Below are 288,358 nucleotides of genomic sequence, written 5' to 3' on the forward strand. Positions count from 1 at the left end.
GTGGAAAAGAGGGAATACAAAAAATCAAGTTATATGCAGACGATGTTCTACTGACAGTCCGAGACCCAGTGAAGTCTGTAAAACATATTATCAATTGGATTGAGCAATATAGTGGGGTCTCGAACTACAAGTTGAATATCGACAAATCAGTAGCTTTACCCTCTAATCTAGATTATAGCCAAAGATTATATATTGAGAAATTGGGGTTTAAATGGGTTAAAGATAGTTTCTCTTATCTGGGCTTAAAAATTAATTCTACACCTAAATCCTGGATGGAGATTAATCTTCTCCCCCTAATTAGAGATATGAGTCTCTCCTTTAAAAAGTGGAAAGGGCTATATGTCTCATGGTGGGGGAGAATAAATGTAGTTAATGCATATATTTTACCTAAATTTATTTACATTTTCAGGATGATCCCCCACACAGTCCCGACAAGTTGGTTAGAACTAGTCCAACGTTTGTTTAATAAATTTATATGGGGAAATAAAAAACCAAGGTTAAAATTTCAGGATATTACAAAAAATAGAAACCAAGGAGGTTTGGGAGTTCCCCTGATAAAAGAATATGCACAAGCGGCTTTAATTGTGCAGGCTATTATAACACAAGCAAACAGCGCAATACAGGAAACTTGGTATAAAGGGGAATTACTGAATAATAACCCACTTGGGGATTTACAACATCTGTTCTGGATTTCTTCCAGAAAAGCGATTGAGATAACCAAAACAGGAAACAGTCTAGCGCTGCATCATATAGTAAGTAATTGGCATCAGATTAAATCAAAATTGGGTTTAGAGGGCCTAATATTAACTAGTCTTCCTATTATCTTTTTGGAACAAGCGATTGAAAATCTAAATTTAATTATGTGGAAACAGTTAGGTATAGACAAGATACAAGATCTAATCGATAGAGACACCTTAAAAACTTTTCACCAACTACAAATCGAGTTTAATCTCCCAACAGGAGAATGTTTTAAATATTTAAGGGTAAAAAGCTTTTTTAAAAAAAATTTATGGCAGAAAGGGAATACTCAAAATCTTAACGCATTTAAACAATTGGTAGAAACAGAGCAATATAAGAAACTACTAACAAAAGCGTTAAAGTTGATTAAGCTATGTAGAACTGAAAATATCTGCCACGCAATAACAAAATGGGAGAAAGACTTAGATATTACAATAAACAGTAAAGAATGGAGTAAAGCATTAAATATAACATATGACAGCATACATTGTTTAAATTTAAATGAGCTCCAATTCAAACTTATGAATCGCTGGTACTTAGTTCCCTCTGTTTTGGCAAAAATGTTCCCCAATAATCTTCCAAATTGTTGGAGATGTGGCGCAGAAAAAGGAGATATGCACCATATATGGTGGAACTGCAATCCTATTAAAAATCTGTGGCAAAGGGTTTCACATAGGCTAGTAAATAAATTTGGCTTAGACTGGGAACTAACTCCGGAAAGAGCGTTACTGCACTTAAACTTACCAAATAATGAAAGAAAAGATATTCAACTCTTAGTACATCTATTGACTGCAATAAAAATCGTGATCGCTAGAAATTGGCGTACTGCAGAGATAATCCCATGGGCCAAAATAAAAGCTCAATTAATATATCAACTTAATATGGAAAAAGGAATTCTGATACAAACGTATTGGAACTCTAGTGTTCACAGATACTGGGAGGATAGAATAAAATTTGTGGTCGAAGGCAATCTAGACCCGTGAAAGAAGAGAAATACTAGTAAAATACTCAAAATAACATCACTAGTAGAATTTGGATAAAAAATTAGAAGATCACAATGGAATCGAATTTGTTTTGTTTGTCTGTCTGTTAAAAAAAAAAAGAAAAAAAAAAAAAAAAAAAAAAAAGAAAAGAAAAGGGAAGAAGAAAAGGAGAAAAGAAAAAAGAGAAAAAAAATGGAAGAGGCACTTGAGTCACTTATAGACTAGTTAAATTAAGATTCTGACAATCTCTCTTTGCATTAATTATGCTGAGAAGTGCTGCACATTCATATCATGCAAAAGAGATATGTAACATGTATATGATGGAGAATATAAAGAGGTTTAGGAGAAAAATGTCAATTTTCTCACATCTTCTCATATTTTTTAGAATTAGCGAATGTGATGTGTGCTTGTTTAAATAGAAGTAAACGGATTTGTGCCTCTAGCGTTAATTTAGTGGTGAAGAATCTTCACTTTAAGTAAGTTTTTTTTTTAAAAAAAAAAAAAAAAAAAAAAAACTCTAAATATTCTGCCTTAATGTAAATCCATATTTGGATGTATAAAATATAAAATATACTACGTTAATAGATACTTGTTTCAGATCAGATTAACAAGAGTTCTTAAACACATATTGCCAGCCCTTGAGAATATGTTTCATATTTGTTTGCAGATTATAGCTCTTCTTAACCCCTTAAGGACAGTGGGCGATCCCTAAACCCCTTGAAAACAATGCATTTTGAGCTCATACATGTACAGGCTTTGTCATTAAGGGGTTAATAGTTATAAATTCTGTAAATCCTAAAGTATAATGTGCTTTTAATATGTACAACATATATATAAATTATTGATTTTATTAAATATTTCTTCATTCAACATAATTATATAAATATTAAATAATATAAAATGTTTTGCATGAGATGTTTCCTTAAGTGCCATCTATTTTAGGATCATCTAATGAATATATGGGGTGAGGGAAACATTAGAACTCCACTAATCTTCCTTTGTCTTTATAATTTATTTATTTATTTATTACATTTTCTCTCTCTGTATGTGGCTTATTTTTATATGGACAACATGAGGTGCTGTTCCAATAGCAGGTATATGGTGTTGTAGGCCTTTCTGAGTGGCTATTAGTCACTTGTCATTGGTAGCCTGCAAATATTTAAGGTAGTTTCTATATTGGTACACAAATGCTGATTAAACTTGAGGGTGGCTTGATCCTATTGATTATAGGGCTTTATGGCAAATAAAAGATCAGAGCCAGACTGGGGATTACAAGATGGACCTGGAACTTTAAGGCTGGTGGCCACCTAATGGCATAAGTATGGCCAACAGCTGGATATGACAAGCTACACGTTATTTTTTTATGCTCATGTAGCGTGCGACCAGGACCAACCAGCTGGCAGACATAGACTACAGCACCTCTACTGGAGCTGAAGATTGTGTGAGTATCGGGTGTTATTGGCCAGATGTCTACATGGCAATTGCCCAGTGGGCTAGATGGCCAGTTCAGGCATAATTGTGAAAAAAGAACTTCTCATTTTGTTGGCCAGGGCATCAACAAGACATTAACCTTCATACAGTTGAGGCTGCTGGAGCACAGGTGTAAACAAACGCATTCCTAAGCATTTAGCAGACACTTTAGAATCTACTGTCATCATTTATTTTTTATTTATTTTTTGGTTGGAGGTTGTCACGCACAGCAAGGTTGGAGACACCGGAGTCAGGCAGAACACAAGGGTAGCGTAAACGTAGTCCGCAAGCTGAGGGCAGGATACCAGGAATCAGAATTAATGAAAGCACGCCAAGGTCAGGATACCAGAGAGTTAATGTAGTCGAGAAGCAAGCAGAGGTCAAACACAGAAGACAACCAGAGATAATGCGCACTGAGGGCTAGCACTATAAACATAGGTGACCATCAGAGGGCAATGAGCCTTGGAAATTGGAAGAATAAATAGGAGCCAGAAGAAAGGGACCTGGATTTCCATTTGGCGCCATCTGCGGCCATCTTGAGTGTGGACCAACCTGCTGCAAGGAGGAGGGTCTCCCTCTCCTCCGCGGAGGCTGAGCCTGGAGCGGTTGTGGAGTGGAGGCGGGTCTCCCTCTTCTCCGAGGAGGTTGTGGCTGAGGCGATCTTGGAGTGGAGGGGGGTCTCTCTCTGCTCCGTGGAGGCTGTGGTTGAGTCGGTCCTGGAGTGGAGGGGTTCTCCCTCTTCTCCGCGGAGGCTGAGCCTGGAGCGGTTGTGGAGTGGAGGCGGGTCTCCCTCTTCTCCAAGGAGGTTGTGGCTGAGGCGGTCTTGGAGTGGAGGGGGGTCTCTCTCTGTTCTGTGGAGGCTGTGGTTGAGTCGGTCCTGGAGTGGAGGGGGGTCTCTCTCTTCTCTGCATCGGCACATCATTTGACATCACTGAAGGGGGTATGAAATATCTTCATTTGTTTTATTATTTTTTTATACTGGTTACATCCACTGGTTGCCAAGGGGAGGAGAATAGTGATTTTCCACAAGACGCATTTGCAATTCACAAAAAAATTGAAAATTAGCAAACCTGTGTGGTTTTTTTTTTACGCATATTAATCTCTCTTCTCTGTGTTGACTTCCTCAACTAACTGGAATTGTTTGTAGTAATAAAAGTAACATTTTTCACATTCTATGATTGACAGACATACAGCTATTCTAAAACACTTTACTAAAAATAAAATTGTCCTATATCTTTGTGACTTTAACATAATATTAACCCATAAGTATATGATAGACAATATGAAATTCTGCAATTGCATGCCATTTTGGCTTCAGTAAAGTGCTCTATGTTATATCACAGTTAATTTGTAATATTATATTTAGATTTTGATAACACTGCAAAATATTCCAGAAAGTGCTAAGTAATATATTTAATTACCCATGTAATTTATGTTTCCTTTGTGGAGCTGCACTTGAGTTTTCCAGGAATTACATGACATAAACATTTTTCCATCCCAGAGGCAAATCTTTAGTGGGAACCACTACTTTGCCAGCTGGAAGAAGTACTGGGGCTGTAGGTGAAATTTCAAGAATCAATAAAGGTTCTAATGTTTAAAGCAGTAGGTGCACAGGCAAAGACACTATTCCTACAATCTATAATGTGTGAGCAATTTAGATTATTTGTGATAGAATAGCCACAATAGGGAACATTGGATAGACTTAATAGCTCTACAGGATTAATCCAATAAAACCTGAGACAATTACTGTATTTATTTGCAATAAAACTGTGGTGAGTTTTCTGCTCCAAACTTTTTAAAGAACAAAAAGAGCAATGTATAAAAAACCAAAACAGTAAGATCTTTTCAATGCACAGAATGTGACTTTTATTTATTTTGACATAATAATCCTAAACATGTCACATACTGAAGTTGAAAATAAATAAATAATGAATTTCGCTATTATAGCCCTCCAAAATAATAAATACAATACAAAAAGGATTTCAATATAAAGAATAATGGATCAAAACTAAGAATTGAGAAATGAACAAAAAGGCAAAGCATTCAATATACCGTACTTAAAACCAAATAGAATAATATAAATAGAAACATCCTAAGGTTCCATAACCAGAACTTATTCAAGAAAGCAAATGTATAATAACCCTTAAAGATGTTTTTTGTGCACAAAGTAACTCTAAAACATCCAAAGATCTTGCACATATTTGTAAATAGAAACTACATTCAGGTTTCTGATGATAGACTCAATGAATCCGATATCACGAACGTCCGCCGATATAAAAAGGTAAAAATGAAATCAATACTTAGTAGTCCAGTTTAAAAACCTCATAAGAATGACTCAAACACTTGGTTTGTGAGTAACATCAGTATGCATGCTCACGTTTGAAATGAAAGGGAAGCAGGGGTCCAAGGATTCTAACACAAGGAAAACATATATAGATAGGTACTGCAAACCTTTATGCTTACTTAAGATGAAAAGGTGAACTTCAATGCAGTGCATTGCCACTTCTCTTTTGTCACTGCCTTCAGGCCACTCTAAAAGCTATTTTATCTTGGTTGTTTTTTTTCTAGAGCAATTGCTTTCATATGGAAATAAGCCCCAATATAACATCAACGATGGTTAAATAGGACTAGCCCTGGAAATAACTGAATACCAGCCCAATGTTTTCTGGTGCGATTATTGTGCACTTGGTACATGTGTGGGGACCTGGACACATTTTTTGTTTTGTTTAAAATAGGGACAAATCATGTTTTTATACATTTTTGAAGAAGAAAATTAGACATAAATAAGATGCATATGAAAACACATAGTTCTTAATATAACTGAAGCCCATGATTTCATGCAATGGTTTGGGACCATCTGAGAGAGCATTGGTATAGTCCAAATAATGCTCAATAATAGGTATGAAAGTAACCATTTTTATGTACCCTACATTTTAAATAAATTAGTGAAAAAGAGTTATTTAAAACACAGAAATCAAATTAACACTAGATAATAAACATGCAAATATCCTTTTAGCTCTCCTAAAAAATAGAGCTAAAAATGTGCAAAATTATTTGCTAAACAGTCTGCAAAACAGTGCAAATTATTCCTTGGAGGCAAATGTGTGCAAAATATTTGTTAACCAATAATTAACTTAGCCCGCATAGGCAATATAATAATGTATATTTGCTTTCGTTTTTTTGTTTCAGCAACCACTACATTTGCAAACACCCCTCTGTTGGTTCAGTTAATTTAATTATAATAGGTTAGGTTCTTTTTTTTATAACATGGTCTGTTGGCAAGGGCTGCTACCACCACCAGTCTGTTCCTATATCAGAAGAAGTGATGCAAACAATCAGATCATTGAAAGCCCAAAAATCCTCAGGACCAGATGTTTTCTCCGATGTATATTATACATTTGTTTGCAAACCTCTTTATACCACACTTTAGATGCTAGAGACCTACCTAATTACCATACCAAACCCCAGAAAAAACTCTGGTTATAATAGCTATTGTATAGTAAGGAGACTTAACTGAGAGGATGTTGGAAGTTTTAGTGGTTAATACAGTGATGGCATTTACTCATATATGGAATAGCCATAAAGCTATTCTGAACAGAAAACCAAAGGCCGAATGAGGTTTTTGTGGTTTTTGCAACAGGAAAAATCGGGCAGAAAGATTTATAGGTTTTATGTTTCTGTATTTTATGCTGAATGATATAGCACTTAGACTTAGCACTTTTCATTGTGTTCTTGGTAAAAAAAAAAAAAAAAAAAAGTGGAACTCATTCTTACTTTTTATAATGCGCCCAGATCAATAAGTGTCTGCAATCCTTTCTTTCTTTTTTAAAGGGATGGTTTGCTGTCCTTGACAGTCCCACTAAAGAAGAATACATGTGCATGGGAGTCTTAACAGTTAACTGCTAGTAGCTTTCTACAAGTCTGCACTGGAGCTGATTTTGGTGTACATATACCATGTGCCAGGAGAGGTGTTCAGACAAACACATCTCATACATGGAAAGTAGCAAGGGAGAAGGGGTAAATGTGTATAGGGTATTCTGCAGGATTTGCAAAGGGGACAACACAGAAACTTAAGGGACCATGCATCTATCATATGCATTAACGTGAATATGATGGCTGAAGTGTTCCTTTGTTGAATAAGGGGTCCCTGGACTTGTAAGGAAGGGGGGACATGACTGCTGGTGAATGCCAGGGTTAATGATTCAACATGTCAGCAGCTAGAGGACGTGAAAGCAACAACATTAGGTTAAAGAATGACACACTATTTTCCTGAAAATCCATAATATAAATAAAAATGTGAATAGTAGGAACACAGAACAAACACCAACATGCCTGTGATAAAGGCAATGGCATATATATTATGAGGGATATTTAACATTAATTTACTGACTTTAATTCTATGGGTTTTTTTATTCAGACAATCTCCTTTTGTAATCTGGAAATGGCTATCTGTAAGCAATGGTGTACTCATCTCTAGAAGCCTAGCACGTGGTGTGGAACAACAGACAGCTTGCCACCTCCTCCCTGATTTATAAGCGCTAATTTGTAAATGGTCACTGGTTGCTGTTGGTGTTTTTCTTCTATGTTTCTCTTAGTCACAGGGGAAGTTCATGGCCAGCCACTTCTAATTGGAAGATCTCCTCAAGAACGCTCAGGGGGATGAGTTCTGCCGGGGCTGACGTAAGCCAGAATGAGAGCTTTTGGTAATGTTTGGTGTATCTGCCTGTTGGCGAACATGGCAGCTGGAAGGTTGTTAATGATTGTCATGTGCTGGTTTATGTTGTGTTAATAAAGCGGTGGCCAATACCCTTATCCACAATTTGTACCGTGTCATTGTTGGGTGGGGGCAGAGCCTTGGTCTTGTAGGGTACAAGGCTAAGGGGCTAAGCAGTCAAGAGAATTCATTTGAAACTGTTCCACTTTTTTCCACATTAAGATGCCTCTGGTTCTGGTGAGAAATTTAGCAGAAATTTCAGAAACTGATGTTTCTCCGCACACCCTTAAGAAGTTCCCAGGATTGTGGGCAAAATAAGTATTTTTCCTAGTAGCATGAAGTAACATTTAGCAGAAGAAGATTTAACTTTTCATCCATTTTTCATGAAAATGCATAATATAAATAAAAATGTGAATAGTAGGAACACACAACAAACGCCAACAGGCCTGTGAGTAAGGCAATGACATACTGTATGTATTGTGAGGGATATTTAGAATTCATTTACTGACTTTACATTATTATGTGTGTGGGTTTTTTTTTTTTAGACAATCTCCATTTGTGATCTGGAAATGGTTATGTATAAGCTATGGTCTACATTGTGTGTTGGGGAGTTCCTTGTTTCTGCAGTGGTCCAGTAAAATGGTCTAGTACAATTTACTCCATATTGGAGCTTATTTATAGAGCATATATGTATAATACAGTAATTATAATAGTCCCCTAATTCAGCTGTGTATATATATATATATATATATATATATATATATATATATATATATATATATATATATTAAAGGTATTAATACATTGTATTTTCAATAATATTTAAACCCTTTTGATCTTATTCACAATTTAAATGGATGACAAAGTAGATGTAATTTAATGTGGTTAAGATAGTAAGGTCGACTAGTAAGGTCGACTCCTTGACCTACTAAAATCTGGAAATTAATGTTAACCTCAAAGTAAAAGACTTTCCCTCACTTGCAATGTTCATAAGATTAAAGAATCTCTGTATGCATATGTTGTAGAAAAATAAGTAAATAAATAAAGGGGCTAAAAAGAGTACAAGAAGTAAGTTTATCTTAAAGGAAAAATGTTAGACCAATAAGTAGTATTTTGTAACAAGGTATTATTTTAGTGGTAGAAAGTGGAATAATAGAGTAAACAAGCAGAACAGATGAACCAATATCTGACATCCTACCATATATTTTTATCAGAAATAAGAAACCTGTGATAATTCTGTAGTGGGGCTCTAGGTTCTCTAGGTTAATCCATGTACCGTATTGGCTCGGATAAAGGCCGCCCCCGTATATAGGCCGCACCCTAAAAGTTTGGTGCTTTTTTAAAGAAAAAGTTTTTTTCTTTAAAAAAGCACCAAAAAAAACATGCTGCCACTCTGTCCCCCCCCCCGAGATATGCTACCACTGTCCTCCCCCTCCGAGAAATGCTGCCACTGTCCTCCTCCCCCCCCGAGATATGCTGCCACTGTCCTCCCTCCCCGAGATATGCTGCCACTGTCCTCCCTCCCCGAGATATGCTACCACTGTCCTCCTCCCCCCCCGATATGCTACCACTGTCCTCCTCCTCCCCCCGATATGCTACCACTGCCCCCCCCGATATGCTACCACTGTCCTCCTCCTCCCCCCCGATATGCTACCACTGTCCTCCTCCCCCCCCGAGATATGCTGCCACTGTCCTCCTCTGCCCCCCCCCCTCCTCCCGGGTGTCTTGCGGGGCCGGCGGGGGACGTCTACGCAATACGCGTATGCAACTTCCGGTGCCGGTACCGGAAGTTGCATACGCATATTGCGTAGATGTCTCCCGCCGGCCCCGCAAGACACCCGGGAGTCTGCTCCGGTAAGTCGGGGGTGGGCAGAGGTAAAACGCATCGTGCGGACGGTCCGCACGATTCGCTTAGACAACCTCCCGTGCTGGCACCCCCCCCGTGGGAAGTGCTGGCAGGGGAGGCTGTCTGAGCGTATCGGGGAGTAGGATGCAGGTCCCCTGCACCGCTGCGGGGGATCTGTATCCTAACCCCGCTGCCTGCCCGGCGCCCGGGACTGCATGTCCCGGGCGTCGGGCGCTAAACCCCGAATATAGGCCGCACCCCCACTTTAAAGACTTAAAGTGGGGGAAAAAAGTGCGGCCTATATTCGAGCCAATACGGTAATATCCAGATTTGATTTTACTATACCTATGGCCAACATACATTTAGTTTTAGATATTTTATTGTATATGTTTACGCCTCTAAAAACTAAATACTTAAATGGTGATTGGCTTGATTTGCTTTATTATGGAAGGAAATAATTAGAAGGAGGCAGAGTAAAGTTTGTTATCTTCTAGATTGTAAGCTTTTTTGAGCAGGGTCCTCCATACCCTTTGTTTCTGTAAGTCCAAATTGCTATGTCCTGTTTACCCATTGTACAGCACTGTGAAACATGATGGTACTATATAAATCATTAAATAATAACAATTATAATATGTTTGTTATTAAGTAAATTATTGACTTGAGTTGGTATAATAAATTAGATACTAAACATGTTTCAGAGATAGTAAAGGATGGGAGGGAAAATAATATTGAACACCATTGTAAGGAAAATGCCATTGGCAACTATAGTCACTATGCTGCATTGAAGTGATAGCCAGCAATCTGACTAGCATATGTTAAATATTTAACACATAATTTAATTACTTGTTTAATTGCATTGATTCTACAAAATAACATATTTGATTTAATATATTTAAAATAAAGACCTAAAATAGACAAAACCAAATGCTTAGTAAACCCAAGATGTTTGGTAATAATTTAACATGTTTGTCTATGTACAAGACTGCTACCTCCGGTCCATATTACTATTTTTAAAGAAATGTGACTTTAAAATCGTGGGACATTCTTAATCGCTTGAGTAGGCATATAAAATACCCAAAGAGAAATAACTAAAAGAATAAGCTACAATTGCGCACCAAATAACAAACACAAACAGCAAGGAGATTCCATCCTTCACAAAGGCAGTAAAGCGGTTTTGCATTCAGCTCACACCTGGCTCCATAGCAAGACAAATGAATCAATAAAGCATCAAAAGTGCTTCAAAGTACTCTGTTTGAGATGACAGCTTAAAATGTGATTCCCAACACACGACAGGGTAACACTGTGCCTCAAATTACATTTTCGATACAAAAACAGAATTGTTCTGCTGGAATTATGTAGTTAGACAACACAGAAAAAGTTTACCAACTCTTTTAACTTGCTTTATGGTCAACTGATATTTGATCACTTAAAGAAAAGCCTTGAAAGCTTGTAGCACAATTACATTTTTTAATAAAAACTAATGTATTGCAAATATTTGATTTTATTGACTTTCCTACTTCTGTGAAGTTCAGGTCTGTGGCAGATAGTTGTCGTTTCCTGTGATGGCCTTCTTTAGCTTCTGTTCAAGCCACCCTTCTTAAACAGTTAGAATAAACCAGATTAAAAAAAGGGTGGTATGACAAGTTTTAATATATGTTATTTCCATTAGCACTATTACATCAGTATAATAAGTATAGTCAGCTGGAAAATGTAGGATTTGAGCAACAGATCTTCGTGTGTGTTTTGCTATGCCAGTTTCCTTTCCTGATTTTTTTGAGCACTGGGAAAAGGAACATATTGCTTATATTACATATACATAATGCCCAGCAGGTTCACATGTTTTACATAAATTAGCAGTAGTAGGGCGGTAGCTTGCACTCGGTTGCAACGATAAGTGAGAGAGAGTATGTATATATATGTGTGTGTATGTATGTATGTATGTATGTATGTATGTGTAAGTGGATAGTGGATGTGGATGTGTAAGTTTGTATGTTAGAATATGCAGTTGGAGACTATACACCATATGTATGGTGGTAGAGTAAGTGTTTTACTGCGTGGGGTTAGCATGTGTATTAGAGAGTATAATCTTAGCTTGAAGGTTTGTATCTGTATACCATCTGTATGATGGTATGTTATGCATTTGTTGCTGTATGGTGTTAGAGTGTTGGCATTTAATTTATATTGTTAGCAGTATTGTGTCTTCTAGTATTTGGTATTGCCATGCACATGTGAGTGAGTATTAGAGAGTCTGTGTATGTTAGTATATAGTGTTAGCATGATTGACACTGGCAGACACTGGCAGATGATAAGGACATGCAGCCCCGCGCAGGACTGAATTTCCCCAATATTATAGGAATTTAACAAAAAGGCTCCCCCAGAGTAATGACGGTCAAATCGGTGCAGCAGTAGTAGTAGGGCACAGGACATTTGCAGGCAGACACTGGCAGATAATAGGCACATGCAGCCCTGTGGAGCAGGACTGAATTTCCATCACAATATTATTAAAAAATAAAAAAAAAGGTTTCCCCAGAGGCCAGTCAAAGAGGTTCAGCAGCAGCAGCAGTACTAGTAGGGAACTAGGCCTGGGCTGGCAGACACTGGCAGATGATAGGAACATGCAGCCCTGTGTAGCAGGACTGAATTTCCCCAACATTATGTATTATATATATTATATTGTCACCGATATTTATTGTCACCAATATGTATTTATCAATGAAAAATAATAGTTAATTTGATAGAAAGATAATAAAAAAAATCTTGTCCACAAATTACAGGTTTGGCTAGTAGCATAAATGGGCAACTGTCTAATTCAACAAAACATAGGAACAGGGGTAAGATGTCTGCAGTAACTGTAATAAGTTACAGTAGTAGACAACAATTTCTTCACCCTACAACAGTAAATGTTCTGCACCAAAATAAACCATTAATTAATTGGTGCCTAAATGGCTTGTAATGCCAGCAGCTACACATGGCAACAATTTTGTTTTCATCAGAGATCACCCTTATGTTAGTTGATTCGTATAATCAATGTTCATTAAAAATAAAGTTTGTATGAAAAAAAATATATATATAAATTTATACAATAGAATACATTTGGTTTCAATGGTCTCAGCACTGCAATTGTCTCAGCTATAAAGAATGAAAACAAAAGGTTCACCCTCATCAAATTCTGAGTAAAGTCTTTTTGTGTTAGACATCTATACTTATGCCCGTTAAATGTTATGATCACCTATTTGCCTAAACCAGGGGTGTCCACGTTTTTTTTTCTGCAGTGAGAGAAAATACGGCCTTTTAGCTTTAAAATGCATATTAATACAGGGTTAATTTGCCAAAATGCCGAATCAAAAAAAAACCCCACCGAAAATAATCATCCGCAGGGGCCCTGCCACTTCCCTCTGTGTTGCTCAGCAGCGTCTCTTGCTCCGTCGAGGGGAAGCAGGAACACAGCGGAGTCACGTGAATACGCATTATCTCACGTGACTCTGCTTCGTTCCTGTTCCCCTGGGCAGGTCAAGAGAAGTTCTGCGCGCAACGCAGATGGAGACAGCACTCCTGCGTAAGTCTGCGAGCGGTACTGGAAGATCTGCAGTTCAGGTAAGCGTGTTTGTGATGTTTGTGATGAATGAATGTGCATGTGATAGCATGGATATGTAAGTGGGTGGGCGGGGCACAGGGTGGCTGTAGGTTATATGCATGTATTGGCTGCTTGTGCATGATAGGAGTCTCATTGCTATGTTAAATATATATGATTACTAACAGCAATCCCACTCCTATCATGCCCAGGCATACCCAGATTCCAGCATGTACTGGCTGACTTGGCATGATAGGAGTGTGATTGCTAATAGCGTTGGTGAGCAGTCACTCGCCTGCTGGCAGCAGGTCCCCGAGGAGAAACCCCCAAGCACCCTGCACTGGCGTCGGGACACAGGGATGTGACAAAAGGGTATAACAATAAAAACATTTTTTTTACAGCATTCTTTGCTCATATTTACAAAGGGTGCCAAGATTGGTAGAGGGCATTGTATTTCATAAAAAAACACATCCCATGCTTTCAAAAGACTTGCTATTGATTGCAGTTAAGGTTATTTTGCAATATTCACAAAAAAATAAGCAATTTTTATATTTTTCATCTATGTGACAACAATCTTTTTTTGTTCAGTTTGAAACAAAGTATTTTCCATCCACTTTTTTAATTTCTAACTTTTATAGTCGTTTCTAAATTATCAATGCACTAGGATTCATGTAAAAAATCTCAAATGCCAACTGTCCCAATCCACTGAGTAGTATAATTATCTCAGAGATAATCATAAAATTGTGTTTATTTCTAGCTCTAGCTTCTGCATGAAAAGTTAAAAAAAAAATGAAAAACTAGTTCATCTTATGAAACCGCTGTGCATCTTTAATAAGTCGTAGGCTGCAACAACAAAAAATCAATAGAAAATAGAAGTCGATTTCAGTACACTTTTGCTTAAGGCATATTTATTTGATAAAGTTTAGAAAAAGCTGAATGTATTGCACATAAACTTTGGTGATTGTATTGTTCATTCACTATGTACATGTTCGCAAAACCCTGGGTTTTGTCAGTAAAGCACAAAAAATCATATAACACTGTTATGATATGGTGTATGTGTCTCTTGAAGATTGAACAGAACAGCTCATGCACAATATCAGGTCCATTCATCCAAGTCAAGATTCACTTGGGTGATCACATTATTTAGTTACATGCAAAAGTATAAGAGATTCAGATTTTTCTGAAAATTACTAGACTTGGGCGCTAACCAAGTCTTTGTGTTCATCTCCCGTTTTGGGTGCGAATATTCGTGTACGTTCTTTGTGTTCGTTTTTGTCTTTGTTTTCTGCTGGTTTTCTAGCAGGGGTTAATACGGAGTTAACACAGTAAAGCTGCTCTTCATTGGTTGATGCCAGATGAGACCCCTGGCGGCGACCAAAAGAGTCGCTCTTACTAACCTTTAACTCCTGATGTTGAAGCCATTAGTCTCCCCAGGCAAAGGTCGCTCCGAGGTGTACCTTGCCCTGCCTTTTGCCAGGGGGACTCAATCCCTGGTCCTCCGAGGCCAAGTTGCTCAGATGCTACGTAGACATGGTAGGCTAGAGGCAGTGACTTCTATGGGGAGAAGGTCCTATTAGATAGGACCTATAACTGAGCCCTAATGAATTTGTTTGGGAAAATGTGTTATTCCTATTCTAAATTCATTTCATGTCTATATGGTAATGGCGGAAATACTGTTGCTCCTGTCTTACCCAATGACAATAAAGGTGGACTTCTACAAGACTAGTTATTAAGGTTAAACATTACAAGACAAGTTAATCAGTGCTTCCTTTAACATATCTTACATAAAGGGTTTTTAATATTTCTACTTTCCAGAAAAGAACCTTTTAATTAAATGTCAGAATCTGTGGATTACGAACAGGGTCCATACTAAATCAAAGACTACTCTGCAAAATAAACAATCTAGGGCAACAACTAATTACTTGATATCAATATTGTGATAGAAGCCCAAATGCATCTTGTATAGCTTAAGCAGACTACTGGTTGTTGTGGTGGATCGGTGATGAACAATTGTCAATTCAAAAAAGCAAAACAACAACATTTAGTGAGATATAATAATAATGAGAGTAACATCTGGCACAAGAACAAGCACATATCCCATTATACAGTACTGATGAATATAATGTTGATATATAAATAAAAATGTATAATATCCCTGGATAGAAAAGCATCCTGCTTAGATGAGAGATCAAGGATTTTTGTGGAGTAAAACTTTACTATCGTTGAAATTCTCACCATTGAATCTTTTAAATAAACATAAAATTCTGACATTTCAGTTATTTATCGTTTATATTGGCTATTTAGTTTGATTTTTTCGAGTATTCTATATTTTTGCTTAGTGTCTTCTTAACTTTAGAGACTTGGAATATTGGGTACTTTTAGTTCTTATCAGTGCATTCAACACAAGAATGGGAACATAAAACATTTATAACCAACATATCATGTAGCACACGTAAACTTGGATTTCTCCCTGTAGATTTTGCCAATAACATCATGTTCTGGAGCTAAACTAGGAAGCATACTTGTATTTCACTTTTGCTTTTATACATCATATATCTGGTATGTTGTGCTGCCTAGCTATAGCTTTGTGATTTGTAATAATATTCCGTAGCACTATACAATGGGTTGAACTGATATGCAGATTAATTTGACTGTCCCTGTCAATGTAATAGTCAGATGTCCATATAGTGTATATGAGATAACACTAATTAATAAATAATTATATATATGTATGTGTGTGTGTGTGTGTGTGTGCCAATGCTTTCATTGCTATGGTTGTTTTGTTAACTATTTAAATAAATCTGAATATTTTTTTGTGAATAAGGACAATTTCTCAATGTTCCACTTTGTGTATTAACCCTTTGAGTCTTGAATGGTAAACAAATATTTGTATACCCTTCTGGAAGATTATTCGCATACAATTTAGAACGTCACCCATCATGAAGGCAACACAATATCACTTTAGGATGAAACAGAACGAAATGTGAAATATAATATGAATTCGCAGTTCAGAGTAGCAGATTTTAATTATTTTTAAGATAAGATATGCCACATTCTTATCACAGTTCAAGACAGCAAACCCATTTAAGCTCAACTAAATGATCTAATGATCTAATGATCTAATCTATGTTATTAGATGTTAATGACAATAAAATATTCCGTACATCTTACAATTGAGACTTGATATCAAGGTGTCAAAGTTAAATATAAAAGTATGAAAGGAAAACATATTCATTAAATTCCAGAGTACTGTAATGTAAAATATACTTATGAAATCTCAGACACTGATAAAAATACTAATCCTATGGGTCTTTTTCACCAAATAATGGATGTCCAGGAATATTTAGGCTCACCCATCTACTAAGTAGTAGTACAAGAAGCAGTAGTTCACTGACAACAAGACTAATACACTAATTTGCAGCAAATATAAATATAAGAATTGTGCATTTGAATGTTTAAAAATGAAGATTGACTACAATGAAACAAGAATGAAATTTAGAGAGCATAGAATTTTCCTTTGAATTTCTTTGTTTTTTTACTCTCTCTCTTACTCATGCTCTCTTATACTCTCTTATACTCAGGCTGCCTCCTACTCTCTCCCAAGCTCTCTCTCAATGTCTCCCTAACATCTCCTCCAACTGCTTCCATATCCCTCTCTTCTTTTTTGCAGCCCCTCTTCTTACCTGTTCTTGTATTCTCTTTCTTAAGTTCTCTTCCTTGGTCCACTTCTCCAACTATTTTCTCCCTTAACCTGGCCTTCCATAAAAGGGTAGAGGCTCTCCGCATACCCTCTCCCCCGATTGGAGGAATATGAGAGAGGCTGTCACTTTGGGGCACTCCGTTGCTCTGCCCTTTTGTGAAAGTACTCCCAGCAGACAGATGCACCTTGAGTCTTGTCTTTTATTCAGGATTGTTTTATTCCTATTCCATGTATACTTAAATTTCCTCATTTTATTAGCCTCTACCACTTCTGATGGAATGCTTCTCCATTTATCTACCACCCGCTCAGTAAAAAAAATTCAAAATAATAATGATTTAATGTATTGCAAGGCAGGATTATTTTGATGTATATCATTTTTATACATATGCACATGGACCAAAAATGATTGGTTTTATGTTTAATTAAATGTTTGATTTTATTTCCTGTCCTTTGGTTCATATGAAATTTTTCATTTCCTTTCATCGAAGGTTTTCTTTTTTTCGGAAAGGCAATTTGTTGCTTTTTTCTCTATCTTAATTACTCTCAGAGAGAATCTTCACTGACAACTTCTTCTGTGCCATTTTCTCCTATTCAGACATTCTTTTCTCCTCTTCAGGGCACCACCGCCAGCTATCTTGAAACACAGAGTGCTTGTGTAACAGAGTGGAGCTTTCGTACATACCACAGGCACAACCTCTTCCACCTACCTTTCATCTAACCATGTAAGAGAGAGGAAAAAAAATAATGCAATGTGGGAAAGGTTGGGAACGGAAATGATTGGAGCAATATAGGGCACGTGGGAAGAATAAATCCTCTAGTCTTTCTCCCTCTCACCTCCACTATTACTGAAGTACTCTGCATTTTGAGATGGTTGGAATCACTTTGCCAGGAGATTTGTTTTCCCCAAACACACCGTTCCCACACAGCCCTTCCGCAGAACACTCTGGAGCTATATTGATAACTGTTATATAACTATATTTGTATGTTTATACAGTATCTGTACAGTGGCAAATAAATGTAAGTGAAGGATTTATAATTACCAGCAATTATGTATAAATTTGTCTTTAATTATGATATGATCTTCATTGAAATTATAATACTGAGCAAACATAATCTGTTTAACTAATAATATCTATATTGAATACATTCAAACATTCACAGTGTGGAAAAAGCATGTAAATCCCTAGTACTTACTACTTTAACAAAAGCTAGGAGTTAGTAAACCTGGAGTCCAATCAGTGAAACTGGACTGTACTGGACTGAAGTTGTGTTTTTGAGCTACTTTGACAGAAGTAAATGTTTTGTTTTCTATTTTCAAGAAGCATTAGCTGATGTGAACCATGCCCCCTGTTAGACAAATTGAAATCGGCAAGAAATCATTGGAACCTGGTAACATCTCCATATGGAAAATAGTGAACAGGTATGGAGTACATGGCAGGTCACCAAGCCATTTGCATGAAGTACCTGGGAACTCTGCTTCCCGGGGTCTTCATGTCAGTTTTTTTTTCCTCTGGGCAGAAGAGCTTCATGTGGTCATGCCCTGCCTACTTCCCACCACTTATCCCCCTGGAAGTTTCCCTCCCGCTAAAAGCGGTCTAGTGCTAGCCGCACTCATACACGTGGCTACATAGCCACTCAACAAAAGAGGGACAACCAATAGACGTTCCCATGTATACCAAACACTGTCATTGTCTGGTTTCATGGTTATAACCATTGTGTATGCAGCAAAACAAATAGGGCACATGCTTTATCTGGACACTCTGTAACTTAATGCCTCACTCCAACCAATTATTTTATCCAGAAATGATGTGATGTTGACTCTATATAATCCTTATATTGTTGCAATATTTTTCCCAATGTATAAGAGCAGAATATTGACAAGGATAACATTTGGTTGCTTCTTGTTGAATACATTTTCTTAATTTCATATTTTTTTATATATATATATACCAAGTTTCTGTGTTGATATAAATACAATATTCCATGGATAGAGTGCTTCTAATCTGTTTTCATCATTCTTAAAATAAATCTTAAGCATGACATTTTAAAAACTCAGTGAATACAGATAAATTGAATTGCTGTTTTGATTAACTGAGATAATTAGAATATATGACTTTAATGAGTTTAGTTATCAATCAGGACTAAATCAAAACTTGTGAGAGTATAAACACAAATATTGAGCAAAGCTTATGTACAAGAGGATTCTTATGTTAGTGAAACAAGTGTAATTTATCTACATGATCAGATATTAAAAGTTAATAGGGTTTAACAATACTGATTAGACTCATGGGGAATGGTTTTACAGAATATAATAAATAATGGTTTCACTGTGCTCTATCCAAATGGCTCGCAGTACATTATCATGTGTTAGCAAGTTTTAAAGAAGCCATGAATGAATGCCGGGTGGTAATTCACACAGAAGCATAACTTGACAGACCTCGGTTTCACCTATAAGTTGCTAGAGCCATCATAAATATATCAATGTGCATATATATATAATATAATATAATATTATATTATATAATCTCATCCACTCCATACTGTGTACTTGAATGGCAGAAATAAAATGTGGTCACTTTAGCCTTCACTGATAGAGGAGTCGCTAGTCTTCTGCGCTGCATTGATGATGTCTTGTCGACAAATGGCTTGTCTGCACCATCTTTGTGTCCAAAGAGCTTGTCAGTGCCCCCAACTGGCTTGTCTGCTCCATCTTTGCACCCAAATGGCTTGTCAATACCCCCAAAGGAATTGTCTGTGCCATATTTGAGCCCAAAAAGCTTGTCAGTACCCCCAAACAGCTTGCCTGCTCCATCCTTGCCACCAAAAAACATAAGTAGAAGAGAAAATCCTGGTGGTGTGAAGGGGGTCATCTGGGGAGAGGAAGTCATTGGGGGATATGGAGCAGACAATTTGTTCTGTAGGGGGCCCCAAAACTTCTAATAGCAGCCCTGGTTTGCCCTGCAGTATTCTAACATAATGTTGTGAGACTGGGGCAAATCTTTTATGGTTTGACACCTAAAGACATTGCTACATCATCTACTACTGTACTGCTGCATTTTTTCATTTTAATAAACCATGAAGACATTCTACATGGTATTTTCCTCTTATATTTAAGTATATTTGACCTCAACTCCACTGAAACTTGACATGGGGCTCTGGAAGATGTCCAGAAATAAAAATTGCAAATAATATTATCTGTATGAGTAGTGTCAGCTCACAAAATTGTCTGAAACGCAAATGGCAGATGCATCACCAAGGTATGCACCTCCAGTAATATAGACTACACAGTTATAATGTTAATGCATTTCTGAAACATCAATACACATTTGTGAAAACATACCTACAAAAAGCTGCCGCTGTTCTCAATAGATTGCTGCTCCTATGTGCTGGTCTTAATATAAAATTAGACCCTATCTGGGCTTCATCCTTATGGGACTCTAGTTCGACTGGAACAGGCTGACAAATTGGCTAACCTGCTTGTTTCAAGCTCTATCTACAGTACATGGAGTACCAAGCATCTTAAAGAGAGAGAGGCTACTCATTTATTATAAAGGGGACCTGCTGCTTACCTGATTTGCTCAGCAGCATCTCTTGATCCGTCGCGGCGACACAGGAACCCAGTGGAGTCACGTGAATGCACATAGCATCACATGACTCCGCTCAGTTCTTGCTCGAGCAACGCAAAGGGAAGCAGCGACCCCCATGGAAGTCTGCGAGCCGCACCAGAAGATCTGCAGTTTAGGTAAGGTGAGGGAGTAAATGAATGAATGAATGTGTGTGTGTTAGCATGGATCCATGTGTAGGGGGCACAGGGAGGGGGCACAGGGAGGCTGAAAGTGATGTGCATGTACTGGCTGCCTGAGCATGATAGGAGTGCGATTGCTAACCATTCACACCCATATCATGTCCAGGCAGCCAGTACAACAACTTTATGTAATATATTGTTTTAAAATGTTGGCCCCCAAAATGAAGGTGCGTCCTATACAAGGGAGCATCTTATACGTGGGGAAATACGGTAACTCTACAGTGCGTTGTACATATTCTTATTTGGATTATATGTTAGTAGACAAGCTATTGGTTCTAAGCATGGAAAAATGTACTAAAGGAAAGAAATAGTTTGGGAAAGGCTCTTCTATTCCAGCATGATTGTGCCCCAGTGCACAAAGCAAGGTCCATTAAGACATTGTTGGATGAGTTTGGTGTGGAAGAATTTGAATGGAGATTTGAACAAGGCTTTCTTATCCAACATGTGACCTCACAAATGCTCAACTGGATGAATGGGCAAAAATTTTCACAGAAACATCCTCAAATCTTGTGGAAAGCCTTCCTAGAAAAGTTGAATTTGCTATAGCTGCAACCTACATATTAATGTATATGTAATAAGAATGCAGTGGCATAAAAATCCATGTTGGTGTAATGGTCATTGGTGTCCCAATACTTTTGCCCATATAGTGTATGTATATATATATATATATATATATATATACACACCTTAAATCTGCATAAGTTTAGTATATTTAAATCTACATAAACTGGGACATTATCAGATTCTTCTGGGATACCGTTATTCCATAATTTTAAATGTTTTTTTTTTTCAGATCAATGCAAATGCTGCAGTTAAATGACATCATTAAGTAGATTGACTGTACAAAAGTGTACATTCATTAGCGGTAATGTTCTTTTAGCATACACTGACAATTTTAACTTCAATCTATCTGAAAGCCACATCATCTATGATGTAGGGATGTTGTATAGAGCACAATAATAGCGTACATTCGATGTGGGAATTATGGAGGGAATTATAGTAGATTCTTTCCTAATCATTTTGCTCTGTTGTTGAATAGACTACAATAAATTGTCTCTTGGGACCAAACAATGGCAACTAACGGATTTGCAATTTGTACATTGAAATAACTGCAAGTGAGTTCAGCATTTGAAAAAGGAGATCAATAGTAAACAAAAGAATAATAAAAAATAATGACTGTGCTCATTTGACTATGGAACAGAGCAGTGACGATATTAAATGGATGGATACTGTTGTTGAATAACCCCATTAATTATGAGCAGTATACTTTTCAGTTATGCAAATGTGCAAATACTTTTACAAATTTAATACTTGGTGTAACAGAATATTAAACCATATGCTCTCATTTAATTTTACTTGTATCTGCTTTTCAAAAACATCTTGTTTCATCTATTTTTTTTTTTTTGAGTCTCATAGTTGAAGTGTACCTATGGTGAAAATTACAGGCCTCTCTCATCTTTGTATGTGGGAGAACTTTTGGTGGCTGACTAAATACTTTTTTGCCCCACTATACAGCACTGATCCAAGAAACAATATCAGCAAAACAGAGACAAGAGGCTGAATACTCAAGTGCGTATTTTAAAACTTGAAACCAAACTACTGATAAACAGTTAAGAAAATAGTTGAAAGGAAAGTCCTGGGACTTGCATAACACTTTAGGTGAAAGGAGCACTAGCCTGCATTGTGGCGCTGTAAAGATGGTAAACAAATAAAAATCTTAGTGTTCCATGAAATTATGTAATCTAACACCTTATAGTTTTACATTAGATGTTATCAATAGTTGCAAAGTACACATATGCTAAAGTGCATTTTAACAAAATCTATCATCATTATTTTTCTCCCATTATTGAGTCAAGGAATTCTCCACCAGATCTGTAATACATAAATTTCCATGACAATTAGATCTGCAATATGTTGATTGAGAAGTTTATTAAATTTGATACAGCTGGGAGAAAAGAAAATGTTTAACATGTGTCTAGACATATTCCTATGCAGCTTGATTTCTTATCGAGTGGCCAAATAGCTTCATATTTGATTACCAATATTAACTCCATATGACAATTACCAGAAACACTCAAGGGCATCATTTTGCAGAACTCAAACTTTATTTTGTAAAGTAGATAATAAAGTTAAATGAAATCCACAATTTATTTAATGTAATTCACATATGTTGTGATCTATGTTGAGGTATGTGTTCAGATCTTTAGATACTATATATATATATATATGCCTGTAAAACTCAATGAACTGAAGCAACGCTTCAAAGCAAAGGAGATTGGGCCACAATTCCTGTACAATAAGTTTGATAAAGTCATACAGATAAACATTACTTCAAGTAATTCCTGCTAAAGTTGGTTCTATGAGCTATTGAATCATAAGGTGTAATTTGTTTTTCACACATGACTTCTCCATTTTGGCTTTACCTTTTGTTGAATAAAGCATGACACAGTGTAATATATCATTTGTTGTGGTACACATTTATTACAGTTGTTAAGAACAATTACTTAGCATCTTAATTCCTATGGAAGCAGTATGGGTGTAAGTTTTTCACACGTGGATTCTCCATTTTGTCATGTGTTGTGGTTCATCTAAAGTAGTATTTGCCTATTTTTTTAGACCTGCTAAGGAAGAGATGATTGTTATTATGTCCTGATATGTAAAACCATATATTTCAATGAGGGTGTACTTTCTTTTTCACATGACTGTTCATATAGTTTATTTGTATTGCAATTGTTAAGAAACTTAACAAAATACAATCAAAATGAAAAGTATGAACATTAATAAATAAAATGAGTTTTAATTGATACATTTCTACATAGATATGTAATATGCCTATCAAAGCATCTTATTAACATGCATGTGGAAACTCCCAGCTCTTCCTATACTTTTGTTTTTTCTGTATCAGACAACAGACTAAATTGACAAAAGTGCATTGATTTTACAGAGTGTATTCTAGCCTTGCAGCTGCAGAGGTTTCAAATAAATGAAGCTTTTTTTTTTTTTTTTCAGAAAGCATTGCTAATTCCCAGAAATCCCCTCAATCTACCATTTTTTTCCAATCTGGCAGTTTGGGATTTCATCTGACGATTACTTGGCTATCGAAAACATCTATTTCCATAATATTGGCAATTGTAATAAACAATAATGTTCATAGCAAACATATCTGTTCAGATCCTATCTAAAAATGCTAGTTTTACTTACTTGCAGTTATATTATTGCTGCTTCTAATATCTAGCATTAAAGGACAATTTGTCCAGTAGAACTCTATTTAGAAAAATTGACTTTATTATTTACTACTACATGCTTTTCTTTAAAAAAAACATTATACTCTATAATAAAATTAATTAAAATACAAATTAATATAAACAGCAAATACAGCATGTATAAATGAACTCATGTATGAAGATACAAATAAATAATTTGGCCCACAGTTGAGGGTGCTACTAGTCATAAAAACTTTATTTTATTTATTTTTTGAGGAATCTGTATAAAGTTGCACAGAAATATGTCTAGACACATGTTAAACATTTTCTGTTTCCCCAGCTGTATCAAATGTAATAAACTTCTCAATCAACATATTGCAGATCTAATTGTCATGGAAATTTACAGTGTTACAGATCTGGTAGTGCATTCCGCCAGTTAATAATGTGTACAGAAAGATTGCAGATTTTGATAAATGATACTTTAGCATATGTGTACTTTACAGAAATTAGTAAATTGGTTCTGAAATATTTTACTTGCTGGTATTTGATGAGTAAAAGAATGTGTAAAATAAGAATGAGTTAATAACCCAGTTGGATATTCAACAATGGTCAAGCCTCTCCAGAATGAAACAAAATATGTGCCCACATGCTTTATATTTACTTCAGAATTAAATTGTGTAAATTGTATGGAACCAGAATATGGCAATTTGGTATGGAAACCTTAAATGTTAACAAGTAAGGATTTGCTACTGACCCAACGGTCCTGCAGGGGTAGGGATTTTTAGTTTTATTTCATTTGAAGTCAAGGCAGTCAACTTAGAAGGCACGTTAGTTCATTAGTTTTTTTAAAAATTCAATGTACCCAACAACCCATGGTGACACCAAACACATACTGAATATCTTAGGCTGTGAATTACCAAACATCATTAAAAATCATATGAAGCATTAGTAATGGGAAAGCTTTAATTGTTTTAACCTGGTGAACAAAAAAAAACTAAAAATAAGATTTCTTATTGGATGCTTTGGGAAACCCTGGCAAATTTTAATACTAGGGGCAAGAGTACTAAAAAAGAGTGCACAGCCACTAATTCAACCTATCGAATGGAGAGTGAAAACCCCCAACAAAAACGAAACAAAATGCTCTGAAGTTTTGATGGAATTTCATGGGTTCATTTACTCCCACTTTCTCACACTCTAATTAATGTTCTCTTACACTCTCATTCTCTTTTTCTCTCTTTGTCTACCTACCTTCTCTGGTGACTGCAGTAGCGTACCTAGCGGGGGGCGGGGGGGGCGGTCCGCACCGGGTGCCGCTCATCAGGGGGGTGCCAACTTGCCGGCACCCGGCACCCCTCCAGAGACGGACAGGCTGTCCGTCTCTGGAGGGGTGCCGGGTGCCGGCAAGCCGGCAAGTTGGCACCCCCCTGCTGTCCGTCTCTGGAGGGGTGCCGGGTGCCAACTTGCCGGCACCCGGCACCCCTCCAGAGACGCACAGCAATGTCCGCCGATGGAGGAGAAGGCTCGCAATGGAGCGGTATCGGAGGTCTTTAACAGACCTCCGGCTCCCTTGCGTGATTTTAAGCCGGTGGAACCGGCTTAAAATCACGCAAGGGAGCCGGAGGTCTGTTAAAGACCTCCAATACCGCTCCCTCGCGATCTGCGCGGCAACTGCTGCTGTACGCCGGGGTTTGTTGGCAGATCCCGGCGCACAACACTGAAGCCGCGCCCACCGCCGTCCGTGCCCTCTGAACCCGGAAGAAGACAGAAGAAGAGGAGCGAAGAGAAAGAAAAGGAGCTGACTGCTGTAAGAAGAAAAGAGGAAAGGTAGGAAATCAGTCAGTGAGAGTGGATTGGTATGTGTGGATTGGTATGTGTGGAATCTGTGGATTGGTATGTGTGGATTGGTATGTGTGGAATCTGTGGATTGGTATGTGTGGAATCTGTGGATTGGTATGTGTGGAATCTGGATTGGTAAGTGTGGATTGGTATGTGTGGAATCTGTGGATTGGTATGTGTGGATTGGTAAATGTGGATTGGTATGTGTGGAATGTGTGGATTGGTATGTGTGGAATGTGTGGATTGGTAATTGTGGATTGGCAAGTGTGGAATCTGTGGATTGGTATGTGTGGATTGGTATGTGTGGATTGGTAAGTGTGGATTGGTATGTGTGGAATCTGTGTATTGGTATGTGTGGATTGGTATGTGTGGCATCTGGAATGGTAAGTGTGGATTGGTAAGTGTGGATTGGTAAATGTGTGAGAGTGATGGGTGTTATGCTGTACCATTTCCAATGTCTTTTTCATTATATAATTATGCTCTAAAGTACATCATAACTCCCATCACTCTCACACATTTACCAATCCACATTTACCAATCCACACTTACCATGCTGTTCCATACAGTGGCAGAGCTGGGAGAAAGAGGCCTTGCACCCCCACCGCAGGACTCCTGAAAGGTAAGTGAACTTCAAAGGGGGGAGAGGGTAGATAGTTAGGAGGGGGTAGATAGGGAGAAAGGAGTGAGATGGGGGGGATAAGGGGTAGGTATGGAGAAGGGAGTGAGAAGGGGTAGATAGGGCAGAAGGGGGTGAGAATGGGTAGATAGGGAGAAAGGAGGGTAGCAAGAATATTGAAATAAAGAGTCAGAATGAGAGAGCGAAAATGAATGGATTAATGTGTGGATGAATTGTGTGAATGAGTGAGAGAATTAATGAATTTGTGAGAATGCATCAATGGATATGTGTAAATAATTTGTGTGAATGAATTGTGTGAATGAAAGTGAATTAGTGAGTGACTGTAAAAGTGTATAGTTGATTTGTCAAAAAGGCAAAGATGGTATAAGCAAGGTGTTTATGGGACAAAAATGGCACAGGCAGGGTGTTTATGGGACAAAGATGGCACAGGTAGCGTGTTTATGGGACAAAGATGGCGTACACTCAGCTGTTTGGGAACAATGCTGACTCATGCTGGGCTGTTTGGGGGCAAATATGGCACGTCCTATGTGTGTGTAATTTGGGTGCTGGTCAGGTTCTATGTGGGCAATGTGGACGCCGTTTTTTTTGGAGGGTTTTTAAAGAAAGCACTATTATATGTTCAGTAAATGTTATTTAAACGTGTTTATTTTACTTATAAGTTATTAATTTATTTTTTCAGATTTCTTGTTGTTTACAGTTGACATACAGTTTACAAATTGGTGCAATAAATATTCTTGCCAACATAATTTTGTAGATGTCTTTACATTTGGGGGGGGGGGTGCCACTTACAGGATCCGCCCCGGGTGCCAAATACTCTAGGTACGCCCCTGGGTGACTGGTACTGTGTCTCTCAGCTCCGCTTCTTCTTTAGCATCCTCTTTATCTATTTGTTCTTTTTACATCTGCCTTCTTTCTTTGGCAGCATCCCTGCAGACATGACCTCCTGAAAAACTTGCAGGATCAGGTGAGAGGGCGTGCCCAGAAGTTTCACCATTTTACTCAAAGATAACTTCCCTTGAACGTCTGCAAAAATGGTAGAGGTTCCAGTGACATCCCCTTTCCCGACTGGGGATTTGGGAAGAGGGTGTGCTCGGAAGCTCTGCCATCTTGCCTGAAGATAACCTCCCTTGTACTTCTGCAATCCGGTGACATCCTCTTCCTCGATTGGAGGAAACTCCGTAAGGTCTGCCATTTTTGCGGAAAATCACCAGGAGGTCATGTCCGCGGAGCTGCAGATAAAGAAGGTAGATACAGTACAGTAGAGAGAAGAAAAAGAAGATGAACAAGATGCTAGAGAAGAAGCGGAGCTGCGAGACATGGAAGTGGAAGCATTCAGGGGAGCATGAGAGAAAGAGTAAATAAGAGTATGAGAGAATTAGTGAGAGTGTGAGAGAGCGAGAGTGAATGTGGGTGTCGGACAACAAATTTTTCATTTTTTAACCTAAAAACCACCCCGATTATTATCCAAAACAAATGGCCAGGAAATGGAATTCATTGCTTGAAAACAAATGGGCTAAAAACGAACCCGAATAGTTTTTGGCCCATTTGCACATGTCTAATATATACATATTATGTATACCGTATTTCCCCATGTATAAGACGCATCTTAATTTTGGGGCCCGAAAATTACACTTCTATCATGCCCACGTTTCAGGATGAGTGTGATGTTAGCTGTGCTGGAATCTGGGTATGCCTGGGCATGATAGGAGTGTGATTGCTGTTAGCAATCATGTATATTTAATAAAGCAACCACACTACTATCATGCACAAACAGCCAACACATGCACATCACTTTTAGCCTCTCTGTGCCCTGCACCCCTACTTGCACATGCATGCTATCACACACACATATTCATTCATTCCCTCATTCATGCAGACTCATACACCCTCCCCCACCCTCACCTGAACTGCAGATCTTCCGGTGCCGCTTGCAGACTTTGTTTCCCTCTGCGTTGCTCGAACTCTGAGTGAACTTCTCTTGTCACGCCCAGGGGAGCAGGAATGGAGCGGAGTCATGTGATGTGATGTACATTCATGTGACTCCACTGGATTCCTGTGTCTCCTCGACAGAACAAGAGATGCTGTTGAGCAACACAGAGGTAAGTGGGGGGGGGATCTACAACCACTGTCTAAGACGCACCCTGTCTTTAAACAGGTGCGTCTTATATATGGGGAAATACGGTATGTTTGGATTTGAGCACAGGTAATTTGATTTTCCTTGCTTCCTTTATGTCACAACAATACGGACACAAGCAATGGTGCAAATTCAGCCACTGATACATCGGTAAGGGACAGAAAGCAATAGTTTTCCTAGGTCGGTGAAAGTATTTGCCCACCTCTAGTCAGGAAGCACTGCACAAAAGTCCTATGGATATAATTACATTGTATATTTGTATATTTGATGAACTACACAACTAAATCTGGATCTTCACTAACAACAGCTCCTTTTTTCAGAGGAGGAGCCCCTGGGTACTCTTGGTCTTTCAGGACTTGGAAGCTGAGGTTCTGGAGTCTTAGACAAACTGACAAAAGGGACAGGGCATAGTTTGATGACAAAGCCAGGATCTGGTAGACAAAAAATAACTGAAGTGAAGTGCATTCAATGCACAAAGGCACATTGACAGCCCAGAGATAAATACACTGACATGACGTCACAACAGAACATATGCAACAAATTACACGCAAGCAGGGCCGGCCTTAGGGGTGTGCGACCTGTGCGACCGCACAGGGCGCCACGGTAGCAGGGGCGCCTGCCCGGGACTTAACTTAAAACATCGGGTTTTTTTGTTTTTGTTTTAACTTTATTTAACATCATTCATGTTAAATAAAGTTTAAAAAGAAACAAAACAAAAAACCGATGCTTTAATCTAAGTCCCGGGCAGGGGCGCCGAGCGGTTGCTCGTGAAGTTCTCAGCAACCGCTCGGCGCCCCTTACTCTCCGTGACTCCGTCGCGGTGCCGGCACCGCTGCAGAGCGAGAAGACGGATGCCTCCCGCTCTCACCGCAGGACTCCGGCAACAAGGTAAGGGGGGGGTTTAGTTTGAAGGGGCAGAGGGGGGGTAGCCTGAAGAGGCAGGGGGGGTTAGTTTGAAGGGGCAGGGGGGGTAGTTTGAAGGGGCAGAGGGGAGGGGTAGTTTGAAGGGGCAGAGGGGGGGTAGTGAGGGGGGGCGCCAGAGGAGTAGTCCGCACAGGGCGGTACAACGCCTAAGGCCGGCTCTGCACGCAAGACTGCATCTTTCCAAGAAGGAATGAGACAGCACAGCATATGAGACCTAGCAGGTAAGCTGTCTCATTTTCTGCACGGTCAGTTCTTCAGTTTGCTGTTTTAGTAGTCAAGCACAATAGTGAGTAATCTGACGGGAAATATAATTTGTTAAATATATGACTCTTCTCCTCATTGAATTTGTGCTGTATAAGGTACATTTTGACATATCATATTCATATATATTTATTTTTTTCTATGCATATATTTGAGGCAAATATGCTTTTAAACTGATCTGATTCAATGATCTACACAAAAGTTTTAGTTTTTTTTTAATAAGTTCTACAGACAAAACAATATGCTCAAGAGACATTTTAAAAAAAAATGACTTTTTTTTAGTTAAAACTATTTCACTAGAGGCTATTCATATAGAAGATACATTGGAACTTCATGCCAAACCTTTGTTTGATATGCCAACCTCTTGCCAATCTTGGTAAGCCACCTCAATGCCAAAGGCAATTATGATACACTGCTCAAATATGAAAATATGTTTCATAAATGCTTTCCAACATTCTTGATGTTTGAATAAACTTAATTGATGTTTCTTTCTACAACTGTTGTACTGTATGTTGTTTCAGCAATTTAGACTATACTTAAATAACTAATAGAAATGGCTATAATGTGGCCATCATAAAAGGACAAAAGCCTCTACATTCCTGTCTGCTTTCCATCCCATGCCAATTACCTTACATTATTCTGTTATCTTTATATATATCGAGATGTTGTTTTCAGTGCCTGTTACAGAGCATTAATAAAATTAAAGTAAAAATAATGGGACCAAGTAGAAACCCTTGGGAAGACCCCACACCAAACATTTGTCTAACTGGACAATGGTCCATTAACATAAATCCTCTGTATTCTGTATTTCAATCAATTCTTTATTAAAGTATAATTATTGTTTTTTTCTAATCCTGTCTTTATATAATAACCTACTGGGTTTAACAAATGATAATGTGCATTTAGTGGTGGTTACTGAGACCTGGTACAATTAACAACATGATTGGGATGTACTTATACCAGGATATATGCTATACAGAAAAGATATAGATGACAGAAAAGATGACAGATTTCCTGTATTCTTTCCCCCCATTCTGTCTCTCATAGTTGAAGTGTACCTATGGTGAACATTACAGGCCTCTCTCATCTTTGTAAGTGGGAGAACTTGCACAATTGGTGGCTGACTAAATACTTTTTTGCCCCACTGTAGGTGAGCCTGGCACTAATGCATGAGTGGTTTGCAAGGGCATGCAACTTTACATTTTGGATGCTGCAGAAAAAGTACCCATCTGCAATTTGTAAAATTGAATAATAAACACCCTTCTCCACGTTAAGCAATAAAAAGTATTGTTTAAATTAAATGTATATAACATAAATTAAAAATAAATGGAGTCTCCTAACCCCCTGTTTACCAGTAAGGGCAACACTACTCCCTCTTTCCTCACCCTCCATATGATGGGGTGGTGTAGAGCTCCCCTACACCACACTCACATCCCTCCCTGTGCTCAGTGGGATGGGGGTGGAAGCATAATAAAATACCCAGTGGGAGTGCTGACAGGTTGAAATTGCAGTACTTACATTCAGAAAAATGGGCAGACTCAATGGACCAGAGGGTTACTTCTTTAAAATTTGGTGTTTTTATGAATGAGGTTCATACCTAAATATTGAGACACATTTAGTTTTAGAGTACGCCTGGGTAGCATATATTTAAAAATTGAATGACTGCTTGCTGCTATGTTAATTGAGCTAAACAATCAAGTTTATTGGACTAACTTTTGAGCAGGGTGGCCACATTTAATACACCAGCCATTTTCCCCAGCGCACCCATACATTGTAGAGGTTGTTGACAGCACACATAAAAGCAAATTATTCCCTTCTGTGATTTATAATTCATACCTACTGCACGACAGCACTTTACATGTGTTGGCCAGCAATAGAGGGAATATATTTGTGTTGTGGCAAAAATGGTTGATGTGGTAACAAGTAAATAAATTGGCAAATAATTGCACCTGCAATTCAATAAACTGCTATAGAAATGTTGTGTTCTCCTACAAATGAACAATCAGGGCATGGTTTTACTGTTACTTTTTTGTGCAATTATTTATTTGTTGTTTATAACAATAATCAACTATTCTATTTGGATTATTCAGTCTTTATAGCAGTTTTATATAATGGCCTCTTAATGTGATTTTTTTTAAAAAAATATTAATAGGGTATTTCTTAGAACACTAAAAGCAATGTCATGTCAAGAGATACAAATAACATGAAATGTTTGGAAATATTGTTCTGCAAAGTTTTGAAATTGCTTAGGCAAAGATGTGATTTCTGGAATAGGGTCTAAAATTGAGGGTATGCAATTTCAATTACACTAAGAAACTCCGTTGCTTCTAAAGTCGTGTCGTGTAAGGAAGTAATTTAATGTCATCAGGACTGCTGTCGTTTTTGTTAACCTCTTTGAGACTGGATGCCAGGAGTGATGTTGCCAAGCTTTGTTAAAAGACCGCTTGGTTGTGAGCCTTATTCTTTTCAATTTTTTGAAGGCCAATCGTATAAAAGATGAAAGGCTTTCTTTATTATCTATTAAATCTTGCTTCACTTCACATCAGACATATATCTTAGTGGTTTTGATGGCGTTCCATTTTGAAACTTCTATAGTTTATTGTAAAAGTTCTGTTTTTGAGCTTTTATCATTGGGTTGCATTTCTACTTACAGTTATCTAGGTTTGAAAGACATAATATAAATTTGCACGATATATATATATATATATATATATATATATATATATATGAATATATATATATATATGAATATATATTTGGTGGAGCTGGGCAAATGCCTTCAGGAACAAACTTTCAACATGTGAAAAATGGGCAATATTCATTTGATATTACTATTTATGAACAATGTGTACAACAATGTATTGAACAAGGCTAGGGAGATAAGAATTACAAACTCAGCAACAAGGGTACGTTAAATCTGCAAATTGCCTACCATTTAAAACCATGTTCCAGTGTAAATAATTTATATAAATGTTGATAATAGATTGCCCTTAGGCAGAGAATTACCAGGAAGTTCTGTACTGAAGCCAACTTGCATAAGAATGCAGAAGCCATTGTACAAAAAAAACCTGACGTTCCACATAGTGTCTCATAATAAACTGAAAGTTTTCGTCATCCAGCAGGAACAATGACAAAGAAAACCTTTTTTATTATTATTTTTTATATAAAACCATCACAAGACTGCAATGGTCTCAAATCCTATAAGAAAGGTTATAAAAAAGCAGTGGATAGCTCAGTGGGGACACATAAGAAGATATCCCATGACCCAGCAGTAGTGGTAACAGAGAGCATGAGTTGCTCTGGATATGGGTGTTAGAGTAAGTGTGTGTAAGTGTGAAGCATTAGAGTTAGTGTGTGTGTCATAGCATATAATGTTAGCGTATTAATGTATGGTGTTAGTGTGCATGTGTGCTACAACAAGTTAGTGCTGGTATTATTCGTGTTAGTCTGTGTCAAGTTTTTCAGGAGGATGTGGCAAGGGCCTGGGAGGGCAAAAAATAAATTATTTGCCCAGATGCCAGCAACACAAGGTCACCCCTGTAAAAAGGACTAAAGTGACAGTTGATCGTGTATGCTTTTTCAACATTCGTCTGTTGTATAAGGGTGGTGCTACACCTCGGCTACAAGGACCTACTTCACTAGAAGTCTTCTTAAGAGACATTGAGGGGTAGTAATTGTACAAGAAATAAAAGCAACTATTATCACATAGTACAAAGGACTTATATGTGTAATATAAAATTCACAGGATGTACCACTTTGAATATTACAAAAAGGTGGTGGTTTATGGCAGAACCCATATTATCTTTATAGTTTCACAATTAACTAGTGAATGTACATATTAAATCTTATTTTAACGATCCAGCTTATATTTGTATGCCACCTAAATCTTTATAGACTAAATGTATGACCAGCATGTAGCCTGCAGCTCTTTTAATAAAGAAAGCTTAACAGATGCACCATGGTAATAATGGATTTTGGATTCCTGCAATGGTGACGGTAATGAAAAATGATAAGCAGGTTAACAAATACTAGCCAAACTTTGATGAATTATTAAATATAATGATTTTGCTTTTCCTTATATTAAACAATACACTGATGGTGACAAGAATTCAGTCCCCTCAATTTTTCTCTTGCTACCAACAGTTACATGATAACTAGTAATCTACATGAACAGCATACACATATAGTATATTAAGTTGCAGAGGTATAGTGAATCAATAATATTGAAGGCAAGCCTGTATGAACCTATGTCACATGCCTGGTTGATATGGCTTTAAAAGTTTTACTGTTGGCCTTTACAATTTTCCCCTATCTCATTTTGATCATCCATAGATGCGTATACAAGGGTCTTTTTGTCTATTTTCCATGCCACATCATTGCACTAGCTACTGGTCATTTATTCTTCTGTTCTCTCTTAAAACAGATCTGGAAAATCTAAAGAATAGCTTTTTATGCACATAACAATAGGATTTACAGGTTATTTCATATGATTGTAAAGAGGTGGCAGTGATAAAATGTTTATTGTGCATAATAAAGCATGGTGGTATATTGGCTGCATTCATGACCTTTTCTGTGTTATTTCTCAATACTGTAATCAATCACACATTTATAAACTGACTAAATACTATTCCAGTATAAGATAATACAATTACAGCAATAATATTTTTATTTGCATTTGTCTTCAACATTCTTGCACATGACAAAAGTCACAGAGTACATATCCCCCCCCCCCAATATAGATAACAAAATTATTTAATTACCAGGGCAATAACCAAAATAACAAGCACTAATCACTCAAACGCATATACATATTTAGAAGGACACAGTGCAAGATATTTCTTGACCAAATGGCACCCCAGGCCAGAAGCCCCTCATACATGCACACACCATGTCCTTTTAGAATACCAAGGTAGGAATAAATCTCTTCTCTTGTACACATCCCTATGTACTCTGGGGGCTTCCACTGCAACCCTATCAGATACTAGACCAACATTTACACATTCTTCTTTCTCAATTAGTCCAGCCACACCCATTATATATTTTCAAGACAAGTAGAGATTTCTTTAGATACAATTATTTTTATCATATTTAATTAACTATTAAAAAATATGATTTGTATTTGAAAGATCTTTTACTCATCTGCAAAAGCTAATGAAAAAAAACTGCTAAATAGATTAAAATATTTGTCCTGAGTTTAGAAATGCCCAATGTTTTTATGTTTTTTTGCACATTATAGCTGCCCTAACTGCCCTCTACCATCATTACCTCTTCTCACTACTGTATTCAGGATTTCATCAGTGCTGCACCCCTTCTGTGGGATTCCTTTTCCCATCTCATCAAACTTTCTCCCTTGTACATAACTTTCAAAAGCTCTCTGAAAGCCCACCTTTTCCGTGCCTGCTATAAAGTAGAGGAATGATAATGGTCTGGGGCAAAGTTTGCTGGAGGGGGATACAGATATGGGCTGTTATATATATATGCACACAAGAGGCAAAGAGTGACTAACAGAATTCCATTAGGGTAACCTTACCTAGCTTACCTAGCTGGCAGTATTTGCAGGGTAGAGCCTTCACTTTAAAGATGCTGTTCCATATAGACATTTTATCCAAACATTCCTTTTTTATTTATATGATATACTAATATGGAATGCATCCTCTTTTTAAAATGACATGCCTCTTTGCTGTATTTTCTTGTTGAGAACATTTAGCTTTAAGCTCTTTTAATAACTCTCATCACACCAATGAACACAGAACACCTTACTTGATTACAGTCACTGCCCATCACTATGTAAATGTAAATCTTTCATATTAAATGCATTAAATGGCAGGTGGGAGTGACTGCTGGTGGTCCGTCTGTTGTGATGTAATACATTAGGGGGGGTCTGGAGGAATGACAGGACTCTTGCAAGTAATGTGTAGTTTTTGAATAAACTTTTAGACACCCTTTTTAAGAGACACGGAGCATTAAAGAGCAAAAATGACAGCTTTTTTTTTTACTTCTCTCTACGTGATGCAAGCTTATCTGGGGATATTTGAAGAGGCGCCCTATATGGAGCTCCTTTAACTTAATGCACCGTATAAAATATCATTTGCATTGGTAATACCCCAACTCTCTGCAGAAATAATTATTTAAGTATGTAAAATTTTGCCTCAGTCATATTTTTGGTCAACATCACTTGTTTGTCATGTAACACAAAAGCAAAGAATGAGATGTTGTTGCCATGGAAACTGTAAAAAGCTACTTAAAAGTTTCTAAAAATGACAAATCTGCTATGGTTTATTTGCTTAACATACTAGAGATTGCAATGCATGCGTTGTTCAAGCAGAAAAACACCTTTAAGAGGAACAGAAAATTGAAAACAATAATACAGAAAAGAAAAATAGAAATCATTTTGTCATATAAAATATAACAACGAAAAAGAAATGTAGGACTAACAAAATCAGAGTCCCCAGGACCCCTTATTAAGTTAAAGGGGCATATAACTGCCTCCTCTTCCACCCCCTTAAGTGCAGTGAGGGGGCTAATAAAATAAACCATGGGGCGAGAAGGTGCCAAGTATATAACATCATCCCTTCCATAGTGGGGTAATTTATAATAAAATAAAGCATGGGACACACATAGTAATATTGGCATCACTTTCATATAAAGTAAAGTAATGAAGAACAAACACATGTTTTCCCCCAAGAAGAAGATTGTTTGATGAATTTTTGCTTTAATTGAGATATCATTTAACCCTCAATTCATGCCTGTGGACACCTCAATATCAATAGTCATATATGTTTTGTTTCTTGATGTCTTTGTTGTGCATTGTCAACATGCTTTTTTACCTGACTTACTAAATTAATTGTATTATTAAATATTTGCAGGGATTTCTGAAAATATATATTTTTCACAGATTGTTTTGTATTAGATATAGAAAACACACTACGGAATTGAGCCACTCTGGTGTGTTTATTTTTCCTTACTTGTTGACCTCACTTGCTTGTTGAAATCTAGAACAAGCCTCCGATGTTTGCTGACATAACTGGCAAAATATTTCTTCTATGCATATGTTAGTGTTAAGACGTTCTAAACAGGAACCCAATACGCAGGGAAGGAATCCCAAAATCACCCGATTTTGGACAGGGATCGTAGCGAGGAAGTAATCGGTTAAACAATCCAAGGTCTAGGACACCAGAGAGCAGTAAACGATAGACAATTCACTGTCAGGGACACCAGAGAGGCAGCATAATGGTTAAATAATCCATGGTCAAAAACAGGTAGTAACATTAAGGGAAACGCTAGGTACTGAAGACACAGAACACCAATCACAGATCAGCAGGCACAATCTCCTTTTAAATGTTCCTGGGGTTTTGGTCAGGAGGTGACATCACCAGGGGGCGTATGTTAGTGTGAATTTATGGGTGTGTATGTTAGATACAGAAAATACATTACAGAATGGAGCAATTCTGGTGTGTTTATTGTCAATGAGCTAGGAAAAAAAAGAACATGCTTCTGTAATTCATTGAGGTAACTGGAAAATTTTTTCTTCCCAATGCCATATATATCAAATACCGGCTTACTAAGTGTCTAGGGGGGCAATTGCAACCTGTACTTAAGACAAAAAGGCTTTCCACAGTAATTGAGTAATATTTATTGGATTTGTTGGATATGTTGGTGTGTGTGTCTGGGTATGTTATTGTGTATGTATGGGTATGTTAGCGTATTTGTCTGGATATGTCCAGGTGTGTAGGCGTCTACGTATGTTGGTGTGTATGCGTGTGTGTCTGAGTAAGTTAGTGTGGGTGTTTCTCGGTATACTAGTGTGTGTGTGTTTCTAATTATAGTGCATGTGTTTGTATGGGTAGGTTATTGTGGGTATGAGTTTGGGTATTTTAGTGTAAGTGTGTGTCTGGGTATGCAAGTGTGTGTATCTGGATATGTTAGTGTAAGTGTTTGCTTGGATATGGCAGTGTGTAGGTGTCTACGTATGTTGGTGTGTGTATATGTGTGTGTTTCATGGTATGTTAGTGTGTGTTTCTAGATATATCAGTTTGTGTGTGTTTCTGAGTATCATAGTGTGTGGATGTTTTTGGATAGGTTATTGTCTGCATGTATTTTGGTATGTTATTGTGAGTGTTTTGGTGTGTATGTTAATGTGAATGTATGTGTGTCAATGTGAGTGTCTGTGTGTGTTATTCTTAGTGGTTGTGTTAGTATCAGTGTCCAAGTGTGTGTGGTAGTATGAGTGTCTAAGTATATTAGTATGAGTGTCTGGGTGCGTATGTCAGTGTGAGTGTCTGGGTGCGTATGTCAGTGTGAGTGTCTGTGTGTTATTGGCTGGGTGTGTGTGCATTAGCGTTACTCCTGAGTTGAGACTCTGGATCTGCCCCTGCCCTCTTTGAGACCCAAATCTCTCTGTCTTTAATAATGCTAGTAATAGATGAATGTCAGTGCTGGATTCCGTAATGGATGATCTGGATGTAGCTAGTTTTGTTTCATACCTGTTAGTTCATCTGAATTATTCATTCCTGACATAGTAACTGTGTACATCCAGCCATCTAATAGCTTATTTAACTTGTTAAATACTTAGAAAACAGGAGGACTACTTATTTTTCGATATTTATTTTAGATGCAGCATTCAGAAAGTATAAGAAAGTGTCAAAAAAATCTTTTTATCATTTTCAACTCTACAAAAGTTTAATAAAAACTATTGTGCCTGGTTGTCATTATTTCTAAGAGGAAAAGGGGTTTTTTTTAACTATGGCAAATTCTTTTTTATCTTTCAGCAAGACTTCATATGTATCATTAAACATTCACTTAACAATGTATTGCCTAGGATGATAAATATTCATATATGTATTGTCACATTTCTACATTTTGGAATGTAACTTTTTAAAATGACCCAGAAAATGTACTTATTTGTGAACGCGTTTATGCCCTTTTAGCTAAATGATTTTCTCACGTGGACACTTAAATAAATCAGAAAATTATAATAACGTATATACAGTTTTAATTACACACATTCCCTCTGAAGGATGAAGAAAAATACTGTAATTATGTATGTGGTCACTTTATAGGTTACACGATTGATTCTTTTAATAGGGAATATAATCAATAGTGGTTAAAAAGGAGAAAGGAAAATGTGTTTTTCCCTGTGACCAGTGGATTTACTCCTGACCCCATTTGCTCAGCTGCCCCAGTTCCAATTTAGTACCTGGGTTTGTAAGCGTGACATTTTAAAAACTATACACTTTTGTGTTATATTTTTGACTTGGAACCTGCTACCTGGCCGGTTTATGGTTAAATAGGTGAAATGTGCTGTTTTCTTTTTTCTTTGTTCTGTTTTATATTTCTTTATGCCTTGTGGTGGCTAAAATGAATAGATTACTTCCTCCAGTCCAGTTTTTTTTTTTTACTCTGTGACATATTGATACAGAGGTGGATTTCTTTCATTATTTAAGCCTTTCTAAATACTAATAATACTTTCCCTTTTTGGTGATGAGAGTTCCAATCTAGACTGTAAATAATGACATAGTTTAAATATGCAGAATCGTATTGTGAATGAGGTATTGGGATCTTATTCTTAGCCTCGGGGAAGTTGCTGAGGCACAATAGATGCCAAAAGGCAATCAGTGGTAACGAATGCCCCCTTTCTCTCTGGCATACATTATTAGTGGTATCCACAAGTAGTCTTTTGTAAGGCGCAATGTAGAGATAAATCTGGCTTTGCTAGTTCTTTTACTAGCTCGTCAAGTATTGGCATTGGGTGAGGATTAATCATTGGATGGTCTAATCGTTGAGAAAAAAAAATGTGGTGATTAATTTTGCTACAGAGTTTATTATAGCTAATCCCACTGAAACATAAAAACGTGTGTTTTCCTTGAGATTTAAATACATATATTAGTGTATGCCGTAACGTAAATAATGTGGGTATTATCTTATTTATTGTGGCTGTGCCTTTTCTTTTACCATTTCGCATATGAAAGCTGTTTTAAAGTACCATTTAGCTTTCTGTGTTACGTTTGTAATGTTTTATATTACACATTTATTAAGCAAGTTATGTGGCATTATAAAATGTATGGGTGTGTTGAGAGATGTAGATCTCTCTATGGAATGTTTAATAAATATGCCTTTTCCTTATATTGTGATTGGTGTATTTTTAAGTTATCCTCGGCACATTATATGTTGCAACAATGGGGCTTTGTTGCTTATGAAAAAAGCGTCCTTACTGAATTATAAATTTAGTGGAACTGAGTAGTTAGTGTGACCCAACTGAGCAATCATGTCTTTATCATGTTAGAGTAATTATCTGTTATCTTAACTTCCAGGTTGCAGAAGTCACAATGATTCAATGATACAAAAGCAAAATGTGTAACCGACATTAAATTATAGTTATATATAAGTAAGAAGCTTGCTTAGAAAATATGTACAATAAGTAGGAGAAAAACTAGATTATAAAATCTAATAAACACGAGAATAATAATAGGAACAGACATAATCACAAAATAGATGGCAGGGCTATTAGTAAATATCTTGAAATCTTTAAACACAGGCATTAATCTATATATATATATAAAACATGTAATTTCTGCGACTGTGGAACTGATGATACTAACACCAACCCCTTATCATTTTACCCATATGAATTAAGCATAAGTAATGCATAACAAGCTTTCAATGCATTATTTATTTCCATAGGGAACAATAGTACCAAACAGAGAAAAGAATCATATTAATTGAAATTAAAATTATTTATTTATTTTATCTTAAGTGATGACTTATCAGGGATATAATGCTACAACAATTGTACTTTTATTTTCCTATCCATTTATTTATTAAATTTATGTAATATTATATGAAATAAGACAAAATATATTAGTCATTAAGTGTGTTTTAGATTGCATTTTCCTCTTTGTAAGGGAAGTATTTACTTACTATATAAAGGTGTCTTTGCTTGGCCAAAAGCACAAATACAACTGTTTGCATCTTCATCTATTTGCATTCTTTGTTCTTGTCAAATTTAATTAACCAAATAACCATAACTACATATTTTTGGTACGTACATGATTTATTAAAATATGATAATGGGGATACAATAAAGGATAATTTATTAAGAGCAACTCTAGTTCTGTAACAAACCTTGAGAAGGCCCTATTTTAGGACCCCAATATGCAGGAGAACACAGCTATTGATACACAGGTAGGGTCGCCAACACACAGTTCAAAGAGACACTAGAAATAATCTGCGCCACAATCCCAAAGGTTAGAGGCAGGTGGCAAGCAAACAGAATAATCCAGGTCTTAATCCAAAAATTCAAGTGGCAGGCAAAAAGAATAATCCAGGTTACCGTCCGATATCAATAGTTATGAGGCAGACAAGGAAAATTCAGGCAGAGTCAGAAGCCAAGAACACAGGATTTATGGTAAAGTAGACAGCAGGAGAGAGACTCAGGACCTCACATAGAGTATCTGAATACCTGAACACCGGCATAAGGGATTCTAAGGTTTTTATAGGGCTGTCAGGTGTGATGCCAACATGGGGAAAATTGGCATATCCACGCCCCCTCTTTTCAGATGCACTGGAGTGACAGGCTGCGAGATACATGCCTGACGGGTGCAAACTTTGAGATTAAATATTACAAATCACACCTGCGGAAGCGATAAATAGAACTAAAAGTGATCAAAGTGGGAAGAAACCATAACTTCCTCCACATTGACATCATTTTCCACTTCCTGAAACATTGCAAGTGGTTTTGATGTCATACGTGGTTATATGACGTGTATGTCACAGTGCTTGTGATGTATACACTGGTGGAAACCTAGACTCAGAAATAGGTTTTCCCACAGGAGTTTCTCCAGTTGCTCTATTTATTACCATATTGCTGTCATGTTCTTCCTGGACTATTTATTGGTTGCCAAGGTGACCCTAACCCATTTTTTTTTGGTTTTAGAAATAACCACAAATATGTTGTATAATGGCAAATATCATGTATATATTAGTCACAAATCAGTGAAAAGAATCACTAAGTCTGTAGTGTATAATTGAATCTGTACCTTGCCCTTTTTTTTTTAAACTGCTTCTTTCTAAAAGGATCCATACCAGACCGGATGTGACTGACAACATTAACTTATTTCTTTATGAGTGGTTCTAGGTCCTGATGTCATATTTTAATATGTTAATACATTACTTATATTTTCCTAAAAATTATGTATAGATCTGTATATTTCTATTAAAAAAAATCCCAAACGAATACTGTATTAACATCCCCATTCTAATTATTTTTGACTCAGTTCATTTTGTGGTTTTTAGTTCAGTTTTGTAATTTTGTTATTTTTGTGATAATCTTTATTATAGTTACAGGGTATACTGGTTGTATACTTTTCAATGTTGTATCTAATGCATAATTCCATAAGAGAGAAGGAAAAGTAGAAGCAAAAAATTAAAGTTAAAAAGTGTTCCTGGAGGGTACCCAGCACTAACACAGTTATAAAAAGACACCTTATGAAAAAAGTACATTTTGTAAGTATTCAGTGGAACAGTAAATGCCCAAAGCAACATTGCCAAGTACATTACTTTTAACTGTTTTATGCAATGTAATATAAAGTAAAAACTAGTGTAGAACCTGAGACGTGTTTCATCCTCTTCTCAGTAGACATATTAACAATTATATAGCTATAATCTTCGTCAAATTGGTCTTATGTTAATGTGCATATGTTGCTTATATTATCTAATAGATTACACGTATAGCCGATATTATGTTATTTGGGTACAGGGAGACTATTTGCCTCCTATTGTTCACACTTTGATCTCTCAGCTTGCCAATCACACAGTAATCAGCAAGCAGAACTGTATATATATATTTCAGAGGTTTATTGATTGGCATATGTCAAAATTACAGTTTAATTAGAAATATAAGCTATATTGTTTTTCTGCCTCAAAATGGATATCATTCCATTTACCAAAATGTACTTTTAAGAGTTGTGGGAACTCTATTTTCAGTGGCTTTTTAGAGGTCATAAGACAACAGCTATCTGGTGGATATTATATATATATATATATATATATATATATACAGTATCTCACAAAAGTGAGTACACCCCTCACATTTTTGTAAATATTTTATTATCTTCTCATGTGACAACACTGAAGAAATGACACTCTGCTACAATGTAAAGTAGTGAGTGTACAGCCTGTATAACAGTGTAAATATGCTGTCACCTCAAAATAACTCAACACACAGCCATTAGTGTCTAAACCTTGGCAACAAAAGTGAGTACACCCCTAAGTGTAAATGTGCAAATTGGGCCCAAAGTGTGAATATTTTGTGTTGCCACCATTATATTCCAGCGCTGCCTTAACCCTCTTGGGCATTTAGTTCACCAGAGCTTCACAGGTTGCCACTGGAGTCCTCTTCCACTCCTCCATGATAAAATGACAGAGCTGGTGAATGTTAGAGACCTTGCGCTCCCCCACCTTCCGTTTGAGGATGCCCCACAGATGTTCTATAGGGTTTAGGTCTGGAGACATGTTTGGCCAGTCCATCACCTTTACCCTCAGCTTCTTTAGCAAGGCAGTGGTCTTATATATATAAATATATATATATATATATATACACACACACACAGTATATGTAATAAAAAGTTTTTAAAAAACATTGTTAGAATAGTTCACATGAACACATGAATGCTGTGATTGTGTAAGATAACGGCGTATTATAAGTACTATCATTTTACCTGACTTTCCATTTCATCTGCCAAGTCTATAGAAAAACAACAAAAGAATAGAAACTCTGTTCTGTGCAGAGGTTTATCATAGTGAACTGTTCTCTCTTTCTGTCTATTTGTAATTCTTTATTTGAATGGCATCTTCAGAATGCGATTGTAGGTTTTCAAAATTATATATTTCTCAGACAGACATTTGTTTATCTAACACCAATTTCTATTGATATACAGGAGACATGAAAGTGGTTTTATTTGAAGTACAAAACAGACAAAAAGAAGGATGGATTTCATATTAAAATGCTATCATTTAAAGCTTTCTTATAGATTTGACAGAGATATTGACTGGAATTTGCTCTATAGTATTGGTATTCATCTGGTAATGTTATATAAATATTGTATGTTAAAAATGACAATGGCATAAATATTCTAATTCTTTCTAACATTTCTAGGTTTAAATTGTTATGGTCTTTATGTTTGGTCTATTTCTATATGTTTTCACTGTACATGACCCTTTGACTGCCTGAGAAGTGCATAACACATGGCAAACTTCTCACCTCTCTCCACTCTCTTTATTTCAGATATTTTTTTCCATCTGAGAATAAGCCCGTTGCAGAATGATATGCTTCTTTCAATATATTGGCATAATGTTATATATGTTGCACATGAATAGAGATCACTTTGCAAGTTTGGAACATAACAAAATATCTACAGTGTATAACTGTAAGCATATAATTTCTAAAAGTGCCACCTACTTCTCCTCCTCTCCTTTAAGCACAAATGTTGGATGTCAGTTGCTAAAATGTAACAATGACAGTATACAAGGCTGCCTAGTTGGATTCATTTATTTAAACTAATTTTTTATTTATTTTTGGTTTGTACTATAGAATAATCTATGGCTACATCATGTGACGACATTGTGTTGCATTTCATATGCCAAACAGAAGCAGACTAAGCCTTGACCATAGGCAACAAACATTTGAGGCTTCATGGTTGAGATAAGGTACGTGCACATGGGTCAAAAACAATTTGGATGAAAATTGGAGGGGGGGTCATATTTAATTCAGGAGTGAAATTCGTTGCCTGGTGTCCACATTCACTCTCATTTACTCTCACTCACTCTCTCACATTCTTATTCACTCTCTCTCTCTTATATTCTCTAAATGTTTCCCTACCTTCTCTGCCAAACACTTCTGCATCTTCTTTTTCTTGATCCTCTTTTATTTTCTCTCTTTCATCTTGTCTCTCTAATCTTTTAATACTCTCTACTATTTTCTGTCTTCGTCTGCATCTCAATGGACATAACCTGGTGGAAACTCTGGCAGATGGCGGTGCTTCTAGTGACGTCCTCTCGCACAATCCTCCAATCAGGTGGGAGGATGTCACCAAAGGCACCACGATTTTGGTGGAAGTTCACCTTATGGTGTTATTTATTTGTAATTGTAACAATTATTACTCTTTACCAGATGTTGGTTCAATCAAGATTCCACTTTTTCTGTTTTTGATGTACCCACACAAAGTATTAATCCTTTTTTCAAAAACATGCAAAAAATAATAATTGTGCTAGTATATAGTTATTATTTGTTTTTATTATTATTATCATTATTATTGCATTGTTATGATTTACATCACTGAGCTCACTGTATTGTTCATTTTTTATTTTTTATTTGTATTTATAAAAAAATAACACTTTTAATTTTTTTTAATGTTTTCCCATTTGTCAAAAGAGGGAAAATGCTGTTTATCACTCCTGCACTGACCACATTGTGATCAGAAAGAAGAGCTCCAAAGCCTTGCATTGCAATACGTGCAATCAACTTGCGGGACCGGGGCATTCGCAGATCCCATCAGGATCTAAACAGACCCTGCTTGATCTCTCCTTTCTTTCACAGAGCTTCTGGTGAATGTCACCTACTGGATGGGAATGTCCAATCGTACATTACTTATGTACCAGTGTACTGGAGCTCACCCAGGGCACTGTTACACATGATCGGCAGCAATGCTAGTTTCTGCTGACAGGGGGGAGTTCAATAGACAGTCTGATATCCAATGTATGACATACAGGGTAATCTTACAACAACATTTTGTGGACATACATGTCTGTCTATAGGGTAGTGAAAGGGTTAAGAAGAGAAATGCATCGAGTAGCAATTTGTACTTGATAACACGATCTCTACACACCCCTGTAGTCATTGCTCACAAAATTCAGTTACACGTTTGTTCATAATTGTGTCATTTATATGTGTTAAAACACATTTTTGGGTCTGTTTCGTCAAGTCAAGCAGTCATTCGAGCTAAGGGTAAACGTGGCTGAGGCTGCATGCATAATAGTCACAAAACAACTCTTAGATTCACTAAAATACAAGTTATTTGTGGGAATATGTAAGTGCCTAAGACTTTATTTTTTTGTAAGTTTGGGGCGAGGGCAGACAAGAGCTTACAAGAGGAGAAAAAAAGGAAAATGGCCATTGGTGCATATATATTGACTCCTGCACAACTAGCAATCCTTTCCATTGGGCATGTATGAATTACTTTTAATTTTTTTAGTGTTTTGTTTTTTTCTTTTTGCTTATGGGTTCTTTTCTTTTTTTATTGGATTGCATGTTGTCTTGGCTGCAAATGATAATGCCCTTAAAAGGAAAGTGGTCTTTTTACCCCACAAGTTTGTACCCTTATATGAACCTCACCCCTTTACTTAGGGGACATACACTTTTTGCCATGGATTCACAACATTCACTAGAAAAGAGGGGCACTGGAAATGGATCTGGGTCCATGCCTCATAAAAAGTGATTTGTGGAAGGTATGCATTACATTTGACAGCAATGGTTTTGAAAGAGCCAACAGTATATTTGGCCATACTAGATTTAAGTGAGCATCTCCAAAGAAACTAATCATGATAACATGTGACCTTGTCTAGCACAAAATCATACAATTGGTTTAAATAAATATTTCTCAATGTGCATGGGTTCAGATCTTATTTTTTAACCTTGCCACAAAGAATAATGAATATGTTTACAAAGGAATGATGATTATTTTTATTAATTATTTGAATTGCAAAAGTGATAATTAAACAATATTTTCTTATTGTTATAGGTTTCAAAAACCATATACTAATAATTGTATTGTAAATATTTTAATTTTTAACTACATGATTTATTCAAAACATTAATTGAAGTAGGCCGATTCAAGTATATTAATTACTTTGTACATTTAAATAAAGACAATATATTTCTTGTTTCGAATGCATAAGTGAGGAATGAGTAAATATTATCATGAAATCATCTGATGTATTGTTCCAAAATCCATTATCCCTTATCTAGATTTAATTAATTAATTTATTTTACATTAATTGAGTTTGTGACAAATGTCATTTGTTATGATGCATCACAATGTGAAATTGTTTTAGTTGAAAACTAAACTGCTTATGTGGCATCTATGCAATTAGAGTCAATTAGTATATTTAAATAATATATGTGAATTGTACCATACATATTTAAATGGCATAGTATATTATATTTTGGCCACCAGATTGTCTGTCTTGTATGATGTTATGTTCAAATAACTGATTTAGCTTATTGTGCTGAAAATGTGGCCTAGGCCAGGAGGTGGCAGCCAGATTATCGAAGGCATATTACCCTATTGGGTGATCGGACTTCCTCAGGGCAGTGCAGGGCTCACCAGTGCGTTATCTTTTCTCAGAATGTACCAAGTTGTAGATTTGGCCATTCCTAATCTCTCTGTAGAGGCAGTGCGACCAGTACTTTTTTTTTTGTGGGTTTTTTTTGGGGGGTGTTGTGTGCAGGGTGTAAATGTATGCCTGAAAGGGTGGGGGGTGCAGCAAATGCCCAGGGTCCAAGCAATATTAAAGACGGCCCTGATGTGAACGCCCTCAAATTAAACCCGAGAGATTGCACTTTAAGCCCATATTCATAAATTGACACGACAAGGACATTAAAGTTGGAAAAGCTGAAGCTTGTAGAGGACTTTTTGAGGAATTTTATTTAGATGCACCTTGCTCCACAAGACCAATAATGATTTATAACTTATAGTACTATACAACTTTTCTTTTCACTTTGGGAAAACTTGGATAAATACCAGTATATCACAATTCAATTATCTAGAGTGAATGGTTGATACCTGTTTTAAATGTGTCTTTTTCATTCCCTTGCTTTAATGGATGTATGGAGAGTTGAATATTTCAACACCACACCTTTACCGAAGGGCAAATCTCAAAGCAGGTTTGTTCTTTATGAATGTGTTGATGAAATAAAACACATACACACATTTCTGAAAATAGCTATATTGATAATTACACCAGCCTATCATTACTGTCTAAATTGTTTCCAATGGTATTAATGTTTCACCAAAACAAGGGGAGGAGGAGTAGAGATCCAGAAAGGTCTGCTCAGATATTGCTGCGATTAGATGTACAATGATCCATGTACATTTGCAAGGTCCCCCCCCCAATATCTCCTTAACTCATCCTCACTGCCTACCTTTATTGAGGTTTTAGGGGGGGGGGCAAATGTTAGTTACCCATTAATAGGATCATTTATAGAACCATGGTACAATTAGCTAATAGACCAGCATGTACCTGGACAACATGAGAACTTTAGTTTACAATAGCTGAGGTGGCACAACTATCCCAGTCTAGACTGTAAGCTCACAAGAGCAGTGCCATCTTTTCCTTTGTACCCATTTTTATTATTGTGTGTGATTAAAAATTATTTTACTGACTGTAAATGCAGTTTTATTACCAGTTTTGGGTTAAACACCTTCTTTTATGTAAGACACAGATTTGCTCTGGCAGCCCCTTGTCATTAGGCAGTCTGATCTTTCTTTTACCAGTGGGGAAATCTTCCCAATAGTATCTTGAGGTAAATTTTGTGACATATTACATCCTAAGGTTGGTGAGGGGTTAAAATAACTGTTTTAGATGTTTTATTTATCTGTTCATCTTTATACCCATACAAGCATCAGACCTACCCCAACTTCATATACATGCTTGTCATTGTTCCAATATAGTTTAATAGTATGGAAGAATATGCATAATATAAACAATATGAGATTTTTTATGTAAGACACAACCTAGTATGGTGATATTTATATATGTAAAAATTTACATAAATTGTTCTCCTTTCGAAATCACATCAATCTTAGTTCCACTTCGATTTGCAGAACGTTGGCATTATGTGGTTTTACTCTGATACCGACTGCATTGCTTTCATATGTATCAATGACCCAGATTTATTTAATATGGTAGAAATCAAATCTAGAAAGGAAAATACAGTGCTACAACAGAGGGTAATGGGTCCTCATTTATCATTCCTTAAAGGTGCAGTTCTACAGAGACAAAACATTAAGAGTATGATTTAGTATGCTGAACAAATACGGTAAGTAAAATCAGTAATTAAACAGTACTAGGAATTATGTGTCTAATGCCGTATTTAGTGTTGAACAGAATTGGTGAAACAATACCTTTAAGCATCCTGTACCATGAGCACTTATGTTATTCATATATTCTAATTTGTAATCCTTAAGAAACTAAAAATACAGATGTAATAAATAGGTAATGTATGTGAAGAACATAACATAGCATTTAGGCTTCATCAAATTTTGGTCACCTTTTTAAAATTCTGGTTGTTTCCCATAAACTCATACTTGTTATTTTTTTCCCAAACAATATTTTGTTGATTTACATTATATATTAACCCCTTAATGACAAAGCCCGTACATGTATGGGCTCAAAATGCATTGTTTTCAATGGGTTTAGGGACTGTGTCCTTAAGGGGTTAAGATGAAGCTGGAACAGTTCCTGCCAACTTATGGAAATCTTTATATGTATTTTCTTTAGCATCAGTATTTATTTTGCGATACATCATCAAGATATGTTTCTCTTATATCAAATAACTTGAACAATCAAGTTACAGTTTCAGAAACAATATAAATTATAAATAACGGGTTCAGCTTATTTGATGTGTACAAAAAAGTACCAAAACAGTCCTTCAAGTACACTATAGAGAAATCAAAGAAGACAATTAAAATAGTTTGAAAATATTAAACAATTATATTTTGAGACACACTCCAGCAATGTAGCAAGAGAAGAAACCATGCAAGGTTATTCAAAATTAAATGTAGGATTTTCCAATTTTCTAATTATAAAAGAAAGCCTGTGGTAAATGCAGGTAATTAGTAATGAGCTCAACAATTCCGATGATGCTAATGCTTTAGAGTATTCAAATTAATTAATAATCAGTCCTGTACAATGGTCATGTACATAAATTTGGAGGTCAAATGTTCCTACATAATAAAAGACACCCTGTGATCTTAATTGTCGATATATTCTGTATCTAATTCGTCATTAATTGGGCTATTACAACATGTAACTGTAGGTTAATTTCAAGTTAGACAGACTAATACATAATACCATTAAATATTCCAATTATAGCATTTACTGTATCTCTCTTTTTTTGATGCGCAAACATTTCTGACCTTAGCTTTAACAGTTTAAAATGGATTACCTGTGTGGTCAAGATTGCAAATTTAGCCATTGGCACTGATCAGTTTTATTCTTTAAAGGTGGTTAATGAACTTAGAGAATCTATCATACTGATGTGATACAGTGTGGGCACAAGAGGGACAGAACTTGGTATCATAACTGTTAATAAGAATGCTAAGGGATAACTCATCTGAACAGATTTAGCTGAGGTTGCATGCCATAGCTCACTAGCAGGGCCGGCCGAAGACTTAACGCCGCCTGGGGCGAAGTTTAAAACGCCGCCCCCGCCGACGCCGGGGGGGGGGCATTTTAAACTTCGCCGACGTCATAATCTACGATCCCCCCCCGGTACTTACCTTTAAACAGTCCTGCGGCGAGTCTCCCTGCTCTGCCACGGTGCCGGCTTGTAATGCTGAGCGCCGGAAATTGACGTCACTTCCGGCGCTCTGCATTACAAGCTGGCACCGGGCCCGAACAGGGAAACTCGCCGCAGAGGAGAGAGAAAGAGGGGCGCCGAGCGGGTAAGCGAAAACCACTCGGCGCCCCTCTCTCTCTCCTCCGCTTCAAAAAAAAAACAAAAAAAAGCGCTTGGGGCGGCAAAGTGCCGCCCCTTCTAAAGTGCCGCCTGGGGCAATTGCCCCAGTCTGCCCCATTATAGGGCCGGCCCTGCTCACTAGTCACTAATATGTGTGTTGTTATACATTTGCGTGCAAGCAATCTTATTTTTTTGTGTGATGCAGACCAGGGAATCGCTTTAGAGAGCATCCTCTACTGAATTAGATGGAAGCAATAGGTGTCCATTATAATCAAAGCATGCTGTGATGATGCAAGATGTAATGTGAGTTGGGACTAACTTGCAAGCAAATTGTGGATTAATTAATCAATATGTTGCTATTTTTTTTTAACTTACCTTAACTCTGTACTTGAGTGGATTCAAGATGAGTGTTAGTGTGCGTGTGGAAACGTAATTTCGCAATATTGATTCTGGAAACATGCCTTTATACCAACTCATGTGAGTTTTTGCTGCAAACTTGCATTTACTTGGATGAACTTTAGAAATATTATATAGCAGTGAATGGTCACTAAGTGGGGAAAGGAACAGGTTCAGCAGAAAAAGTCAAGAATTGAGAAGGTTATGCTGAATGTTCCATATTGTGGAATATAAATGTATTAAAACATTTTTATCATAACAATAAAACTACATTTACCAAGACACTGCAAAAATGTCAGATGGCAGAATAAATATAATAAATCAATACTGCTGAGCAATACTGCTGTTGAATAATCAATCAAATAATCTTAAATGTTAAGAATTACAATACCAGCTAAAACACAAGCTAAAGGTTATTTTATTTAGTTTATTTATTGAATACATATTGGGGGGGGTTGAAACAAAACATTGATCATGAAGTCAAAGTAAAACAAGCCAATATTTCATCTGAACTTACAATAAAAGTCAGAACGATTTAGTGAATTGATGGCTTTGGGAGAACAGACTGCAAAAGTGAGATAACTAGTTTAATTCTTGTTAAGGTCATAAAGATATTGATCTATGGTGGTCAGAAGTCTGCAGCAGCATTATAAAAATGAAAAACTAAGCAGGCAAAAAAGTTAACAGTGAGAAAGGGCTGTATGGTGGAAACTATCGGTAAAATATTCTCAAAAAATATAATTCATTGCGCAACATAGGCAAGGGCTGTGTATTTATCTATCTGCCCTTCATTGTTTTCTGTTTCTGTTCTCATACCGTCCAATAATGAGAAACCATGCCCAATTCTGCAAAAGGATAGAGTCCTATACTTCCAAGGGATTGAGCTGCTTTTTTTGGGGTATATTTTTAGTTACCCCCTATAGTGAGGAGTCGAAGCTCACAACACTCAAGCTGTGTTGTCTATGTGACCCTTTGACACAACTTTTTAATGAATAAACCCAGTAGTAAAAAGTCACAAATAAATAGTTGTTTAGAACATTTATTAAAATAGTGACTGAAAATGCAAATGCTTAGGGAACTGTGCTGGTAATGGTGCCACTAGTCTCCTATATGTTAGTAAGCAAGCACATGCAAGAGGAGAGCATCATGTCTGCCTCAAGCACTAGGACCTCTGAGGCGAGCTATGTTTATAATGCTATGCTATGTTATGCTATATGCCAACTATATTTATAAATCAAAGGGCATTTAATAATATTTGTAATAGAATATTTTAACCTACATGTTGTGAAAATCAATGATGATTGGGTACATGGGGCACTATTTCTAGTTTTATCCACCAGTTAAATATGTATATTCACTAAGCAGCAACTGCATGCCCAACGCCCTAAAGTCTAACTTGCATGTTCACTAATGCACATTTGCACTCATATAAATTAACGCACATATTTACATGACTAATGCATGCTCAAGTGAATGGAGGCTACTGCCACCCAAAGGATGCTCCTGTCCTATCAGTCCTGTCCCACCTGGTAGGTGTGGCGGGTAGTTTTACATATCCCACCTTGGTCAAAACTATATTTAAACTTTTTTAACACCATATTTGAAATGTAGCTGCAATGGCTTCACCCCAAGAGGACTTTTCATAAGTGGACAGATGATAGGAGTTACACTGGGTTATCAATCTATCCCTGGTCTTCACATTTTCCTCACATTACTCATCTAGCAATACTTAATCTCCACCATATCTTCCTCTCTTACAGTTATTCTCTGGAATGCTTATTTGAACACTTCATCCGGTATCAAGATGAGACAACAACATCAAGATCAACAAAAACAATGACAATTGAAAAACTGAGTAGATTGTGTCTTTTTAGGTGTCAAAAAGCAGCACATGATGCTGCGTTCTAAAAAAATTCTAGTCAAAAGTGGAACCTTTTGGAAGACATGGGTCCCGTCACATTGTACCAACACTAAAACAAGGTGGTGGTAGTGTTATGGTCTGTGGCTGCTTTTCTGCTTCAGGACCTTGATGACTTAATGAAACATAATTGATGGAGCCATGAATTCTGCTCTCTACCATAAAATCCTGATGGAAAATGTCCGGCCATCAGTTCATGACCTAAAGCTCAAGCACAGATGGGTTATGCAGAAGTAGAATGATCCAAAGTATACAAGCAAGTCCATCTGTAAGTGGCTCAAAAGAAACAAAATTAAGATTTTGTAGTGGCCTAGTCAAAGTCCTAACTTGAATCTGATTGAGATGCTGTGGTATGATCCTAAAAAGGCAGTTCAGGCTTAAAAAGCACAAAATGGGCCAAAGTTCCTCCACAGCAATATAAAACACTATTTGCCAATTATGGCAAATGTTTGATTGCAGTTGAGGGCAATTACTTTTTCACATGGATGATATACAGTAGGTTTTGATTAACTATTTACCTTCAATAATTGAAATGTTTATTTAAAAACTACATTTTATGTTTACTCACGTTGTTTTTGTCTTATATTAAAATTAAGTTTGATGATCTGCAACATTTAAATGTGACAAGCAGAAATAGAAGAAACGGGGAATGCGACAAATACTTTTCCCACTAATTATAACCTCTGTGTTGTTATGCATTGTAGAAGATAATTATTATAACCTGTTCAATCACCAAGGATACAGCTTACAACTAATGAGTAATTGCTAATGATGATTCTTCCCAGTAATTGTTAGCTAGTTATAGTATGTTTCTGTAAATTTGTGCAAATGTATCAAAATGATTTTGACAAATTTTTCATTTTGTTACTGGTCTATTTGTTTTTAGACAGCAAATTACGAGGCATTGAGAGACAGCTTGATCAAAGTGAGAAAGAGTGTGTGAGAGACCATGAGTAAGGGTGAGCGAGAGTAAAAAAAGAATGTGGTGCTCTTTTTCAGTTTAGTTTGTTTTCTTGGTGGTCCATCCTCGTTTTCAGACATTTGCACGATTTGATGAAATTACCAAATTTCATTGAAATTTAAATCCATATACATTGGAATGTACAATTCTACTAGTTATCAAAAATCTTCATAGGAGAAGCACTTTCCTTTGTACTTTTGCAGGTACAATCATCTCTAAGATGGTAATAACCTGTTGTCTTCCAAAATAAACACTGAATTTTTTCCAAAGAATTTCTGGTTCATTGTGTTTAGACTATTCTTGGTTTCACAGCAGGTCTAGGTGAGTCCACTTTTGAAGTGGCGTTACATTGCGAGTATCTAGTTATTTTGTGCTGTGGAAGGATCAGTTCCTTCTTTATGATTTATCTTTCATAAAGTAGAGTTTCTTTTTATACAGTCGAAACCCAAGGTATGTGCTTTGCTTTTTTTATTCGTATTTGACAATCTTAAAAATCCTTCAGTTAATACACCCATATATTATATGAAAATAAATATATAAATACCGTATTTCCCCAAGTATAAGATGCTCCCTTGTATAAGACGCACCTTAATTTTGGGGGCCGAAATTAAAAAAATTACATAAAGTTATTGTACTAGCTGCCTGGGCACGATATGAGTGTGATTGATGTAAGCTGCTAGGAATTGTTAGCAATCACACTCCTATCATGCTTAGGCAGCCAGTACATGCACATCACTTTCAGCCTCCCTTTGCCCCCTACACACAGATCCATGCTAAAACACACACACACACACACATACATACATACATACATACATTAATTTACTCCCCACCTTACCTGAACTGCAGATCTTCTGCTGCCGCTCGCAGACTTCCGTGGGGGGCGCTGTTTCCCCCCTGCCTTGTTTGAGCAGGAACAGGAACTAAGTCATGTGATACGATGTGCCGCGGCGGATCAAGAGAAGCTGCTGAGCAAAACAGGTAAGCAGCAAGTCCCCTTTCCGGTCCTCTTTTTAGTAAAAAATATATATATCTACCACCACTGTATAAGATGCACCAATTTTTAGACCCCAAATTTTTCTAAAAAAAGGTGCGTCTTATACATAAGGAAATACGGTACATTTTATTATAGATGTCAATTAGTTACTGATGCCTGAGTATTTGTAGAAGTCTGATTTTTAACAGTTGACTAATACTAGTTGTTTTTACTTCTTCTGATGAGTAGCGTCATTGATGCCTGGGTGCCCCTAGGTGGGTGTGGCTATATTGTTAACCCCCCCCTTAACAAACATCACCCCTCTAAGCAAACTCATTTTCTATCTTTGGGACCCCAGACTTTATCATGTTACATCTCACTCACTTGCCACAATGTCATGTTTGTCCCCAAACAACTTACTAGTGCCATCTCTGCACCCAAAAAACTTACTAGTGCCCTCTTTGTCATTCAAGCTTGTCAGTGCCATCTTTGTCCCTTAACAGATTTTAAGTGCCTTCTTTGCGCCCAAACAGCTTCTCATTGCTATTTTTGGGCCCAAACAGGTCTTCAGTGACATCTTTGTCCCCCAAACAACATTACACTGAATAGGTCAGTGACATTTGGCGCTTTGACTTGAAAGAAGCCGCCAAGCGAGAGGATCAATGCCATAGCTATCTCCTTTTTACAGGGGTTATTCTGAGCAAAAATAACAAGGAAGTTCCTAATATTAGAACTGCAGAGATTTTAAAAAATAATATTAAAAAAATTCCTCAAACCCAGTGATTTATTCACATTTTGTCACTAAGAGTGGTATAGCATCAATATATACTGAGCTTGACAGTTTTACAGTATACCTCCTGTCAATGTTTACTAAGCCTGAGAGTGGTATACCACAACTCCCATCACCACAACCACAACCGTATAGCTGCTATCATAATATAGTGATCCAGACACTAGGGTGGCGCATTATATAGCAAGACAGACACAGACGGTTGTATAGCAAAGTTCCCATCACTTTATACGACCCCAGACATTGATGGTGATACACCATAACTCCTATCACTATATACTAAGTCAGACACTGATGGTGGTACATCATTTTATTAATATTACCTTTTAACTGCTGAGCCACATCATGAGGTGTTCAGCCTCCTTGAGCAAACCCCGCAAATATGATAGGATAGGCACTCATGGTAGAATGGTACCAAATAGGCTACACTTCCACTAAAACTACACCACAAACTAAACTAACTTACAATGGTGCAGTACTGGTGAAAGTAACCCCAATCAAAATTACTAAATTGGTGGGACACTAGCTGAAAAAGCAGAGGCACTCTACACACGCTGGTAGTGTACCATCACAGGATATTCTAGTGTATTTTTGGACATTCCTCTGTAATCAATTTTGTAATGCCAATAAAATAGTGTGTGTACTATTCTTTGCCCTCATGGAGGTATCTGCAATGTAAGTTTATAAGTATGGAAGGAAACTATTTAGGCTGAAAACATATTGAAATTAACTATTTATGTAAACAAATGTCATACCTCTTATGAACTACATTTTAATAAAAGTATCATATTGATATTAGAGTCTTAGAGGGATGAAACTGATTATGGTTCTAAAATGTTATAAAATATCAAACCTCAAACATACTCACATTTTTACATTTCATGTTATTTTTTTTCCACGGTGCTGCTCTGAGAGGAATAGTTCATCAAACAATTATTGCTGAAGGGCACCAGACAATGAGGAATATACTATGCACAGCTATGTATTCAAGGGAAATACTGAACAGCTGCCTGCTGTTATGTTGAAATTTCCAAGAAGTATCATTAATCCCTGAGTTAGCCACTCACACATAATAACTTCCAAACAAAACAGATAGAGATTGATAAGACCAAAAGACTTCAAAAAAAAAATACATAAGTATTCGCTTTTAAGAAATGTTTAATAAATATTGGAATATTTTGTGAACAGTTTTTCTATTATAATGTAAGCACTTGAAACTGGCAAGATATTTATACATCCCTTAAACAAATATCGGTTACGTAGATGCCATAAGAAGCTTTCAGGGCCTCCAAGAAGTTTGGATTTTTATTAAAACAAAAAAAAAAGATTTCTGATGTCCCAAAAGTGTATGTGACTCTATTTGTGACTCAAAGTTATCATCATTGACTGAAGACTCTTTTTTTCCTATTGGACAATAAAGCTATGTCCACTTTCCTCATTAAAGAGACATATGACATGGAAATGAAACTGTTGATTAATTAAAAATAAATCAAAGATGAAGCGTAGTATTTGATAAATATTAACTTTGAACAGGAAATCCTATTTCTGTCTACTTTGTTTCACCTCACGAAAAAATGTCTGAATCTACCACCTACTAGCACCTATTCTGCAGATTGTAACATGTTTGTAAGAAAATGCAGTATTAGAAACATTATTCCTAATAGCGTTGAATGCCCAAATGGGCTGTTGTTTGCCTAACTTAATAGAGGGCGATTAATGTTTCAATTTGATACAGCACTTTTAAGATGCAGTACATATATATTTATTGACAACAAAATGGTTTTTATGGTATATATGTTACTTTAAAACACAAAGGGGTACTTATTTGATTTTTATATTTTTTATACATATACAGTATATATATATATATATTTTTTTTTTTTTAATTATTAATATTTTGGGTTTTTTCTTTTACATTTGAGCTAAAACTTGGTAAACCTTTAAATTAACCTGCCTGTGTAAAGTGGTTTGTATCCTGATGTTTGACAATTTACTTCATTTTTTTAATCCATCATTACCATCTATTTACAAGTGAGGGGTGACTTTATTTTTTTTAAAAAAATTGACAATTTTCATTTCAACAGAGCCAGTCCTTGAACAAAAAGCCCTTTTGTTGCCAGATATGCACACATGCAATCAGAGCCGGCCTTAGGCGTTGTGGCGCCCTGTGCGGACTACTCCTCTGGCGCCCCCCCTCACTACACCCCCTCTGCCCCATCAAACTACATCCCCCCTCTGCCCCTTCAAACTACACCCCCCTCTGCCCCTTCAAACTACCCCCCCCCTCTGCCCCTTCAAACTACCCCCCCTCTGCCCCTTCAAACTACCCCCCCTCTGCCCCTTCATTTTATTACCTGCAAAATGTTGTGTTTCATAACCTGTAGTTTACTGGGTATTACATTCAATGGAGTGGAAAACTTGTACAGTGACAACTAATGCGCAGTTCTCTGGTAAAATAACAAATATTCATTAGCTAAACTTACAGCTTGCTAAAATAACTATTCACGTTATCTCTTTCTAGAACTCTTTCTAGAAATCTGAACATTTTAGAAATGACTGCTAATAATAGTGCAAAATCAAAAGGTAGAAAGAAGAAAGATGGGTGACATGATACATATTCAGTGATTCAATGAAATTCAAAAAAAAAGTTGAATCCTTGGTAGTTAGAACTGGAAGGTAATAACATTTGAAAAATGAACCTCTAGATATTTTTATATGTTGGTACAATAAAGCTATAACCTCAACACTATGGTAATCACACCTGGGAACTCTCTGTTAGATCCAGAGTGTTGGGGTCTCTTCTCCTTCTCCAGGGGAGTGTATAGCCACGCACATACCCTGCCCAATTCTTCTTCCACTTCTGCACTATTTAATGCTATCTGGGGTTAACCATGCCCTTGCCCATGGCTCGTTCCCACACACAGTTAACCATACCCTTGAATGACTAGGACTGCCATCATGCATGTTTAACCCTGACCCTTCATGAAGCCAAAAAAGGGAAAGTTTGGGGTACCTTAACCTCTCAAGTTCCCTGGTATGATCGTAATTTTAGTAAACACTTGGTTAGACTAGATTCATAGTTCAACAGAAGAGCTTTCTAAATGAGCTGGGCCTGAGACTCATGAAATATCAACCCTTTAATAGCCAATCACAAAGATTATATATATTAACCAAATTACTAATACCGATCCTAATAGAAACCTTGTCATTATTTAAAGATACACTTAATTGTGCTACCTGCATTCAAACAGGGATATCAACCATAACATTCAGTAAAGATTCAGTTCCAGATTGTGTGATCCAAAGAATCTGCCCCTTCACCCTGATCCTTGGATTGGGGCAAAAACCCTGAGAAGCAGGGTCAAACCCTGACAGTTCCCAGATATGTTTATAGCTAAGGATTAACAATGTTCTGGATGCTTCTCTCTGGCATTCTGTAATTTACACACTGATATTTGAATCATCATACCTATTTAGGCAAACAAAATGTAAAAGTAAATCAAGGTAATACTCAGTGGAGCTATAAAAATGTTGTATTAGATAAAAGCATAATCATTGTAAACAAATCTCTGTGTAATCATGTGCCTAGGGATGGATGGATGAATAATGTAGATGTCTGTTGCTTTATATGGAAGTAAATCTTTGAAGTGGCAAAGTTTTGAATTGCCTATTTAACCATACAACTAATATAAAGTATTATTTTATTTCATACAGGTTCTAGTTCAAAATGTGAATTAACCTCTTCACGACTAGGGATTTTACTCCTCTAGCTAACCAAAGCTTTTTGCCTTTTTACCATATTGTTGCTCAATCACGATTCCCTTTTTTATGTTTAGTGTAACCACACAAATTATATATTGTTTTTTTTTTTTAAGGGCAGATAGGACTTTCTCTTTATAACGGTTTGTATAGTCATTCATTTAGTATGAATAAAATATAAAACAAAAAGGCAAACCAATTTTAAAAGCATTGTTTTTTCCAGTTTTTCTTTGACTTCCATAAATGTTCAGCAACATCCAGCATGCGTAGGTATTTAATTTTATAACTTTTGCTCCCTTACTAGTACAGCTAGTACACTCCTTACAGAAACAAAAATCCGAAATCATAAACGTAAACATCCCTGTTTACTATTTTTTTATTATTTTGGTTTTCCAATCATTTTCAAATAAAAAGTTATATAAAAATACGCAGATATCTATATTTATTCCTATAAGTTATTTCTTTTATTTGTCAAAAATTTTAAGGAATTAATTTTTTTTAAGTATACAAGCAATTTAATTGATGTTCAGTTAGAATTATTATTGCACGTCTTCCCATTATTTTTGAACATGAACCATCTTGAAAAAATGTTTTCTTTAAATGTATCTAGAAGTGTATAAATAATTGTATTAAATAGTAGTTTTTTTCATAGTTCATTAAAACTCATTCCTGAAATTTAAGTTTTATGTGACGTTGGATAACAACTTTAATATGTCCTTAAAGTTTTCAGTAGACATTGGAATTAATTGGCTTAAAAGCTACATCTTCAGAGCAGTAACACGGAAAGTAGAAAAGGTTGTGATACACAAAAGACAAAGGAGTGCAGGGATTAATATTGACAGACATTTGCTTGGTGGGAAAGTGGTTTCCATTATTGGGTAGAGTGAAGAAATGCCTTGACCAATGTAGGCCCATCCCTGCTGCCCCCTCTGTTGAGCATCTCTCTGTTGCCCTTAGTGTTGAGCATTGGAATGGTGTCATAATCCAGCACTTCCCCTTTTAAGGATGCAAGTTGCTGGTTTCTGCACACTATGGTGGTTTTGCTGGCTCAGCAAAGTCCTCCATAGTGTAAATGGGCTGCTATTTCTCCTGCAACAAGCCCACTGAGCAGAAGAGCACCAAGGAGCCTGATCGCACAATAGGTCAATCAGCTGACAGTTGTGTGCAAAAGGCCTGCTTCTTTCCTGAGCATTCCTTCTTGAAAATGCCACTGCCCCTGAAATGAGGAAACACTCTGAAGGGAGTTTATTTGAGCAATACTGAAACAGACCAGTTGGACCAGTAGTGGAGGTGGGAGGGAGAGGACAAATTGTAGAAACCTCTGTCTGTTACAGTTTTACTGCCTCCCATCCTATGATTTACTACATTGCTAATTTATTACTGTGTGTTTGGAGGAACGGCAAAGAGGTTGTCACTATGGTGTTTGAAAAGACTCGACCCTTTTGAGGAAGTGAGAGAGAATTTTTTTTCACCAAACACAATTCTCCCATGAAGCCCTCAGGCAAGAAACACACAGACCAAAACTTCAGGTAGGCACACATTTCTCTCCAACTTTCTCTCAAACGAACCAATGAATTGCAAACAAAATTGCGAACCTTTATTTGTTTTGTTAAACTCAACAAAATTAATTAAAAATAAAACCCATTCAAGTCTAGTATGGAGTTTGATAAGGCTATGTCACCAAAATATCTACGAACCACCTACAACCGTGATCTACAGGCCTGCAAATAAAAGAAGTTCACAGAAGAAAACATAAATGAACCCCACTGTTCTGTAATACAAAATTAAAATACTGTATGTGTAACGATGTATTTAATTTCCAAGGAAAAATATTTTATTTTCCTTTTCAAACCTCAGGGTCAAAGAAGAATTGGTACGCTTTTAGCATTCCTAGGCCACTTGGCATATGAAAAGCACAATAAGTAGAAACTGACAAAATCCTATAATTCCTGCCATAAACACTAGTTTTAGCAGAAATATGACATTTCACTCATTTTTTTAGAGGGTTCACTTCTGATACAATATCGTATAAAGGAAGCTTTTCATTTGTCACAAGTATCTTCTTCAAATGTAAAGTAACCCTGTGGTCTCAAATGCTTTGACTGCATCTTACTTTTTGACTCTTACTCTATGAATCTTCTTAAGGACCAATAGTGCAATATCCATTTTTGTATTAGATTATCTTTGTGTAGTACAATACGAAGGACATGTTTTCTGTTGTAGCAACTGAAACTGGCAATGCTTATTTTCAAGAGATGTACAATGTATTTTTGCTCATGAACGATTTTCTTTTATTGAGGCAGAGAAGCATTGACTGATTTATATATTTATCTACACAACATTACATGACAAACTACTATTGTATAATACTATTGTTTTTCATATGACATATTGCAATATTAAACGTATCCCAGCTTAAAGTTGTCCTGACAAAGAAACTTTTTACTTTAGACCATTTCAGCTTTTTAAAGCATGCTGCTCATATGTGTTATCTTTGTATGTGTGAATCATTGCACTATAATTATAGCTGCAAATGTACATGTGTGTATTGACAGTATTTAACCCACACTCGCTGTCCACTCTATTAGCTACACCTGTTCAATTGTTTGTTCACACAAACAGCTAAGCAGCCAATCACATGGCAGCAACAAAATGCATTCAGGCATGTAGACGTGGTCAAGACAACTTTCTGAAGATTAAACTGAGCATCAGAATGGGGAAGAAAGGGGATTTAAGTGACTTTGAATATGGCATTGTTGTTGGTACCATGCGGAGTATTTTAGAAATTGCTGATCTACTGGGATTTTCACGCACAACCATTTCTAGGGTTTACAGAGAATGGTCTGAAAAAGAGAAAATATCCAATGAGCGGCAGTTATCTGGACAAAAATGTCTTGTTGATGTCAGAGGTCAAAGGAGAATGGGTAGACTGGTTCGAGATGAAAGAAAGGCAACAGTAACTCGAATAACCACTTGTTACAACCAAGGTATGCAGAATATCATCTCTGAACGCACAACACTTTGAACCTTGAAGCAGATGGGCTACAGCAGCAGAAGACCTCACCGGCTGCCGCTCCTGTCAGCTAAGAACAGGGAACTGAGGCTATAATTTGAACAGGCTCACCAAAACTGGACAATGGAGGACTGGCAAAATGTTGCCTGGTATGATGAGTCTCAATTCCAGCTATGACATTCAGATGGCAGAGTCAGACTTTGGTGTAAACAACATGAAAGCATGGATTCATCTTGCCTTTTATCAACGGTTCAGGCTGGTGGTGGTGGTTTAATGGTGTGGGGACATTTTCTTGGCACACTTTGGGCCCCTTAGTACAAATTGAGCATTGTTTAAACAGGACAGCCTATCTGAGTATTGTTGCTGACCATGTCCATCCCTTTAAGACCACAGTGTACCCATCTTCTGATGGCTACTTCTGGCAGGATAATGAACCATGTCACAAAGCTCACATCATCTCAAACTGCTTTCTTGAACATGACAATGAGTTCACTGTACTCCAATGGCCTCCATGCCATCATGTCAATATGGACCAAAATCTCTGAGAAATGTTTCTAGCACATTGTGGAAAGTATGCCACGATGAATGAAGGCAGTTCTGATAGCAAAAGGGGGTCCAACCCAGTACTAACAAGGTGTATCTAATAAAGTAGCCAGTAAGTTATAAGGAGATATAATGACAATAAACAATTCAAGAACCCCCCCCCACACACACACACACACACACTTATTTTAAAATGCATTAGTTCAGCTCTTCTTTATCAAGTACTGTGTCCACTAATCCTGTATACATATGTCATGAGCTGGACAAAAGCACTTTGTTCTGCTGAAATTTGCTCTAATCTAATATTTTTCATCTTTTTATCCATAGGTTCTCCATGGCTTCTTCCACCATTGCTTATTTATTTGTAACCGCATCACTATTACTGGAGCGTATCTCTTATGTTCTGGCTCTTTTTCTTCTCATGCTCTTTCATCTGCCACCAATGTTCCATCTAATTTTTCTTAGTTGGCGTGCGCAGAAAATTTCTCTTGTGCAAAAATATTCCCAGAGACAAAATTTTGTGCGCATAATATTCTCACCGCATAAAGTAGCAAAAAAAATAATATATCTTTTTTTTTATTGGGATAAAATGTTGTGGGCACAATTTTTGGTCATGTGCGCTCTCTAAAAATGCTATGTGCGCACGCACAAGCGCACAGCTTAGAGGGAACACTGTCTGCCACCTTCTCTTTCTTTAAGTTTTACTATTTTGGTTCTTTCCCCCATGCAAGTGACATTGTTAATTTACCAACTATCTGGTTCTACATTTTAATATATTGATCACTGTGCTTCTTTTCTCACTTTCTCTCCTCTACAAATCATGTGTGGAGATAGCAGAGGATCATTCTCATCAACGATCCATTTCCCTTGCTGCCCATGAACTGTTACCCCTCACCACCTATGTTGGCCTTTCACAATAGGCAACCTCACCTGTTCAAATTCCAACTACTGTCTATTTTACCATCACTTCTATCCTTTAACCTTGCCATACTTCCCACCCTCATATAAAAGACCACATAAAAACTATAGAAACATTTGTGAATAAAAGAACAACAGCTCTCCTTTACAACAAGTGTATCTCACTTATCAGTGGTGGAGTAAGTAACTAATAAAATATCTTTTAACTTCTAGCTGTGATTAATTGTCAAGCTTTTTTTTGTTTACCATGAAATTATAAACAGTATGTACTTTTGTTTTGTTGTCAACCTTCTGGCAAGCTCTTCTTTCTTTTTATTGTGTATATAGATCACATGGCACACACAGAGTTAGTATGGGTGCAATTCCAAATAAAGCTGCCTTCTCAGTAATTATATACCAGACCTGCATGGCTATTCCAAATAAAATGTTTATTTTATTTATTTATTTCCAAATAAAAAGTTTATTTGCAGAGGATCATCAGCAGGAGAAACAGAAGAGCTTAAAAACTTAAATTACTACGTGTATTGCAACTAGGTGCCACTGGGAGGCAGATTAGGGAAAATATATTAACATAAAAACAGAAGAACAATTGTTACTCATGCGCTCAGTGAAACACAAAAACACAATATATAACATATATATAGTAACCTTTGAATCATATGCAGTCAAAATTCCAAATCTGAAGTATACATAAAAAAGAAAAATAGAAAATATAGTGTAATATTGCAATTATATAAAATGTGGTGCTATTTATGGATATATATTTTAAAGGCTTTATTTATATGGGGCTTTATGGCTAGCCAATACTATAGTCTACAATATAGGTATACACTTCTCATACCTTTTTTTTGTGCTTTCCCTCTTACTTACGTAAACGTGGCTTTTCTTCTCATTCCAAAGCGAGGTCACTCATATCATGAACAGCCTGCAGGAGTACCCAGGTGAACATGTCATTACACTATCCAGTGCAGGAGGGAAGAGAAATATGCTCCCTCCTACACATTAGTCATTAGTTGCTCCTTAGTAACACCCATTCACTCTAACACCACACACCAACACATACTGATTCTAATATGTATAACTGACACTATAGCACTATCCATGCATACACACACAAACACACCTTTTCTGTCTCTCTCTCTCTCTCTCTCTCTCTCTCTCTCTCTCTCTCTCTCTCACCCCATCCTCTCTCTTCTCCTCTCCTGGGCTCCACTAACCCTAGGCTTACAGCTGACACTTCAGCACCATATGCTGACCCACACTAATGCCAACATCATACACAAACGTATACTCTAACACCATATGCTGACACATACACCATACATTAACACACATACTCTAAGCAGTCACATGCAAACACATACTAACAGTATTTACTCAGACACACATGCTAACATAGTATACTAACATACAATACACACACATAGTCACACCTACAATAACAAACATTATTTAAGACAATATAGTAATGCACACACACGCAGACAGTATAACTGTCATACACTTTAACATATACAGAAACCTTCTCTGTATTTCCCATTTCTCTGTCTCCTGCTCTCACAGCCCTCATTCTCCCTCAGCTATCCCTCTCTCACAACTCTTATTCTCTTTATCTCTCCCACTGCTTTGCCACCCCTTTACCCCTTACCTTCTTTCTTCATGCAACTCACACACTGTCTGTGTGAGCTGTTGCGTTTCTTCTGCATGTTATGTTATCCTGCCGAGGTGTCTAAAGCAAGACTGGCGGTAGCGTGGGGCCATCCTGAGTGCAGGGCCAGGGGCAACTGCCCTAATTTGCCCCATACAATAGATGTCCCTGTTGTACATAATGTAGCAAGTTCAAAAGCAAAAACCATCAGGGTACATATTTTCTACTGCTAATCCATAATTGACCTCTGTATTCATTACGCCAGTTTCAAACTTACATTGTACATGGCAACTTTTTTGCACAATATGAAAAAAGTCCTCAGTTAGTTATTTTATAACCAAGTAGACGGCCTTGACTTTCTTTATTTAGCAACCTTATATATGAGATCTTCAAACAAAAAATATGAAATTATGCTGTAAAGTACTATGCATAAAGGGAAGAATATTCGAAGAACATCTGTATATTACCCTTGGATATACTTGTATATGGCAGTCAATACCCTCATAGGTGCCTCTAAATCAGGGTTGCATGGCTCCGGTCCTCGAGGGCTACAAGCAGCCCAGGAATTCTACATATCAATTGCCTGAAACACAAGTAGTTTAATTAATTTGAAATCGAGATACCTGTGCTCAAGCGCAGACATGTAAAAACCATGTCCTGTTTGCGGCCCTCGAGGACCAGAGTTGTGCAGCCCTGCTCTAAATCAATACTGTTAGGAAAACATTTTTTTAATCTTTCGTGAGTCCGATAAATGTGCCTACCTCTGAATACCTTTCAGTTCTGTTATGTCTTTCACATGACTTTCATGTAACTCGATACTCCAGAGTTTACTGAATTTTGATAATGAGTTGAAACTGGGGATTTTTTTATTGCCATTCTATTCTCCTGCTCTTATTCCCTTTTTGTTACATTGCTACACTACTTACCATGGCAACATCTGACTGAGAATTTCTACAAAGTCTACTAATACAAACATTATCTTTAATTATGAACATTACGATTGGAGACCAAACCATCGACGATGAACATAATAAATATATCTATTCCTCACCTCCTTAACCAGAGATAATACCCCCTCGATGAAACTCAAAACTGAAACACCCAGAAGAGAAAGAAGATAATCAAGTTTGAAACAAAGATCACTTGAAATCCATGTATTTGTAATCAACATGTACAGAAATGACTTAAACTGGAGCACTAGAACATTTTACTCATATCAAAACAGTTGCAGTCTACAACTGTGAAATACCTATAATGTTAAAAAAAAGTACGGTTTGTGGATGCTACAAAGCATATACAGATTTTCTTTTATGGTAGTAAAAGATCAGACTGAAATAAAACCCCTTTTTCCATTTCTGTAAATGTTGCCTAATAAATTTTTTTAGCTCAGTTCAGATGCAATAAAGACAGGCAGCACAGCACGCGTCCTCACTACTGTTCCATCATGGACATCAATCTTAGCCTGGAGGGACCATCCATACAGAAAGTGAGAGGCAATTTAGTCTCCATAATATATCAGTTCTAAGTTTCAGCAGAATGTCAACCTCTGAATTTATTTCGAGCAGCATGTTGACGGGAGTTTTCTATGCACAGGAGAATAAGATCACACCAGTAATTTTATTTTATTTAGGAGTTTGACTTAGGAAAGACCTTTTGATCTAATAAAAAGGTCATATTTTTATTCTCTGATCAACAATTGTCTATGGTTTTCTATTTATGTGCTAGGTATTATTCTGCTTAGCATGCACCATATAACAGATAATATGTCTTTGTTATTGTGAATCTATTTATTGGACCAGAAAATACACAGAGATGCTTTTCCTTATCTTATCATTGCATATACAAAATGTAATCTAAATAGTTTTTTCCACTCGCAAGTAACAACACAACCATTTTATATTTGTTATACCCAAAATAGGGGGGAAATTATTACAGCTATTTCAGAATTTAAATTGCAGGGGAAATCGTTTTCGTCTAGAATACATGATTTTGAAGAAGCAGGTAATATTTTATTTATGCTGAATCGCGTTGACTCCAGCTGTATATTTCATGGGACAACATTCTTTAATTATGCCAGTTGTATGCATCTCCTATTTCTTTCCAGACGCACTCCCTACTTGGTTTGAATGAAATAAAAACACTTTACAGGATATATTTTAAAAAACCTTCTCCTACACTAACCTCTGCAAATGATCAGAAATTGAGCTCTCTGGTAGGTAATGATAAGAAAAACAGGCATGACCAGGGGTCAGCTTCTATAGCATAAGTCATTTCAAAATATGTTTCACATCAAACAAATATTCAGTCATATGTGATTTCCTCTGGGTGTTTAAATATGTTTGCAGTGAGGAATGTATTTATTTATTTAAAGAGGCAAGTACAATGTACCAGAGCTGAACCAGGATTATATTGGACCGTATGCACAGTACCATAGTCTGGACTTTCATGTTCTTACTATACTTTACTTAATACACGGAATGGGGGGGGCATTGTGAATATGCATTCTGTGTGCTTGCTCGTGTTTTTCTATTTTGTCCCTTTTAGTACAAACATATTATGTTAATTTGTATGAGCTGGGGAATGTCTTACTGGAATTGGTTTTCAACTAATATAAGACCATTAACAGTTTGGAAAATAATCCATTAGTAACATTATTCCCCAAGCAGTATACTTAAAAAAAAAACTTAATTCACTGGACAATACAAGCTGGCAGCAATATACATAATAATAGTGATCTGATAGCATTTTTACATATGGCACTAACCTATTACTATGTACTGTGTTATCTAGTGATATAATCAAGATAAACTATCAGTTATATTATGAGTAAGTGCATGTCATAAAGGTCAGGATATCTGGAGTCAGTAATCTACACATTAATTATTCAAGGATTTTCTTCTTAGAAGAGTGTGGCTCCAAAGTTGTTGAAGATGGTGGCTGATGAATATTGAATGAATTAGTTATTAGGTCCTTGGACAGGATCTGCTCCCTATCCCCTCTTAATTCTTAGTTTTCCACCATGTATGTCGCAATCATATAATGGAGGAGGGAAGTAGGTTACTATGGACATGACTATTTAATGATATTCATGGTTAACATATGTTTTGTGACCACTCATGAATTTATTAATGTGAAAAAGCGATAATGCATTGTAGAACAGCGTATTCACTCATTCAGACTTCAGGCTGAACTCAATGAATGATAACAAAAGTCATATTTTGAGTCCACCTACAAAGTAACTGCAATGTATACTATTAAGCAGCACTACTACAACTACTACTTAACATAAAACCATAGTTTGTGTATTTTCATTTTTGTTTTGCTTTTTTTTCTAAAGTGTACTATCTGAATGGAAGTGAAGGCTACAGAAAAACCTTCTTACGGTGCTGAAGATAATATATGCTAATGTTGCCTGCGAAAAAAAGTAAAAAAGGTAAAATGCACGGGACCAAACCAGTGCAGAAGGAATATCCGCATTGTTTACTAAACAGTATTAACCATTTGAGTACTGTAAGGCAGGGCCAATATTTGTATTTTTGTTTTAGTTAGATGACAACCTTAGAGACAGCATATACTTTACATAGGCAAACCTATATAATTTGTTTCCAGTGTTTTGGTGAAGGTATTCTTTAAAACAATATCGGTGTATATTTAATAATATCTTTAACAAGGTGCTTTTTCAGGGACCATTCATACCTCTACCCGGACAAGTTGTCTCTGGAATGGGTCCCGTACACAAGTTTCAAAAACTTTTCCAATCATACATACATTTGATACCCTTTTACCTGCAAGAGGAGCCAGAGTTCTCAGGAGAACTTTTTAATTTTTTTAAAGGACGTGCCGCCATCTTGCGAGTGGCAAAATCTTTCGCAGTGGCAGTTGTGACCGTTCTTCGAGCGATCACAGCAGTCCTGGGGTGTGTTCGACCATCCCCAGAGACATAATTTGCTACATTAACCTCTGATGTACCAGGGCAGATTTAGTCCAGAATTTGCAGGCTGGGGCGACTGCAATCATGGAAATAGTTGTGGTCCCTTACATACCTCCTAAAACAGGCTAACATTTCACTCTCTTTAACTGTACAGAGGGATGACCAGATGCTCTTTCACCAAAGATGTGCGCATGTTCTGTGAAGCACTAAATCTTGAGGCACCTACAGTACCTGACATAATATCCACAGAGGTCCTAACTCTCCCTGCTCTTACTAACCACCATGGTTACCAAGGCTACAGTGCAAGAAACTTTCAGAGCTGCCGACCAGGTAGCACCAGAGGCGGTAGATGAAGGGCCTTTTTCCTCAAGTGTGTAAAGTGTCAGGAGACCCTCTGTGGTTATACTCAATTTTCTGAGGGCTGAACAGCAAATGGGTGCTCAGATGGATGTACTGGCAAAGGAATTGCAGCAAGGTCGTCTACAGTGTGTTGTAGAAGATGGACCTGCGGCCTCTATAGGTCATCATCCTCCCCTTGAAGGTGAAGAAAATGGTCAAGTCACAGGCCACAACTTGAACTTTCACACAGCATCATTGCGCCTTAAGCGAACATCTATACACTCCACAAGTGTCGGGTCATCAACAGTCCACAGGACACAGTGATGAAACTAGAAAAGGGGTGACACAGTGGAGCTCCTTGGGAGATGCCGAACAACCTATACAATTAAACCAAGACAGGTCTCTTTGGTGAAATACAAGAAATACAGTTGGCACTGCTAAATGTAGTGAGACAGCATCTCCAGTCAAAAAAAAAGAGCCACCATCACTTGGTTGAAACACAATATACCAGGGCACCTTCCTGGCCTTCTACCCCACTCCGTCACTCCCCTGAGCTTCTCTCTTGCTTAGAGGATACCCTCTAGATGTCCTCGCTTTTATGTGGTACTTTTTGTTTGCTATCTTGGTATCTAACCAGTTTATGAGGTTCTGTGGTGATAAAGTACATGTACTTGTCATCACATGCCATGTACTGTACTTACTCATGTGCTTTTATTAGTTATACATATGATGAATTGCTATGCTGTTCAATGCAGAGCCTCAATACACATATATTACACAAAAACAAATCTTTAAAAAATAAAGAAGATCTGCAACTTACGCATATAAAATAATGTATTATTTGCAATGCTTTTTTTTTTTTTAATCATTGTAATTTCTTAGGATGTCTATAGTTGACAGTTAAAACATTGGAATAACTCTTACCATCTCAAAGATGACGTGATTGCTGTTAACCTAATGTTCTATGTATGAGATTGTTGCGAGAGATTATGCACTTCCCAGGGGGATAATAAAGCTTGAATGAAAGGCGTTTTAATACAGTCCTATAAAGCAGCATCTTAATGTGGATCTTTAATGAGAAAGCAGGACAATATATTTGACTACCAAATGAATTGCTGCATGAAAGAAAAAACATCAAGGCTATCAAAATCAATTTTTTACCAATAACACTGTTGTGAACATTCATGCTGTACATAACTAATTTCTATTAGCGGATTGGTAAGCAATACCCTTCCTCACAATGAGCTTCATGCTCACCAACAACAGAATAAAATCTTTCATACAAATAGTATATTGCACATCAATATATTACTTTAGAGAAACCAAATCACACGCAGTATCCTCAGTATAGCAAATGCACCCCTAAATGTGGGAAAAATAGAAAATATTTGCATCATTTTTGTGTGAAAAAAGGTTTAATGCTACAACCCTATGCGAGCAGCTTAACTAGGCCATTACGGTGAGTTACTGCGAAAGGTCTACGGTTTTTGCAGGAATTGCAGGCTCTCAGAGACACCGTAGTTATGTACACTATAGCAGAACACACTTGGAATAACAACATAAGCTCTGCGTACTGCAAATTCCCTGAGGAATCAATCTATCCAGGAGTTTTAAAGTTGACATTCGTGGAAATGCTTTTTCAATTGTAAATAGATATACAACATTGAGTTTTCCTATAAGCAAATATCAGATCTTTTTATACACCCCATTTTGCTCTCTTACTAGCAAAATAATTTGTAAATGTACCTCTAGATTGTAAACTTGCGGGCAGGGCCCTCTTTATCTAATGTATCGGTTTGTCCTAGCCTGCCAATTCTTGGCATGTCATACACTATCTATGTATATAGAAGCGCTGCGTAAATTGTTGGCGCTATATAAATAAAAGATAACAATAATTATTTGTAATACAAATGACCGTCTTGAAAGATTAAAAAAAATGCTGAAGTAAAGGTCAGTTTTGAGATATCGGATAGTTATAATTATCAAAAATAATTATGGTATGCAGAAAGCATGCCCTGTTTAATTGATATTTTTGATCTATGCACCTTTTTTTATTTTAAAGCACTGATTTTTGTATATACTGTACAAATAACATATCCAGTTTATTGCTTGGTTATATTAATCCCAAGGAAAACTATTCTTACTACTGCCGTATAAAAAAAGAACAGAATATTCATTGATGAATAGTAAAAACACTGAATTAACTAGGCAAGATGTCGTCCAACGAACAGTACATCTATTGGATAAAGGCCCTCCTCACACCCTCTCCTTTTTTCATCCCCCTCCATGTGTTCGTTTGTTTCTGTGGATGGCTGCCAGTCCTTTCTATGCTGCAATACTGCAAAGCTACTGCAGGATTTCCTAAAGCACAGATTTGCTGGCACTAGACAAATCCTCAAACTGGCAGAATAATTATCCTATTCCTAATACAGTATTTCTAAGAACTAGAATACAGTGGTCGATATTATGCAGGCTCTCTGCAGTGCATTTTTCAGGAAGATATTTCATTTTATTACACAGACACAATACATAATTAAACTTTCAGTATGCGCTTTTATTCTGTTATGGCCATTTAAAAAAAAGATGTATATATTGTTTAGTTTCTGGTCTCTGTGCCTTTCGAATTCTGCTAATTGCGCATACAGCAGATTCAAACAATATACAATAAAAATGTGTTAATACGGTGTAAAATGAATGCCTGTATAACGGGAAGGCCTCAGTCTGGGTCACATCTAATTTATTCGTTTGCCACTATAATATATGGAAGATTCTATTGAATGTGACCTGAACAATAATTCACTGCTCATTGATTGTTTTTATATGTATTGCATGTAAAATCAAAATTATTGAGTGTTGTGTCCGCATTTGCCTTTCAAAAGCCCTTGTAACACATAGCTTTTTAGCAAAAATTATAGATTTACAGGGAAAAAATCACCAATTTTTTTCACTGTGTCTACACAGGGAATCATAATTATTGTCTGCTGTAATTTCTATAGAAGACACATACTTTACAGTGAAGGCGTCTGTTGCATTTAATTAGGTACATATATGAACAAAATGGAATCATTGACTATACATTTTGTTTGCTAGAGAGACTGAAATAGTTAAATGGGAAGAAAAAAAATTAAACTACAGTGATATAGGTTGGTATTGACAAACACCTGGTTTTATCACATTTCGTTCCAATACACTTCCTTTATCTGCAGACCTGGGAGATTAAGACTCAGGAATTCTATTGTTTACCACAGGCAGTATGATAAGGAGTCAGGGTGTTTGTCTAGCAGGCTTTACCAAGATAACCGAGCTAGAACACACAAATGGCTACTGTCATGTTCAACTACCAAAGACATTACAGTATATTATGCAAAAATTACAATTATCTTGAAAAAGAAAACAGCACAATATTTTTGAAAACGTATTTTTAATCTGATACCAGTAGTAGAAAAATTTGGTGAGAATTCTCCTTTAAGAAAACATACTTAAAACGCACCTGCATTCTCTGTATGTGGCAAATTTCAGTGCTGGGGCTTATAACTGAATAGCTGGCAGTATTATATGGATAATTCATCAGTTATGGTTGTATATAAAATATGTTAAATTATTAATTTAATGTTGACTCAAACATGATAAATAAACATTGAAAAGGCTAAAATTAGCATTTTCATTTTCCACCTTTCATAACTTAACAACTTCATTCCATCTCCTCTTTTAACATTTCAGCACCTCAATTTGATTACCATGGAGAAAACATGATATATCCTCAATGAAACCTCTGCTACAACTGACTAGATATGTAATTTAACTGCAAATAGTTAATAGGTAGAGACTAATCATAGCTATTGTATAAGATACAGACTGCTGGTGGACCACAAGAGCTGTAGGTTAACAACCACAGAACCACCTCTGGATCATTCATGGCATACAGTTTTTGTTAACCAAGGTAGGATCATTCGTATTACTAATTTTACAAATGATAAAGATATATGCTGTTTTGGATTTATTTAATGGACAGGCTGTGTGTTCTTACTTCACTGAAATTAATTTTCTGAGGCCAAACAAATGATTTGGAAAGGGGCATAATGTTCTCTGCTCTTGTACTGATACTCTTTGTAAATTGTTAGCTTTTGGATCTGCTCCTTGATATGTGCTAATTTTGGAGTCAGCTTGTACCCCACATTTTTCTGAACCAATGATTCCACAATCTTACTTTATTTACTTAATGTATTATTCACTTAAAACATGTACATTTGATAACCTGATGCATGGCTTTTTATTTATCAATGTTGAACCTTATGTGCCAGTCCAACAATTTAATATACTCACTCTGCAATATACACAGATCTTGTAGAACAATAACATAAGTAGTTAGAAGGCAGAAGATCTAAACTTGACCTGTCTGATACCCCACTATTAATGGCAACAATTTGTAAAGTGTGTTCGCTTGTGGTCATTCTGTGAAGCTCAACAGCAGTGTGCAAATGGATGCTTCTAAGACACACACTTTGTAGCTTCCTCTGCCACTGATATCTTATGGCAGCCTGTACCTCACACTACTTGTTTATTTTGAACAAATACAAACTATGGAAAGGGAAATTACATTATCAAATTAGTTGTTTGCAGTGATATCTTGCTAAATGAACGAATGAGCCAGATATACAACCAAAGTATGTATACACCATTCCTGATTTTTAGCCACACCCATTGTTAATAATTGTCAAAAATCAAGCACATAGGCATGCCATCTGCAGAAACAAATATTGTCAGTAGAATGGCTCGTACTGAAAAGCTCAGAGACTTAAAATGTTCCATAGTAAACTGTAAGTGCTAGTATTGTGACGTGGAAGTTGGGTAAGCTATAAAGCTCAGCTATAAAGCAGTAGACCACACACTCACAAAGTGGGGCCCCTGAGTGCTCAAGCATGTATCGTGTAAAATAATTGTACGCTTCATGAAATGGGTTTTCACGGCTGAGTCACTTCACTCAAGCTGAATGTGTCTACAAGCAATGCCAAGCATTGGCTAGAGTGGTATAATGAAATCCACTGCTAGACTCTGGAGCAGTGGAATCGTGTTCTCTGGAGAACACTACCTACTGGAATGCATAGTGCCTACTGTAAAGTCTGGTGATGGAAGGATATGGTTTGGACTAGGCCACTTAGTTCCAGTGAAGGATAGTGTTCATGCTACAGCACAAATACATTTTAGACAATTATATACTTCCATCTTTGTGACACCAGTTTGGGGAAGGTCCTTCCCTGTTCCAGCCTAACCGGTGCACAAAGCAGAGCCCATAGAATGCGGTGTCCAACAAGCTCATATTGGTTTTGCGGCCAGGGTCCACATACTTTTGGTCATATAGTATATATGTAGAGAGGAAAAAAAAACTGTAAAATGAATCTCTTCCATTTATTAGTCAAAAATATATAAAGTTTGTATCTGTTCCTTTCTTGATGGCATGAAAACAACTCTTAATTTTCCCTGTTCTCAAGTAGACCTTTGACGTAATAGGTTTAATTTACCATTGCTCTTAAGAACACTTTCTAACCATTAGATACAACAAGAAGTGAAACATAATGAAAAAAAGTTGTTCCCAAGGCTACAAAATACATATTTAAGTATATTATATCTATTTTATTAGCATATCTAATATCATAAATTGTTAGCCTCTTTAACATGTTTCCAATACTTCTGACTTTGTGCCTTTGTTGCAATTGGATGCTAGAAAATGTTACAATTACTTCAACCCATCCTCTCTTTGCTTTTCTTTTTCAGGATTTAGTGGCAACTGGGATTCAGGGCAAGATTTGATGGTCCAACCATTATATATTTTTCTTGCTATATGGTCACCCAATTTCCATTTTAGGCACTTGGTTCTTGTCTCAGTTCTGGATTTGATAATCCAGCTATATATTATGCTGCTTTTGAAAATCCCTACTGATCCTATTTTTTCAGTAATCAATATGTACTTTGACGATTTAGCCCTATAACATACTTATGGATTAAATGTCCTTTTATTATGCTATATACCATTTATTTCAAAGTTCCTACAACAAAGTTACATTAGTCATAAGGTTGGTAAAATAAACAGCTGCGTAAAATTTTACATGGTTGAGTAAAATTAGGCATATGTCCTATACTGCACATTATGTAACCAAATACATTTCTTCTTAATTAAAATTTGTCGTGGTCCACTAAATCTTGCTGCCTTTATTGATTAATGTTTATAAAAAAAACACATTCCCAAGGATACCACACACAATTTTAATCGTTCCATTTCATGAAGTATTTTAGTACCAGGACTAGTAAAAAAACATAACCGACAAAAATATATGCAGCAAATATTCATAGCTGAAATCTTAAAACTTAGTATTAATTTAATTAGGTGCGTGGTTTTAATGTTCTTTTTTTCTTTTACTCCCAGGTTGATCATGGTGACTGGTTTTTTATTGGTCTTGCCTTAAAGAGAAGATATATTTTAAATATATTTGTTGTTAAAATAATAATGTAATATAGTTTATTATTTTATAAACACGCACGCATATATATCAAACATCTACTTGTAAAAGTTTTTTGTTTCAAAATATTAAATAATACAGTATTGACCTAGACCTAAAGAGATGCTGTAGTTGAATTTATAGTGAACAGCTACAGAAAATTCACCTTCAATTACTACACGTATGAGGAATCTGTTGTCCTCTGCAGAGGTCATGTTAAATTCTGCTATAATAATCCCATCATTTCACAAAATAAAATAGGGTCATCCTGAACAAAACCAAATACATAAAGCATGAGAGATGAGTTTTCAAGAGCTCTGTGTATTACAACTCAATCTATGAAAATAACTTTTTATAGTCCATGAAAGGGTGTCATAACCTATGACAGCGCTTAAAGCTGCCTACGTCTGTTACTGATTTAGTGACACAGTAAAATAAGCTGCTGTCCTAAATAAGATCAAAGACATAAAAAAATAACGAGTAGAATTGGACCCACCTTTTCTTTCTGATATAATCTCAGAATAAATTAAATTGGGCATGGTAAAATAAGCCTGCCTTATTATCTCTCTAGACACTGTCTATCACAGTAGTAATCAATTTTAAATTATATTTTAAAGATTTTAGGTGATCTTGTGAACTAGCCATAAATTAGGTCCATTGACATAGGTTGCTAGGTTAATATTGATTTTTTTCTTTTAAAATTATTATTACTAGATAAATAGACCAGGACTTCAATGCAGGAATGAGCATAGTTTGCTTTTACAATGTATACCTAAAAATATTGTTTATGCAAAAAATACAGCTCTGTATTTTGTGTAAAGAATTTAAGTGACTGAGATACCACTCTCAATAAATCATTCTCCATGATTTACTCTAAACATAGAGTATATTTATAGTAAGTATCATTTCTTATATAGTAAATTAAAGGTATAGATAGAAACCCCCTGAGGGGGGTTCCTACGGCCCTGGGGGGATTTCTTCATAATCGGTCCCCCCGCATCATTTACTGGGGGGATCTGTCCCCCGAGTTCCTATGCCCCTGCTGGGAACTTCTGGGCTCTAGCTACCCGGAGCCTTCCCTTGCGGGACGCGGCCAGGTCTGTACACTGACGCCGGCATGTCCCGCTGACGTTGGTGGGAGGACCCACTGATGGCGGCGTTCCCACTGACGTAGGGGGCGTTCCCGCTGCGGCAGCGGGAACCACCCCCACTTAAAGGAAAAATGGTCGGGGAGTGGGGCGTGTCAAGACTCCGCTCCTGAGACCCGGAGGATTCGGGTCTTGACCCGGAGAACCGGAGGAGCAGCGCTCACCCGGCAATCTCTGGGTCAAACCCGGAGAGTTCCCAGGTATGTAGATAGCTTTCAACCTATCTTATTTGTGTTTACATTTTTCACTCAATTAGCTTCTACCACTGCTGATGGTAAGCTGATCCATTTATCTACTACCCTCTCAGTCAAATTTGCCTACATCCTCTAGATTGTAAGCTTGCGAGCAGGGCTCTCTCCACCAAATGTATCGGTTTGCCTTAGTCTGTCAGTTCTTGTCTTGTCATATCCCTTGAATTTATGTATTGTATTAAGCGCTGCGTAAACTGTTGGCGCTATATAAATAAAAGATAATAGTAATAATAATTATATTTAAGACTCTGACCCTCAAGGAAGTCTTCTTTGAAATAAACTTCCCTCCTCTGCTTTGTTAAATCAGCTTCAGTATGTAGATGTTCCTAAAAAGATTGCCCTTCTCTCGTTTTTTCCTACAAGCTATACATATTAAGATCCCTTACACTTCCTGATACCTTTTACCCTGGAAACCATTTATAATTTTGTAGCCCTCCTCTAAGGTCTCTCCAATAAGTCAATATTCTTTTTGGAGAGAAAGGCCTCCAGAACCTCTCAATACCCTAGGCGAGGTCTGATCAGAAATCTGTAAATGGGCAGAACCCCCCTTCCCCTTTCTGCTACTAATGCCTCTCTCTATACAACCCAACTCCCTGCTTTATTTTTTAATGCTTTATTGCATTGCTTGCTTACCTTTAAATCCTCAGAAATGACTCTCAAATCCAACACTTCTGTTCTGACAGAACGATGCCCCCCAGTGCTATATATCTGTCTTGGGTTTTTTAACATCCTAAGCGCATTATTTTACATTTATTAACATTAAACTGCAGCAGCTAATCTCTTGACCATTCTTTTGATTTATATTACTTATCATTTGGCTTGTTCCACCAGGAATGTCTACCCTATGACCTTTGTATTATCTGCAAAAGGGCATACTTTACCATGAAGAACTTTTGTAAAATTACTTATAAAAATGTTAGTAAAGTATAGGTCCCAATACAGATCCTTAATGTACCCCACTTGTAACAAGACCTTCCTTGGAATATTCACCATTAACTACAACCTTCTGTCTCCTATCACTCAACCATGGCCATTTCCATTCAACTATTTTAACATCTAAAATCCTTGTTCTATTATTTTACCCAGTCAAATAATTAAAGTTAATTTAACGATGTCCCTGCAGTAAACCAATGCTGTTTCTGATCTTGCAAGCCATTTGCATCCAGATACTTAACAATCTTTTTTTCCTTTAGCATGGTTTCCATTAATGCCCCAACTAATGTTGTCAAATTTACTAGTCTGTAATTTGCCAAATCTTCCCTGCTACCTTTCTTTGTGAAGTGGCACTACAAATGCCAACTTCCAATTTTCTGGAACTACTCCCATAAATAGTGACTGGTTAAATAAGTCTGTCAACTGTTTTGCAAAGACATTCCAAAGCTCTTTAAATAACTTTGAGTGTATCCCATTGGGTCCAATGGATTTGTTTTTACTTAAGTTCAAGAGTTTAAGAGTTCAAGTAGAAATTCTTCCTCTGTAAATACACATCAGCTAGATATTTCTCATCATTTATATAACTCCCTTCATTAGGCTTAAACTAATTATTCCTTCTTTACTTTTTCTATTTCACTTATATATAAATATCTAAAAGGTTTTCTCATTTTTTTTCATCTAATAATGCATTTTGCTACCTTAAGCTAAGCTTTATATTTGGTCTCATGTTCTGCATTTGCTCAGTTCATAAATGCTACTCTTTTCTCCTTCAATACCTGTGGCACATCTGTGGAATACAACAGTGGTTTCCTTTTATTTTTTAATCTTACCAACAGGTTTAATACATAGTTCTGCTGCCTTAGCAGAACATCTCCTAAACATTTTGATTTCTCCTGGACTCTATTTCAAGACTAACCTACATATCCATTTTAAAAAGACCAATCTTGGTTTTAGTGAGGTGCAACATAACATCTGTCCTTATATTAAAGTACCCACAACAGTGACAGGAGTATTGGTGCCCACTCCCTCAGTTCACTATTTATTTTGAGGGCCAATACTAGCATGTTTCTCCAACAAGAAGGGCTGAGCTGGTCCTGGTACAATGCATAATCCAATGTATGGAAGACTTTCAAAGAAATCTCAGATGAGGTTGGGCCTTCATAATGAAGTCAAAACAGTTGAAACCATAACTCTCCTCTAAACCCTCCCTCCCACCAGCTCTCCATTTAGTGAAATGACCTCAAGAGATGTCTGTGAAATAAAAAAAAAAAGCTTCATTAAGTGCTACACTACATCACCATATACAACTCAATATTGGATGTCCACAGAAAAAAACAAAAGGGCATCACCTGCCCTGAGCGGAGTACTTTGCAAACTTTGAAATCTGTCAATTTCACAACATGGGGAGGTGTTGTATTTAGATAATATGGAGGCCTTTAGTAGAGCTCAGAACACATTGGTGGTAATATAATGCCTAAAATATGGAAATATTAGAAGTTATACTGTCCAGTAGTAAAAAAAAAAAAAACCCTTAATGCTCCATCTCATCCAGTTTTGCGTAATTGTGAACCGTTTTGGGTGATAAATAAGGTTGTTTTATATCTTCTGGATTTACATAACTAAAGTATCTTACAAACATTTGATTGACTTATCACCTTTTTTGTTAACTTCGCTATCAAGCAACTAGCACCTGTTTTTTGAAATGTCAATTAACTATGCATATTTCCAGCAAAAAAAACCCTGAAGCCAAAATTTAAGTTAGAAAGATGCATTCTGCAAGTTGCAAATTTCTCAGTAGTGTGTACTCTACTTTCCTCCAACAAAACGATTGATGAGGATTCCTTATGTGAAAAACCCGAACATAACTTGATTGATTGTAAAAGGTGCTTAAAATATAGGCTGGTGGAATGACTTTTTTAGTTTGCTTACAGACAACTTATGATTTTGTCTGATTTTCTTTAAAAAAAAAGAACAGAAAAAAGGTCATAGAAGAGTGTGTATGTTTCAAAAGGAAATAATGAATAATTGCCTATATATATTTTTATGACTATTGGTGTATATATCAGCAAAGCAGAACTCCCCAAAGTCATCTCTTGTGAACCAAATACCTGTCAGGAGTACCATTGAGGAGCACTCATTCTGCAAGGAACAAAATCTTTTTAGAGTTGTATTTTATTGTGCATCACTGGGCATTTCTAACAAACTGTTTTTGAAGCCTGGTGTGTTGGAGAATGATGTCCACTTTTTATTGGTTATCAGCTCTTGTCTATGCATAAGTTAATCTAGTACAACAAGCATGTGACACTTTCTCAATATAATAAAGACATATGGCTCCAAAGATATAGGGTTTTCAAATATATACCGTATTTATCGGCGTATAACACGCACTTTTTTAACTAAAATTTGAAGCTGAAATCCTACCTGCGTGTTATACGCCGATAAATCCTAGAGCCAGTGGCGGAACTACCGGGGTCGCAACTGCGACCGGGCCCTGGAGTTCTGCCAGTCAGGGGGGGCCCAAGGGGTGCCGAGCGGTTGCTGAAGACGACCGCTCGGCAACTCTCGGGCCCCCCTGACTGACAGAAATCCAGGACTCCTCTGCTGGCGGCTGCCGCCGCCTGCCTCAGCCTCAGCCGCCTGCCTCAGCCTCAGCCGCCGCCTGCCTCAGCCTCCGCCTGCCTCAGCCGCCGCCCGCCGCCTGCTCAGCCTCCGCCGCCTGCCTCAGCCTCCGCCGCCTGCCTCAGCCTCCGCCGCCTGCCTCAGCGCTTCAACTCTTGTGTTGGAAGCGTGAGGCGTTTGTCTCGGGTGCCGGCGCTCAGCAGTGAAGCGCCGGCACCCGAGACAAACGCCTCACGCTTCCAACACAGTAGTTGAAGGTAAGTGACCGGGGTGGGGTTAGGGAGAGAGAGGGGAGATCCTGAGAAGGGGGGTTAGGGTGTGTGTGTCTGAGTGTGTGTGTGTCTTACTGTGTGTGTGTCTTACTGTGTGTGTGTGTGGTTTCCCAGATAGCAGTGATTCTGATGAAGTTTTTTTTGTTCAGTTTTTTTGTTAAAAAATGGGGGTGCGTGTTATACACCAGTGCGTGTTATACGCCGATAAATACGGTAATTGTATTACCATTCTCTTTCTTGAGTAAAGTTCCTTCAGTTTCCAGGATTTCCTAATTGCTTCTGGATAAACTGTCTCTTATAAGTTATAACGTTTGTGACACTGTTTTCCTTAAACCACAATGTTAATAAAAGAAAGACATATTCCTGTCTTAACAATAACTGATTCACATTATAATTTGGTCATACACAAACTTTATATGTTACCCAACCTAAAATAGCAAAAGCTATCAATCCAAAGTACATCAATATTTATTGTAAGCTTTTAACACTGCTCCATATAATTTTATATACTTTCACCATAAAAGCACTGAGTGGTTCTGATTACTTCATAATCTACATAAACAAATGTTTTTCCCTATAAAACCTACCAAGAATTGACTTCTGTTTGATGGCCCTTGTAAGGATGTTATATAGCCTTCCTGTAATTAAATTAATTCATGAAATGGTTGCCTTGCAAATTGTACCCAATTATAGCAAGTTCATTGCACAATGTTGCCTACAGGATAATAATGTATATTCATGAAGGACAACATATGCTAAATTTTGTACTTATTAACATGTCAACTACATCCAGAGAGTAACTGTGTTTAGAAATCATGATAAACAAGTACCTTTTTACACAGTTATTAACATTAGAATTAACATACCCAAGTGTACATGATACAGAACTGGACTTGCAATCTATCAACATTACGGGATATCAATAAATCATATTTTTAATGTTATAAATGTTTAATGCTTTTCAGAATATGATAATGGTAAATCAGGAGCAATTTGCAATATATATATATATACGACATGTCATAATAATAAAAGCAGACGTTTAAGGGGTGACTTTTGAAATGTTAAAATGCTGATAAAGGATGAAATTATATTTTGACAATTAAGCCAGGCAAGTCAGGGTATGTTTTTCCAATCAGAGGAATTTATTTCTTCGCCTGAACTCCAGGACATGGAAAGGGCAAATGTAAAGATCCATTAGTGGAATCCCCCAGGTATACGCTGCCACTTAATGACTAGAAAAGCAATCATTAGGAGAGCGAGAGATTGTCTTTGAGAACGACAGGCAAATGGAAGTTCCGACACTGCTTTATGTATCCTATTTTCATTCAAATTGACTTGATAGAAAAGACAGCTTTTAATTATTCTAAATTACAGCACGCTGGGGTAGTTGTTTTATATCCAATTATAAAGTACGCAGATGACTGTTTTCTGTTCCAAAATGCCAGATTTACTTTTTTTTAAAGTTAACAAATCTTCTTCAACAAACTGGACATGAAAGGGTATGCAATGTATCCTTCAATCATTGTACTTGTGGGGCTTTGATTCCCATGAAACAAGAGGATCACTCGAATGTACCGTATTCTTTCCTGCTCCAATATTCAAAAGGGAAATCAGATTTCTTTTTGGTACGGAGTACAGAAGGGGTAACTTGAAGATATTGAAAGCACACGTAATACACTCTCTCATTTTTCTCATTGAATTTCCAGTATCTTGGGATTCTTTGCAACATTCAAAATTGCTGAAGTGTAAAAGAAAAAAATTCAACCCAGTCACCAGATCCAAAATTAGCATTTTATTCAGAACGTTGGGGTCAGAGGTGCATCATTCATATTCTGGTACACAATACAGAGGCAAAGCTGCTGTCAAAGTCTCTTTAGTTTAAAACCTTCCCACCCCCCCTTAAACATGTATTAGTAGTGCCACCAGTGTCAGGTTACCCCTGTTTTTTTTATTTTTTTGGTACAAATTATGTAAAATATTTGTGCTAAGAATTGTTTTACCCTCCCAAATCAATAATAATAAAAAAAAACCAATTTGTGAATTCATTCTACAGTTTGATTGAACAAAATTGTGTTTTAACCTGTTTTGTAAATACTTTATCCATAACGAAAGATATAAACATGCAAAACCTGATTCATAGTCCAAATAATACATACACATGTTCTGAAGCTTTGAAACTTCTTTATAGACTATGCTGATAAAACATTATGTACACATACGGTTTTTACAGTGAAGTGAAAAAAGACCCAAACAAAAAAATTGTACGTTGATTAAGACCAAAATGTGCCTATAATCTATATCATGTGGAAAAGGAAAAAAAAATCAATCCTGCTACAGAAAAGCCAAATATGCTAAAAATTGGTGATATGATAGCTCCCTTCATCTGCATCCAACTGCAAATAACTGGAGAATTTCAATGAAAAACTCTAACTTCTAGAACTAGATATAATGCACTGTACATGTCACTCACATGTTCTGTTTTCAGCTAATAAAATAACTCTAAAGAAATGTCTTCTCTACTTCAGATTTGAACGAAAGCAACGCAGTGTAAAAAAAAAAGTGATGAAGGATATTTTGATTACTTATGCCACCCCACCCACAACATACCTTGTCTTTTCACCCTTTCAGGAATCAGTACCATTAAAGCGTTGAACATAAAACTAAATCCGATCTGAAAAAGGTACAAAAAGGCACATAAAATCCCAGTGCTTCTGTACTGTAAAATTCAAGTGTAACTGAGCTCAATCAATTTTTTTTCCAAACAATATTGGATTACTGATATTCCCACTGAGCCCAAATTGGTTTGCAGCCTATGCCAAAGCCTTCAATCAAGCACTTGTGCTAGTAGACTACAAAGTTAAAGCCAAGCTTCTTTATGCTTTTTGGGAATATCAGTTCAAATGTTTGTTCTTGTCCACAAAAATAAAAGTTCAGTTTGAAGTTCAGTCATCTCCTCCACCATACATGTCGGCAAGTTTCTTGAAGCGAGGGCCCCAGTCATTTAGGTAATCATAATCTTGCTCTCCTCCACTACTTGATGAATTCAAGGAGCTTAGTGATCCAGCAGTAGAGCCGCTACCTTCATAATCAAAAACTAAAAGAGAGTCATAGGGTGGGGCGGTGGGATCATTGTCTGCTGCTTTCAGTCCCTAAAAAAAGAAAAAAAGTGAAGAAACATATTGAGATAAATAATTACAAAAAAGGCTATTAGCATCGGGGGGGGGCTTGTGCGTTTTGGTCTAGGGGAAACTAAATCCAAGTGCTGCCCCTTATAATGCTATGTGCTCCTATTACTACAGGGTCATGTAATACTGAACTCTCATGTCTCATAGCAACTGGCCAACTCGCACTGGGCTAATACATTTAGACCACCTGGATCCACTTAGGTCTATCCCATGCCATGTCCTAGCATGTCCGGACAATGATACACAAATGTATTGATTTTTAACACATTTACACCAACTCTGAGTTTAATACATAGGTAAGATTATAAATGAGAACAGGCATAGATCTGATATTGCAAAGACCATGAAAACCATATAATATACATGAATGAATAAGAATAAGCAATATGGATCACTCCTAGGAGAAACGTTTCAGTAAAAAGAGGATGGGATAGTGAATATTTGGATATAAAAGCTGTTATGCAGGGCAGAAATGTTTATATAAGAACATGAAACCATTTTGACTATGTTTCCCCTGTGTTCTTCTGCTACCTCCATTATTCCTCTCTTTCCCTGTAAAGCAAGTGGAAGAATGTTTTCATTGAACTGGCATAAAGGCTAAATTTGCTGTCACCTTTCTATAGAGTGGAGTGAGATGACTAGAGGGCTAAATATTAAGGAAATATATGTGTTCTTTTACTGAGACATAACAAACATAGAGAACAGGCTCTTGTTATGGATCTATTCTATCCTGCAAGAGCTTAGGTGAAAACAACAGTACTTTTTTAGATTAATTCTACAGTAAGTTGACCCCAAGGCAGTGAGAATGATGTTGGATGGCAGATGGTATAGAGGCAAATGAAGCTGTGGGGAGAACTGTAGAAGGAGAACAATGTGTCTGGTTTCTGACATTATAAGCTAACAAGGTACCATTACGAATTTCAGTGTCATGTTGGTATCCGAACATGTCAGAATTACTTTCAAGGTTTTAAAGAAGCTAACTCAATTGTTTATAGAAAATGGTGATAACCGATCCACTTTTTGCCCCATTGTAGTCTGTGCAAAGCTTTACTAAAATATACTCAATCATATCAATCTACCTGTATGTAATCAGAATTCTATTGTTGCCTCCTGTGTCAGTAATAGGGGAATACTGGCTTAGCTTCACTGCATTGTTTTACTGTCTAAACTCGCTATAATAAGATATGAAATATCAAATTCAGGAACATTACTGGAAATGTGGGTCTGTTATGTTAGCCTTCTATTTTAAATTAAAGATGCTGTTCCACCTATTATACTTAATTTAACATGTTCGCAACTAAATGCAGCATTGGGAATATGATTCTAAGCACTGGTAAATGCCCTAGCCAAATTAGTCAATATTTGCTGGAAACACTGTTGTGACCACAGAACGAAAAGCAGTTACAAATCTACTATGGTTTATATGTTTAGACAACTATGATGTCAAAGGTACTTTCAAATTCATTTGCAAAAGATGATGTGTTGTGGACAGTAATAATTTAAGTGTGTGGTAGATGCATAGATTCACAGACAAAAATAATGAAAAATACTGCTTATATGATCAACTGCTGAGATGTTGCAAATAATGAATAGTGAAAATACAGTAAAAGGTATGTATGCATTTTTAGCAGCTCACAGTTTTAACCGAAATTGAAAGGTTATTGAATGTTGGAGCCAGACTTATCCTTCTCTCCCACCATTTTACTAACACCTCTCCTTTCTCTCAGTCTGCCTGCACACTTCTGGATTCATTTCAAAATCTTACTTTCAAAGCTCTTTATAGCAGTTGCCCTACTTACATCTCCTCACTCCTCAAATCACTCCTAACTGGTCTTTCCACTCATCCAATTTTCCGTCTGTCCTGATTTCTAATGCACACTTCTCAATGGCTACCCCTATCCTCTGGAATGCCCTTTCCTGCTCTATCAGTCCTTTCCCCTGCCTTCTGTCCTTCAAAATATCCCTTAAGACCCACTTTTGAAGGACGCCTACGAATTTACGCTTAACACTCTTCCTGCCATGTTCCTTTTTCTTGCAATACTTTTACTAGTGTGGCTGGTCCCTCCCTAACAGCACGTTTACCTCGTATGTAACACAGCCTAACTCCCTCTAGATTGTAAGCTTGTCTGAGCAGGGCCCATCTGTTGTTTCTGTAAGTCATCTTGTTATGTTATATACTAAATGTTATGTCCTGTCTACCTTTTGTACAGTGCTGCAGAATCTGATGGCGCTATATAAAACAATAAATAATAATAAATAAATTATATTTGGGTCTTTAGCCATTTAGCCTAATAGGTATTCCAGAATGCATAATATTGATTAAAAAGAAGGCAATGTGCAATAGACTGTAAAGATAAATATGCATCATATGTATATATAATTAATATGTATCTTTTGGAAAAAAAATTGTTGCTTTTTTATGTATAATACCAAGGAGATCATACGATTTTATCACTATTCTTCTCTGCACCCCCACCCACATATCTGCTCTTGGTAAATCCCACTTGTGATGTGACAGCTGTCCTCATGAGGGCAGATCATTGCATGACATCACTTATGGCCAAGTCAGAGCTACTGGAATAGTCCATTGTATTCATCCCCTGCAGTTTCTTCGACTGTGAGTGGAGCGCTTTCAAACAGCTTTTATTTTCAATGTTCTACAAACGGCATAAATAGTTTATCTCGGAAATCAGATCACGTTGCTGTCTGAATAGTTTCACACGGTTCTTTTGCTGCTGCAGTGTTAACGGAATTGTAAAACGTTACTTGCACGTTTAATCAGGATGTGTGATTATCACTCTCTCATTGGTAAATATACTTTGTAGACATAATACAAATCAAATGGTAATTAATATAATGCCGTAAATATTAAAGTATATTTAAATGCCGTAGATAAACAAAACCTTTATAAATATAGTGGATACTTTTCTCTCTCTCTCTATATATGTGTGCATATGTGTATCTTTTATGAAGTATCTTGTATAAAGTATATAATATCTTTATAGAATTCCTGGGGCCAAAAATATTGATGGACTTCATTTTTTTCTTAAATAAAATAATACAATTTTATTATGAATAATGCTTCCTTAAATTATTGGTTATATCTACATTATGTATTGTATCCTTCTGCCACAGAAAATTCTGAATGTGGAATTAGTTACAGTAGGTTGATTTAATACTGAAAAAAACATTCTGTAAAAAAAAAGAATTTTTAAAGATCTGTGATCTCACCACTAATTACATCTGACATGATGAAAGGGTTGTGGTATTCACATTGACTCTGGCATTCATTGTGCCCTGCAAATTGTGCTCGTGGATCTGCATAACCATCCAATTTAATTTTTGAAAAAGTCATAATTACTCTGTAAAATAGACACGTTCCCTCTGTGAATGTGACAGTGAACATTTCAGCGTTATGTCAGGAGTTTTGCACCTCAGTGGAAAAAAAGAACAGAGAGAAAGCTTGCAACAAAATGAAGGTAGACATTTGTGTCCTTCACCATTATATTGTGTAAAAGAAATACCTTGCGTGCCTGAATAACTTGCAAACTAACACACAAGCTGTTAAAATGCTTCAAAAGACAAGTGTATAAAGCACTTACATAATTGATTTAATTTGGCTGCTCTATACTCTAATCCTATTTGAGACAACTCTTGGTAATTATAAAGGTATTGAATTTCAACCATTCGCACCATCTGAAAAGGGTGATACGTGAGGGAAATTAAAATTAACTATTATTAAATTTGTTTTATAAATGAATTTAAGTTACAATGCCAATTATGTGTAAACCAAATGAATCTGTCCTGTGTATTCTTAAACTAATCTTCTAGAAAGGGTTTTTAAATGGACTATACTTAGGCCAAGTCTTTAAAATAAGGATGCTATTTTCACTGTATGTATATTGTCAGAAAAGATTTTCAGTGACCAGTTTACCTGTTTTTTTTTATTATTTTTTTTAGGTGAAGGCTTGAAGATGAAAATATTTAAAAATTCTTCTGTCCAAAATAATATTTCTTAACATAGACGCAACATTTTCAATTGAGCCCATCTTCCACGGACATATTTGCATAGAGATACTACTAACAATAATAATCAAAAAGAAAAGCAAAAAGAAAAAGAGATGGCTGAAGAGAAACATAATGAGCCACTGTATGCCGATTAACCCCTTTAAGTGCTGGGAGTTGGGCCACTTTCTTTACTGCAGAAGCCAGGGCAATTTTTGTTGCTTTGCTATAGTTATATACAAGGAACCACCTTACATTTTACCTATGGAACCACACAAAAAGTATATAATATATATATATATATATATATATATATATATATATACACTGAAAAGTCTTTCCGTAAACAGAAGGGTTGTTTTATTTTTTGTGTGCTTTTTAGTGAGATATTGTATGTGGTTGGCACTGAAAGGGTTTAAGCTAACCTATTGATGCATACACTGTTTATCCATTAAGCTACAAATGGGAACAGAGAGGATCATTTTTTAACCAGAACTGTTTTTTCTTATCAGTCAGTGTATTCCAATAGTTTCGTTCCAAGGAGCCTGAGACTGGTAGAAGCTTGCGGCACAAACTGCATTATCTAATTAACTTTATGTCCTTAAGTTCTCTTATTTTGCCTCACCCATCCGTACAAAGGCTTCTTGAACAAAACCAACAACTATCAACTTAAAAATAAGGCAGGGATGAAACAGAATCGTCTTAATTATTTCCTATGCATGGCTTTGCTTAGAAACTGTAGTTATGGTTTACTTTAAAACAAGGCGTTACAATAGAGGACATATGGATCAAAATATCAATAACATACCTTTTCTATAAGGTATGTTGCAGGTATGTCCAAATAAAGCGTTGGGTAATTATTATTCTATTGTTTTTCTCATCCTTATGTTGTGAAAGATGAACAATTCCTCTTCATCTACTATAATATGAGATAATCTATGGCAAAATGATCTTTCTTGTGGAAGCCAAGCTGATCATTTGGGCTGTTTATAATGCATGTTGGAAACATCTTTGTGCCCGGGGTTTGTGGCATAATACTGGAGCTGGAGGGTTTCCACTCACTGGAGTGGGTACCATAGCCATCCAGACTCAAAAATTAAAAAGCACAATGTCAAATACTATACATTGTACCATAAATAAAATTGTTCACACATTACAAATACACAATTACGGAATATTGATTAGTATTGTACATTGTAAGATGACATTCTCTACTAGCATGGAGACATAATTTTTTTTACATGCAATGTATGTTTCATGTAGAATTGGAATAATGGCGCAATGTGTACCGTTTGTTCTCCCACCCAGTTATATGTTGGATACATTAACATACAGGATTGTGGAGTCCTTATGTACGGATTTAGTATGATGAAGTAAAGATCTATATCTCCTAATACACAGGCCTCACATTCCCACAGGAACGAGGGAGCGGTATATATGATGTCATTACACTTAAATCTCGTGTGGATTGCAAGATAGCAGAGAAAGCGATCAGCGTGCTACCCTGAGATGGGTGCAGAGCTATAAGTTTTGAGTAAGGACCTTTTCAACCACCTACTGCCTCTGTAACACAAATGCACTGTAGAATATATAATTAATTTAAACAATAGAATGTAATAATGGAATGTACATTTCAAAAATCAATCTTCAAATAGAACAAAAACACTGTCAGATTGTTAATTAGATTGTTGCAAAGAATAGATTGGTATAACTGTTATACACCAAAGTTTTCTTCCTTCTCGTGCTCTTGTTATATACTAAGATGTGAAAGAACAATTATCTAAATACACATATAGGTATGCATTAAAACATACAAAATTAAGTAAAGATAAATAGCTTTTTAAGTTTACCTCATTAATGAAGTCGCCAATATCACCAGGGTGGGGAGCAGCTGACCGAACAGGGTACTGAGGTTCTGCGTGGATTGGCCTTTCATCCATACGTCGTATTCCACTTGGTTTGATTGTATCTGGTTCCATGGTATCAGGTTGTTGCAACTGGCTTAAATCGTAGTCCTGGGGAATAAGACAATGAGAATATTATGCCACGTTGAATGTGGTATTAACATAAACATGGCCTGCTAAATGGAGGCAAGGAACACTAGTCTTCCTAGGAAAAAAACATATTTTAAAAAGCTTACGTTTAAATCTTTTGTTACGAGAAAAATGAGACCAGAAATAATAATAATATTAAAATTCAGTGCACGTAAGGTGTAAATGAAGGTGCCACGACACCTCTGAAGTTCATGACGCAATCGACACCTTTTCCTTTTAAATGTTATAACTAACTCACGATGTGTGAACTAGGAAGCTGTGCTTTGCAGCTTAGGAAGGTAGAATGTAACCCAATATGCCACATTTGGAAGTGAAAATTAGCAAACCTGTAACAAATTGCTGAGAAGGTCACAGATGTTCCTAAATTCAACAGCTCCTCTGTACATGGTGCATTTAGGATTGTTTCATTTTGAACAAGTTTTATCTGGATTTGAAATTCATAATAGACAGATGGTTTAATTTAGCTTTAAATATTATGGATGGAGGCACCTTGAACATGCATTTGCTTGTTACTTTCATGTTCACCATTTGCATATGTAGCATGATAAATGAAAAAAAAAATATATATACATACGCGTCTTTAAATGGATGCTCTCACATAAAAAAGGGGTAGTTTTTCTCCTCAATGATAAAAACATTAAAACAAGTCAAAAGAGGGTGAGGGGTTTAGATGTAATGGTAGGAAGTTTTAGTTTACTGAGAGGGTGGTAGATAAACAGTGAAGGATTTTAAACAAGCATGGGATAGGCATTAAGACCTTGAGACCAAGGACTAAGATTTGATCTTTACACTAGGAAGTGGAGACTTGATGTGCGGAATGGTTTTTATCTGCAGTCAAATGATGTGTTTCTATGTTTTTGCAGTGTAGAGGAAATAGGACATTGTATGTTTTATATCAGTAGGAAAAACTAAGCATTCTCCTGCCATCTTATTGCAGTAACTTGTACTCGTTCCTATCGATGATACATGTCCTAGAACAAGGCTACCTAAACAAGTATTAATACATAATCTATTCAAAACACACTTCACTCCTGTCTCGGGGACATGCCATGGTACATTTCTTGCCACGATGCATTTAATTAAAATATCTTGTAACAAGGTGGTAATTTTGTTTCACACAGAACTTAATTTGCACACAGCCCTATGTTTTGACAGCTCTATTTTTGGAATCAATCTCTACGTAATTCACTTGTCGATTATTTTCTCTCCAGTAATCCTTCTGCAAGATGACTTTACCAAACAATATGTGGCACTGATAACACTAATCACATTAGACATTAGAGAATCAATTAATCTGAAGATCGCTAGGTTTCAGAAAACAAGCCATAGATTTAATTGAGTAACAAATATCACCAGAAGTAACCTAAAAAGAAAAACTTCTAGCACAAGGAGGATTTCAGTTCAATGACATTTTTAAAGGAATCAGCCCAGAGCCTCTAATTGGTATGCGCTTTGAAATCTGCAAAGCACACAAAGTATTTGTTGATAATAAACTGTCCTTCTATTAACGTAAATAGCAATATAAAAAATGATAAGGCTCCATTTAATGGTAAATGGGATTATAACCTTTTTTGATGGCAATTTTTCTGTGAGTGCCAGTATTGTGAGCAATCCAATCCTTCTGAATACATTAAACTGACAACAGTAATGGTCTGGAAGCAATTAATGCACAGAGCTGTATCTACCAGCACTTAAGTCATTTCTAAACTTTGGAGATTTTTTTTTGCATTTAAAAAAAAAAAAAAAAAAAAAGAATGGTCACAGTTTTGCAAGTATAAAATATGTAACAAAAATGTAGCTGCTCATTAGGTTCCTTTGCTTAATTCGTTTCTGGAAACCAAAAATATCGCAGTTGTGGTCATCTGCATAAAATAAACTAAGGTTATAAAATTGGATTATACCCTGGACTTCTATGTTCTTTGTCTGAGACAGACTTGAGAAAGAAAGGTAATTCAGGTCTCATCATAATCACTGGTAAAAGAAATTATGGTAGGTCCCTCTGACTAAGGTGGGATAAGGATGCCTTGGAACCTCTGCAGTGGCACGCAGTTGCCAAATATCCCAAATTATTATCCTAATAAGTCTGGCTGCTATGTTTTATAGTCTGCAGCCGTGTCTCTAAAGCATTGGCACCTGTACCCTTGTGCCCGTAGATATAATTCAGCGTCCCATGAAAATAACACCCTCTCATATATGTTTTTCTTATTGATAATTATTAATTGATTTATATAGTACCACCATATGCTTCAAAGCAGTACAATGGGAGGTCTTACACATCTACGGTTGTTACTGATTATATTGCAGCATCTCCTATGGCATTTTTGACCCCCAGGTGTGCAATTTAACCTGATGAAAAACAGAAACCCACATCAGACGAGACAATCCCTTAATTAATGTAGGTTTCTGGAAAATCCACAATGTCAAAAAAAACAAAAACGTGTCCTACTTCTACCTTTTCACTTGCACAGACATAATGAGATGGGACTGACATACCCGCAGAGGCAATATATAAATATGTTCAGTACTAGCATATGCAATAGTAACATGCTGTGCGTAGTGGGTAATTAGTAAATGTCCAGGGCAATGCTGTCATGGACCTCAAAAACAATGGTACCGGCAGATGTTCACCACAATCCTCTGGAGAGAAACATTTCTCTGGAGCTTCATACTCTGCGGCACGGTCCTGAGGGGTATGCTAAGGTACAGGTGGTTGTGTTCTGGTGGCTCGATGTAATCAAATGTTAGAAGACGCGATCATTTTATTATTTTTTAGGTTACCTTTAAGTCCATCAAACCAGTGGGACTTTCTACAAAACAGATCATTATCAGTGAGTGAAAATGAACTGGGTGCTGTATCTGTTGTATTACAGCAGATTGATGAAACTGGAGCCAGAAGTGGCTCTAGTGCTACAAGCTACAAAAATATTATGGCACATGCATCACTGAACATTTGTTTCTATTACTTTAGTGATACAGTGGCAAATGTAAGATAAACCATTCAAATGATTAATGAAGAATCACGCTTGTAGGCATTAAAAAATAAATAATGTCCTTACTTTTGCTGATCAATGATTAAAAAAAATGGAAGTACAGTAATGTCTTCTTGCCATTTAAGAAAAAAAAATGGTGTCTTGCATGGGAAGTAGGAGCTCTTGAGTAATACAGATAGATAAAGTGTAATATTATTACCTGGTCTTCTTCTCCACCACCTTCTTCATCATACTTCAAAATGTTGTCTCTGACATCATCTTCTGGGTCAATAAGAAGCTGTTTGGCCTGGCGCTCTTTGTCGCGACGCTTCATCCATACCACAAACATCAAAACTAATGCTGTAGATTGAATAAACAAATAATAAAAAGGTTATGGAAGAAATGAACACATTGATAGTTAAATTAATTTATTTACAGGTTGCAGTTTGCTTAAGCACCAGCAGAATCGTTAATGCAGTACAAAGGAAGACTAATAGTAATGTGATATTTGGCTTGGGCCCATAATGGAATTTTCACCCAATTATTTCCAAATCTGGCTTTAAACATATCTGATTTCCCTGGTAGGCAAATTAAGTAAGGCAATTATTTTAACTAAAGCTTTAAAATATTAATACACTTTAACTTGAACAAGTAAATCAATTTGCTTTCCACATCATGTTATTCTACAAAACAATTCTGTTTTACATAGCCTTTTAATATGGACTCTCTAAAATGTGCCTTTTAAATGCCGTAACGCAGCTCTTACCGTTATGAATGTAAATGTGTTTTCCTTGTTTGTTTCTGTTTTATGAAATCAGTGCTTTGCTAAATGGCACTTGCGGATTTAACACTATGTGTCAATTATTTCATTCCAAACACAGCTAAAACATTTGTTTATTGTTCATCAGCAAACTAATCCTTATTGTCAGACGACGTTAATTGGCACTACCTTTCAGCTTATTTGTTCCTCACCAATGATGTATGAAACCCTCCTCCTGCATAGTTAAGTGAGATCTGGGCTACTAGTGGCAGTCAAGTCCAGTAAAAACTCTAGTTTTGCCTATATCCTTACTGGAATATTACTGAGTGTTCCTAAAATCTTGGGGATTTGAACTAATTTTTGAACAACCGTGTTAGCTAGTGCGCTACAGCATAGTATACTGGTCCATAGACAGTTAAGACTAGGCCTTTGGAGGCATGAGATGACTTGAGATGGCACTAGGTCCCCAGTGCATGCCTCAGAATCACACCTCTGCTTTAATAAGAAAAAGTTTTTTTGCCCTAGGAATGATAATTTTATTACAGGTAACACTGAGTAGAAGATGTAATAAAATTGCAGTGTCTGAAGCTAAATGAATAAACAAATGCAACCCCGGAATTTTTGACAGCACAGTGTGCAGAGGCAGCATTTCTGACACCCACAGGCCACAGGAAATTATATCATAGCAAAAATGATTCTTCTTTATGATAGAGCATTTTGCAATATATATATATATATATATATATATATATATATATACACATAACCATTTACTGCACATGATGCCATGGAGCATGAGATATTTAGAATATTATATGCTATGTTTAAATTACGTTGAAGCAATTCTTTTTACTTCTTGCTGGTAGACAGCACTTATCATAATTAATAATAATTATGTTTAAATATTTTTTCTTACACAGTCTAATGAAGAATGCAACTACAACCTCAACCATCTATGTGTTTGCCATACATCAGTTTAGTATCGATCAGTATTACTATACAATTAGTTAATGCAATCTCTTGTAGAATGAATTTTAAAACACTTTTAGAAATATGTCCTAATTTGCCATTAGTGCTCAAAGCACAGAAAACCACAGGGGTAAATGCCTTCATACAGGAGGGCTATAAACAGACCTGGCACATTCACTGGTGGAGAGACAATGTTAGACTAAAGCGGCTATTAGTAAGTGAATATCTAGTTGTAAGTCCATGAGAGTTTAAGGCTACCTTACCTTGCAGTCAAAACTACCTTGCACAATCTATCAATCTATCTTTCTTTTAATATTTGTTGTTGTGTTTGATTATTCTTTAGAAGATGTATGTCTTTCCCATCAGGGTTGCACTGAGATGAAAAAAATAACTAAACTTACTAAGCAAAATTATGATGCAAAGAAGAATTGCAATGATGGCTCCTGTGCCAAGACCAGTTCCAACTATTGGAGCCACGCCGCTGCAGTATCCGTTCATGTCGCAGGAGCAAACTTTAACGCGGAGGAAGGAGGTGTTTGACATGGCAGGATTTCCGGAATCTGTGATCTGTATCGGAATGTTATAGATGCCATCATCAAGTGATCCGATCTTCAAACTGAGCTGAGCATGGTCACCTGGGGAAGCAGATATATTTTAGCAACAAGACTCTGTAACATAAATGAACATTGTACAAGTGCATTCCTGATACTGTCTCAACTAAATATGCTTAAAAGTTTTGTGCTGTGCACATTCACCAGGTCACTATTATACCTAATGCCGTGTACAAATAAATAAATTAACCAAAACTATAGGCTATTTTAAGGATACAAAATGTTGAACACTTGTCGTTCATGCAGCTGTCACCGTAGGTAAAAGAGATAAAAGTCTATCATAAATATCTATTAATGCCAGGTTATAAGTGATTGCTTGATTAACAACAATTCCCTCAGTTCACATTCTTATGCTCCAAGGAGATATTCAGAGTCATCATATAACAAGGAGCTGTGAGTGATCTGTTTATTTCATTTTTCAGCTGGTACATTTAGAAGGCTAAAAATTAGCAGATGTCTTCCCCTAGGCTGAGGATATCTTCTATTTTATTTCATATGTTATACAACTAAGCCTTCATGTTGTAAAGCGCTGGTAGTTATGCTTGCACTTAATAACTAAGCCACTACTACTAATAATTAATGGCACTATACCCAGAAATCTGCTTATTTACCGTTAATGCGCGTGATTGTCCAGTTCTTTTTGATATCCATAGGGCTGTAAGGTAGTTCAAAAATAAAAGGTCCTGCATTGGGACTTATGTCAGCGTCAACAGCTGTAATGTTAATTGCATTCGGGTCTGGCCTTTCACAGATCTCCACTTCTCGAGGGAAAACATGAGGCGCATTATCATTTACATCCAGTAAATAAATTTGTAATGTGCCAGTGCCACTCATTGGAGGAATGCCTGAAAAAAGCAAAAAAAAAAGTTTAAAAAAAAAATCAAAGACGATCAGCCGATTTAATTATCTATATAATTCTACCTCTGTTAGAACTATAGTTCTCTTCTACTGTAAAAAAAAAACAAAAAAAAAACTAAGAATGTGTTTCTATTTCATAAATAAAATTATCTAAAAATAATAATACTGCATTGATTTTTCTTCCAAGTTTGTAAGTTTGTAGTATTTGCCTGAAAGTAAGATTTACCTTTATTCGGTACAACATTTTCAGTATTACTATCAAGGTGGAGCTTTTTTTGTAACAAATGTATTCTTACATGCATTGGCTATTTTGTGTTTATTCTAACTTTGCGTTTACCTTTTACTTCCAGTTTATATAAATTGCTTGCTTGCACATTCTAGGGTAGATGTTAAAAATGTGTGTGTATATATATATATATATATATATATATATATATATATATATATATATGTATAGCCGGTTGAGTCACTTTTTAACGGTTGTATGTATATATATATATATATATGTATATGCAACTTTATTCAAAGAAGAATAAGATTTTGTACCGTTTCCATGGTAATCAAAGACCTTACTACTTGCGTATAATACCTCTAATTAAAGAGCTTGTTAATCTGTCTTTAAATCTTTGTTTAATTTGTTATCATATTGTTTTCTTTAGAACAGATATGTGCCTCACGCTCAAAATAATAATTTCATAAGAATACCTTCTAAATACACAAAATAGACAAAAGAATATATTATATCACACATGCTTTCTTCACAGTTACTGCAGGAACATTTTATAAGTAAGGGCAAAGGTTAAAATCCCAAAATGTTTTCAGATGCATATGTATCAGAAACCCCTCGCATATTCTGTAATGACATATATATATATATATATATTCTCGTTTGATTAATATACTGTCATCTGCAGTCAGTTTTCTTTTAAAGAACACAGGCAGTATAAATCCTAAGCCAACCAGTTGGACTTTATGATTTATTAATAAACGGGACCTTCTCACATTGTTCGGAATTTTGAAATGATTTTTTCAAAGCAGAATCATCTAGTATGTCATTACAGAATATGCGAGGGGTTTCTGATACATATGCATTTGAAAACATTTTGGGATTTTAACCTTTGCCCTAACCTATAAAATGTTCCTGCAGTAACTGTGAAGAAAGCATGTGTGATATAATATATTCTTTTGTCTATTTTGTGTATTTAGAAGGTGTTCTTATGAAATTATTATTTTGAGAGTGGGGCACATATCTGTTCTAAAGGAAAAAATATGATAACAAATTAAACAAAGATTTAAAGACAGATTAACAAGCTCTTTAATTAGAGGTATTATACGCAAGTAGTAAGGTCTTTGATTACCATGGAAACGGTACAAAATCTTATTCTTCTTTGAATAAAGTTGTATATATATATATATATATATATATATATAACCATTAAAAAGTGACTCAACCGGCTATATATATATATATATATATATATATATATATATACACACATTTTTAACATCTACCCTAGAATGTGACAGTTTATGAATGACAGTGAAAAATAGTAGCATCTTGTCTGTGAAATATCTATATTCGATTTTCTTGCTTGAAAAGTCATTTATTTAGATTATGCACAACTCTGAAAAGCTTCAAGGCGCCACATAGTGACAGTGTGTGTGATTTTTTTACAGGGGTCATGCTCTGACAGTGGCCATAAAACTATAAATCATCTATGGTAATTTCATTACGTAAAGCGTAGGCATAGACAAAAAAAAGTTAGTATCTGTACCAATACATACCACTGTCTGTAGCCAGGAACGTAGCATTGTACATATTGTTTTTCACATACATGGATTCTCTGTCCAGAATAGCCATAGTGGTTATCTGTCCATTTATAGGATCGATTTTAAGCCAGTTACCAGGATCAGACAGCTTTGAATACCTAATTCAACGAAAAAAGACAATGACATATATTAAAAATACATACTTAATTGTCTATACTTATCTGTCAATGTAGACCAAGGCAACACTGTTCCAGGTTGCAAACATTAAGTGTTAAAGTCCAGTGTATTCACTGTAGATCATATTGCAGAATAATTACTAATTAGCTGTATTGTTTGCTAAAGTCTTAATCAGTACATTTCAGATGAATAAATGAAGAACATTATCATGAATTTATTTGGAAAGTAGAAATTTATACTGTGCCATTGTGCCATCATCAGTGACAAAGCATGCTTCACCATATTGAAACAAAGGGAGAAGAGGCTACAGATGAATGTCTGATTGGATTATCTATCTATCTATCTATCTATCTATCTATCTATCTATCTATCTATCTATCTATCTATCTATTTGTATGTTTATTTGGCCACCTAACTGAAATAAATCTGTAGATACCGGTTTGACATTGTATTGTACAAGCAGTACTGAACATTTTCATAACATAACTGTCTGACATTTTAACCCCTGTGAGAATTGTGACCAAGAGGAAAACGGCACTTCTGCTACTTCTAGCCATCTAGCATACATTTGGTTGGTTCTGAAAGTTAGTAAGCATTTCTATACAAGATGTCTTTTAGAAACAAAAATAACCAGGATTTAATGTTAGTTGACCTTACAGTTACATCCACAGATAGACTAGTCTAATCCAATAATTCCTCAAAACACTGGAGCAAGTATCGCCAAGCTTAGAAAAGGGAAAAAAACAAACTCCTTAAAATATCCATTGGGTTTGGTGGTACTTGTCTTGAAGTTCATAGATGAAAGGTCTGAGTTGTAACAGAATATTAGAGACAAGTAGGTTTGCTTTCATCAGAAAGAAGCTCGCTTCAAGTGGATGTAATTCTTTTGTATGTAGTCTTTTTACAAATGATCATTCAGGAAATGTTTGGACTACAAAAGGGACAGTAGGTCATACCTGGAAAATTGATATGGATATAGCTGAACTGATCCCAGAGCAAATGCTTCAGTTTGTGATATACTTTAAATACATACATACTCATAGGATTAGTAAGATCAAGAACACTTTCAAGACATCAGATGTTTCTTTTTTAGTTTTGTGAAAGCTAATTTGATGCTGTATTTTATTTTTTAATTATATGCACTTCAGTTAGTATTTACAACAAGTAAAGAACAAAGACCATCAAGTATGTTTTTTTCTTTCTTTACTCTTTTCTCTGCCTAAATGCTTTGTACATATCCCAAACATGTCCACCATTTCTAGGTAGCATGATTTGCTTAAATCCGTAAAACTGACTTGAGAGAAAGTCATGAAAAGCACTTTTCTCATGGCGGATCTGATGTACATTGGGAGTGTGAGTCCCACTTGAGAGTAGGGCATGGGTGTCTACCACAATCTGGCCTATGTAAGGAACAATTCTGCCTGCACTACCACAAACAAAATAATCGTATCAGTATTTACCTAATTGTCTGTTTCATGTATCGGTCTGGATCCTGCGCAGTAAAAACTGTCAACTTGTTTCCAGGTAGCAGGCCTTCTTCTTGACGTAGAATATTGGGATTTGGAATAAAATAAGGGCTCTCATTCACATCAATGATTGTAATACTGACTGTCGCTGTTGATGCAGGAGGCTGAGGAATACCTTTGATTAAAGGAACTTGATTTTCAGCGACTACTGTCAGTGAAACCTTCACCATGCTTTCATAGTCAATAGGCTAAAAAACAGGAAACAATTATTACATAGTAATACATTTCACGTATACTTCCACAGTATATACAACATATTTTCCACTGGCCTTCTAGACCATATTTCTACTTCTATCAAATACTTTGACAAAGACAAAACAAACTTACTTTCACTACAGTGACTAAACCATCGTTGGTGTTTGGGTCTGTCTTGATGATAAATTTCCCATTAGGATCTCCATGGATTATTTTATATACGGCGTTCCATGCACCAGTGTGCGGCTGATCCATATCCGTAACCGTTAAGTTTGCTACCACAATATCAACTCTATTTTCAGGCAGGTCACCATGAAACTGGAAGAAGAGAGAAAAGAAAACAACAGATCTGTATGAATATTTACACAGACGGCCCCGTGCAGTTAAAACTGCCACAGTATATAAACACATACCAGGGTGATACACTAAATGCTCAATGATAATCACCATGGAAAAGAGTATTAATTGACTGCCTCTGCATAGTATAGTCATAGACGCTTATCTGCTCAGAACACTGCATTGTCTGTGCCTAATGCCTCACTTATCGCATTCGGCACAGTATTAACTTGCAGGTAATGCACTGTTTTGCGCAGATTATTATGCGTAATAATGCAGAGTGAAAAAAAGTACTAACCATCACAAATGTTTAAATAAGTCATGAAATGAGCCACCATTTCAGATCATTTATTAATATGGTGCGCAGAATATAAACATCTAAGAGTTTAAGATGAAAGAAACACCCGTGAAAACAAAGTGATGCACACAGAGTTTACATTTTCTGAAGCTGACGCTTTTAGAACAAACAATACTTTTTCTGCCCAGCTTGGACTGCCAAAATGTAGCGGTATGAGCTCTGACACAATATATGCATATATCACATATCACACAAGAGAAAAGAGAGAAAGTAGAGCAGAAAAAAGATAAAGGATGGGAGAAAAGATGAAAAAAAGGAGATGCGAGAAAGGAAGGAGAAAGAAATTATCCACGGTAATTTGCGTTATTTTGGTTCACAAACTTGTCTTACATATGTACACGGAATTGAATTTTAAGTTTAGCAGCCTAAAAAGACATTTATACACGAAAGCTGTTTGTTTCATCTCATTGAAATGTAATAGCAGAACATTAATCTGTTTTGAAGCAGTTTAAACCTTAAATAACAACATACTGCTTGGGGGCAGTTATTTCATATTTCAGTGATCTATATTTCAGTGACTCTCTATTAATAAATACATTTTACATTAATCTTGCAATTCATTTAGCACTTTAGTGATGCTATTTAGTGCTAAATGTTCACAAAATGTTTTCATTTTAAACCAGTTTTAGAAACCGTTTTTGTATATACATTGGATTGGAATTAATTACAATTTGTTAATGTGATGTAAGTGTTAAATTGTATTTCTCTATAAATAATTTAATGCCTAGTAAATTAAACTCCTTACCAGTGTTTTTTTTTAAAATCGCTTTTTATCTACATGATCTCATCTGCTATTGAAGAAATGTGGTGCTTTCTCAGGGATATCACTGGCCAAAGACCCAATGAGAAGTTACATACATAGGCTGAAAAAAGACATGCGTCCATCAAGTGATAATTAAAACACAATCACTTGTATGAGTGTAGGTAGAGTGGTACTCATGTGGACCGAGCCACCACCTTGCTCACTAATGGACAACATCAGCACCCAAGTTTTGGTTTGGGTCTGCAGCCATGAATGAGCATGTAAGACATTGTCCACACTTATCCAAAAAGTTGCTCACGTGTTATGTCTTTTTCACTCAAAAAAACTCTGGATTATACAGAACAGATTGACCTTTTATTGTCTTGCAAACATGATTACAAACCCTATCCTTGTTTTTTTTTTTACAGTATACAAAAACATGTAACCTTAAGAATTATGTTACATGTCCATAAAATGGAGCATAAAGGCAATTTCTTCTGGCTGTGTCAAAGTCCTGATAGATATACAGTCTTAAAATTCTAAACATGAGTGAAGGTATATGCGGAAAAGCTGGTTTTTGCATTTAACAGCTGAGAGAGGTTTCAAGAGGAGAGAAGATAAGCATTTCTTATATAATGAATAAACCATGACAAACACTCTGTATCTGTCTAACTTTATATGGGAAGACCAGATAGCCCAAATGGTTCTTAACTTGGCAACCAAGTAGATGGCCCAATGTGTAGGACTATACAAGTGTTAGCTATGAGGAAAATACATTTTCAATCCTTTGCATCAGAAATACTCTTTATAAATAACTCCCATGTTTCTATGGGTTTATACCAAAAATATCATTACTCCCTACTTTAGCTGTTCTCTCAAAGGTAACAGCCCCTAAAGGCACTATTTCACTTATGTAAAGTGTTAATTGGGTGCTTGAAAAAAATATGCATTTTTAAAGAAAAAATCCCTCATATTAAACACATAAAAAACAACATAAAAACTATTATGCAGTTTATTTTGCTACAATGTTTATAAGCAGCCTCTCCTCTAGTCACATAAATTCAGACTAGAATCAGCCATTTCCTGAGAAAATATGAAATCTGGAATGATTCAAAAAATTATGGGATTTACCTGAGCTAATCTATAAGGACTTAACCCTAAAATCCTACTAGTAAGCATATTGAAAAAAGCTAAATAAAATGAGGTATGTGGCATATGCATGTTAGAAGAATAAGTAGTAATGTGTGCTAAGTAGTTTTTTGTTACTTGAAGTTGAAGAGAAGAAAAGCAAATGTAAACTTTTGCATGGATGATCTTAAACTCCTGTTTTTCCCAATGTGATTTACATGCACCATATCCAGTGTTAGCTACAGCTATGTTTTACCTTTGGACATTTAGGGTCGATAGTGCCCAGAAGTTCTGTACATAGCCAGAGTATTGTCACAAATAGAGACATATTTTCCTAGTTTGCGACGATTGTGTGAGGACATTTCACGCCATGTCTACTTATGTGGCAAATATTACATACATATTCCTTATGACTATAGGACAATAAGAAACTTATGGGACATTATGGTGGAAGTTCCCCTTTACGTAGAACACTTTAAATGAATGAAAGCTCTTGTTACAGAAAGCTTCCCGCAGGCATTTCTCTTTTTTACAAATTATCTGTTGCTTCTGACAGCAACAAGAAGATAATATTTCTTACCTCCCCTATCAAGTATCTCGCAAGCAATTTATAGTGGTGCTTGGCTCTGGAATATGTCTGACGGTTTCAACAGGTAGTTTTAGGTCTAAGCTTCAACTCAACAACCTACTGGATCTGCTGATCTTGCTCCAGAGGTGACCTCTGGCAAGCTGTCAAACCGATACTTTGAAAGTGCCTGTAGTTTTGTGCCAAAGACAGTACCAGTGAAGCTACTGATCTGTATAACAGTATGGCGGGAAACTAGGAGAGCAGATATGAAGCTTTCTGCATTCTGGGAATCTGCAGAAGAAGGTAGTTTTTTAATATAAAGACGCAGAGTAACTGAAATTATTTTCATAGGTCTACTACCAAACAATTTCTACCAAATATGCCTTTGTCAATGGATCTATTCCATGTATGAATTGTCAACAGGAAATGAAGGGACAGCTTCAGAAATTAAAAATGTAAATATCCTTTTAAGGGGTATTAAAAAGTAGAAACAACATTGTTTAAGTTATATTCATACTTTTTCGCTAAAAACATTGTCACGTGACAAAGCAAGCACTGCTAGGTTGTTGCCACAGAAAAGGGAAAGCTGTAGATATTTTGCGCTGTTTATTTGTGACTAAACCTTCTGACTGAAATTGAAAGAATAAAATGGTAATATATCTATATACAGTTAAGTATATGTCACCATTGCGCACGTTTCCTCAGCATACTGGAGCATTATAATGAATTGCTAAGAAGTAGGTTCTTCTGGACCAAATCAAAGTTGATAGCTTTTATTGGGCTAATGTAAAAAATGGTTTAGCGTTATATTAACATTAAGGACCTCAGACGCCTCTTCTGGAGAATTCCATCTGAAGAAAAGACTGAAAGCTTATGTAACTTTACATCTTTTTCTATCTATGTTGGCCCAAAAAGGCATCACCTTTAACTGAAGACTATATTTTCTCTTGAACTAATGTGACAATATCCATTTTTCTTACTAGGTGCATCTTGTGCTTGAAAATTCTAAATACAATTCAGGTTAAAAAGCCAGTGACGTATAAAGGCAGATATAATAACCGCCTTTGAGAGACCTAACCGTACTTCTAACACAGAGGTGGATGAAAGCAGATTGTGTTGTAAGATCAAACATGCACATCTTAGCTGCTTAAATGGAGGTGACCCTGAAGAGGACCAGCTGTGGATGCTTTTGAATGTAAGAGCAGAAAACAAGTCTGAAAGCGGAGGTAAGAGAAGGTAGGCTCCCGTCCGTCTCCTTCAGTTTGGCTGCCTCAGAGATCAGACAGATTAGATGTGGTTTATTGATTGAGGGATTCTTCTTTTATTAAAGACAAAAAAGCAAGACTCGCATGGGATCTCAATGTCTATTCCAGTCTGTAAAACGTTACGGGCGGTGCAGTGGGGGGTGCACTTAATACGCACGAGGGAGGTGAATATGACAGGTATTTTGCAAACATATGGGAAGAGGGATATCGCTTTTGCTAATTCGATTTAATGTGAATAGACAGCCGGAGGAGCCACCTAAAGATAATTCAATACATTTCTTTTGTAAATGAGATTCACAAAAAGCGCTGGCTTTTCTGAAGTATATTTCATCCTGTAATCAATATACTTTAAAGCAGATTTCAGGCTAATTAGTCTTGGATTCCAGAAGCTCAATTCAAAAAATATAGTGTTTGCCAGAAGCCACACAGAAGTCGAAATAACTACGTTAATTAAAGGGTATATCTAGATAGATATATTGTATCAAGACAAAAGATATATGGATTGACCGATGAATAAATAAGAGAAATAGATTGATCGAGATACAGTACAATTCAGTTGCTTGTCAGAATATCCTTCCTTGGTCGATGCTACTGTTGGAGACAGAAATGTGATATTCACTCACAAATGATGCCTGTCTCGCTGTAAGTATCACATAATAGGTTCTATCTAATGTTAACGCACGATCCAAGCTAGGTGCTTGCAAAGCAACCAATTGAAAGTGTACATGTACGTTAGGGATGCTAAGGTTCCCTAGTATAACAGCCCTGGCGTCAGTCTTCAGATCACATAAATCTAATTTTTCTGTGTTCGAGTTGCTTCACGGGAGGTACGGTAACTTCAACTAAAGTCTGCTGCCTCAACACTTACAGTGTGCAAACAAGATCAGTGAACCTGTGGAAAGTTAATATATAATAATACTTATATAAAAATATACAAGTATAACTGCATTTGCTCTGCGATAATTCAGTAACCTAGTGCATGGAATGCTACATTTAAAACTAGAATATATATATATTTTTTTTTTTGTGGGAACGTTGGTTTAAACAAAAATAGTAATGGAGTTATCATTCACTGGAGGCATATTGTCCAGTGACCTCTCCAAGACTCAACATTGGAAAAAATGCTTTGTTTTGCTCAGAGATGTTTGCAGTAAGAGCTATGATTGTTTTGGGGCACTGGCAAATGAACAAATAAGAATGGATTTGCTGTCATAAAAAAGTGGACTTACCACTGTGATGGCACAGCACAAAGCTGCAAATTCAAGAAACATTTAAGGAACATCATAAAAGTGCACTGGTAAAATGAACATTAAGAGAGCAGGTAGATCTAACCCGTCTCTCTGGGTCTTCTTTGCCCAGACTTGGGAAGGCTGGAAGAATTTCAACATAATGCTCTCTGAATGCATGCCTCCTCCACAGGCTGCAGGTAATGAGCAGATGCGATATTAACACATATAAAACGTCAGTAGTATGGTATCATGAAGTATGCTACTCCAAATGTTCTTATCCTCTTGGCGTGTGCCACAAAGTAATCCAACCGTTTTCACTGCCCTCCTAGCATGAAACAGACATATCTGGGGGTATAAGGTATACTGGGTATAAGGCATATCAGGGGGCACAGTGGCATATCAGGGGGTATTAGGCATATAGGGTATATAAGGCATATGTGGGGAGGGCAGTGTGGCATGTCTGGGAGGGCAGTGTGGCATGTCTGGGAGGCAGTGTGGCAAGCCTGGGCTCAAATGTGCATAACTGGGGGCAGGTTGGGAAATAAATGCATTTTTATCAGTTTTTTTATTCTGCCGTTTGTTTTTAACATCCTACGTTGCTTTATTAAGTTATTTTAAATAAATGAAAATTTACATTTTTTTAGCCGATTAATCGAAAAAATAATCGGCCAACTAATCGATTATGAAAATAATAGTTAGTTGCAGCCCTAACTAATATGTGTGTGTGGGGGCGGGGACAGCACAGGTTTTAAACAAACAAGAAATAAGACTCACAATAATATAAAGGGTAGATTTCACAATTCTACCGTGACTAGTTGTTTTTAGATGAATTTGCACTATTCAGTAAGCTTCTTCCAGCCCATTCAGGGTTATTGCATTTACGCCCAACACTATTACCAAGCAGCTACAAGTATTCATAACACACAGATTACTGTTTCACCATCCTTCCGTTTCTTTCTTTTTAAAAATGATATATGATACCTATCCTATGGGTATACCTGATATACCTAATATCTCTTTACCTATGGCACGTGAGGTACTTTGACTTTTTGCAGTTTCTCACCCAAACCCCAAATTACTACATTGGAATCCGATATAAAGTATTTTCTGTTTTTCTTTTATTATTTATTGTAAAAAAAAAAAAAGAATGAAAAAACACAATTTCCCCAAATATCTCTCTTGTATTTAAGCATGATTTCCTATCACTCTCCTGTAAAATAAATAAGCAAGCAAGGTACTAATGTATATATAATGTATTTCTTTTTTCTTTGGTAATGCAAAGTTTCATTAAAAAAACACCTAATAAGAAGAATCAGATTAAATCAGATGGTATGTATACCTAATCTCAAATTGTACTTACAGTTGCGGCTGTGAAGAGAGGAGAGTTGTCATTGATATCTGTCACCGAAATGACGGCGGTTGCTGTATTTGAGAGACCATATGTTGGGTTTCCTTCCATGTCTGTAGCTTGAATTATTAACGTATAGCGTTGTACTTTCTAGAAGACAAAATTGCATCAATATTTGTTTAGGGACATACACAAGACTACAGAACAGCAGTACATTTTAGTTAAATGAGGCATTATCCGGTTCAGCTCTGGTGTTAAGAGACAGACATATCACATAGAAACAGTTTGAAAGCAGATAAGAAACATCATGCCCTTCTATTCTATCATGATCCTCATAAAATCATGATCCTTCATTTCTTTGCTACAGATAAAATATGTATATTAACTACTTTAATATGCATTCTTTGTTGGTGGGGCACAGGCTAATATTAATTGCCACTAAGACTTGTGACTGATGAAGGGCATTTGTAAAGGACACAACAAGAACTTAAATAGCACTTTTCAGGAATTACAAAAGTGATAACCTACAAATTTTAGGTTTGCCGATTAAGCAACTTCCAATTAAAATTACACTGTGTCGAGTCACTTTCCTAAATTAGCCATTTTTATAGGATAATATTCTAGCCAGCATTTATGAAAACAGCCTTCTAGTTACAGGCATTCGGGAAAGGAATATAGCAGATGCATTTCTGAGATCTGTCTGCAACTATATAAAAGTATCAGCTGCAATCAATACATTTTTTTAAACTGCATTAATATTAATGTACTTTTTAGGAAGAACGTTTTTTTTTAACGCTTAGCCTCAACATGCAAGACTCTAATGACTATAATCATGGGGTGAAAAGTGAAGGTGGAAAGAAGACAATGGAGAAATGAAATAATATAATAATAAAGATGGTTGGGGATTTTATTGAATTATTTTTCAATGATTTTCTTGCTGTTGTCATACGTATTTCATCTCATTAGTTTGGAAAACATAAATGTGATGTTAGGAAACTATTGTATTAATCTCCCTTGGATGTCATCCCATTGAAAACATCAAAATGAGTTTTAGCAATACACATCTGTGAGCTGCACTGGATTTATGACATAATAAAATATTTCACACGTTCTAATTGTCAGTGTAACAATACAGCCTCCTCTGACACTGAAAAGAAATTAATTCAGGTTTCATGTGTCCCAGAACCTATGGTGACCATGAACAGATTTTGCCAAGTAAACAATTTTGAATGAAACAAGAATGGCAGTCACCGACGCGCTAGTTTGTTCTTCAGACTGAAACCTCAGCTTGTCTGGTACATTTACATGTCTGATCGTACCAGTTGAGTTAGAAAATATTTTAATGAATTTACTGTTTTGGTGATTTCTGTCCACAAGTAAAAGAAATCTATCTTGCTTTGTGCCAAGCCCTTAATCGTTCAATGCTTCTATCAACATTTAGCTACAATGCATAGGAAGTCAGGTCAGGAGGCTTAATAAAACAAATATATTACAGTTCTGGAATGAGCTACACTTCTTACGATAAGTAAGAGAATATTAAAATTTGCAGAAGATGCACTTTGTTACGATGCTTCTTGATAAAATGTACATTGGTACATTTATTGGCTAATGGATGTAGAACAGATTGCAAGCTTCTAAGGCTATCTAGTGCTCTTGTTCAGGCATGACATTTCTTAGTAATGGGCTGCCAAATATAATTATAGAAAAAAGAGAGATTGATCTCCTTTAACACTGTCTGCTGGCTTGTGGTCTGGATGACTACAACAGTAACAAGACAATCCATTGTTTGATTTATTTTGACACATGCAGATCTCATAGTTTTTACAAAAGAAAAAAAAACACAACACATTACCTCTCTGTCTAGCCCAGCTGCCAAGGTGATTATATCACCAGTTTCATTGTTGATTGTAAACATGGTGTCACTCGGGCTGTTTGGAGCCTGGGACAGAATTTTGTAGCGCAACATCCCATTTGGTTGTCTAGGATCATCCCCATCAATAGCCGTGACAGTCATTACATAGGTTCCTAGGAACACAACAAAGTGTAAAGCAAACACCTTAATCACATTAGTTAGGGTCTCCTGTATCAACACCAGCATGTCACGCTGTTTCCCAAAACATTTGCTTCCTTCAGTAAACACTTTCCAATCCCTCCGCAATGACAACAAATTGATCCAGATCAGTAACCCCAACAAACGTAACTCTTGTTAGTGTTTTCTATTTCGTAGGAAACGTGCATAAGGCATAAGATCAATCTTCTTCCAGAGAAGAAGTGATTTTTTTTTTTCCGTGAAAGTAATAAAGGATAAGTGATGGTGCAGGTAGCCTGATATATTTTCTATGGTCTGCTGACGAACAAGATAAGAAAAAACGCCAAAGCCTACTGACAGTTTATTGCTTATTGAAAATTCAGGGATACATCTATTAACCCTTTAAATGTTAACACCTGCTACATATGACTGAAAGACCCAAGTGCTACTGAATGTGCGGCTCAGTGAACTAAGTGCCACACATTAGTTGTGTACAGGCTCATAATGTAAATAAGGGATTCTGTTAATGTGATCTTTTTTTCTGGATAACCATTAAAATCACATTTTTCATGACTATACAGGGGATTGTTTTACCTGGCTTCGAGCCTTCAGGAATTGTCCCATTCCAGACCTGGTGCAAGAATTCTGGTCGGTTGTCATTCATATCTATTACATTGATCACGATGTCTATGGGATTTTCTACCTGGTTTCCATTTACATCGACCGCGTGTGCCCTCAGCTGCAAAAGCAAAGTTTTATATGACAGTTTTCAGTAGAAATATGAGGCAGCAGATCAGTTTGTACTGTATGGTACGGCGCAGTCACAAGTGATACACTGCGGTATCCCGGCCCTGATGAGTTATTTAGAAACACCACTGAACCTTTTGTCGATTCAGCCACAGTTGTTACAGCCCCATATAACAGATGTTCCTGGCACAGCCGTCATTTATTTAAACTGGTGTTCTCCTGCATTGCCATTCTGTGTTCGGTATGAGCAAACATTATGTTTTATTTGAAGTGCAAAAGTACACTGTCGGCTCCACGTGACGGCAATGAAACAGCATTAGGGAATACGAAAAGGATAGTTTCTTGTTATATAATTCAAATGATAACTTACATGGAAAGTGGCAATTTGTTCCCGATCCAAAGGCTTTGTCACTGAGAGCTGTCCTGAGATTGGATTGATAATAAAGACGCCGATTGGAGGTTGGTCAGCTCCTGGACCAGTAACGCTGTACCGCAGAGATAGGCTTTTATCACGGTCAGACCTGATCTATATGCCAAAAGGAAACAATGTTAAACCAAATGGAAATATTACAGCGTTACTGTCTGAAAGCCAATAAATATATTCAAAACAAGAACCATGTGGAGTACTGCTGAAGTAAGAAAGCCTGCGTATATGGAATGTTTGCCCTGCCGCGGGGAGTAGAGATACGGTTCTCTGCAGACCAGCAGTTACCAGGTATGAAGCAGTTACAAACAAAATCAAGGAAAATAAAGGACCACAGGAAGATCATAAAAAAACTTTATGTTGAATTTTAGCGTATCATTTCTATAACAATCGTTTGTAAAGAAAAGGATGAAACCAGTTTGCCTACAATGGACGTGGGCTTAGAAAAAACTGTACAGTGTACACAAAAAGGCTTTACAGATATATATAAGCCTTTAACTTCATGATATCCAGACACCTTGGGGTAAAAGCATTTCTTGTATTCATATTCAATACTTACTCTAACTAATTCCTGAGGAAAAGTTCCCCTTGCGTTTTCTGGCACATTAATCGGTGGGATGACCCAATCCCTCTTCTGTCTTCGTAGACTTCCATTGTGCTTACGTTGTGGAGGGAATTTAATTTCTTTAACTTTATGTGAAACCTATAATAGTCAAAATAATAAAAAACAATGATCAACATTTCACTTTTTCTTGGGCCCTTGAGTACATTAATACATAAGATCTGGTCCGCCTAGAATTTATTTACTAAGCGTGGCCTCTGTTTATAGTTGAATCCTGGGGCCATACCATTGGGATATGGAAAATATCTGCAGTAAGTGTAGTCATACTTAAATGTATTTGATTGTTGCATTAGTTTGCTTTATGGCTGCATTAGTAAATGATTACATATGATTTTTTGCTTACTTCCCATTTCACTGACTTGTCCATGTTGGAGAAAGCCCAGGGTGCCCACATTAACGAATGGGGTTTGATCTTAAAGCATTGTGTCTGTAGAGGTTCCTAATATAAAGGCAGTTCTTTAGTGGAGTAAATGATGGGGCCCCTGCTTTTTATTAAAATAAAAATAATAAAATAAAATTTGACGTGACTTTTTTTATCTCTTATGCAAAATATAATGGGTGCATTTTAAAGAAAGAGAATTTCCATCTTGCTGGAGATAAAGTATTTACATTGCATTACATTCATTCATTGTATGGTGGCAAGGAAAGGGCATAGTTTCATCTATCCCATCCAAAAGCAAATAGGTACAGATTTTATATAATGCTCTACCAGAAGCACACAACCACATGGATGACAGGTCTGTTAAAACACATTTCTGAAAATCCTGATGGATTAAGGGCACAATTGGCACCTACAGGGCTTAAAACATATTTGAACAGCTCTGCTACAATGTATATATGTTTTTGCTAATACAAGGAAAATAAAGTGCTGTAGCGTCCAGGTATAGAAATGGACTTGCTTCATGTGTTACTCTGACTAAGGTATATGTGAACTCTTAAATCATGTTAGTTGTTGCGACTCTAATTCAATGACTATGGCTTTGGTTGATGCCAGGGTTAGAGAATATACATTAGAATAATTAAAAAATCTACTTCAAAACATTTCCTTGTTATTACATCATAGTATCTGACACCAGGATAACTTCCGCTTTAGCTCCTTTGAACATACAAGAATACTTTAACCCAGTTGCTGGGTCCTACTAACCGCATTTTAACCAGCTACAGTATATGTAAAGGATATTATAATTAAGCGCTGTGAGAAAAAACTGGTTTATGGCATAGTTATTCAAATAATGTTGAAATACTCAACTATAATGTTAGACACTTGTCTATTAAGCTTGTAAAAAATGAATTTGTTTTCTTGAGTCATATTACTGCCCAAGATGAGATCCCAGAGTTCAAGCAAAGAGATAAAATGATTCTTGGGTATGCTAAAATGTCATAGGAGTTCCAAGACACATTTAATATGTACTGGTAAAGAATGTCTCAAATATTTATGACCCTATTAAATCCCACAGTATTAACTCTGTAATTATTTTAAACCTGTGTCAGGCTTGATGGATGCTGTGGATGACCCACTTTGCATGCCAAGAATTAATCTTTCTAAGGAGTCATCCCCTTTTTCTGCTTTTTTCTATTGCTGTTATGTCATACAGTTATTTTTTTTCCCTGAAGTGTCTCATAATAAAATGAAATAAAAAATCAATTTTAAATGGAATGCATGCCCAGAGGAAAGAAATATATATTTGTAATACTTAGAAAATTAAGGAAGGGATTTCCTATAGCTCGCTGGACAAGACTGCATGAATCTTGAAGATAACCTTGCATGCAAATAGTAGAGGATGCCAGATTTATCTTTACAATTCAGCACTGATTTTAAACTGAAGATATACAGCATTGGAGGAGATATTTTATAAATAGTCAGATTATATTAGCTCTTCTGCTATGAATAAGGTAGACAGATAAATAGATAAATGAATAGGTAGCTAGATAGATCAATAGATAGTTAGATTGATAAATGGATAGTTATACAGACACATTGTGTGTTTGTGCAATGACATAATCCTGCCACCTGCTGTACCTTAAAAATTGTAAGATGCTGCTGAAATTATTACAATTGTACATTTTAAATGCATGTTCCAAAATACCAATGTTCAGATGTGCTAAACATGTTTTTATCTGAGTATAATACCATAGTATCTAGTTCTAATTTACAAATACAATGATCATAAAATATTTTTTTTCTTACTGAGATGTATTGATTAAGAATTCTATAGACTATAAAAGCTATTATTATTTTGCGGTATTTTATCTTTGAACAAAGTTCTGCCTCCTTTGTTTAGCTGTTTTCCCTGGCTTTGGCTGTTTCTTAAAGCAGTTCCATTAGGATATGTGATGGCATCCACTGAGCCAACAGGAACCTTAAACTACCAGCCATAATTTCCAATTTACCTTCCCCGTAGAGCTCAAAAATTACATATTTGCCAACAGTCCTAACACATTCTAACAGTGGGATTCACAAGTGCCTTTTAGGATTTATTTTATAAGTTCCATTTTGAGCCTTTGCCGTATTAACACTTACATTATTTCTTTAAAGGGTGCTGGTTGGCTTTGGTATTTTTGCTGTATGTAATAGTCAATAATGCTCAAAGTCAGATTTACGGCACAATGTACGGCTATGCAACTGCCTAGTACAGGGGTGTCCAAGTTTTTTCTGCAGTGGGCCACTTCATCAGAATTGTATACGTGCGCGGGCCGCACTCATTTTTCACTGTGACAAAAAATATGGCCTTTAATAAAATATGCAGATTAAAATAAAGTCTGTTAGCAATCACACTCCTATCATGCCAAGTCAGCCAGTACATGCTGGTACAGGGTGGCTGTAAGTGATGTGCAGACCCCATACTGCTGGCAGCATCACTACACAAGGGGGGCAGCTAGCTATGTTTCAGCATGTACTGGCTGACTTGGCATGATAGGAGTGTGATTGCTAACAGTAGTCACAGTCCCATCATGCCTAGGTTCCAGCACTTACACATCCATCCAGTAAATACTGGAACCTAGGCATTATGGGACTGTGATTGCTGTTAGCAATCACACTCCTATCATGCCAAGTCAGCCAATACACACTGGTACAGGGTGGCTGTAAGTGATGTGCAGACCCCATACTGCTGGCAGCATCAATACACAAGGGGGCAGCTAGCCAGGTTTCAGCATGTACTGGCTGACTTGGCATGATAGGAGTGTGATTGCTAACAGCAATAACAGTCCCATCATGCCTAGGTTCCAGCACTTACACATCCATCCAGTAAATACTGGAACCTAGGCATTATGGGACTGTGATTGCTGTTAGCAATCACACTCCTATCATGCCAAGTCAGCCAGTACATGCTGGTACAGGGTGGCTGTAAGTGCAGACCCCATACTGCTGGCAGCATCAATACACAAGGGGGGCAGCTGGCAAGGTTTCAGCATGTACTGGCTGACTTGGCAGGATAGGAGTGTGATTGCAAACAGCAATCACAGTCCCATCATGCCTAGGTTCCAGCACTTACACATCCATGCTATCAAACACACACACATTTATTCATATAATCATTCATTCACAGATTCATTCCCTCAATCACACACACTCATTCAAACACCCTCCCCACCCCCTTACCTGGACTGCAGCTCCTCGATGCTGCTTACAGACTTCAGCAGGGGGCGCGGCCTCCCTCTGCCTTCTCTGCTAAAGCACAGAGGAAGTAGGATGTCACGTGAACTCCGCTTCCTCTGTGTGCAGTCCAGAAGACCCTCCCACAAGTAAGTAGCAGGGCTTGAGGTGCGGCTCGCGTAAGAACGGTTGCCCTGGCTGCCGATCTGACGCGGGCCGCACCTCGAGGTCTCGCGGGCCGCATTTGGCCCGCGGGCCGCATGTTGGACGCCCCTGGCCTAGTAGGTTACGCCAAGTGCCTTCCCACAGCCCACAAAGGGTTTACAATTCCATAGCCTCTAGTTTGTATGATATAGATTAAATCTAATCAAATGGAATGATTGATGTGTTTTACTAAAAATCATAAATGGAAATATATGTTAATAACATTTTAACTCTGGGGTTGGCGGTTGTATAATGTACAGGACAGTACTCCTGATGCCATGACCAAAGTATTGCACCTTGGAAGGAGTAGTCTCAACAGCATTACAACTGAACTCCAGGAAATCTGTTGTAAATTAGCATGTCCTTGGTTTAAACACACAAAAATAATTTTAAAAACTCAAAATAGAGGTCCCCAGGACTCTCTATAAACCATTGGGGGGGGGGGGTGCGAGACGATTGCCTTCATCTTCTGCAGGCAATTTTTTGTGTGTTTTGCAAGTGCTAATGCTAGTGAATGCCGTGCCTTCAACACTTCTCCCCCCCAAAATGTGTCCTTTTCATGATTTTTATTTGCCTACCAGAGGACTACTAGATAAAAACTCAGCAACCATTACATCATTGTATTGCACTTTTGTATAACTTTGTTACGTCTCAGTGTTTCTAAAGGAAAATTTGTACTTTATTTCAGCGTATATGGTTACAGAATATCTTTGGTAACCCAATACTTGGTAAAGTATCCACAGAATACATACATAAATGATTATAACATACCTGAAGTAATTCTTGTGCATGTTGAGGCCTTAATGCGATTTTCACTGTCACGTGCCAAATCTCCCTGGTATCTTCGTCTTGGGCATACACCAAAAAACTGGTCTGATCCAGAGAAATGTCAAAGGTTCTTGAGGCAAATATCACCCCATCGCCATCGATCCGAAAATCTGAAGGGTTGCTGGTCTCAAACTGTATCCGCCGGTCAGCACCACAGTCTGTGAACTTCACTGCAGAAAGGAACCAGAAGTGAAGTCAGCTTAATAAATAGTTAATCGCTTCAAATATTCTGCTTCTCTTCTAAATTATAAATACGTTAAATAAATAATAAATAAGTTATTAAACATTCAAATTCCGAGACTGCAGATTATTAGTGTGTTCTCTTGTGAAATGACACTGTTTAGGCAGTATGACACCTCTTTTATCCTGTTTCAATTAAAGAGGGCCAACTGATGAGCCGATCGGTTCACACTGGGTTCTTATTTAGTTGGGTTACTAAAACACACATTCCAAAATAAAACAGTAAAATAGCATTCAAGGTATTGTTCAAGAAAAACTGTAAATCTATGCATGTTACCTATGAAATAATAATAAAATACTAGGTTTCCATTTTAAACCTGACAAAATAATTCTAGCGATCTGTCCATGGAACCATGATACATATGACTGGCAGGAAGATAAACGTGAAAATCTACACATTATACAATACCTATGCTGCTGTCTTACAGACAATAATTGTATTTGAGAATATATATATATTTATATATATATATATATATTTGTTTTAATTTGTACCCATTTTATATACCTGTATATTTATATTTCAATAAAAATTATATTTTAAAAAATACAACATTGTTCAGATGGTAAACTAGAAAATATACTAGTGCTCAGGATGAAAATACTTTAGTCTACAAAATATAATTGCTCAACTATTATCATTCTAGTACCAGTGTATACATTTCTATAAATCCTGCACTTGGTTGGATGGAGCGACATTGTCTTGAATATGAAAATATTCTCCAATGAGCAGTTAAGAGTTCTTAGAACGTGTATGTATGTAATATATAGAAATGCTGAACTACGCAGGATTGTAGCTGATCTATCACAAGAAATAGAAGCTTTAATCGAATTAGGAACCATTGTGAGGACGGCAAAACAAGAACCTTCAACTAAATTACTTCAATATAAACAAAGCTGGGATCTTTATGAGTGCCGGGATACTTACCCAAATGGCCTACTTCAACATATTACCACTACTTATCATTCTAAATATGGGAACTAGAAGCTGCGGTGCATTTCTAGACGACTTCTTATTGATAAAAAGAAGGAAAAAAAAGATTTGCTACAGTAAGTGCGTTTTTCTCGTAGATGAAACCTAAGTAACTCTTCATCAACTCCCGGCTGGAAAATGAATGCAGTTTGAGCGCTTAATCTACAGTGGGTTCTTATAAGGAAACATTAAAATGGAAGAGACAGTTAAATGTGTCACACTGCAGACAGTGGCTTCCATTCTCTTAACAATGTGACCTTACACAATGACCCCATTTGTCAAGGGTATGTTTTTTGAAATACAGCAGCTGGGTAAGGAAACATATGGAATGCCGTGAATTAACCTTTTGCTGTTTCGAGCCAGAAGGAAAATGCATTTGCAAAATGATACAGCGGATCAACGGTTCAGTTAGATGAAGTCCTCACTTTAGATGGAGCCCCTGAACAAAAACTATCTTGTGCTCCTAAACGTCAGAAGTCATTGTTTGAAACAATCATTTGTCTGTACCCAGGTATATACACTAGCTATTGACAACAGGTCCAATTTTTAATTAGAATACATAAGCATGTGCCTGGAGCACCCTAAAGAAAGGGGATACTATAGGTTGTCAACAAGCAGCCAAATGGAAAAGGTTACTATTTCTGACTATGGTCCGTCATCTACTCATTCATATAGGTTAATATGGCAATATCCAAACAACTGCTAAAGGGAGTTGACAACTGGATTAGGGAACCTAGGTCAAATGTGGTTTAACAGCGCCACAACTTGGATTACAGCTCTGTATCGAGAAATTATAAAATACAAATAATTAAAATTCATAGCAGGGTGCCTTGGGCAAAGAAAAAAAAAGGCTAACAAGAAAGGGTATTGTCTAATCTTAAAGGCAGGTGGCAACATGCTGTCTGCGGAGCATGGTCTCTGCTTTGAAATGTCACGTTCTGCGTGTTCTGTTACAAACTATTGTGAATGACATAATATCTCTGTTTCTTCAAGGGGTCATGGATAATTGCTGCTACTATTACAGCCTTCCATCAATTACATATGTTTCTATAGGAATAAGCTATGTATTTTTTAGAACAATATGTCACCTAATGATTGAAATTAAATTTATTTCTGTATATTTGTCTATTTTCTTAAAAACAAAATAAAAAAAAGTTCACATTCTACATTGTGTTTTATCTACGTCTTTTCCCAGAACAAACAAACCTACTTTGAACATAGGTGGCTTTTTTCATATAAGCAAGATAACAATATATGGGGGTTATACACGGGTGAACCAAAACTAATGTGTTTATGAAAAGCGGGTAAAAAAACCAGCAAACAAATGTAAAAAATAAAAATAAAATACACAATGAAGATGGCTAGAAAATCCTGCATTTGGAGATGAAGGAGCTAAAGAATGTTAAAAAGAGTTTGCTTTTATTTGCTTCCTGGAATGTTTCCCTTCAGAATCCTTAAACAACAGTTCATTAAGCATGGAATACATAAAGCCCGTTAGGCATAATGTAGAACTAAGAAGCAGCTTTGAGCAGAAATGCCAGCAGCTAATGAAGTGGAGAAAAGCGACAATGAAACTGTTTCTGTTTTGAAGCAAAGAAGTAAAAACAAAAAAAACAAAAAAAATAAATAAATATATAACTGCATAAAGAACATAAATCCGGAGAGAAAAAACAAATAACTAATAAGCCTACAAACCATTTTTATCAGAGACAAAAAAAAATCTGGATGTCATGATTTGAGATGTCCAATTTCATAGCAGACTCTTCTAAAAAATAGAGGGATTAATGCCATTCGCTCTAGCATGCATTCTAATAAGCCCAAAAACGAGAAATGCTCGCTGCTTCATTGATATTCTCCCTCAAGGCTAGAGCACAATATGAAATTCAATGAAAACTCTCTTTCATTTGACAGCACCCTGCGAAAAATGCATCAAATTGCTGGTGCCCTGGCAAAATTATGCTCTTTGTGCAAGGAATGGCCATTAACAAATTACACAGAAGTCTAACTACCCATAATTAAATTACTCTGACAGAGTACAGGTTGTGCAGCAACCATTGCTCTTGTATTCTCTCGGTGAAACGGGAGATTTTTTTTTATTAACCCATAGTGCACCCCCGAGGTTTATAGCACATTACACCTGCGGGTATAGTAGATGCAGAATGCACTTAAATCGCATAAGCTATTTACCATGGTATGTGTGCAGGGACAAAGACGTTCTTCCTGTTCATTTCTTTTGAAGCAGATTCAAAAACTGCTATGAAAAAAACCCAAACCCCATAATCGGAATGTATCTCATATTATGGGATTCACTTATTTATAAACAATTTGTGCAATGCTTTTCACAGCTCATGGGGTATAATAAATACAAAAACATATTAAACAAAATATAAGGTTTGAATATACTGTATATAAAATTATTATCAAGCTGTATGTAGCTGTAATTGCTAGAAGGAGATTGATCAAATTTCTAAGTAAGGTTTTTTGCACACGTACATGTGTTATATATATATATATATATATATATATATATATATGTTGCTAAAAATCTATTTCAGCAATTTTCAGTTTCCCAATGCATTACAGTGCCTTGGTGAAAATGTAATAAACTGTTAATAATAATTGAAAATAATTCTATAGGAAAAGCATTGTTTTCGTCTTCCAGAAGATGAGTACCTTTTTATGATGGACACTAAAACATATCGACCCACTGCGGGAAGGGTGATATTAAACAGACTCAAGACCCCAGCTGCAACTATGCTGGGTGTTAAGATATAAAATGGAATGGTATCCCAGCCAATGGTGGATATCTTGCAGCCCATTCCATATATTTATATATTATACCTTAACTTTTAAAAACTTATATCAAAACACTGACCATCAAAAGAGAAAGGAAGAGATCAGGATATAGAGGGTCTTGTAAGGTAGACAGGAGGGAGCAGGTAAAGTATATTTTACTTGAATGTTAGATTTCCTTAAATCAACTACTAGGAAATTCCATCTCTGTATATATTTATATAGAGATGGTATTATTTATTAATGCATACCTTTAACATTCAGACCGAGTTGTATTAAGGAACACTTTAATGTTTCGTTTCTGCGAGACTGGAATGAAAATCGAGGCAAACTTTTTTTTTACTCTTATTTAATGGAAAAGCCTATGCAGCTTTTCATACATGAATTCTGCCCGTCAGCAAAACACAGATTTGGTGACTCAAACAGAGCCCAAATTACATTTGATTCACTGATCCCTTTTAAATTCTGTCCCTGTCACTCACTCACGCAATATCTATAGATATTGGGGTAATAAATAAATATAAGAGTAAATGAAAAATTCCTTTTCCCTGTTCTTTTTGGTCAATTTCCTGTAACAGAAGACAGGTGTAGATATTCCTGCTTATAAGAAAAGTCAATGTATAACAACTTTTTTCAGTGTCTTATTAGGCAACTGAAAGTTACATGAAACAACATTAAATATATGAAAGGTTTCTTTTTTATAGGAAGGGCTATTTTGTAACAGAAAAAAAGAAATCTTACAAACAGGAGGACTAGCATTTTTTCAGATTTCTATTGCATACCACTAGATTTTTCACGGATAAGACCTCATACACACTTGCCAAGTGGCACTAATGTATACCCAGGGGCTTTATTCACAGTATATATAGGAAGCATGCATAAGAGAAAAAAGAGTGAATTACAGCAAATTTATTGCGACACATTTGTCTGTCGTCACATACTACACCACAAGTCATTGTCACAATAAGTTTGCTGGTATAAATTACCTTTTTTGATAATTGTATAATTTGCCCACTGGTAAAATAGAAACGGACAGGTTCTTGGCAACCCTGCTACAACCATAGTTGATTTTACTTTGCCTTTTACACCACTCAGCATGTTTCAAGGAATGTCGTTTTCAATAAAAAGACAAAAAAGGCAATTATTCTCCATTATGTAATTCTGCTGAAATGTCGATGTGAAAAAGTATTCCTACAGGCTTACAGCAAAAGCAAGTAGACATTCAGAGAGAGTGAGAGAATGAATGAGAATGTAAGGGAATGTGAATGAGTGTGCGAGTGGGAGTGAATGATCCCAAAAAATTCAAATGACAATAGGGAGCGTTTTGCTTATTTTCATTTGTTTTGCGGGTGGGTTTGCCACGTTTTCAGAGATTGGTACACATTTCGTATGTATTTGCAATTCATACCAATCCGAATGCTCAAGTCTATTATATATAAGATTATGAGTGACAGCACACGACATAGCTGTTAAATAACATAGCTATTTTAAAAAATATACGGGTTAAACAAAGAAAAGCAGACATACGTGCCAGGGATACATTGTCTCACATATATTCCCAAGGTATGGACTAGTGTCATGGCTTCTTCAGATGTGACAAGTGACAATGTCTTTGATCATGTTTTCTAAATCATGTTAAACAACAAAATGATCGATTCTGATGCATCTAGTTTGCACTGGGGTATTAAATTTAACCCAGAGAATGTTTACTCTTTGGCTTACTTTTCTATTCCTGCTCTTTATATTTCCAAAGTGTATGACCTAATTTTCTGTATTAACTGTCCACCCTCAACGCTTTTGATTCCCTTTGTACAGCATCTTCACTTGACCTCAATACGTTTTTTTCCCATGTTCCTCTATTGTGTCCTTGATGGGCAATGTTGTTTGTGCTGATTATTCTTCCCAAAAGTACAGATCAGCTGTTATTTCATGGGATTGCTGGTAAAAATGTGACTTGAAGCAATGGTTTGTGACTGGTAACCAAGTGCGACAGTGTTAACAGATGACTGTGCAAACTGCTTTCTGATATTGTGCAAAATTGTAATGGATTTGGAATACGATCACTATTAACCAATTGTATACTTCTTGTAGCTAACACTAGACATGGCAGTCTATTAAACCATCTTATAGGGGTGGAAATGAAATGGAATAACACAAATAATATTATCCCTCCTAATAATAACTAGATTAATAACCTCCATTAAAAATAGGAAATAGCACAAAGTACAATTAGTTACACAAAATGTGATTCATTCATAAATTCATACAATATCTCTAATACATATAAAGTATTTCAAAGCTACACTTTGAGTTGTTGCATCCTGTTATACGGTTTGCCAAGTAAATTATCAACTTCTTCAGTGACCTAGAACTTCCTAATTGTGCAGAATACAGTAGAAGTGGACAGAGAGCTTCAATAATTCTTATTATTATTACTACTGCATAATTTAAGTAGCATAATGATCATTTCATTGTATTGTTAGCTGTGCTGTCCAGGCTTAGCCATGACTATGGATGTTATTAGAGGATTTGCTTTTCACTGGCTGTATTAGTTGTGTAACTTCATTTATATTTAATATTTTGTGACGTGTTGGACTAAAGAAATCTATGCTAAATTTAGGGGCAATCTTGATGTTTCACCAGCTATGAAGAAATATGAATGTGTGTATATTGTGTTTCTGTCTATATTTGTGTCCATATTACATACAAATGGTATCGGATCAGCATTTTAGCCTATTTGCTTTTGGAAGGTGCTTGCGATGCACTTTGGAGAGAAGTAAAACAAAACAGAATATTCTTTGATATAACATTCTTTTGAGAAAAGTTGGCTGGATAAACTAATAACGTAACTCTCTGTGGATGAAATAAACAGATTAAGGCTACAGAAACACAATTTAAGATTTGTCACTCCTTTAATCTAAGTTCATGTATGAGAACTTCTAGAAAAGAAAATTCTTTTAAAATATATCTATTTATAATCTGCACAGACCTCCACTAAGGTACGCTTGGGATTATGTGATTTAATAATAGCTATTTCAGAAACAAAAGGTATAACGTGTATGAACTGGAATTTATTTTGATTCGGGTCCAAAAGAAAAATTGTTTTTCCTAATGAGAGAGATTTATGACGTATGCTATTTATCAGCCAAGACACAAAACTCTGGTCACAAATGGCATGTTAAAAACTCAAACAAAAACGTGTCAAATAGGGTTAGCTGTTTGGAAAGAGAAGATTGTTCTTTTATCTCCTTTCAGTCTGTAAAACCGATAAGAATCAACTACCAATTATCGAATCCAAAAAAAAAGAAAGAAAAATAATAATTCCAATGAAAAATGCGCACCTTAAAATGACAATGGGCCTTTTGTGAAAGTTTGTAAAATATATTTCTCATTTAAATCTGAATGCAGCCTATGTTTATGGACTACAGAATTTAAGAAAGTAGCTAAAAGAAACATTTCCAAAACGCTTTAACAATACAAAAAGCACATTAATATTCGCATATTAAAAAATGTAAATTATTGAAACTTCTATTTCATGGTATCTGTAGATACATGCTAGACATATTACTTAGAATTAAATAGCAATAATTAAGAATGTGCTCCATGATAAACAAAAAAACATGAAATATTATAGTTAATTAAAGTGCAAAGTGATTTTTTCTTTTCTGCTCACACCTTCTATCCGGTACACATATATACTTCATTTTTTCTCTTTTCTAGATAAATACAATTTTTCTCTACAGGCATTACCCTTTTGTAACAGCAGGACTAACTGCATACACTCCAACATTTTAAATGGAAAAAGAGGGACACATTTTAGGGTGTGTATCTATGGGAGGAGGCTTTACTAAAGCTTACCTTTTTTGATAATTTCCATAGCTTCTTATACTTACACAATTTAAAAGATAAATATTTGTTGTTGTTTACAGACACATTAACATTAGTGGTTTCTACAGCTGTAAAATTCTATCACACAATCACTCCCATCAAATATTCTAAGCACCCCCGTAAGGTCCTTCCTAAAAAAAGAGGTGTTTATGTGATTGGTATAGTTTAGCAGCCTCTGCTGTGTCCTGTATCGTGGACAGCCACAGCTGGACAAATTTCAAGACCTGGATATTCATGGCTCCTACAGTTTTAATGCTGGAGCATACCCAGGGTCCTGTCTAGATCTCCACGCTCATATAGCAGTTTGAAACCCCAAAAAATTCTGCTAAAATTTGTCAGGAACTAATTTGTAAAATGAAAGACCATACAGAATTGTATGTGTTTCCTGAAGTCGGCCAGTGAGGTTGGCAGTGAAGCTCTATTGTTTCTTTATGACACGTTTTGATGTGGACTGTAAGATCATTAGTTCTCCATGACGTAGCACAGAAAATGACTTATCAGCTGAAATATAACAGTAAAAGCTTCCAAAAGGGGACAAAAAAACTTGAGAGGCTATTAATTCAAGACAAACAAAACACTTGACATTAGTCCAACTTTAAAAGCAAATCCTATTTTTTCCATGCATCATCCTGAAAAGCACTTTCAAAGGTCCAAGGATACTTGTTGGTCACAAACAGAAGCTAGAGAATGACTTCTCTTGTTAAATGGCTTTGAGGGTACTAGCTTTGTGCCTTCATTTGCTTTATAAGTGATGTTGCTAAAGTTTAATGTAGATTGTCTCTTGATATATATACTGAAAATCTACATCTACAAATCAATGAGGCATCAAAATGGAGGTACTGCCAAAGTCATGTCATAGGATCCCACCAGCAACACAATACACAAAATAATCTATTGTCACTTTCATACAACAAACTGTGCCACGGTTGGTGAATCCCTACATACACGTAATAGCTAAACAGTCCAGCACCCTCTTATAGTACTGGGTACCACCTGCAGCTGTTCTACCAGGTTTAAAGTGATCCATTTGTAAGGGTTCTTCTCCATGGACACCCATCATATGCATACCCAGGCACAATATTATGAACTAAAAGAGAATAAATGTGAAAAGATTATGGTTGTATAAGTAAATAACTATTTTGCGCTAAAGGAGGTATTCAGATTTCTAAACAACTGACCTCAACTTTTGTACAGTAATTTTTTTAGTGAGAAAATGAGAAAAGATATTAAATAGAACTCGCTATATGCTAGGAAAATGTGAAACTAGTTTACTTTGTATATTTAACGCAATAATTCAGCCAGAATTGGCAAGGCGTAGTATGTTAATTGGTAATTACAACCCACAAGTATGTCAGGATTATAGAGCTAAGAATCAAATAAAAACTGCAGTAGATGAATTAAGTTATAAAACCTTATTATCTAAACAGAACATTCAGTGGTTACCAATAATTCAATATGACATTTTACTTACTTCTATATTAAAAACAAGAAATGAGTATAATGATCTCCTGTCTATGCATACAGAGTTAAACACAAAATTGAAGAAGCAGCCCATGTTTGCTAAGCCCTCCCTCTTGGCACTGAAAAAATATCTGTGGCTGTGACTTGCCCAGAATGAGGAAGGGTAACACGACTCACTCGCTCATCAAAAATGTTTGTCCACATCAGGAATTGGAGCAGTCAAGAAGAATGGGGTATAAAGCAACATGAAGGAAGCATTACAAATGAAGCTGGCTTAGATGAGGAAAGGAGGCGAAAGGTAGAGGGAATAGCTTACAGAAGCCATGAACCAGTCAATAAGGAAACCCCACAACAAAAAGAGAAGACTAATTAATTTTAAAATGCTCTAAAATTTTTGAGAAAACAAATTGTGCAATCTACAAGCTGCCATTCAAGATGACCTGTGTCCTAGTCACTACTCTTGGAGTGAGTGAATTGATATATACCAAGCTCCACAGAGTGCATTAGGACCTTTGATTTGGTTGTGAATATTTTACTTATAGTAGGCAGAAGGGCCAATTCAGACAAATTTTTTAGTTCGCTTTTGACTGTTTCTTTTTCGGGCAACAAATTTTCTTCCCTGCCCGTTCGGTTCGGCTGAAAGTTTGTGTGCCCATATTAACACTCACTCTCGTTCTCTCACATTCTGTAAGTGTTTCCCTGCCTTCACTGCCAATCACCACTGTATCTTTATTTTTTTTATTTCTATCTTCAGTATGCTATCTTCTTTCTCTGTTAGGACATAGCCCAGCGGGAACTTCTGCCAAAGTTGTAGGACTGTGGAGAGGACATCATCGCATACACTGCCATTTTGGCAGAAGTTCTCACTGGGTTATAGGGAGGGAAGATAGGGAGATAGCAGATGAAGATAGAAGAGAAGGGAAAAGATGCAGAAGTGGAAGTGATTGGCAAAAAGCAGAAGTGGAAGTGGTCGACAGAGAAGGTAGGGAAACATTTACATGAGAGAAAAAAGTAAACGAGAATAAGAGTGGGGGTCTGGTCTTGTTTTCGAGGCTTAGTTCGGATTGCCAAATTTACTAAAATTCTATAAATTTGCAATCTGGATGAATCCAAAAGCATAGGTCTACTAGGCAGGGCTCTTAGGAATTTAGAATTAACGATTCCCCACCTTAGGTCCCCTGCAAAATGGGACCTAGGGAGGGGAGTCTGATTACATATAATGATAAGGAATGATACAGATATAGTATTTCATTAGGCTTTGCTACTTTCATCTTGATTTGCCTTCTTTATGAGTTTTTCAGAGAGGGAATTGAGCATTTCTATCAGAGAACCCAAAGATTACAGGAAACGAAAATCCTTTACGTTCAATAAAGCAATACACTGCAACCCACATTTGTTTACCAAACAGACTAGAGTGATATAGGGGAGGGGTGCCTGGCCTTAAAGCACAGCCATTTTATGTTTAATGTTTGTTTAATGAACGGACGGGGGCATACTAGATATTTTGTAAAATCATATGAATTGGTAGATATGTCCAAGATAACGGCTCAACCTTTTCAGTAAACTAATAAAGTTTTAACTACAAAGAATAATGTCTGACATTCACCACAATACTGTCAACAAACCCAGCAAGTTTATAACACAAATGCTGTTTGAATTCATTTAATATATTCTGTGCAGAAGGTTTAAGAATCTGACGTACTAGCACAGACTGCCCCCATAAATAGTCTCTAATAAGTCTATCACTATTCAGGGCGACGGAGGGAACAATTACAGATATTTTCACACTACAACTTCAGGAAATGCCACAAATATTAAAAACAATCATGTAATGTTAACTTCTGAAAACAAACTCCTACACTGCCATCTATCATGTAGACTTATGAAACATTTCCTTTAAGATATAAATATTAATGTTTTCTGAAAGGCGCTGCCAAAAACAGCTTTCAAGAAGGGAGAAACGTGTATTTTAATATAATATTTACATTTAAAAATATGCATAGTGTATCCGATACTTCGCGCTCTATATTTCATTATACTGGAAAATATTGTCTTTTTTTATTGTTTGTTTTAATTAAATGGTGGAAATACGTCATAGGGCTATGGGAGTAATATCTTTTTCTCTCGCTCCAAGAAATGCTTTGGCAATTCACTCAGTCTCAGTTGTGGACGCTGAGCGAGAAATGCTCAATTTCTTTGGGCTCTAAATAAGAAATGCTGGTTTCCATGCATAACCGGAGTTCCTTGTACATGCCCTCAGGCTTGCTGCAGCTTTAACCTTGCCCTAAGGAAAAACCACTGTGAGCTGGAGCAAATCGGTGTGTATTCCAAATGACACTAACCTATAGATATCATTCTGTCTATCTGCGCTGAAATAACGATGCAATTAATAAGGATATGGTTTAAATTGTAAAATGTACTATGGCTGTCAATTTAGTTCAGTTACTTGAAATAATATTATCGTTGGTGAATATATAAACCATGCACAAACAAAGGCCCTTTCAAGAATCCAAATGCTGAGGACCATGGACATTGTGGTCAGCCAAGGAAACTTACTGCAGCAGATGAAAGACACATAATGCTTACTTCTCATCGCAATCAGAAGTGCCAGTGTCCAGCAGTGCCATCAGCTCAGCATTGGTAGAAAACTGGTGGACCCTGATCTTCATGGAGATATACATATATATATATATATATATATATATATATATATGAAACCAAAGAAAAAATGGGCACTCACGGGTCTTTGCAGTAAAGTGCATTAAGCACAGTGTTTACTGTCGGAATAATAATGCTCATTGTAGCTGTATGGTCCCTTTAAATTCTCATGGTGTTGCTTTTGCAAATATATGGAGGGATTGCGCAGAATTGCCACACTTTGGCTTGGTTAACACTGAGGGCAAGATCTCCCATTGATTTACTCACAGAGTAAAGTGATATTTTCCCCAAGATTTCTGGACTCATAACACAACAGAGGACTAGTAGATTTTTGTGTTTTCCCACTGTAGACTGCCAATGGAATAGAGGTTTTTAAAACTATACTTCTATCCTTGTGTTTAATTGAGCTTTACTAAGTGAGATGTTCAAAGTGGTTACTGCCATGTTCAGATAACAGGGAGGTACGGGTACATACTGTTACACTTTCAAGGCCTTTATGGCATTTTTTTATTAAGGTTTAGACTGGCCAGATTTGGTTCTACATAATATAATCAAATATTAATGTTTAAAAGTCGAAATATCAAAATGATTACAATCCATCAAATTATGGAACTTTATCACTTAGCTGTGGTAATGTGGTTGTAAATGGTAATAGAAAAACAATTAATGTCTCAAAGTCTTGATAATTAAGAAATGGTATGCTCATAGCATTAGCTGATTAAGTATAACAGTATGTGCACACAGAACAAATGATTTACTGTTCAGCTAAACTGGCGATGCGTGATAGGTTATCAATGTTAAGTTATGCACAGGCATATAGGGTCATTTGTTTTTACATAGCATCACTAACCATAGGTGGCCAGTTGAGAAGATTACCTCCAAGTCAAGTAAGTCACAAAAACCATAAGAAGCTAACATAAGTCATGTACTGCACTGTATGTACCCATATATTTATCTTATTGAGTGTAAAAAGCACATAAATTGACTACATTTTTGCATATGCTAATGTAGGATAAGTAAGCTTGTTATGAAGATACTGTACTTTCAAATAAACATCAATAGGTTTCATATATGATGTGCTATGTGATGGATTTACAGCAACAAAAGGGGAAGGGGGCCTGTTTAGATTAGATGTAATTGTCTGAAAACTGTAGCTAGGGAAGTCATTACTGCAAATATACATTTTTATAAATTAACCTTTTTTTCCAGCAATACAATGCTATAGTTGGATAACCGTTTCATACGCAGGCAGTCAGTTGTAATCTGTTAGAGAGTTGGAGATATGACAAATGTGGGTAACCAGGTAACAGGCTAAAAAGTGTAGAAGAATTGACCCCACGTGTCAAGATATTCTAACATTAAGCATTTCATCTGTATCTTGACAAGTGTACAATGAAATATTATTAATGACTATGGAAAATATTTGTTGTCCATTTTTTTTTACCAGAATCAGGAGGCTAAGGGTAGCAATCAGAGAGGTGGAAGCTTCCTGTCTGATGTCTTCGATTCACAGCTCTGGGATTCACCCCTTAACTGTTCTGCACCTGGCAAAGCACTATTCTATTTATACCCTGGGTATAAATAGATGTATAAATGTATATGGACTAGAAAGTATAGTGTGTCTACTTATACAATATCGTTCCTCTGCCTTTTGGCTCAGATCAAGTGAGTACCTGATAGTCTTCTGGGGTTATGGCTTGGAGAGCCTAAAGTCCTGAAGCTGCTTCGTTGCAATGTGCGGATTACATGATGCAGTGATATGTTTTGACACATTGGTAAGAGCACCATGCACCTCCGGACCCTTCATGGCACTTTTTATTTTATCTGTCACTAGCCTTTTAGTTGGATGGCAGTGCAGAGAATGTTTATGACACCAGCCAAAAGGAAGGGGCCTTAAAGGAACTTGTTTTTCTAGTTTTTGCCCTCACAATACACCTTTTTTTTTGCACTGTGCACATAAGCTATTTATTTTTTTATTTAAGAATTTAATATAAACCACTTACCTTTGTACACTGATATGGGCTCGGCGAAGCCCAATTCTTCTATTTTGGTTGGTGAGGAGTCATACCCTTTAGTGGTCACCCCCTTCCCTAGTCTTTTGGGTGGTTCTTCTACTAGGAGGGGGAACAAGAAGATCCTGGCCTCCTGCAGGCAATTGGGCAGGGGAGGAAATGGGTTGTATATCCCTTGGGGAGTGTGACCTTAGAAGATTATGGAATCCCATTTCCATTTTGACCCTCAAATGGACCCCTTGGCACAATTCATCTTTGTGAACCTCTGGGCTTGAAAAAAAAGGATAAGACCAGTGCATTTCTGATGACTATGGAATAAACATATATATTAGCCCAGTGGTGAAGTGGCAGAATCATTTGTGCAGCTGACTTAATAGACTTGGTAACACATAGTGGGAATTAGTAGTTACCCCTATTGCCACTTAACATTACACAGTGTGAATATAAAAAGAACTTGGAGACTGCTAGAGTATGTCCATAACATTCCAACTCTCACTATCTTCTAAATTATTTACAAATTAATTATATAGCATTGCTGTTTTATTGCTACAGTTTATCATTTACTGATTCTTTTTATTTTCATGGCTTATAATAAAAAGCTCTACAAAACATTAAAAGGGAGAAAATATATTTTAAGTTATATTAGTTGATAAAAAATATCGATTTTATGCTTGTATGACTTTCAGCTGCTGAATTCCATGGTTTTAAGGTTTTTAATATTTTAATGTCGAGAATACCATTTAATCAACTATACACCCTAATAGATGTAATGTTTTCCAATAATGTCAATATTGTTTGATTCAAGGTGTTTTAACTTTCCTTTAAAGAAAAATAACCGTGTTGTTCTTTTTGGCATAGCTTTTCAGCTTTTTTCTTCATACAGATGGCTAAGCAAACTGCCTGTACACATGTTTCCTGTCTTCTTTCCCTGTTATAATTGACTTACAAATATAAATTCACTGTAAACGGTGGCGGCACCCTGTGGTGTCAACAATGTTTCCAAGACTCTGAGGATAATGGGACATATTTACCCTTTACTAAAAAATCAGGAGAATTGTTACAAACATCAATGACCAGTGTGTGCCTCATGCCATGCACAGTTCACCCAAGTATTATTTAGTCATCAATATTTAACAAATTGACATTTGAGAATTCCTACTTGAAATCATTTAATATAAAAATAGAAGACGCAGGCAGCAGTGACATCATTGACAAAAGGAAATGAGTAGGATACAAAATCGGAAATTAAAGGTTATTTAGCTCATACAGGATATTACTGTTATTAGCGGATAGAAAATAAATATATTAGCCACAATAAGGTAAGGCAGCTCTATTGCTACCCCTTCGCTGCATAGCCTGTACATGTATGGGCTTACAATGCATCGTCCTTAACGGGTTTAAGGACCACCTGTTGTCCTTAAGAGGTTAAATATTTTCACTTGGTTACTCAGCAGGGATGTTATAGAAGAACTAACTCTGAGGTCCTCAATTTAAAGGGAAAATGTCTTTGGTAACTGTCGTTCACACGTTATATTTCAAACATATATTTAAATGTAAATGCGCTCTTTAAGGTTGTATCAATAAAAGCAGTAATTGAATATGTATCCAGTAAAGGTCATCTGTGACTTTCTTATCTACCTTTAAAAAAAACTAATCATTTCTATCCAGTTCTAGTTTAACCTGTTCATTTATTTTCAATTCCTAACTATTTCTGCAGACTGCATGTACACTCCTGAAGTCAGCAGCAGAATAATAATGGAGTAAAATCGTACGTTTTAATGCATTTTGTATACCAAAAAAAAAGATGTAAGTAAAATAAATGTTTGTGTGCTGATGCCATTCCAGTAAATGATAACAGAATGCCAACTAGGATCAGTGAATCATATGAGGCATCAGCCAAACAGAATGTTTTCGCTTTACTTATTTTCAATCACTGTTTGCTATCCAGACAGTGAGAACTTTTTACATCACCTGGTGGCAAGCGCCTATTGCTTGTCTGCTAGGAGTCTTAAGTCTCTGGCTAAGTATTATTATTATTTATTGTTTATTATTTTTTTGTTGTTTTTTTCTGCAGCCTTGTACAATGAGTAAACAGGACATAACGAGTAATATATAACATAACAATTTCACTTATAGGAACAAGAGGTTTCAAATGAGCTTACGATGTAGAAGCGCACTTGGAGCTCCCTCTCCGTTGTTAGGTTCAATAATAAACCCAGTGAAGCTCCATCTGTGCCTCTGGCATACATTATTCTACAAAGAGCAGGGTGCCATCTTTACTAAAGAAGGGCTTTATACCCCTGAAGAGTGCTCTCTCCTGAAATAAACTTAAATAATACGACATAACCGCGTCTTTAATACAAATGTACTGCTAGAGAGACACATTTGTAAGCCTCGCTCTCCTACAGAATACCATAAGTGCTGGTGGTTACTCGAGATAAGACTTAACAAATAATGATTTAATACAAAATATGAGGACCCTAGATGTTAAGCAGGCTTAGACGTATAGCTCATGATTAAGTGGAAAAGACACAGAAAAGAGGAGCATAAAGTCATAAACCGTAATCAGCACTCAAACAAGATCCCTGATGAAGAAACAATTACAGTGAATGACTATCTACATTATAATTTGACATACAGATCCTTTAAAGTACTGTTGCAAAAGCTATTGAAGAATTACTATAAAATCAAAAGGTATTGTTGTAAACAGCAAAAACGGTGAACATTTAGCATTTAGTAATGAATATTTTGCTGGTTTAAAAGACAAATAAGGTTTCCCATATACAATATAGGGAAAGGGATATATTCTTTATACAGACAGATGTGTACATATTCTGTATAGTAACTAAAAAATGGACAGATCACTTTTTCCCTATAATGTAAAACCATAAACATGATGTCTATGAATTCACTCTATTATTCCATTTATCACATGCTATTATATATATATATATACATATATATATATATGGATACAGCAAGGATTTGCAAACGTTACCCATGTGATGTATAGTGCATTTTTTTATGCAGTGCCACTTATCACATTCAATTACACCGTTTCATTAACAAATTAAAATGCAAGCATACATTTCCACGAGTCATTCTCATCAGTTAAAAAATAAAAGACACAACAGGGGTCCAGGAAGTCAAAGAGCTATAGCTCAGACTTGTTAATTAACGGACGGCAGCAGTGAATAGACATAGAGGGGAACTATAACATTCTCGCTGGCTTTAACAGAACCTGAAAGCATAACACAAACTCCTTAACTGCCAGAACGGACCATCACAGAATGTAGCACTAATCTCCCAGGAAATGATTACCAAGTATCCTTTGTATAACAACACAATTTTTAAAGGATATAACTCATTTTGTCTATATGCATATTGCTGGCCTTACCATAGGTCTCAAGTGATATATAATAATATAGAGTATACATTAAGGATTTACATTTAGCAATCATGCAATGTTGTAAAATTGGCATATTAAGTTGTAGATTAGATACACTTTGTGAAACAATGGGTTGTGAGGGCCTTGCTCAAATTTTATACACCATATGGACTAAAGTATTGGGACACCTGACATTACACCAACAGGGACTTTTATGACATTGTATTTTGATTACATAGACATTAATGTGTAGTTGGCCCCCTTTTGTGGCTATAAAAGCTTTCACTCTTCTAGAAAGGCTTTCCACAAGATTTTGTCCCCCTCAGTATTCCAAGACACTTTGGCAAATGCTATGCTTCCAACTTTGTGGGAACAGTTTGGGGAAGACCCTTTTTTATTCTAGCATGAGTGTGACCCAGTGCACAAAGCAAGGTCCATAAAGACATGGTTGGATGAGTTTGACTGACCCGCACAGAGCACTGACCTCAACCCCATCGAACACCCTTGTGATGAACTGGAGCAGAGATTGCAAACACCCATGCAAAATCCATGCCTGACCTCACACATGCTCTACTCGCACAGAAACACTCCAAAATCTTGTAGAAAGCCTTCCCAGAAGAGTGAAAGCTGTTATGTCATAAAAGTCCCTGTTGGTGTACTGGTCAGGTGTCCCAATACTGTCGTTCAGATAGTGTATACAGATATTATCTCCAGACTCTTGTACTGTGGTGAAGTCCATGCCTCCAACAACTGACACAAGAACATTCACATCCACAATGGGGCAGTCATTCTGTTTTACTCTGTATTCCCAGAACACATTCAGCTTTTAACGTTAATCAGGAACTCTGCATGAAAAAAGGTTCACTACAGTACACTACAAATAAGTACGTTGTGCACTGACTTTCATTGAAAGACTGAAATTGCTTTATAAGAATTGATTTAATAACAACTATGGGTAAAGGTATATATTGTTATAAATCATATATAAGGTATCTCAACAACAAAAAGTAAAAGAAAATAATATAGAGGAAGACTCAAAAATGTTGGAGACCTAGTCGTGAAAAGCACGGCAACTATGAATAAAAAGGATCATCTCGATGTTGACCTCAGTCTATAGCTCCCTATACCTTACTTAGCATATCCTTTACTAAAGGCAGCGTCAGTCAGTGAATTATAATCGTTTACTGATTAAATCTGGTTTCCTTTATGATGGTCAGTTTCCTGCCTTTTCCGTGGTTTTAATTTATAATGCGGACAGTTAGTTTCCATGGAGACGGGTCTCTGTGAAAAACATTATATAAGGTAAACAATATAACATTAATATTAATTAACTTCAAATTATATTAATAAGCAAAATATAGAGCGAAGGAAACATATTATCATCCAGCCATAATTTTTTATATGTACTGACCCATAAAATATAAGAACTTGGTGAAATCATCACATTTCACTTTTGTAAACAAATTTAGTAAGAAGAACAATGGTGAGCATCAAACCGAACAGATAATATTCATAAAATAATACAGATCTGCTCTAACTAGACATAAAAACGACTATTCTTACTGGCGATATGAGCAGGGTTCATATGAAGGTCAGCATGCAATTTATCACAGATACACATAAACATGCAAATTTTAAAAGACAAGTCAATTTTTAAGTTTATGATATCTGTTCACTTAGCAGAGCTTGAAATTGAGTATATAAAATCATAAATTATGTATCACAGATATATGTGGCATACCGGGTTACGAAATGATCTGCATGCCAAACAAGTAAAGACAGGCCTCGATGCTCGGTTTATATGGGAATTATCGGTACCTTGTTGCTATGGATATTCTCTTTGTACAATACTCTTATCCAGATTTTGGGGAAACAATGTCACCTATCTACAAATGCCAGGCTGGAAAAAATATATGCATTTACAGAATCTAAATTGGTGTCAGGAAAGGGCTCTCTTTGAAATCAATGGAAGTGTTGCGCATGTGCATGGGGGGCTGACTAGATCCTCACCTGCAGCATTTGCAGAGCCTGCTCCGGATCAGACTGGTGGCAAGGATATAATTTTATTATTATTATTTATTTTTTCCCTTTGATACAGTACGAGGCAATGTGAACAACCATTGCACACAGGGGCAGATATACTTGCTTACGGGTTCAGCTCTGTTGCTGAAGGCTGAGAGAGTAATCCACGTAGCACAAGTCATGGCAACTGCAACTGTTGCGTCAGATGATCCGTGATGAAACAGGTGCCAATAGTGGGACTGTTCTGGCCAAATGATGGCAGCTGGCAAGTACGATCTCACAGTCAATACCCACACACCTAAATTGCTTCCTTTTGTTTTGCATACTTGTTGTCCTTCTGGTCTTTATGTTCTATTGATGTAATATTTAATGAAATCAGGTTTTGAAAAGCATATTAACAAGCCACGGTTTGGTTTTACATCAGTACAAACAGAAGGGCCATTTAAATTCCACGGTATACCTAAAGATCATTTCTTATGATATTCATATTTTGAAATGTCACTTTTTTGATGACTTTGGTATTTTTTTTTTTAGAATGCCAGGTTGCTGTCCTTTCTGCAGCAGCTGCAGATTGCTGTCACACTGCTAAATCAATGCGCCACTGTCATGCGGAGTCTGCATACACATAACACTCAGATAGTGCTGAAGACACCACCTTTCAATCTTCGCGGGAGTTTAGTACCAAAGATTTGCTCTTCCTACCTAAATGCTAACATCATTAAAATGCTGCCAGTAACACAAAACCCTCCGACAAAGTCAATAAATTAGAATTATAGCCAGACCACGTCTTATATGTTATAATATGTTGTACGTTTTAACCTCTTGACAAAGCATCTGGTAATTAAAGCTTAATTATTGATATACTGTGACATTTTTCAAATGTTATGTGTAGTGCAAGCCGCACATTTTTTCATCATATAGATTTTTTTTGGTATCGGTCAGGGCAATCTTTGAAATCAATGTTTCTATAAAAAAAAAAACACTACGCAGGGCTAAAAACCGCTCACCTTTGTCTTCCTACACCAGAAACGCAGATAAGGCCCTGCTTGGCTAAACAGAGACTATGTATGCACCAGCATAAATTGACTGGGTTTATTACGCAGATAAATGGATGAAGATTCCTGAAGTTGCTTCATACTCATGTCAAATATTTTATTGTGCGTGAAAAAAAGCTAAAAACACAAAACGAGTAGCTCAAATCTTCAAAATACTTGTGTATAATGTAAATGATGACCTCCTCCCCGGAGCTGTGGTGTAGCGGGACCCACTCAACTTCACGATTTCATAAATCCATACCCCCAAAAAGCAAAAGGACCGCCAACGGTAACTTACGGAAGAACAAGATGTCAAGAAAAGATGACAAGAAAGCAATCCTTGGACAATAAAATATAGCGCAGGATAGATGCTTGACGCATTCAGTCTGAATAATTAGATAGCCAGGCTGCTTTGAAATAAGTATATCTAATGCGAAATGTGTCAAGCGTTTAGCCTGGTCCTGTATTGTGTCTATCCTATCTATATGTGTATCTATAAACAGACAGATAGATAACATATATATATATATATATATATATATATATATATATATATATATATATATATATACCTGCCCACAAATATATTATAGGCTTGCAGTGTCTGCTTGAGCACTTGTGTGGTCTTTGACTGTTTCCTCAAGCATTTTTATTTTGACCACATAACAGATGCTGAAATATAGATGCCAGAATTAAAAGGCCTTTCCTGGCAAATTCTACCAAAAAAGGTTGACTGTCTAAACGGCACTGTGTTATTCAATGAAACCACATAGTCCTATGTTAGTCACAAACCACAAAACAGTTAAAACCCTTGTGATTAAAGTAAGAAAGTAACACTAAGTGAAAAATGAACAACCTCGATTCTGCTGTGGAGCACCAATCTAAAAAAAGAAATAAACACTTCAGTTTTTTTTATTTCCTTAAAGACAAAAAAATAGTATACCACTTAGCACAAAAGAAAAAATCTATGGCACTGGCAATTGGCAGCGCTAGCAGTATTTAGTTTCAGTTCCTCTCCAAATGTTCTCATCACATCAGAATTCTTGATTTCTGTGGCCTTGCAGAGGTCCAGTTTCCATCTTTTGTGTTTATTCACGAAGGATGGTAATTTAGGTCTAATTAACGGAACTGATTCACAAAGACCTTTTCTCTTTCAGACCCCATTTTACTGTCTGAAACAACCAGTAAGATTGGGCTTTTTACTCCTGTTCTTCTTAGGCTTTGGCAACACAATGCTGTCATTGAGGCATCCTGCTTTGCATACAGTCAGAGGTCTTGAGGTTATCCACAATGTGAAATTCTTTAGACAGGATGAACAATAGGATTTAACAGCATGCTATCAAGCTTTAATATTTCAGCTAAACAGCTATGTTTAAGTCAGCAAGACAACTTTTCTCATCCTTCAGAGTCTTCTCCACAGCCCCTACTGTACCTTTGAAATGCTATCCTTTTGCCAGTCGGTGAATTTGATATCATGCTTTATAAGGGATCAATTTCCATGCAGCAGAGACAAAAGCCGAGATGAAAGACAAGTCAGAGCGCAGAAAGGACTTTGCATCTTGGTAAAGGAAAGCATGACAAAGCAGTTCTGCTGCTAAGGCACATTTTAAAAAAAGGAGCACGTAATGGCAAAACGGCAAAGCCTTTTGGTTAGGAAACCACATCTTGCAATAAATAGACTAATCTCTATTAATAGTCACAGGGGTGCCATGCTGTGGATAAAATAATTCATAAAATATTAGTTAAATAGGGTGCCAGGTTAAGGTTAAAATATTTAACGAAACCATAGCTAAGACTTGACATCTCATAACCACTATCGACCCAACGCTAGACCCCCTTGTTTATGTTACAGCATCCTGTTATCCGGGATATGTTTTTTAAAAAAGATGATTCAAAATTAAGATGAAATATGTTTAATAGATATTTAGGAGATGTTCTCCATGAATGATTTCAAAGGGAATCACGTCAGTATCTGCAATTAAGTTCTTTTAATGAAAACAATTCTGCAGACCTCACTTTACTTAATTATTTTCTTAAGAGTCAAAATAATAATGCCACTCAAAAGCCATTCAATTGAAACAAGAATTGCTCCCCTAATAGCTTTCAGGCTTACTAATAATAATATAATTAATCATTAATTAAACAATATTGTATGCTTTTTGTTTTTTTGCGTTTTAATTGTTTTGAAGATATTTAGCTTACATGTTAACCTCAGGAAGCTGAGCAGAGACCACCCTATCTAATCAATTGCATGTCCTGAAGTTCTCTCACCTATCTGTGCAAAGGCTACCTGAACCAATAAGGAATAGATAAGATAACGGGAATTATAATCATGCTGATCTTATAAAAAGAAGTTAAGAAGACATTTATTGTGGATTTTGAATACATTTACATTGTGGATATAAACTATAAATAGAAACAAGACATGGGTTTATATAGAATAAAGATCGGTGAAGTGTATGATGTGGGAAAAAGTGGCAGATCTACTCTAATAGAACATGCCTACATGTATATCCACGATCCATAAATCTAAATTCATCTATTCATTCAAAATTAATCATCACTAAATCATCAATGTAAATTCACGTAATTCAAAGGAATTGTCTTCTAGTGTTGTTCAGTTTTTCTTTGTGGGAGCTTTTTGTTAATTACCGTTAACCTACCATAGAGAGGCATGAAAGGTTTACCCATTAATGTTTGAATATAGAGTAATCTATAGTGTATTTATACACTACACTAAAGCCTGCATGTATAGTATATTATATATACAGGTGCATTGTACTGCTTAGGACACATGGCCCATTTAATTAATTCTTGTTTTTGTAGTAAAACGTTTCTAATTCTTCACTGCAAAAGGGAATTTAATAAACCCCAGTGCATTCTCACTGCTGGGCTGGCACACAATATATCAAATTTAGCGGTATCTTTAATATCTCACAAACAACCAATTTCATGATGGATATCAGTTAATTTCAGCATCACAGGAAAATGTCAAACAAAATGATTACACGTACAATGCAGCGCTCACCTCTTCATTTCATTTTTACTGCTTTTGTGACAAAAAGATCTGCAAAACACTTAGCGTTTCCTCCTTTAACCATTCAAATACCATGGTGCTGAACAATGCGTTGTGATTAGTGGTACCTTTATAGATCACCACTAGCGAATTCCCTGGAACTACTAAACTCCATGGGGTTTATTAATGTCTTCCGAAATGCATTAAGCAAAGGGAACTATAACGCATATACTGTGTATTTTTCTAGGCTTTATTCACCAACAAGGGAACTGGTAGGTAAGTCTACAGGACTGTTGCATTTTAAGCTCACTTAGTGGGTCCTGGATAACGCATAGTTAAATCAATGAGATTTTCCACTCATTTAGTTATGCAGTATGCAGGGTTGGCTCGGAGAAACTTGTCAGAACAGAAAAAAACAGAAAATGGAATATTCAGCAAACTCAGATGTAAACTTCACTTTAGTAAACTCAGGAGACTGAGCATTGAACGGACACCCTTACTGTCATATTTCATTGGTGATTTAACCCACTATGTACCAAACAGAATAAAAACACGCCGCAAAGCATGCACATTGCTTTGGCATTCAGAGAATTAAAAGAAGCCTTACTAAGCTGTCTATGTAGAGTTGTAGAGGACAGGGTGACAGCTGTGAGGGCGGGAGACAAAGACAAACAGAGCTAGGGAAAAATGTTCTTTCCTTCAGAGAGGACAGATTGAGTAGACTCCACACAATGGAAACTAAAAGACGAGACACACGGGATCTGTCAAAATGTAAAGTAATTTTGACACACAATTACATAAATTGGTCGCTCGGACAAAATATGAAGGTTGACAGCAGTAAGTCAGAAACCATTACTTTTTGTGTTGGATTTATAAACACTGCAGCTATTATATTATCCTTAATGTTAAAAGGATACTGGGCAGGGTATTCTTCTTACAATCAAACGTTCGCTCATCGTCTGGCCTAGGTCAATTATAAAATTATGATGTACAGATAACCAAACACAAAATGACTCCCCTTCAACATAAATTAAATATTTCCATACACAATATAATGTGATACTAATGGGGAAAACAAAGCCGGATGAGGCATATCATTATATATATTTCAATATTTTAGGACTTGCTATAGGATATCCCATCTTCTAAGTCTATTCCATGGTGTTTATTTAAGGTTTGGTACACCTTAACCTATATCGCAGATAATTACTACTATGAGTGCCAGGTGATGGGAAATTTTGTGTCACTTGGGAAGTCAAAATAATTTTCAATATTTTCTTCCCTCTAGGCAAAGTTCTAGCCTTCGCTATTAGATGCCTTGTAATTGGGGAAAAATAGTTACAAATATTAACATTATATAGCTTTCAGCTATGGCAGTAACCTCGTTTTACCCAGTCTATTAAAATTGATACAGCTCTAGGTTTATAAGGGCCCTAATAAAAAAATTTAGGAGGGTCCATCTAGGACAAGAGTATAGGCAACTATATTGCTATTCTATTTATAAAAATGAATTAATAATGAAACCTATGGACCCTTTCAACGGGTTTCTCCCCTTTTTTTCTCTGTTGTAATTATGTAAAATTGTTCCTCATTCATATTTATTTTCTGGTGACACCTGTCATGTGACACACAAGCAGGCACTGATTGGCCGCTGTCATAGAAACCGAAAGGGAATCTTAACATTTTTGTGTTGTTTTTATGTGACTAAGCCTTCCGACGAAAGACTAAAATGACAGAAATGTTAAGACTGATTTGCTTAGCATACCAGAGATTGCATTTGTGAATAGCACATTTAAGATGGTTATGCAATTGCATTATCTACATCGTCTAATCCAGATGAATTCTTGTTGTTTCAATGTTTGTACTCCCACAAACCAAATGTAACTCATTTTCTTTCCTCCTTCCTTCTATTCCTCTTCAGACCGGTAAACCCAACAGTTTTCTAATTAATGTAATGAGCGCTGCTCCTGACAGCATTTGTTATCATTAAAGCCCCTACGCTGACAATCCATTTTCTCATTACACCCTATTATGCCATGCAAAATTGTATGATAAAAGCTGATGGACCTCCCCAATATCTACAAATTGTTCCCTAGCCTCGAACCTAACTTGCTACAGCTCCACGTTATTTACTACTGAGCACTGAACCTGGGTGAGAATAAATTTGCTTTGCTCTATACCTTGCTTATTACAGAGCAAGTCCCCAGGAAAAAATATTGGTGTCCTTGAGCAATGAATACAGCGCTTTATAATATCCACCAAGTGAACACTCTGGGCATCATTGTAGTATCATGACCAAGTCAGATCACTGTCCTCTTTACCTATCCGATGGAAATCATTAACAAAACCTGTTAATAAAAGGCCAACATTTTCTTTCAAAACAAGAAAACCATGAAAAGACATTAATTGACATTCAATTTGTATAAAAAAAAAGGTATCGACTATTCCTATTCAAAGTTTTTTTTTTAATGCTGCCACTTAATGGATCCATCAGAAAGTAAGATGTGGAATTTAATGAGACATGATTTTAAAGCACTGAAATTTTTATAGCTGCTAATTAATTGTCATGAATTATATATTATGAAGCATTTAGCAGATATACATTGAACTAGATATCTTAACATAACAATGTCTCTAACCAAACTACCCAAATTAACTACCCACATATTTAATTCAAACCCTGGAGTCAATACAATGATCCACTAAATCTAAACAATAAAAATGCGACTGCCTCCCCCTTCCTGGGTAGAACATTTTTAAATGTTCTTGGGCGACAGCATTCTGAATACAAAAGCAATAAAGCAAAATTAGAAAATCAATTGACATTTCAGTAACTAATCAGAATATGCTCTTGCCAGGAAAAATCAATTTCCTCAAACTTACTATTATTTAAAATATAACGATAATTTGGGGAACAATATTTTTTTCTTAAACTGGTAATTAACAAATCAGCAAAGTCCTTCTATTTAATGCATATATAAGAACACATTTTTTATGTATGGATATTTTTTATGTGTTTAGTAATGTACTTGGCATTTTACAGTGTATACTATAAGAAAGACTACAATAAGTGCAGTTATATAGTGGTCACACAGACATTTATGAGTACAACCGGTATGAATACAGTTTAAGCTGTGTAAGGAGGAAACAAATGCCGTATTTCAGGTGATCTAACGCTTGGAAATTTAGAGATTTTTAGATGATTTGAATATTTAATAAAAAATCTTCATTGCTATTTTGATAAGCAGAATGGCCACTCATGGCTACTTGACTTTCCAAGGGTAGCTGTAGATAATAATGCAGAGATTGGACACTGTTTAGGAACAAGGTAATCTACAAACCATTGTTTGTGTCGCACAAAGATCTATCGCTTCTCCAGAAATGTGCCAAACCCTGCTCTAAATAAACAAAGATATAAACATGTATTTTGATCTATAATAAAAACAGCCTCATAACCCTACAATGGTGTTTTCCATTCATCCTTGTCATGCTCCACAGAACCTACGCACCGTGCTATTTAATGGGATCCTGCTAAACTGTCACCAATTACAGGAGAAATGCCATCAGAAAATGTCAATAAATATTTTATTGGCTTTAAATAAACACCTCTGCTCTCTTGCCCTATGCTTCCATCGGTGCATTTAACTAAACAATTAAAGATCAACAAGAATCAAACAAGTTTTGTTGAATTTTCAGTTCCCATGTTGTATGTTTCCCATCTGGTTTAATAACCAACCTTTTTAAGAGAATCTTGGTTAATATTTTGCTATTGTCTGCTTTCTTTGGATTCCAGATTAGGTAAGAGCACTTCTTTGCCACTCTAAACCAAAATGGGATAGCTAATTTATGTCTCTAAACTTGTATATACGAAAATATGTTTCAAATGAAACAATAACAAAATAAGTTAAATTCTGCTGTGAAATAACACAGTCTGTGTATTTTCAGACTGCAGTACTTCTAAAATAGTCAGACCACGCAGCACCAACACCATTAAATAATAAACTAACTGGCAAATAAGTAATCGGCAAATTAACCAAAATAAGTATACTTAATTAATTTTTGATTCCTATTTTGCTGTAATGACTCTAGTGCTGGCAAAAATATTCGACACAAGTTACCAGTCGCAATTTATGAAACGTATAAACAGTGACTGCTTCAAAGAAAAATATTTTGTACTTTGTAATACATTGTAGTCCTTGCAGTTCTAGCTTTATTATTTATAGTTTTCCGTAGAAGAACTATTTCTTCTAGCATTCGTTCTTTTTCTGTTTCTTCCTTAAAGTTCTATTCTCAGGCAGTACCTGGAGGTATTCCTGCATGGGGGAATAAATTTTGCTTTTAAAAAGGCAATTATCTGTCGACGCTTTGAAATAAAACACCAAGTTGGGACTTGATATTATCTCACAGTCAACTAAGTTATGTGAGCAAGGTAAAGGTAACAGTAAAAGAGGCAAGTGTGTATCAAACACAGGTCCGTGGAGTAATTCTCTTACATCAGAAGAAGCCGTTTCCAAAGCTCTAACAATGATTGGGAGGTTCTTTTTGCAATAATGCAAGTGAGTGTTACAAATGGGATATATTCAGGCGCAGAGAATGGTAAATTCATCAAGTGGATGACATGGATAATTTCATTCTACAGCTAAAAAATGAACACTGGAATGAAAACAGGTGCTAGCACTGAACAGAAAATTACAAAATAGCACGGTCGTAAAAATATAATTTTGGAAAAATCTATTTCAACATATAGATTATGAGATTTTCTGGGTTCTTTTTTAACCATTTTCTAAGTGATGGAATGTACTTTAAGGAGACTGAGAGAAATAGAACTAGCTTTAAGTATAATTAAGCCGCTCCTAAATAGCTACATGTTAATGCATGCGGGACACATACCTTCAATTAGAAGGCATAACATATTTTTTATAATAATATATCAACACAGAGGCACGAAGTGGCTAGATTTACCATTTTACAAGGCAAAAAGAAAAGAAAACATAGAAATATACCAGTTCAGTGCCAAGCACCAGTACAATGCTTATTTGTGGGACTAAAAAGGATAAATTCACTATAAATCAAAATGTGCAATTCTTTTTTAAAACCAGAGTTGCTTCCATCCGTTTCAACATTCTGTGCATGGAACATACATCTATCATCCTTAGCAAATGTATACTTTTTTATTTAGGAAAATCACTAAAAAAAAGCAGCACATCTTTATATTATATTTGATGCAACCTGTAGCTGTGTTAATACTGACTTGTAAAATAATACAATTCTTCCCGACACTAAAGCCGTCTGTATCTAGATTTTTATAAACTGACATGAAAATAAAATCTTCTTACATGGCATTTATTCATCCACCTGGAAATAAAATGCTGTAAGACAATCTTGTCCAATAAAGTACACTTAAGGTGAGATTCTGCAGCGTGACATCCCTTGGGTTTAACAAAGCACTGCCCATCCCCCATTCTTTAATCATCAAGCCCTTAAACTGTGTCAAATCGATCAGCGCTAGCCAGCTTGCATAATTTGAGCTTAGTTGCACCAGCGGGCAGAAAGGAACCTTACTCTGAAAAGAAAAAAAAAGCACATTCCAAATTTTAAAGGGTTTCCTGAATCCTGTTGCAAGAAAATCTAGATCAGCAAACAACAAAAGCCCAAGTCTTTCGATCTGAAGCTGAAAACATTTTGTTTAGTCAGTCACACTGGGTTTAGCCGTGATGTGGAGAGATTTTCTCACCATTCTGGAACGTGGTATTTAAAAGTGAGTAGTTAGAAAGGTGAAACTACGCATTACACAAATTAGCAGGTTGGTTTGAAGGCACCTCGTATTGTATAAAAGGTTGCCTCACACTGGTTTGAACAAGAGGTCGTGGAAGTGGGACGAACCTCGCTTTCCAGCAGGGTACAATTTTTCCATGCACTGGGGTGGGGGCATTGGCAACAGAATAGCGCTAAAACACATCCTTTCAAAAAGCACAATGCGTCACCTATGTTTTACATGTGTTAGAGCAATGTGTCATGTCTACTTCCATGATCTACAAAAAATAGCCTTAGTCATCCTCTTGTAATTAAGAAGGCTTGCTATGTGAACAGTCGCTAGTTTTATAGACAAAAAAGAACAGTATGAAGAGATTTTTTTTGTGGTAGTATAATTGGCTAGTGGGTTATGCGCGTGCTGGTAGAGAAGCCAAGTTGCAGAGCTTCCAAGCAATCTGTTTTGAGGGGTTGCCCAAAAGTGTCAACATTTTGGTCCTAAGATTCATCAACAATTCAGGCGTATGGATAGTCATGCTTGAATGAAGGTGAGTTAATAAAATCCTAGTCAGTTTGGTGATCTGACTTCATTCAAGAAGAGCCAAAGCAGAATCAAAAAAATATAAATGTAACATTGGCAGATAATATACGGTATTTACACGCACAATAGGAACATTTTTTTATACAAACAAAGCGTAAAACTGGTTCATTGGTTTTGGTGTAGTTGGAAAGCAGGGGTCTAAAAAAAACATTAAAATCCATGTTTGGGAGCAATGATACACACCGGGTTACACCGACAGCAGAGCTGGCACAGCCTCCGTGAACTGCATTAAAAGTCATATATCATTGGGATATACATTGATACCCAGGTGCTCTGGAGTGTGTATGAGGGTCATGGAGGGGGCAGCTGGGGACGTTGCACTTAGACAGGCATAGAGCAGTTACTAAGGTAAATATGCCTCTGATTAGGAGGGTCTTAAGTGACTGTGCTTCATTACAACATTCTCAATTACTTAATGCATGTTTATGTTCTATTGTAGAATAGCACATTCACAAGTGATTTTTATTTTTCCTTTTTTTTTTTTTAAGACTCAACAACCTACAGAGCAAAATTGATGATGTCTGTTTGGGGGCATCTTGGCATTTTATTTAGTGAGTAATGAAAATACGGGTGATAAGGGAGGGTTAAGATTCTCCATCTATGAGATCTAAAGGCACGGCCTAGTTTTGACCCCTATCCAAGGCACTCAAACACAGAGTACATTATTTTTCAATCCAAGTGCATATTTCCTCCCTTAAGTAAAGCGAATGCTGTTATTTTCAAGGTCTGCAGAAATTTAATGGGAAAATGGTGCGTGGAGCTGTTTTTCCTCCTGTGTGTCTGTTATATTGTATTACACACTGTAATTCTCTGCAAGCTCTGTTCAAGCACAGGTGATTCATTTTAGGATCTGTGACTGTCCCAGAAGAATTATGAACAATATATAAATAACCTATATTTCTTTTTTAAGTAACGTCCTGAAACAGTCCAGATGCATTTCACTGTAAAAGGTGTAATTTCTATTAGATTTTCCAACCGAATGTGTTATATTACCAAACACAAGACAAAATATTACCTGGCCTTTCTTGTGCATGGAAACAAAAATAAGTATATATTTTTTTTTTCTATGCCAATAAAAGTATATATATAAAAGTATATATATATATGTATACTTTGTTACTAGTATTAAAATATATGCATCCCACACAGTTTTTTCATTCATTCAAGAATTTGTCATAAAGGTTAAAGAGAGCTCACGTATTGTCTTGCAGATGCGCTAATCTACTGCAAGAACAAATCAGATGCGATGACTTAATCATGGTGGCACGTTTGTCAAAAGGGCTGCCTTGTACAAACAAAATTAATATTCTCTTTCGTCTACTTTCGTTTGCAAAGTAAAAAAGGAACGCTGTATTCCTAAAAAAGGAGATAACAAGTTTAATTTAGCTTTTTGCTGGAACTCCTTTGATTCAGAGTTATGATGTGTTTACTTTCACGATGAGAACATTGTTTTGTCCTTCTTATGGCAATGTCCTTGCCTTATGTCTTGAAGTCTTCCGCAGATAAACTGTCAATGTATGTTGCAGCCTTAAAGTCGCTTTCTGGTAGCATCAGATGCAGCAGCTAAAAGTTTAGCTGTCGCAATGTGAATAGTTTTAGATGCAGCTTTTCACATTTTGTTTCAAATCAAATTATCCATATATAATGTAGTTATGGAAATGACTAATGCAGCAACTAACTATTACCCTACCGAGTAATCGGCTGAACATGACTGTCTAATTCGTTTAAGCTATGTTGTATAACAACACTACAAACTGTGCTTATTTTGACATAATTTGATGGAATAACTAAATAAAAAAGAAAAACAGATGTGTTTTTCCTATGTTTGGGAGCTCTACTTTTTTGTCATTAACTAGTAAACAGTCCTAGCATCTCAGCATGAACAGTAGAACGGTTTTCCTAATTCAGGTTTTGGAGATAACAGTTTCTCAAACAATGCCACATGTCAAGCTTATCTGATATTATTATAAGCATTAAAGTTTATTTAATATATAAAAGTTAATAAAATACATTTTCCCTCAGTTATTCTTTCTTTAATTGTTAAAAAATGCATTATATAGCTAAAAAGGATGATGATTTATACTAAAGGTCCCAAAAATGTTCTTGTCTTAGTAGACATGCATTTGAAATGTTCTTTATCACATGAACTGCATACTATAGAATGTTATGCAAATAATCTTGAGCAGTTCTGCCTTTTATTCTTTGCATTGAAGTATTAAGCACATCAAAATAACAGAGACATTTTTTAGGAAGCTTGTTGAGATCCCATGGCAACAACCTATCGGTGCCTGCTTTTGTGTCACATGACAATTACATTTCAATGGTTTCAAATTCCACCCCCACCCCTTCATCAGATCTAACGTGCCACTGGTGCCATGTTTATGCAGAATCCTGCACAGCAGTGCTAAATATGCGGCAAACAGCAGGAACCGTGCAGTTTCCATGGTGATTGCAGGGATCATTTTACTTTACTGAGAGTGTAGTAGATCAATGGTAAAGTCTGCCAGCAGAAGTGGTTGGGTCATACTACATGCACTGGGTAGGCATAAAGCTATCCTCAGACAAAACCAAGGACTGATTAAGGTTTGAGTCATTACATCAGGAAAAATGGGCAGGCTAGATGGACCAAATGGTTCTTACAAACTTTATGTTTGTCAGTAGTAACAGGGATACTTGCACACTCCAGTGGGTTTGGGGGATGGTAGGGAGCAATAAAGCAGCTGATGTGTATACATGTTGTCATGGTAACTGAGGTGATGCAATTTGTATTGCTTTCTCTTAACCCCCTTCCAATTACTAATCTTCTAAATATTAGGATTATAGTCATGTTGGTGAAAACAACATTTGCATTATTTGTTCACACTAGAAGTACAATCACTGTCATAAAAACTCAACTTAAAAATATAAGAACAGTTTTCTGACAAATGTCAGTTTCTACGTTTACAGCGAGAACGTGTCTATAATATTTCTGTGCCACTTGAGATTTTGATGCAGAAAGAGGCTTTTACTTAATCATTAATCTGTCAATCATTAGTACCACACAATCCAAACCATACGCTATACTTTTTTTGTGAAAAAGAATCAGTATTTGTTTTTCAAAGTCAACTATGCCTTTAACCTGATTTCATTGATGGAAAAACAAAACCTTTTTTTAACATATTTGTTCATTTTATTTATTTTGGAGAGACAACCGATAGCTGCTGGGTTAAATCAACATGCCTGTCTATCAGCTAGCCAGCCGGGCAATCTAATCTATGTTACATTCATGTGCCCCACAAAACAATCTCTAAGGATTTCTAAACACAGTAAGCTACTTTTCCTTTACCTTCATGCTATCCAGAACCCCACCAAATGTATGGGCCAAAATGGGCCCTTCTTACCTTTTCTTCTGTAAGTTAAAATTGTTATGTTATATTGTACTTCTTTTGCCCATTGTACAGCACAGCAGAATATGATGGCACTATAGGGTATACAGTAATGTATACAGGGGCACTGGCCGGCCATATATATAATGAAATATCTAATTAGCGTAAATAAGAGTTTCAGTATGTCATGTGAGTGGCACACCAAAAAAGGCAGAAGACAACTATATTTCTAAAATAATTGCCTTGGAGGACCCTACTATTCACATGATTTTGGCACTGATCTGTGAGTGTATCACTGAGTGTTAATGCCAGTCATCAACCCTGAACTGTAGATGATTTGGGGGTGAAGTGGCCCATTATAACTTATCAATGTAGTTATTAGAAAGGTCCTGTGAGTTTCCTCTTCAAGAAAGCATGTATTGATCCTCTATAATGCATAGCTGGGATTTCTATGCATTATGAAGGGCCACCCCAGTCTTTCCTAGAGAAGAAACTCACCAAGTTCACCCAGGAATTAATGCCCAATTAATAAATGAAATGTTTCATTCCACCTCAACTCATATAGAGTTTTAATAAAGGAAGTCCAAAGGATGATGTAATAATACTTAACAATAGAAAGAATAGGTTTTGCACTTTTCTTAAAATTTGCATTTAAATTCCATTTCGCTCATGTACTCCTCCTTTTCATTAAATGAATACCTTTGTTTACATACATAACGCACTAGAACAGCAATCTCAGTTTGCGTAATTTGAAAATTTGATTGTTTCTAAAAAAAGTCAACAATTAGAAAAAAAATAAGTATTCTTGGAACCTAGGCCAATCCAACATGTGAATGAGCTAAGCTGTGCTGGCAATGCATGGTTATAGTGGTTGATGCTTTATACCTGACGCAGGGGATGGACACACTTCCCTGAACTAAGGGACAACCTCACCTAAGGGTCTGCAATAAACACACACTTCTCTTCTACTAGGCAAACACTTCAACATAAATGAGGCAATGTGATATTAACAATATCAGATTTAAACTTGAATTTTTTTTTTTGAGTTCTATGGTAATTGAAAATCATTCAAACTACCTAGTCTGATGCTTTCCTAATTATCTCAAAACATGTTTAATTATCTACTTCCATACTTACAGCTGGCAGAAATAAAATCCATGCCATGTCATCTTTGTAACATCATAAATCAATGGATCCCTTACATTGATCAGGTATGATTTTTTTTTACCGTTACGTGAGACCGAACCAAAGTTTTCACCACCTCCTGTTTGTAGATCGCATTTCCCCATCTCCCCTCGGGTTGTCATCATACAATATGAGACCATTATTTTCCAGCTAGCAACTGCTTCTCTTAAATAAACTCTACATTATTGGTCATTGCCATGAATACTAAAATATATTTAAAAGATAGTTTTGATGCTTTGCATTAAACAGCTCGATTTCACTTGGAGCTTCCCGAGGACATATCAAAAATGTTGATGGGAATAGGAGGCATTACTGCTGCTGACTCCATAGAGTATATGTGACACTTTCACCTTCTATTTCCTTTCCCACCAATTAATGTTTACGCTTCCCCTTGTGCTTACGATTGTGAATTCAGTGACAATAAATGCTATTTGCATAACAGAACTCTTTGTGGAGGACTATGTTGCAGCCCTGTGGTTTTTAGTACATTGCGGGATATTTGTTTTTTTGTTCCGAAGTTAACTGTTGACTTTTGCTTTCTTGTTTCAATTTGTTCTAAACACAACTTTTCGTTTTATTTATATATTGTGAAAAATGAGTCATGCCAATACTGTTGATTGCTGAATAACGGTCATGTGCATAATGGTCACAGAGTTTGCAGTTCTTTTTTTAGCTCACTGATGTACCAGCATAAGGATTTTAATAATATTAAGGGTTATAGGATGTGCTTCCTCATTGAACAAACTGCTTATTTATCCATTAAATAAAATATGCATTTGAATGTAGCAATGCAAGCTGGTGTTGGCTTGAATCCTACACTTGACTCAGATGGTTCACCAAGAGTGGAGGAGAAGTTGAAACCACGCCAATCCAAACTCCTTACTATCACATTTTTTCGGTCCTTGTGGGTATCCTTATTGATACTTGGCTCTCCCAACCTCTAAGTACAAAATAAGGTCATAAAGATTAGGATAACCTCAGCATAAGTGTCATGATATACACTAAATTAACAACACAAGGCAAACAATTCAAGCCTCTCGGTGGTCATCAAAAAATGTACTAAAAAAGTGGAATATCTGAGTAAAAAAGAGAAATCAGTTCTGACTTCACAGCAATTATCTTAATTAGTCTGTATCTCTTTTTAACAATTTGAGGGGACATAAACAAGAATGAATCATATATATTTCTAAACTCACATATATAATGATTTGAGAGTCAGGCTACCCCTTTTAAAAGTCCAGTTTAATGGATGTTCAAAATAGCGAAAAGTTCACTTTCAATTGTACGGCTAATCTTACAATAGAAGAGTTTCCTGATTTATCATTTCTTAGAGTATCCTACATTAAGGTTCAGACTAGATTAAGTACAATGAATGCACATAGGTATGGGGTCAGGTGTGTTTGCAATGCCTCTTTTGTCTTAAAGTCGTAGCAGAGCTAGTTAGAGCTGGTTTTTCTATTGTATCTTTAAATATATAGCCGTACTATATTTCCTTATAGGTTCAAATATTCTTGAATTGGTAAAATAAATTGTTGATTTTAGAAAACATAGCACGTGCAAGCTGGCCCTTTTGTGAAAAAGAGAAAAAAAAACCTCACATTGGGGAATTTGGTATCATTAACACAACTTCCTCCTGATGACTGACGCTATCACATGGAGGTGGAAGGAGGAAGAGGCAGCCTGAAGGCTTATCTAAGGCAAAGATAACATTTGCATCATCACAGCCGGCAACCTACACCTCATAAGAAACACTTGTTTCCCTCACTAAATAGAACATATTTTATGTATTATTCCCCTTTATGGACCACCACTAGATGTACTTAAAGGGGGCCATCCCCTGAGATGCTCTATAAAGCAATAAAGTTTAGCATTGCCAAAAAGTGGTTTCATGTTTTTTTTGTTGAAATAACATTTACTCTATCTATCTGAAGAGCTGTAGGCTGGCATTATAGGAAGTCATGTAATATTTTGAGAGGCCTTCCCTTGTTATAAAGCCACAATGAGGTGTCTTTGTAGCAATGCTCAGGAAGCCCACCTTGCTGAATGAGATCCTTTTCTCCATACATTTTAATTAGCCAGAGTTTCAGGTTTCGGTGATTGAGACCAAGCTATCCTATTTACCATAAGGCAATATGATTAAGAGTCATTGTGCAAAGTTAACAAAGCTAGAACACGTAAAATAACTAATGAACAGCTGTCTGAAAACTTTATGCAAAACTGCAGTGAAAACATATTCTACAGTTTAGATCATTTTACCTGACTTTAAAAGTAATTTTGCAACGCCACTTGTAAATATCATGAAAAAAAAATAACATTCAAAATAAAATACTTCTAAAACTCTGACTTTGTCCACTTGACCTTTGGCATAAAAGAAAGAGAGTTCCAGCTGTTATCTTTGCTTTACTACCAGAGAGCAGTTAATAGAGACACACAAATGTTAGTACTCTTTTGGTAAAGGAAGCAGGAGATGGTTGGCAATTAACACCATCTCGAGAGAATGACTCTTCCCGTTAAGTAGAAAATGATTTAACCCACCAGTGCTATAAAAATAGCACCTTCCACTTACTTCCCAGAGTTCAATAGTAGATTTGTCTTCAAAGAAACTTTGCTTTTTCATACCACTGGTATTTCTTCTCCGAATCAGCAATTAGTGTGGAAACAGCTTGGACTAGCACAGCTTGGTGTGTTCAGCACTGTAGATATGTTTTTCCCTCCTGGAGGTTTTGGCTATTCGAGTGAAAACTCTTTGGCCGCTTCCATGTTACAAGAAAAAACATACCTTGTCATAATGGTCTGAAATTTAGATGTCTTATTTTGGTGTTGGGGGGTCTTAAAAAATTAAACTATTTTTATAGTCCCACAGGAAAGGTCAACCTGGTCAAACTGGGACTCATCAGGTCTGTTAATATTAACTCCTTTCTGAGTGTTTACTAGTTGGCAACATATGTCCTCATTAACTGTATCCACTAATTGCAATCTAAGCCACTGGAATTTTCTGTCACTGCTGAAGGACAAACTGTGCAAGTGTCCAACTTAACAGGTCCAGCTGTCGAGGTAGCGTACAGATGAAATGTAATTACACAAATTTGGTGCAGAGCCAGTATGGACACATCCTGATAGACTGGTGTTTATTTATTTATTTGGAAAGTACAGCTGCTTCAGGACATACCCAAAGCTCATTAATTGCAACAGTATGACTAGACATGAGTTATCGAAATTAAACTTGCCCGTGTACTGTCATAAATTCAACTGCATGGCAAATGACAACTTGTAGCTTGACCTCCAGGAAAGAGAAGGCTGTTTCCAATAACAACTAAACTCACGAGCCAACAAATTATAATGAATTCACATGAACATCAATCATGAGTTACCAGAGTGGAGGAAGTCCACAGAGCAGGTACCAATGTCATATGCTCTGCTTGACAATGGTTATGAATACTTGCTTCTCTTATTCCATTAATGTAGAAAAAATGACAGGAGCTGACCAGTGGTAAATGTATCACATGGCAGGAGATGTTTTCATTCAAATATATCTCCGGAAATAGGGCAATGGAGGAGGCCTAAAGGGCCAATTTACATAGGGAACTCCGCAAAAACCTCCACATGCTTTTCCAAGAGGGACACCAAGTAAAGTTAAAGGACCCTCTCAGTTATCATATGCATTAAACGGCATATGATGGCTAGAGTATCCCTTTAAACTCCGCTTTAATGTAAAATATACATGGTGGATGCTTCAGTCATATGTTGTAAATGTTATAGTCCCTCTTTACAGACAATACTTGGCAGGGTCATAGTGCTGCACATACAAGATCATCAAAATGCTAATACTTAACATTAAAGTTGATAACTTCTGCTACATGTTATAGCTCAGCGCTTGTGAATGTGAATTGAATGTTTTTTTAGGGTCCTGTTAATTGATTGACCTCATTTCCCTTTTGTTGTATCTCAGTGAGTTCAAACTGACAGGGTTGGGTGTTATCAATTGTTACTGGATATAAACCAGGAGTCTATTTATGAATAACTGAGGTAATTGTCTACTGTAGCTGTCTTAGTTTGCTTCTGTTATGCATCACTTTATCACTTAGCATTATCTTGAGCGAGAGCAGAACCCACAGAGGACAGGGAAGGACTTGTCAACAAATTTGCAGGTTTTGCCCCTGACCAGTAGTAAATGACAACCGTTTGCTTTCATCTATTTTCCAGGTTTTACTTATGTGTTGTGAGGTTAAAACATCCAATGTTAGATGCTAACAACACATCGGGTGAATATATCACTATAATATCTAGGTGCAAAAATTACCGATTCCACTTTCATAAATGAATAACCAAACTAGATGTGATTCTGGAGATAAATCTATCACAAGAAATTAAATGGCTACCCTCACATAGACTGCCACGTAATAAAAAACAATGAGATATATTTCATTTTTGTTAATGTATCTAGCCCAATATGTTTTATCCCACATTTACCCAGTGCAGTTTGTTGAGATTTATAGGAAGATTCAGTTATTTGTTATAGATTTATCTCCAAAAATTGAATCTGTCCTAAAGTGTCCTTGCTGGGGTGATCCTTGTGGAAGCAAAATGTCCTAACGAAAATCAATTTTTTTGATTAGTATTTGTTGATTTTTTTTTTACAAATAAAATTTATTTTCATAAAGTGATTACATCTCAGCCAGATTGCTCTAACCTCTTGGACTAAAACTGGTTTTCTTTGTACAAAACACGTTTGTTTCTTTTTATTGCCAGACTATGTTTATTACTGTAAAAATTAATAAAGTCAAAATTATTTTTATTGACTGCATAAGCGTTAAACAAAAAAGCAAAGAAAACAATAAAATATGCTTCATACACGTAGACGAAAGATTTTCTTCTCAGAAGCTATTCTTTTGTGTGTAATATTCCATTAATACAATCAATTCATTTACTGCTCCACAGTACAGTATTGATAAGTATGCTGGAATAATAAATGCATTCTGTGCAGTAGATACAAACAACTTTTTAATGTTTAGCATCCATCTGAACTAGTTTTATCTAGCATAGGCAAAGCCATGAAATTTCAAAATTGGCTTCATATGAAACCTAGAAATAGCAATGCAATATCTAAAACATACATATTCAACATTATTAGAGTGCTAAGCATGTAGGTAGTTCCTTAACATTTCCTCGACTGGAGAATCCTTCTCCCTATTTCAAAAGGATTAAGATCACAGACAGAATATCCTTTACATAGGATTAGGGGGAAAAAATCAAAATTGCAAAATGTGTTGCCATGGAGACCAGCAAGACATCAACATTGCAGAAAATGTAGATTTTTTTTTTACACAGATAATTCAGGATGTTTGTGCACTAAAAACATCTTACGGTACATATTCAGAATTCTTCCCCTTTCTCTGGTAATGTTTCTTTGGAGACCGACTAGATGTATGTATGCGCCTTCTGAACGTATTCCTTTACTGCTAATTGTAGAAAACTGATAAAATAGTAACATACTGCAAGACATTTATTCTTTCCTTGGCTCCCTATACTCCGCAAGCAGTTACTGTAAATTGGTTAATATCCTGATAAAGTGTGTGTAGTCACTACAACTCCTGAAATGTAGCACTGTTTAACAGAAGAATAGGGGGAAAAAAATGTCCTCTGACATCAATGGAAATGGACTCCCTTTTATCTCCCCAAGCCACCCCCCCCTTTTAGTTTCTATAGCTATTGAGAGTAGATGTTCCTTAGACAAGAGCATTCAGAATATCTCCAAGTGTCCACTCACTATCATAGCTGTTCTTATATGACGCTGCAGCTCCTTTTGTCTTTTTAATATTTAATATATTTAATAACAGTGGTGTTCTGCATAGGAGAAGCAGTCACTATTGTGTTTCCTTTGTGTCTGCTTTGCTGCACCCTACAGCCCCAGGGATGGCTATGTCACATCAATCAGTATCACTTTAATAGGCAGTCAGCTAACAGAGTCACATGCTACCATGAAGCTGGACTGCTGAACAAGCAAGAATCCATGATGCACATAGAGCTCCATAAAGCTGACCGTGACCTTTTTTAGTACAACAGTTAGGCACTGTAGGGAAAATAAAGCAAATTAAGATAGCAACATCTTATATTGATGAATAATATTCACGTTATTTACAAGTACATTTTGATTGGTGATTCTTATTGGTTCACTCAAAGGCAATACAAGAAAGCTTACCAGCAATATTCATGTCTTTTATTTTTCAATCATTATTCAATTTACTTAAGAATAGAGGACACATAAAAGGCAAACAATTAATACGTATCACATTCTGCATTAAGGTTAGAACTTCGCTATCTAACATTCCAGAGTGCCACGATAAATTTGGAACGCTATAAGTGCATTTATTATCTTTACATTAAAGTATTTCTAAAATCATGCCACACCGATAACTCTGTCGAATTCCACCACTTGCACAAGCGTTATCGTCTCTGGAGTTCATGATTTCAACACTCAACTATGAGTTTAGCCAGGGCACAACGTCTGCTTGCCTTCACTGAACCATGCATAAAGAATTTCACATGAAGATAGCAGAGAGAAAGCATGGAGCCAAGCAGTTGCTGACCCCGGCACAAAAGCAGTGGGGGCCTTGTAAATGTAGAACATTAAGCATTCTTCAGATCTGAGACACCTACATGACAAATGTATCTACTTTACGCTGAATGCCTGAAGAATGAGTCTTACAGTCTCACCTCTACTTATACTGCACCTTTCCAGTATATAATTTATAAACCAGTATAGCATTTTCTTCCCATTAGGCCTTAATTCATCAAACGAATTCTAATAATTTCCAAGGACCAAGCCTCAAAATGTCATACATCAACCAGGATTTCCGAATATTCCTGCATGACAGTTTTTGTCATTTTAAGAAGCCACAAGACCTAAAGCAGATTTATCATAATTCCTGACCTGTTGGGTGCCCTCAAAGGCTGGAATTTGACATACCATGTTTCAAGCTCCCTATTTGTACTGTGTCTTGCATGAAAAACTGTGGTCCATAATAACCTACTGTATATTCTATATACAAAAATATACATTTTAAAATAATACACCAAAAACATATTGAATACACCTTAAAATGTCATTGAACAAATAAACATGTGCCATTTAAAAAGTATCTCCAGCAAAAGATTAAAGGCACAAGCTGGGGAATTCAACTCCAGCAAGAGCTATATTCATAAAAAAAACTGGCGTTCCGTTCAAATATGCTCACTAATACATATTTATGAAAAAAATAGCAGGTTCGTATAAACCACAAATCAACTGTATAAAATATAAAATAGTGAAGGAGCCTGGAGCAAAACTTATGCTGTTTGCTTTTTGATCACAAAATAAAAATAGCACCTGTGCAAAAAAAGACCCTGTTTAATAAGCTGCAATGTATGCAATATAACAGTTAGACCTCAATTAGCATTGTAATCGTGTAAAATTCAAGGTAATACAAAAATATTGTTTTAATAGAAACATCGAATTTGACAGAAAACAAGAACCATTTGTCCCATCTGGTCTGCTCATTTTTCCTAATGTAAGTACTCGAACTTTAATCAGTCCTTGCCTTTGTCTTAGATTTACGATCATATGCCTATCCCAAGCATGCTTCAATTCCCTGATGGGAGGCTATTCCACTTATCTACCACCCCTCAGTAAAGTAATCATATCAGCTACCAAGATCATCAGCAGGGTGGATGAGAGAGTAATATTAGAGTTACCATGCAGGAAATAAATGAACGGTACGAGTAAACAACTTAGCTCCTTAGTAGGTAGTTGAAATATGATTGCAGTCTTTAGTAAATGTTTTAGCAAATTGAAATCCATGTGGTTCAGTGTCTGGTATGGATTTAAAATCAAGTGATGTGACCTCAGAAGTGCCCAAGAACTCTTAGACATGACAGATAAATAGAAAATATAACTCCCTGCAAAAAGCAAACAAATAAACAGATAAGTAGTTAGATTGTAACCTCAAAAGAAAATGTATCAAACTGCAGCTGGAATAAAACCCCGAACGGGCCGATGCTGTTGCCATAATGCAATTATGGTTAAACGAGCACTCAGACGTATCTCCTGCTGGAATCATAAACCCTACAGTAGCTGTGGTTATACGCCATGAAAACAGCATTACCTACCATGAGAAAACAACCGACATCCAAGAGAAAGGAAAGCAGAGGTCCCTCACTCATTATAATCAGTAGCAAATAACATGGCTCTATGAAACAATAGTCTTGTATGCCATTGCAAAGAAAGGTAAAATAATAAATATATTTATTGATTACCTGGGCTGGACCAGATGAAGACCTTTTTTTTTACCAATAAGTATTTTCTTTGTAAATTGCTGCACAGTATTTTATTATTATTCTTTTAGAGACTCTCAGGTTGACCCAAGACCTAATGCCCCCCCCCGATTATAATAATAATTTATTTTGCAGTTGCAAAGAAATGTGGCTGTATGGCTATTGACACGTGTTTCTTTAGCCAAGCGATCCTAGATCGTTTTAAAGGTAACTCAAAGGCTGCTGTGTCATGGATTGGTGAGTGGGTAACCACATTAGATGTCATAAACTAAAAGTAGCCCTCTACATCAAAAATCAGAGCTGTTTTATTGATGTGCAGATTTAATGTGCTAGGCACATAGAAATACATTTAAAAGCGCTTCATTCATTTATTATGTGCAAGCAAATGACAGTATTTTTCTTTATGTCTTTTATATTTCATCATACATGGCAATGCATTTTGTTATATTAGTTTTGTGAGAGTAAAACAAAAGGCCAACAGCAATGCATTCCTACTTTCATTGGATTTGTAGTTTATTTCCGTGACCTAAGCCACAAATCTAAACTGTTATTTGATATGACAGAATAAAAACCGCATTATGGGTCTCAAATATTTGTTTGAACAATCAATTGATTAAGGTTCGGTGACCTTTTCTTTGACATGGATCACAACCATAAGTACCAACTAGGGCATTCACTTCCAGCAGAAGGGCCACTTAGCAGCCCACAAGACAATTATCATTAAGGGTGATACTTCACAACATGTTAAGCATGAAATACAGTGAAAGCTCTTCATTATATAGCATTTCTCTATCACGTCTAACATTTGTTTTAGACGGATAAGATGCGTGTGTAAAAACAGAATTCGTGCATAAAAGAAGCGACAAATCTTCCTGTTTTCAAAATAAAAAAGATCAAAATCAGACGTATGTTTAGGAAAGTATGTCTTTTTCTAAGAGATATCCACCTATTGGAAAGCCTGGCGCAGAAACGAAGCATAGGGCTCGTTAATTTACCATGCTATGTTTCCATGGCAACTACCATTGTTTACTGAAGCTGTCTCCTTTCCACTCCCCCATTGAGAAGGAAGCAATGCACAACCTTTATGGTTTTCTCATTTGAAACGTTTCCGTCTTAACCCTGGGAACAACTTCCAAATTTTCCATGAGAAATAAAAGAAAAGGCTTTATTACCTGCTAAAAAAAAAGTTATGTCATACTAATGGAACAAATAGCTAAATGCCTCAATTACCCATTTAACACCTTTTAGATTGTAAGCCCCCCCAAAAGCCCCAGGATAGATGGCAAGCTCACAGGCAGGGCTCTGAACTCTTGTTGTATGTGTAAGTTTATATTTGTTATGCATTTGTTAACCACCCCATATTTAAATTGGGCAGCACTGCTACATATATCAGTGCTTAATACATATTAATAATAATAATGATAAAGCACATTTTATCAATAATACATAGCAACGTTACAAACCAACAACTGTAAAGTAAACAGTGATTCATATATCCGGATGCATGCTACTACTATAGACATCTGTGGCTCAGGCTGTGCGCGTGTATTTTCTCCCTATATAGAAATTGATTTTCTGGCATTTGGTATTATTGACAGGAATTTAGTGACAGCTGACTGTGAACGATCCTAAATTGTTTATTCCTTTTTTACACGGTTATACAAAAAGATTGCGTACATAGTCTTCCAAATAGAGCAAAGATGCAATACTGTTACACTTGGGTGTTAAAGACATAATGGATTTACAAGTGAAGGGAGTTAACACCCAATGTTATTTTTACAGACAAAAATCAACTGAAAGAAAGTATTAAGAACTTAATGTGTGGTAGCAAGACACATCATTTTACGCATAAATGCAAAGAAATACCAATAAAACATTTTCTAATAGAAACACACAACATTAAGGCAGCCTACATATGTAAATGCTGTGTATATGGGAAAAAAGGCTTCTTATCATAAGGCCACCTGACTGTAAATTTATAACGGGAAAACAAAACCTTGAATTTCGATAAAGACGGATTAATACACAGTTTTACAATCAATTTAAAAAATTATTAGTGAGGCTACTATCTGACTAGCCTGCTGACCTTTTCAAATTAACTGAGGTTTGTAGCCATATTGTCTCCTGCGGGGCAGCGTTCCTTCTGTACTTTATAGTTTTGCCTTTTTAAACTGCGGTAGTTGCTTCTTCTGATATAACATAATTACCTTGTCAGGTTAATATACTATTCCATTTAAAATATATTTCGGCCTCCATGGCGCACCAAACCTGCTGCACTCTCATTATAGTTATTTTATTTATTTACAGCCTATTATTTTAAACCTTTTTTTCGGCCTTAAAAATGAATCACATCGAATGCTTAAGAAATATTTCATAGCCTGCCAGATATATGCATGTTAGTACATTAGTTAGGGACTACATCAGTGGGTTTCTCCTGCAAACATACCCAGGCTTGGAAGATAGTTAAATAGGTAACATGAAATTCTGGGAGTCTCACCACATTAACCATGTATTATGCTAGGTCGGCATGGCCGCATTAGTAGGAAAATCTAACTCGCTGTGTTGGCCCTTCGTACTGCATGAATAAACCAGTGAAATAAAATGTTTTATTCGCATTCCACTGACAAACAACTTTTGCTCCTCAATAAATATTTTATGATAAATCATGACTTTCCTGCCTTGTGGAGCTTTGTTCATTCACAAATGGGTTAATTTTTTATATTTAAAAAAATAATTTAATTACTGATGGTGAAATATTTTTTTTATTTCTAGCAAGGGGGTAAATAAGGCATAAAGAGTACCAAAAACATGAAATTTAATTTTTATTAAAAAAATACATTAAATATTCTATGATCCTTAAATATTAAAATAACATATTTATTATTGTCTTACTTTTGTGTCTACAAGCTTATCTCCCAGCAACCAAAAAACTTATACATGTTTCCAAGGAAAATGACAAATCTCTTCCTTGGTAGCTAATTATACTACCCAATCCAGCATGTAAATTACCAATTTATTTAACAGAAGTAAATGAAGTCTCTTGGTTCAGCGACCAGTGTTTAACGCTGTGTTTTGCATACATATGTGTGCTGTGACCTACAACAATTCTTTTGTAACCTCTCAGACAGTATTGAGTAGTGATTTTGGGTCATGAGAAGATGGGGGTTGTGCAGTGAGCCAGTGACCTCAAAAGTACTGTACTTGCTAAATTATCTGAGAAAGGGGACATATTGTTGTGAATCGTGAATAGTCAATTCATGACTTTACTGAATGACATGTCCAGAAAAATGCTAAAACAGCAAATGGCTTAAAACATCCTCCAGCTATGTCTTTTTTCACAGAGGACATCTGTAAACAACATGACGAGGCTCCTTTAAACAGTCCATTGTGCGCGTAGGCACGTTAAATTTACATTGAAAACATAAACTTTTTAGTATTATGGGTGAGGATTAGCTAAAGCAAGAAATATTACCAAGTGAATTGTACATAATAAGAGGTCAACCAAGCTCTTCTTCCAGGAGAAGCTTACTTGGGCCCTTCATAGTCATAGCACAGATTTCCAAACACTCTTCTGCGCTGTTAGAAAGTTTTAAGGACTTGAGGATTTTCTTTATAACACAGGTCATGTCTTTGTGATTAAAATGCATCTTTTTTGTTGGCATATATCCTCAAAACTTTGATAATATTTTTGTGCTGACTTCAGGTGGGTTAGAGAAATGATCTCCTGCCAATTTCTGCTGTGTCTAGAATTTGAGGAATGGAAACCAAAACAGTGTACCTAATGAAATCCGAGCTCCATATAATCTAATGGTTACTGATGTATTGCTTTATTATGTATTGCAATCCATCTCTCATTTTATTGGTTTCTTGTTGCCAAGGCTGTCTAATGTATTTCTACACTGGTAAAAATGGTAAACAGGATACACGACATTGTGGAAATTAAATATGCCTGAGAATTATATGCAATAATAAATTATCCAAATACATAAAATATAAAATGGAACATTTGTACCTGGCTATTATTTCTAATTTTTGGTTATAGTACAGAGGAGAGCACGCACAGCGTAGAAACAAAGTGTATAATTCATAATAAAACAGTCAGATCAGGGGAAGACAACATGCACTTCTTCAGTAGTTTTGAGCCTTCTTCTAACGATATAAATACACCCTACTTGCAATAAACACTCATGCTTAACAAAAAAATTAGGATTTTGTATCAACTTAATGTTCTCTTCTAAACACACTACTGTATGGCCTACGGTGGCTCAATGTTGATGTCAATAAAAATACCAAGGCCTATCTTTTTGAATGCATTTGCCTTTTATGAATGTGACCAATACCCATTTTTTTTGCTCAGTATGTCATTGTTGTAACACCAGGCTTGGCCTGGCTCATGAGGAGATGATGAGCACCAGTCACGTCAAACTCTTTCTCTAAATCGAGATTTTGGTCTTTGCAAGTGTCAGTACCGATGGTCCAGCGGAGTTTGCTTTATTGCGGGTGAGAGTATAGTTCTTGTTCACACATGGAATATCCACTAGTTACTTATCTCTCAGCCTCTCATTTGTTTAAGGAACAAGTTAGAACTTTGATAGGGTAACGGAAACTACCAGTTTTGTTTATGACCTAATAACATGTATTTATTTATAACTATGCTGTAATGGAAAGAGTTTCGGTATCCCACTTATTTAAAACTAAATGTGCAGTGAATTTAGTTTTAAAGGTTACAAGCTATGGAAGAAAAGTCTCTTTAACAGCTCATAATTACTTTTAACACATGGTTAATACAGTTGTTTAATACGCTACAATAACCTAAAAACCAGTTATTATGGTGTTCCCAGAACATACTTTGTTTCCACGACAACGATCACTTAGGTCAGAGCTCACCAACGCAACTCTTAACATTTGTCTTAAAACACATTAGTTAACTGATTGACCATAGATACATCGTGAAAACTGAATTAAGCACGGGGAATGAAAGTACTCATTCTTAATGTCACCGTTACTTGGCCTGCAGTGAGTAATTTACAATCGGAAAGTGACAGAAAATAATAGTTATGCTAATTCAAGCAAAGTCAGAAAAGATATTGTTGAGAACACCTGTAAGCCATGGTATGCCGTGAAATGTTCCTGCAAACTTGTTATGTTATCTGAAAAGCATAAGCACAGCACTTTCACACCTGTGAGGAGGAAATGTCAAAAAGCCCTATGGTGTTTGGCCTTCTGCGTTCCAATCATATTAAAATCTAGGTGGCCATTGTGATTGAAGGTTAAAACATTTTTTAAGGTAAGGCTCAAAACTTATTTGTAAACCCTATTTGTTTTTATTTTCCAGTTATTTCTTATAGTAGCAAATTATATATTGGCGTGGTCAGATAACAGCTAGGTTTAATGGTACAACGAATTGGGGCAATCCCAAGGTTCATCCACCTAACCTGCAGTTTCAGGGCCGGGAAGCATGCATTCTACAACTAGAACTTAAAACAATTGATAAGGCAAATCATATGCTAATTTGCCTCGCTGAACTGTATAAACGTAAAGTTCTTATTCTCGCTTTAAAATGAGTGCTAGCCATTCAATGTCAGCAATTGGTTTTAGTGCCGGAAGAGGGTCATTTATCCAGCGGACATCCTATTCTTTGCCCTCCACCTCTTCAAGATCATTTAGCTCCAGGCTGACCAGCTTTGTGTAGACACATGGGCTTTTGTCTAATGTAAGCCAGTATTCTGTAACGCCATTGTTTTAACAGGTTCACAGCACCCAGTATATGACTGTCGAAGGTCTATACCCTGATGAAAAGGACAGTACCAAAAATGGACAGTACCAATAATTATCAAATTAAAGTCTAGTTCTAAATATAAGCTCATGTCTAGTCCATAAGTGTTTAGATTGAGAGAAGTAAAATACAGTCCTGAACATGTTCTTTAAAAAATAACAGTAGTTTCATTATCGTGTGAGCATGAACCACAATCTGCAAATTTATTATGGCACTCAGAACCTCCTGATACCCAAAGCAAGAACATCAAAATACTCATGACAACAAGCCAAATAATGTATATGATTATAAACTCTGTAAACTCCATTAAACATTTTGAACTGGAGGAATAGGCAATTAGTATTGACCTTCAATAGAACATATTGGATTGAACAGATCAATAAAATGTTTTGTCTACTAAGGGTCAAAGTGACACAAAACAACTGAATGGAAGGTTTTTACTCTGAAACCATTTTCCTTCATTGGTGATCAGTGCTAGTTTTTGTCAATATCATTGAACATGGAAGATAGTTTGCTCATTTCTCTGGACACTTTCTTTATAGTGCAATTCTTTTGTAAATGGTTTATTGATTTTATAAATAGCAACGTGCCACAAGTGCTTTAAAATGCATATTAATAGAAAAAAACAACATATTCTTGATAGCCCCTTGAATGTAAATTTCCTATAGCAGGGACACCAAACTATAACAATACTGAAAGCCAGTCCATTTTGTCAGACCCGAGAGAGAGCATTCTACCAACAGGGAGAGAGTGAAATATGTTAACTTTTTTAGAGCTGAAACGAATCGATAAAATCGATAATAATCGATAACGGAAATCATCGATAACGATTTCCGTTATCGATTAATCGAGTGATCAATTCGTTGTTGGAGCACTCGGCTCCTTTTACTTACCTCCGCGAGCGTTCCCCGCTTCTGCTACACGCTCTGCAGTCTCCGCCTTCTTTTAGCTACGTGACGGATGTGACGCGTTCCGGAGGTAAGTATTCTTCATGTCTATGTGCACGGATCGCACAGAGCCACTCGCACAGAGCGAATCGCTCTGTGCGAATGGAGCCACTCGCACAGAGCGGTTCGCTCTGTGCGAGTGGCTCCACTCGCACAGAGCGGTTCGCTCTGTGCGAGTGGCTCCACTCGCACAGAGCGGTTCGCTCTGTGCGAGTGGCTCCATTCGCACAGAGCGGTTCGCTCTGTGCGAGTGGCTCCATTCGCACAGAGCGGTTCGCTCTGTGCGAGTGGCTCCATTCGCACAGAGCGGTTCGCTCTGTGCGAGTGGCTCCATTCGCACAGAGCGGTTCGCTCTGTGCGAGTGGCTCCATTCGCACAGAGCGGTTCGCTCTGTGCGAGTGGCTCCATTCGCACAGAGCGGTTCGCTCTGTGCGAGTGGCTCCATTCGCACAGAGCGGTTCGTGAGTGTGGGTGCAGGGCAGAGTGGGGGTGGGGGTGCAGGGCAGAGTGGGGGTGGGGGGTGCAGGGCAGGAGACTGGGTGCAGGGCAGAGTGGGGGTGGGGATGCAGGGTGTGAGTGTGGGTGCAGAGCAGAGTGGGAGACTGGGTGCAGGGCAGAGTGGGGGTGGGGATGCAGGGCAGGGTGTGAGTGTGGGTGCAGGGCAGAGTGGGTGCAGGGCAGAGTGTGAGTGTGGGGGCAGGGCAGAATGTGGGGGCAGGGCTGGGTGCAGGGCAGAGTTAGAGACTGGGTGCAGGGGCACAGTGCAAAGTGCTGGGTGCAAAGTGCCAGTGCTGGGTGCAAAGTGCCAGGGCTGGGTGCAAAGTGCTGGGTGCAAAGTGCCAGGGCTGGGTGCAAAGTGCAAAGTGCTGGTGCAAAGTGCTGAATGCTGGGTGCAAAGTGCTGGATGCAAAGTGCCAGGGCTGGGGCAAAGTGCTGGGTGCAAAGTGCTGGGTGCAAAGTGCCAGGGCTGGGTGCAAAGTGCTGGGTGCAAAGTGCTGGGTGCAAAGTGCTGGGTGCAAAGTGCAAAGTGCTGGGGCAAAGTTTCTTGAACAGTAATAGTCCACCTCTTTTCAGAATGTTTGGGGTTATTTTGTTTCATAAATATTGTGTTTGGGTTCTTGTACTTTGAAAATATTGTTTTTTATTACATCATAACAAAATAAGAATGTTAATGTAAATTTTAAGTTGTTTTTTAACATCCAGTTCATTAAATTCTTTTAAATAAACGAAAAATTTGCATATTGTTTTTTTTTATCCGATTAATCGAAAAAATAATCGGCCGATTAATCGATTATTAAAATAATCGTTAGTTGCAGCCCTAAACTTTTTAAATGTGATACTTTGGGTTTGGAATAAATATTCAATGAGAAGAGAGCACAAGCTAAGCATCTTAAGCAAGCTTAATGTGCAGGGTCCCAAAACTTGGTCTATGGCTGAAATGAATACCTTTCTCTGAGCCAACATATAAAGAACATAGGAAGTTATTATATAAGCTTTGAAGACATCATGGGTCTCTAAATTTGAATGGAATCTAGTGTCCCAACAAACACAGTTTGTCTATTGATAAACTAAATACTAGATCTATATATATATATATATATATAGAGAGAGAGAGAGAGGGAGAGAGAAAGATAGATAGATAGATAGATAGATAGATAGATAGATAGATAGATAGATAGATAGATAGATAGATAGATAGATAGATAGATAGATATAGTACATAAAACAACACTGCTTGAAACAAGACATCAGCTCAGATCAAGGATCTAGGCCTTCCCTGAACATGCTATGCGCATATTGACGTTTTTCATTTTGTCAGATACTTTCGGAAACTCAGCAAAACATGAAGCCTGTTCAACACAAAATGAGATGACGTCACTAGTGCCAAACAACCCTGTATAAATCACTTAGATTTCTCATTCTTTTTTGTTATTCACATGACCTGCTTTTCACAAAGAGCTGAGGCAAATCAGAGCATTCCAGGCATAATGCTAAAAAGCCGGCAGAGACCATTCATCAGAAGCTTTAGAAACAATAGCTGACTAGTAACGGATCATCTCTGAGCAAAAGCAGACAAGCCAGGAAAGCTCTGGTGCTTTTTATTTCACACAAAAATTACAGTGGGAAAGAACGCAGGTTAGACAAGCAATGCAGGCATGCAGAGTGCCTCCCCATTATTTCAAACAGTGACCCGTTTAGCGTCTCAATTGATTCTAACTCGGCTGCTTAATGCCCTTTTCTTTCTGGGGAAGCTAAGTGACCTAACAAAATTAACTGTGCTCGCTGCATCCTGAGTCTACAGTGAAGAACACAAAGAAGAAGACGTTCCTTAGATATCACAAGAAATGCAGCTGGAGTATGTAGTGATGTAGTACTTCATTGTGTTCCATTTCAACCCGTCTATTAAGTAAATATAATGTATACCATCACTGAACTGCAAATTTATCAAAATAATAGCAAAAACAGAGAACATGATATGATATCAGAATAAGGTTGCGCCCAAAAACATGTCCCCAAAGGGTAACTAAGCAATGCTGACAATATCCTAGTTTTAAACGCTATTACAGTGTAAATTGCATGTATAATAATTCATCACATGCAGTGAACATCATAAGGGGGTATTTAAAAACTACATCTGGTTAAGTTAGCCAATGTCAGATAATAGGATGCTAATAATGACACTTACATAGAAATCAATAATACAAAAGAGGTTATGTTCACTGGCCATAGCTGTGTTATATAATTTTCCTAAAAACCTTTGAACATCCATTCAGTGTTAAATCCTCTGTATTAATAGTATAAGAGATAATGCTATTCATTGAACACTACAGTAAATTTAAATTTAAATTTGGCACTGATTTACAAAAAAAACCTGTAAAATTCTCTGAGAAAGTCCATACTGTGATGATGTTGTTTAAATGGCATTGAGCGTGTAGGCATTACCCTTTATATGCTCTTAAACCATGATGAAGAAGACAATATGGCTCACATGGGGACATAATGTAGGATTATGTTAAAGTAAATTAAGTTGTTGTAAGGAGAGGACTGGTTATATTTAATATAACTATTGTGATATTTTTTTGTACACGAATTTCTTGTAAGGATCCAAACTCCTTATATTCATCAGTTGCATGGACACAGCACTGTCCCTTGGAGCGATCCAAGCTAGGGAAGCGAAGCGTATACTTCATTACAGATTATTGATCTGACAAACAAAGAGCTCACATTCAATTGATTAGTTCTTACAAAGGCCCTTTTTGGCAAGTCATGTGTAATGAGTTGAAATTGGGGGTAGGCTGCCTTAAGTAAATGTACCCTTAAGTAAATGTGCTATGTAAAGTAATATTCAGTAGCATAGAGCTTCATCTGTATTAATACGTCTTTGTTAAATCCGCTTAAACAACAAGCAGATAATATGTAAAATATTGCTATTGCTACTGTAAGCAGCTACATGCTAAAGATCAAATTGTTCAGGATGCTTTGCCCTGGGGAGGTCTTGCAGCTGCGACAGGACTCCCTGTTGACTGCGGCATGCTGGCAACTGACAGTCGGGAAAATTGATTAGGTATCGGTTGTGGGGGTGGGGTAGAAAGCTTATCGCATCGCCTATTGTCTATAGAGTGGCTGTAGAGTAGGCACCTTGCAGAGTACTGTATCTTTACAATTCTAATTCTACCGGAGGTGGTTTCAAACATACTAAAGAATATTTATATTGTTACTTTAAAATCCAGCCTATATTATTCAAACCTTTTCTTAATTTAGCACAAGAGCTTGCTTATAAAGTCCAAATACTGTTTTCGGGGGTTAAAAACAAAATGGAAATTGGCATTAATCGCTAAGCCTGAGCTATCCTAGTCTATTTTCAATCCTATTAGCAGCCTTAAATTTACATAATCTAAATTTTTTAGCAACTGTCAAGAGTGGAGCTTTTAGTGGAAGATAACATTGAAATGAAAGCAATGCAACATCAGAAACTAGTGAAATATTACGGGATATTAAAATATGTATCACAGATGTACTCCCATTTTCCTAGAACACTAGAATCTTAAATTTAATAAGCACAATATATAAAAAAAACTATATTTTATGGGAAGCCTACATTGCCTTTGTTCTTATAATATCACTGACACCGTAGAACGTTAATACATTCCCTCAAAGATCAAGTATAATATATTTTAAGGGCATGAATACAATACGCATTCACAATATTTTATTATAGTATGAAAGAAATAAAGGTGTAGCATGTCTGCAAACAGATATCCATGCAGGTAAAGCAAAATCCACACCTACTGTAATTATAAGCATTTTAAAGATATTGCAGAATACAAAACAATGTATGCGAATGAATACACCAGTGGCGCATTCATGAATGTAGGTTGTGCAAGCACTCACCTAATTACCACCTTGCATCATGTTTTTGCCTTTGCCTCTTTTAATAGATCCTAAAAAGACGTTATATGTGTTTTCACTTTTAATTTGATATGAAGGAACTGGCATTAACAGCACAGAACATTTTGCAAAAAACAAAAGCAGTTATTCTAGAACGCATAATGAATTATAGCAGAACAACCCAGTTAATGGGTTCCAACAAGTACATTACTTGATCCCATGGCTTAAGATAATGGAGCAGGTTAACATTAATAGAGAGAGAATAGTATCAACAAGGTCATAGAAAACATTCCATTTTGAGTTATTTAATATTACGTCTCAAATAAAAGCAAAGCATAATGAAATAAAGGTGATATAGTTATTAGAGCTGCATTATGGTACATGCTTTCATGATCACTCCACTATCCTCTCAAAGAATACAATGAAAGGCAGACTTAAACGCACTGAAAAGCTCCAACTTTATTTTTTTATTCACTTAAATTGGAACTCACAGTCATCTAAGAGTGGATATTAGCAGCATTTATTTAATTCAATTACAAAATAAATTATGTAGAAACATAATTTATATAGATATTTATTAATTTATTTCAGCATAGAACATTTGCTTTTTCAAATCTTTATATAAATTTTTGTTATGTTACAGTATATTGCGAAATTCTAGAAATCTGGTAAGAAAAGAAAAACGGGAGAAAGAAAGAGAGAAAGAAAGTTTGGAATGTTACTGATAACAACTTGAAGCGGTGCTGAAATGTTATTCTACAAGGAACTGTGTCAAAATAGTTTGGATACAGTTTGAAGAGATAAAACCAGCTGCAAACGTTAGTGAGTACAATGTGTAACCAAACCACATTTCCACATCCTGTCATTGAAAATCAGACTTTGCTAAGGAAAGGTATGAGAACGGCAGATGGTAAAGACAGTTGAGAAAGGATTTAAAGCTGCAAAGTACTATAGAAAATATAATAGTCTTAATATTAACAAGTATGTTCAAAATCATATCTAGGTTAAAGGGACACTCCAACCACTGCAGTGTTCTCTTTTTGCAAGTGCATTGAGGATTCTGCAGAATCCACCATATGAATTTGCATTTCGAGTCTTAGGAGATAACTAAACATATCTCCTTCTACCTATGCCCATGTGTTATACTGACCAGTCAGTGCCAAAGATGGCTTGACGAGGGTTTCCCGAAGGGGCATCTAACTACGTAACACTGATTTCCATGAAAGTGATTTCCTGCCACTGATTGGCTACTTCAGGCAGCAAATGAGTGGAGTGAAACAGGACAAGGGGCCTGCACTCTAGCTCTGGAGCTGCAACTTATTTTTTAAAGGGTTAAAGAATGTATATTAAAGTACTAAACTGCAGTGTCCCTTTAACAGTATTTTGTCTGGACATACTGTATCTAATACTTTCATTATCTTTGTGTTTCTAGGGAACTCATTAGTCCCTGAAATACTTAGCAGTGGGAAATCAAATTAAACTTTGATACTTCATTTAAAAAAAAGAGAAATTAACAGAAAATGTATAAACACTGCCCTAATAATATCGACATACAGTAACTAAGATGTAACATGCTAAGGAGCAGTGGAATATGTAGACCATAAAACACAAGGCTGTGCTTGTGTCTGTAATATGTGCAATGCAAACAATAAAATTAATGTTACATAAAATGAGGTTTTCCGTTAAATATAGTCTCCACATAGATGCTAGATTTCTAGAACAAAGAGACTAGAGAAGGGAATCCACCCACACCAACAGTTGAATACTAAACATTAAATAAAGTATTAATAGTTGACATTTTGTTTACTTAACCCATGACCCATACAATTCAAGCCTTTAAATAAATCACTGGGTGATGTTATACGGGGAAGTACAGACACCGCTACACACAATTATGAAAACATGTGGTTTATTTCAATAAAAAATAAACATTCCAACAAGATACAAATAATTCCCTACTGGAAAAAGTTATTTTCAGAAGATATGTCGAAATGTAAAATTTCACTGAACAAAGCGTTTAAGTAGGAGGCATTTTCTCAGGATTTTCATGCACATGTTGACCTTTAATATGAAAGACATAGATACAGAGGCAATAACGTTAAATAAGCCTGATAAGCACAACATACTGATCTAGACAAGTTCCTCAAGGCCAGGTCAATGAGCTCCCGTTTTTTTTACAAAAGGTATTCTTTTTTCCATCCCTGGCTAATTAGCACTGCAATAAGACTGTGGACTACAGAGTAAGCATTGTCCTACACTGTATAATTTATGTTAAAATTGATATTTGATCGCAAAAATGATCTGCCCTTATCAAGATAGTCTATTTGTTGCGCTAACAATGCTTCAATGGTTGTTCACATTTATAAATAAAACAGTTTTCCATTCTTCTCTTGCATATCGACCTGGTCATTAACATTTGCTCCAGATTTCTTGGTGTAGAGCTCCGTACTTGCCAATAGCGGCTACATCTAATTTGCTTCACTGTTTGTGAAGAGCCATCATTTATTGGCAGTACTTAAATCAAGTTGCGGTGATTTATTAGGGGATATGATAATCAATATTCTAAAACCAATTTATGAACTTAGATCAATAGAATGTAATGAAAATGACAAACATTTATGCTGGAAGAGCCTTGTTCATGACTTGCTTATGTAGGTCAGGGTTGATGGCTTAGCCACATTTCATTCAAACAGACAACAAACTTCAGGGTCATTGTCTGGAGGCTGGGTGACAACCTCCACTTCGTGTGAACCCTCAGTGTGCCAGAGACCAAGGTCTTACTTACATCACTCCTCCTTAGTAAGCTTCAAGCACAGGGTTTAACTTACAAAACATTTCATGCCCAAATAGATCTGGAGCGTATGTCACCCAGAATTAACATCAATAAGTTCACCCCCAACCTCCTACCTTAATGCTATCTGCCCTTTTCCAAATCCTTGTATAGGTGGGGAAACTTTTGTTGAAGTCCAGCACTCATTATAATAAATGTATTATTAATCAAGTATTGCCAACAACATAGGTAAAATAGTTTTTGAGTGATTAGACTTTTAAATTGAAGAAAATATATTCCAAGGTATCCAAGTTATACATATATATCAAAAAGTACATGCGAATAAAACATTCAGTAGAAGCTTAACAAATATGCCAAGAATAACTCTCCCTGTAAACATAACAGATATTTTGCCATGTTTTATACTTATAGTAAAAATAATATAAGAAGACACACGGTAAGATTCTTGGCAGAACATTGCCAGTGAAATGGTATTTCAGTTTCAGCGAGAAGATATCACAAGACAAACTGGCCGAAAGGTATGTGAAAATCCAACATTTTTCTGTTTGCTATAAAAATAGCTTAAAAAGTGGGATGTGATGTTATATTTCATAGTGTTATGAAACAAGCATAAATGTGTCCCCACTATGAAAAAGAATGTGTCAGACTTTACATTTTTGGCTTATTATTAATTATGTAATAAAAATGCATCGCAGCTGTTTACACATTTTATTAAAAAGTCTTAGAATTATGGAGTGGGTGTTGTCAAAAGTTGAACTGTTTTGAGAAATACACCATGCCTTCTCATTTAATCATTGTGTGCGCTCAACCCTATTATATACCAAGTTCCCCTATGCTTTCCTACATCTTCTCATTCTCCCTACATTTCTACGTGGATCGTCCAGGTCCTCTACTCCTCATTGGTCCATCTCCTGTTTTGTACCTTGTAAGCCACCATAATTCTTTCTGGGGTCGATCTCTTCTATCCTCCATAATTCCCTTCCAGACCCCTTACATTTACCTGGTCTTCTTACCCCATCCTATATACTTCTCTGTATCCTGACAGCCTCTATACAGAAGCTCACCTTTAAACATCTTCTAAATATATTTTTGCTGCAGAGTCAGCTACAGAGGAACGAAGGAAATAATATTGAAATAACACTTTCAGCTGCTCTAAAATTCAAACCTTGTCATGCTTAAAATGTTCAAATGTATTAGCTCTTGCAATACATTTCATCAAAAAAAAATTAAAGGCAAATTATTGTATATTGTGTTGTTTTTGTCTTGAACAGTTTCGACTTTATTTCTTAATGGCACATAAATAAATAACATTACAAAAGCTAATTAAAGCAACCAAAATCACTGCCAGTTTCCCCACGTCTACAAGAGGCCAGAGTATTATTCCAACTAGTCTTTATACATAATGCCACTGTAACTCAATACACAATACAATTTGACACTAATTCCTATTTTTAGCTTCAGTCGTTGTTTTTTTTTTTTTATAACGCTTTCTGCCACCAGTTTGTCAGTATCTGTTGATTATAGATGCAAACTGAAATTCACCTGGCAGGCTGTATGCAAATATCTTTCTGACAGGCCGAGGAATACATGAATCATTTTGGATTAGAGCATTTGGATTCTAAGATTCTTGGAGGGAAGGAACATCGGAACAATGTATAACTGGCTTAACCCTCCGAGGTGTGAAGTAAAGTAATGTTCAATATTCAGTATATATATATATATATATATATACCAGCTGCAATTACTTCCTGTTAGGTTATACATTATTAAAATGATTATAATGTTATCAGTCCCCTATTGTAAAGTTTCGGATTATTGTTATTTGGTTTGGGAAAGGCGGGGGGAGGAGAAGGACGATAACTTCAGGACAGGAAATTGATTCAATAATGCTGGCCCTGCCACAGGCTGCCAAACAGCTCAGCTTCCTTGAGATAAAGTTTAAAACTAGACATCTGATTGACAGTTTTATTAAATGAATTTAATTATTGTCAAAGTTTCTACTATTAGACAATCTCAATTATTTGTACTAAGGAAATGACTAATCAAGATTCAAGATTCGCATGTTATTCTACACTTTTTCAAACTCATTACAAATGGCATGTAAGGGGGAAATGTGTAATTACATGTGTCCTTCCCCAAACTTGTGACTGTCTGTGATAGGTTCTTCATAAGTAAATTCTAATTCCTTTTGAAAAGAACATTGTTGGTTTTTAATTCAGACTTAGAGACTGCCATCCTCCGCACAATCTAAAATGACAGGATATAGAACTGATATGACCACAGACTTAAAAGTTAAATGAGCTGGCGGTGGTGAAATCAGGGAGGAACCCAACTATAATTTCAAGTGCCATAAAAGAGAGGTAAAACATTGCTTCTTTAAAATCTACTTTAAAAGGAAACCTTTTCATCTGCTTTTTAATTTTTGTTTGATTTATTAATCACCAATCCTTTCATCTACAAATTAGTGGATGACAAGGTCTCCTACATGTAGGGAAAATAACCCATATTTGCACATATTTGCTGGCCATATTGCTGAAAAACTATGTATGAAGTTTGATATGTCCCAGATAACTACGCATGTACATACCAGCAGACCAGTAATCACCATTAAACAATGCATTCTGGTCTTGTATGCTAACAATTCATAGCCAAAAACAGAAAATTGTATCTAATAATATAATTGCCACCTATACAAGTTCGAACAATATGGTAGGAATATTCATGAATTTCTTGTTTTATGGTTATTTTTTGGCCTATGTTTGTTACTCTGCCTAAAAGTATAAGATGGCTGCTCTAAGTGCAGGACCTGAAGTTTACAGAAACGTGGACCCATTTCCTTAATTACTCTGTACTGCACTATGCCATACGTTATTGATATATGTGTACAGCTCATAGTTAATGCTATATCTGCTATATTTAGGTAAACAATCGATTTTCTGCAGAAAATGCAGCGTGTAATTTGTGCGCTAAGGGTCATATCCAAGCATGGTGAGCTACGAGGGAGTTGTACGTCAGCAGTCCTATAACTGGAACAATATCTCCATATTATAGTTCACTAGTTAATATAGCGACATTTAGATCAGTATTTAAATTGTTAACCCTAACAAGCAGGGGTCCTTTCAAACTATATTAATTAATGTCATAATAATACATGAGATATATTTGTTTATCTCCTGTTCTCAAACAAAGGTTACTCAATTATACTGTAATCAGGGAAATATGTGGATATACATTGAGGGCTCTGTATAAAAAGTAATTTTGTGCATAGGAGTCATATAACCATAGCAACTACCTAAAGGTTCCTGCTTATTAGATCATTCCATAGATTGCCCAGGGGATAAAAAAAAAACACCTTTCCAAAGTGTGTATTAAAGTCCCCCCGGCAAACGTGAGGGACATGGAACTGTTTCTTTAATAAGATCGTACCCAAGCTTGATAAAATCAATATTTATGCTTCAGCAGCACCATATAGAAAGAAATGTAAGCTATTTCTGATATCTAAAGTTCTGGCATTTTCTGCAGCATTGTACATTAAAAAAAGATGGGAGCCAAACAAAATAAAAAAAGGCAATGACCGACCTGATCCAGAATTTTTATATTATAGAAATGTATGCATTATGAATGACTAAATAATATTCATTAAATATTAAATCTTAAATATTCATATTTCAGGTTTTTTTTTCCTACCCACATAAAGCTTTAATCGTCATAACAATTTCCCTTGGGTCAAAAAAATATTTGGGAAGTTAAGGCTACTGTACAAATACCACAACGGAAAATTCTCACAAGAACATCACTGCACCGAAGCCAAGCATTATTTGTAACAGGAAGTTCAAGAAAAACTTTTGCCATGCGTTTTTAATCTTGCTAAAGGACAGAAATGTATCCCAGAGTCGAACGTATATGTGCATGTAACATATGGCACAGTGTGAAATATGTCAGTGTGTCTTCAGATCCGTATAGACAGGAAGCTTCATCCTAATAACTGTGCTATAGTGGACTTGAATCATTGAAATGCATATCCTGTTTTGTTAAGAAATACACAGTTTACATATGTGTGCTATACCATCAGGCTTCATAGTCACATTCTATGTAAATATTCTGTTATATATTGTATTTCATTGTAAAGCAACTAAAACATTATGTTTAAAACATTGTAGGGTTTTCTGCTAGTATGGTATGTGCTATACAACTGCTAGATTGTTTTTTTTAATGGGTTTTGGTGATTTTCATGTAAAAAGTGTAAGGGATAGAGGATGCATCTAATAGTGACAAGACAAAATGCTGTTTTCCAACTCCGTCAAATTAATATCCCCATTTTTATCAGTTTATTAAGAAAAAAATATGCATTTTTATTTGAAACAGGAATAAAGGCACGTGTCATGATTTCACTTTGTTCAATTTGGTTATTTTCGGCTTAAAAGGTGTGTGCTAAAGTACTAGTAATGGTGAGGCGCATTCGAAGCTCCTCAAAGGCCACATATGGCAGATCAGACATCTGCTGTCCATCAATGGTCAGTATAGCACCTAACAACTTGCTGTGTGATTTGCTTACGACCCAGCCATGTTTATTATGTTCAAAATTAAAATGAAATGCAATGAGAAACATGATGCTATTTTCTCTCTCTCTCTCTCTCTCTGTATATATATATATATATATATATATATATATATATATATACCGTATATGCAAATATATATATATATATATATATATATATATATTTCACTTTCTAGATGTGTTGTGAATGCATGCAAATATATATAGAGGGAGAGTAGCATTGCCTGTACGGTAGTTGAACTCTTCCTTCGTCATTCAAATTAAGTTGCCAGTGGCCTTTCTATTTAAAAAATGAATTAATTATTTGGTTATCTGCTTGTTGCCTAGCACTGCTTTTAAACCCCTGAGAATTGCTCTACTCATGAAACTAAGTGAAAATGCTAACGTGAAAGGCGTATGTTGCCAAAGAGCAAAAATGCTTTAATAAAACAGATCAAGAATATACTTGTTTCAAATGTTCTTACCAAGAAGTTCAGCAACATACTATTCTTTCATCTAATTAGTAAAAGTCAACTGTATTATCCACTAATGTGGATAAAGTGAAAATAAAACGAGGACAGACTGTTGCATTAAGTTTAAATTAACTACATTTAATTCTACAAAAAACTGACAGATTGTTTTGTTTTTTTTAAATCCTGTTCTTTTACTAAACACATCACCTTTTATAAATTTATGCATTAGGCGATTAAAGCAGTGGAGGAACTGAGTACCTTAATTCAGAATCTCCGTTCATCACTTCTTCCTGCATTTAAGTTTCAATTACAGATGAAAAATGCAAAATGCACTGTGAAAATATCATTACTGTGAGCTATAGCTATACACAGTCAAGGTAAATCAAGTCTATAGCTTTTTGTTTCAAAAATCCATTCCTCTGGCACCTTCTCAATCCATCTACTGAGATTTATTTGTGAGATAGGAAACTAAAGACGGAAGACTGGTCCTTATAGTCTACTTTGAAGTACTAAAAACCAAACCTGTTTTATCATCTAACCTACATCTAAATTAATTAAGCTTCAACATTCTTAGACACAAGCAAAATAACCATAATATATGCTTGCGTAATAAAGAATAAACCTAACACAATGACGTGAGCTGCAAGGACTGGTGAAATGTTCTATCAACTGCTTGATTTTGTTTTACATTGGTATTTATTACAATATATTTTTAAAGATGTTACAATATTAATAATGTGCTGCCAATGGTTAGAATGTATATAAATAACACATCGTATGGCTGTATAGGATCTGTAACTGCCATACTTAGTTGATACAGTGGTTCTTCATGATGAGGTCACAGAAGAAGAAAAAATGTTTAAATTGTAAATTAATTTCAAATGAATTGATTACGTGTATGAGTGCGTTCCCATAGCTTTTATTGATGATTTATACGTTATGTATTGAAAATAAAAGGCATTTTAATATTCTTTTTCTCATTGTGAATTGCCTTTTGGACACTTACCATTACTTTGAAAGTGCGGCCAGCACCATGATATAAGTACAATCAAAATTTAGTGTCAATTTTCTAGAATGTTTTTGTGCACACATTTTTTGATCGCCTTACCATTTAGGAGAGGTTGCCCTTCATGTATGCTTCTGTAGATTCTGGCGTGATAAACATCCTGGAGAAATCCTGTCTTGCATAATCTAGATCCCGCGAGTGCTTCAGCTGGTCCCTGAAACGCAACAGAATATGTCTGTTATACTCCTAACAACCGACATTTCACTTGGCTCAAGCCCTTTTTTCCCAACAACCTAGTACAAGAAACTTGTTTGTCTCTAAAATGTTTACAATTAGAAATGTCAGGGCAAAGGGTTAAACTTTTTTGATAACTGGAATGGAAGGAACAAATCCCACTTGTCTGGTAAGAGCTAAACGCTAAACAATCCTGCTTCTTTTAACAATTGAACTTAACAGTCGTTGAGCCTTAAGTGGAATCATTGGGGAGAAGAGAACATTCCTTTCTAAGGAGATAAAGGCAGCAGAAACCATTTCACCATCTCTTAACTTATTTTCAGACAAAGATTCTCGAAATGTCATATCTCAGCCAAGGAATCTGGACACAGATTCGACTTAAAATGTTCTCAATAAAAGGTAATGAACTAGAGCACAAAATGAAACTTGATAATTGTAGAAAACACGTTACAGCAACACTTCTGGATAAGGTCTACATTATTTTGAAAGCATTGAGAATACCAGCATACTGTCTGGGTTATTTCAACCCTATTACATTTTCAAGGTGAACCCATTGTGGCTTTTTTGTTTTATTTTTGCAACATTTGTCTCTTATAGTGTAAAAAAAACATATGCTTTTGTGTTGTTAATAATGATCAAAAATCAATGCGTTTGCTTCTTGTGCCATTCCAAAGTAATAATACAGAAAACAGCTGAATGAAGGTTGGCCTTGAAAAGTGGGTTGTGAAAACAGCAATAAATGGTAAAAGCTTTTTAATGGTTATTTTTTTCATTGGATAAACAATGTACTACAACAAAAGAATGTATGCACCATGAAAAGAGCTTAAAATCTATAGAAACACAGTGGTGAGCATTGTCAATAAAAATGTAATTCAGTAGATGATGCCCTTATGAGAACAAGCTGGCAATTTTCTACTTTATTTGTACTTACAGAAAAAAAAAAAAACTTAACCTACGTATTGAAAGTGTCATTGATTATGGAGGTTAAGTTAAAAGAAAGGAGTTAGAATGCTGGGTATGTAAAAGATTCTGCAGAATTAATCACACTGAAAACTAGAGGACAGTATTGCCTTTTATTGCCGGGACAGCAGACAATACAGCTCCATCTGTACGTTTTCACTTTTATAGCAATGCAGGTAATACCAGTGAACGAGAGGGACGGTAGACGGAACGGAGAGCACAGAGGCGAGATTGTTTTGACGATGGCTGTAATCACTGCACATTGTCATCTGATTTCAGTACCATATACAAGGTTTTAGAGCTTGGGTACTAACCGAAATGCTCTGAAGAAAAACCTTCATTTGAACATTATTCTAATTTTTTTTTATATGGTGCCAACAGCGTTTGCAGCGTCTTTGATAATACATGGAATTTAACAAACTCAAACCAATGGGCCGAGACAAACAGATACATAAGGTAAAGGAGGACCTCCTTTCAAGCTTTCAGCATAGAAAAAAATCTATTTCTTCAAGGTAATCCGGTTGTTTCTGGTCCTACATGCCAAAGCCACAAACCACTCTATCCCTTTTGCATTTGAACACCATAAATGGAGACCGCTAATTCTTTAGTACAAAGCTTTAATAGAAATACTAGTACAAATCGTATCAAGTGTATTTGCAGATAATTTCCACATGCCCAGGCATCATATTTTAAAGGTGTATTTTCTGCCATGGCAGCATTACTGGAAAGAATATCATATTTGTGTTTTTTTTTTAATCTTCAAAATAGTTCTACCGCTGGAAAAAATGAAAAACAGCATGTATGTAGAATATGCATATCGAGACTGCAGCATTTCAATCAACGGGTTAGATCGAGAGGAAAATATTTCTGAAATAGCTAACTCTTTACCTTTTGTATATCACCACTCAAATGAGCAGCTTCTCCGGAAATCGCTGACACAGCACAGTACTGTCACAAAGAAGCAACATTTAATGAACCCTAAAACTACCTACTACATCATCGCCATGAACTGAACCTAAAATTGGCTTCTCGGCTACAAATGAGCAGATAATAATGTCTGCTTCTTGTAGGAGTACAAACATAGTCAGCCACTTAATGCATTATGCTAACCAAATGCATAGAATTCGTATGGATACATCTTACAACACAACTACTATACCGCATCGGTTGCCCCATTACGTTAACTGGTGTTATGGGGTAGGGGCCAATTGTCAAACTAGGTGTCAAAATACTGATATGTATACAACATTTGTAGATGAAAATATAAACGTATTAATACTCTTAGTATAAATGTATCTGGTACAATAAGAAGATAACATTTCCATGTCTTTTAAGGGAACTTATTGATTTTTATTAAAAAGTTGGTTAATATAAATCCTGTTTTTAATTGAAATAAGCATTTCAACACACAGTTTTGTACCATGGATACAATACTATAGACAGAAATACACAGAAATGTGCATTAGTGCTCTGTAGTTATTGATATAGACAATCATTTATTCTATTACTATTCATGTAAATGTTTGACACACATGAACAAATCTCTCTCTATTGAACATGCCTTGAGAAAGGACCTTTGTGTCATGCTTCATAACTAGTGAAAGTGGACACAAAGCCTTGGAATTAGTTAACTGGAGAGAGCAGGTTGCAGCCTGGATGGTCTCCTTCCTGTTGATTTGAGAGGCTCTAGTATGTTAGGTCCCCCGCTGGGAATGCATTAAAAAATAGGACCATGGTGATTAAATTCCACCAGCATGGAATTTGAGGCCCTCTTACAAAGAGCAAATTCTAACGATAAAACAAAAGTTATATTGCCACATGGATACACAAGCTGTCTGATACTAGATTAACGCTGAGAACAGTTTACAGTACATGGAAAAGTCCAACCAGGATTATGTGTTAAATCAAATGTGGTCATCTGTCTACTCTAACATGGAATATGGTTCATTAAATCTCATTAAGAACTTAAGCACCCCGAAGTGATCACCACATGCCTGTTTAATAAAGGTGTACAACAATAAAAGTCAATCTGTACCAAGGTATTTGAATATTTTGTTTTAGACTACAACCACTGTTTATCCAAACCTATCAGATTTCAGATTTAGGCAAAAGAGACAAAGTAAGAAACGTCAAATAAATTATCCAGGAAAAACAAACCTGTACCTAGTCTAATAAAAATAAGCTGATTCACATTCATTTAGGCATTGTTGGGATGGGAGCCTTGTGGGGTATTTAGCTATTTTTCTCCTTTGCAACAAATTTGCACCCCGCTATATTCTAAACAACTACCATTGTTAGGTTGGACAATGGCCACCAAAACAAAAGCTTGTGGGCATGAATACAATTCTCCCTCATTCCTAATACCGGCATTGCTTCAAGCTTTCAGAAAACAAAAGACAGTACTAAGTCTTCGCACAATCCCTCATTAAGGCTCCTCCAGCCGAAAGAAAGTTTGAAAAAAAAAGAAGAGACAGATTCCTGAAAGTATTACCCATTTCCTGACTTCAAGTCTCATGAAACCTAGAGGAAATTAAGGTAAACAAGTGCTATAAGACGGATTTTATTTGAAGGTTACACAACAGCATTAGGAATCTAATAAAGCGCAAATAAAGGGAAAGTGCATTTAACATTTACTGATGCAGTCAACGTCTAAAAGGAAGCCGTCAGCAACCCGGGCCACAAAAGACAGCTCTACGCTTCCAAACACACGTCTACTTTGGCTCATTGGTTTATTTTGAAACAAATGAATGCAGATTTTAAGAGCTGCCTTCTGGATTTTCCGCAGATAATGAAGATGAAGCGGGCTTGCTTCAAGGAGATTCAAAACTGAAAAATAATGAATCCATGGAATTGATCCTAACATTCAAACTGTGAGCCTGAAAGTAAATGCATTACCCCATTTCAGTACAACCAACGGAGATCACAAACTTACAAGCTCTTAGTAGTATTTTTAGATAATTGCCTTAATGTGCAAGGTACCCATGCAACCAAATAATTTAACCACACAACCATTCCAAAGTAGTTATTGTGCATGTTGCAGAACAGTCTGTGACAAGTGCTGCCCTAGAATGATTTACATGATATTGTAGAATCTAGGTGCCCTTGTTTAATGGCCAATACGGCAACGCCACAAACCTGTTAATGACAATGGTCAATAGAAAGTATCATATTATATTATAGTTATACAATATTTATATATATCTTACACATATTATCTAACTCTTGGTCTTATACTATGGGGCATAACTCCCTTGCAGTGCATCTGTTTAAATCTTAATTAAACAATGGTGCTGAATACCCAAGAGAAAGAAAGTTAAAAGTATGCGTTGTAAGTACTTACAATATGTTTATGGCCCGTAGATTAAAATATTATATGGCCACGAATGTCAATTTTCTTTCAGCAAAATAGGCAACATATCACTGAGAAAGCATTAACATTCCCGCAGCTGTCTCTTGGTGTTTTTTCACATGCTCCCAATAAATTCTTACCTAGAGGCTGAGTTTGATTGAACAGAGCAGTGCCCTATCTCACTTAAAGACTACATTTTGAGCTTGTTAGATGACATGTCTACTTTAGCAAATTTACTAGCAATATTTTAAAGCTTAATTAATATGATCTGGCCATATATAAAAATGTCTTACACCAATTTCAACACACAAAAAAAACCTTTATGTCCTTATATAGTATTATTTATACACTTTTTAAAAAGATAGCCAAAATTGGGTAGATTTTATAGAGAACATCAAGATACCTTGAGAAAGTTTTTTTAAGGCAAAGTTTAAGTGTATAAAATGTTCCAAACGCTAAACAAAAGCAGTAAAATTTTAGCATCTATGGTTCCCTGGCTCATGGGAATTGTCCAATCTTGATTATTAATGTTCCGTAGCTATTTAATCTTTGAAATGAAGCACATCTTTCATTAGCTGTGAGCACCTGGCAAAAATCAGTAGATAAAGTTACTTATGTGTGGGCTTTTTTCTTCCTAACAATACTGGCTTACAGACGGGAATGCCTGCATTCAGATAACGTTACTTATTACTGCTCAATGAGAAAAAAAAAACAGAAAGCTTTTGTAGGGTGAGTCATAAAGGATGGTCAGTCACCAAACACCGCCATCTATAAGATACTAACGGCTGTCATGGATGACTGAATCGCTGATAAAATGATTGTTAAGTGTTGTAACCAGGGCTGTCCACACTGTCTGCTTCTTCCAGTCTCAGCAAGTGATAAATCTGTATGTTATTCTCCAAGTACAAGACTGCAGAAATATTCAGCGCTCATGTTTGAAAAATGGCCTTATTTGCAAGGGGAGCCTAAAAATCTTTTCTAACTTGTTCCACAATACTGTTCTGCGTGTAAAGCACAAACTCTCTATCAGGTAAGTCAAGTACGGTATGTGTTGGCCGTTACAAGCAGACGAAAGCTAAGGGTCCCAAGCGACAGGGACTTCCTTAACATTTAGTTCTGTTGTTATTAATATCTGAGAATCTAAAATGGGATTATGCGAATATATTTTTTTGTAACGAAACATGCAGGTATAATACCAAAAAATTAACTTCCTCTACTTCCTATACTACATGTGTTTGTATTTCATGTTAATGACCCCTAACGGGAAACAAGAATTATGCTAGGAAGATTGTTGGTGTTCAGAAAGTATAGCTATGAGTTTCCAGCCTTCCTCTGATGGTCAGAGAGGCAGTGAGGTCTCCTGGCCTAAGGCAGCAGGTCCAGGGTCTCCCTTTTGGGTGAACAGGCCCCCAGTGTCCTGCTGCTCAACAGGCCAGTTTGATCTCCCCAACCGAGCCAATTACTCTATGGAGACTGCAGGTTCAGCACGGCCTATATATATATTGCATTAGGAGGAGCTGAGCACCTTTAAGACACCAAGCCCCGAGATATGACATCATGACCTTTTAATGCTGCGAAGGCGCTGACCCTACATCTGTGCACATATAAGCATAGCAGCACATGTGCATGAAACCTGACCAATGTTGGGAAACCACTTCTGGAAAAATATCCAGAAGTATTTGTAAATGCCCTTCGTTTAGTTGGAAGAGAGTTATCAGCTAAACAAAGAGTTATGAGCATGACTCCTGAAGAAAACTGGCCATGACCACCCTCTGAAACTTCCAAAGAAAGCTTTAAATTCTTTTGGCCTGCATCATTCTAGCCTTTCATAGCTATGAGAAATGTAGGGCTTATGACTACTCAGCTATGGCCTTCAGGGCACAGCAAGGCTCCTGTAATTCTTTTATAATCAAAGGTGAATATAGCAATCGCCCTCCTCTTCCCAAAATAATAGCAAAGCATTTATTGTGTCTGTTACATCAAAGATATGAAAAAAAAAATTGTTTTGTTAAGGGTCTTTTTTTTGTTGTTTTTTTTTGTTCCTCTGTGAATAATGTAATTATACTGATAAAATCTGTTCTCATTTATCACTGCATTGTTTTCCATGTAAATAATTTTTGTACACAGCTCATTTTTAGTTTGTAATTCTGTCTTTTTCATGTACATACATTTCCTCCTTAGCTTCACAATTTGTGGACATTTTATATCCCTAATTAAGTAATGAATAAGTCACAGCAATAAAAGCGGTATTGTGAGCTGCAAAATGATATTGGGAAAGCTGGGGTTGTGCAATCTTGAATTCAAAGTAGGCCATTCAGAGAAGAGCATTGTGAAATGGGTAATCTGAATGATGCAACACATCAAGATCCCTAAAAATGTATGGCTTACATGACTCGCCTAATAGAAATGTACAAATATTTAAAAACATACAAAAGGATGGCATTTCCATCAAGAGGGTCACTGGAACAGGTGGAAGTGCCCACAAGCAAGATGACTGGTAAAAAATGCAGGAATAATATTAGGTCTTATGCATGGACTAGCACACCAACAGAGGTGGTTGTGGCTAATATAATGTGAGACTTCATTATATAGCGCCAACAGTTTACGCAGCACTTAATACAATACATATATTCAAGGGGTATGACAAGACGAGAATTGACAGACTAAGACAAACTGATACATTAGGGGGAGAGAGCCCGGCTCGCAATAGTAGAAAAAAAAGAATATCAGAGAAAAAGGATAAGACTAAAAAAGAGCGACTGGCTCCAAAATGCATAACATTGACAAAATATTTATGTAGTAAGGTTATAGACTATAAACTGAATAAAGTATTTCGTAGGGCAAACTGGTATTATCACACTAGTTCAAAGAGAAAACAAAAATCTCCAACCATTATGCATTGGCTAATGATGAAGGGTTTATTAGTTTTGCATGCATACATTGGGTAGTTAGATGGGAAAAGGTTAAAGAGGCTAAGCTGAAGGGTAACTTTTTTGAAAAACTGACTAAAACACTAATGGTATGGACAAAACATTAAATAAATAAAGATCGAGCAACTTGCTACAGCTTACTTACTTTAGATTATATGAAAAGCTAAAGGAGCAAACAGATTTTATGAAATTATAAACATTGCCTCCAGAACCTCCTTCATGCTGTTCCTTGATCATCTGAGTAAGTAAGATGAAAACAGATTTAAAAAAAAGAAAATGAAATGAGCTTAAACCACAGCAGCAAATGTTCCTTATCTTTTATATGTTTCATTACTACTTTTTAATCATGTTATTTTGTTCCAAAACAATATATTTGTATGGATTTTTTTTATAGTTACAAATCCTGCCGTGCTATAAAACATTACTTTTTTTTTATTTATAGTTTTCTTACTTTTACATGTAATGGCCAATACTTGTAGGTTATCAGAAAACCTACAAATTCTGGTTCACTGTATTTACTTAATTTATAAAGTTATGGATTCCATAACACTTTAGTGAACAAGCTCAATTCAATGGAATATTCAGACAAATGTAGATTCTGGGCATTTGTTGATAAACCGTTAAGTAAAATTAAACTTTTTCCTTCAATAAGGGCAACAAAGTAAACAAAAATCCACAATTTCAGTGGACCTGCACGGAGAAGTCTACAAGTTACAGTATGTGAACTTTGCATTTGACCATAAAGGAAGTTCATATAGACCATAATGTCACTTTCTATATACACAAACCAAACTGGTAATCGTGGCGTTGCTGATATTGTACTGTTGAAACATAGAAGCTCTACAACATTTTTTTCAAACAATGATGAAGTTCCATTGAAAACAACAGTTGAAAGAATATAAGTAACTTATATAAATAACAATCTTTTTGGTAGATGGTGGTAATGCTCCACCACATGCACTATGAGCACTATTTATGCACAGTTAAAATAAGGTTCAACATGACTCTCCACTTGTGTAACACACCTTTTCAAATAGACCCCGTCCATAATTAAATTAAAATAGATCTACTGCTCATCAAAAACTGACAAGGCTTCCCATTGTAGGGCCTGCTGTCATTTTGTTGTAGTGATTTGCAGAAGGTGAAACCAATCGGTCCTACTAATGGTCCTTAAATCCATAAATCTCCATGATATTCAGAATTAAGTCACATGAGAAGAACTCTAAATGAAAGGATAGCGTGAAGATTGAATCAGCTCTGGACTGGGTGAGACTCAGGTTCAAACCCTGCAACTCCCATTTATGATATGATCTCAGGTTGATACATCTGAAGACTTTGTATCTGGGTGGACGATATTTTGAAGGACTTCTGAATTTTATCAAAAATTTATCTCAAAGGTGATTTATTTTCCTTTAGTTGTGTTAAAATAATAAGACGGGCTCCAGTGGAAAAACCAACCATTTTCTATTACCTGCTGACTTATTTCACTGTGATAAGAAAATACATAGCTACTTTAATATATATAAAAAAAACATCTACAAGAGACTTTACTTGTTAGAATGCTACCAGAAAATCACCGTTTGAACTCATCAAATGTTGATTACTCCTGTGTTATGTGCTGAAAGCAAAATGCAACTATATAGTGCAGTCTATTTTTCCTTCCCTCACAGATAAGCCATTTAGCAATCTTTACAATTTTTTTTCTTCTGTTAGAACCACTGAAAGCATGTAATGGGAAAAGAGATTGGATAGGTGAGTATTCACCAGGGCTTTTAAAAATATTATTTCTTAACTATGACAGGAGAGACCCTGAATACAAAAGATGTCAAAATGTACCATATTCCTTTTCACGTAGGTTAAATGTAAAGGTGGGTTAAGGTGTGTCATGTTCTTTCAATCTGCTCTACAAAAAGTGTATTTTACCGTTTGTTTTTTGTTTTATTTTTTATTTACCTTTTTTTCTGTTTAGTGGGACTGGGCCTTTCTGGTTATTTATAAGTGAGGAACTCTTAAGAGTACCATTTTTATCATTTTTTGAGTTTAATTGTCTCTTTTATTTACTGCATGCCGATCAATTATCTTTCTCTTTTGTGATAGCGCCATCACATTCTGCAGTGCTGGATATAGAAGAAAAGACCTCCAAAGTCACATATTTTTCTACGTTGACCCAATCACCTTGGACTAAACGACTCATCTTCTTTTGCACTCATATGACCATGTCTATTTTCCCTAACCCTGCATCCTACAAAGAGTGCTACAAAATTCTCTTAGTTTATTTTAAAAAAATCATTGCTGTAGACTCTCAATTAATAGGGATAGGCATTAAAGAGGACTTAAGGAGACTTTCATTTTTATATTTTACCTTAATATAAACATGACTAGCACAGATACATATGTTCCTTTTAATAGTTTCACTGCCCTTTCTAATAATTTTGCTTGTATCTGGCTTGTCAGAGGAGCCCGTGCTAGATCTGAGCCCAAGCTTAAAGTGTTTTCACCCACCCACACCCGGTTTGCCCACCTAATGGTACTTTTCGGATGAGAAACACATAAGAGTTCATGGGATGGGTACAATTAATCCGTGTATTGTCACTATATACTGCAGCAGTGATATTTATGACTAGAACACTCAGGCGTGCAACTGACTCCCTTAGGGTAATAGACATGGCTACCAAAACAGCTCTATGTTGAATTCCTGCTGTGGATATAGTCATGCCTACTTGGTGAGTTGAACCCACGTTAGTATTGTCCTAACTTCTAACCACCGATAATGGTTTATCAGCAACTTGTTTATTGGATTATGAAGTCAATTAAACAATGGAGACAAAATGGAAAGCTTAAAAATATATTAAATATATTGCTTTACACATTCTGGGTCAGAAATGTGTCTAACCTATTCCAATGCCTTTCGGGCTACAGAAAAATAAAAGCTATACAATATCGAAACAATACAGTAGATCTGGTTGTCCGTGCTTACACATTTACACACAATCACATGGTATCAACCATGCGTAATGCAATCGTGAATAGTGCCAATTTGCGCATTGTGAAAGGAATTTTGACCTGGCCGCTATAGTTCATGCCCAAAACAACATAAAAAGGTAGATTATGGAACAAAACACAAAGAGGCTAATGAATATTAGCTGTTGGAATGCATTGTTCACTACCCTGCAGAACACTAAAGCCCCAACTCTCCTCCCCTGCTAACATCACCATGGAAATCTCCAGTGCAAGACCATAATCCAGGAGGCAGGGGACCTTTCAATGCCCTTTCACTCACATTTGTAAAGTACTTTCTCCCAAGAATGAGAAAGATGTGGAAAAAAAAAAGTTGGCTTTGTAATTAATGCAGGCACCAGACATAAAATATATTTTAAAGGTCTGGGGGCGGGGGTACATCATCTTGTTTTTACAATTTCCAAAGGTTTTAGGCATAATAGGTAAAGAACAAAGGACAACAGAACCGATACTGATCTAAAGAAAGTAATTTTAGAATTCTACCAAATGTATTCTTTATATTAGAATTACGTCCAGCTCACTGGAATTATAGAGCCAACACCCTACCATTACCAGATCAACAGTTCTATAGGTAGATTTGCATTCACGCCAGCCAGCTAATGTATTTGTTTGCATACCAAAGAGCCAGTTATTTTTAAACCATGAAGACCCAGGAAGTAGTGACACTATTTTCTTACATCACTGAAATGAATGTACATGTCATAGGTTTCTCAGTGCACATGTCATAGGTTTCTACAATGCTCTCAGACAATTCTAAAGTGGAAGGTGCCAGAGAAGATGGAATAAGGTGACTGTCAGACCCTTTTCATTATTTCCTAAAGAAAGAATTGTCTCCTGAAACCCTGCTACCCCAGGAGGCTGGCTTTATTAATTGCATACTGTGTGTAGGATTACTGGAGAAAACAGTACAGTAATTGTAACAATCCTATTTTTTGATGTGTCATAACAACCCCTTAAAAAACTAAATAATGAAATTATATAATCAGTTATATTATAATCTGCATAAAGCCCCCATATTGGCTTTATTGCTGGCTCTGCAAATGCTACTAGCAGGGGTATACTGAGATCCTTGTGTGAATACATGGAAAATGCTCCTATTCACTTCAAAGGGAGACTTTTCAGTCACTCATTGGCTGTTCCAAGCTTCCAATCAGTGGCGAGAACTGATGGAACACACTGCAGTCAGAAAGCTACATCTCCAGAGCTGCAGCTTCTACTTAAGGTAAATGTATTTTTTTTAACTTATTTTTGTTTTTTAAAGGGTGTATATTTAAATACTTTAATATGCACTCTTTAGTAGGACTGTGTGTCTCTCTTTAAATCCTGGACATATCAGCCTGGTAGCTACAGCTCCTATAGTCTTACGGCTGGGGCTTATACATGACAGTATGCTATATGCATGTATGACATGTATTTTTGTGACAGTATATTCTCCAATAAACATGTACCAATGAGTGGTTACACTGGATCTAAACCATGCTGGAAATCTTGGTCTGGAGAAGTTACTCTAAGTAACATATATGGACAAATGCTGGCCGTGAGGATTAATTTCAGGCAATTTAACTTTCAAACACCAAAAATTAGATGTATCCACGGGTCCATGTCGCTCTATAATTTATGTTATGAAATCAACAACGCTGCATAAAAATTAAAATTTTAGGAATAAATATTAAAAAAAATGAATTATACATGTGATATGGAATGTGATTGCATGACACATGCCAACACAAGCATTAAAACACCAAGGGGAAATTAAATTCCACAGCAGGAACATCACAGCTGCCCCCTGATACTGATAAAAAAAAAGCCCATTTCCTGTGTTCCCTTGACTCCAACATTAAACTCGCCCTGTACAAAGGCTTATCGAAAATCTCCAAACAAGCTGTCACCTACTCGCACAAAATCTACAAAAAAAAATGAAATGTCACACTAGAGCAACGCGGGATCTGAGTTATGAAGCATGTTTAATTCCTTAAGACAAATCTCTAATACCGATGTACGTATATGGTAAAACAAAAATCAGCCTCCCCGCAAAAGAAGTCTTGGTTTGTGTGCGTGCAGAACACAAAACTCATTGCGTGCAAAAAAAAAGACTCCTTCCCTCAAGTGGAAACAATAAAACAAGATCCAGTACAGTATAAGGTTACTGTAATGTGTGCCATTTCCCACACCGTGCAGAAGAGCAGGGCCTCCTTCTACAGTTTAATAACAAAAGGAACAAAGAACACAATAAACCAAAGATACGTTCTTCTAGACTTCCCCGGAAAACATAATAATTTATCTTTTCCTTAACAATATTTTTTTCCAACGTAATCATTTACAATGTACTTCATTTTGTACGCAACATAAAAACATAGAATTCATAGATATGTAATAACGGATGAATCAATGGGAAGGCTAAAACAGATAAGAGTTCATTTTGTAGACTGTGCTACCGCACAACACTGAGCACATTTATCATGTGCGGTACTGCAGTCAAGACTGAAGGAGTTTGTTCACTTCTCATTTGGGAAATATCTGGGGTTAGTGGGTTAGCTTAGTGACTTATCATTGAGGAATATGTGGTTAGAGTGGCTTGTTTAATTAACAAGCCCATTTGGGGATACGTAGGAGAGGTGCACACCTCAAACGAGAAGAAGCCAGGGCAGACGTTGCTTGCAGGCTGATCCTTTGAGAAATATTGGGGGAGTTTGGTGACTTCTTTATCAATTTCATTTTGCAGAAGTGCAGCGTGCAGAGCGTATAAAAGCAGGAAGCCAGTCAGCACATTAGGGCTTACAGACTGTAAAACCTGGAGGCAGACTATAAGTAATCCCCACGGCTCTGCTGGCTCCAGTTTAAACACCATGGACAGTACTCTGCTGAAGAGCTAGAAGAAGAGAACTGAAAAAAAGGACATTGCATGCAGCGTATAGTCACGGTATGGGGGTAGGATATGCTATATACCTTTATATATAGGTTGACAAAAAATGACAATGAATAAAAAGCAAGGAAAAAAAGGAATAATAAAAAAAAACACATTGCACACTGAAGAAAGAATTAAGTGACGAACCAGCTAGAATAGGGGGTAGCTTCACCAAAGAGAAAACCACTCCCATCATCATGATTGTTGCCATGAAAATCACACAAAGAAATTCCGTGCTAAACAAGCAAGAATCAGCCCATAGACCACCACCCTTAAAAAGTAAGAGGCCACTTTCTGCATGTAATATCTCTTTGTTTGGGAATTCTAGCAATTTCTGAATCTGTCCCCCAAAAGTATAAACAAACAACATAAGCAGATTATGATCCAAGATTGTGATAAACAAGGGATATAAGAAGAGGGTCAGGGAGTAACAGAAGGTTTGAGGATCTCCCTCCGACCCCAAGTAAATAGTATTAAGCAATGATCATCTGCACCATCTGTGCTACTGTTGCCTAGAGCCATCATTTTAACCCCACATCCATAGTGCTTGGCTACACTACAAAGGGGTTAATATTTGGGGGGATGTTTTACTTTGTAGACTGATACTGAAAGACTGAAATAGATAGATGATAGATAGATGCTCATCATAGATGCTTAACATATATATATATATATATACTGCAGCCACCACATGTCAGGAGGATGCAAAACCTTGATTTGATGTAATCCCCCGAACTGCCACAGTTCATGGGGGCACTACTTGTGTTTGGTTACCCGAAGGTTTTGGCATGGTGGGAGCAGACCCCCTTAAAACACCAGCCGATGCCATACATACATAAGCATAAGACACTGAACGCACGGCTGTGTCCGCCGGTTAATGTATTTAATAGTGAATGGTCCCGGCTGTAAAGTGAAACCCAGCATCACATTTCAGTCCTAATGGGGAGAATTGGAGACTGTGCAGTCAATGTCTTGGGGGGAGGGTATTTGGGCTACTGTCTGCCTCCGATCTGCCTTTGGCTCCAGAATCATTTCTTTTAGCTTAAAAAAGTAAGTCCAACTCTTAACACCGAATCCAAGCCCTGCCTGTAAAACTCTTTCTAAGGATGAGCCAGCATTCATACAGCAAGAAAAGGGGCTGCCACATGACAGACACCCAGCACGCCTGTATACACGACACCATCCACCATGCAAATAAATCGGTGGTTTAACACATGCCCTGGCAGCGAGGCCGGGCTCACAGCAGGTGCGTGGGAGGCGCCTCTCAATGCCATGGGGACGAGTCGGGGGACTCACTAGAACTTACCGGCCCCATCACAAAGGCCTATGGCAACAATTAGGGAAAGGGTTAACCCGGCAGATGCCCAGCACGTACTGCATAAAACGGCCAGTGAGCCGCTAACCCCCGACACTGAGGCTGCGGGACTCGGGTCTACGAGGGAGATCTCGCAGTACCGCGTATGCCATCCTGGGGGTAACGTTTTAAATGTAGAGCAATCACCATGGAAACCAATATAGTGTCCGTGCTGATTGCTCCTCATTTAGTCCAGTAGCACTCTTTAGACATAAGGCCCTTGGTACTGTGTGTGCGTGGTTTACCACGCGTGGGGAGTCTGGTGCTGGGTGCCCGGCTCCATGGTGACCGCATTACCTGGTGCAGCATCAGGGCCGCTAGGATGCGCAGGGTCGGCAGCAGCAGCAGGCGAACTCTCGGGTCTCTCCGGCACATGGTGAGGGATAGCGATGAGCGGGCACGATGGCTTCAGAAAAGATGGGCAATAAACACACAGTCCGAGCCCGGCGGCTCAATGTCCAGCTCCTGCCGTTGCTTCCTTTTTTTTTTTTACAGCAGGAGACTCGGGGGGGAAATCATCAACAGAAAATAGCAAAGGGGTGACAGGAGGGGATAGAAGCTCTCTCACACACACAGGGCTTGGGTGATTTCCACAGGATCCTCCTGCAGTTTCCACCCACCCCCCGGGAGGAGTCCCTCGCCTGCGTGCTCCCGCTATCTGGATAACGGAGACAATCCGTCCCCCCCCCCTGTAGATCAAGGCTGCCAGCGATTGGAGATCCTCTTCCTTTTGTCTCCCACCTTATAATAAATCCAATAATAATGGGAGTCACCGCAAAACAGAGGGGGGGAAAAGGCAAATCAGTAGTTTCAAAGCAAGAGGGAAAGATCCAGTGCAAAGGGCTGCTTGTGTGAGGGCTTGTAGAAGAAGATGCTTGAAGGGTTTTTTTCCTCCTCTTCTCGTTTGATGCAATAATAAAAAAAAAATGCAAAGTGATATAATATTGATGGCTCAGAGCTGGCTGTGGGTCCTCTTCAGTGAATTCCACTCCCCCGAGTGTAAGTGGAAGCCAGTGTTCTCTTATCCATGCACAGCACTTTCCTCACTCCCGGCACGCACTGGCCGCTACTGCTGCTTCCCACTCTTTCTTTTCCGTGCTCCCTCCTCCTCCTTCAGGCGGCTCGCAGACTGATAACAATACAAGGCGCTGGCTGCACGAATCCCGGGTGGCTCGCAGCTCCTCCTCTCCCCTCCTGTCACTATCTCTACTCTCAACTCTGCGAGGGGCGCACAAGCTGCCCTCGCCCACCAGCACTAGGATCCTTAGCACAGGCTTTACTACAGACAATAAAGAGCCCCTACCCCAGCCATGTGCATACATGTGAAACTAGGTAAAGAAGTTGGCAGGTGAACATGCCAGGCCAGTCAGGCATATGGACCATAGGGGGGCTCCAACAGGCCCTATACAAAATGCCCCCAAGATGTGTAGAAGTCATCCAGGAGTGTCCTCCAAAATGCAGGTGGGCGTGCAGCAGAGATCTACTCCTATATTTCAATTTCTAAACATATATAAAAATAAAAAGACTTGGTGCAAAGCCACAAAGGAGCTTCTCGACTTCTCACTATTTGGTCAACGACCAGCCCTGAACACAAATAAGTGCCGCTCACCGGACCGATAAATGAACGACTTTTACTTCACAGCACAAATCCCTTTGATGATCAGACCACGTAGATTCTGTCAGATGACTTCTTTTTTTATGTGCACAAAGCCGATTAACAGGCAGGTGCTAAAAGTTCCTGTTATGCGACCAACAGGGTAACACAACAGCGGTTTTACAATACTGTACGAATCAGGATGCTTGACCTTGGAGCTCCTTTGGAGAAAGGCATCGCTGGTGAACAATAGTCCAGTTTGCAGTATTGTCCTTCAGAGCATCCCTCTTGCGTTATCTTAGCTAACCACAAAGGCAGTGAATTCTGCTGTATTACTAATGCAAGCGGCAAGGATCATTTCACTAAGGTCTCGGCATAAACTATACTTTAAAACAAAATTATATATATATATATATATATATATATATATATATAGTAATGCATTGGTTTTGTTGGCTTACTTTGCAATATAACATATTTTTTTCCTGTGAAATGCTGCAAATATCTGCTGCGGGGGGATTTTAACGTGCGAAAAAAAATGTATACTTCTATCTCCAATGAGACCTGCTCCTTTTGTCTGTAGGTACCTTGCCCAACTGAATGTATTTCTATTCATAACGTGTGATTGCGCTTGAAATCTTTTCTCCCAAGGTTGTTATTTCTAATAATCCTATTCACTAGGAAATTACATTTCCCTGATCATTTTTTTTTTCGGACCAGCCCAAAAATAGCTCTTGGAAAAAAAAAAAAAAAAAAAAGTGGTGCATGTCCCTAGCAACGTATTTTACTTTCAATGCTGTTGTTCTAACCTAATGTACCGCATTTGTGTGTATATAATCCCGGTGCTACCGCATCTTTTAATTGCATGCAGATAATTGCCCAGGAATAGACAGCATCATTCTCTGACAATTAAGACACATTAAATGACTTATCTCTTGTATATTTTTCAGTAACGATGTGGATTGGAATGCAGGGCGCCAATCGGCACCAGCGCTATAAACTCTTTATCTTCTTATTTAGAGGCTAAAACGGCGTTTACATGAATTCATTTAAAACTACAATGCTTTCGTAAATTTTCCCTTTTCTACCACTAGTCTCTGTGAAGAGTAAAGGGACACTCCAGCCATCAAATGCACTTTAACACATATGATAGACGAGTGTCATCCTTTAAATGAAGGTTATTTTGCATTTGAAGGCATGGAGATATTTATCAAAATCCCTTGTATGCATTTGGTCTCCTTCCCTGTCCCCCCTAGGTATTTGTATTGCAGCTGAACACATCTCCTATGAAATAGTGCGCATCCATGCATAGACACCTCTGATGCTGGCTTTCTTCCTACAGGGTCTAATAATGGGAACCCATATGTACCAAGCACTGCCATGGATTTCAATAGGAGCACTTGCCTGCCGGGGAAACTGGTGCAAAATCTAGACAGCAGAGGGAGTAGTGTGCTGCAGCTTGGGTGCTGCAGCCTTTTGCGTCAATAAATTATTTATTTACTTTTTTTTACTTTCAGGTAAATAAGGCATATCAAAGTGCTTACAAAGTATTTTAATATGCAATTCTCTGTTGGCGCCCCTTTAAGGCAAATGGTATGCGCAGATAATTAACCTCAATAGCGTACAAAGTGATGTATGTAGCCTCATTTAACAGTAAATGAGTTAATTGGAATATCGGTACCAACCCCTGCAACACATTTGTCACGCGGTTCATTTTTCTCATGTCTTCACCGGGAGGATCAGAGGACGAGAAGTAAAATGTTAACTAGAGCCAAGCATTCAGTGGAAAAGAAATAAAGAAACACTTTTTGAATTTGCTATTTTGCACCCGGCCACCTGCTGGGGAAGAGAAATTGGCAGCTTCTGTGCGCGCATTGAGAGGTTGTGGCTTTTCGCCCCTGTCCTGATTTTCACATGGCTGTGCAAAGATATCCTGCGTGAACCCAGAGCACTGCATTTTACAGAACGTTAGTTTGTTGTAAGGAGCTGCTAAATTTTCAGCCAACGACATTATAACGCATCTAACAGAGGCTCACAGTGGATGTCATTACACAGAATTAATTAGCAGGCCTAGAGACGGTGTAGAGATAGCGTTGACATCTTAAGAAAGCAATCTTTTGTCTTGCTTACACCCTTGAATTGTTTTTCTCATATGTTAATTTAGATCATGTCACTGCAAAAACAGATCAAGTTTAAACATACACATGTTAAATAAAATATATGTTGCCGTACAGCGTAAAGCCCCCCAAAAAACCATATTATCGGTATTGTTTGTTTATCTTGAAATGTAAATACTCAAGTCATTTGAAACAGTTCAGCCTTTGCTAGACAATGTTTTAATAGTAGATTACTAACAAGCTGTAACCATTTTATTTAGCGCCTATGCTTCACACAATTCATTCTCTCTATTGGAAACTTGTAATTATAATTGCCTAGACTAAAAAAAAAAAATACCAGTTAATTAACATTCTAATTAGATTTACGGTGTTTGTTCAATGTTAAAACTAGTAGACATCTAAATAACAGATCCGATCACAAGTCATAAGGAATTTATTTTCACCATGTTCATGTAAGGCATGTTTGTAACATGTCACTGATGAGTACAAATCACAAGACTTGAAAATAAGCTGCTCTTGTCAAGTTATTGCATACAGTTCCTGTTTCATTACGCAGAAATGTTTTTATTTCTCAAAAAAAAAACGGATTATACAGCTGATTTCACATCAGCTAAACAGCTTTAATTTGCAATTCCCCATATCCGCAAATCTCATGTCAAGTGGGAAAAGCCCAGCAAAATAACCCAGCTAACATAAAAGCTAATTATATATATAATACATTTTTGATTATATATACATGCACATATCTTAATAAAAAGTAAGTTGGGGCCGAATGGGGTTCAGACAAAGAAACAACAGATTTATAAACGTTAGGTAGTAGCCAAAAATTCAGGATATGCTGCTAAAGGTATAGTCAAACAAGAGAGGGCTGGCAATTTCTGGCCCGGTGGGCAGGTAATACCAAGGGGCCCCATCGTCTCCTTGACCCCATATTTCTGCACTAATACACACACACGCTATGCACATGTGCCTCCTTCCCTTACAATCCTCTCTTTACCTTCTTGGAGGCTTCTTTTGCGGGTTCTGTTACCCTTCCACATTCCGTCTCTGTGAATTGGTCGATTTAAATTGGACCAGCCCTCTTTTAAGAATTTTGGAGCAGCCGGGGGGGGGGGCAAACCCCGCCCCCTGGTCCAGCACACCTGTGGTCTCAAAGTATCCAATTAATCTTAACCCCTTAGAACTAGGGTTATTTTACTCAACAGGACCAGAGCAATTATTGTGTTTTTGCTATATCTTTCTTCAACCATAATTTCCCTCTTTTTTCAATTTGTGTCTTTCTTTTAACACCATTTTCATCTATATTATTATTAATTGTTTTATATAGCACCATCATATTCCAAAGAGCTGTACAATGGGTAGACAGGGCACAACAAATAGTATATAACATAACAATTCGACTTACAGAAACAACAGGTGAGGAGGGCCCTGCTCAAACGAGCTTAAATATTATTTTTCTTGAAAAATATTTCAAAAAACAGGCATTTTTCTTTTAAGCAACATAAACTTCCTGGAACAACGCTATACCTCTGCTATAATGTCACACTGTTGTGGAAGCAGAATTTCAATTTGCCTTTACATTGTATTGACATGTTTACGTTCAAATTTTATTGTATACAATGATACGATGTCTATTGCAAATACAATAGGTAAAAAACATGTATTCATAGTTTTACAGATATACAAATTATACACAGCTAGCGCAAACGGATAAAAAATACACAAAAAATAGATTTGCCCTAATTTGGAAACCACTCTGTGCCTATATGAAGTTTGCCTGGAATGCCATACAGTGTTAAAACCTGTGAACTTCTCAGGGCTGGATTCAGTTTATTCATAGACATAGCATACATATCATGTACAAAGCATGCAGACATAACCTATGTTAAGTCAACAATATTAAACACCTTAGACATCAAAACATTTATTCATTTCTAAGTACTTTACTGTGTTGCGGCACCAACAATAATTTAGTATGTAACATAATTTAAACAGTCAGAACAGCAAGAAAATGTAAGCAGTTTCATGGGTGCAAAGAATTGCCGTATTATGTCAGGAATGACACCCGGGGTTAAAGGGATCAGATGAGAAGTGGTGTGGAGGTTAGTCTTCCTCCCTGAGACTGTTAATGATGGAGTAGTCTTTAAGTAAGCAGAGGATCAGCCTGTGACAATCTCAAACAGTAATATGTTCCCTGTTCTGATCAGGTGGTTCCTAGCAAACCACAAGGCATACTTAACATGACACATAAAGTGCCACACTCTTTGTAAGTTCCTGGAAAAAGTCCATACAGAACAGAGTGGTAGGAAAGGAACATTCTCTCCACAGAGTATTTGAGTTTATTTTCCAGGGATCCGAGCAAAGCCTGTGCAAAAGGACATCGTCAGAACAAATGTAGTGAAGTCTCTGAAGAAAATGAGACCAGACATCTCGCCAAGCAGATGAAGACGAAGCAGGCCCTTTCACTATCATTCTCGTTCACTTTGTCACCCTGTAAATATGCCACTACCTTTTCTGTTGACCACTTCTGCATCTTATTGTTCTTCATCTTCTTTCTTTTATTGTCTCTCATCTACCTTCATCTGCATCTTCGCCGACATAACCTGGCGCGAACATTTGACCTCTTCCCCAAATCATTCTTGGCCCATTTGTGCATGTCTAGTGGGCAGTATCTGTATCTGCACAGCCCTCTAACATGCATGAATGTTCTTAAGGGGATGCCTCCCTGGATCACCATCTACGCAGTGTCTACCACCTTGCGGCAGTAGAGACACTTGTGTATAGGAGGCCCCTCCAGGCCCCTGGCACCAGTTCCACCAACCCATTCCACCCTGGACATACTGCACATACTGTTTGTGTGTATGTTAGTCTGTGAGAAAATAAGGCTGTTAGTCTGTCTATGTATGTTACTGTATTTGTGTGTATGCTAGTATATGTGTGTTTACACAGCCAAGTACACAGCCAAGTTACTGTGGTTGTGTAAGTATGATACTCTGTGTAGGTATGCTACTCAGTGGCGACTCTAGAAACAATATATAGGGGGGGCACACAAGATGCCACAGTCAAACTGGGGGGGCATTAATAATTTCCACCATTAAATCATACCACTGAAAAAACACACACACATATATATATATATATATATATATATATATATATATATATATATTGCCAAAAGTAATGTGCTATGGTATGATACTTTTGTTTTTTGACAATACAATACTTGATCATTCAACATGGGAAGCCTGAAGCCACAATTTAGTACGACTAATCCTTGAAATCCTTTAAACAACACAATACCTTAACTTTTCCACTAAATGATTTCAGGGCCTAATATTAGTCCCTGCTGCCGATATATATATAAATATATATATAAATATTACACCCTGCTGCCGATAGCAGGTATAGATCAACACATTAACACACAAACCCAACTTTGCATGTATAGATCAATTGAAATTCACTTGTGATCTCAGCACTGAAGGTATATATCAAATAAACAGAATCAGACATACAAATCCTGTATTTGCAGGTATACAATAATAATATATGAAATGTAGCTTTGCAGGTATAGATCAAATCAATACATGGAAACAGCATTGCAGGTATTAATCAACTGAACAAGACATACAAACCCTGTATTTGCAGGTATACATAAATAATGTATGGAAACATAGCATAGCAGATATGGATCTACAGAAGAACACACAAACCAAGCTTTGCAGGTACAGATCAATTGGAATTCACATAAAAACACGGCATTAAAGGTATATTTAAAACACACTAAATTACAGGCATAGATCACAGGTTGCACACCCCAAAGTCAGCCCTGGCGTCCACACTGCACACATAGAACCTGGCCAGCACCCAGATTACACACATAGGATTTGCCATCTTTGTCCCATATACACCCTGCCTGTGCAATCTTGTTCCCCAAGGCTCAAACATCCTGCTAGTGCCATCTTTGCCCTTCCACAATTATACATCTATGATACACACAATCACATTAACTCACGGTCTCCCTCATTCAGACAAATCATCCACATATTAACTCATGCTCTCCCTCATTCAGACAATTCATCCATTTTAAGAAACTACACCCCTTGGAGCTTCAAATGAGGGGCTACATGTATTTCTAGGACAAAAGTTGAGTGCACAAATAATGATTGAATATGTCGCTTTGGCTTGAAAAATATGTTTTTTCTAACCATAACGACATGTTCATTTGTGTCTTGCGCACTCTAGGTTTGTACTAGAAACACATACAGCCCCTCATTTGATGCGCCAAGGGGTGTAGTTTTTGCAAATGTGTACTTTTTGTGCCATAATTTAACTTCCTACGTGAGCAGTAATGCCACGTCAAGGCTTCAACCCTAATTACTGATCATTCACACGCCTTTCATATCTCCATTCACTCGCAGAAGCACACGCCATTCTTTCCATACATTTACTCACAGTAGCACACACACCATTCTTTCCCCTTACAATCCCAAAGAAATGATGGTAAAGGGAGAGAAAAAAAATCACTTTTACAGCAAAAATAAGTTTTGCAGTAAAAATGCAAGGCGCTCCAGCGATGAGATGGTTACTCACGTACCGCACAGGCTAAATGGCTGATTTTAATAATATTTGCAGTTCATCAGGATTTCAAAAATTGCCTCCCTCTACCGTTGGCTAAATTTAACCCCATGATCAAAGGGATCATAGGATTAAAAATTAGTATCAGCCATTTTTAAAAAGGGAATGTGACTTTTTATAGCTATATGATCGCTGTGGTAACATTGGCTACCACAGTGATCATTTAGCTAGAATACTTAATTTTTTTTTTTTTTTAAGTTAAACTACTTTATGTTTAAATAATTTAATTTGGGGGTCTCTAGGCAATTTTGATCTTTTTTTATCTGCCTTTAGAGACCCCAAATCATTTTTTTTATATTTTAATTTTTTTTAACTTAATATTTTTTATTCTTTTTTTACAATTTATATACCGTTGGAAAGGTGAGGCGATTACCTTTCCAACGGTATATGTTGGGGGTATGTAGCTGCTTAGATGCCTGAGATACAGGCATCTAAGCAGCATGCCCCCATACCTCTTTAACTGACAATTGTCAGTTGTTAATAAAGTTGCGCGGTGACGTCATCGCGTCATTGCGCGAGACGTCACCGGGCAGATCGGGTGGCCCCGGTGATGGCCTTCAGTGTGAGGGCCAGATCGCCGGGGTAGGTGGTGATGGAGGTCCACAGACCTCCATCAAGGTAAGATAGTGCTAGTGACGGCATGGTGCCGTCGTTAGCACCTGACTGGGACTGCTAGCGACGGCACCATGCCGTCGTTAGCAGTCAAGGACTGTCCTGGGTGGTTATAAATTCGGCGGGGGGGCAACAGGGGGGGCAAGGAATAACCTAGGGGGGGCAATTGCCCCCCCTTGCCCCCCTGTAGCGACGCCACTGATGCTACTGTATGTGAGTGTGCAAGTATGTTAGTGTGTGTGTATGTTAGTATGTGTGTCTATGTCAGTATGTTGCTCTGTTTGTGTAGGTATTTTCATATGTGTGTTAATGTGTGTGTGTTAGTATGTTACTGTCTGTGTAAGTATGTGTGTGTAGGTGTCACGTTCCCACCGCTGCACTCACCTCCTTCCCACGCCGAATCCTCTCCTCTGTCTGCACGGCCGACACTATGGTGCGCGGAAAGGGGTCCAGCGTGAACCTACCTCGTTTGTGAATTTACACTGTCTGAACTGACCTCTGCTATTCCTGACCACGATTTTGCTCTACCGGTTCCCTACCGGTACCTCGCTTCTGGTTTTTACCTACATATCCAGCTTTGCATTCAGGGCTCCATCTACTAAACCCATGACAGTAGGTATGTTAGTGTGTGTAAGTATTTCACTGTGTGTGTAAGTATGTTACTGTGTGTGTAGAATAATCTTGAGAGTCCCAACCTAATCTCTGGCACTGGCAATTTTTGTTACACCACTGAGTAGAGAGGTAGTAGTGTGTGGATACATGTGTACTGCACTGTTGAGTTAGTGTGTGTATTTTAGATATATATGTATATACATATATACTATACATACTGTATATAGACACTAACAATACATATATGTATAGTGTTAGAGTCAATGGGTGTGTGTATTGTATGCAGTTAGATATTGTGTGCATGTATGTAAGAGTGTTGTGTAAACCTGTGCATATGGTGTTGTGTGTTACGCTATGGCATTTGGATGAGTGTTTATATCCAAGTGTAGTATGTGTGTGTGTGTATTGGGGTTAGGATGCCTGTGCATAAGTGTATGGTGTTAGCATGTGTGTGTTACTGTAAGGTGTCAATGATTGTGAGCATATGATGTTAGTGTGTATGTATGTTATGGTATATAGTGTGTAAGTGAATGGTGTTAGCATGAGTGTATGTGTGTTACTATTTAGTGTTAGCTTGTGTGTGTTATCGTGAGTTTGTGTGTCACATATGGTGCTGGAGTGTCAGGGGTGAGCATTGGGTTCGTGGTGTCTGGAAGGGTGAGAGGAGGAGTATGAGAAAGTATGTGTGTATGGCAGTAGGATGGCCATGGGCATGGGGGCCCAGGCATTAGGCATGTACTGAGCCCCAAGACTTCTGAAGCCATAAATCTTGTAGTGCTATCACCACTGCAGGCTATTCCAGGTAGTCATGTGCAAATTAGGTTAATAATGATCACCTTTTTGTCTCTATATCCACTTTATACATGGACCCCTTGGAACAAAGGTACACTGTACTATACAGCCTTTAAACAAAGGACACAGCTGTTTCATCCTTAATGGGACTCATCAGCTTGATATGGAAAAAACTGTTTTTTACGTACTTTTTTCCCCCATAAAAAACTAAATAGAACTAAAGTATCTAATAGATGGGATAGGTCAGATTTAAGAGAAGTGAGATCTGTCAGGCAGAGAGCATTTCCAGCAATGATTAGAGATAGAATTATTTATTTTATGGAGTCTGGTGGGGACTAAATAACATTGATATATAATTTTATAGTGAAGTTCAAGTAAATTTATATCATGGATATTTTGTTTAGTAAATAAAAGTTCCCTGCCATCAGTCTTTCAGGGAAAATTGGTTATTTAAGTGTCTATCCTACTTCAACAAGGAGCATCTTTTCCATCAGTTATAAGTCCTTGTAATAGTTTTAATGATCTAGCAATTTGTTTAGTTTTCTTATGTATATTTAGGAAATCTTCTTAAGCATGATGATCTACTATTTATTTGCTGTCCAAAAGGCTTTTAATTCTCAAATTCTCAAATTGTATTTGGGATAAACTAGTTTATTTTGACTACAAATGTTTGAAAGTTCCCTTATCTTGCCAGTTTTTTTAAATCCATATCTTTTACATTACATTGCGAGATTTTAATCAGGAAAGGTACCAATAGCTGATCTAATGCACCAGACAGTGGTGCTCTCCCACCATTAAACTGCTGTGGCCCTTCATGGTTAGATTATCTACACCCACCTGAACTGAAATCCTGCGATTAAAACTTAACTTTTAATATTGTTGTTATTAAAAAAGCACAATGTAATATATATCTAAATTGTAGCAGTCTGTAAGCTGCAAACAGACTATCAATGGCAGTTTAAATGTAAAAATCCTCCTCCATAGATTGCAAGTCTGTAACATCTAGTCCAAATGAAAAAATAATCCCCCAAAACGGGGACTAGCTAGCAGCTAGCTGTCTTGTTGAAACCAGAAAACACACCAGTTACTGGTGAAAGGCTTCATTTGTTAAACAAGCAAGTAGAGGGAGGAAACTGTGACCTTTTATCATGCAAAGAGATTATTAAGGGATTTCTTGGAAAACTTACATTGTATCCAAACAATACTGGACACCAGGAATTTTCCCAGTTTTCTTCTTTGGCGGCAATTAGTCTTGAGTTGACATACTCATGTATGTATTTGAAGCAGCTGCATAATGATATGGAAGGTTGTTTCCGTAACCAGCTGGGTATACGGAAGGCTTACATTATTAACCAATAATTTATATTATGAGTAAAATTGTGTGTATATAATTGTGTATTGTAAATTGAGTTACTAAAATTATTATAAAGAAAAACATATTTTCAAGCCAAATGCGTAAACGGTGGCCTTTTTTTCGATCTATCCCTCATACTCCTTCGATTAATAGTAAACAGAGATATTAACTAAAATAGAATTGATAAGGACCCACCAGACAGAAACTGAAACTCCATCTCTGTCTTGTTGCTGAAGGTCTCCAATTCCTTTGTTCAAGATTTCGAGGGGATTTAGGATGCCTTGCTCTAGAAGCTCATTAAGGAGGCAGTTGGGCCCATTCTCATCCAGCTGAGTGAGGCTGCACTTTAATTATTAAATCAGGTTTAGAAGCAGTGTTTGACTGAGCAGCAGCACCAAAGCCTTGGAATTGTGAGGTGTAGCAGTGATGCCATTTAATGCTGACTTTCTAAAACGGTATCACAATGTTTCTCCTCTACATACTTACAAACTGGGATCTAAGCCAAGACACACACTGGTCTCTGACACATGTTTAACATATATGCAGCTGTTTTGAACACACATATGTTAACTTCAATGCAAAATCCAGAGTCCTAACTCAAACACATCAAAACTCTAATATGAACATAACATACACATTAAAAATGAACAGAAAGCCTTGTCTAATCGATTAATCTCTGAGTGACTATTTTTTTTGCTGGCAATGAGAAACAGGCTGGTCGGATGGACAGATGGGTCATTGTGCTAAAAAAAAGGGGCTGACTGGGGTCCCGTAACACAATATGTGTGTACTACAGGAAGTTGGTCTTAATGTGAGAGTGAGTCTGTGCGTCTGTGTATTAGAGTGAGTGTGTGGGTGCTCGGGTGAGTTTGTGTGTTAGAGTTACAGTGGAGGGAAGTTGTTACATGTCCCTAACCATACGGTACCAGCCATTCACCTGCTGAAAACAACTCAGGACAACAAATGGGTAAATAATATATACCTTATATACCTTAGCCTCTAGGGTTCCAGAATAAAGGAACATATCAGACTCTCTTCAGAAGTTATTAGGAAATTTTGTTTTTCTTTTTTGCTTATGTTTAAAAACATTAGTTTTTAACTAGTGGGATGTAGTGAGTTGCGCATGCAGATACAGGCAAATCGAAGTTTTATCATTTGAGCATCATTATGAAAGTGAGGAAATTGATTGTCTGATGATTTTTACTTTTGCGAGCTGCTTTGCTGAATCAAGTTAACATGTATTATGTAACTGTGTCATTTATAAATGAAATGCCACTTGATGTATATAGTCCATGAAAAAACTACCCAGGTAGAGTAAATTACCTACTTGTGGGGACCATGTTGTAAAATATTTCCAAAATGGGCATAAAGATCTAGCTGACGGCCTAAATAAATACTTTTGTTCACTTTTTACAAAGGATGGTGAAGGGAAGAGAGCACTGTTGGAAAAAAGAAAAACAGTAAACATGCAAAGCATGAGGAAGACTTTCCAAAGTAAAAACAGACAAATCCATGAGACCTGATGTGATACATCCAGAGTTATTAGAAGAGCTTCAGAGTGTCCTGGAAAAACTGTTGGCAGACTTATTTTACTGGTCACCATTGACAGGAGTAGTTCTAGAATTTTGGAATTTTGGCAATTTTAGTAGCACTTAATGAAAAAGCTATTAAGGAAAACTTGGCCACCTATAGACCAGTAAGTCTTACATAAACCATGCTAAAGGAAGAGACTGTAAAATATCTGGATGTAAATGGTTTGCAAGACTTAAAAAAAGGATAAAACTTAATTCATTTTTTCCCACTGGGTAACTAAAGTAATACAGTAAGCCACACAGGAGACAGACGGTTTTACTTATGTTGCATATATTCAAAGGAAGGTCTTGTTACTATTATGGTACCTCAAGAATCTGCATTGGGACCCATAATGTTTCATATTTTTATTAGCAATACTAAAAAAGATGTAAACGTTAAGGTTTAGCAATCAAAATTTTGAATACAGAAGGTGACAATAACATTACAACACATTAATACATACTAGTACAGGAGGAGACGAGAGCTTGCAGATGTGCAGATTTGCTTTTTCATGAAAGGTATGGAGTTTAGACAATGGCATACTTATGACTGTAACACCCTTATAACTCAAAACTACCAGAAATTTGTGGCAGTAGTAAGATATCAAACAGGCCTGACTGGGGATGACTAAGTGGCCCTGGCACTTAAAAGTCAACTGTCTGGAAATGCACAGCTGCAGATTACATTTTTATACTCTTGGACTGCGTGGCTGCACTTCAGGATCCTGAAACTGCAGTAAAGGTAATTATGGGGTTCTATTGAGTACCGGCCCACCAGGCATTTGCAAAGTGTGCCAGATGCCCAAGCCACCAAAGAGACCCTATTGGACCATAATGAAGGCTTCTGGAAAAGTAGACTGCCAAATTTGATGGTGGGATTATCGTTTCACTGATGACCTAATGTTATTATACCGTATATACATTTAGAACCTTGGCCACATTGCGGTCTTTACATCTTAACGTAAATGGATTGAAAGTTTGATTTACATCCTGCAGATTTATTTTTATTATATTTTGTGTGTTTATTTGAAGATTATGCAGACTCGCTATAAGCAGAGTTATACATGCCCAAAAAAGAATCCCTATTGTTGGTGTGGCAGAGCCTGTCCAGGTGTGTGTGTTCTGGGTGTCAGTGTGGCATAGCCTGTCGTGGTGTGTGTTTGGGTGTCGGTGGGCAGTGCCTGTCCTGGTGTGTGTGTTTGGGTGTCGGTGTGGCAGAGCCTGTCCTGGTGTGTGTGTTTAGGTGTCGGTGTGGCACAGCCTGTCCTGGTGTGTGTGTTTGGGTGTTGGTGTGACAGAGCATGTCCTGGTGTGTGTGTGTTTGGGTGTCGGTGTGACGGAGCCTGTCCTGGTATGTGTGTCGGTGTTGCACAGCCTGTTCTGGTGGGTGTGTGTTTGGGTGTTGGTATGGCAGAGCCCGTCCTGGTGTGTATTTGGTCATCTGTTTCCTAGCACTTTACCTATGATTTCACCAATGCCACTAACTGCCATTTATTAAATAATCAGGAAAGTTCTGTGTAAGGTTTAAATAACTATATTAACACTGAGTGAATGTATACACCTACATTTATTTATGCTATCCCCAAATCTGAACTTACAGGTTTGTCCTAGATGTTACAGCATAGTTACCGTTCTACTGGATCAACCAAGAGAAGAATTAGTACAAAATCAATATTGAAGGAAGCTAAAAAAACATTTTAGACATTGTTTGTAACCCACTTTCTTTAACCTTTATCTTTCCCCTTGGCTACTACTATTATTTTTCTATTTAATGCATGTGACACATCTAGGATTTCCCTATCCAGAACCAGGACATCAATCTATTAAGTGCTAATGTACAATAAATACTATTACCTGACAGATATCTTTCAGAACTAGTTTCCGTGTCTACCTGAATGCATGATTTGCATAGAAAATATTGCAGAACTCATGGCGATTGAAACATTGGGTGGCGATGGGACCCCTTCAACCCTTAAACAATTATTATAATAGTAAAAAGCTGTCACACATCCTTCAGTAATCTATTGATCATTGGTAACCATGGTTACATCTGGCATAATAATCGGAGAAAGCACCACACAGCCGGTGGACATAGGTTTACAATATACACATCTACAAAATTATGAAATCAGCTGGCTTGGGTTCCATTTGTTGACCTCAAGGACAGGTTAAGCTAATTATGAAGGAGGAGACCCAGGAAACTCCCTATAATAAGGGAAGAACAGCTTAGCAGTGTTAGAGTAACATAAGATATTTGAAAGCTACTTACCTTACTCGAAAAGCAACAGCACAGACCTCCATTTATTTTATATCTCATTGGGAAGGTCAGACAAGATCTCCCCAATTAGCACACGATCCCCAATACTCACAAAAGTAGTATATCAGGGCAGCATGGCCGGACAGTGCTTAAAAATTGAGACTGTCTCGTGGAAAATGGGATGGTTGGGAGGTATGCAAGTTTTGTTTTTAAATAGTGAATATTTTTTATGCAATATGTACTTGCAATTGTGTAACAATCTCAAAACCATAGCGTTGTTTTTTAAGGTTCACCCACTTTGAAATATTTAGTTGATGTTCTCAGCAGAGATTTTCTAAAGCGTATATATTTTTTTCCAGAGTATCCTGAATTGCATTGCATCTCCCCTATGCCTCTCGGATTAAAGTGACATTATGAACCTATATCATTTTATACAGTGTTCTGTAGATCTTCAGCTCAGGACCAGTTTACAGAAAATGTATTTAAATTGTAATTTTTGGCCATAAATTGTTATTGCCAGGTTCCCTTAGGGAAATATGTAGTTTTGTCAAAGCAGAACATATAAAATTGTTATAAATACATTTTATATGAAAGGTGTTCAACCACCATGCGGTTGCAAAACTAGATCAAACATATATCTAGCCATAGACTTCTTTAAAGAACACAATTAAATTGCAATTTAGAACTAGTGCATTTCAGCACAGAAGTGTGCAGTGGATTTTTAAAGAAAATGAAGGCATATTTGACCTACCCCGCATGATGTTAGTTAAAACATACACTCCTTCGACAAAGTATCTTGAGCACAAAAATATTTATTAAAATAATATTTTTTTGGCCACACATAAGTTCAATATAATGCCAAAAGGAATGTTTTTGATAGATATTTTGTTGTGTCATGTTAATAGCATTTAGATGTTTTCCTTGTCATTCAAAACAAAGCTCCAAATTCAGTTATTGTCTAATCAGTAACGCAGTCAGGTAGATATGTCAGAAATGTATCTATTGTAGAAAAATAAATGTATATTTAAAGAGGCAGTCATGTCTGTTTTTTAGTAAAAATACTAATAATTAGCAATAGTTATACAAACATTTTTCACTGTTCATACAAGCCCATCTTTTTGTCCAATATGCTAAATTTGGCAGGCAAAGAAATGGCTAAACCTATGCGCATTTGGGAAAGTAACTGTCCCAAGTAACTCCCAGCGTTGTAGAGGCTAATGCAGTGAGGGAATTGAAACATGCATGGGATAAGAATATGGGTACCAAGAAGTTAAGGTGAGACCAAGGATTGATTGAGGATTGGGCCTTTATTGCAAGCAAAATTCTAGAATGGTCAAATGGCTCTTATTTGGCTCTCAAATTTTTTGTTTCAATGTTCCTAACTGAATATTGGGCATCTCAGATTTACAGTGATGGGATTGATGGGAAACACAGTTTCCAGAGAGCTGCAGACTACACCCATTTGGGCCACTTTGCATTCACTAAAATAAGATTTGGGATTACCTGGTCTCTGAAGATCCATATGTTTTCTGGACATAGGACGATTGAGTTATTTACGGAGGTGGAGAAACAAAGGAAAGAGTTCGTTTTTAGCCCCGTTTAAGGTGTGAGTTTTACTCTATGTAAACTACATTGATATAAGAATCAAACTCTCTAAAAACTATAAAACTCAGACATGTCAATATAGATGTTGTGCAACATTTAAAAATACATTTAAAAATACAGTATATATATATATATATATAGTATTTGAAGAATGAATACCTCAAATCTGATTAGAATATATTTTAAGTATGCGGATCAGGGGCACCAACATGATTATATATATATATATATATATATATAATCATGTTGGTGCCCCTGATCCGCATACTTAAAATATATTCTAATCAGATTTGAGGTATTCATTCTTCAAATACTTGTTAAAGGTTGCCTTGAACATCATAGCAGAGCTCTGCTGGAGATACGGTATGGAAAAACATGCACTATTGTGAAAAAGTGTTGTGTTATCTTGTTGCTTGGAAAACATGCTCCTGCTGCCAAAGCAAAGATATGGACTGTGATCACAGAGAGGCAAGACAGGTTCAAGATGAGCTAAATTTACAGCAACACAAATTTAAATTATCAAAGGTTTCACATTTAGCAGGAATATGGTAAAAGTGTTCCCTTATGTATGCATGAAATGAGCAATTTTACCAGATACATTCTTTATGAACCTCAGTGTCTACAAATCCCACAGATCTCTTTAGTCCACTGTTATTTTGGGATTCTGGCCCATCTAGGGTTGTGGAAACATTTCCTGTTTTTATCCTAATGCTTGTAGCTTTAACATGTTTCAAATCTTTTAAACTATTATTATTATACTAATAATAATATTGTTATTATATCTTCAAAAAGCCTTTGGATGTTACTTGTTTTTGTGTCAGCATGGTAGATTTAAAGGGAACTTGTAACTTAACACATAATATTGTTATGTCCAACAACTTACAGTACATTGTGCTACAATATTTGCAAATATATACATGAAGAGAAAGACATTGTTTTTGCCCCACACCTTTTATCTTAAATAGCCATATGATATAATGGGCATTAAAGAATGCCTTTTTTAATTAAATATGTACCCATGTGAGCTGTGCATGATGTCACTATTGTCACATACTCTGCAGCATCTTATCATCAGGAGGCAACAGTGGTATAGGGTGGAAGGTCCTTGGGGGTGGCAGCCCCTTCGGTACTGCCCAATGGCTGGTTACAAGGTAGACACTATTTTATCACAATGATCTGTAATTCTACCTATGTATAAATCATTTAAACACTGAAGGCATCAAAGTTGAGTGGCAAGGTTTAGGGTATATTTTCCACACTGGGAGACCAAGCCAATTGTAGTAGTTTTACTATAGTTATATATTGATATATGACAACAATTGGAGTAACAAAAAGCACACATACAGTACCATACTTACACATACATACCAACTCTCTCACATACAAACATACTTACACAAATACAAACACACTCACACACACACCTACCTTTTTGGCTCCCTAGCTATTCTCACATGCTACTTGCGTCTGAGCACTGAAAATAATGTCAGTGTGTGTGTGTGTGTGTGTGTGTGTGTGTGTGTGTGACAAGTTAAGCGATTAGTGCCCAATTAAACCTATTAAGTACCATGAATAGGAACACATTTCCCCAGGTCAGTGTTTGTACTTTTGTCATAGCTACTTTTTAGTGACCTTTGAAAGAGTCTACGCTTTAAGTTTAGCTATTTATAGGCGCCTAGTTTTAGCCAAACCAAATAAAGTGATAACCAAATATAACAGTATATAGTGGAAAAATTCAGAAACATAATTTTGTTCCTTTGCCCATTTATACTATTTTCCCCCAGAATCCAAACCAAAAAGCAAAAGAAGAAATCATTTCATTAAAAGCTTCCACCCGACACACTGAATTTACACAGTAGATGTGGCTTTAGATATATGTGGACTACACATGCTACCCACATAGTTGTCAGCACATAATACAATGCAGTTTAGGCACATACAAGAAAGGGTTACATTTATAAATGTGATAAACATTAGAAGACAATAAACATGTCCATAAGTACAGTGACCTTTGTTGACCTCTGTAGCATGTGTTTTTGGGGCTACAACTCCCATCACTCTGCAAAGTGCATTGGTCATTTTTGCTTTAATGATTTAAAAAAATGTATACATTGAAATAAATAAATCAATCAATCAATATATCTCATAAAAGATCAGTGAATAGCATGCTGTCCATTTATTTATGTTTAGTTTATTTTTATATGGGTTACCATAGCAAAAATACAATATATATATATATATATATATATATATATATATATAGTATATTTTCCCCCAGTATATATCATACCAAAAACTAAATGCTTTTCTTAAAGGTTATACATTCATGTTGTTTACACACAGATGCCATGTAGGTGACAGTACATAACATATGGCAGGGTAGGAAGGCACACATAAAATTGGGTTAAAAGCCATAATTGAATTAAAGAAACACAATCTAGGGCTAATCTAACCTCGGGCTAAAATACGTACAGAATTTCCACAAGCATGACATCTTTTTAATGAGTCTTTGATGTCCAGGACATCTTTAGATAGAGTCCAAAAGAAATGGAATTATTTAAAAGATGTTATGCTGAAGGCAGCAAAAATCTGCCAGTAAGAATAAAAGAAGATGAAAACCAATGTGGCACACCACAGAAGGGGTGCATATATTGTAGGTGAAAACGATAGCGTTTAGGAACTATAAACAGAGTGAGAAAGAGGAACATTCCTGTTTTATAATAATGTACCCTTTTTGGAAGATTCTTGTTCAAATTTTTTCACCATGGCCACTACATTTGTTCCCTCTGCACTGCTCTGCTCTATATCAGTAGTTGAAAAATTAATGGAAACCGTGCTAAAGGAATAATTGTCACGTATCTGGGTGTAATGGTTTGCAAGATCAGTAACAGCATGAGCTTACTACAGGGTAACAAAAATTTTGACTGGGTAACTAAAATAGAGTGGAGAGTAGCAGTAGATATCGCCTGTCTCAATAAGGCATTTAACGCTGTCCCTCATTGAAGACTCATAAGATAAAAATAAAGGGAATGCTAAGGGATCTCAGTTTGTATAGCTTAAATGAGAGAAGGGGGGATGTGATATAAACATTTAAATAATTACAAATATTTAACAAAGTACAGGAGGGAAATGTATTTAAAAGAAGAAATGTTAGAACAAGAGGTCATGATCTAAAACTAGTGCGCCGAAGGCATCTCAGTGAAGACCAAAGACTGATTAAGGTGTGAGTGTTTAAAGCAGGAAAAAGACTGAACCCATGACCCTTTTCATTAGTCCGGCTAAAGGTTATTCAAGTTTTGTCCATAAAGGCACATCTGCACATTTTCTATTAAAAGAATAATATTTTCATGTAAATACCGTATCTATTCTCATTGTGAAGCGCTGTGAAAATTGTTGGCGCTATATAATTAAAATAATAATAATTACTTTTTATTTAATTAGAAAGCGGGGTATCACAGGTAGGGAGGTACTTATTGAATCATTGTGTCTGAACAATTATACGCATGCTGGCAAGCAGATCTAACAATAGATGAACTGTCATGGTAACTAGCAGCTTCTCTAAGCTGTTGGTTCCACAGACCGATCTATCAGATCATTTTCTACAGTAAGAGAAGCGGCTGACTTGTCATTGACGGATTGACATCCCTCTTTTTCCTTGAAACTTCCACATTTGAATGTAAATGCAACACTTCTGCCTATTATGTACATTTAAATAGGTAAGACTGAGTGGTGGTACGGGAGAACAATGCAACTTCAGCAACTGTGGCATGGGAGTCTCTATTGAATAGAGAATACTACTTAGCCAGCATATCTCATACCTGGTTCGAAGACTAATTGTGTAAACCTGCTTCACTTATTTCTTCTGTTCTAGGTTACCTTAAACTTTACAAAAAAATCAGATTAATTGCCTTTGGTATATAATGAAGTGAACAATAGGAAGCACTTTAATATCCAATAACAGTTGGTTCCTTCTCCTTTGCTTTTATTTTGTTTTCTGCCTTGCTAAGGGATATTAGTTGGACACAAGGCTCTTAATATCACTCTTGGTATATAAAGATAAAATATACCAATAACAAACAAATGTACGCAGTAGTGATATTAAATTCTAAATGTGTGCCGTTTATCATGTGTGAAATAATTCTCCTACGTTTCAGATGTTCCACTTCAGACTTTGTGGCAAATGCATGTATCTTGTTTATGTCCGAGATCTTGTATAACATAATGGTGGTGAAAATGTTGCATATGATGCTCTTCAAGATTTCATAGTAATAACATTTGCATGGCAGACTTTTTCTTCTTGAATAGCCCCTCTGAGCAATGAGACTGATGCCTAGAATTCTTTCTTATTAAAAAAACAGACACAATAATCTGTAACCAGGATCACATCACCATTACTGAGCTGTTTGCAGTCTCCTAAGTGCTTACTTGTGGCATGCGGAATGTTGTCGGACAGATTACTGGGATTAACCCAACTGTTTCACAATAGTAAATGTAATATATTGTGGACATCTCTTGGGTTAAACTAATGTTGAATTTTAAAGACAGTTTCTTTTATATGTTTAGAATCCTAACTTTTGTAGTTTATTATTGTTTATATATTAAATATATTCTGTTTTATAAACAACCAAGATACTAGGCAACTACAAAGTCAGTGAAGATACAGTAAGGTGTCCAGGCTAGAGGGCCTCTAACAACTCCTAGAAGTATTAGGCTTGATCTATGTGATCTATAGTGCTGCGGCCGGTGTATGATTCATAGAGCTTGCAATAGCCCCAGTATCCACGGCAACTACTTCATTCTAGAGGTTCGTGTAACTGCTCTGCTTTGCTGGTCCAATGAGAACATTCAGATTTCATGGTCATTTGTAATCTTCCAGCAGAACAAGAGGAAATGACGCATAATGTTTGTGTAGGTATCATAGACAGTGTAGCTGACACATGATGGTAAAGAAAATGAAGGATTAGGCCAAAGTAAACATCATAGGAGAAGGCCATAAAATGACAAACAAGCTGGTGATCAGGAAAAGGCAGTGATCAAAGCAGAGTCACGAAACAATCTGAGGTCCAAATCGTCAGCAATGACTATTTGCTGACTAACAGACCAGGTCACCGCTTCTAGACAAAGGACTCAATCCAATGACCCATCTACATTTGCATTGGTATTGAAATGCATGGTTTGCAATTCAACTTCCTGTGTAAACCCTAAATAGTAATTGCAGATTGTAGACTGTTACTGGAATTTTTTTTTTTACAATGAAATCAAAAGAGAACTTCTACCAAGCGATCAGCAGGACATGCAGAATATATTAGCACAACTTAAAGGGATACATTTTTAAACAAACATATCCATACATAGACTATAACAACATTGTGTAAGATCCACAAGATTCATTCCATCAAAACTGAATGCACCACAGAAAGCTGAAATTAACGCCAGCATGTGTAAAAAAGTACAAGGAAAAAGTACACCATTGCAATTTTACCCTTTAAAGCCAACAAATGTTGTGGTGCAAAGGAGTTGTACAGATTTTTTTTATTAGCAAACCATATTTAATTCAATTCCATACAGATGGCTTCTTATACAATCATATATTCTCACTTTTATCACAATATCTTACACATAAATCCAATTATGTTACTTGTATGCCCAGCAAGCTGAATAGCTAACTTGTGATTATGATTTTAGCATGCAATTTAAATATCCAGATGGGTTACTGAAGAAAGCTCAAGGAAAGTATAGCAGAGACAGGTTATACAGGCCAGCAACCATTAGAATGATTAGCGGGAACATCTTATTGGTTTCTGTTGTGATTAGAACTCCCAGGGTTGCATTTATACCACCATTTTGTTTTGGAAAATATATCATTTTCTATATATATAGCATTGTGTCAAGACTGAGTCATTATAACTGGCAACTGAGAAGAACTGCTTGATGAAGACTGGAGGTAATCGGTCACTTAGTCTTAGCACACAGGACCTGAGATGTCAAATACAGGGAGCAGAGATTTATGATCGGTGTCAATCAAGCGAAGAGGGGTGTTGATCATGTAGCCAGAGAAGGTTCTAGAGAATTAAAAAAAGCAAAGGTATCAAAGTCATGACTAAATCCATGGCAAATTGGTGGTAGTTTGAGAATAAACATTGGCAGTAGAATCATCAATTATTTTATGCTTTACATAATTTACAGTACACAACACATAAAGTTGATAGCATAGAGTAAGAGCAGAATATGAAAGTCAGCTTCATCAGAAGGCCAGTATAAAATGTTATAATCAGTGGAGATTCTTACCCCACGATTTTAACACATTTATTGTAACATATCTAAAATACAAATTATTATTAAATTATGTTTTGAGTAGAAACAATGCAGCCACAAAATGAAATTAGTATCATCTGTGAATGTCATTAATACAGTTAATGTTTGTTTGGATGCTAATGTTAATATAATCAACATCAAAAATATAATAGCAGATTTTCAATAATAATTTATACAGTAAATAAAAAAGTATTTCAGACTGACAGCTACATGAGACAGGGAGTTCCTTGCTAAAATAGACGACAGTAATATTTTTGAATTTAATAAGCTTGCTTTTTTACAGTTAATTTAAACCATCACTGCAAAAACCTTCAGGATATTAGAGCAATGCAATGTACTAGATACATTTTGCCTTTTTACATTATTTGCAAAGCCTAGCCCAAGATTTTCTATGGCTATGTCTATTCCTAAATTCTTACAGACCTGACTGTTTCCGGTTTTTGATGGAGTAAACATACTGTCCATCTCTGTAAGCAGCTAATGGATTCTTGCACAGCAGTCATCCTCTGTAAATCTCAAGTGCTGAAGTTTATTTTTGGATATGGTCTGATTTAAATTTATGATATTCAAATAAGATTTTGACTACGTCCAAGAATCATAGAATGTAGAAAAACATGTTTTGGAGTGTACTTTTGTGCTTGTCATTTGTCAACAGTACTAGGGTAGAGCACAACTATGGTAATTATGAAGATGTAGACAAGGCTTGGTAAAAGGTAGCAGTAGATCTATAAACGATGAACCCAGGTCACAACTACAAAAAAAGGAAACCATTTGGTCCGAGGCATTTCAGTTTTTATATCCACAGCAACAGCCTACACATAGTACACATAATTAAAATGATATAGTACTATGGTAACAAGAAAGCTTGTAAACTTGTATTTGCCAACTACTATATTAGCAGATTGTTCTGGTCTCATCACATTAGATGAAAGAGCCCTACAGAACATTGGATGATGATGCAATAGCAAGCTCACAAATACATGTTTTAATCCATGTGTAGGGTTGTTGTAAACTAGCTTGGCATATTTTACTAATTACTTTAACATTTGATTCTAACTAATTTAATTTGACTAACAGAACTTGTTTTGCTTATATTACAAACACCCAGCCTTTTAATTACTTGCAATTATAGTATATATATATATATATATATATCAGATACTATTTTTGTATTTATGTATGTATGTATATATATATATATATATATATATATATAAATACACATACATACAGACATACATACAAAAAAACCACATAGGCTTGGTAAATAACTATCCTATTTAAGATCTAGACAATAGCTTTTAATTCACGGTTGTTGCACCCTATCAGCTATGTTACAAGTATGATTTTTTTGTAATTATTACTGTGGATCTGTATTTTATAATGAAGGCAGCACAATAACAGGCTAATTGGAATATATTTATCTCCCATCCCAAGACAATAAGTAAAATTTAAATGGGAAACAGATAAATGCATATTTTATAGATAGTTCTGTAGCCCTACTCTACAATGTGTATATGCATATCTCTCTCTATATATATCTATCTATATATCTATATCTATCTATCTATCTATCTATATATATATATATATACATCAACCATAACATTATGACCACCTGCCTAACATTGTGTAGGTCCACCTTTTGCCACCAAAATAGCCCTGGCTTGTTGAGGCATGAACTCCACTCAACCCCCGAAGGTGTACTGTGGTATATGGCACCAAGACATTAGCAGCAGATGCTTTATGTAGTGTAAGTTGCGTGGTGGGGCCTCCATGGATGCATACTGGTGCCATGTAAGTGACGCACACACGCGGCCGTACACGTAATGTAAAAGAAAATGCATAGTCAGTTTCCTATGCTGATGTGCCCATTGTAGGTGCTTTCGGCAGTGGACAGGGGTCAGCATGAGCACCCTGACTGGTCTGCAGCTATGCAGCCCCATACGAAACAAACTGTGATGCACTGTGTATTCTGACACCTTTCTATCAGAACCAGCATTAACCTTTTCAGCAATGTGAGCTACAGCAGCTCGTCTGTTGGATTTGAACACACAGGCCAGCCTTTGCCCCACATGCATCAATGAGCCTTGGCCGCCCATGACCCTCTCGCCGGTTCGTCGCTTCTGACCACTGCACAAGTGCTGCAGTTTTGGAGATGTTCTGACCCAGATGTCTAGCCATCACAATTCGGCCCTTGTCAAAGTCTCTCAGATCCTTATTTTTCCTACTTCTAAAATATCAACTTTGAGGACGAAATATATATACACACACACTATACGGTCAAAAGTATTGGGACACCTGACCATTACACTAACAGGGACTTTTATGACATTGCATTCTAAATGCATATACATTAATATGCACTTGGTCCCCCCTTTGCAGCCATAACAGCTTGCACTCTTCTTGGAAGGCTTTGCTTTTCAATATCTGTGGTCTTTCCACTAGTACAGTATCTGCACACCTGGAAACGTTTGCCTGGATGGTCTTTCCTGGATGGTCTTTCCACAAGTACAGTATCTGCACACCTGGAAACGTTTGCCTGGGTGGTCCAACCAGCAGAGCTGATTACTAGTTGCCATTCAGGTATGCCTTTGAACTCTTCTCAGACCACCTAGATTTAGCCCACTCTTTACCCCTTTAACGTATAATAGCCTTTTGCCCTACCAATGTGTATAGTTAGGCCAAACATGTGGCAAACCCCATCCGCAAGTACAGCTAGCTACACCACCCTTACTCTGCCTTACCAACTTCCACCTATTTTTTTTTAGGTGGACCCCTTCGAAAAAAAACTGCTTGAGCATTAAATAAAGTTTTATGTGCTGTAATGTAAGTTAGTATCTACAAATCCCAGTTTTACATATTTTTGTTCCAATAAATTTGCTTTATCTGCAAACCTGAAGAGCATTGGTGTCAGTGATACTTTAGGTGACTTTCCTTTCTCAAAACACCAGACTGAGCTGATACATTATGGCAAGGCTAATGAATTCCGTCCCTTCATAGGTTTTTATTTTATTGCAGAATAATAAGGAGTCAGTGTATTTGTCTAGAAGCTAAAGTGGAGCTGCACAAATATATTATTATACAAAAAAAAGTTTTTTTTTAAAAAAAAATCATACTAAATATAAAGAATGATGGACATTCCCCTTTAAAAGCAGAAGAGGACGAGTTTTTGGGGACCAGCTAAGTGGAGCCCTGCTAAAGCTTTATGGTTATTCTGTTGTGAGAAACTCATGCATGAACACATATAAAAGAAAATATAATGGCAGTCATATAAGTGAAGGGAATTAATGATTCTGTTAATTATTCATGCACATGTACAGCATGCAAAGACTGAAAGATAAATCATTAATACAGTAACTGCAGTTCTTTGACAGAACAAATGTTTGAAGAAGAGAGAGAAAAAACATTTACTAGAATGAATGCATAAGAAAGATGGAATCAGCAGTAATACAGGTGAATATTGTCACTATCTAATATGAAGATGGATAATAATAATAACAACGTAGCCCTTATATAACCATACAATTGAGAACATAATTCAGATAAAATGCATCAGTCACAGATTTAAACTGATTTTTTTTTTTCTAGATTAATTTATAACACTCAACATTTTCATCTACATCATTATATTATAGTTGTTTTGGAATGTTGAGCACTGTATCTATATTATATTATCTATATTATATCAAGTTTCAAATTACATTCTTATTAAGATACAGTACAACCATGGGGCCAGAACTGTGGATTATTAGAAGATATCTGGGTAATGCTGAAGATAACAGTACATGTATAAAGTTTAGATATGATTTGGTTCATTATACGTACACACACAAAATACCTATCATTTTCTATCTCCTAAATATGTGAGAGTTGCAAATATAGGGAGTAATAACTATAATGTAGTCTTATCACTGAATAACTGGTAAGGAATACATATTGTTTTGAGTATATAAAGTGCCAAGAAAAAGTAATTGAACCCTTCAGAATTATAGGCATTTTTCAAGGGATCCATGTATAAAGTGGATATAGAGGCAAAAGGTGATTATTATTGACCTTATTTGCATGTGCCTACCCAGAATCTCTCATGGTTGTGGCAGCACCATTAGATTTCTGAGAGAAAAACAAGCCTTCTGGCTTGTCTGGCGTCAGTAGATTGTTTAATAATGCTTCTACTCCCCCCTTAGTTTTAAGCGGAAGGGTTTCCATCACCTTTACCCACCATAACTTATGTAAAAGCATTTATGTATAAAGTTATCTTAAAATGTGATCTGATCTTCATCTAAGTTACAATAATGAACAGACAAAATCTGTTTCATCTGGTAACAAATTATTGTATTTGTTTGTCCATATTGAATACATCAAACATTCACAGTGTGGTTTGGAAAAAGTATGTGAATCCTTAAGTGAATCACTTCAACAAAAGTTAATTGGAGTCAGAAGTTAGATGTGTGTTTTAGGGACACTTTGACATAAAAAAAAAACCAGTCAAACATTTTGTCATCTGCTAATATGAACCATGGTTCACAAACAAGAGATCTCAGGAGACCTACAATCAATAATTGTTGGTTTGCTCAAAGCTGGAAAGGGTTACAATTTAATCTCAAAGAGTTTACATATTCATCAGTCTACCATTAGACAAATTGTTTATAACTAAAGATGATTTAGTACTCTCCCTAGAAGTAGGCGCCCAGCCAAGATGACTCCAAGGGTACAACACAGGATGCTTAATAAGGTAAAAAAAGAACCCTAGAGTAATAGATTTCTGTTCATGAGTCTACCATATGCAAAACCTTGAACAAGAATACAGTCTATGGCAGAACACCAGAGAGGAGGCCCCATTGAAGCACATTGAAATTTGTGGACTGATGTAACCGAGGTTAGCACAAAAAGAGCACCGAATACCCACATGAAAACATCATCCCAATGGTTAACTATGGGGGAGGAAAAAATTGTTTTAAGGTTGCTTTGCTGCCTTAGGGCCTGGACAGCTTGCCATCATCGATGGGGCAAGTGTAAGCATTCCAGTAAAATCCCTCCTGAACTTGAGGTTATTGCTGCCAAAAGAAGGTTAGACATGTTATTAAATCCAACAATTTACTTTTTTATATATATACTACTGTTTCGAAGTTTGGTTTAGCTTAGCTGTTTTCATGGGAAACAAGGACATTTCTAGCTGTGTAACATAATTTCAGAAGGTTTTTTTTAGCTATTTAAATTTGGATTAGCAAACACAATGTGGCATTGGAACTCAGGAGTGATGGTTGTTAATATAGGGCCTCTGTGTCCCTGTGATTATATTCCATTAAATATCAGCCATTTCCAGCTACAATAGTTATTTACAACATTAACAATGTCTACACGGTATTTCTGATTCATTTGATGTCATTTTAATGAATATTGCATGTTCCTCCAAAAACAAAGACATTTCTAAGTGATCCCAAGTCCAAATCATAGTGGAGCAAGAGAGTTATTTAGACAAACCAATAAATATCTTCAGTTCAGAAACAAACTGTATAGTAATATATTTCCTGATCATCGGTGACAATTTACGGGAATATTATTCACAGCATCTTTCACCACTACTGTGCGGAATATATTATGCCGTTATATTTTTTATATAAAACTAACACTACTTTACAATGTGACATCCATAGCAACTGTATGTGTTTTCTATATCAATGGCAGTTATCCCAAAAATGAGCATGCAATATTCTTTCTTGATGAAGTATACAATTTCTGTGAAGGGAGTATGATGATTAAAACATGTGAATATTTAATATTTTTGATTGCGGCAAAAGGGTTATGAAATATAATAAAACTTGGCAAATCTACACAGATATCTAGAAAAGGCGAATCACTGCTACTGTAGGAGAACATCATAGTGCCTTGCTTACTGTCCTTAGCATTGCTAAGAAATCTAGACTTTCAATTTCTTGGTTTTGTATTGTAAGTGTTATTTTAATCAGCTCTGTTGTGCTTACACTTTTAACTCAATATACTTTGTCCTTGGGGTTAGATTATACATAGAGCTGATGGAACAACTGCTTACCTGAATAATAAGTACTCAGTAACGTGACTATTGAGCAATTTTCCTCATAAACAATGCTCTTCTATACACCTTACAAATTATTGTTTCTTAGATCTTCTAAATTAATCCCTTCTAAATCAAATCATAAACCTATTCCTTATAATACATTACTATGATGAAGAACATGTGGAAATATGACATATCTATGTTCTTTGCCTTTCCTGACATATCTTCAGGCTTATCTATTTTCCCTAAAGATAATAAACTTTTTTGAGAATGTCACACTAAAAAAAAATCTTCTTGATCAAAATATTTTGAGTTACAAAATGTATTTAAGGTAACGTCATGTAACACATACAGGTATGTTCAACATTATTGGCACTCTTGAATATTGTGTACATCATGTACAATATCTTCAGAAATAATTGAAAAGGTACCTAGTTTGGGATATCGAAAGGTATTTCAACTAACGTGTAGTGATTTCACAGAAGAAGCTTAAAATATGACCTTGAGAGCATTAAAGGCACCCTTTCCTAATAGTTAATTCCACAACCCTTAGCATCAAGATTCCAAACATTTCTTGTAGCCACCACCTTAAGCTTCTTGGAATTTTCTAATAATCTTTAATTGTAGTTTGTTCAAGCTCTTGAATGTTTGCAGGATTCTTTTTCCCAGTGACAGATTTCAGCTTTTTCCAAAGGTTTTCAAAGGTCTCGACTCATGGACTCAACATGGTAAAATGCCTTTGTAATACACTGATTTCATAATTGTGTTAATAAATTCAAGGCCTCCAGTACAAAAGGCATCAAAGCAGCGCCACAACATTATGGCTCCTTCACCATTTTAAACTGTAGTTGATCCGCTTTCCACCATATTTTGGGAGGTTCTTGACAGCTTCATGAGCAGCTTCTTAATAACATTGCGAACTGTTAAAACAGGGATGTCAAGGTCTTTGAGGGTAGCCTTAAGTATGGTGATAAAAGCACCTCTGATGCTCTCGACTTTTCACAATTGTGAAAAAGGAATATGGAAAAACTGGACCTAAGTATTAAAGCAATCATTGATTGGTTAATTCTAGCAATGTGAGCACTGACAATTTATCCCAGGTGAGTCTAATTCCATTAAATTACATTTAAGTTCTTCTTTTCAAACTGATTTGTATTCTTGAAGAGAGTGCCAATAATGCTGTATTTGTAATGTTTCCATGTTATATATCTTCTTCTGCTCTATTCTGTACTGTTCTCTATCAAATGTATAAGTGTATATAGACCAGAGCTGTCTCACTACATACATTTTTTCAGGACATATTACATGTGATATACAACATATTGAACGCTGCCAATTATATTGATCATAACTCTGGTCTTGTTGGAAGTACTTACAGTATATTTAGAAGAAATGGGGTATCAAAATATCAGGTGATCATGGATGTTGCCACAAAATGAATCACATATAATTTAGCTTAAAGTTCAGCAGATGGTTGACAGTCGTATTGGCTAGGGCTAGGAATGTTTGAGGATGAGCCTAAAAGGCTAGAGCTTTCTGTTATTGATAGTTCAAATTATCTACCTTGGCATTACGCTGGACACAACAGTTTCCTAGAAGGTGGAATTTTAATACATATATAAAAGTTAATTCTAATGTGAAAACAATTAAACAAGCATATACATGATGAGACCATGCGAAACAATAAACAAAAACATTCTTAAAAGAAGTGAAATTATTGAATATTTTAAAAATTAAAATGATCAAACTGTTTAATGGACATTTTTGTTGAACAGTGCAGAAGCAGCGGGACACTGGGGTACAAATTGTAAATCATGTGCACACACTTATCTGCAATTCAAAAAAAGTTTACATGAAAAAGATACGACTTCTAGCAACAAAAAATTATCTTCTGTTTTATGTTTTCATTTTTGTCTACTAATAAAGAAACCTGATCAGAAAGCTATTATCATTTTATCAAGTGGGAATAAATATCGTCCTTCTTCGTCCCTTCTTCGATTTTTGGATACTTGCTGGACATACGCCCTCTTCCTGTCGCTGTAATTAAAACTTTTTGTCTGCCTTATAATGCCTGATGTGTTCGGTATTGTTTGAAATTTGCAGAAACATTAAGTGAGAGGGCTAGGTTCTTGCGACTGACCAGACATTATTAACAATGCCATGCATTCCAAACTGAGAATGAACTGTTCATTTGCAAGTGAAATTTCCATGTGGTTCAGTCTCTGAAATTTACATTTCCTGCACTGAATATTTTTTTTTTTTTACTGTTTTTGTTATCTTAATGTGCTTGCATTTTTAAATGTAACAATTACAGCAAAACAATATTTCTTAATTAAAAAATAATTTGCTTTGGTATTTAAGTTTCATAAAAAGCGTGCTTATGAACAATTTATTATTTTAAAGTGCCTCTATAAAATAATTTTCTCTACAATTTGTTGAGCAAAATTACTCATTGCATATAGAGTAAGGCTGACAACATCTACCTTGGATAAATCTAATTACGTTTCCCATGAATATGGGAGCCTGTAGTAGAGAAGGCACTCTACTTCAAGACGGATCAAGTAGTTACATGAATGCTGCCTGAAATTCGCGTTACTCTTGGCACAATTGTGGCTATGCGTGAAATTTAAAAAAAATGCCCCAAAAAGCTACATGCTGTGGAACCAATTCTTTAAATAAGAGGAGCCCTGCGTGCAATTGCCCAATTTCCCCCCTTGTCAGCTCTCCTCCAACTGTCTAAAGTATTAATTGTATTATATTTTATCCTGCTTGTTGTTGGTATAGGGCATTCATCCAAGCATTTTGGTTCCTGTTCCCAGCACCAGGTACTAGACCTAAAAGCGAATACATAGGCAGCCATTCAGAAACTGAGAAATTTGAGCAAAAGAGAAAGGCAGTGTAAGATAAAAAAATATTAGAAATATGAACATGATTGATATATATATATATATATATATATATATATATATATATATATATATATATACTACATATATTTATGTAGTTTCTATGTTTTTAGGTGAAATTCATAGTGGATTTGATTACTATTTTCAAAGATTCTGGTCTGTTACCTGTTGTTTAAGCATAAAACAGTCTTATCTATAGCTGGATACTTAGGTTACATTTACAGGAAAACATGTTATGTCAAGGCTTTAAATTATAATTTCATTTGCTCATTATTTTATTTTCAATATCCAAATGAGTTTATGTTAATGTGCTAGAACAAAAACCGACAGTGGGGTTTAAAATCAATACAGTGATGTGTTATCAGCACATTGTCTCATCCATGCAGTATAACCAAAAGAACATAAAAAAAGTGAACATTCATCTTAATTAGCATGGATATGGATCAATATTGACCTTTTAGTCCTAGGAAAAAAAGAAAGAATAAAAAGGGGACACGGTTTACGCATTTGCTTTTCTGTGATAAAATCCAGATATAATTTTATTTGAGAATGAAACTGTATTGTCAGAGGTGGCAACTACTACAAATTAGTGTATCTATTCTTTACTTATTATAGTTAGAATTAGATATTTTATTATTGGATATACTGGAACCAGTAGAGCATAAGTAGTTGGCATACTTAAGTACACTTCCTACTCTGTAGCATTCCCATTGAAATAAATGGGGTAGCTGCAGCCAGTCGCATGTTGAAAACTGACTGCTGCTATTCCTATCTTCTTTAGTTGGAGTGCTACAGTGAATGTACAGAAAGAATACTTAGCATAAAGTAGAGAAGCCTTATTTCACAGTTTTATATTTTACTGAATATTTAACTCAAATAACTTTAAGTTAATTGTTGTCCATTCAATATAGAATCCGGTATGCATTTTACTTAAGGTCACTCTTTGAGTCCCCACCACCCCCAAAATCTACAAAAGGGTAAAAAACAATGACGCTCGTTTGGATGGTCCAAAGGTAAAGGACATAATTTTCAATTTTTTTTGCAGAAACCGGACTCTTTAGTTGTTTATTTTTATCATGTAAAAAAACCTGTGTGATTTAGAACTCCTTAAACAGAAAGCATATGTTTTTTTCTTACAAGTTAACTTCCTTCTGCATTTTGGTAGGGCAGAAATATTATATTCCTTAGTCCTTTTTTTAGCTGTGGAGGTTAAGGGAATGGGTTTTATATACGGGCAGCAGAAAGGCAATTGAGATTGGGTTCTTGTATCCAAACAAAATCAGTTTGTCTCCTGAAATACATGACATTGTCAAACTGAGAAGGCACTGTATATGATTTTACTAGGTAATTAAGTACAACTGCACTGTGCATACCTATGGGTCAGTGTGTTTAACCTCTAGAGTAGGAGCAGTTGGTGTCACTTGACTCTGCCTATTTCTGACCCAAGTCCACCCTCACAGTTTTTGCCCCATTCAAGTTTCTTGGGAGCTAGACTCCTGATCTCAAGACACATAGTCCTTCTATCCTCTTATAAGAAGCAAGAGGAGTGTTCTGAGGGCTCCTCACATATGGCCATGATGAGCAGGGCGAGCTCATGCTTCATCTACTTGTCACAAACTGAGGTCAGTGTTTCAAGCTTAGCTTCCAAGAGGCTAGTATCAAAATGTAAAGGTTTATGTGATCAAAAATCAAAGTTTATGATCCCTAAGGAATTGATGACATCAAAGACTCCAGAATCTTGCTTGAAAGTAACACCATACTAAGACAGGGGAAATTGTAAAATGGTAGGATATACAAAGATAATACTCATTACACCACCTCTAAATTGGTGTGTACACCATGCATTTATAAACACAAGTTCCGCTGGTGACACCTGCTGGTAGGTGGAAGGGTACTGCAATACTTTTTTTTTAAGCGTACACATTTTTTCAATCAATGATTGATTCAAATTCAATCAATCATCTTTTTATTTTTTTAATTCCATTTTTGTTGCATAAAATGAGCATGATTTCTATGTGGAATCACAAGCAAGCAATAAGTTACCATAACTAGTAAAACATTGTACAATGTTTAAAGGATGTCAGGAAGGTTTCCATATAGCCATATAATCTCTAAATATTTTATTTTATCTACTGACTGGGATGTTACATTTCTGTATTATTTTTTAATAAAATATCTGATCTAACCTAGTGTACTTATAAGGAAATAAACATTATAATAAAATAACATTTTATTCTGTGCTGGGTTCTGTCAGCAGGTATCAGCAACACAGAGGTTTTTTCACCTGTGCCCCTATTGTTAAGATAATAACTTGAAAGTAAATCCACCGAACATATCCTTTTATTTTGTTGAAACACCCATTGTGGGTTTTTGTAATGTCAAGGTGAAGTATAGTATAGAGATAAAGAAGGATTAAGGAGGATTCTCTGTTAAGAAAAGAAAAAATATAAAGATTGTAAAATGACACTCCAGTATATTGGCAGAGGACTGTATCTACAAATGATTCATTAGCAGGTAACGTTAATTTAAGTTCCAAAGCTGTATTCAAGGAGAGGAACAGTAAATGAAGAATGGGGACCATATACTTTTATGTGAGAAAAATGCATACAGTAATTTAGGAGAATAACATTTGGATTTTGTTGAAACAATATACAACAAAAACAAATATATAGACAGCTCATAAGATTGTCTGTATGCATATTTCTCATATTGTAATAAAGTTTATGAGACTTCTGATTAGAAAGCACATTTGTAATTTTTATTAGAAGAAGATCTTATAGATTATTAATATGGTTCATTGACCCATTCAACAGAATTTGCAAAACTGAAGCAGTCCATAATATCACATCAGATTCATTTAGCCCTTTCACAATTCATCGGATGATAAATCACCAACAAGTAAAAATACTCATAAACAAATATTTCATATACTAAAACAACCTATATATTTTAGTTATTTGTTTTATGTGGAGTAATGAAACCTGAGTTTCTAACTTTCTATGCTCGGTATAGAATACATCTACAGGAATCAATAAAAGTAGCCTGGAACAGAATGCTGGTAGGGGGATCGGAATAGTGTCTGTTTAATGCTACGCAAGCCTTACCATGATGTTACCATATGCCTGAGGCATAAATCTGGTTGTAAAAATGTTTCTCCATAATAAGTATAAAAAATTGGTATTAAATTCTAACAATCGTAAAGTAAGCTATTACATTTGCGTGTGCATTGGTCTACATGTCTATGATACATTTAACTGTACTTTACAAAACAGATTTTACCAGGTGACCATCCTCGAAGGCAGTGTTTCAAGGGAGTATGCACATGAATGAGTTAAGAACAAAGAGTCCTTAAAACAATACATCACTTTCCTTGCAACATGTCTTATCCAAATGGTACCCCTCACTACCCACAAAAAACTCTAATGCACTTATCATATCAAAGGAGGTGTGGGTAACTTCATTAGCAATTCTCATTTTAATACAAAAATGCATTACATAATCTCCTCAAGTAAACAATGGATGTTAGATCTTTTCTGGGTCATGGGAGGGGCATTTAGGCATGCCCGCTCCTTACCTTATTCCTCTCCAATACCCATAGGGAGTTACAGTATCTAAAGTATTCACAGTATGTGCTGTGCCCCCAGTGTGAGCTCACTGCCTACTCCATGTGCAGTTTTATGACCCACAGTACAGGATACCCAGTATCATTTGGAGGTATCCTGCTCAGATGCTTTTTTATGAACAGTTGGTTTTAAAATGGAGGTAGGGTTGATTTCCATAGATGTTTAGGTCAGGTGATGTAATTTGTAAGATGTGTACATATCTAGATGTGTTATTATTCACACTGACATTGTTGTATCTTGCATACTGTTAAACTGGATGTGCTAACTTGTATACCAAAGTATATTAGCAAACTAAGGGTTTCTGTTGTGATATGATACTCACATGCAGTTCAAAGTGCTTCTCCTCTTGCATCTTCTTGTTCTTCTTTCTTCTCACTTCATCTACTACTTCTTGTGTCTTCTTTCTTCATCCGCTTAGCCTCCCAGCCTCTGGACACACCATCTCCCCAAATGGCAGAATGGGGAGAGGGTGTCTCTGTGGCTCTACATTTTTGTGAAAGTGCACAGCGAGGCCAGAATAATGCAGACAGTTTTGTAGAGACACATAGTTGCAGAAATGCTTCTCTTTTTCAGGGAATCTTACTTCCTTATTGTAGCTTCCCAGTGAACTCCCGGTCCACCTGTATTAAGCCTGTGGCTGTACATTCAAGGACTGAAAAGAGACGCAGTTGCCCAAGGCAAGTTGCCCATGCAATATGGCATTGGCCAGCCGTGCATTTTCCCTGTTTACCAGGTGGCCCACCCAGGCTACCTACTTTCATATATATCAAACAAAAAAAGGAATAGGGAGTGAAATCCAAACAATCCAGGATGAGTAGAAATTATGCTTTATTCCCAATAAATGTGGACAAACAGCAGAAAGAATAATGAAATAAATAATCTTATGCGCTTCATGCTATGCAGCACTTGACCATAAGTTTGATATATATTGACACAATTTTAATAGAAACCAAAGAAAAACGATATTGCTTTGATATACACTATATGGCTGAAAGTATGTGGACACCTGACCATCACACCTACATGAGCTTATTGGACAACCCATTCCAAAATCATGGGCATTATTTTGGAATTGTCCGCATTTGTTATAAAAGCCTCTACTCTTGTAGGAACGCTTTCTACAAGATTTTGATGTGTGTCTGTGAATTTATGCCAATTCAGCTAAAAGAGTATTTGTTGGATGAGAAGACGCGGCTCACAATTGACATTCTAGTCTCAACCCGAAGGTGTTCAATAGGGTTAAGTTCAGGTCTCTGTGCAGGCCACTCAGGTTCCTGTGCACCAAATTCTTCAAATGATGAATTGACCTTGTTTTGGGCGCAGTCATACTAGAACAGAAAAGGGCCACCGAGTTGAAAGCATACAATTGTCTAAAATGTCCTTGTATGATTTAGCATTAACATTACCCTTCAGTGGAGCTAAAGGGTCTAGACCAAATCCTGAAAAAACAGCCCCATTATTCCTCCTCCACGAAACTTTATAGTAGGGACAATGCATTACAGTAGGTATCATTCTCCTGGCATTAGCCAAACCCAGATTCATCCATCAGACTTTCAGAAAGTGAAGCATAATTCATCAATCCAGAGAACACATTTCTACTGTTCCAGAGTCCAGTAGCAGATTGATTTACAGTCAACACTTGGCATTGCACATTTGGCTTGTGTGCAGTTGCTTGGTCATGGACTCCCCACTTCATGAAGCTCCAAACACACAGTTTTTGTGAGGATATTGCTTCCAGAGGCAGATTGAAGCTCAGTAGTGAGTGATGCTACAGAGGACAGATGATTATTATGCACTATACCCTTCAGTACATGGCAGCTCCGCTCTGTGAATGCTTCCATTTCACAACATAAGCATCTACAGTGGACCAAGGCAGATGTTTTAGGGCTTTTCGTGAACTGACTTGTTGCAAAGGTGGCATCCTATGACAGTGCCACATTTAAAGTATGAGGTCTTCAGTATATTCTACTATCAATGTTTGTATGTGGAGATGGCTGCCTATGTTCTTGATTTTATACACTTGCTAGCAATGAGTGTTGCTGAAACACCTTAACCCAATAATTAGTGGTGTGTCCACATACATTTGGTCATATAGTGTACCACTTGGTATGAAGGAGGTTCATTGTAAGTGTCAAGGTATTTAATTTATTTTATTAATATAGGATACAACGTCCAGTTATCCATGACAAATTATCAGTAAAATATATATAACTATGTTGTTACCTTATAAAAAAAGAGGCGGCTACATATTAAAGAGCTATAATTCCTAAACCCTTCCTCCAATGTGAATACCCTCAAATTAAAGCTGAGAACTACATTAACTGTATTATCAGAATATGTATGTGTAAGTTTGAAGCCACACAGTATACAGAGGCATAAAGTTATACACTATGCTCAATCACATATCAACAGACACAACAAATTGAGGAAACCACAAAAAGTAAACAAGGATTCAAGGCAACCCTTCATATAGTGTACATTGTTAGGGAGCCACTGATAAATACACAAATTCACTCCCAAATATATAGACAGCATTTAGACTATATGGTAAATGGTAGATGCTGTGTTCTGTCATACCAACCCTTGCAGCTGTGGCCTACCTTACACTAATAGACATTAATATGTAGTTGGTCCCTCCTTAGCTATAGCAGCTTCCACTGATCTGGGAAGGCTTTCCACAAGATTTGGGAGTGCTTTGGTGGGAAATTCTGCCCATTCATCCAGTGGAGCATTTGTAAGGTCAGACACTGATGCGGGACAAGAAGGCCTGACTCGCAGTCTCTGTTCCAGTTCTTCCACACCAAACCCATTCAACCATGTCTTTATAGACCTTGCTTTGTGCACAGGGGCTCAAGGGGACCTACCAATTAGTTATAGAGAGCCTTGAAAAAATACTATACCCAGGTGCAACTAACACTTACAGGCTTGCTGCTGTTCTCATAAGGTGTGCTTCTGGGAGGAGCTTAAGGCGGAGTGATGGGTGGGGCAGTGGGATGGACATGGGGCAGGCTGATGGAAAGGGCATGGGGGGCCCCCATGCCCCTCCCATGAGTCTGCCCCATCAAGATTTCTGATGGTGGCTTGGCCCAGAATTATTAGACAGGATTAACTATGTGAGATCTTCCTTTCCATACATATGGTAATTTTCTCATTTACATTTGTTCATAATATTTTCCTGACACATGAGCAGAAGGCTGCAGTAAGGCACAAGAAAAAATGCTTTTTTCCAGGAATTTGATATATGGAAGCATTTGCATTTATATAAGTTTTACAGAAAGCCTTTTTTTGGCATTTTGGCTATATTTTATTTACTGGCGCCATTTGTACTATAGAAGCTAAATAAGTTCACTTTTGTTTAATTTGTATTTGTCAACATACACTTACTTATAACAGACTGCCTCCCCTTAACAAATTGACTAGTTGAATAAGAATAGCTACATTAATGCTATGTTTATTTCACTTCTATATATTCTATTCATAATTGCACCGTAAATTGCTAAATAACAGAAGGCTTTCTGTCAAGAACATAAATAACAAGAGGAAAAAGTCATCTTTGGCAAGAACATAGGGTTTTTATAAGCTGCACTGTAAGAGAACATTCTGTTAGAATACACAGTATCATAGATTAACAGCTGTACGATATAGCTATGTATATATATTATATGTTATTATCTCAATAATATTAGTAACACTGAACATTTCATAATGAGGCTAAACCTAAGTCGACTTCAAGGAATGATTGTATAAAAATAGAATTTCTAGGGTTTCTCTATTTAATGAGATAAAACCACTGAATTGATTTGTTCTTTGATCATTACAAATATGTAACAATTATTTAAATTAGAAACTAAAAATGTCAGCTTTGTGGTTGTCGATGCTCATGTCCTTGGGTTGGGAAAGCATGGTCTGTTAGCAAGGACTATAGAAAACGTAATCGCACTCTAATTGTAACATACTTGCACTATCTAATATGTTAAGCAAGAACACCATAACAGATCTAGCAGATGTAATTTATGTATTTAGCTTAATCATTCAAAACTTTACAGAAACATTTTTTGTGTCACATTACAATGAAAAAAAGATGAATAAGGCAAAAGTAAATAATTATTTATTGGAAGGATTTGTTCAACAGTAATAGGAATGATTTTCCTAATGCAGCAGGGTCATTAAAGCACATTTTAATTGCTATATAAATGTTAACAGAATAGAATGGACTTCAAAGCCTCGCTGGACCTATGTTTCTGCCAACTTCAACTAAATAAAAATGCACCCTCCTTAAAAAAAATGCTGGACTCATTTTATCAACATATTATGTTAATTCGTAGACACAGCTGATCCATTAATATAACCTAATATTTTTAACTCAGTAGAATGGAGAGGATTTCATCACTTCCAACTTGGTAACTGTCTGTTGAATGTAAACAACAGATTGAGCCTTTTATAAAATGATTTACCCTACCATTAGCGAACTGGAAAATCAATGTTTTGAGGGTCATCAAAGATCCAGATAGCAGACCAAATAAAGAATTTATCCTCATTATTAATGTGCTGTGCTACTGTATGTGGTAGTGATTTTCAACAGGCTCATTCCAGGTTGATGAATGAGTTCCTCTTTAGAATAGACTAGCCAATGTTGTAGTTGAAGAAAATGAAGGAAACCATTTAGAGATTTACATGACTCCATTAACATGTATCAGATTGTATCGTTCCATGAACATCTGTGAGCAAATAGGGAACAAAATGTCTGGAACTAATGGCATAAAATAAAATGATCTGGTAGGCTATGTTTTAGAACATCAGTACCCAGTCTATTGACTATAGTGGAAAGAAATAGGCCACATAAACCACATTCTTTTAGTGTAATTCAGGCCCTTGAACTTCTACTTTGGTCCTCGTTGAATTGGATGTGAGACTTTCTATTAATATGGATGTTTTTTTAACTTCATTAAGCCGCAGCAAATGTAGAAAAATATATTCCAAAACACTTACCTAATAAGCTTTTCCATTCTGAGAAATGAAATGTGTTATTGGAATTTATGAAGCCTAGATGTCAAAACAGGGTCTCTTGTTCAGCCCTTTAAGTAGGTACATCTCTCAGTGATGCATTTACAGTGTTATCTCACTGTTTTTAGTTGTGTGAGCTAGAAGATAAATGTGATGTTGTACAAACTATAAGGTAACATTGCAAGTGTCCTTATCTTTAATATTACCAACTGTGACTATGAAAAACAAATAGTGGTGGTATTTTCTGAGATACATTTTCAATTTTGGTTCCCCTTTCAAAAAAGGTTTCATTATGTGCAACATCGAGTGTTCAGTTTATTAGGACAGATTCTACAAAATTAAACAGGACTATTACCCTGGAGTCCTAGATGTCAGTTGTTAGACCAGTGTTCTTGACATTGGGTGGTGGTCATTAAAAGGTTAATTTTACTGGCCAGACTCTACTTAGGTCAGACCCAGCTCTGAGTTTTGTGAGTTTCAAACTAGGACATACAAATGCATTGTGAGTTCAATGTGAACTAGTATGTCCTCTCATGAAGCTTGCAAAATATTCAAACTTCCCCTGAAAATATATTGAAAAAAACAAAAAATAATGCAACACTTAAAACAGAGAAACAACTGTCACCCTTCCCTACCCTGTGGTTAGGAGGGTAATGAAGTAAATCTGGGGGATATATGGTCCTATATATCTCCCAAATCCCCAGCTTACAGGTGAAATATAATAATTACCCTACTGAAGGCATGGACCTCATATCCATGTCCCCATCCTTTGCCCATCCTTTGAGGAAGTTTAAATACTGTAAAGCTTAGGTTAATAGGTGATCCTAGGAGCCCCATTTTCTTCTTTAAATTATTTTGCATTTTAATTGTATAGAATGGGAGGACTCATAACTTGCACACAAATAGCAGGTTAATACATTAGCCTTCTTTTTAAACAAGCATACACTTGCACCTCTGTCTAACTCATGTGAGTCTATTGCTAAAAAATCACGTTTTTAGCCAACTTGCAAGTGCTTACAGTTTACTGAAAAATCTGTCTGTAATTACATAGAACATTTTTATCAAATACCATTTGGGTACATAAATGACAATGTTTCAAATAATAAAAGGAGTTTAAAGTAATATACATGCATATCTTCTTGAGAAGATATATTATTAAGTCTGTTATATCTAGCTACTAAAGAGAGCCATGCAAAGTGCAAATTAGAAGAATAAAAATTGACATGTTTTAGCATACATTATACAATTTATGAGTACGGTATTAACGTTAGCATGGGCAAAATCACACCAGGATATTCTGTTTTGTAAGTACAACATTAGCATATTGATTAAGCACAAATGTTCCATTGAAGAATCGAGTGATTGCATTCACTGTGAACATTTATTATCATAGTGAATTAGACAATGTTCAGTAACCATCACAGAAATTATGAAAATTCTATACTTTTTTTTTTAAGATTGACCTTGTTGTAACATAGTAATGGGTTTCAAATCCTATTCAATATTTTTTTAAACGTTATACCTTTTAATGCTAAAGGAAGTGTGCAAGCCAAACCAAACAATGAAATCAAGTGGCAATTGAATATAGAAAGAACACTGTATTGACAGTTAATATATATTCCTTTTGCAAGAAATGCCATTTAAAGAGCTTTTAAAGCTCTTTTATAGTAATAGACGAAAAGTAATGCTTCAGATACAATATGTACTGTATTTTTTGCAAACTAATTACCTATAAATAATTTAACTCTTGTTGTTTTAATTACTTTAGAACCCGAACATGAGTTTAACAATTGTACCTTTTCAAGTAAACAGAGAGATGTTCAGTACATTCTAATTATGTTTGTTTCAGGGACATGTAATTTTTTTGTATTTCTACCCTTCGTTATTTTGTTTTGTAAACAAATAGCATAATAAAGTGAGCCTAAATTAACATAGATTATATAAATGATAGGTTTTTGAGGCCCTGTAGCATCATAAATATCAAAGAGAGGAGAGTCTGTTGCTCTCTCTTTTGTTGAATTGTTTGAAATATTTAGGGGAAAACCATATTTTATCAGTTTGAATGTCATCTAGGCTAGAATATTAATTTGCTAAATAAAATTCACTTAATTCTATGCATAAGTGATAAATGCTATTATTTCTAAGCTATTTCTTTACTGAAATTGACAGATCTTTTTAGTTTGGTACATTTCTGATACAGGCAGTGTATGAAATATGCTGCAATCTTTGTTGCTGCCAAACAATTATTATAGCTGTCCAAAACCTAGCAAGAATATTTACATAACTGGTTTCTAATAGTTCTATTCAATATATTTTGTTTCATTCCAAACAAATACGCCAGCTTCCACCCTCCCATTTTCCTTTAGGTAAGTGTTGCCCAACATTTTACTGCGTAGCACCATATATCATATAAAATATTCTATGGATGCTTCAGCTGGATAGCCCAGATATCAGACAAGAGTCAATGGCAAATATAAATCAAAGCTAATTGAACATCAATCCTCCCATAGATTGCAACTGGAAAAATAATTAAAAAACACTGTGTGAAATGTTAACTCAGTAAATTAATCTTTGTCAATGTATCTGTTTTTCCATTTTTGATTATGGGAGGTTTTCTATTAAATTATTTAGGTTAGCAATATTCAGTCCAGGAGAAAACAACCGAGATCAAATTTAGTAGGGGAGATGTTTATGGAATGTATATGAAACCAATGAAAGAGAGACGGAAAAGATTTGTTGATGTTCAATCCTGTAAATGCGACCTAAAATGCTTGTTAGCCTTGACACCATTGTCGCTATATATTGAATTACAAGAAAATGACACCAAAAGCCTTCAGGAGATGGCCCAAAGCCTTGAAATCATAACCAGTAGCCATCTGGTAAAACTGTTTAATCCCACATTTGAGATTGCATTGTTTTTCTGGCAATGTGTGGGGCAATTCTGTAACAAAATTACATAACTGGGTCATTAGGATTAAAGAAAATGCAAGTCTATTAAGTTTAATTTTCCAAGATATAATTAACCCATGTGTTAACCCAGATGAGGACAGCAGCTCATAACAAACTTGACCATCTCAGACTCATGAGATGGAGTAATCCATTGATTAAATTATTATCTATGCAAAAATAAACTTTCTTGTCAATGCAAAATGCAATCTGAATAAAACATTTAAAGTATCTGAGGTCATCACCTTCATGGGCATTGCGTTCCAGAACTTTACTGACCTACGTTTAGAGAATGTCCTTTTGTGTCAGGTTGCAACTGTGGCTTTGTGATGAAATATACAAACAATGGCTGGGAGTCAGGCATTTAAAATTCTGCAGCCCATAGGCGGGAGCTGCAAGGGTGGATCTTAGAAACGTATCTCTCGCCAGTGTGGCCAGGGTGAGAAGTCTCCAGAGTTGGTACTGGATACTACGTGATGGATTCCCAATAAAACACTTATGGCAGTGAGTTTTACAGCCTCCTGTGTGTGAAGAGAATTGTATTTCTTTTGTTTGCTGGTTATTAACAAGCTGTGAGTCTCTGCTGTTAATAGTTTATTTGACTGCAGAGTGAAATAAAACTGACTTTATTTTGAACCTTCTGTGTCCTGTCCTACTGTGAGAGTACCTTGCAGAGGCACACACACTAACCCAGGCTTATATGTATGCATATTGTGATGACAACCTAGCATGTGGCTCTCTGGATGCTTTCTTGATGTTCTTAACAACTGAAATATTTTATTTAAGCAATTTATTAATGTTGCAGCTCTTCTTTGTACTCTTTCCAGGACAGATTTTTTAATGCTTTGCCAAAAACTGAATAGCATACTGCAAGTGAAATCTTGTTAATGACTTGCAAGAGTGCATAATAATGCAATCAGGGGAGGGCTGGCAGCCTAAGGCCTGGAGGGCAAGTCGAGTGAAGTGGCTCCGCCCCCTCACACTCACCTTTCACCCCTCACGCTGCTCCCATCACTATGCGGCCATCAGACTGCTGGAAAACTTATCTAAACGGCTGCTGGGTGCTGATGCCACCGGCCGGAGCTACTTTAATCCTTTTTTTTATTTATTTAATGTGCTGGATCGGCTTGCCATATTAAAAATAAATAAATAAAGTATTAAAGTAGCGCCGGCTGGCAGCATCAGCACCCAGCGGCCGTTTAGATTCAATTTCCAACAATCTGATGGCCGCATAGTGATGGGAGCAGCGTGAGGGGTGAAAGGTGAGTGCGAGGGGGCGGAGCTTTCACCCATCACTTGGCGGCCATCGCATACGGCCGCTGGGTGCTGATGCCGCCGGCCGGCGCTGCTTTAATACTATTTTTTTTTTTCATTTAATAGCCGATCCGGCTTGCCATATTAAATTTTAAAAAAAAAAAATTAAAGTAGCGCCGGCCGGCGGCATCAGCACCCAGCGGCCGTTTGCCCCCCGGCCCAGCCCGCCCCTGAATGCAATCCGCTCTTGTATTGACTCACTTTTTTTCATATAGTTTTATATTCGCTTTTTTGCTGTTACTTGACATTGAATATGTTTACTAGCTGGGACATCTAGTACTAAAGATCTTTCTTAAGGGCACACTCTCACCATCATATGCGCTTTTAGTAGGAAACCTTTAAATTTCCATGTAACTCCCCTTGCATGGAGCAATTTTGAAGACCCTTAACATGGATTTACCTCTTTCCCTGTCCCTCAGCTGAACACATGTTCTGTTGCCTGTTCCGATGTTGTATACTAATTGCCAGGCAAAAAAAGACCTGGCTCCAGGAAGTCTAACAAGAAAATGCCCCAACTGATTTCAATGGACATGCTTCCTGCCACTGATCAGCTGCAGCAATGGACCTATTCTATTTTAATTAATTGTGTCACATTTTCATTTCTCTAGTACAATGACACACACAACCAGAATGTAACTCCTTTAAAATCCTATGGAACTATCATTACGTTCACAAAAATTGGTCAAGATGATTATTTTGACTTAATAGTAAGTCCAACCTTTTTGCAGCCTGATTCTCCCATATCTGCAGGAATCAGCAATCCTGCCATTGTGCTATATGATCTTGTATAGCAGCGCTGTGTGAGCATTGTAACACCTTCACAGTTTAGATAACTCTTGATTACACTGTCTGCAATAACAGTAACGTGTGGATCAGGTTGTGTTGTGTTAAAATAGAGATATTGAATAGTTTTACTTGGTTGTGTTGGGATCTGAAGGTTTTATTTTTAATGTATGAGCTACATACTGTTTTTTTTCAAATATATTAAAATAAGGAATACATTTAACCCAGTGGTTATGTTTAGTATGGATTCTAGTGCAATGTTACAGTTTTTAAAGTCAGAAGATTATATTTTTTTATGTTAGCAGAATAATGATTATATACATAGAAAAAAGCCTAATGCATTTAAATAAAAATGATTTTTGATAATACAAGTAAGACTTTTTATTATATTAATATACATTTTAATCAATTTTATTGCTCTTTGCTACAAAGACAGTATTTGACTGAATGAGATTGGACTACTTATTCAAGTTATTAAATTATATAAACCTATTTGGGAAATTTATAAGAAGTGTAAAAAATAATAGACCTTGAGCTGAAAATGAATACATCTGACTTATATATGAACCATTTATTTATGATGTGCTCTTTCTTCACTTGATTTTCATCATTACAGTTGAGTCATTGGTATATTAAAGAAATATATTTGCAACAATTTTAACGCTAATGGCTTAGAACAAAAACCATTTTATATGGTGCTGATTTCTGTTTTAATAAAATCATATCTTTCTCGCACTGGCTTTTGTTTCTGTGATTCATGGTTACATTTGACAGGGTTTATAAAAATACTTTGAACGTATGCCTTGTGGGCTAGTGGCTGATTGTTGCTCCAGTGGCAGTTTGAATGCTTCAATGTGTGGCAGTTTGTGGCTTCTGACGTAATATGCTCAGCCATATGCAGAAACAATGCATACAGGTGCTGGTAGTAAACTCCTTAACTCTTAACAGTTAATCAGACTTTACTTATTAAAAAGTTAAATGGTATTCTGAAATGATATTCATTGCAAAAGCTGATTTGTGGCAGTGCAAGAGACAATTGTTTCAAAAACAATGTATACCGCCCTTAAGGGCAGGGTCATGTGAGGACATCATACACATGACCCACAGCTAAACACTCAACACTAACACACATGCACACAAACATCAAACACACCCAGATACTCAAACACACAAATGTTCAAACATTAACACGAGACACATATCCATACCCAGGGAAACACTAACATAATATCCGAAGAGAGGGTCGCTATATTCGATCGGGTCCAGAAACATCTCCCGGCTATAGTCTGTTTAGTTGAAACACATACAGTAAGAGAGACGCAAAAAAGGTTAATGAGAAGATGGGCCCAGGTTGAATTACACTCCTCTTTTTCAAATTACTCGGCAGGTGTTTCACTATTTTTTCATCGGAAGATCCCGTTAGTGATTCGGAATAAGAAGATTGATGAGAGAGGTAGATTTATTTTTGTACATAAATTATTTTTGTAATAATTTACAACCAGGAGATGATTCTGGCCTTTTTTTTACATTTCCCCTCAGCCAATAAATAATTTAGTATTATTTATCCGAGGTAATGAACATCTCCCACTGTTTCTGTTTGGGGACTTTAATTGTATATTGGACCCCGAGAAAGATGTGGTGCGGATGGTTAAAAAATCTCATCTTAATGTAAATTATCAGACCCCATTGCTGAGAATAATTGAAGAGTTTGGATGGAACGATCCATGGCGGTTAATGAATCCTGATTTACAAAGATTTTCATGCTACTCTACCACGTATCAAACTGCATCTAGGATTGATTTGGTAATTTGCAATGATTTGGGGATCAGGTTTATTCATAAAATTGTTTATGAGGCTAGGTCAATTTCAGATCATGTACCACTAGTAGTGGATTTGTCTTTTGGAGAGATGAGAAAAAATGAAGGGAAACTTTTTAGGTTTAATCCCCATTGGCTGACACTATTTGAATCTAAAGAAATTAATATACATAAATTAAGGGAGTTCTGGGAGTTTAACAAGTCATCTGCTACTCTGTCCGTTGTTTGGGACACATTAAAGGCATTTTTGCGAGGATTGCTCCTTAGAGAGCTGATTATAAAAAAACAAAGTTTCTTACACAAAGAAGAAGTTCTGAGAGATATAGCACTTGGTAGTGAAGAAAATTTCGCAAAAGATCCCTCAGGGGACAATTATAAGTCCATGAAGGAAGCACAGGATAAGTTGGCAGCGCTGGTAACAGAAAAAGCACAACATAAGTTATTTTTTAGAGGTCAAAAGAACTATGTAGAAGGAGGTCGGCCGGGGAAATTATTGGCGAATCTGGTTAAGGCCCAGAAAGATTAAAATGAGATTCTGGCAATTGAAGATGAAGATGGTAGGGTAGTTAATACACCTAGTAAAGTACAGGCTGCAGTTGTTAAGTTCTTTTCTCAACTTTATCAAGCAGCCCCAGTAATAAGCCAGGGGGGCATAGTGGAATATTTAAAAAATTGTTCATTGCCTAGGATCTCGGAAGAACAGAGGGTGGCATTAGGAAGGGAAATTTCAGTGGAGGAGATGAAAGTAGCCCTTTCCTCTTGCACATCCTCATCTGCTCCAGGGGGAGACGGACTCCCTTTTGGGGTCTATCAGGAATATGCTGAAGCCCTCCTACCTATGTTATCTTCTGTGTTTTCGGAAAGTTTGAAAAGAAAAGAGCTACCAAGTTCTATGTTTGAAGCAATAATTATTCTTATTCTTAAAAAGGATAAAAATCCAGCCAAAGTAGAATCATATAGGCCAATATCTTTGCTTAACGCAGATGTGAAAATTCTCGCTAAAGTGTTGGCTAATAGATTGGCAAATTGCATTACTGATCTGATTGGAGAAGACCAGGTAGGCTTTGTACCAGGAAGACTTTTGCATTCTAATTTGGAAAGAGTCTTTGCTAATCTTCAATTGGGGGGGATTTCTTCCCACTCCATCCTGTCTTTGGACGCTATGAAGGCGTTCGACAGGGTGGAGTGGGGATTTTTTGTGGCATAAACTACAAGCCTTTGGTTTTGGGGAGGGTTTTTTGAGTTGGGTTAAACTTATGTATAGTTCTCCAGTAGCAAGGATTAATCTAAATGGTAATCTTTCGGATGCTTTTTTGCTAAGTCGAGGAACTCGGCAGGGCTGCCCACTTTCGCCTCTTTTATTTATATTATATATCGAACCATTAGCTCTGAGTATTCGCAGGAATCAGGAAATAAGAGGATTTGGCCTTAATGGTCATGAAGATAAAGTTTTACTGTATGCAGATGACTTGTTATTATTTTTGGAAGATACTGCAAAAATGCTCCCAATAGTGATAAATATGGCGGAAAATTTTGGCAGATTGTCAGGCCTTAAGATCAATTGGGATAAATCAATACTTCTTCCACTGAATCCCGTAAGAATCCCTAGGGTTGAGGGTGTTAAGATTTTGAGACAAGGTGACCCTATGGCATACTTAGGGATTAAAATCTCGAGTAAAATTGATTTGTTTATGAAACAAAATTTTACTCCATTAGCCTCTAAGATTAAGAAAAAAGTAGCGATTTGGGCTAAACTTCCACTGTCGTTAGCAGATAGAGTGGCTCTCATTAAAATGATTGTTCTCCCCCAAGTGTTGTTTGTCCTTTCTGCCTCGCCAGTGTGGATCCCAGATAAATGGTTTAGAGGCTTAGAAGCCTCAATGAGTAAACATTTGTGGGGCAGAGGCAGAGTTCGTATGAAATACGCTAAGTTTACGGCTCCTGAGGGTGAGGGCGGTTGGGCATTACCTTACTTTAAATTATACTTTTTGGCCTCAAAAGTTCAGAACTTGAGAGCTAATGGATCTGGACCCCTAATACAATTTCTTTTAAAATCTACTGGGTTTTCTAATCCTATTGAAATGTTGGAGACAGATTTGTGGCTGAAAGGGGATTTGAATAATACACTTTTGGTGAAATTATATAGGAAAATATGATATGAAATTAAATATATTTGTAGAATTGAGGGGAGTTTACCCTATACACGTCTATGGCATAATCCAAGATTTCAGGAATTTCACAAGGGATTAGGAAGTGATTTTTGGTTAAAAAAAGAGATCTGTTTTGTTAAGCAGTTGTTTGTTATGGGACAGATTAAGGATTTTAATATTCTTAAATCTGAATTTGAATTGGATAATAGGCACAAATTTTGGTATAACCAATTAGTACACGCATACAATTTCACGGAAAATAAGAAGATTTTTGATGTTAAAACACATGATTTGCTTGAATTCTTACAAAAAAGCGTTAAGAGAAAAAATTCACTTAGTTTTATTTATAAAATATTACTTAGAGAAATGGAAATAAGGTTCCGCGGCAACATTAAGAGGAAATGGGAAGAGGAGATTGGTCCTATTGATGAGGCTTCTTGGAACCGTATTCTAAAGAACACAGGGTGTTGCACTACAAATAAACAATATCAATTTATTCAACTTAAAATTATTTACCGGCTTTATTATTCCCCATTTCAGTTATGGAAAATTAACTATAGAGAAAATGCAGATTGTCCTAGATGTGGTGCTCTCGACGCGGGCCTAATACACCTTTGGTGGGAATGTGCTCTGATAAAAAACTTTTGGGATGATGTATTTAGTTTTGTTAGAACGAAATTTAGATGTAATGGTGTAATGGACCCTAAGGTCGCGATCCTAGGAGACGTGGAACATTTCGGTAGATTAAATAAACTTTTTAGAAAGATCCTCTTCTTGGGGAGATTATTGATCCTTAGGAAATGGTTCGATAAAAAAGCCCCCGTTCTAACCCAGTGGTTAAATTTGATCGATCGAATTATAAAATATGAACGATATAGAAGTCTAGAGTCGAGAAAGAAAAAGAAAGAGTTCCAACTCACTTGGAGTTTGTGGTAAAACAATTTTGTTGTTTTTTTTTTTTTTTTTTTTTTTCCTCAGACCTTGCCTTGAGGGGGTGGGTGATTGTACTGTAATTTTTGATATATTTCTATTTGTTCTCTTTTTATTGTCTTAAAAACAAAAGAATAAAGAATCTAAAAAAAAAAACAAAAAACATAATATCCGAAAGGTGCTAACATACAGACACACACACCAAAATATCTAGGCAGACACACATGCATACCCTCACACACACTAACATCCCCAGGCAAACAGACAATGACATGCATACCCAAAAATCAGGGGTGAGTCTAGGTTTAGTAGTACCTGGTCGAAGTATTTCTATGGCCCCTGTAAGTAAAACATACACACATACAAACACGAAAACTTGCTCTACTAACTCTAACACTCATGCTAACACCCTATACAAGTATACATGCATGAAAAAAACATAATAACCACTGGCACAGGCACTGCAATGAATAACAGCAGCAAGTTTATTAACGGGCATACAGACAGGGAAGCAAATCTTTGGTCAGATCCAACCCATTCTTTATGCTATATCGATGTGCCCAGCATGCTATATAGGGAGTGTAGATGCTGAAATAAAGGTATTTCCTATTCAAGTTTTACTGCAGTTTTGTTGTTATTGTTTAAGGAATTACACAAGAAACTTTTTCTACAGTTGTCCTTAAAAAAACAATACAAAAACAAACATACAATCATCTAAGTAAAAAAATATGCAATTGTATAATAGCAATGTGTGGTTTTCATATCAGTGTGGATTCTTTGTACATTTATTTTTCAGACTATACATAACAGACATACTTCAGTCATTGCTGCTAATTATCACCCTTTGTAGTAGGTATTTCTGAGGTGCTTTTACTTGTGACATCTGTCTGATGAATGTGTTAAGCATTGACATTCAATATTTTCTTTGACCCCTAATTACATTTACTGAACAGAGTCTTACCTGTTAATCATTATCTACAGTGTTCAGATGAAGAGCCCTACATAGTAACAGGTATTTAGTGCCTTATCTTACTATAAAATACATGGAATGCTGATTTTTATTTAGAACATTTAATTATTTTATATTTGTTTATAGAATGTATAGTTTTATTCAGTAGATATTTCCATCAGCTCTGACCTGCTAAATGAGGGCTGTGCCTGTAAAATACCGGTCAGGTCAGGTGAGAGTTTAGCTATATAGTTTGTATAACAGCCCATTAATTAGCATTAACTACTTGACTTTATGGGAATTGATTAAAATTAAGACAACCCCCCCCAAATTTGAATATTAATTTAGGAAAAAAAGAAAAAGCCCAAATATCAGACTACCCTATAGAAAAAAAAGTTTTACTAGTAAATATTAATTCACATGTAAACTATTTTTTTAAATTCATTATATGCCACTCTGCCTCCCTAATAAGCCACTCTGCTCCCAGATATGCCTTTTAATCCCCTATTTGCCACTCTGCCCCCCAGATATGCGTTATACACCCATATATGCCACTCTGCCTCTCTAACATGCATTTTAACCTCCTATTTGCCACTCCCCCTGGTATGCCTTATACCCCCTATATACCACTCTGCCTCCCAGATATGTCTTTTACCCCCTATATGCCACTCTGCCTCCAGAAAACCATTGAACCCCGCCCCCATGCCACTCTTAACCCCCATGCCACTCTTAACCCCCCCGACTTACCAGTGCATCCCTTTACTTGTGACCCGTGTTCAGACTCCCTGGTGTCTAGTGGGACAGCCGGTGAAGGTCTGTGCGATGCAGACCTCCGCTGCTGGTGGCCAATACTTTTGCCGGGGCTTCTATTACTGAGCACTGGCATCACATGACCTTCCGGTGCTCCACCATAGAAGCACCGGCGGCAGTGCCGGCAGCAGCGGAGGTTGTCTGTGTGCATCCTGCAAACCTTCACTGGCGCACAGACAACCTCTGCTGCTGCCGGCACGTCTGCCGTGGCTTCTATAGTGGAGCACTGGAAGGTCATGTGATGCCCGGCACTCTGTCATAAAAGCCCACAGAGGAAGTGCCGGCAGCAGCAGAGGCTGCCAGATTCGTGTCCCCTGCAGTGCTGCGGGGGATCTGGATCTTAGTCTGATTAGAAGTTGACCTCGAATATAAGACGAGGAACATTTTTCAGAGCATTTGCTCTGAAAAAACCTTGTCTTATAATCAAGCAAATACGTTACATTGAATTAAGTTACATTTATATTGTATCAGTAGATTCTGTAGTGCTATTTGTATAGGGAAGTAGGGGCATTTTGTGGACCAAAAGCTGCTTCTCTAACCTCACAGGGCGGCAGATGCAAGACTTCCATTAAAGACAGATGCCTCTTGTTTACACTTAAATCCTGAGGTATCCATTTCCAAGACTTTCAATTTCCCCAACTGATTTCAATGAACATGCTTTCCTGCCACTGATCAGCTGCATCAATGGACCTATTCTATTTTAACAATTATGAGAACCGAAGATATGCTTAAAGTATGCTTCAGCCTTTAAATGTTTAAGCCGATTTTAATATATTGCTTTAACATCATAGAAGTATATAAACATGATTCAACGTCATTCAACTTTTAAACTACGTGTGCCTCTGGCCTTCATCAAAGTGTTCTATTTATCGTTTGCCAAAAAGGGATTTCTTCTTTTCTAAGTACATCCTTAGAGTCTCTAGGGTGTAATTTATCTTGTCCTGATACTTTGTCACCTTTATAATAGTTCTAATTGCCTAATTATCTGCTCCAGCACAATCATAAAGGCTTTTAACATCTAATTCTACCCTCAGGAAAATATATCTGAACATTTTGTATTTGGCCATTATGATATTGCAGCTAGAGAGCAACAAAGTCTTCCTGGACACTTTACAACCTTTCACTGTCAGAAGTTCATGCAAAATCACATAAAAATAGAGTACTAATTCATGAACGAGTTTGAGACGGCAGTGACTTTGAATTTTCCAGGCAGTTATTGTAATCAATGATGTCATTAATTCTTGTGTGATTCAGTTAGGATGGCAATCAATTTATGGATTCTCATTTTTGGTTTTCATTAGATCAGAAATCTCTGCTGGTTGTTCAAATGCATGGCTCAGTTTCCATTTTCTATTTGAAAATAGTTTTTTCACTTGTTGTTATGCTAATTAATGGATTTTGTATTTTAATAGTTACTATTATTGTTATTATTATTTATTGTTTTATATAGCGCCATCAAATTATGTAGCGCCGTACAATGGGTGGACAGGCCAAAACAAGTAGTATGTAACATAACAATTTGACTTACAGAGACAACAGGTGAGGAGGGCCCTGCTCAAATGAGCGTACAATCTAGAGGGATTTAGGGCGTATTACATAATAGGTAAAAGTGTCGTCGTTAGGGATGGACCAGCCACACTAGTAAAAGTAGGAGAGGGATTAGGAAAGGTGAGCGAAAGGAATATGGGAGGGCGTTAATGTGCAATGTTGTAAGCGTCCTTAAAGAAGTAGGTCTTGAGAGATTTTGTGAAGGAATAAAGGCATGGAGAAAGACGCATAGGCCCGGGGGAGAGCATTCCAGAGGATAGGGGCAGCCCTTGAGAAATCTTGTAAGCGTGCATGAGAGCTAGAAATCAAAGGAGAGGATAGAAGGAGATCATTGGATAAGCGGAGAGACCAGTGTGGTGTGTATTTAGAGATGAGTGAGGAGATGTAGGTAGGGGGACCGCTGTGAAGCGCTTTGAAAGTAAGAATAAGGATTCTGAAATGAATCCTGAAGCACACAGGCATCCAGTGAAGAGACTGACAGGGAAGAGGTGTTAGTGAAGCGATGGGAGAGGAAGATAAGTCTGGCAGCAGCATTCATGGTGGATTGTAGAGAGGTGAGACGGTTGAGAGGGAGACCAGCTAAAATAGAGCTACAGTAATCAAGACGGAAGATAATCAGGGCATGGACAAGGGAGTTAGGAAGGGACGGATGCGGGCAATGTTTTTTAGATGGAGACTGAATGTGGGGGTGAACGAAAGGTCAGAGTCAAGGGTGACACCAAGGCAGCAGCATGAGAAGTTTTGGAGAGATTCAGTTTCAGGAAACGTGCAGACATCCGGGTAGAGACAGAGGCGAGACATTTAGTTACACAATCTAAGACAGAAGGAGAGAGATCTGGAGAGGATAGATAGATCTGGGTGTCATCAGCATACAGGTGGTATTGAAAGCCAAAGGATGCAATTAGTTTGCCAGTGAGAAAGTGTAGAGAGAGAACAGAAGGGGTCCTAGAACTGAGCCATGGGGTACCCCCACTGAGAGGGGGAGGGGAAGTGTTACCGGAGACAGAGACGCTGAAGGTACGATCAGAGAGGTAGGAAGTGAACCAGGAGAGAACACGAAAACCAAGAGCATGAAGTTTAAGGAGAAGAGGGTGGTCCACAGTGTCAAACGCATCAGAAAGGTTCAGTAGGAATAACATGGAGTAGTGGCCCTTGGATTTGGCAGTTAGTAGGTAATTTGTAACTTTAGTAAGGGCAGTCTCAGTAGAGTGTCGAGGGCGGAAACCAGATTGAAGAGGGTCAAGTAGGGAGTTAGAATCAAGAAATGTAGTTAATTGTGTATAAACAATTCTTTCAAGAAGCTAAGAGGTGAGAGGAAGTAGAGAGATGGGACAGTAATTGGACAGATCAGTCGGGTCAAGGGCTTTTTCAAGATTATAATGGTAGCATGCTTGAAGGAGGATGGGACAGATCCAGTAGTGAGGGAGAGGTTGAAGATATGAGCTAGAATAGGGACAAGAGTAGATGAAAGAGACTGGGTGAGATGGGAAGGGATCGGGTCAAGGGGACATGTGGTTGGAAAGAGGAAAGAAGAAGAGAACGTACCTCCTCTTCAGATAATTGATGTAATGTAGTGAAGGGGTCAGTGGGTAGGAGGGCGCATTGTCAGAGGGAGGGTGAGGGCAGGGTGGTGACTGTACAGATATATCATATCTGATAGTATCAATTTTTTTATTGAAATATGTGGCAGAGGCATTAAGGTTAGTGGAAGGGGTAGTAGGGATAGGCCGAAGAAGGGAATTTAAAGTGCTAAAGAGTCGTTTAGGGTTATGAGACAGGGCGGAGATGAGGGAGGTGAAGTAGGTTTCTTTAGCAAGGTTGAGAGCTGAGTAGTAGGAATGTAGCATAAATTTGTAGTGCAGAAAGTCAGCCAAGGAATGAGACTATCGCCAACTATGCTCAGCAGTGCGGGAACAACGTTGTAGGTGTCGGGTTACAGTCATGTGCCAGGGTTGGAAACGTGAGCTTCGTGAGGAGCGAGTAGTAACTGGGGCTACATCCTCAAGAGCAGAAGTGAGAGTGGAGTTATAGAGAAAGGTAGCATTGTTAGGGCATGACATGTTAGAGATAGAGGAAGGAGAGGGAGTAAATTGGTTGAGAGCTTCTGAACGTTAATAGAGCTGAGGTCTCTGGTTAGGCGAGGATAAGGTGCAGGTGAGTGAGTAGGAGGCAAGGTGAGAGAGCAGGAAAGGAAGTGGTGGTCAGAAAGGGGGAAAAGGGAATTTGAGAAGTAAGTGAGTGAGAACAAGGTCCAGGGTGTCACACCAACTTGTGTAGTGCATACATGGACTTGCTACCCCATAGAAATTGTATGGCCAATTTCAGTATGAGAGGGGTTAATTCGATTGTATATGCATGTGGTACCAAAAGGTCTTTTAACATGAATTTGTCTTCTGAAGCTGGGACTCCAACCAGGGCCCTCTGCAAGGTGTGAAATCTTACAGCGGAGGTGCCTCTATGTCTACTTGCTGAGTGATCCACCATATGCCTGTATCCCCTTATAGATACTGGATTCATTTGATATGCTAAGTGACCACCAGCAGTCAGGAAAACCATTTCTTCCAAGGTCATATCCAACACATACATCAATAATAACCCATAGATTCATACAAGAAATTCATAAATGCAAGAATTATTGCTGTGGTGAGCACAGGAGGGACAATAAAATGAAAATTAGTTTTTTTGACTGATATATTTCCACAACACAAGGGGGAGGCCACTTATGGTTCCTATAGGTAGACCTTCCCTCCACTTATACCACCTCCCCCGCAGTGCTGCAGGGGAGCCGGATCCTCCTCTCCGGCAGCCGGTTGAGGTCTGTGCAATGGGGCTTCTATGATGGAGGGTTGACATCACATGACCTTCTGGTGCTTATTCATAGAAGCCCCGGCGGAAGTGCCGGCAGCAGCAGCGGAGGTTGTCTGCCCGCATCGTGCAGACCTCCACTGGCTGTCCCACTAGACACCATGGAATTCTGAAGCACGGTAAGTCAGGGGAGGGTAATAGTGGCATATGGGGGTATAAGGGCTTTCTGGGGGCAGAGTGGCATATAGGGGGTTAAAAGGAATATCAGGGCAGCAGAGTGGCATATAGGGTGTTAAAAGGCATATCTGGGGGCAGAGTGGCATATAGGGGGGTTAAAAGGCATCTCTGGGAGGCAGATTGGTATATAGGGCGTATAAGGCATATCTGGGGGCCAGTGTGGCATATAAGGGGGTATAAGGCATATCTGGGGGGCAGATATGCATAACTGGGTGCAGGTTGGCAAATAAAAGGGAAAAACAATCATTTCTCAATGATTGTTTTTATTAAATATGACAAAATAGTTTACATGTGAATTAATATTTACTAGTAAAACTTTTTTTCTTATAGGGTCGTCTTATATTCAGGCTTTTTCTTTTTTTCCTAAATTAATATTCAAATGTTGGGGGGTCATCTTATAATTGAGCAAATACGGTATATTGCCAATTTTCACAATGTATTACAATATGAGTTTAATATTATAGCGTATTTGAATAACCAGAGGAAGAAGAGATGGTACAATACTGCGTTCTTGCTTTCCCTTTCCAGTCAGGATTTTGCTTCCTCTATTCTCACTTAACTCTACTCTCTCTTTCTTCCCTCCCTATTTACTCCATTGAGCTCCCTTCCTCATTTTACATTGAACATGTGTGCAATTTGTCTCCCACATTCTTTACTCCCCGTCTATTATTTTCTACTATTGCACATGCTCTTTAAATCTATATTTCACAATTCTCATTCTGCAGAATAAAAGTGGTGATAACATTGTATGCAGAGAAAACTGTATTGCCAATCAGATTTAACCCCTTAAGGACCAGGCTGTGTTTTACCTTTTGTACCATTGGGACCGAGGCTGTTTTAACACTTTTGCGGTGTTCGTGTTTAGATGTAATTTTCTCTTCACTCATTTAGTGAACCCACACAAATTATATGTTGTTTTTTTCAGGACAAGAAGGGCTTTCTTCAGATACCATTGTTTTAATCATATTATCTAATTTCCTATAAAAAAAATAATAAAATATGATGAAAAATGTAAAAAAATACACATTTTCTGACTTTTACCCCAAAAATCTTTTACTCATCCAAAAAAGCTAATGAAAAAACCTACTAAATATATTCTACTATTTGTCCTGAGTTTAGAAATACCCAATGTTTTTATGTTTTTCTGCTTTTTTCTGCACGTTATGGAGCATTAAGTATAAGTAGCGTTTTGCTATTTCAAAACCATTTTTTCCAAATCTGGTAATTCTTCCCCCCATGTGCCATTTCGGGTATCTTTGAAGCCGGCCAATGCAATTTACCCCATCAAATCATATATTTTTGAAAACTAGACACCCCAAGGTATTTCAAATGCTAGAATTTTAACTCTTTCCATGCACTAATTCTACCACCAGTCTTTGTCAAACTTTGTGGTAGTAATTTATTTTGTGTTTTTTATCGCTAAAATTGCTCTTCAGGTATGGATTTACAGCTCCTGGTATACATCTCTTTCAAACAACACCCCGAAATGTGTTCAGCAACATCTCCCGAGTACAGTCATACCCCTCATGCATGGGTTTGTCGGGTTGTTTGGGAGGTTTGGGAGGAAACGCCACATTTAGGAAGTGCACATTTTTTAACTTGGAACTTTTACATCTGGTCATTCTGCCCCCATGTCCTATTAGGACCATCTTTGAAGGCGGCTAATTCAATTTACCCCATCAAACAATATATTTTTGAAAACTAGACACCTCAAGGTATTTCAAATGCTAGTATTTTAACCCTTTCCATGCATGAGATTCTACCACCAGCCTTTGCCACACTTTGTGTTAGTATTTTTTTGGTATTTTTTTTTACACAAATTGTACTTTGGGTATAAATTTATAGCTCCAGGTATACGTCACTATCAAACAACACCCTAATATGTGTTCAGGAACATCTCCCGAGTTCAGTCATACCCTACATGTATGGGTTTGTCTGGTGTTTGGGGTTAAAATGCCACATTTTGGAAGTGCGCTTCCCCCCCCCCCCATTTCGGTCAGTCTGTGCCTATGCCCTATCTTTGAGCCCGGCCACTCCAATTTACCCCATCAAACCATTCATTTTTTTAAATTAGACACCCCTTGGGTATTTGAAATGCTTTTATTTAAATTTTTCCATGTCAGGATTTTTGGGAAGATACAGTGCTAATTTTAGCACTTGCTCATAATAATAAACTTTATTTTTTTATTTTATTTATTTTACTCTTTTTGGACTTTTTTTTTTTACATTTTGCTGGAACTGGATAGCATAATAATTTTTAAATGTTACCATGTTTTTTTTAAGCTTTTTCTTTTTTTCCTTTTTTTTTTATATTTTACTAATCACATAGTGATTAGAAAGCTGGGCTCCATTGACTTCTATGGTTGAATGCAGTACCTGTATTCAACCTGCAAGTGGAGCCAGAGTTCTCTAGAGGGTCTGGAGACGGTCTAGCCAACTTTTAAAACTTTATTATTTTCTTTCCCGGGCAGCCGCCATCTTGCGGATGGCGAAGACTGCGTGCAGCTGCGGCTGTGACCGCTCTCCGGAGCGGTCACAGCCCGCTCCTGGGGTAAGTATTTGGTGTCGCTGGATGCCTCCTGATCGAGGCATTCCAGCGACGCCATTGACGTTTAGGAGGTGATCGTTGATCGCCTCCTAAACGCTTTTAAAACGGGCGTCCGCCGCCATACAATGTATGGGGGATGTTGACGCTCCGGGGAGGGGCCAGACATGGCCCATCATGCCGATCTCGGTGTTGCTGAATGCCTCGACATCGAGGCATTACAGCAACACCGTTTAAGCTTAGAAAGTGATTGTTGATCACTTTCTAAGCTTGTTTAAGTCTCATGACGTGTCAGGCACGTCATAGGTCGTTAAGTGACCGTTTTGCATGACGTGCCTGACCCGGCAATGGACGTTAAGGGGTTAATGTCAATTATATGTCACATTATGTTGAAGAAATAATAATACTACTAATAATAATACAAATGTAATCTCAACTATACAAAGAATGAACTTGTTAACCTGCACCTTAAAGTGGTGTCCATTAATCATATAACTTCATATTGATGTTTTCTTCATACAAACACATTCAACCTACTGATAATTCAAGTTTATGTTATTTGTATATCACTGTTTGGTATAGGACTAACTATTCAACTTTTCAATAATATTTTTACTTTATATGTTCTCCTCGTAGCAGGCCTTAAATATTTTATTTATCTAGCATTATACTGTATAAGCAGTATACAATGGCTCCAATGTTGTTATTAATTCTATGCACAGGTTGAATTATTAAAAAATAGCCCTTACAGCAGTTAACATGTTTGGTACAAGAAATAACCTTACATTTAAAAACATAAAGATCTAGTAAGATTTGCTTGTGAAGTAGGACATTTTACCTTTCTGCTAGAACTTTTGCCTTTGTAAAAGTTCCTAGACTATACATTTATGAGATGAAGAACCTTTAAAAGAATGTCGATAGACCAAAATGTTAATAGGTTTTTATATACAAAAGAATTCAATTTCTTGGCCTTTTTAGGCCTACGTAGATACAGGATTGTACTGTAAATGCTTAGCAATCATTAGCTCTGTAAGAAGGAATGATCTTAAACTGTTCTAGCTTTGACTGACCAATGATATTGCTTAATCAAAGTAGGTTTCTGTAGGGACAATGGCAGTGACATCCAATTCCTAGTCAGTACTTTAATGTTTCAGCTGTATCATAAAAAAGATTTATGAAAGTTGTTATTTTACAGAGCACATTTCAGAAAAGTCTTCAATTTTTGTCATATTTTTAATAGCTGTTTGAAAAATCTGATTTTATTTAAATGTAGAAAAAATATAGAATACATTCAACCAACTAACTGAAAATGTAATGCTAAATGGATACTTTTAACAGTAATTGAAAGAGGTCAATATATTATTAAATATAACTTTGGTTAATGTGAAGGGATGCATATATATATATATATATATATATATATATATATATATATATATATATATATATATATATATATATATATATATATATAATATCAGGGCACTTTTTATTAAACCATTTAATTAAACTGATCTGTTTCTATTATCTACAATATCATAGCTAGTACCAAATATGTGGACAGATGCAGGGGCGTGAATAGAAACCACCAAGCCCTAATGCAAAATTTCCCCGGGCCCCCTAACTTCAACAGCTAGTCCATGCCATCATTGGCCCTTGCCCCCTCCTTCCATCATAAAACATATGTAAACACACAAATTACACACACTTACTCATACTCACTAACACACACTCCATCTCACTCCACTTACATATCCATGCTCACACACAAAATTACACATCAATGCTCACACACAAACAATTACACATCAATGCTCACACTTACACACAATTACACACCCATGCTCACATACACACTTACACACTTATCCATCCATGCTCACACACATAATTACCCATTCATGCTCACATACAGACACACACGCACAATTACACATTCATGCTCACACACAATTACACATCCATGCTTACACACACTCCCACAATTACACATCCGTGCTCACACACCCACACAATTACACATTCATGTTCACACACAAACTCTTAAACTTAGATACACCCATCTGCACCCACTTACCTCCCACCACTCCTGCTTTCTGTCCAGCTGCTTGTACACTCTGCGAGCAGCCTTGGTTTCACCGCGGGGTCACATGACATAATGTTACCCCGATACATTCCTGTGTCTCCCTGCAGGTTCAAATTAGTTTGGAAAAGTGCCCTTCCAACCTGATCCCCTAGATCAGTCCTGGATGCATTTTTGGTAGAATTTTGGTAGGCCAGCCACTCCTTGGAAGGTTCACTGTTGTTCTATGTTTGCAGATAATAGCCCTCATTGTTGTTCACCGGAGTCCCAGAGCCTTAGGCTTTGTAACCCTTTCCAGACTGGTAAATGTCAGTGACTTCTCATCTGTTCTTGAATTTCTTTAGCCTTCTTCATTATTTAATTGATGTTTAGATTCAACAGTGGAAAACATCAGCATGAAAAGTATTGTTGGTTATTCTAGAAACTTTTACAAAAATTGTTTTTAAACGTCAATGACCTTTGGTTATGTGCAAAGCATTTTTAAAACCCAAGATATCATTACTTATTTGTCTCCATTATGAATAACATCCTTATTCTAATTTTGTTAGTTAGTTGTGTGATTCAGAGAAAAAAACAAAACAAAGTACCACTAGTTATACGTTTCCCAATTCATCTGTATGTAATTATCAGAGTATTGAGAAAAAAGGGATAAAACTATCTTGCTGTGAAGTCATTGATCAAGAAAACATACAATAGCTGAAAATAAAATATAGAAAACTAGTAGTATAGTTAATTAATCAGTAGCTTTTTTGGGGACGTGTTAACTTGAGCAATTTATTTTCTTTGGTGATCTATTTAAAATAGCAACGACAAGCTGAAAAAATAAAATATCTGTTCCATATTTTGTGGGGTAGTTTCAAATGCAACCCCCCCTCAAAACATTCCTTTAGTGGTATGTTAAAGAAAGGGTTATATACCATTTGTTAATGTCATGCTTTAACAAAAAAAATTATCTAGGAAATAATTGCTAATTCTATCTTGAGGTCAATGAACTTTGCGTTAAATTCATCAAACACCAAACTTGAGCAAGTGACACTTCCATTACCATAAAACACCTTCTTCTCTGTTTACTGGTAAATCCAGCATCTAATAAATTCAAGGATGGAGGTACATGATTTATATCCCTTGCATGCAAAACTGTTGTCTTTACAAGATAGATAACTATAAATAGTTCAAAAATTATGAGGACAGCACAGCACAGATTTCTAGTTTGGTTCAAAATCCAACATATTGTGTTATGTAGAATTGGAGAAGATTTTTGAAAGCAAGAAAAGGGTGCATGTAAATGTATCTTTCATTGTGTGCAATCTAGTTTAATAAATAAATCAGGATGTTTTGCTGGACTATATAAATTGTTATATTATACAATGACAAATGTCAAATTTCAAGGGGTCAGTCTTTGAGTGAGGTTGAAATGAGTGAGGTTTGAAAGTGACCAAACATACCTTTATTTGCCGAAACTTGTGCACAGTGGGACTGGGGAATTTTAAAGATAATAAAATACACCACATGGTGATGGGTATGCATTCGACTTGTGCATTTCGGATTTACACAAATTTTAAATTTTGTTAATTCATACGAATATCAAAAGACGAGGAAGGATGCCCAACAAAACTGAGGAAAATAAAGAGAGGTCAGAAGTTTTGTTTGCATTACATTGTTTTTTTTTTTATCAATATACCCTTATGTTTGCAATGCACATTCTTTATACATAGCTTTCAGCATAGGGCTGCAAGCTAGCAGTCTAATTTTATGATTGCTTCCTCGTTCACCGTGTACCAAGATAATTATACATTTTTATGTTTGTCTAGTAGATGCTGCCAACATAGTTGATATCATATTGTATGTGTAACAATTATAGAACTGACAAGAAGATTGTATTAGTGTGAAAACTCTTATTTTTTAGAAATAGAAACTCAATATTTATTACTATGATACTAATAAAAAATATTACAGTAATTTAGCAATGAAAATAGGAAAAGAAGAAACAGATTTCTCAAAAATTATAACTAGATGGTCCAAAGAATTAGGGACTCAGATTATAAAAAAAATGCAATAACTATGACTCATAACATTATACATTCGATATCAATTAGAGAAAATACTTCAAAATTACGATTCATTGGTATTGGACTCCGGCTAAGTTAAGATCAATCTTCTCATGGGCATCAGATCTGTGTTTGAGATGTAATATAGAAAAAGGGGATTACATGCACATATGGTGGTCATGCACCGTGGTCAGCCAAATGTGGGATATGGTTTTGAATTATTCACAAAACTTGCTGATACTAAATTTCACAAGACCCCTGAAATAGGCCTTCTCCATATATTTCCAATAAACCTTCCTATAGACAAAAAAAATATTAATTCACTCTGGGACCAGTAAAAATTCTGATTGCTAGGCATTGGAAAGATAACAAATTATCCCAATGGAATCAATTAAAAAAATCAAATACTATTTCAACTAAAAATGGAAAACGGACTAGGCTGGGTAAGCCAGACACACCATAGGAGAACAGCAATTTATGAGGACTGGATCCTAAAACTAATTTTCAAGCGTTTTAACAGTTGTAAAGAAATAACCAGCGTTTTTATGGTTTTTTTTTCTTACTTTTTTTCTTTCTCTCTGTAATTTTATGTATATTGGGATAAACATTGTATTGTAATATGTATGGAGATATGTGTCATGTATAATTTATTGTTATTTATTGCCAGTTTTATGTATATCCTTTTCTTTGTGAAAACTCGATAAAAGAAATACCGTATTTGCTCGATTATAAGACGACCCTGATTATAAGACGACCCCCCAAATCTGAATATTAATTTAGGAAAAAAAAGAAAAAGCCTGAATATAAGACGACCCTATAGGAAAAAAGTTTTACCAGTAAATGTTAATTCATCTAAACTATTTTTTTTAATAAAAGCTATGATTGAGAAAAATATTTTGGTTTTATTTCCTTCTATTTTCCAACCTGCCCCCCAGTTATGCACATCTGCCCCAGAAATGCCTTATACCCCCTATATGCCACTGTGCCCCATGATATGCCTTTTGACCCCCTATGTGCCACTCCGCCTCCAGAAATGCCTTATACCCCTATATGCCACTCTGGCATTTAGAGGGTTAAAAGGCATATTATGGGGAAGAGTGGCATATAGGGAGGTTTAAGGCATTCAGGAGGCAGAGTGGCCTATAGAGGGTTAAAAAGGCATTTCAGAAATGCCTTATGTCCCCCATTTAACACTTCCCCACCCCCCCCCAACTTACCGGTGCTTCTGACTTCCCTGTCATGTAGCCGGGGCAGCGTGTAGATCCCACGCACTTACGCTGCAGCCGGAAGGAGGCGTGGCTAGCAGCGGGGGTTGTCTGCGTCCATCGCGCAGACCTTCCCCGACTGCCAGAGATCAGAGTTCCCCGCACCGGTGTCGGTGCCGCACCGGTGCGGGGAACTCTGATCTCTGACAGCCGGGGAAGGTCTGCGCTATGGACGCAGACAACCCCCGCTGCTGGCCACACCTCCTTCCTGCTGCAGAGGAAGTTTTCTACGCAAATCACGTAGACATCTACACGCTGCTCCAGCTACACACCGGGGACTCAGAAGTACCGGTAAGTGGGGCGGGGGGGTTGGGGAGACAGGAGGATCCAGGTCCCCTGCAGCTGCGGGGGATCTGGATCTTAGTCGTCTCATAGTCAGACCTATTTGAGGTCTGATTATAAGATGACCCCGATTATAAGACGAGGGGTATTTTTCAGAGCATTTGCTCTGAAAAAAACCTCGTCTTATAATCGAGCAAATACGGTACTTAAAATATGAAAATAGGAAAAGAAAACATATTTTTTATATAATAGGCTTTTTTTAATATATATTTTCAATATTTGTGATTTTCAATATTTGTGATTGTACACATAATTCTTACATTGTATGTTTTATATTATTTAATTTTACATATTTGTGAGAAATTAAACATTTTACTTAAAGAGAAGTATTTCTATTTATTAGAAATAAAAAATCTAACTGCACCAGTGACTGTTGCATAGGTAACTCAGCAGGGGAAAGCTAATGCTATATCTATAAAAAGATTTTCACATTTTTACATTTTTATTTATGATCAAAAGTTTTTTCCTTTAAAGGTTACAACATACTATATTTTATTTTATGTAGCACTTCTCTATAAAACCGTAAGTTGCCATTAGATGGCAATATGCCACATTTGAACATGATGCACAAGCAAATGATAAAATACTCAGCATTCCACTGCAGATGGAAAGAAAGGGGTATAAAGGGGTCAGTGCATTCTGTTTAGCTAGGAATGTAATAAATTAAGAAAAACACTGTTAGCTTATGCATGTGGTACTTAGAAATTCCTGGGTCATACACTTAACAGTTTCTTAATCACTAAACCTTTGGAAACCTTGCTCTGGAAAGTGATATATTTTGCCTCTGGTACTTAAGCAGTCATGACAGTTTTGAAAAATATGATCATTTTGAATTTAAAGTTGCAAGAAATACTAGCTTACGCTTCTTTCAATTACAACACTTTTTTTTATTTGCAATCACTTGTAGCCAAACTTCTTTCATTGTAAAATGTGGTAATGCAGTGAAGTTTTGTAACAGACAAAAAAAGGCAAGATATGGTTTTAAGGATGGTAGACATTTTTTCCTTCAGAAATGTACCAAAGGTTTATTGTAATACTAGCAGCTACACTTATACCTACAAAAAAGGACAAATGGTCCAGCAAGGGAGTCTGGGAGCAACCCTGGTCATAAAGGCCCTAAATTAGCTAACGGGCCACAGGTGTAACAGAAATCTGACACACACTTGACAGGGACATGAAGAAACCATTGAGCCTCCAGTGGCGAAATGTGCATGGTCTGCCATGCTCAGGGTCGCTGGTTCAAGCCATGTGGTTCCTGATAAGAAAGTATACAGTCACGGTATAAATGATGCATATAGTCCCTGTTACTTTAGAGGCTTGGGTGGCTATATGTAGAATAAGTCTTCAAATCAGAGCCCAGGGGGACAATTGTCCCATATCTGGGGCTCCAAAATAGACACAGTAAAGTACATTCATATTGAAAGATAGCAATAGAGTGTTTGATATACCAAGTTTTCTGATAGCCTCCTTTGTGTATAGCTATGTGTATAGGACTCTCAAAGACATTGCAATACCTTTTACAATACAGTACCCTACAGTACCCTATCCCCCATCTCTAGAGCAGCATCAAATGGGAAAAGTGAGATAGCTCATCCCTTACAAAAATACACCCTGGGTTTGTCTAGATGCTATAAAGCTTATAGAGGAATACCAAGCAGAATAAGTGTTTATAGAATGTTTAGAGTAGTGTGGAATTTAGCAGATAAGGGCATTCAAGTTGCAAATGTGTCAGGTACACTGGCATTAATTTGCAAGCAACATATTAATTAATTAATATGAAAGGTACTATATGAGTTGTAGCATGCTGTTGAATGCAACTTACTGTAAGTCGAGTAACATCATCTAAGTCAACCCTTAACTCAACTGACAGTGACTTTTTGTGAATATGATCTATGAAGTATATAGCAATTAAGTAAAATGTTACGATAATTTCATTAGAATATGACTGATCCATCACATCACAATTTTTTTTATTTTTTTACAAAATACGTAACCAGAAATGAGAGAAAATGTCTTATAGCCATGCTCACCAATAAGTAATATTTTTGAGTTAGTTTACAAGAAGAAAAAACTATTTTTGCTGCTTTTAAAAAAAACCCAGTGGTTTGCAAGGCACCAAATGTATCTAAGTGACAAGGTTTGAAAAAGTGAATCTTATTATAGCAACATCAGAAGAGGCACAAGCTGAGTAATATAATAACTTCTCCACAAACTTTCTTTTCACAAAGATGCTTAAGTATAAATGGATTGGAAAAATAAAATGTAACTTGAAGACATACTGTAATTGCTAATGAGAGTCAGACTATCGTGGGGTGTCTGAATATATCATATATTTATGAGGAACTAACAGGATGATTTACTTAAGCCTAAAAATTTTAAAATAAAGCCAAGTATATGCCACAAAAAGAAATCAGTAATAAGTAAAAATAGACAATGTGGGCTCCACTGTTTCCAAATTATGCCATTCTCAGATTAAATATATTTCCAACATATAAATGCTAATAAAGGGTTGTCTTTTGTGGAATCAGATTATTGATTGTATAATCCAGAGTAATGCATTTTACAAAATGATTTAATGTTACGTACCATATTCATTCATTTTTCTTAATTTCATATCTGTTCAGTAAAATGTGCCAAAAAATGCAGAACATAATTTTACATGAATCAACCACACTAAATAGATTATAAAGTAGGGCTAATCTATTATATTTTACTATAATCATATTCTTATTTCCGTCTCTAAGTACTGAATCTAGAACAGTTTTAAGTGTTTTAAGTTACCGCTCACCCATTATCGGCTTCCATTTGAGAAGCTAGTTCTCACAATCTTGAAGTCTCTTGGAGATCATCACACAGTACCAATTGTAACACACATGATACATATGGTGCAATAAGCAAGCCCAAACCACTTAAAGGGCCAAAAAGTGGCACAACTTTTAAAAGCAGCAAACTTACTTACGCTGAGCCAAACAAGCACGTTTATAGCACGCTGAGTCACGCATATAACGATTTGCCCATAGACAGAAACTGAATATTCTGTTCATAAGGGGTTGGTCAATACACCCTTACAACTACACATGGCCCATTAGCTATATGGTTTATAGCCTGGTCTTGTTGAAGCAGGGAAAGAACATGAGGAGAAAAAATGGTTGCTGCAGAGTAGGGAGCCTCATCTTTAGGTTTGTACCGGTCCCAACAATTCCCTGACTAAAGCAAATTTGATGTTCCTTTTGGTAAGATTGATTTATGACAGTCTTATTCAAGTTGCCAGAGACTTTTCTACTTCACTGCTATTCCATTTTACTGTTGATCAACAACAGATACATATGTTAGATACACAAACACTATAAAAATATTAAGTATCCTCAGGCCACAGCTGGGGACTCTGTGCAGCTTACCCAGAGATTATTACATTGCATTTATTTAAAGAGAGCAAGCAGATTCCACAATTTAAAAAAAAGAGGAAAATACAGAAATACCAATAACATTAAAATTGACAATACACAAAATTAACAATCAAACAAACATTAACACAAACTGGTAGAGAAGGAGGTGACGAGGGCATTTAGGAAATACTTGGAGGTTTAAAGAAGATGGCTCAGTGATATTTAAGGTCTGATAAGCCTTAAATTTCATTTTATCCCACATGATCACTGAGGCTTGTTAAAGACAAACACCCGTGAACAAAAATACTTTTCTGTACAATCACCATTTATTTATGGTAATGCTCTGTAAATCCCTTCCTACATAACTTTCCATTTGTCATAATGTCCAAAAAGTAGCACTTTGACTTTACTCTTTTCCTCCTTCTTTCCATCACAACTTTTTTTTTTCACTCGTAATAACAGAGAAACTGAAATTGGAAGTTTTTAGATACCTATTACATATGTTGTCTGGTTGAATATTATTCCATATTTGCTGCTGTTTAAAGATTGTCTAATCTGTTAAGGTACAAATATAATTCCCTATGGAGTCTAATTCTGTGTTGTCTTCATGAAAAACTCAAGGGTACACAAAACCTAAATCTAACGCAATCTGAGCAACAGCCCTTTATTTTGTTCAACGAAATACTGTTGTTAAAGACATACAACTTTTCCATCCACTATATTTCAAAAATATTATTTATCAGACCCCAAAGACCACCATATTTATTAAGTTAAATATGGGACAGTTCTGAGCTTGCTCCAATGTTGCTTTGATGGATCTGGCCTCAGATTCCTCAACCACAAATAATGACAGTTCTAAATAATTTCGAGAACAAATGTCTGATCCATGTTTTTTTTCACTAAAATGACATAATCGATATGATTCTGTACCTGTCATTGTTTTATTGTGACAAACATAAATTTAATAAATTATCATATAGGAGACAAGGGGTGTGGTTGTGTAGTGGTGGTAATGAATAATGCTGGTCTTAAGAACGGAGAAATCATGTATGAAACTGAAGTAGCTTAATATTATTATAAAGCTAGAAAACTGCACTTGTAAACCCACTTTGGTTTAGATTGTAAGCTCTGAATGGCAGGGCCCTCTTCTCCTTTTGTAGCGGTTTAGTTTTGTGTGTGATTATTTTACTGACTGTTTTTACCGACTGTTGTAAAAGGGCTATGGAATCGGTTGGCTCTAGATAAATAAATAACATTTTTTAGGGCCCTCATGCCTAGTCATGGCCATTTAGCAGGTGTTAAAATGCATAATTACCATTCAATAATAAAGCTTGAGCATGCAAATTATTGGGCAACTTTGAAACCACAAAAAAATGACAGCTCACGGCCTACAGGAAAATGTTTGAGGAAATAGCCTAGTTTAGCGCTATTAATTTTCCAATGTAGTGACTTTGTACCAGTTAAAGCAACCACAGCACTTCAAATATATTTTATTGTGGGTTTGACAGGCTGGTAGGTAGCTGGGAAAAAAGTTTTTTCATATTGTACTTTTTATAATTTCCACATTTTCTCAATGTCTTTTAATGTCACTAAAATTCTAACAATGTTAACAAATGTATTGATTATGGGTTGAGGAGGTCCATGTTAGGAATTCTGAACTTGTAACATTACAGTTTCTGTTGATGCGCTTGTATATGTCTGAGAATGAGCAATGTAAAATAGGCCCTTATGGGTTATCTGTATATACAGAATGCTAACAGAAATGTTGTTCCTTGATTGTTTAATCACTGTTCCACTTACTCTACGGCTGACAGTGCGGCCACATCGGTCAGCTGTGACACGCAATAGGGGCACGCCAGTGAAAACACATCAAAAAGTGGGGCAAACATGGTGCGGGAACTGCAAACCTAATTCACACTAGCGTGGTCTTACTATATCACATTTGCTGTTTTATTTTCCTGAAGTGTTGTTATTGACCCTTGGCTTGCCTGACTAACCTTCTGCTTTGCAGTTCTGTACCTGATGGTCCTAACCTGTGCTTGTCAAACAGTCTAACTGTTTAGTGTACCAAACCCAACTGTGTCTGATCATCCATTCTGCTTTGCTAGCTGGCATCCAGAACATCCTGTCCTAAGAATCTACCTGCTGAATTACCTGTTCAGGTATCTGTCTATCAAACTGCTTTGCCATCTATACTCAGTGCCTATTATACCTGCCTATACCTGAGCTTCCACACCGTTGGGAATCATCCAAGTCCCTGTGCGCTTAACTTGGGTCTCAACCCCTTGGCAGGGTGATTCAGGGTGAAGAACTGTTGCGGTGTGTGCTCCTGGGTGACGGCAGTCACGACTACGGTCATTGAACAAAGGGCAGCTATAAACAGTATCTGGTCTTATAGAGAATGCGAAAGGATAAGTATACAGTGGTGTACGTACATACTGTACCTCGTGTACAAACTCAGCCCTGATCTAACTTTGCATTGATGTATGTAAAAAAAGGGGAACAAAAATTTGCAAGCTACAATTAAATACAAATGAAAGTGCTACAAGTAACAGTGCATAAATATTATTCTCAGGGCAGGCTGACCAATAAATGGTATGCAAGTTTACTTTTTATTTTTGTATATTTCAGAATGTGCATGGTCTATTTTTTTTTATACAAAGATCCTGCTTAAGGCTTGGTTTCCATTTGGTTTTTTTTTGCTAAAAACCCCTATGAAAACGCCAATAGCGCCACCTGGCGTTTTTTTGTGAAAAACGGCTGCAGCCAGATGTTAGCTGTAATTCAATAGGAAATCGCAAAATGCCATTTCCACTTGGCGTTTTTCTGTCTGGCGTTTTTTCAGTCCTCTTTGGCGTTTTTCTGCTTTTTTGGGCTCTGTGGCAGTTTTTCAAAACTGCAGCATGTTGACACTCTGGCGTTTTTTGCAAGAATTCTTGGCGTTTTTCTCCAATAGAAGTCTATGGGAGAGAAAAAACGCCATGAAAAAGCCATGTGGGTTTATTGCCTTGGCGTTTTTTATGGCGTTTTTTCCACAGTTACAATGCAGAGGATGGACCCTGTATCTGTGTGTCCTACGAGAAATAGGCTGAAAACAAACAGTTTCACACAAAACAAAGTCCTGGACTGGTTCATATTGAATTTTACACCATTTGGAACAAACATGCCATTACAAACAAACATACGCGACCGGATCCTGCGTGCCAAAAGCAACAGCAAAAAATTTGCACCATCATTTGGGGCCAATCTTCCCAGAGGAGCAGACATTCGAAATAAAGCATGCCTTACAAACCACAGAAAAGAGACAAAAGGGTCTACCAAGTAAATGACATCAGGAGAGGGCAGATACTTGCCATTTATCCTAATCCCTTTTAGCTGGGTGAAACTTCTAACTTGTAAAGGCTGGAAAAACTGCCTAAGGTCAAAAAAAGCAATTTCCACAGAAAGGCTAAAACGCCAGAAAAAACTGCAGAAAAAACGCCAAAACGCAGGTAAATGCAGTGGCAGTTTTCTTGGCAGTTTTCCTGGCGTTTTTCATCAAGAAAAAAACGCCGGACAAAAACCCAAGTGGAAACCTAGCCTTACTCTCGTGTTAAGCACTTGGTTACTCTTAAATAAATATATTTATATTTTCTGATACAAGAAGTATTCTCCAAAACGCAAGCAAAAATACTTGGAACAGAATCATTATTATAGTACAAAATGAATGCATACATATTGCTATGTATATTGTCTGTCAATATTAGTAATATTTAATATACAGAATAGTAGGCTGATTATCCTTTATTTGCCCATTATTATGCACTTTATTGTGTCCATTTAATTGATTATTCTGTTAGCGTTTTTTTTTTTCCATTTTTTGGTTGCAGTACAATTTTTTTTTATATTAGTGGTACATTTATATTGATCACACTGAAATTAGTCATTTTAAAATCCAATACATAAATACAATTTTAAATAATCTCTTACCACATTCTGACAGTCTTTATTAATATTAGTGGTTGTAAAAATATGTTTTTTTTATTTCCTATTGAAATGAAAGATATATTTATTATGCCATTGAAAATACACTGTATGAACTTGTGCGCAGCAAGCAAAATCAGTGGGCAGCAGCTGTCATAGGGCATGTGGCCTGGGTAGGCACCGTCAGATAGACACATGCAGCCCCTTGATGTAGGACTTCATTTTTCTAATAGAAAACAAAATAAATGAACTGATCATCTCAAAGTAACTGCTGCCAGTTTGCCCCTGAAGCAAACCTTCACTGTGATGTGTATGTAGGTGTTGGTTCATACCAGAACTGGTGAGATGTCCTTATACCAGCTCACTTTCTTATGACACAATTTGCACCTTGCTGTGCACCCATTTCCAACACTCAGTACTGGCAATGCTTGCTATAGTGGTGGCACCAGTGCAGGTTTTGGTGGCACTGGTATTGATTTTAATCCATGCTTCTCCATATAGTAGCTTACAAGTAATTTTTGCACCTGTTCCTCTCAAGGCACAAGAACATGACCCCTCTGTGTGTCCTTGGTAGCAATCAAAGTGCCTCCCTTTGGTAGGCGAGGTGGAAAATATTCTACAGCCAGGATATTTGCTAATACTATTGCTGCTGCTTCATGGGGCTGGTTGTATTTCTGTCTCCAGGCAAGAAATCTTCAACTTGGGACTGATATACCAGTTGTCATCTGACAACTTTTTCGTACATGTCTGCTGAGGCCTTGATAACTGAAATCACTCTGTTTTAAGAAATTTTTCTAATCGATTTAAAAAAAAGGTAAAAATGGGAAAAAATGAAAATTTATGACACTACAACAGTACAAAACTGGCTACTCAGGTGGTCTCAGACAAGATTACTGCGAGGACTGCTTGGACATGCAGCACGTGACTTGGCCTACCTAGCTAAACTGTTAATACTTAAATGGCACAAATATCTATGTAAAAATTGCTAACAATAAAATTTATGTCACTATAACATTACAAAACTGGCTACTCTAGTTTGTTGTTTTTATCCTTAATATTGCCTGCATATAACTGTTTGGGAATTGGAATTTGATAATGATGATAACTAGTTACTATAACTAGAGATGTTATATATCCGTGAATGATTACAATTTAAATCACAGATTGTAAAAGACTGTGTACTATGAGGAAACAATGGCATGCTACTGAATAATGTCAGTACTGTAGAAGAACAAATATAATTAGTAAAGAGCAAATCAAAACAAATAATTAAGTAAATAAGAGAAAAAATGTTGCTTAATGATCCTCTGGGGTAATGTGGTTGATAATGAGAATTAAAAACAAGAAATTCATGTTTGCTTTTGTTCAAGTAAGTGGCATTTTATTGTGCTACGTTAAAAATATCCTACTGTAGAAATACAATTGTAGCAGTAAATACAGTAAAAATTAGATTATTAGATATGTCCCTTTTTTAAGAAGGATACCTATCCCTCATTCCTCCTCCGATAGCACTTTTGGCTGGGTATAAGAGTATCAAAGTTACAGCCCCATAATATGCATAGATAAAAAAATATGAGTTTAGAAATTAGACATGTGCAAACGGGCCAAAAACATTCTGACAAATTGTTCGTTTCGTTTTGACCCATTAGTTTTCGGGCAACAAATTACATTACCTGCCCATTTGAATCTGAATGCACAACTCAAATGGTTTACATAAGATGCATTTTAATAAATATCAGTTAGGTAATAATGCCTGTAGTCTGTGTGAAAAAACTGCTAGAGTGGGTCTATCTGGGATCTTTGGTATGCGCACAGTCTTTTGGGAAAAATATTGCTTCCAGACACAAAGTGAGGTTTTCAAAAAGTCCCAAAACCTGTTTAGTGTGGCTCATAGTACCACAATAAACAAACAAAATCCTTGCTGCTCTGAGCACTTACTATACATAGATCACTAGCTACAGTGGAGCAGATTGTCGGCTTATCCACACTGTCCAACAGATTTATATATAGATCAGTCCTGAGTTTGTCCTCCTTCTCTCCTAGGTCCAAAATCAGCCCGGTGCCCAGTGTCCTCATCAGTGTCCATAATAGAAAACATGACCTGGACTCTTTATTGGCCACTCCGTGAAAGTGGGATTAAGACCTAGTCCACCCTGTTCTTCCGGAGACTCCACCCCAGGTACCTAAAAATTCACACCTGTTATTACCATTATTACATGCGACTTCCCTATATAAAAACCATCAATGTCATACAAAACCAAGTAAGAAAAAACATGTAGCCACACATTTTCTGTAAAGTGGTGTGCATAATCATACAAATCACACATTAGAAATGCACATGTAAAACAATCCTTTTTTAACAAAAGCAACAGAGAAAAAAATAGCCTTCTCTTTATCCAGTTACATGTTGCATAGACAAAGCCAGTGTTGGGATAGAGTCACTTCTACATGACCAGCATTAGAGCAGGTGAACTCTTTATCAAATGAAAAAAGAGTGAAAGCGTGTGAGAGTCAGAGGGAGAGAGCATAAGAGAATGACTAAAGTACCATGGTTTTTGGGGATAATAAGATGTTCTAAAGTTTCTAACTTCAATCAGAGACTTGCCAGGCAGTAATCATCATAAACAGTTTTCATCAAAAGTCTGGACACTGGTTTAAGTCCAAGGAAAATATCAACATATCTCTCGGTTTTATAATTTTGACTATAGCCTGAATAAGGTGAACAGGCCATTACTAATTCTAATTGGAGAACAAGTCTATGTCAGCCTCAAAATAAAAAAAGGTGTCTCCGTGATTAGTTAAATACCACCAAAAAACCTTTTTTTTAGAATCAGGTTTTTCTTTTAGTAAGAATGAAGTCTGTAACTTTCATAGTTATACATATTGGAAGCATCCACACATCATAGATTTGAAATGAAATTGCTCTTTTTCAGCAGTCCTAGGAAGTCATTTTCTACTTTAGCAGCTCTTAGAAGCACCACTATAGCACTTTACTAGCAGGTTGCAGCTGTAAAACACAGCTGGAAGTGAAAAGTACAAATGGAAATTTATTCTCCCAGACTAGTAAATAGGAATGTAATTTTAAGCACCTTACATATTGAACCTTTTATTTATATATATTAGCTTTACAACATTATATATAAGATGGTATTCCTCCTAATGAACTGAATTTAACAGTTTTGTAACCAAATGCAAGCTTAGAATAATAATAATTCTTAGTACTTCTGAATGCCTTTCAAGAACCTTTCAAGAACACTTTGATACAGTGAAAATTGTCTCATTCAGGGTACACTAAGGCAGATGCAGCGATCACGCGGCCCTGTGGTAGTAGCAGAAGGGAAGGAAAGCGAGAAGGAAGTCTGAAGAAGTGGGTGAGGGAAAAAGGAGAGAGGAGTTGAAGGAGAGAGTGTGCCAGTTAGAGACAGTGTATGTGTGAGTGTATGGTAGAGTGTGTGCATGTGTATTAGTGTAAACTGTGTATTGAAGTGTATGTGTGTGAGAGCGAATGATGTAAGAGTGTGCATGTCTGTTACTGCAACATGTTACAGTGAGTATGTTAGCGTATACAGTTAGCATGTGTGTCAGCATGCAGTGTGTTAGTGTTTAGAGTGTCAGGAATGGGCCTAGGGTTAGGGACATGAGAGAGGAAGAAGTGGGAGAAAGAGAGATAGAAAACACGTGTGTGTGTGTATGTGCTATGTGTATATGCTATGCATTTAGCAAAATGATGGACTTGCTATTACACCTCCATAAATTGCACCTGCACCCATGTTGCACCTAAAGAACTTGCTTTATTAATTTAATAAATGTGTGCAGATGAGTTTGGGCACAGGCTGTGTATGAAGTTTTAACAGCAATGTGCAAAATGGTCACCACCAATAACAAAAATGGCCGCCCGAACTCATTGTAATGCTTTTGCAAGTAACAAAAATGGCCACCGCACAAATGCGCAAAACGCCACATACAGACAGGGATGCGCATCTTTGATCGGATCAGACAGACTGATAAAAAAAGGTATTTCTTATATCCTTGCATTAAAATGTTACAGCATATCTGATGTTGTTAGAGTTCAAAGAATTTAAAGAAATATTATTTCCCCCCCACTACAGTTGTCATTTAAGTAGGGAATTTAATAAAATGTGTCCTGCTATACAACATATCTAGGGATAGGTTAAATAGAGAAGGATGCAAGTCTTGCTTACTGCATTTCCAGAGCACAGTAGCAGCTTTTGTTTACATGTGAGTTTCATGGGATCTAAGAAATCCCAGCCCAAACATTCTGAAAATGCTCCCGTTGATTTTAATGGGAGTGCTTTAGTGCCAGTGTACAGAATGCATATTATGTATGGGGTACTAGTGAGTCACTTTAAACGCTACTCTGGCATAAAATCTGTAACAAAGCATATGGACACTCCTGTATAGTGGGAGAATTCACTATGAACCCCTTCAAGACCAGGACGTACCTGGTACTTCCTGGTCAAAGGTCACCGGCAGACCGGGACGTACCAGGTACGTCACCGATGATGCTCAATCCAGCGTTGCTATGAACGCTGGGATCGCGAGGGGCGGCTGCTACTGACCACTGGGTGTCCCCAGCGATCCGTAGCAGCCACTCCCCCTCAATTCCGTGCACGTGATCACTTTGAAGCGAATCACGAGAACGGAATTTTAATATTTTTTAAAAAACTGCGGTCTTCAAGGGAAGATGCAGTATGCAAACGTAGGTCCTGAAGGGGTTAAGTTCATCTCATGATGTGTATTTTCACTGAACACCCCATTAGTCACATAATGTTTTATCCATTAATCCTTTAGTAACTGTTCATCGTATTTTAATACGTCTTACACAATTCCACTATTTGAGTTATGTTTTTATGTAGCACACATTAACAAGTACGTCCATAAAAGGCATTGCATCGCTGTTCCAAGAGAACCAATCAACAGCTAGTAAAGTCACGTGATTACTGTGATGATCATTATATAAATATAAAAATATATATTAGTAGTCATAATTTTTAAAGTTTAGTGTTAGATTAGTTTGGTGGATGGTTAGAGGGAATTGGGGATATTGTAAAAGGTTTTGGGTTTTAGGGGGGGCAATAGGGTATAGTGTTAGGATAGTTTGGTGGGTGGCTAGAAGGAATTAAGTAGGCAGTGTATGTTTTTGTTGTTAATTTAATAAAAATCAAATGCTTCTACAGTGTCTCTGATGAAACCACTCTGACAAAGATTGAGCCAAAAGAAATAATCTTTGAGGAGTCCACTCCAAATGTTCAAGATAAAATGTCCTGCATCTTACTGACAGGCTATTTCTTTGCACAATCTCCCCCATTGGTGCCCCAAAAAATGCCTTAAAAAGATTCAGATTCTGTTATAAGAAAGGTATTAGGAAGGACTCCAGGTATCAATGCCCTTCCTGTCAGGAATCCATCTTATTCTTTTTTTATTGCCTATCATTTAAAAGGGAAAAGTGTTTTTTTTTGAATTGGCACAAATCCATAAGTGTTTGCTCTGCAAATTCCAAAGAAAAAAATCTAAAAACCCACGTGCACAGTAAACCTATGCATGTGTGTTATTTCCATAATCAGATACAGCTGAATACATTTGGGTGGATATCCCTTCCGTAACATATAACATGCACAAAAAATCATAAGCAACAGAAGCCTCAGAAACAAATGTAAGAAGTAGTGTGTGGAGGAAGAAAAGATATTACATAGCGCAACTATGTATATTACATTGAAAAAAAATTAGAACGTCACTAACAAATAAAATGTGCAAAAGAGGCTCTATTTGCAAATAAAGGTTTATGCATATGGATTACCAGACACAAACCTCCAGCAGCATCAAGATAGAAGTGTATTCCAATCGGGGAAGAGAACGTCACTGCAAGTGCCGTTATTTTGTCCTCTGTCTCTTGTCACTCAGTCATTGCCTTATCTAATCAACTATATATATCCAAACCCAAACACTGGTTCATTTGCTAACAATATGTTGTACCTACTTCTGTCAATGGTGACTGGTTAAATAAGTCTGCTTACAGTTTTATGAAGCTCTTCAAAGCTCTTTTAATAACTTTGGGAAGAAAGCAAGAAAATAAAGAAAGAAGGTACAAAAAGGTACTGTATTAGAAGGCTGTGAACGATCATTCCTAATAGATATTCCTAATAGGATTTTTTTTTTCAGATAGTAGAACTATACGCCAGTGTTTCAATGCCTATATTTCTCCAGTCATTTGGATAACTTTTTTTGTCATGTGGCTGCTGAAGATGCATCATGTATGCAACGGTCAACATAAAAGTGAGGTTTCCCTGGTAACTGCCTCAATGAACACTTCGATTTTTCATCAGTTTTATATATCAGAATGATCCACAAAACAGTGAAGACCATACAATATTAAACATCTTTCGACCTTTATCACATGCCATATTATCACTATGACAGCCTAGTTTATTGTGTAAAAGCTTTTTAAAGAATGTGCTTAAAAACCACAATGGTTCCAGGGGGGACTGCCTCACACCCAAGGCGGCTTGATGAGTTCTAGACTTGTGCATTCGTCTTCGGGCGAACATGAAAACGAACACGAAGAGTGCGTTTTCGTGTTCGTTCCGAAGACATGAAGAAGAGAAGACAGTGCAGGTAAAACGTAGGCGAAGACGAAGACTCACACACGAAGAATCTTCGCCTTCGTCTACTAATCTACCCGGTCCCTCCCCCATCTAACTTACCTTATCTTCACAGCATCGCGGGAGTTGACTGAAGTGGAAATCAGAAGGTTCGTCGTCAGGGGTTACAGGGCAGTGTGAGTGAGCCTATTGGTCACCTGCAGGGTCTTCCTCTGGCATCAAACAATTGGTTGATGCCAGAGGAAGACCCTGCAGGTGACCAATAGGGCTCACTCGCACGGCCTTTTTAACTCCTGATTTCCGCTCCCGTTAACCTCTGCAATGCTGCGTTGGATAATGGGAGCAGAAATCTGTAGGGTAAAGGGCTGTGCAAGCGACCAATAGGCTCACTCGCACGGCCCCTTACCACTAGTTGCTAGGCAGAAAAAAAAAAGCAACCTGGGACCTTGCTGCACCAGTTAACTTAAAAGTCCGTGCCAGTGACCAACAAAGTCACCGGTACGGACATTTAACTGACACAGCAGGGACACCAGTGGTCTCCCCACTGTGTCAGTTAAATGTCAGTGCCAGCGACCAACAAAGTCACCGGTACGGACATTTAACTGACACAGCAGGGACACCAGTGGTCTCCCCACTGTGTCAGTTAAATGTCAGTGCCAGCGACCAACAAAGTCGCCGGTACGGACATTTAACTTAGTATAAATAACTTACTATAACTTCGGACACAATGCTGCCCTCTGTTGGTTTTACATTAAGTAGCATATGCTTGAAATCCAAAGTTATTCTGCTACTCAACGTAAAACCAACAGAGGGCAGCATTCTGTCCGAAGATATATTAGCCATATGTGGCAATGTGTTCATTTTCATTTATTAATTATTTAAATAAAATATATTTCCATGATCCGCTGGTCTCCCCGCTGCAACAGTTAAATGTCCGCACTCGCGGACATTAATTTTGTCGAACTTCCAAACTCTTTTTTTCTATTTATTTTGGTTTTTTTTGTATTAAACTGTTAGACGAAAGGATCATGGGAATAAATGCAAATGAGCACACGGCCCCATATGGCTAATATATCTTTGGACAGAATGCTGCCCTCTGTTGGTTTTACATTAAGTAGCATATGTTTGAAATCCAAAGTTATTCTGCTACTCAACGTAAAACCAACAGAGGGCAGCATTCTGTCCAAAGATATATTAGCCATAGTCTAACAGTTTAATACAAAAAAACTCCAAAATAAATAGAAAAAAAGAGTTTGGAAGTTCGACAAAATTAATGTCCGCGAGTGCGGACATTTAACTGTTGCAGCGGGGAGACCAGCGGATCATGGAAATATATTTTATTTAAATAATTAATAAATGAAAATGAACACATTGCCACATATGGCTAATATATCTTTGGACAGAATGCTGCCCTCTGTTGGTTTTACGTTGAGTAGCAGAATAACTTTGGATTTCAAACATATGCTACTTAATGTAAAACCAACAGAGGGCAGCATTCTGTCCAAAGATATATAAGCCATATGGGGCCGTGTGCTCATTTGCATTTATTCCCATGATCCTTTCGTCTAACAGTTTAATACAAAAAAACCCAAAATAAATAGAAAAAAAGAGTTTGTAAATTCGACAAAATTAATGTCCGCGAGTGCGGACATTTAACTGTTGCAGTGGGGAGACCAGCGGATCATGGAAATATATTTTATTTAAATAATTAATAAATGAAAATGAACACATTGCCACATATGGCTAATATATCATCGGACAGAATGCTGCCCTCTGTTGGTTTTACACTGAGTAGCAGAATATTCTGCCCGAGAATATATTAGCTATATATGGTACTGTGATCATTGGTCGACAGCAGGAGGCCCCCTGCTGGCGACCAATGGAGTTGCTGATACACACATTTAAAGTACTGGCGCCAGAGCTGCGTTAACCCCGTATTAACCCCTTAACCGGAAAAAACGAAGAAAAAACGAATATTCGCCCGAAGAGAAGACAGGAACGGGCGAATATTCGCGGAATACGAAGATTTTTTTTTCCCCGAAGACGAGCACGAAGACGAACACGAAGAGCCCCCTGGTGCCCAAGTCTAATGAGTTCCACCCCATCTAAAGCCTTGTGTAATTACACATAAAAGTGAGATTTCCTGTAAATACGGAAGCCTTGCATTTTACGATAAATATGGAGGCTACAATTCCAGAGGAGAGAACAAATATCAAAATGTTTGAAGACAGTAAAAATCTGATTGCATGAAGTAGGCAGTCTAATATGGCTGCTTGCTACAGGTGTACAAAAATGCTGTAAAGTAAGAATGATTTGAAAAATAGACATGTTAATCCCTTTTTTTTTAATTCAACAAAATGCAAAGTGAGTGAATAGAAGAAAATCTAAATCAAATCAACATTTGGTGTGCCCACCATTTACCTTCAAAACAGGATCAATTCTTCTATGTAGATTCGCACACAGGTTTTTAAGGAACTTGGCAGGTAGGTTGTTCCAAACATCTTGGAGCACTAATCACTAAGTTTTTTTGTGGATTTAGGTAACCTCAATTGCTTCTCTCTCATCATGTAATTGCAGTCACACTCAATGACTTTGAGATCAGTGCTCTGTCATACTATTGAGGACTCCTTGTTCTTCTCTACGCTGAAGATAGATCTTAATGGCTGTATGTTTGGGGTCATTGTCTTGCTGTAGAATAAATTAGGGGCCAATCAGACACCTCCCTGGTATTGCATGAAGTACCTGTACTTCTTAGCATTGAGAAGACCCCTGGGGTGTCAACGTCTGCCATACATTATTTAAAAGAGCTTAGGAGGCAATCAACAAAATGATTAGTAAAATATTTTAAAAATAATTTTAAAAAATGGAAAAACATAAAGATAGCTGAAAATTAAAATGTGGTAACATTCAAAAATAATTATGCAGTGATGTCACCATCAAAGGAACCATCCAGTTCCGAAGAACCGTAATAAAAAGTCCAAAAATATAAACAAAATAAAATAGCAGATGCTAAAATTAGTGCTGTATCTTCCCAAAAATCCTGACATGGAAAGAGTTAAAATACTAGCATTTGAAATACCCAAGGGATGTCTACATCAAAATGAATGGTTTGATGTGGTAAATTGGAGCGGCCAGGTTCAGACACACCAAATAGGGCATAGGAACAGACTGACCAGATGTCAGAATGAAAAAAGTGCACTTCCCAAATGTGGCCTTTTAGCCCTAAACAACCAAACAAACCCATGCATGGGTGGTATCACTGTACTCAGGAGATGTTGCGGAACACATATTTTTTTTGGCAGTTACGTAAACCAAGGGCTATTCATTTATACCTAAAGTACAATGTGTGTGAAAAAAAATACAAAAAAGTACTACCACAAACTTTGGCAAAGGCTGGTGGTAATATCTTCTGCATCTAAGTTAAAATACTGGCTGTTGAAATACCTTGGGGTGCCTAGGTTTTCAAAAATATATGGCTTGATGGGGATAAATTGCATTGACCGGCTTCAAAGATGGCCCAAATAGCACATGGGGAAGAATGACCAGATTTGGAAAAAAACATGGTTTTGAAATAGAAAACGCTACTTGTACTTATTGCCCTATAACTTGTACGAAAAAAAGCAATTAGGGCAGAAGGACCAGATGTCAAAATTCCAAGTTGAAAACCAGAATTGCGCATCTCCCAAATGTGGCCTTTTAGCCCCCAAATAACCTGAAAACTCATGCATGGGTGATATAATTACCCCAGAGATGTTGCTAAAAACATATTGGGGTGTTTGGCGGTGACATATACAAGGAGCTGTAAATTTATACCTGAATTACAATTTGTGTGATAAAAACACAAAATAAATGACTATCACAAAGTTTGACAAAGGGTGATAGTAGAATTAGTGCATGGAAAGGGTTACAATGCCAGCATCTGAAATACCTTGGGGTGTCTAGTTTTCAAAAATATATGGTTTGATGGGGATAAATTGCTCTGACCGGCTTAAAAGATGGCCCAAATAGCACATGGAGCAGAATAACCAGATTTGGAAAAAAAACATGGTTTTGAAATAGAAAAACGCTACTTATACTTATTGCCCTTTTACGAAAAAAATCATAAAAACATAGGGTATTTCTAAACTCAGGACAAATAGTAGAATCAAATTAGCAGGTTTTTTTCATTAGCTTTTGTAGGTGTTTCAAATAAAAGTGAGAAAAAGTGTTTTTAAATGTTTCATCATATTTTATTGTTTATACAAAAATAGTATCTGAAGAAAGCCCATCTTGTCCTGAAAAAAAAAAAAAATATATATATATATATATATAACTTGTGTGGGTAGGCTAAATGGGAGAGGAGAAAATGACAGCTAAACATGAGCACCACAAAAGTGTTGAAACAGCCTCAATCACGAAGAGTACAAACAAAGAAATACAGCCTGGTCCTTAAGGGGTTAAAGGAAAAGGGTGGTCAAACCAAATATTAACATATCTGTTATTGAAAGCATTCTAGAATTGTTTTCAATTTGCAAAACGTTTGCACAGTACTGCATATATATCTAAATAAGTTACGTTCATATTACTATAGTTGGCAGTAAGCGTAATTCCCTAATTGTTTGAATTTAGAAAAGTAAAAAAGAATCTAAAGGATCAGTGTTATCTGTCCATATAAAGAAGACGTCATCAATATATCTATGGTATGACACCAGGTTCCTTAAATAGGTTTTTCCATTAATCTTTTCACACCCACGTACCTTCCAATGTCACAGTGAGAGCCAGCAAGCTGTGGTTCCTCGTGTGTTAGGGCATCCGTGAGAGGAGGGATAGTAAAATGGTGAATGGTTGTTTCTTTGGATAACTGAAAAGTGGCAGATGACAAATTAGAGAACTAGAACTGGGCAACTAAAACCAGAATGGCATAATTCTTCCCCACATTATACGTGTGGGCACTATAGATTTCTTTTTTTTTATTTTTCAGAACTCCCAACCTAGCACACAGCTATTGGTTAACCAATATTCCAGTTGTGTGTAGTATAGGCCAAAACGTTATGCACATAAGCCTGACAGAAAAGGAGAAGAAGGGCAGTTCCTCCAGTTGGGAGAGAGGGTGTGTCTGGAAGTACTGGCCTTTTGTGGAAGTGCTCCGGGAGGCCTGGTTTATGGAGAAGACAGTGAAATGAGACATGAGGAGAAGCGAACAAAAAAATAAGAGGCAAGAGAAGAATTGTGAGAAAGTAGACAGGCATGCAGAAGTGGTTGGCAGAGGAAGTAGGGTGACGAGAGAGTTAGAGGGTATGAGTGTAAGAGTGGGTGACGAGAGAGTGAGAGGGTATGAGTGTAAGAGTGAGAGACCATGAGAGTGAGAATATGAGAGAGCCTGAAAGAGTAAGCAAGTAAGTCTGGAAAATAAACAAAATGTAAGCAAAAATGATGATGATGATGATGATGATGAGTTGTACTGAAACACTGTCAATCTCTAGCTTAGTATATAGTGATGGAAGTTATGCTGTACCACCAGTGAACTATTAGTAAAATAGCAATATTTCTGTCCTCACTGCTCCTATGTTAAGCTTAATGCTTCCTATCCTAGTGCTTTCACTTAGATTCACTGTAGAGTGGAAGACCTATCGGGACTTCATCTGCCTATCTTCTAATTCATATCACTGGACTGCAAATTGTAGTTCATTAAAAAGATATATTATCTAACCCAACGCATGTTTCCATATATGTGTTCAGTTCACTTTGCTTTCGTCAGGGGCTTATGCTTAACAGATAGGGACTGAGTGTATCATTGATAGGCACTGAGTGTAGGCAGTATTAGAGGCTTAGTTACAACACATACATTCATACATACATGAAGTGGCCCACTGCAGAAAAAAAGGATGCCCCTGCTATAAAACCATGCCTTAGATATAAATTATGAGCAATGGCTATGAGAAGTCTATAATACTTTATCTACCTTGTATACCTAATCTACGGATGCTTGTGTCCCATTACTTTCACTGAAAAATAATATTGCTTTTAAAAAGTTATGCTTTTACTCATCAAAACATATGCATATAATTTTATATTTCTTGTCAAGGTTCATCTTGCCTTAGGTTAATAATTATTAAAAGATGCCCTTAGGTTTGATAAAGAATGATGTAGGCGTAACTGGGTTATAATGTAGATGTCATATCTTTATACCTATAAGCTATAACATTTTTTTATATATAACTTATTTAAGTAAATACTAGAGACACTAATCATGCAGTGCACAGGAAAATACATGCCTTTAAGATATGAACTCAATATTCTCAATAAAATACTTATTTTTGGTCTGAATCCAGTTTGTCACAGAAAACAACATGTTTAAAGAAATGTGTGTTTCTGGTTTAGTTATATTGGAGGTTAGGGCTGTATATTAATTTACAGTGATTTAGTGCATTGAGACTATACTAGTGATAATACGAATGGGATTTAAAGAGACACATAAGTGTTAATTGGGAACCTTTTTGAACTTATGGAGGAGGTTTATTAATGACAATAATTGCATAAGTGTCTACTGGGTATCCATCTTTATTCATCCAATCATGAATAAATAAAAAATGTCAAGCATTTAAAGAGAAAAATCAGTATGTAACTTGATGGATTTTTTCAACCTTTCTTTGGTAAAGGTAACCTGGATCCTTTTTTACATTCGTACCATATGCTTGTTCAACCGTGATTGCCTTTTATTTATTTTTAGTGTGCCCCCCCACAATTTATATTTTGCTTTCTATACGTCTCACAAACAATGCATTACATCACATGACATAATAGTACAAATCTTAAAAACTGAAAATAATGTTTTCCCATTACTTCCACATATAAATAATATAAATAATGGAAACAAAAAGCCCAACCCCCCTTTAATAAGTATGCAGTTGTACATACATGCAGATTACAAAGGCAGCCCATGTGGGTAGCAGTACACAACATACAGCATGGTAGCATAACTCCCAACATTTCAAAATGTGAAAGAGGGACACTTTTTTTTTAAATCCCACCTAGTGATGGTTTTAAAAAGCAGCACTGAGTTTCACTCAGTGCTCAATTATTGTGCCAGTCAGAGCTATTTGTTTGCTGTTCCTTCTACGCTATTCCTGGTACTGACCCTTGGTTGCCGTCTCCAGTCATGACACTTGGCTATTGTCTTACTACTACACTACTTTCCTGCATACTGGGTTCCTCTTCTCACCCCTGACACATACACTGCCCTTATACACACACATACATGTACACTGCCCTTACACACACACACACATGTACATTGCCCTTACACGCACACATATACACGTACACTGCCCTTACACACACATATATACACGTACACTGCCCTTACACACACATATATACATGTACACTGCCCTTAAACACACACATATATACTGCCCTTACACACACATATACACTGCCCTTACACACACACATACATGTACACTGCCCTTACACACACACATACATGTACACTGTCCTTACACACACATATATACACGTACACTGCCCTCACACACACATATACACGTACACTGCCCTTACACACACATATACATGTACACTGCCCTTAAACACACACACATATACACTGCCCTTACACACACATATACACTGCCCTTACACACCAGCTAACAAATACCTATACTACTCTTACACACACCGGCCCATACACACACACAAGCATACAAACACTGCCCTTACACCCCTTTCTCTCAATCTCTTACCTCTTCCACCATCCTTCTTCCTTCTCCTTTCTGCCCCCATCCTGTATCGTACATCCTGAGGTCTGTCACTTCAGACCTCGCTTTACTACTCCATCATCACTATGCACTATGCTGGCTATTGCCTCAGAGCGCAGGGATGACGTCACAGACCTCGCGTTCCCTAATGGTGAGCCGACTTGCGATCTTCCAACTAGTCCTACAGGCTGCACCTCAGATGAGAACGGATCTGCTTTTGAGGCCTATTTCACCTTTACTTGCTTAGAGTGATGTGAGCTATAGTTCAGAAATGCTTATTTTCCTATTTTATATGAAAAATTAAAATGTTTCTTACATTAACCCACTAAAGAAATAAAATATGTCAGTCACTCACAATAGCCTTTATTAATGTGATAGAGCTGTATATAGTACAGACAAAAAGCAATTTCCTGTAAAACCTACGCTTAGAAGTAAACTTTGAAAATACCCTCTTTCATTTTTATCTATATTAAAAAAGAAAGATATTTTACATGTGTTATAATTTTAAATTGATCAGTTTCCTCATTCTAGATAAAGCAAATTGTGCTTTAATAACATAGTTTACAGATTCATAAATTTATCTGAGTAGCAGAAAATACATTCTTTTCATAATCATTACATATCTGAAACAAAATTAAATATGCTACTCTTTTTCCAAAGAATGTTATTAATGTCTGCACAGACAAAATTAAATTTTCCTTAATATGTTATTATTGATTTTAAAACGCACAATTATGTTTCCCTATACTTGAGATATGCCCTGTAATGCTTATTTTACTTATGCTAATCTCTCTGGTGTTATAGAGAACTCATAATATCGGCATCACGTTACCCAGAAAAATAAATATATAAGTTAAATGGAAAAAAACTTTATATAATTTCTTGCTTAAAGAAAAAAGCCGGGAAATACAAGATATATTCTTTTGACATCAGTAACATAGTGATCATACCTGGGAACTCTCCGGGTTTGACCCGGAGATTGCCGGGTGAGCACTGCTCCTCCAGTTCTCCGGGTCAAGACCCGAATCCTCCGGGTCAAGACCCGAATCCTCCGGGTCAAGACCCGAAACCTCCGGGTCAAGACCCGAATCCTCCGGGTCAAGACCCGAATCCTCCGGGTCGCGGGAGCGGGGTCTTGACACGCCCCACTCCCCACCGATTTTTCATTTATATGGGATTGTTCCCCCCCAAAGTCAGCGGGAATGGCCCAGTTTTAAAGATTAACATGTAAAATTGTACTTCATAACACCATAACACCAAAGAGGTGCACCTGATAGCCCTCAATTATATTAATGCTCTCCTGGAAGTTAAGCAGCACTTCAGACATGCAAGAATTAAATAGAATATCATAAAATCTAACCTCCACCTTTTTTTACAACTAAGCAAGAAAATTAATTAAAAGATTTTTGCCATCGAGGTTTCTTTTTTTTTTTTTTTTTTAAATATCAATAGACACAAATTATAAATATTAAGTTGTGGCACATTCCAATCTAATTGAATGTCAAAAATACAGGTAGGTTTCCCATCACTTAGTCCCCACATCTTCACCTTCATCTGCCGCATTCAGCCATGCCAACTGCTGCCTCCAGCCCCATCTGCCCTTTGAGCCCCCATATACTCCCCTTAGTGCCCTTTCAACCACCTCAGTCCCCAACTGCCTTCATCAGACATCTTACAAACAAAACTGCCATCTTCAGCCACCTCAATCCCTATCAGATGCTTCCCCCAACTGCTCTCTCTAGCCACCAGAGCCTCCAACTGCCCCCTTCAGACCCATCTTTCTCCTCTCTCACCATCTGCTCTCCTCAGCTACTTCAACCCCCAACAGCCCAATATCTACCCAGTTCAGCTACCCCATTTGCCCCATTCAGAACTGCCTTTCTTATTTACCAATTTGCACCCTTCAGCCACCGCATCCCTAAGGGGAGGACTGGCAGCCTAAGACCTGGGGGGCAAGTCTAGTCAAGAGGCCCATTGCGCCACCAAAGCGGCTGCGAGGGACATTGAAAGCGGCCGTCGTGCGGCAGTCACTCCACCGGCGCCTAATGAAATTAAAGCGGCCGGCATGCACGCACCGTGCCGCCCAATAGCCGTGTCTCAGCTCTTTATCCCACCCCTTTTAAGATGTGGGACGAAGAGCTGAGGAATGGCCATTGGGCCTGACTGACACACGACGCAAGGGCGTACCTAGGGTATTTGGCACCTGTGGCAGATCCTGTATGTGGCACCCCTCCACACACATACTTTAAAACTGCATAGTTTCTATGGTTAGGCAAACATTGACAGGGGTACAGCATAATTGTTATCATTATATACTGAGGCACACATTGACGGTGGTACAGCATAACTGCTATCATTATATACTTAGGGATTATGCTGTACAACTGTCAATGTATGCCTATACATTGAGCCAGACACTGACAATACACTGACAATACTGCAGTACAACCCCTATCACTATATACTAAGCCAAACATTGATGTGGTGTAGGCCTAACACTTCAGTGACTGGCTTAGTACATAGTAGGGATGCAAACTGAAAATTCAGCATTCATTTGGCCAAAACCGAAAAAAAACCAAAACTTTAAAATACTTTATTAAAAGTAACACACCAAAATTAGACCAAAAAATTCAATAACAATATTATATATATATATACACACATATATATATATATATATATATATACACATATATATATATATATATATATATATATATATATATATATATACGTATATATAATTAACAGCAATCACAATCCTATCATGCCCAGGTTCTAGCATGTGCTGGCTGACTTAGCATGATAGGAGTGTGATTGCTGTCCAATTTTGGTATGTAATTTACTTTTAATAAAAGTGTTGTTAACACACCACAGTTGGACAGAAAAAAAATTGATAACAGCAATCACACTCCTATCATGCCTAGACAGCCTCCCTATGCCATGCTATCCCCCCACACTTCCACGCAATCTGAAACCCTCATTCACAAACATTCATCATAAACTACAACATAACACCCATCACTCTCACACACTTACAAATATTTTCCTAACTTTCCCCTGGCACTGTCACTTATCCTCCTCCTCTTCATTCTTCCTCTTCTTCTTCCTTTTCTGTGTCTCGTCCTTCCGGTGAAGAGACCGCGGAAGACGGTGGGCGTGGCTTCAGTGTTGCCACAGTTGCCGCGCGCATCGTTCTTGGAGGCATGCCGGCACCCCTCAGTGAGCGGCATTCCAGGCGGACCGCCCCCGCCAGGTAGGCTACCTTTAGTTTTGAACTTTGCGGCTGCCTTGAATGTTCGTCTGCCGGCTGCCCGGCCGGCCCACTGTTTGAGTGTTTGAGTGGGCCGGCCCACTCAAACATCTCACCTTCAAAACTACCCTCTTCAGCCACCTCAGTCCCCACCTGACAAAAACTTATAGTGTAGTATATGAAATATAATATTGGACATATATTTAGTCAACCCCCCTTTGTAACAAAACTCACAAATGAGGAGCCTAAAATGCAGGCTCTTAATTAGTCACAATCATAATTATCTGTGGTAATATTGGAATGCCAGAATTCACTCATAGACCATGCCATGTGATTTCAAACGTAATTTTCTCCATTTTTCTAAAGACAATAATGGTAGCAACTAAGTCCAGTCAAGCATGGATAACAGCAAGCAGTATATCTTTCTCTTCTGTCCTATTATATCCTCCTCCTCGGTGAGCTCCCTGTAAATTCATTAACACTTGCAATACCAGAGAGCTGCAATTACTGCTCTAGCACTGCAGCAGTTTTTTTTTTTATCTGATCTAGTCTGCATGTTTCCTCAGCCTGTCATCTCCCCTACTGGCTCCCTTCATTGACATCTGCACCTCCCTTAAGCTACATCCACCCCTTACTTGTTCTTTCACTGTGTATTTGTATTGTTATTTTATTCAGAAAATATTTTCCATGAACACAATGACTGCGTATTAGTCATTGTATGCATTCTAGCTATATTTTCTGTGCCCAGTCTGCTATACAAACATACTAACTCCCTATACTGCCTTGTGGGAAATAACAGAATAGCTCAGTGTTTATCACTCAGCCAGACAGTCTAAGGAAAGTCTATGCAGGGACGGATATTTTACAAGCAGGGTTTTATTAGCAATGTCGTAAACAATCAGCTCAGTCTGGTGATGGGGCAAAAAGTCATCCAAAAGTCAGGTTTGCCTGAAATATATTAGAGCAAGATAAATCAAAATCAAGTCATCAAAACACAAACCTACATACACAGATGTCTTTAGGTGCCTATGTGTAAACAGATAACTGATAATGTCTTGATTCAAGGTCAAAGCCATGATTCAGGTTTAATGCTCTTATGCTGAAGATTGAAGAGAATTTTGTAAGGAAATCTCTTCAAAACTCTTGACATGTCAGGTATTGTATAGTGGTGTAGTAGAGAGCTTAAGAAAGGTTTTAGTCAATGGTAGAAGAATTGTTGTCCAAATGGTTAAGAGGCAGTGTGAGAGAGCTCACATATAGGTTTAACCATACCATCTGAAAGAATATGAGTTAGACCAAGGTAGACAAAGGTAAGTTAGATAAAAAAGTAACAATCGACTGGGAAATGAGGACTCTACCTCATCTTAATTTGATCCAAGTTTTAAGGCTCTGGTCTGCCATAGGATGAGGATGAGTCAGTGAGGGTCTGGTGTGGTCTTAGATCCAAGCTAAAAGTTTCATCATAACCCAACTTTTTTGGCAATGGGTTAGACCAGTGTGCAGTTCTCCGAAGGTGTGTGTTCGCTTAGTGTTTTGCTAAATCAGAAAGCCTCATACCTCCCCAACGCTTAGTCTAGTACTTAGTCTAGTATGGAGATCACGTGATGATCTAGGGTTGTTTCTTGTCCCATATAAATGAGGTGATCAGTTGTAAGCAACTCTTAAAAGATACTTAAAGGACAGAGATTGATAGTGTTTAAATCAAGTATAAGGTAAGATAAGGTGTCTATACTTGTGAAGGGGGTGAACTGGGGTGTGCAAATGTACAACTAAGAGCAATATTGTTGGAAGCATGTCCTCTGATATTTGACAGAGTTTTTTTGTGTTTATCTCTAATATAGGGTATAACAGTCTGGGAGTGTTTTGCAAGCATACGTCCCGGCTTGTTATGAAATTCATAAAAAAAACCCTGTAGGAGAATTGATAAAGTCTACTTAGTCAATTATTTGATACTTTTACTAATTGGGAACACATGTTCACTAAGGACTGAAAACTGCTAGGGATGCTTTATGTTGCAATTCCATTCCTGCTATCAGTGTGGCAAGCTTAGCAAACCTTTCCACTTTCTCTTTTTTAAGTCTAGAGCCCAATTGTATCAGATGGCTTTCATTACACTCATTGTATGCTTTCCATGTAGTCGGTTTTGAAACTATAAAAATGCTGTCACCTCAGTTATATGTAAGGGGATGTCGTGGTGACTCCTTAAAGCGGCACATCCATGGGCCCCGAACAATGTTAGGAAGTCGAATAGTGGCATGTAAAGGTGCATGGTCACTTCATGTAGATATGCCAATACTTCAGTTGTGCAAAAGGTTTAGGTGTCTATGTGAAAGATACGGGAGTATTTCTGGTGAGGTAGGGAAAAGTAAGTGTAATCTTTTGTGGTTGGGTGCTGGAGACGAGTGGCAATAAGGGTTCTCCTTACCTATTAAGGTAATCATATGATATATGGGAGGGACCTGTAGAGGTTTCTAGTTTAGGATCCAAAATCCAGTCCCCCCCCAGCATAACAGATCCGTCTATAAGCTTTGTAGATATTTTAGTGTTGATATTATAAGCAAATGTTGATTGATATTAGGAGCATTTATTGTAGCTAGGGTGACAGTATGTGGGTTTATGGAACCTTTCAAGAATAAAATCTACCATCCCCATCCTTCCATCTGTCCAACAATATGAAAAATAGCTTGAGAAAAACATTTGTGGAAATAATCTATGTGAGAATTTTGGGGATTTGCCTTCTTCAAAATGTGTCTCCTGTATAAATGTAATGTGAGATTTGGAAGATTTTAAATAGAAGCAGAGCCACAAGCTTTTCTCAGAAGCAGTTAAGCCTCTTATATTTCAAGATTATTTCAACTTTGATTAGTATAGCCATCTTTAAAATGGGACAGGTCATGCACATACAAATGAACATAGTAATTAGTACTACAAAGTCATCACAGCCTATAAAAGCTCTATATGATCCATATCTTCTGCCTGAGTTGATAGTCTTGGGTGTGGCGTTGAACAGGACTACCGTCTCTGCAGCGTGGGTTAATCCACCAGTGCTATCCTGGGCCACGCATAACACTCATGCTCTCTAACGGTTTCCCTACCTTCTCTGCTTTCCCTAACATTTCCACTTCTGCCGACCGCTAAAGCTTCTGCATCTTCTTCATTTTCTCCCTTCTCTATTGTATCAATCTTCAATCCTTAATCTTAATCTGCTATCTTCTTTCTATGTCCGCATCTCCCCAGACATATCCAGGCAGGAACTTTTGCCCAAATGGCGACATGCAGTTACGCTCAATCCCTGGTCCTCTAATCAGAAAGCGCTATTGGAGGGTAATATCGTTTTTGTCCCCTTTCTCAATTGGGAGATCGAGGAGGAAGTCACCTGCAGCGCTGCAATTTTGGTGGAAGTTCCTGCCGTGTTATGTCTATGGAGATGCACACGAAGAAAGAAGAGAGCAGGTTAAGGATTGAAGATAGAAGATGAAGAAGATGTGAAAGAATATGCAGAAGGGGAAGTTGTCTGCAGAGAAGGTAGGGAATGATTTAGAAAGTTTGAGAGAGAGAACAAGAATGTGAGAGTGTGTGCGTGAATTTGGACCCACAAACTATGGCTGAAAATTCTGTGTTTTTTGCTTTGTTTTTATTCGATTGTAGGGATCTAGCCTAATTTTCGGGGCTTCACATGAATCACCAAATGTACTAAAATTTGGTAAATTTGCAATTTGTCTAGTCTAGTAAATTTTCAATGCTCTACCCAATTCCAGTGTATGCTTTTAATATCACATCCGATTCTGGATCTCTATGTATGTACATGTTTATCACTTATTATTTTGGCCACCAAAGCAAGCACTAGCATTTACTTTTAAAACTAAAAAATGTATTTCATGTACAAAATTCTTTAAAAAAAATATCAGCATAATATCCTGGAGATAGCTACAGATTTTTAAATCATTCATGTATGGAAAATTTCCTTAGTAATAAGTAAAGTATGAGAAATCTTTTTCTTTGTTACTTCTCAATATTCTGACAATGTTATTGTGTGTATAAGTTTGAAGTTCTACTAAGTATGACATGTGAATGGATAGGAATAAATGACTCTGTGGTACTCATCATAACTATTTAATGTAGTTACAAGCAGCTACTTTTTCCTACATCTTCGGTAATCATTGGTACATTCTTTGGATATGAAAGATACTTAATTTTACTGTCCCAATCATTCACCCAAAAATCACTGGTTGTATTATCCTTAATGTAGAATTCTTGTTGGACTGTCTGACTCATTATTGATTCATTATGGTATTCTTGATACAATCTGTCAATGGTACTACCACAGTCTGATTCTTACCACATATGATAGGTCCTGTTATAAACTGTTACTGCTACAACCTGCTACAATACTTACTCCACTGCCTGGTCCACCTTGGCCTTCCCATTTACCTCCATAGGATGATGGCT

The 288,358-nt window shown here is 36.8% G+C and overlaps 1 protein-coding gene across 1 annotated transcript; it reads right to left on the reverse strand.

Moving 5' to 3' along the window:
* Positions 1 to 83,245: 83,245 nt before the first annotated feature.
* Positions 83,246 to 194,102, reverse strand: CDH2 (cadherin 2). The gene is made up of 16 exons (XM_053467477.1): positions 193,637 to 194,102; positions 178,692 to 178,803; positions 115,914 to 116,140; positions 111,281 to 111,424; positions 110,668 to 110,823; positions 110,145 to 110,289; positions 109,374 to 109,546; positions 107,534 to 107,671; positions 100,680 to 100,865; positions 100,287 to 100,540; positions 98,665 to 98,807; positions 96,633 to 96,866; positions 95,812 to 96,045; positions 93,902 to 94,041; positions 90,509 to 90,673; positions 83,246 to 84,617 (listed from the first exon to the last, which is right to left on the reverse strand). Exons 1-16 carry the CDS (start codon positions 193,712 to 193,714, stop codon positions 84,411 to 84,413), a joined length of 2,736 nt encoding a protein of 911 aa, XP_053323452.1. The 5' UTR covers positions 193,715 to 194,102; the 3' UTR covers positions 83,246 to 84,410.
* Between the last annotated feature and the right edge of the window lie 94,256 nt (positions 194,103 to 288,358).

Source organism: Spea bombifrons, chromosome 5 (genome assembly GCF_027358695.1).
Source record: "Spea bombifrons isolate aSpeBom1 chromosome 5, aSpeBom1.2.pri, whole genome shotgun sequence".
In the NCBI taxonomy this organism is placed as follows: domain Eukaryota; kingdom Metazoa; phylum Chordata; class Amphibia; order Anura; family Pelobatidae; genus Spea; species Spea bombifrons.

What these genes read in the sequence shown, in the direction of transcription:
- CDH2 (XM_053467477.1), bottom strand. Translation starts at nt 193,714, where the DNA reads ATGTGCCGGAGAGACCCGAGAGTTCGCCTGCTGCTGCTGCCGACCCTG. An exon ending in AGGGCAACCTCTCCTAAATG is followed by an intron (nt 116,141 to 178,691) that starts GTAAGGCGATCA and finishes TCCTTTCTGCAG; the next exon opens with TGAAGTTCACAGACTGTGGT. An exon ending in ATGCACAAGAATTACTTCAG is followed by an intron (nt 111,425 to 115,913) that starts GTATGTTATAAT and finishes TGACTATTATAG; the next exon opens with GTTTCACATAAAGTTAAAGA.